Here is a 215,881-nt window from a genome sequence, read left to right on the forward strand (position 1 = left end):
TGGAAGAGAAGACTCAGGACAGGCACGGGGTGGCTCAGTCATGCCGCAGTCTTGCTGGCTCAGGGGAGAAGCCTGGAGAGGATGGCCAGTTAGTCACTGTTCCCTGGGCCCTCCTGGACCCGCAGGGGTGCTGATGCCACCCCTCTGGCCAGACGCAGGGAAGCCCCACAGATTCTCCTTCCTCTTGTGCCACCTGCTGTCCCCTGCATGCCCTCTCGACAGCGCTGGGGAGCCAGTGCTGACCTCAGCCATGACCCTTGGCCACTGGCCAAACAAAGTTAGCAGTCCGCGTTGCCCTCCTTGCCACAGGCAGGCCCGGCGGCCATGGTGGGGAGGGGAGTGGGCGCTGGGGCTGCTGTCTGACGGGCGGGGGGCCAAGTACCCCTCAGGTGCGCCCCCAGCCCTGGGGCGTGCGATTTGTCTCCCAGCCTTGTTTGACTGCCTTCTCAGGATGTTCCTGTGTTTATGAAAGCGAGTTTATTTCCAGGAGTGTTCTGGGCTGTGTGACCTTCAGCATGAATCAGCAGCCACAGTCCCGCGGGGTGCTGGCAGGATCCGAGCTCCCGATCACCGCCCCGTGTCGGCACTCGGAGTGTCAGCGTTGTTCTCCGGGGCGTTGGCAGGTCGAGCTTTGACTCGATTACCCCCTGTCCTCCTCTTGGCAAACAACCCTCTATTACTCCCACCCAGAGCCTCCTGTGCCTTTTGTGGGGACTGTCGTCATTTTGGGGGCTGAGCCAGCCCTGGGCCTGCTCCTCCGCAGGGGCACCGAGGGGGTGGCACTGGGCCTTGGCCTGGCTGCCTCCCTGCCTCCAGAGGGTTGGGACCAGAATTTGTGGAGGCCCAGGGGGCTGAGAGTGCTGAGCTAGACCTAGGAGGGCCGCCCAGGCCAAGGCCTCCCTCTGTGGATGGGGAAACTGAGGCCCGGGGGCAGCCGTGTGTGTTGACTGTGTCCTTTGCTTTCTTGTCTCTGAGGCTTAGATAGCTGGGCTGGGCCAGCCCCTCCCAGGTTAGAGGGTTCCTAGAGATAGTAAAAGGCTTGCCTGTGGGTGCACCCCAGGGCCGGGTACCAGACTAGGGGCAGCCCCAACGCCTGGAGGCCCGCTGCCTCTGCCTGCCCTTCCCGCAGGAACCTCCCCTCGCCCGCCTCCCACCCTACCCCGTTGCTTCCCCGAGTGGTCCCTGAGTGGTCCCTGCAGCGTGGCGTGCCCCTCCTCTTGGATCTTCGAGTATCACTGACTGTCGTTTCAGCCCTGCCCTGAGCTGTTGGCCTCATCACACCTGAACAAGAAAACCTGCCTTTTAGAACACGTGGCCACCTCCAGGCTTCTGCTGTTCTCCACTCCCTGTCTCCAAGCCGCCTCTGGTTTCTGCACAACCCCCCCCCCCATCACTATCTTTCCTCCCCCAGCCCCAGTCCAGGACCCTCTCCAAAGGGTCAAATTAGGGAGTCGCACATCTGGGCCAACCTCCCGTATCCCACAATGGCATTTCCGGAGACACAGAGAGGCGTGGATGGGTCAGAGGACACTAAGCTACTTCTTCCTGCAGGACTTCTCAGAGCCTTTAGCGTGCTAACCCAGATGTGGCGCCCAGTGCTACTGTCCTGCGGAGGCTTCTCCGAGCACTGAGAACTCTGGGGGGCGGGGGCTCTAGTGACAGCTCCCTGGGGAGCTCAGGGCCCCTCCGTGTTGGGCCCCACCCTCACCCACCCTTGCCTTTTCTTCTCCATGTCAGGAGGAACGATGGCCGCCTTCTGCGTGCCCTGCCCGCCTCCTGCAGCCCCTGCCCACAGACTTTGCCCCTGGGCCAGCTCTCCCCAGTGCCACCCACACCCCCCAGCAGCTCCCCGGCCTCCTGTGGTCGGTGTGGGGCAAGTCGGGGGCAGCGGGGCTCCCTGCACAGTGGGTCACTGATGTGAGCCGGCCTGTCTGCCTCCCTTGCTCCCAGACCAGGCGTTTCTCCTACTGGGGACACAGCATCTTATGACAGCTACTGGTTTTGGGTGTCCGTATTCACAGGGGGTCGTCCCCAAGCTGCTTCCTCAGCTGCACCTCCACAGTGTTTCATTGAGCTTACTGGCCAGCGGCACCGCCTTGCTCTAAGGTGGCTGGCGGGTCCCAGGTGGGTCTGCCAGCTGGCAGTACTGGGAGCGGGAAGGCAAGTGCATGCCTGGGGTGTAGGAGTCCAGGTAGGACGAAGGCAGCCCTGCTACAGTGGAGGAGGACGGAATCAACCTGCTGCCCAGCGGCCAGCCAGTGCCATCACGGCCTGACCACGCCCTTGCGCGGCCCGGGGGTACTGGCAGCTGCCCTGGCCAGGTCGCCTTGGCGAGTGGGAACCTTACCTGGGCCCACCCTGCTGGTCCGTCCACTGTGCAGGTCCTGGGGTGGCTGTGCCGGGCTGATGTGCCTGGTTGTTTGGGGCCCCTTCAGGGCAGGGGCTTCCTCCTGGACGTTAACTCGTGCCACAGAGGTCTTCATGCCTGTGCTCACTCCTGTCTACATTCTCCTCCTCTCAGAGCCCACACTCTTCCTCCCAGGCCCCTGCCACCAGCCAGGCTACTAGCCCCTGCCTGTGCATCTGCGTGCATTCTGACTCGACTGGCTCTCCAGGTGCAGAGCAGGTGACCAGGCGCTGCACGGCCTTACCTGTGGGAGGCTCCCACCTCGCTGTCCTGCAGGGCCACCTGAGAGAGGCTGGGGTACAGCAACTGTCCTGTTCCAGCTCCCCCACGTCATGGGCCACACTCGGCCTCTCCTCGGCCTGGCGGGCACGTGCCCACAGCCACAGGAGTGGCCAAGGGACAGACGCTGCACCGGGGACCGGACTTGGGCCTGCTCTGGCTCCTCCAAATGCTGCACTCCATCTTGCCTGTGCCCCGTGGTCCGGGGAGCCCGCCTCGTGCGAGGCTAGGGTGCCCCTAACTCTGTAGCAGCCTCCTTCAAATGGACGAGGCCCCAGGACAGAGGCAGCTTGAAAGGCGGGGGCCTACCCCTTGGGGGCTCAGCCGCTACTAGGTTTTGGCGGGCGATTCCTGATGGTCTTTCTGCTCCCGATGCTGTTGGGGACACACGTGTAGTGTCTTTTGCGGCGTTCCGAGGCTTGGTCTGCATTCCTAGCCAGCGCTTCTGGAGCAGAAGTCCCCCATTCGCTCCTCAGCTCACTGGTCAGCCTCCCCTGCAGCCCCCACTGGACGGACCCTCGGCCTCTGCCCCTCTCCAGGGTCACTTGTCTCCCTCTGAGTGCCAGGGAAGCCTGGCTCTGTGGGTCCATGAGCAGACGAAGGTGGGGGCTCAGCCCGCAACGTGGGCTCCAGTCAGCCTGGCCTGAGGCCCGGGTGCTGAGGGCTCCGGGACACCATGTCTGTGGCCGACTTCAGGACCCAGAGATGCCGGCGGGGAGCCGGGCTGCCCCCCTTTCCACCTGCCCTCAGTCAGCCCCCCTCCTGCGAGTGGGGAGGCGGTGGGGTTCCCAGCCCGGCGTTGGGTCTGGGCCGGGAAGTGCCTGTGGGGGTGGCCTTCCTGGCACACACCACAACCGCCAGCACTGCTGTGTCCCCAGATGCGAGCCCCCCGTGGAGCACAGGCCCAGGGCTCCTTCGCCCTGTGGACCAGCTGGACCGCGATCACCATGGAACTGGTCGCCTGGGACGCAGCCTTCTGGGTGGGGGTGGCAGCGAACTCAGCCCATGAGAGCTCCATGGACGGCTGTGGGGGCTGACCGAGGGGGAGGCCAAGGGCTTCACCTGTGTCCCGCTCGGGAGGGCCGGCCCCCACAGCACGCTCCACGCGTCCCGCAGCCGTGTCCCGGCGTCAGGACAGTCTCTGCTCTGGCTCCTGTCGCCTGTTCCCGGGGAGAGTGCGGGGCTCAGGATGAAGGCACGGGCTCTGGGAGACACATGGGCGCCAACACTGCTCCTTTGCTGGCTGCGTGTCCCTGGGAGTGCGCTTAACCCCTCTGAGCCTGAGCCCCCTCACTGATGAGCACAGCAGAGACCCCCAGCCCTGGGACGTTTCTAGGGACCCAGCCAATGAGTGGTGGCGGGCTTGGAGCAGGGGCCACCTGGGAGGGTGGGTGTGGCTCCTGAGCCCCAGGGCCTGCGTGGTGCAGGCTTGCTCACCCAGTGAGGTCAGTTGCCCGCGGCTCCCGGATTGACACCCCCCAGCACTAATTCTGACACGGACACTGTTCACTTGGCAGACTTTATTTTTTGGGAAAAAACAGAAAAACAATGTACCTCTTGGGTCTGAAAGGACCTACCGACAACATTGCAAACACGTGTGAGGAATAAATACGCAGTACATTCAAGTACAGGGCGGCCACACGGCCTGTGCTCCGTCTGTCCCATGCCCACCAGCCTGCCTGCCCCCGGGGCCCCACGCCCCTTCAGAGCGCTCATCACTGGAGGCCCCCAGGCTGTGCTGCAGGGCGCGGTCCTGCCGCCTCCCCACGCTCGGAGAGCAGGACCGTGGGGCCGGGCCGGGGGGCCCCCCGGGGAGGTGCTGCCTCACATTCTGGGGGTGGGGTTCTGGCTCCCCCCAGGAACGCTCCAGAAGGCTGGTGGTGGGCCCCACAGGGGGTGGGCCAAGGCCACGGTCCCCGAGGGGGCCTGACTCCTGCCCCACGCTGAGGGCCGACTCGACCCTCCCCACGGGACGAGGCAGGGATGGCATCTCCCCCGGCTGCTGGGAGTGAGGGCTGGGAGCTCATGGGGGGACAGGGCTGACTTGAGCTGACCCCAGACTCCCCCATGGCTGCAGAGCTGGAGGCCCCGCGCGCGCCCGCCCGCCCGTCCTGACACCCTGGGGGGACAGACCTCGCTGCCAATCGGAATCCCCGGGACCAGGTGGCCCGTTCCTGGCTGCGGGGCTTGGAGTGGAGAAAGGTGGGCTCCTCCCCATCCCTCCCCACTGCGTGAGACAGGGTGGCAGCGCACGGCAGGGCTGGACCTGAAGCGTCAGGGTGGGGGGCACCGGGCCTGCCTCGGGGCTCTCCGTGCCTGCCCTCCTCCTCCTCTTCCTCCTCCTCCTCCTCCTGCCGGGTAGGAGGGAGGGAAGAGGGGCTAGAGGGCGCCCCCCCGGAGGGGAGAGGCCTGGACTGTGGCAAGCATGTCTGTGCACGGGCATCCCTGGGACCAGCCTTGGGAGGACAGAAATGGCCCAGAGAAGAGGCCTCAGAGACAGCTTTGGGGGCTTGGGGGAGGGGCAGGGTTTCACATTTGGCCAGCAGGACGGAGCTGGGCAGGGTCAGGGAGAGGACACGGAGGGTCTAGACAGCACCGGGGTTTGGGGCCGACATGCTGAAGGCCCAGCCAGGGGCAGGGGCCAGGGTGAGGGCAAGGCTGGGCCGGGCCGGCCTGCAGGAAGCCGTGTACCATGTGGGGGCCGGCCCGGGCCAAAGCATGCCCTTCCCCACAGCTGCCCGAGCCTGCCGCCCTGGGGAGGGGACGCCATGTGGGCTGTGTGCCCAGTGTCCGGCTCAGTGGGCTCACAGCCTGCCCTTAGCCATGGCCCCGGGAGGATTTGGCTTCTCGGGGGGCCATGGGCATCCTGGACAGCTGTGAGCCCCCAACCCGGCGTCCAGGAGTGGGGGTGGGGCGGGCCTGGCTGGTGGGCGTGAGGCCTTAGCTGGCGCCCGGCTGGCACTGTTGTCGGGGCTCAGGCGGCCCGCCCACATCCTGTTCCGGGCTCCCAGCGAGGTCCACCCGCTGCTCGTCCATCCGCTTGGCCTGCACCCTCTGGATGAGGCTGAAGAAGTCCTCGTCGGGCATGGTGGGGCCGCGGGGCAGCACGTCGGGTGGTGGGCAGCGCTGGTCGTCAATCCTGGAGGACTGAGCAGACACGGACACGCGGGTCGGGGGCCTCGCCCTCCCCAAGCCTTGGAGGGCCGCCCCAGCTCCTGGGCCCAGTGGTCAATGGCCCACAGACAACTCGGAGGCAGAGGCTGCTGTCCAGCGGCAGTGCCCGCTCAGGAGGGCAGGTCAGGCCGCCTCGGGCCTCCCAGGATCCGCCTGGGAAGTCAGCTCTGGGGCGCTCTGGCTGGGAGCCCTGACCCCAAGAACAGCCGCCCAGCGAGGGCAGGTTGAAGGGGAGTGTGGGGCGAACTGGGCAGGAGATGAGCCTGCTGGGCGGCCTGCAGGGCCTCCCCCAAGACCCCCTGAGAGTGGTGTGTTCACGAGTCCTGGGGACAGGGCCAGGGACTGCAGCTCCCGGAGCGTGCCGTGCGGAGCTGCCCAAGGTTCCCCGTGGGACCAGGGGGCTGAGGCCGGCGCGGGGCTGAGGGGGCCGAGGGGGTGTTTGGGCGTCTCTGCAGGGCCTGGAGGAGAAGGGCGGGGAGCCAGCGCAGCTGCCAGAGCGTGCGTGCGTGTGGACGGGGGGCTCGGGCCTTCTCGGTAGGGGCTGGTTTTGAGGCTCCTCTGACTGGCTCAGGGCTGCACTTTCCTCTCCTCTGTGGGAACGAACGTCGGATCTGGGGACTCACAGCGGCCGAGCAGCTGCCCCCTCCCCAGACGTTTCTCTGAAGGTTTCCTGACCCTGAGACCCGCCTGCTGTTCAGCCTTGCCCAGACGGGTGGGTGGCTGGACCCCACGGTGATGGCCAGACCCCTGCTGCCCTCCCCGCTCTGGGGTGCTGTCTGGCCCTTGGTTTTCTCCGTCTGGATGTGGAAGGCAGGGGGATCCCCGAGGCCACAACCTTGAGGACCTGGCGACCCCTGGCTCCGAGCTCCTGCGCTGTAAGGGGTGGCCAGCCTGAGGACATCCTGGGGTGACATTCTCGGGGAGGTCCCAGGAGGAGGGCCCCGGATCTGTGCACCCGTGGGCACTCAGTGACACTGGCTGAGCCAGCCTGTTGTTCTCCTGCCCCTGGGGTGTCCCCAGACCCAGCCTGGGAAGGAAGGATGGGAGCCGCTGTGGTCTGCAGGCCTACCTGGCACTTGATGAGCATGTTGAAGAAGTCATCCCCTGGCTCCTGGGGGTCCCCGTCACCGCGCAGGTGCCCCAGGTTGTTGTGCGTGATACGCAGTCCGGGCAGGCTGCCCACGCTGGCCCGCTGGTCATCCAGCCGGCGGCTCTGCGAGCTGGCGATGAGGTCGAAGAACTCTTCGGTCTGGGGGGAGGCTGTCAGCGAGGGCTGGGCTGCGGCAGGGCCACTGCGGGTCAGGCCTGAGGCTGGGCGGGGCCGGGCTGGGCCGGCAAGGGCTCTGACTGCTGTGAGCGCAGCCCAGCCCACCACACTCCCGGGGGCATAGGGCTCCCAGCGGCATCTCCAGTGACCCCAGATCCCAGCCGCTCTTAGCTGCCCCACGCCCGCCTCCAAGGGCTCCCAGGAGGTGACAGGAGGAAGCCTTGCTGCCCACGCCCACTCCAAGACCGCCAGTACGCCTGACACGGTACATTCTGGAGGCGGGATGATTACATGCTTCCCAGGATGCTGCTCTGGGCGAGGCGGCGGGGGACGGGAGCTCACAGTGACAAGGGGCACTTTGCAGCTGGTCTGCCCCGCCCCTCAGGAGCAAGGGCTTGCGGGGACAGTGCAATGGAGGGGGGGACCGGCCCTGGCCCCTGCACCCCTCGAGGCACTCCCGGGGGAGGCACTCACCGATCCTCTCCTCCAAGTTGGGGGCGGCCGTGGCCTCGGCGGCCCCGGGCTGGCCCTCCTCCAGGGGGCAGCGCTGGTCGTCCATGCGGCTGCTCTGGAACTTGCTCAGCAGATCAAAGAAGCACTCCTCGTCAGCGGACGGGGCCCGAGGGATGCTCTGGGGGGGGGTGGGGGCCGTCAGCACCAGCTCGGCCCAGCCAAACTGGCCGTGCTGTGGTCAGCAGCCCCTCACAGACCCCTGCACACGAGTCGGGGGGCTGCTCGGCCTGGGCAAAGGTCAGGACCCTCATCTGCCACCTGCCGGCCACCCTACCCCAAACCTGCTCCCCCTCTGGCCAGTAGCCACCTGTGCCCGCTGCCCCTTCCTCCTCTCCCCGGCACCATCACCATCTCTCTCCTCCCTCGGCTGCCACCCCCATGCAGGCCTCCATCATCCTCCCTGGACAGGTCACTGCCCCTCCCCCGGCCACCCACACCCTGCCACCGTGACCCCCACTTGCCTAGCCGGGAACACCTCCCCCCAGCACCCCCTCCCCCCAGTTCAGTGTCACCACCACCTCCCAGCAGGCCTCTGTCAGGCACTTGTGTCAGCCCCCTGCAATGAGCGCCACCTGTCCCTGGGCACCTCTGGAGCCCTGGCCCCCAGCACAGCACTCACTAGTGCCTGCCGAATGAACAAACACGCGTGAGTGAGAGAGGGGACTGGGGCTCTCAGCAGGCAGGGAGCCTTGCTGGCTGGTAGACACACTCGCAGTGGTCAGTGTCGGGGCCCCAGCAGTGATGATGGTGGACCCAGAGGTGCCAGGAATGTCAGGTCATATCACCAAAGGCAAAGAGCCCGAGTTGGGGGAGGTGAGGGCTCCGGCTCCTGTGTTCCACCTCAGTGCCACCCCTCGTAGGGTTTGGACATGTTTACAAGGTCCTAGACCAATGGGCAGGCCCGAGGATAACAGATGTGTGAGGGCCAGGCCCTTGGGTGTGGGGTGTTCAGACTAGAGAGAAGATGCTAACATCTGCTCTGGGTGGCTGGGGGCGCAGAGCCTGGGCGCCAGGCTGGGAGTACTGGGTTGCCAGTTGAACCATGGGGACTCTGGGAGACACTCAGTGTGTAGCCTAGATGGCGGGAGGCTGACCCCGGGGTGACCCAGTGCACCTGGGCAAATCCCACAGGTGATGTTAAGACGGTGGGGTGGGTGGCCCTCGGAGAAGCGGCAGTTCCAGAGGGAGTGGGGGTGGGGAGAGAAGCGTGAGACCAGGTCACTGGGCCTGGCTGAGTCCTACTGGCAGGGTGACCTTGGGCAAGCCTGCTCCCACTCTGGGCCTCAGTTTACACATCCATGCAAGGGGAGGCTGGAGGGCCTGGTGGTCTCTTGGGGCCCCCACTCCCCGCCTAGCCTCACCAGGCCCGGTCCAGGGCCCTGAGGGCTGATGGTGCATGGGCCGGCTTCCAGAGGACCCTCTGGCTGCAAATCAGCACCACACCTACCCCCCTCAGAAGCCAGTGTCCCCTGCCCAGCCCTGGCCCGTCCATCTCTTAGCTGGCTGGGGGCTTCTTCAGGGCCCGGTCAGAGCTGGGCTCATGGAGAGACCATGGCAGCAAAGATGTCACCTACTGGGTGTCAGTGCTGCCCAAAATGTGTGACTCCTCAAACTCCTGACAACCCACCAGCAGCGCGTTGCACAGAGGCGGCAGCCAAGCCCCAGAGAGCTTGCACAGCCTCCCAAGGTCACACAGTCGCAAGGAGCAGGGTCGGATTCCACCACAAGCAGGCCCGGCCTGGGCTCCCGGAGTGCAGCTGAGGGCCCTTCAGAGCCGGGCTCAGGCTGTGGGGCAGTGCGGTCTCTGAAGGCCAGGAGGGCCTGGGGGCGCATCATGGGCAGGGAGGGGCAGCTGAACAGGCGGTCCTGCCAGTGTGTGCTGAGGGCCGTGCCGGCAGGTGGCAGCTGGGAGGAGAGAGACTCCACCCAGGCTCTGGGCTCTCAGGTCCCCCCTCACTCCTCTGCCCCACCAGCAGACCGCCCCCTCCAGGGCTCTGCTCTCCTGCAGCCCGGCCCCCCTGAGCCCCCCTGGGCCTGGAGGAAGGGAGAGCCGGTGCAGAGAAGCTGCAGCCCGGGGCTGCACCTGGGTGGGGCCTCCTCCAGGACCTGAAGGCCTGGCAGCCGGGGGCCAGCATCATTCTGGTGGGGACGCACAAACGCCTCCCCCAGGAGGTCGTGGGCTCTGCTCCCAGGCTGTTTGGGGCCAAGTGGTTGTGGGGGACCCGGGCTCAGCCAGATGTGGAGTGAGCACAGCACAGCCCTGCTACAGAGGACAGTTGCTGCTCTCGGGCCCCAGCCCCGGCGTCTGGCCCCAGCTGGGGTGCTGCAGGCAGACTGTGGGCCAGGTAAATGGAGCCAGGCCCTTCCCAAGACAGGCGTGACCCCGGGACCCCAACACTCCTCCAGCCTCCCTGAGCTGGAATTCAGGGCTCAAGGGGTACACCTGAAGGAGAGGGGGCTTGCCCCGAGGCCTCTTGTGGCCCCATCAGCACTGTGGCCGGGACTGGAAGAGAGGCCTGAGCCCTGGCACTGGCCTGGGGCTGGCAGCCCCCACCCTCCCCGAGCCGGGGCCGCCTGTAAGGGATGACACTTCCCCTGTGCGGGCACCTTGGGCCTGAGATCACAGGTGCAGAGTGAGCTCCGGACAGCACAAAGGGCCTGCACCCCTGGCTCAGGACCCCACCCTGGGCCCCAGCAGGACACATGCAGGGGACCTGGAGCCTATCCCCAGACTGCAGCCTCCTCTTTGCCCCAGACGCGGGCTGCTTCCATCCCGGAGGTCTCAGAGCTCCTCCTGGAGCCTCACTCCCGCTCCTCCTGCTGGAGTCTCAGCCCAGTTTCTCCCAGGGAGGAAGGAGCCAACCCCCAGCGCAGCTGCCCCCCGCAGCCTGCCTGGTCAGCCCCCAGAGCTGCAGCTGCCACGGTTCCTGAGCCGCCCAGGACCAAGGGTAGGGGCTGAAGACAGGCAGGGGAACAGCTGGGCAGGGCAGAACAAGCTGGAACTCTCCCCCCATGGAACTGGCCTAGGCGAGGATGCCAGGGAGCCGACCGCTCATCCCCAGGCCGACCACACAGCCCCCCAGGTAACACCCACTCCCTGACCGTTCACTCCCCCCGCCCCCAGGAGAAGAGCTGTGCCCCGCCCGAGCCCAGCGTCCCACCGTGAGGCTGGCCCATGTGCACCGGAGCCCCCACCTGCGTCGGGGACCCACACTCACGCGGGATCCGCAGCTCTCTCCAGCAGCAGCCAGGCGCTACTCGGGGCGCTCGGCCACGTGGAGCTGAGCAGGATGCCAAGGCACCCGTGCACCACCCTGCCTGTGGCGCCCGGTGCCGCCTCGCTGCCGAGACCCACGGGGCCTGTCAACTTGATGCTTAAATAGGGCCCAGGGTGACGGCCCCTCCCTGTCCCCGCCCACCCACGCTGTGCTCGCTCACACACACACACACACACACACACACAGACATGCTCACGCACACACACACAGGCTCACACACACACAGACTCAGACATGCTCACGTACACAGAGACATGCTCACACACACACAGGCACACACACATAGATGCTCACACACACACACAGAGGCTCACATACACACAAACTTAGACATGCTCACACACACACAGGTTCACACACACAGACACACACACGCTCACACACACACACACACAGACATGGTCACACACACAGAGGCTCACACACACACAGGCGCTCTTACACACACAGGCTCACACAGACACAGGCTCACACACACACACACACAGAGGCTCATACACACACTTGTGCGCGTGCTCCGTAAACACCTGAGATGGCCTTCCCCCAGCGCGCTCGAGCCCTCTTGCTTGGGGCCTGCGGGCAGTCACGGGGCGGCGGGGGGTGGGAGCCCGTCTGGAAAGCGTTTTCCCTCTGACAGCAGGCCCCCGCTTCCTCCCAAGCCGGACAGCGGGAGAAGCTGCCTCTTTTGGGCCCGATTCCCGAGGCCAGGGCTGCCGCGGCCCACAGCTGGTGAGTGGCCACACGGACTGGGTCCTTTCCATCCTAGACCTGGGTGGCCGTTGGCAAGGGCCGTGTGGCCTGACACTGACGCCACATGGCCGCCACCCCCCACCACGGCCCCCTGGCCTCTGCCCAGCCTCCCGCTGCCCCATCGCCGTCCTCTCCTGCTTCAGGAGGCCTGTGGAGTCTGAGCCTCTGGCTGGCTCCCAGGACAGCCCGTCCCCGCTCGCAGCACAACCTTCGTCAGCCCAGTGCTGGGGCCCTGCGCGGCCTGAGCACACGGGGGGTTGGGGCAGCTGGTGTGCGCCCCCATGGGGTAGGTGGGGAGGACGGGCGACCGCGGAACCCCCTCCAAGGGGCCTCTCTGGCCTGCTCCTTCCACAGCGACCTCAGCACTGCCGGGTGGCCTCCTCCAACACAACCCAGGGAAGAAGGGGCCCCTAGAGCCCAGGCCCGGCCCCCAGCGCTGCCTCCTTTCGGGGGAGCTGGGTCCAGCGCCTGGCGAGCAGGGGGCTCAGGCCGCCATCAGGGTCCGGGCCACCAGCTGTAGGACCATGGCCTGGAGCCCCCCAAGTTCTCTGGGGGCCACGCCAGGGCTGCCAGGAGCTGACCCTGCCTCGGAACCACAGCTCCACTGTTCCTGGCTGGACGCGCTCAGGCCAGCTTCTTTGCCACTCTGTGCCTGAGTTTCCCCTCTTAGAGCTGCTGTTAACGTGCTACACGTGACAAGCCCGAGCGCCGGCTGTCGTCTCTTTGGTAGAAGGGGCCTGGAGACAGCACCAGGGACACGGCTGGGCCAGAACTACACGTGGACAGACGAGTGGGTCTCACTGTGCTGGTCTGCCGCTCAGCCCCGCCAGGACCAGGGGGCTGGGGCCACCAGGAGCCACATCCTGGCTTGGTTAGCCTGGCTTCCCCTTTCCAGGGCCCGCCTCTGGGGCCGAGGCTCTGAGACGGCCAGGACGGGAAGATCATGGGCACATGGCTTCGCTAGGTGGTCTTTTTGGGGAGACTTTAAAAATAGTCCTCCTGCCGGGAGGCTGATGTGATTTCGGGGTGTGGGGGAATCAAAGACAAGTCTCTCTTCGCTCTCCCTGCTGCGGGGGGCCTGGGCCACTGGGGACCAGGCTCTGGCACCCGCCTTGCTCAGCCCACGCTTCGCAACACGAACAACGGCAGGTGTGGATGGTGCCGTCATCCAGTAAGGACGGTCCGTGATGGAGACGCTCAGGCAGTGGGGGCCATGAAGCACAAGCCAGGCCTTGCCCAGCCCCTGCTCGGCCCTGGGCAGGCCCATCCTGCTCCAGAGCCGGCCATGGCTCCCCAGTAGCCGGCGCTGACAATCCTCTGCTGCCCAGGCCCTTGCTGGCTGGGCCCACTCCATGACTCTTCTCGCCCTGAGCTTTGGGGCTGGCCCAGCCCTGCTCCCCATGCCCCACCCTGGAAAAGTTTTCAGGGCCCCTCAGGCTGCCTCCTCAGACCCTGAAGATTCCACTGTGCTGGTGGTGAGGCCCCTGAACTCAGCTTGGGGTGGGGAGGGGCAGTGTCAGTAACAGCCCCATCCGCCTGGGCAGACTGCAGCCCCCGCCCTGTGCAGGGAGCCCCTCGCCTTCCCCAGGTGTGCTCCTCCCCTCCTTGTCTCTCACTCTACGGACACTGAACCTGGCCGGCAGGTGGCCCATCGGACGGTGAACACTGGGGTCAAACGGGGTCAAGCAGGGTCAAATGGGGTCGGCGGAGGCGTCTGCAGGCTCGTGGCAAAGACGGGTGCGATGCAGCTATCTGGCTGAGAACATCAACCCGGCACCCACCCCCTTGCAGCCAGAAAGGTGCTGACTAAGCCCCTGGAGGGAACTGGTTTTAGACTAATTCCCAGAGTTTTGGACCCAGGTGTTCTGCATGGAGGGCTCGAGGCTGACCTCTGAATCCGGGCTCTGGCAGGCACGCAGGTTTGCTCCTCTGCGCCCCTCAAACCCTGACCAGTTCCTGAGTCTGGAGAGGCCGGCCCTGGCTCCTGGGCACAGTGGGGCACCGCCAGGCAGCAAGAGGCCCAGCCCCCCACCCTCCATCCCCCACCTGTCCATCTGCCTGACCATGGCCACCCACCCCTCCTGCAGCTGTCCCCCATCTCTCTATCCCCCAGCCACCTGTCTACCTAGCCTCCACCTGTCCATCTGCCTCCGTATGCTCACTGTGTCCCTAGGACAGGCTGCTGGCTGGGCCCAAGGACCTGAGCTGCCCGCCCCCAGCTGTCCTGTAGTCCCTGGCTGGGCTGTCGCCTCCAAACCCCACAAGGCCTCCAGTCCAGTCCAGTCCAGCTCCTTGTGTGGCCTGGGGTCACAGAGGCCAGTGCAGCTGACGATCAAACACTGTCCCTGCCCTGAGTACCCTGGACTGTCAGCAGGCCCTGTGCCCACCAGGTCCCAGGGGACAGCACAGGGCCACAACCTCTGCCCCCTGGTGTGGCCCGGCCCAGCCACCCAGGTCTGCTGTGTGGTGGAGGCCCCACCCTGGACTCCCTGTCAGCAACCAGGAAGAAGTCGCCTACCGTGCGAGGCACCTGCACCCGGACGTCCGCGCTGTCCAGTGGGGAGTGGCCGCCCTCCCGCGGCCTCCTCTCAGCGGTGTCTGGCCCTTCCTGGTACTTCCTGCTCCTCACCGGGAGGGGGAGCAGGTCCCTGCCCGGCCCCCGCCAGTCCCCTGAATGGTGGCTGTCTCCATTCTGCTCCTGGGGAGGGGGAGGAAGGCCAGGTGTGGGTGGGGGCCACCAGCAATTCTGAACCAATGCTCCTCACCCCAGGACCCTAAGGGGGGGGCTGGGCAAGGCGACACAGGGCACTGGAGGACGTCAGGGCCCAAATGTTGGTCTTCCCACACTAAGCAACAAGTGACCGTGGGCCGCCCTGAGCCTTGTCCCCCAAGAGCCCCCCATGGACGTCCACAACTGAACCCAGTCTAACTGGAGGAACCAGAGGCTCAGAGAGGTTACGCCACTCCCCAGGGTCACAAAACACCCACCCCTGGCACATCCAGAGCAGGCCCAGGCCCAACCCCGCCAGCCCCGGAATCTGTCTGGGGGCTCCGAGTCCTAGCTGCTCCACCTGTGACAGCTTTGCTCCCCCATAGGGCAGCGTCCAATGGGCACAGAGCAGCCGGGAGTGAGGGCCAGCCAGGACACCGAGGACAGTGGCCGGGGGGGAGGGTGGGCAGCGGTCTACAATGTGTAAGGACTGTGGCTTCTCCCCGGGGCACATGGCTGGCAGGACCCTGCAGTAAGGTGGGAGGGAGTGGGCTCTGGTACCACAGAGCCTTGTGGGGGTCTCTCTAGGGACAGATGGCTTGTCCATGGTCTCAGGCCACAGAGGGCACGTCTGTCTCCCATCATAGGGGACATGACACGGACAGGAGCCAAGGCAGGGCTGGCAGCTCAGCAAACACTGCCCCGGCCACATGGACCTGCTGCCCGCGATCTACTTCCAATTGCAGCTGCTGCCACTCCGCTGAGGTCGTCCCGACGTGCCCCCCGCCGCCTGCCAGAGCCCACTCACCCTCTCCAGGGGGAGCCTCAGCAGGTCCCAGGTCTCCGCACTCAGCCTCTGCGTCCTCTTGGGCCTGGCCCCTGAAAGACAGTGGGCCCGGTCAGCCCCGCACAGAACCCTGGCCTCGAGGTTGGCGGCCGGGGCCGGGCCCTCCAGGAGCTGAGGATCATCAGCTGCACCCCGAAGGCTGGGGACAAGCTTCCCACCTCACTGCCCCATGGAGACGCAAACGCAGAGTCCGCAGGCCCACTGTGCCTCCCGAGTGGACAAGCGGGCAGGCGTTGAGATGGAGCGGACCCTGTAGGGGCCTGGGTGGGGTCTGGCTTTGGTGCTCCCCTGGAGGCCCCAGCTCTCTTCCCGCCCACACCCGGGGCCTCCCTGCCAGCCTTAGCTCGCACTGTTCCCTGCCCTGAAACGCTCTTCCCGCGTCTGTGCCACCACGGGCCTCAGACTCGGCTCAGCTGCCCTGCGCCTGCCTTCAAAGAGCACCGTTCACCTGTCACCCGGCCGCACTGTGGGCAGGCCAGGTCCTCCTGGAGCCGAGTGACCCTCCACCTGCAGACATATGCTGGGCACGGACAGGGCGCCCAGGAGCTCATGCCCAAGGGCCAGATTGTGTGAGGCCAGGAAGCACAACGGGTACAGCAAGTGAGGCCTCAGGCTTCAGTGCACACTCTGAGGGTCCCAGCTTAGTACTACCTGACCTGGGACCCATTCCCCGCTCTCTGGAGTTCAGTGGCCCCCTCCGTTGGGGCACTCCCTGACAGGGCCAGCAGGCACGTGCCAGCCGTGCAGGGGGCATGCATTTCCAGCGCCTGGCGTGTCTTGGGCGCCCAGCAACCTGCAGCCATGGATACGACGGTTTGCCCCCTGTGGTCACCCCTAGCGCCACACACGGGCTCCACCCACGAAGCTGGGCTGGACGCCTGTGGTGGATGGTCTAGGAGCTGGATCCAGGGAGCCTCCCGTCCAGCCCCCGGCTGCGTGAGGTGGCAAAACAGCGCAGCCCAGCGCATGGCCGCAGCTGGCAGTGGTAGGAGGCAGGCGGAGCCCTCAGCAGGGCATCCCGACCCAAGCCTGGGCCCACACCCACTGCCCGGGACACAGTCCCCAGAGGGAGGGGAGCCGGCTCAAGCAGCCCGTCACTCACACCAGCCCAAACTGAACGGCCAGGCCTTCCTAAGAACTAACTGAGCAGGCGGTCGACAGCTGGCCGGGGGAGGTGGTGTGGGCACCTCTGCCCTTCCCCAGGTCCTGGCCTCTGGGGTCCCAGGGAGCCATACTCTGTCCCCTGCTCCCCAGAGGCCGAGAAGTGAGATGGCCTGGGGAGGAGATGCAGCGATTCTCTTCCCGGACAGCATCTGCAGCTGCCGTCCGGGGCAACCAGGGGGCAGCCGGCAGCTCCCGGAAGCACCAAGGTGGCCCAGGACTTAGGGCCATTTGCTGCCCTCCCGCCCCCACACCAGTGCCCCCAGGCAAGGCTCCCTGCCCCCTGAAAAGCACCCGTGGCTGGCAGACTCAGCCAGGCGCCGAGCAGAGGAGCAGCCTCAGGGCACATAGCCTGCCCCGGGTCGCGAGGTTGAAGATGGGGCAGCGACTGGGGTCGGGGGGGTCCCCTGCTGCCCACCCCCAGCCTGGATGGGGAAGGCAGCGCTGAGGAAGGCAGACGGTGCCTGGGGACACTGCCCACCCGCCGTGTGCAGCGACGGGAACAGTAGACAGGCCATCTCCGTCCCAAAGGCTGAGCGGCCCCCACGATGGGCAGGACTGCGCAGGGCCCTTCACTCACCACAGCCGGCGAGAACCCTGCTCCATCTCCCGCCATGGGCTGGCTGAGGGCGTCTCTCTTGGCTGCCTCCTGACACCCTGGGGGCCTGACTCGGTTTCCCCACGCTGTCCGCTGAGCTCTGCGCCCTGCACGGCTGCTGCTGCCCCACCTGGCCCTCCACCAATTCCTGGCACAGTCGGTCCCTGGCCCGTGGCAGAGACTGAAACGCCTCTCTGACACGCAGCTTGCCTCCGGCTCCGGGGCGGGTCCCCACACGGCCAGGGCGGACGGCCCCGCTAAATGCACCCTCTGTCTGGAGAGTGGGCCGAGGCGTCCCGGACCCGGCGGCTCCAACGGCCCGCGCCCTTGGCTCAGCAGCCCTGACCACTGGCTCCTTTCCCGTCCCTCCCACCAGAGGGTAAGGCCTGGAAACCTCCCTGAGCTGTGCCCCACCCCTTCCCGAGTCTGACCGGCACCCTCCCCATCACTTTTGTCCCCAGCAGGCACCAGGACACGCCCCGTCCTGACCTTGGCTCAGTCAGGCAACTCAGATTTCTAGCTGCTCGAGCTGTGCCCCCAGCTCCTTCCTCACCTCCTCTCTGCTTCTGAAATCCTGGCAGCTCCACCTTCAAGAGCCCCAGAATCTGACCTCCACTCACCTCACCTGGCTGGGACCTGAGTCACATGTCTCTCACCTGCCTCCCTGCCCCAGCCTTGCCCTGCAGTCCCTTCTCCATCCAGGGGCCAGAGACGCCTTAGGATCTGGGTTAGATCTTATTCTTTCTCTGCTCCTCCCTGCAGGGGCCCCACTGGTGCGGCTGGGGGCTTACACAAGGGCCCGTGAGGCCCCACTCAACCCCATCCCCTACTGTCTCCCTTCATTTACTCTGCTCCAGACACAGCCTCCCCTGCTAGGCTCCTCCTGCCTCAGGGCCTTTGCACAAGCTATTCCCTCTGCCTGGTCTGCTGTTCCTCCATTTAAGCTCACGGCTCACTCCCCCCTCTCCCTCAAGTCTTTGCTCAAACGTCACTGTTGTGGACTGAATGTCTGTGTTCCCCAAACTTCATATACATAAGCCTCAGTGTGATGGTGTTAGGAGGCGGGGCCTTGGGAGGTGACTAGGGTTAGATGAGGTTATGAGGTTTGGCCCCCGAGATGGGATTGGTGCCCTTATGAGAAGAGACCAGAGTTCTCTCTCTCTCTGCCCTGTATCCCACCTGCCCCGTCTGTAACCCTGAAAGACGGCCCCTACCAGAACCCCACTATGCTGGCACCCTGACCTCAGACGTCCAGCGCCTGGAACTGCGAGAAACAAATGTCCGGTGTTTAAGCTGCGCGGTCTGTGCCGTTGTGTTACGCAGCCTGAGCCGACCAAAACAGCGGCTTCCGAGGGGCCCCCCTCGGCTGCTACACTCACTGCTATGGCCTGGCCCCACCGTGCTGAGCAGCCCCCACTGCGTCTCCTCCAGGAGCAACGAGTGGCTCACGTTGACCTCACTTTTACTTGCCCCGAGAGCACCAGCAGGGCCCGTACGTCGTTGGGGCTCAGCAAGGGTCGTGGGGTTAGGAGCTGGGACTACTGGGCAGCTCCTGTGTGGGGCCCTGTGCACAGTTTCCCACGCACTGTGCCCCCAAGGCCAGCGCCAGCAGAAGTCCTGGCGGCCCTCCCAGGACTGTGGACACGGGGGCTCAGGGAGGGCGGCCACCCAGCCAAGGTGACAGAGCCTGGCGGGGCAGGGACAGGGGCAGGACATGGGAAGCCAGGGCTGCAGGCGTGCCCGTATTGGGCAGGGCTCACAGAAGTCAGCTCACTCGGCGAGCCCCAGAAGGCCGAGCGGAGAGCAGCCGGAGAGGGGACACGGCAGATGCGGGCCCTGCAGCCCGGCAGCCCCCAGCGGTCCGTCCCAGGTGCCCGGCCCGTGAGTGGGCTGCAGGCCGAGTGCTGAGTGCGATGGACAGCGATGCCCCCACATCTTTAGATCTCCCTAGGGGCACGAGCTGTGCCCTTGTCCCTGCCAGGCCCTGTTCCCAAGAGGCACAGTGGGGGACACCCAGAGGGGGACACTGAGGCACAGCTGGGTCAAGTCACCTGGTCAGTCGGCCAAGACATGGTGGGTGGAGCCAGGGCCAGAGCCCGAAGCCTAAACTGCCACTTAGACGTCACACTTTATACATCCCAACCCCCGAGGTGGCCAGACGCACCGTCCAGGGGTCCAGCTGCTCTGTGCCCAGGATGCCCAGAGGGTGAAAGGAGCTGTTGAACAGTGCAAGTGGGCTGAGAAGGCAGCCTGCCGTGGGGCTTGTGTCCCACAGCCCCCTTGTGGGACAGAGGACAGCCCAGGCCCATGGGGGACAGGCAGAGGGACGTTCAGAGAGCAGGCGGGCAGCCTGCAGGCTCAGGGCTGGATCCTTCCTCTAACGCACTAATCGCTTGGCCCTCTCAAGGGCTGCAGTGGGGCCTCCCTCGCACGCCCCACCTGCGCGGTGCCCTCGTGGGGATGTGCAGGGTGGGGTACACCCGGGGACCCAGAGGACTGACCAGCCCAGGCCACAGTGCCTTGGAGGTGTCCCGCCCACCCAGACTGGCTCTGGGGCCTCTGTTGGGGGGGCCATGAGGGCCATGAGGTTAGAGACTGAACCGCAGGGGGCTCTGGTCCTGCGGCCACACAAAGGGCCCTTGTTTCTATCAAGACAGCAAAGAGAAGCCTGCAGGCCTGGCCTACTGCCGCCCACCACAGACCACGCCCACAACCCAAGGCCACGCCCCCACAAAGGCCACGCCCACCGGCTCCCCAGCGCCATCCTCCCAGAATTCCTCCTCATCTTCCCTGGAGGTGCTCCTGCTTGCCCAGACTGGGTCACTGCCCCTCCAGGGTGCTCACCTGGCCCCCGTCATCCATGCCCCAAACTGATGGGCTCTGGATGTGCACCCCCACCAACGGGCAGTTTCCAGAAGGCAGGTGCTGGGCCCTCTGGCAATCAGGCCAGCCCCCCACCGCAGGCGCAGTAGCACTGAATGAACGAGTGAACGAATGATGCGGCCCCTGCGGAAAGCCCTGCACTGGCTCCTCCACAAGGCCCCGTCCGGCCCGGCTCACCTGAGCAGGGTCTCCTCCAGGGCCACCCAGACGGAGAGCGCCGGCCTGCCCCCAGCAATGGCATCCCAGGGCTGGGGTCCCCCAGGGCTGTCCGGGGCCCCCAGACCTGCCTCCTGGGCCTGAGCAGGCTGCACCTCCTGGGAGGATGGCCTCTTCCCGGCGTCTGCTGGCCGCCCTGCAGGTGGGGAGGAGGCCTCCGGGGGCCCTGGCCAGGAAGGGTCCAGGCACGGGGCAGAGCTGCGGCGCCGGCGTGGGGCAGAGGACAGAGCTGCCTTGTTCGGGCCCAGCCTGGCCGTTAACTGCCGTGTGCCCCCCCTTCCTCAGCTCGGAGAAGAAGGGACACGTCAGGAGAGCCCGGAGCTGGGCCGTGCCTCCATGGGAGCCTTTCCAGATGCTGGGCCCAGCCCTGCCCCCACTGCTGCTGGGGTTCCCAGAGGGTGGCCTGGCAGGGCCGGGGTCTCTGGGCAGAGCGACCCACCCTTGGAAAACCCGGCCTGGAGAGGAGGTACCAGACTGTACATCCTGGGGCAGGGTGGGGGACAAGGGGGCCACACTCCATCCCATCCCCATCAGCCACAGCACCCCCAAAACAAGGACAGCTGAGGGTCCCAGAAGCCTTTGCTCCCTCCCTCCCATCTTCCATCCTCATCCTCTGAGTAGGGGGTGACATGTGCCCTCCATCTCCCAGGACAGGCCATCATCAGAAACCCATGACCATTATGGCACAGAAACCCCAGAGACCCATCACCACAGCCGGGACCTGCTTCCCCGCCTGGCTCTGAGCAAGCCTGGGGGGGATCTGGAGGCTGGGGCAGGGTGGGCACCCCTGGGAACACTGCTGTGAGAGGGCTGGAGCCGCACTCCCTGAAAACTCAGGACCCAAGGGTTGGCGGCCATGTGGGCGGGGAGGGGGTGGCTATGTCTGTGCCCAGAGCCCGCCCCACACCCACCAGCAGCTGCCTCGAGAAGCCAGCTCAGGGTGGCCCCCTGCCTCCCGTATTTATTAATATATTTGCTTTGCAGGGAACATTCTGTCCTTGTGTGCACAGCATCGCTGACCTGTGTTGAGTGACCAGCAGCCTGTGAATGAGGGCATTATAGTGGTCGCAGCTGATCGGAGGACCTTACCTGACTGGCATCCCGTGCACGGCTCGTTCCACCTCTTGGCTGACCAGCCCTCCCTCCTCCCAGCAGCCCCCTCCCACTCCAGTCCTGGAAGCCCAGCCCCCAGCCTGGAGGGGGTCCTCAGCCCTGGAGAGGGGAGCAGCCGGGGAGGGCAGGGAGCAGCCCTTGCCTCCTTTTCCTGCCCCTGCCGGTGATGGTGCCACCAGAAGATAAATTCAGGGGCTCAGGGTGGCCACAGGCCCTCGCCGCCCCAGAGACCATCAAGAACTGACTAAATGCCCCAAATCTGGGCCACCCTTTTGGTTATGCTGCCCCCGGCCCCTGAATGCCCATTTCTCTCCTGCCCCTCCAGTCTCCCCTGATCCCTGACTTGCCCCAGGGAAGCAGGGCCCCCCGTCTGTATGCCCAACACCCTGGACACCAAGTCACTCCCCACCCCACTGCGAACTCTGGAGCAGTGCAGAGAAGGGGCTCAGATGCCGACACCCTCCAGGGGCACAGGCTCGCCACCTCCTGAGGGGCCCCTTTCCATCCGGGGGCAGCTCTGTTAGAAAGTCCCCTGTTTAGGGTCAGAGCCCACCTCCTAACCCAAACCCAGAGGCCCCAGTGCTGCCCCGGGGCCCAGCATGAGCCAGCGGCTCCCTCCACCCAAGGCCCCCTCCTGCCACACCCCTGCCCACCAAGGCCCCTGAATCCCAGGTGGAGGTCTGAGCGTGCGGGGAACGGGATGCCCCCTCCACCACCCCCGCCCATCCCGGGAACTCACCCTGGGCCTCGTAGCCAGCCAGGTCAGGCTTCTCCGCGGCCGCCGGGCTGGTCAGCCGGCCCAGCGCCAGCTGCAGCTGTGCCACATTCATGCGGGCCGTGAGCTCCCCGTTGCGGTCCCCGATCTGCAGCCGAGTGGGGCAGGTCAGTGGGCAGGCGGGCCCTGCTGCAGGCTTCCACGGGACAGTCACTGACCCCTGGGCCTCCAAGAGAACCAGGCCTCAAAGTGCCCCAGACGCAGAGTCTGGGGGTCTGTCCTTGTGTGGGGGGCTTCACATGCCCCAGGGAGACCCCACACACCCCAAGAATGCTTGGGACCTCGGGCAGCCTGGCCAAGTGCCATGGGGGACCCTCCTTCTTGGGCACCCTCCTGGGGGCTGTTGGCCTGCTCCTTCCCAGCCCCCGGGGCTTCACGTCCACCCCTCAGGCGCCCGCCAGGCTCCCAGCTCAGAGCAGGGGCTCAAAGGGAGGACTCCTGTGGCAGAGGCTACGAGCAACGCCAGGAGCAAGCCGGAAGGAGGCCGGCAGAGCAGGACTTCTGCACAGAGCTCAGGGCCACTGCTGCCCCCGAGTGCGCTCAGGGGGACGTGGCGTGGCCCTGCCAGCAGCCCTGGTGCAAGGGCTCTCCAGACTGGACCTCTCCCGGCCCCAGCTTTCCTGCTCCTCGGCACCTCCACCTGGGCACCTCTGGGCCTTGCCGGCCCACAGACACAGGGCTGCGGTGGGTCCTGGCGGGCCCTGTGGTGGGCTGGAGGGAGGTGGTGTGAACCTGCCTTTGAGCTGCTTCCTGGAGGCAGGTGGGGGCTGAGGAGCAGGTGGGGGGAGGGCAGGAGAGGACAGACCAGGAGCCAGGGAGCCGGAGTCCACCAGTGACGACCATGCAGTGCCCCGGTTAGGGCTGCCCTGACCACAGTGGGAGGATGCTGCGTGGACAGGCCCTCGGAGATCCTGCCCACTTTCCCCAGGAAGGCATCCAGCTGAGGCATCCCAGGGGAGGATCTCCCAGAGGTGCTGTACCTTCATACCCCTGGGCTGCCTCTGGCAGGTCATTTCCTCCCTGGGAGTCAGGCACAGGAACCCCATCCAACAGAAGGACCCGGCTGTGGGCCTGCCCAGCAGGGACACTAATGCTCTGGGGGTGGAAAGCAGGTCCCTGTCGCCCCACCCACCCCAGCTATGGCCGACAAGCGGCCTCCAGGTCTCTGAAGGAGGGCCATGGCTGGGCCCCCACGCAGCATGCAGCCCAGAAAGAGCCCAGGGCACACGAAGGCACCTGGCTGGTCTGGAGTGGGCTGGGCAGCACCTGAAGGGCCTCGAGGCCGGCTAAGGCAGTGGTTGGGGGCCAAAGGGAGGGCGAGCCCGGCTCACCTCCTGGGAGATCTCCAGGTGCTTCTTGGCAAATGTCAGGGCCTGCGCTGGGCTCCCCATGGACACGTAGGCATTCCCCAGACTCCAGCATGCCCGGCCTTCGCCCACTCTGCCAGGAAGGGAAACTGAGTCCATGTCTGTGCCCCCTAGGCCTGCCAGCCTGCCCAGAGCCCAGCTGTCCCAAGCCCCCCAGCGTCCATCGTGATGGGAGGTGGGAAGGACAGGAGAGGACAGGGCGTGGGCAGCTCGGTGCGCTGGGGGAGGGGTGATGGAGTGGAGTGGCGGGCAGGGCGCTCTGGCTGTCTGTGGGCGTGGTTCCCAGTTTGGCCTCACGTGCCCCCTAGTGGCCGGCGAGGCTCTCACCTGTGGCTCCCTCCACCCTTGGGGGCAGTGACCCCAGTCCCTGGGTCATTAACTTCTCAATTAGGTAAAAATCACGTAACATAAACTTAACCACTTTAAAGTGCACACTTCAGCGGCACTGCGTGCATTTACAATCCGTGACGTCACCACCACCTCGTTCCAGAATGTCTCTATCACCAGAAAGATAATGTGGACCATACCAAGCCCCCTAGGGAACACCTTCCAGAAGCTTCTCTCTACCACCCGGAGAAGCCCACGGCCTGGGGCTCTGAGGCCCCTTGCTCCAGCCACTGCCCCCAGACCAGCATGTATGGCTGTGTGTTTACCAGTGTTCCGTCTGTCTGTCTGTCTCTCCGTAGAGACTCATGCTCACATAGATACGGAAGTGGCTCAGAGGGGCGATGGAGGGGCGACTGGGGCGCACCCCCCTGACCACTGCGCACTAAGGGTGGCTGCAAGTGGCCGGCCCAGCGTCCACCACATTTCACCCTGTCCCACTTAGTGAGCCGCGTGGGCCACAGATGGAGGGAGGCTGAGGCCCAGGCAGCCGCCCTGCTCAGGGTCCCCGGTGGTAGGTGGCGGAGCAGGGCCAAGGCCGCGGCAATCAGCTCGCAGTTCAGCCAGCAGGGGCTGTCGGAGCCCTTGGGCCAGGTCTGCCCACGGCCCCCACCCCACGTCCAGGCCGCGCACCTGTCAGCCAGCTCCTGCGCGATGAGCAGGTGCCGCAGGTGGTACTCGGCGGCCCGCTCGTAGTCCTGTAGCAGCGTGTAGGTGTTGCCAAGGCTGTAGCAGGCCTGCGCCTCCACCGCCTGGTCCTGGAGCTGCCGCGACAGCTGCAGCGTCTTCCTGCATGGGGACGAGGGTTGGGGGGGTGTCAGCACCCAGGAAGGAGGCTCCCAGTGCCCACCCGGCCCCCTCCAAAGGGCTAGACAGTGGGTGATGGGGAAGCAGCCCACCCACCCAGAGGCCTCCAGCCCAAGATCCCACTGGGGTTTCTCCGGGGCCCGGCCTCGTCCCCAACCTCAGATGGCTGCAGCACCTGACTCTGCTGGAACCAGACAGACAGGGCCCCACCAGGCTCTGCCCACCCTGGCCAGTCACTTCACCACCCTGAGCCTCAGCCTCCCCACTGGGGTCTCGGGTCCTGACACAGGGCATTAACTCTGGTGACCTGGTCTCCACCTGGTGGCCATGGCTCTGCTACTCAGGCCAGGAGGCAGATGGCTCAGAGACAGTCTCAGCACAAGTCAGGGACCCCGGAGCCCATGGTCCTTACCCTCCCGAGTCCACGCAGGAGTGGTTACACCTGCACCCAGAGCCGTCACGAGCAGCAAACACAACTCTGGGTTGCCCCCAGTAACCAGCACCGTAGGCCCTCAGCCAAGGCCAGCTGTGTGCTGCCCACGGCCTCGGCCAGCACTGGGCCAGTGAGGGCATGGCGCTTATCCCTGTCCCTGGTGCCCCGACATGGGCTTGTCAGTCTGTCCTTCTGGGGAGGCCCGGAAGCCCACCTGGCCCTGGGGAGGCCGGGAGGTCAGACGCACCCCCACCTCTGGGCGGGCACCTCCTTGGCCTCGTGTCCCGGCGCCCCGCCCGTGCCCTCCTCAGGCCCCCCGCCCTGGCCAGGGCTTGGGGATGCCTACTTGTAGTACTCAGCGGCCACATCGAAGCGCCCCAGGAAGATGTGGGCGTTCCCCAGGTTGCTGTAGGCTCTCCTCTCGGCCGCCTTGTCTCCAAATTCCTTAGCAATGGCCAGGCGCTGAGGACACAAACCCAAGACCCGGGGGGTCACAGAGCAGCCCCAGGACCCGACGTGGACAGCAGGATGGCTGGCCCCATGTCTGTGTCCAGAGGGAGCAGCCCTGGGAGCCCCAGCACCAAACCCAGATGAAGTAGGGAGGCCAGTGGGGTACCCCGACCCCTGCCGCCGCCTGCCCCACTGGCCACTCACCTCCTTGTGGAAGGTCGTGGCCTCCACGAAGCTCCCCAGCAGGTAGTGGGTGTTGCCCAGGTTGCCGTAGGCCCTGCCCTGGGCCGCCCGGTCCCCCAGCTCCTTCACCAGGGACAGGTTCCTCCTGGGGGCAGAGCTGTCTGAGCCGTGTCCCTCCCACTGTGAGGGAAGCCTGCCCAAGTGACCCTCCTGCCCAGGAAAGAGGATCTGCCCCTCCCCCAGGGCGTGTCCCTCCGGGGTGTGTCCATTCCTGTGCCCCAGAAAGATGGCGGCTCGGGGTGCAGCCCCCTTGGCTCCGCCGGCACTGGAGCAGGTGTTGTCTGAGCTCCGGGGTTCAGCTTGGGGCTCCCCACCCCCGACTCTGGTTCTCAGGTGCAGCCTCTTCTCCCAGGGAAGGGTTCTCCCACACCCAGAGGCTCGGCCCACCATCCGGCCCTTCTTCCAGCCACTGTTTGCTAAATGCCACATGTGGCTTTGGCTCAGCAGCTCCCCCTTCTCTCCACTGCTGTGGATGAACGAGCGTGGAAACACCGGGGCCTGGCGGAGTCCCCCCAGACCCTGAGGACCAGTGCAGGCAGGGGTGGGCAGGAGGGCCGGCCTGGCTGTCACCATCCAGGAGGTGGTGGGCCCGTGTGGGCTCCCTGCGCTTGGGGCTGCCACCAAGTCCCTGTGCCCGGCAGGCAGCGGCTCTGGAGGTGGGTGTGGAATGATGGACAAACCCTGGCCCTCGGCCCTGTGGGCGCCGCGCCCACCCCACTCACTCGTAGAACTCGGAGGCCCTGCGCAGTGTCTCGCGAACATCAGGCGGCAGGTGCCCAGGGTCCTGTGCAGCGTTCCAGGACAGCTGCTTGCCCTTGGCATGGTACACGTTGCCGATGTTGTAGAGTGCCCTCGCCTCCCCGACCTGCGGGCAGCACCGAGGTGTGGGGGGCGCCTCTGCAGCCACCACCCTCAAGGAGCCCGCCGCCCCAGGCAGCTGGCTGGGGAAGTCACCCGGAGGCATGCATGCACCTGGCCTCATGCCTGCCACCTGGCTCACCGTCCCCACTGTTCCTGGGGCCCCAAAGGCAAGGACCTGGGGGGAAGCTGTTACCAAGGCCAGATGCTGAGGTAGGGGTGGAGCCCCAAGGAGTTGGGGGAGCCCAGCTCTGCCCCTCTCGGCCACCCTCTCTCCCATCAGAGTGGCCAGGCCCCTCTCTGACGCCCAGGGGTAGGGGCTCCTGGCTTAGCTTGGCCACCTCTGGCCGTGACCTGGGACAAGTCACGTCACCTCTCCAGCCTCAGTTTCCTCGTCTGTATCGGTTACAGGGACGCTCAACTCCAGGATTATGGAGATAAGCAGGAAGGTCACACGTCAGCACACGGCCAGAGCCCCTGCTGCCCTGTCTGCTGCTGCCATTTCATTGACATCTGCCTCTCCAGTGAGGCTTCCTCCCAAAGCCGTGCCCTCTGTCCCCCTCTGGGCCCGGAAGGAGTGACTGGGGGTGTTGGCAGATTCAGGGGAGGTCAGTGAGAGGGGCAGAAGATGGGGGGCTGGGGATTCCAGCTTAGGGAGCCAGAGGCCCCACATTTTGGATGGGGACTATCCTCCCATCTTCCTCTCGTGGGGGGCAGCGTGGGGCTGTGAGTGGGGCATCACCTGCTGGCCCCAATCGCAGACCTGGACAGGGGCCACAGGTCAGGGGCAGGAGAGGCAGGCAGCCAGGGACCGAGGACCCACCTTGTCCCCCTGCTCCTGGGCGATGTCCAGGTGCCGCTGGCAGCAGACGACAGCCTCGTCAAAGCGGCCCAGGACCTTGAGCGTGTTGCCCAGGTTCCCGCTGGCCTTGGCCTCCCCCATGCGGTCACCGATGGTCCTAGAGAGCAGGCAGGAGTGAGGGGCCGGGCTGAGGACTGGCCGAGACCCTGAGCCAAGCAGGGAGCCCGGGCGAGGGCAGGTGAGGGCCTTGGAGGACCAGCCCCGGGCTGACTAGGAGCCCGAGGCCACCAGGCTAATGCTGGGCAGGGGTCCATGGTTGGCGGGCGACTCCTGCTGGGCCGGGTCTGGGAGAGGCCTCAGTGCAGCCTGCAGTTGCTGGGGCTTGGGGAGGACCCCGGATGGAGACAGGGAGATTTGGGGGGCCATGCAGTGAGAATTAACTTTACGACCGCTCATTTGGTGAATATTTGCCATGTGCCCGCTGGCACCACACACTGGCCGGTGTTGAGGACCCGATGTGGGCTCTCTGGCTGCTGGGGGGTGGGGGGGGAGGGCCTGTGGGCGGGGTTGGTGTGGAGCTGCCAGGAGCCCCACCTCCACCTGGGAGGTCTGGGCTGATGCAGTCCTGAGGAGCGGGGGCGGGGCAGAGGAAGGCAGGAATAGCAAGGGAAGGGTGTCCCGGGGTGAGAACAGCATGGACCAAGGCCTTGAGGCCGGAGGAGAACAGAGACAGTGAGGAACACGGGGGCAGGAAAGAGGTGGTCACCCCCCCGGACACACACAGTCCCAGAGACAGGCACACGCACGGAGGTGGACCGGAAGAGAAACAGACAGAGAATACCGGGCTATGCCACACTCACACCCGTGGAAACATACAGACATGCTCACACGTGTCTCAGCTCAAACAAAGCCTCCTGGGGGCATCTCCAGAGCCCCCGGCCTCCCCCAGGTTAGGGGTGCCCCCTCTGGGTTCCCTTGGACCCTGAGAGCCCCGCCACTGTGATCGCATGTGACTGCCACTCCTGAGGGCAGGGCACCCAGATGCCTGACCAGCACGGGAGGCACAGCCACGCCTGCGCCCTGGCGTGCACGCCTGCGCCCCTCGGCTCACCGGGCCAGCAGCAGGTCGTGCCGGTGGTAGTCCAGTGCCCGGGCGTACTCCTTCAGGTAGAAGTAGGCGTTGCCTAGCTGGCTGTAGATGGCGCTCAGAGTCTTCAGGTCCTCGGTGCCCACCTGCACGGCGGCCTCGAAGAAGGCCACGCCTGCCTTGAAGTCCCCGGCCTTGCAGAGACGTTCACCCTCCAGGGCCAGCTCCAGGCACGAGGCCTCCATCCTGGGCACAGACAGGAGGGGTCACAGGCTGCCCCTCACACAGCCAAGCCTGGGGGACCAGTGCCCCTCCACATCATCATTCCAGACCACAGGGCCCCTCACACGGCTGTGGCCCGGGCCTATGCCTGACCCTTGCTGCATGCCCTCCTCACCGCCAGGGCTCGGGGCACCGGGAAGAAGGCATGAGTCTGTGACAACAGCAAGACCCTCCGTGCACAGCGGTTGAGCTCCAAATGCCACTTCCCTTCAGGTCCCAGTAGCCCAGCCAGGGGGCCATGTGCCAAACATCATCCTCCAGAGCGGCCACGGCGGCCTGGGGCCAGCCCTCATCCCCACCGAGGACGACCAAGGCTAAGAGAGGGTTGGCGAGCCAGTCAAGGCTGCACAGACAGGATCTGATCCCAGCCCCGCCCCCATTCCGCATCCTACAAGGGGGCCCCCACCCTCCAAGCTCTCAGTGGGGGCTGGGGGCTCAGCCATCATCTGTCCTTGCCTCCTGCCCTCTGAGGGGCGGGGTTGCATCTAGGCCCCTCCCTGCTGGGCCCCCACCCCCCAAGAGCTGAGAAGTGCTCCAGTGGCTGCGGGCCAGGAACGGCCTGAGAAGCAGCTGTTCCCACCACGCTGTCTCCCCACGGCGCTGCTGTGGGAGGAAGCGGACAGGACCACGTCCCAGGATGAACCCAACCTCTGGAAAACTGATCCAGCTCCTGCCCTGTGAATCCGGCCAGCTCTGAGGGCCCAGGGCCCTGTGTGACCGCCAACGCCCTCAATGCAGGCTGTGCCAACCCCTCATCCCCACCCTTGGGCAGAGGCTTCAGAGAAGAAGTCCCTCACCCTTGGGCCCTGCACAGCCCCCTGACGTGGAGTCCGGGCCCCCCAGATGCCGCCCTGCGGCCCTGCTCACTGAGCCCTCCGCAGCCCCTGGGCCTTGGGCGAGGTGCCCTCAGGATACAGCTGTCTGGGGAGCCAGTGGTGCGAGGGTCACTCCGTCAGGCCAGCCCTGGCCCTGGCCCTCCCTGCCGTGGGGCTCTGGGCAGGATGCATCGCCCCTCAGAGCCTCGGCCTCCTTCGTCCTCTGCGGCTGGTCACATGGGTCCCAGGCTCGAGGCCTGGCTGGTGGCCACGGGGCAGGAGGGCGGTCAGCAGGGGACACCCCAAACATGCCATGGGGGCTGCGAGAGGGCCACAAGCTGGAGGGTGCCCCGAGGCGGGAGGGGTGAGGCAGGCAGCAGGGCGCCTAGGGAGAGGCCCCCCGTGGAGGCAGCAGCCAGGCTGGTGACCTCGTACACATAAGTGCCACCTGGAAGGTAGGGACGTGTTCTGCGCAGTCGCAGGCCCGCCCTGACCGTGCTTGTCTCATTTCCACTGCTTTCCGACATTATCAGAGGTCATGGAAAACCTACAGAGAGACAAACAGTCCCCACCAAAATGGCCACGCTGTACCCCAAGGCCCCGGCCCCTTCTCTGTGCTGGAATCGTGCAGCGATCAGCAGTTACTGGGGAGAAACCAACATGTTTCCTTAAAAACACACAAAGTCGTCCAGGGCAGCCCTTCTCACGCGCTCTTACCACGCGCCGCTTTGACACAAACCACGAAGCCCCCTTCGTTCGCTCCATCCCCGCCTTACATGGAAGATGGGCCACGCACGCGCGCCAGCTGGGGTGGGCCTGCTGCACCCCGCCGAGGAGTAGGCACAGAGCTTTCTGCCGGGGAGACCCCCCCCTTCACCGTCCCCCTCGCCCAGCCACAGCTCCCCAGCCTCAGGGTCACTCCTCCGGGGGAGAGTGGGCTCCTCCCTTCCCTGGAGGACGCAGAGCCTGGGCTTCGGTACCCCGCCACCTCCCTGACTCCCCAGATCCGAGCAGAGCCCTTGTGGCCTCTCAGGGAGCCAGGGGTTCAGGGATGCAGCCTTGAGACCAGGATGCCAGACCCTTGGGCCTCCCGCCTGCCCCCGCACGCCAGAGCCTCTTGCCCGCTCACAAGGTGCCCGCTCCTTGGCAGTGGCCTCCCCAAGCGCTCTGGAAAGCACCATCCCACACCACGTCACAGGAGCCCACGGGCAGCCCTACTCCCACAGCCAGTGCCATGCACAGGCTCCTAATTAAGACCTGCGTGTCCCTGACCAGCCGTTCACCAAGCCGTCGGACACAGAAAACCCTCTCCTCCCAGGAAACTTTGGAGGAGAGGGGACTTGGGGTGTGAAATGTGGGTGTTTTCGGAGCCAAGCACACCCTGCTGGCTCTGGCAGATCTGATTACGGGGGTGGCCTCCCCCCACCTTTTCTCCCCACACACAGTCAAGGCATCAGTGGCTCAGAGCAAAGGAGGCTTCTGGCTTGGGAAAGGCCTGAGGTCAGAAGTCAAAGGGGGCGGGGGACACACTGATACACGCCGGGGCCTCTGGTACAGTCATACTGAACCAAGGATTGAGGGGATCTAAGACGGGCCCTGCCCATGTGGGCAGGCCACCTGGAGAGGCACCAGAACCAGAAGCTCCCCCGATCCCAAGATCCTCCAGCTGCACCTTGACCTCCAGCCTAGCGCCCATCCCCTGCCCGGTCATGCCCCTCCGTCCACCCAGGTGCCCTCCCAGGCACGTGCCGCACCTCCTCCTCTGCAGGTTGCGCATCTTCTGCACGTACAGCCACAGCTCCAGACCCACGGGCAGCAGCAGTGGGCGGGGGCGCGGGGCGCCATACACCACTTTGCACACAGCCTTCTCTGCCAAGCTCAGGGCCACAGGCTGGCCCTCTGTGGTGGAGGCCAGCATCGCGGAGCTCCGGGCTTCCCTCCTGGCTGGCCCTCGCCTCACCTTGGCTGTTGGTCCAGGGAGGCGCCCTGGCCCCAGCGGTCCCCTGCCTCTCCCCTCCCCAGAGTGGTGGGCTGGAAGCTCTGGCAGTCTCAGCTCCAGGACAGCCCAGGCCCTTGGGCAGGTCGTCTGGGGCCTCCCAGGGCCTGAGGAGGATCAAGGGATCAAGGGCAGCTCAGAGCCGGGGATCAGGCCTGTCAGCAGGAGGGCAGGGCTGGGTAGACAGTGGGAGGCGGGCAGGGGAGCCCAGAGGGGAGCCTCATCCACATGATCCCTTTGGGGGCTGGCACATGTAAGGGTGCAGAGGCCGTGCCCTCCCTCCGGCGCGCCACCCCGCTCCTGAGCAAACCTTTACCCTCCTCTGAGCCTGTGGCCAGTTCTGGGCCAGAGCCCAGTCCCTACCAGCAGTGCTGGGCACTAGTAGGTGCCAGGTCAACATCTATGAATGGATAAAGGAAGGACAGGGCTCCGAGTGTGACGGCCGCCACCCCACTGGGAGCAGGCACAGCAAGGTCTGCCCTCGGCCCTGCCCCTGACCTCCTGGAGGCTACGTTTCTGGTCTGCCCCACCCCCACTGCCAGCCAGACTGTGTCCTCCCAGGACACGGCAGCCTGGCCTGGCACGGACACATGGTGCCTGGCACACAGCAAGGTCAGCAGATACACAGCACGGAGCCGGGATCATCCTGTTAGTCCTCTCGACCCTCTGGGGGGCTGGGGGGCTTACTTGAACCTGAGTGTTAGAGTGAGTGCCAGGTCCCAGGTCTAACCCGGGGTTGGGGCCACAAGAGGTCTGGGGTGTGGCGGGGGTGGGGGTTTGGGAGGAACAGATACCACCCCACAGCTCCTTTCCTGAAACTTCGCAGGCCCCTGGCCACCTTCTCAGGGCAGCTCCCAGCTCCTGCAGCCACCCATGGCCAGTGAGCAGGCCGGGTGGTGCGACCCTCCTCCGGCTAAGGAAGGAGCCCTCTGGAGTGGTGGGGGTCAGGCCAATGTCCAGCCACAGAGAAGGGGCCCCAGGGGCTCAGAGCAGCCTGGGCCCCTGGTCCAGGCCCAACAGGGCAGAGCAGCGGGGGGAGTCTGTGACCTCTCCCACCAGCCCACCCCGAGGTGCTGCCCCACCCCAGGAGCCCCAGGACCCCAGGAGCCCCTCACAGAGGCTCTTTCTGCCCATTCGTGGGCAGGCCCTCTTGCCAGGCTGCACAGTGGGGACCCTGGGACGGAGACGGGGGTGTAGCTCTGGGGTGAGAGGGAACTAGAGAGCCAGGGTGGGCCCTGCTCCCCAAGACCATTGTAGGGTCTGAGCAGAGGCAGGAGTCAAGGATAAACTGGAGGGTGTGGGCAAGGGCTGCCCAGGATGCAGGACCCCAAGGCCGGCCTCAGCCCACGAGGCCCTGCAGGCACTGCTGGCTCTGGTAGGGGCTGGGTGGGCAGATGCAGAGGTGGGAGGACTGGGTATAGCCTCCCAAGGGTGTTCAGGCCACGCTGCTCTCCTCCCTGCCCCGAGGCCTCTGTCTGGTGCCACGTGTCCACACCCAGGAGAGCTCAGCAGAGGGGAGTAGGGCAGGGCCTGGACGTCCTCTTCCTCACCCACCTCCTGTCAACAAGCTGACCCCCAAACTCTGCACCCTCACATCAACCCTGGGGCCCACTTTTGCACACCTGAACTGCAGGCCACCCTCTCGTATTCTCTGTGAAACCCTGCCCAGCCTGGTGGGCCCACTTACTTGCTCAGTGAAGAAGATTCTGGAACCTCTGTCCCCCCACACCACCTCTCCAGGCCTGTGGGTATTTGCCCTGTCACCTAGCAAGGCGCCCGTGTACCACAGGGGTGCACTGGGGCCGTAGCCACCCTGGCCACCCACTCCAGCATCAGTCTGCTGAGCCAGCCTTCCTGCCCACTGCCCACACACACGCCCCGCAGGACCGCCTGGGGCCTGCAGAAGGCTTGTCCACACCGAGGGCCACCAAGAGCCCCACTCTCAGGGCACGAGACTGGGGCTCCCTGGGGCTCGGGGCCAGGCTGGCTAGGGCTCTCAGGCCCCTGGGGCTGTGGTCTTGTCTCTCCCCCACCAGCCTCACCACCCAGACCCTGGGAGGGGGCAGCCTTCCCACCTGGGATTTGCCACCTGGGTTTAACAGACGCTTAATCTTTAATTTATAGTCCTTCCTCTTGAGGACAGAGCCAGGCCACCGCCTCAGGGACCAGCTTGCCCAGCCCCAGCCAGGGCCACGTCCACCTGTGCCGGTCCACTCTCTAACACCATGACTGCCCAGCTCATCTCTCCTTGCAAGGGGCTGACCAGGGCCGGCTTTCCCAGCGGCCAGACCACAGTGGCCAGGAGGCAGGGTGCTGTCTGCCAAGCTCCGGCTGCCCACCCGCTGGCTCACCGGTTAATGAAGAGGTTATCGACTCCCCAGTGGCCAGCCTTGCAGCTCTGGCCGCCACGTCATGCCCACACCCCTCCAGCCTGGCCTTGGCGCCCGAGTCAGCATCCAGGGAGAAGCCATAAGCCCCACTTCAACCAGCGTGTCCCGCTCTCTCACCCCTGCCCCCACTGGCGCCCCCGTCAGGCTCCTGCCCCCAGCTATCAGCCCCACCAGACTCCATGGCGTCCTCTCGTGATGACCACCGAGGTTAGTCTCCAAGCCAGGCCCCCAGCTCCCACCACACACAGCTCCCTGGGGGCTGTGTCACCCTCAGCCCCATTCTCTGCTGAACACCATCTTCACCGTCCTCCCTCTGGGCCCCGGGCAGACGCTCCAGGGCCCCTGCTCACCCCCTGCCCTGCCACCCTCAAAGCGAAGCCACACTGACTCCCCTTCAGTAGGGGGGATCGAGGGGCAGCACGGGGCGGCAGCAGGGCAGGAGCCGGAATCCCTGGAGAGGAGGAGCCTCTGGGAGTGTCACCAGCCTGGGAAAGCGCCTGAGGGTTGTGCATCCACGAAGCCCTGGGGCCAGGCCATTATTCCCAAGGCCCTGCCAGGACTAGTATCCGGGCAGGGACCTGGGGAGGGAACCGACTAGAGATGGGCAGATGACATGGCCATGCGGGGTGGGGGCACACCCACACTTGGGTTGCCTCTGTCCGGATGCCTGCTACTTGGGGTGCACCTCTAACGTACCCGACACTCACCTTCCCAGTCCCAGGCAGGAGCACTCAGCTGCTGGCCTGAAGGGGGCCACAGGGCCGGGAGAGGACCACCCATGGCTTCTCAGCCACCTGCCCATCCCCCCTGGGGCCCATGAGCCCCTCCCTCCCAAACCTCTGCTCTGGGCAAGCAGGCCCAGGCACAGTGGACCAGGGTTCTGAGCGCTAACCACTCCACCTGCTTCTGCATCCCTGACTGTCCCCACCTAGGGCCCCATCTGGGGACTTGGTGGGCTTACAGGCACACTCACGCTCAGGCCCTGCTCAGTGTGTGCTCCCAGCCCAGTCCCCCAGGACCCCGTTGTATAAGAGCTGAACTTGTCTCTCCAGCAGGAATGTTGGTGTGGGAAGGGGAGCCTCTGGATGGGGGGAGGGCAGAGGAGACCTGGCTTGGTCCCAGGGAGCCCCCCCACACACGGAGGTTCCCTCTAAACAGCCAGATCAACGGGATCCGGTCGACCTGGCGTCCACATGCCGGCTGCCAGGCCGCCGGTGGCCACGCAGCCTTCAGGGGGGCAGGCGACCTTTTGCCGTCTTCCTCCCAGCCCTGAGCGCCTGGCCTGAGGCTGCTGGATCTGCGCAAGCAGTCCCTCCTCTCAAGCCCCACAGCCCACACCTGTCCAGAAAGCCCCCGGCACGTCTCCCTGACTCCCACCCCTTCCTGCCAGCCTCTGAGAGCCAGCTCTGACCAGGAACTGCCCTGCCCACACCTGGCCAGGGCTACATGGTCAGGTCCAAACTCCCCACAGGCCTCCTCCCAGACCCTACAGCCACGCATCCAAATCTGTGCTTTGCTCGCCCCTTCGAGCTCATTAGGGGTCTCAGCTTGCAAGGATGCCAGGCTGGATGCGTGGCCTCTCCCAGCATCCTCTCTGAGCCTTGGTTCCCCCAGGCCAGGATCCTATCTGGTGTGTCCCCGCTGGGCTCCGACATCAGCCCACACCCAAGGCTCCCAGGTCAAGCCCGTGGAGTGACTAGCACGATGTGGACCCCGTGCTCGGCTGTGCAGGGTCTCCCAGAGCTAAAGCCTGGACCCTCTTCCACCCACAGCTCCCCTCCACCCACAAACACACACACAGAGCCAGTTGCTGCCAGATCAACTCCTATCGTTCTTTGGGACAAAGCACCCCCTCTGCATCCAACCGACGATCCTGGGGCAGATGCTGCCCTGTATGGCTCTCCATCCCCACGGGGCCGTGGAGGGGATCCGAGGGCAGGCCTCCAGGGCTAGCTGCCAGCAAACCCACCCGCATACCCCTCCCCCTGCATGGGGCCCAGGAGCCAGGCTGAGGGCTCAGCGCTTGATCCCCGAGACCACACAATGGGGGCTGTGTCTCTGGCCAGCAGCACAGACCAGACTGGGGTGGGAGGGGCAGCACGGCCTCCTTCAACCCGCCACCCGGGCCCCATTCTGCACATCGGGGAGCACCTGGCAGAGGTTTGCTGCCGATGGACGGCCCCGTGGGGGTGGGGAAATCCTCGAGGGCCAGGCTACTCCCCTTGAAGACTCAGCAGCCGGGAGGCCCCAGGTCTTAGGGACGGCCAGGGGGCGCCGGGATGATGACAGTCCTCCAAGTCAGGGGCCTGTCAGCCCATTGCGGGAGCCAGGCCTGCCTCTGGGAGCTGCTGCCAGTAAGTGGCCCCTGCCCAGCACTCATGCCTGCTCCACTCTGCTGGACACCCGCAGGCGTTGGCTGGGCCCAGGCCTCCTCCGAGGGCCTTGTGCCCGCCTGGGCTGGGCCCAGGGCAGCACCTTGTGGAACACCCTCCACAGGCCTGGAGTCACCAAGCAGGCACGCAGCCCTGGGCAGGGCCACCCTGTCACCCCTGACAGGCATGGGGCACAGAGCCCAGATGGTTGGCATCACCCATGAATCTGCGCAGAGGCAGGTGCCTTTTCAGGCAGGCACACACCCACCTGGCTGGCTGGCTCTCCAGCCCCAACCCTGTGGCCAGCAGTCTGCTGGACCCCAGGCACACAGGGGCCCGTCGGGGGCAGGGCCCCACCTGTGACACAACCTGGTCTCTTCAACTGTCCTGCCCTCTGAGTACCGGGCCGTGGCAGTGGGGAGGTGGTGCCAGGCTTGGGAGGGAAGCTCCTGGCAGCCCCCTCCACATACCTGCTGTGCCAGGCAGCCCAGCTGCCAGGAGAGCAAGGCTGGAGAAGCTGTCAGTCTCCACCTCCTGCCCCCCGGGCACTGGGGGTGGTATGGTTGGCAGCAGCCCATTCCAGTGGCCCATCCTGGGAGTCCCCAGGCTCTCACGGGGAGGACAGTGGGAAGCCCCAGTGGCCTCCCCACCCGGCTACTCCCCACCACCCTCCAGCGCCCTCACCCTCGACACCCCCCTTCTTGGGGGGGCCGGGAGCCTTCCGCGGCACCCGCACCCCCATCACCTCTTCGCACTCCCGGGCGCGTCCTCAATCCGGGCAACCCCGCCCCTGCATCCCCGGACCCCGCGTCCCAGGCGCCCACCTATCTCCGCCCCCAGCCCGAACCCCCGCCAGCCCCGCAGGGCGGGCGCGTCCCCGCCACGTTGCGCGGCCGCCGCCGCCTTTGTTCCGAGCCAGGCGCCTCCCGCCTCCTGCCTGCCCGCAGCAACGGCTGCCTGGACCAGGTCTCCGTCCATCCCCGCTGGTCCCAACCCGTCCCCGCCGGTACCCGCCGGTCCGCCCAACCCACCTGGAGTAGAGGCGCCGGGCCGGGCCGGGCAGCTCGTCGGCGGCGGGCGGGGCCGGGCCCGCCATGGGGCCGGGGTCGCCGAGAGCCGGAGACGTGCACCCTTGCTCGCGCCGCCCTGAGCGCCCACTGTCCACCGTCCACCGTCCACCGTCCACCGTCCACCGTCCGTCCGCGCCGGCGGGAGGCGCCGAGGAAGTGATGTGCGCGCGGCGCCGCCCCTCCCGCCGTGGTCGTGATGTCACCGCCGCCCGCGCGCGGGGAGGGGGCGCGGACCAGCAGCGAGTCCCTCCTCCATCTGCGCAGCGGGTGGGGGGAGCTCACAGGGGCGGCCACGGCGGGGAGGGCTCGAACCTTTGAGCCTGCAGCTTGTACAGGGAATCGGGGGCGGAGGGTGGCCGCGGTGGGGGGGTGTCCCCAACCCCCAGGGTCTGGTTCAGGGAGGGGCCTGGCCTTGGCATTGCTGGGTGGTGGTGCAGCCCTGCTGGTCTCCCACCCTCTTTCTTTGGCCCCCACATGGGGGGCGTTCGAAGGCCCCCCTTCTTTTGTTTGGCAGGTGCCTCCCCTTTGGTGTCCTCCCCCGTCTGCTCCTGACCAGCCCCAACATGCCCCACCCCTTCTCCAAACCGGCAGTGGGTGCAGGGCTATGGGGGTGCCCTTCTGCCTACTTTAGAGAGACCTGGCTGATGACAAACACTTCTGTCCCCCCCATATGAATTGGAGGGTCTGGGAGGAGCGAGGAGTGAGGAGGTCTTCATTTAGCAGGAGGAGGGTGGCCCAGGCCAGGAAGCCCCCTTGCTGTTTCTCACCTCTGAGACCTTGGATCTCAGGAGCCCTTCCCAACCTTGGTCTTATCTGTGAAATTGGGAGGATGCCAGTAGAGCAGCCCGGCTGTGCCCACCCGCAGTCTGGTATCCCAGTGCCCGGCCCCCCCTGCTCTGGACTCCTGGGAGCCCTGACGACCTGGACTGCGTTCTGGCCTCGTCTCCATCCACCCTTGGCTCTGCACTGCTCCAGCGCGTGCTCCCCTGTCTGGGGCAGCCCAGCTCCTGCGCACGGCCGGCTGGGCACGCAGCGGGCCCTCAGGGCACACAGGGTCTCACCTGGTTCTGTCCTGCTCCCTTTCTCAGTCCCAATCTTCCCAGTGAAGCCAGGAGACTCCAAACCCTGGAAGCATCTCTGTGACCACACGGGACAGAGACACGTCTGCGAACAGGAAATGGGCTCCCTTCCTCAGGAGAGCTGCCTTGAGGTCAGGAAGAGGCCAAGGCCTCTCCAGCCAGACCCTCGGCAGAATGCAGCCCACAGGACGCTGGCTCAGGCAAGGGAAAACAGACGGAAATAGGCACGAGATAAAAACGGCCTGTTGGCCCCCGGCTGGTTTGTTTTTCCTGTGGAGAGAGGGGAAAACAGGCAGCGAGCAGAACGAGAACCATCTGTGCCCAGAGTGCGGCTGCCCGGCGGCCCGTCCCACGCTCTCTGCCCAGATGACCACAGGAGCTGGGCAAGGCCTTCTTCCTGGTCTTGGCCATGGCCGCTGGCTGGCCCCTGTGGGGTGGGTGGTGCAGTGGGCCGGGCCTTCCTCCTTGGGGTGCCCCCTGAGCTGGCATCACTGTAAGGGCAGGGGCAGCCATGGGCTCCCCTTAGGCCAGGTCTGAGCTCAGCATCCCCAAGAGGCCACCACTGTGAGCCCCCTAGGGGTCCCCTAGGTCAGCGCCAGGGGTCTGGTGCCAAGAAGGCTCCGATAAGTCATGTGACGTGAATGGCGGAGTGAGGGAGAGATTCATGGTCCCGTGGTGGTCACGGCGGGGAGAGCATCTTTTTTCTCCTTCCTTGAAGTGGGGACACTGGGCAGCCAAGGTCCCCGGGCTGGAAGAGCCTCAACTTTGTATCAGAGTTTTCGGGGGAGCCGAACACTCTCAGGGGTGCTGTGCAGTGAGCTGGCCCTGGGCTCAGGCTCTGAGTTAGGCCGAGTGGGACTGGAGGCCACCCCCGCCCTCACCACTGTGTGAGCTGGCATAAGTGCTTTCCCTTTCTGAGCCTCTATTCCGCCAACTGTCAGTGGGGCTCAGCAGCCCGGTGCTGTGGGGGTTATGCAGGGTCATGGGGCCTGGACATGGTCACTGTGCCCAAGACACAGGGAGAGCTTGGGAAACGTCAGTTGCTGGGACCCTGCTTCCTGTGTAGTCACCCTGGCCCCGCTGGGTCCCTGCAGGCAGTGCTGGCTGGATCCAGGGGACACCCCCCACCCTGCACTGCACAGAGGTGTGTCTTCTCCAGTCCAGAGTCCTGACTCCCTCCCGTTGAGAGAACCCAAGAAGGAAGGTGGGACATGAAGAGGGCAGGCACCCGGAGGCCAGCCCAGCATCTGTCGTCGACGCGACCACCTAGTTGTGAGAATGAGTGCACTTCTGGTCCACGGAGAGCAGGGGGCTCCTGGGTGAGGGGCCTGGGGGCGGAGGAGCTCCTGGGGGGCACCCACCCTCTATGACCTCTTGCTCCCGCTGGCGCTGCTCTCCCTTGTTCACTCCGGCTGCTCCTCCCTCCCCCTCTCTGGGTGTGCACACCTGGGCACCTTGTTACATTCCGTCTTGTAAATTCCCCCCCCCCCCCCCGCCCCGTGAAGCTTTGCATACCAGCCTGTGCTCCCTCAGGAGGCCTCAAGCACGCCCCCTCCATCCACCTCTAATGGGCCTCATTCCCAAAGGAGCATCAGAGGGAGGAAAAACAGTTTCCCATTCCAGACGCATCCTTCTGGCCCCATCAATAGCAGAGGGAGCAGGGAGGGGATGTGCCAGGCAGGCGCAGATGGTGATGCCGGACCTGGCCCCGCGAGGCCCCACCTCTCATGAGCCCGCCCACTGTATCCTGAGTGCCAGGGGGTTAGCGTCAAGATGCCTGGGGCCCTGCTCTTGGTGGCAGTCAGCAGGGCCACCTCCATCGGAGGGCACCTGCCATGTGCCTGCCCGCCATCTCTCCACCCTCCCTGGCATCCTGCCTCATCCGCACGCCCCTCCCATTGTACAGATGAGCAGACAGCCCCAGGTGCTGGGCTGGGCCAAGGGGAGCTGAGGTCAAGTGCTGGTTTCCTGACTTGAAACCTTCCCCCTTCCTGGACCTGTCCCCCTGGACAGGCCTCGAGGGAGACAACAGTGGACAGTTGCAGGGCTCTTGCTGAGCCCCTGGGAGTGGGGAGGCCTGGGCTCCTGGAGAGAGGTGGGTGTGGGTCCCTGATGAGGGCCAGGACAGGGGAAGGTGGCCAGGCTGCCCAGAGCCATCCCCGGGGCCAAGAGCCAGCGCAGGGGCTTCAGCAGAAGTGCAGCCTCCAGGCCCACCTGGGCGTTGGCCAGGGCTGGGGTAGATTGGAGTGTCCCTGTGGCTGGCATGGCAGCTCCCAGCCCATGACCTCCCAGACCCTGCCTTCCTCCTGCCTTCCGTGGCGGGCCCCCTCCCCAGCAAGGCTGCTCCTGTAGGACCCACTGCCACCCGCAGAGGCGCCAAGCCCAACCAGGGACCTGAGGGCTCCTGGCCAACCTCTGCTGTGGACTCCAAACAAGGGAGGGAGGAGGTGGACAGGGAGAGGAGACACACACACACACACACACACACCACACGCACTCGTATAAGTAAAAAGAATACTCAAGTTACTGCTGTTCCCAGTAATCTCCTGACCCTGGGGAAGAACTCTTTTTTCTACATGGTTACAGTACGTGTGCTCCTCCTATTGCCCTGAGGCCCCCATGGTATCACCCACGGCCATTTCCTCTCCTTGGGGACCTTGAAGTCCCTGGAGAGTGGGGGCTGCAGGGTGGGTGGATGGGTCCAGGGGCGCCCGGAAGGAAGGAAGTGGTCTGTCCACCCACAGGGCCTGAGTGCCTCCCGGGAGATGACACGCACCCGGGAAATAGCTAGAGGTCGGCATGAGGCTGTACGCCACCGTGTCATCCAGCAATACCTGGCCACGCAGCATTCCTGGGGCCCTCGCTGGCAGCTGCTGGCTTTGTCACCCAGCTTATGTCCCCAGGGCCTGTGAGAAGGAGGCAGGGCACCTGTGCAGCAGGCACATGCTTACTTGTCCATGGCAATTGGGTCTGTGGGGGCCCCTCCTTGGCCTGTGTGACTAGAACCCCTGCCCCCCACCCTATCTGTGCCCCCCTAGGCCTGGAAGACAGGTGACACTGTGAGTGGCAGAGAGAAAGAGAGAGAGAGAGCAGGGAAAGAGAGAGACAGACAGAGGGAGGGAGAGAGAGACAGAGGGATTGGCATGAAGCTTGCAGGGCAGAGCCTGTGCGGGCTCTGGGTCCCCCCAGTGGCTGTGCGACCTTGGGCAAGTCCCCATGTCTCTGATACTCAGCCCCTGGGGTCGTCGGGAGCCTGAACACTTTAGGAGCGTGGCGTGAGGCATAGTAAGTGCTCGTTAGATACTACTTGATGGGGTGTAGGCCTCTGTATTAGTCTTCTCGGGCTATCACAGCAAATGGCCACAAGCTGGGTGCTTAGAATGGTAGAAGTTTGCTCTCTTGTTTCTGGAGGCCAGAAGATTCAAGGTGTGGGCAGGGCCATGCTCCCCACTGAAGCTCTAGGCAAGGATCCTTCCTGCCTCTTACAGCTTCTGAGGGCTCCAGGCGTCCCGTCCCTGGCTCGTGGCCATCCCCCCATCTCCACCTCCATCCCCACGTGGCCTCTCCTCTCCTCCCAGCGTCTCCTTCCTCCACATCTCCTTCCACTCTGCTCTCCTATGAGGACCTGTCACTGCATTTAGGGCCCACCGTGACCCAGGATGGCCCAGCTCGAGATCCTTAGCTGCTCTATATCTGCAAAGACTGTTTTTTCCAAATAAGGTCACATTTCCCGTTCTATGTGGATGTCTCTTTTGGGGTCTGCCACCTGGCCCCACTGCACTCACCTCTCAGGATTTCCTCACAATGATGGCAGCTCGGACCACGTGACACCTGTAGTTCTGCAGCCCTCTTTTCACTTAGCATTGTATTGTGCGCGTTACCCAGGCATCACTGGAAGGTTTTCCCAGACATGCTGGGGGCGGGGCTGTGTAACATTCATCTTGCATTTTCTTTTTTGTTTTGTATTTTTTTTAATTTTTATTTTTTTCGGATGTGCATCATATTTGGAATTCTGTGTACATTACATCATGTTCACCACCCGAACACTAATTATAGTGCATCCCCTTACATGTGACCCTAATCACCCCTTTTGCCCTCCCCCTCCCCCCTTCCCCAATGGTAACCACCAGTCCAATCTCCAATGCTATATGTTTTGGGGGTTTTTTTGTCGTTTTTATCTTCTCCTTATGAGTGAGATCATATGGTATTTGACTTTCTCCCTCTGACTTATTTCACTCAGCATAATACCCTCAAGGTCCATCCATGTTGTCACAAATAGGGCTGTGTGACATTCATCTTGAGGATGTGTCACTGTTATTTAACCAGGCCCTCACTGTGGACATTAGGCTGCTTCCTCTTTTCCCCTTGGTCCGGACCAGAAGGCTGGGCAGCGCACCTGTGTGCTCCAGGTGGGCAGGGCCAGCTGGAATCGCTGCGGCTCCTGGAGCGAGGCTCACACGCCCACGCTTGCTGACTGATGAGAGAGCCTCTGTCTGTTTGGACCCCGTCCGTCTAGAATGTAAGGAAAGTGTGGTGCTTGGGACACAGCAGGGCCATGGCTATGCGGCCACTAGAGCCAAGGACAAGCCAGGGCGCTGGCTCAGGCCCAGTTCAGCTGCTCACAAGCTGGGGCTCCAGCCCCTCTCTGGACCTCTCTCTCCTCTCTCAGATGGGAGCCTGGCAAATGAAGTCTTGCCTGTGAAGCCCTTGGCCTGGGCCTGGAGCACAGCAGACACTCTGCAAGGGACAGCTGTCACCATGAACCTTGCGTCTGCACTGACCCCCTCCAGCCACCCAGGGGCTGACTCCTCCTGCCTGGCTGAGAGCTCTGCACAGAGGCAGGGGCCTCTCCGGGCACAGCTTCTCCACTGGCTGCAGGACCAGAGGGGGCCCAGGGGCCTCTGGGGTCACTAGGCTGACAACGGGAGCTGGCCTGCTGGCTGGGAACCTGGAAAAGCAGCTGGAACAGGAGGAAGCCGCCCTGCAGCAGGTGGCTCCCCCTTCAGGGCCACCCCTTCCTCATTTCCCCTGGCCTTGGCCCCTGTGTGGGGTGTGGTCACAGAGCTGGGGGGATGCCGGGTCCCCACAGGACCACTCACACCTGTGGGAGCCACCCTACCAACCTGCACTTGCCCCTCCCATGAAAGTCAGACTCTGGACGCCTCCACCCACCCCAGCCCCTGCCCTTCCCCTCTGACATGGTCACTCCCAGCCACATGTTAGTCAGCCAAGAGGGCTGGAGGGGGCCTGTGCCAGCCCTGAGTCCTGGGGCTGGGGCTGTGGGGTGCACAGCTGTACGGAGGGAGAATGGAGGGGTGCTCAGAGGATGCATGACCACTTCGCTGCGAGGACGGGGCCCGGGCAGGCGGGAGGCAGGGTGCTGTGCCAGGGTTACCTGGCACTCAGAAGCAGTGTGGGGAAAAGTTGGAGGGCGCAGGACTCAGCAGAGCTGGGAGGCGGCCAGCTGTCCTGGGCACAGAGGGACCTTCTAGCTCCTGGGGCAAGTCTCAAGGGGCCCTGAGCACCCCTTCCCCGTGCCAACAAGATCCACGCCTCAACTTGCTGCAGGCAGTGGGCGCTCTCGGCTGCCGGGGAGGATGTGAGGCCTGAGGCAGGCCTGCAGCAGCCAGAAAGAACTGGGGTCCCCTCAGTGGGGTCCCTGTGACAAGTCCATCTGTCCATCCAGCAGCGATGAAGCCGAAGGAGAGCAGGAGAGTGGGACCACACCCCTGCCAGCCCCCTACCCAACCCTCACCCACAGCAGGGGGTCTCTTCCTGGAGTCTCTGCCAGGTGGTTCCCAGCCCAGCTGGCTGATGGTTGCCATGGAAACCCCACATCCTCCTCAGGGCCCCTCTCCTGGTGCTGCTGCTCCTCCCCGCAACCCTAGCCTGCTCTGCATTCACTCAACCAGGCAGCCTCCACCCCCAGCCCTCTGAGGGGTGAGCGTGGCCCCTCTCCCAGCCCTCCGCCAGGCGAGCACTGCAGGTCAGGTCGGTAGGGGTTGTTTTCACCGGTTCATTCTTCACAGCTGCCCTGGGACAAGGACAGAGGTCCTTTCCTAATTTCCAAATCATCTGGCCAGTCCCTTGGGGAGAGGGAGGGATCCTAGAGATGCTGGGCCCTGGGATCCTGTGCATGGTTTTCAGGCTCCCCTTGGTGTGGGCCCGTGTGTCCGCGGCCCTAATTAACCCAGGGGCGATGGCCGAGGTGTCCAGGGGGCAGCAGCATCAGTGTAGCAAAGCAGGCGTCCATGAGAGGCCCTAGGGAGCCCCAATCGGAGAAGCGTCTGGAACCCTCCCACTCCTGTCTGTGAGACAGCCACTGCCCTCCCATCCAGCTGCGAATCTCCCAGGATGGGAGCATGGATGCTGCCCAGGGCCTGGAGCCTCCAGGGTCTCTCCCTCTCCCTGCAGGGCTGCCCAGAGCAGAGAGCAAGGCTGATTCAGAAACGAGGGAAAAGCCCCACTGTGAACGGTGAAAATGTCCCCTACTGACCTGCAGTGCCGGGGGTGGGGGGTGGGGGGGGTGATCTGAATGCAGAGCCAGTGCTGGAGGGGAAGCGGGCGGAGTTGGGGAGGGGGGGCGTGCCATCACCATTTGATGTGTTGGACTTCCGGTTTCTGGGTAAAGGACAAACTGACCAGTGTGTTTGCTTTTGATCCCCGGAAGCCCCATTCAAGCTATGGCAACGGTTTGTTTGGTTTAAGCTATAAATTCCTAAAGACAAAGAGAGCAGGAGAGGAGATGCACCCCGATTGTGGAGACAGGGGAACTGTAGCTGAGTCCACAGGCCCGAGAGAGCGGGGCGCAGAGAAGCAGGTCCACCAGCAGCTGGGATGGGCCCTCAGGCAGCACGGGGGGCGGGGGGACTCGGAGGTGTGGTCCAGACTAGCTCGAGGGGCTCTGCTCAGTGGAGGGCTGGGCTGAAGCCGGGAGTGGAAGGGACGAGGCCACGCAGAAAGCCAGGGAACGGGAGTTTTACATCCTCAACGCCCCCAGCCGCGCCCTCCTCCCCACCCCGCCTCCAGGCGGGAGAGTGAAGGGTCTTCTGGGGTCTGAGCACGAAGGTTTGGAGCCGACATGTCTGCCCCTCCCTCAGAGTATCCAGTTTGACCTTGGCCCCCTTGTCGAGGGTCGGGTGATCTGGAAGCGGATGCCAAGGCAGAGTTCAGGTGCGCCGTGTGCCCAGGGACCGGTACCTGTCGGATGGGGAGGGAGGGGCAGGCCTGTCCTGCGGCCCCGTGGGAGCTCTGGGGCCAGTGCGGCCTGTCAGAGTGGCCTCGTCCAGCTGAAATGACCAGGCCTTTGTACCCCGCCGTGCTCAGTCCCCAGACTGGGCTGCCCCAGGAGGGGCACCCTGGTGGGCAAGGCGGCCTTCTGCAGCTGAGGGCGACCCGGAGGAGCTGAGGGCAACCTGGAGGGGCTGAGGGCTGGCCATGCCCCTCAGCTGGCCATGAGCCCTCCCATTGGGAGGGTCTCCATGCTCCACGCAGCCCACCCTACACTCACTCAAATCCACGGCCAGAGCAGCTCTGCCCGCATTCCTGGGGCCTCTGTCCTGAGGGTGGCTCAGGAGGACGTGGGGGGGACAGGCTGCAGCCCCCGCTGCAGAGCCCAGAGTTCTAGGGATGAGAAGCACCGGGCTCCCAGTGTCATTCGGGGTGATGGCAGTGGGGCACCCCTGCTTCCACCCTCTGTCCCCAGGCCCAGGTGTACCTCCTGCTGGGGACGTGTGCCCATCCTCGTGCCTCTGCCCAGACCTCCTTCTCCACAGGGTCCACTCTTTTCTTTTTTGGGTCCCTCACCAGGCGGGAGGCCATTTCCCCCTGCCCCTCAAGCCATTTCTCTTCCCACACAAAGAGGGGGACCAGAGGCCACGTTCTCCCCACTGGAGGCTGTCCTCCACCCCCTGCCTTTCAGGCCCTGAGTGAGACTGACGTGCTGTCCCCGTGTACATGCAGGGCCCCAAGCTGCCTCGTCAGCCTGGGCTGGCAAGCCCCTCCTCTTGCAGCTGCTGAGCTGAGGGGACGCGTGCCATGGCAGTGGGTGCCGTGGGGCCTGGACCCCCTGTTCAGGCATGCCCCTGCCCCTGCTGGGTTCCAGATGCCCCGTATTCTGTTTCACGTGGGCTGCGCTGGGCCTGCTCTGCCTTGTGACCGGGTGGCCCAATGACTGTGCTCACCATGGGCAGTTCTCGTCACATGGTGGGTAGTGCCCAGCTACACTAGGACTTATTTTTCAAAAGGTGTGTGTCTTAGTCAGCTCAAGCTGCATGGCAAAACCCCACAGGCTGGACCGCTTAAACAAGTGACATTTATTTCTCACAGTCTGGAGGCTGGGAGTCCAAGATCAAGGTGCTGGCCAACTAGGTTCCCAGGAAGGACCTCCTGGCTTGCAGACAGGCACCTTCTCACTGTGACCTCACGGGCCTTTCTTCTGTGCGTGCACAGGGGCAGGGGTCAAAGGGAGAGACAGCAGGCTCTCTCATGTTTCCTCTTATAAGGACACTAATCCTATGCGTTCAGGGCCCCACCCCTATGACACCATATAACCTTACTTACTTCCCTACTCCAGATGGCCACACTGGGGCTTAGGGCTTCAACGTATGGATTTGGGAAGGGCAGAAACATTCAGCCCACAACAGCCTGGCACTCTCTCCTGCAGATGGCATGACCTTGCTGCAGACCCCAGGGGCCTGGGCCCTGATTCTCCTGCTGGGCTTGCCCACCAAGCCCACAAGCTTGCCCATGACTGATGTAGGCAACACCAGCCTGCCCGCTGCAGGACCTTTTCCTGCTCCGGGTGCCCTCCAAGTTGTCAGCCCTGTGTCACCTGGGAAACGGCCAGAGCACATGCCTGGGTGGGGGCTGTGCTGCCTCCAGCGCCTGCAGAAGCTCGCCAGGAGTGGTGCCTCCCTCTTCATGGCGGAAGGTGCAAGATGCAAGAACCCGTCCTTTGCTCTGAGCGGGTGCCCAGGAACGCCCCTTTGCCCTGGGCCGCTAGAATTTTTACAGGTGTGGCAGGCCTCAGAATCTCCTTGATCTCTGGCCGTGGCATCTGCTGCTGCCCGAGGCCGCCCTCTTGAGTGCCCATGTGTCACCACGGCATGTTGCTCAGCCAGCCCAGCCACATCATGTCACTGAGGAAATGGATCGATGTGACACTGTGAGGAACGTCGCTGTGGTCCAGGGCAGGGGAGTTACACACAGCCCTGGGCAGCTGCACATATGTGCTGTGTGCATCCATGTGGAGGACGTGGTCTGTCTCTGATGGGATGGAGAATGCACCATACCACAGGGCCTCGTGTCCCTGGGGCCACATCACTCTGCCCTGGAGGCTGTGGTCACCCTCCAGGATCTATTCCCTTTTAGTAAGGACTGGACCGGTGAATGAAATGGACGTATGAGGGGACCAATGCCCCTGCATCCTTCAGCTCCTCCAGGACGGCACCAATCTCGCCGTCTCCCTCCCCACAGGCGACCTTGGTCTCCTTTACTCTCTTGGCTGCAGAGGGAGGAGTTGCACAGCTTTCCTTTAACCTTTGCACTATGATCACGATGATGGCTCTGCCCACAGACCAAGGATCCCATGGGGCAAATGTCAATCATTGTTCACAGACTGGGGAAGTGACCACTAGGTGGGTCTGCAACCCAGTGGACCCCCTGTAAGCTGGACCTTGGGCAGAATGCCATTAATCACCACTCTAACAGGGGTCTCTGGATACCAGTGTCGACCCTGGCCTGGTCCTATGGCCCCTAAAACCTCTGGCACTCCCTTCCCCAGTGCAGTTGCTGTAGGTCCCCCTGGGGAGGCAGAGCCATGCGCCCTTTCTCACATGGTCAGAGGACATTAAGGATGGGAGACGGAGAGGCCGAGATGGTCACCCCACAAACAGCACAATCCCGGACTCAGTTTCGGCCCTGAGCCAGCTTTCAGACCTGGGACCCATTGACTGAAGAGGTGGCCAGGTGACCAGGAGAGGTGTTTGAAAGCTCGGAGACTCATCTACATTGCCATATTTCCTTTAAACAAAGAAAGAATATTTTAATTTGTTTGACTTGTGGTGCTTTTTGGATCTGCAGCTTCCATCTCAGAATTCCAGCTTGAGGCGCTCCTGGCCCTTCACTCTGCACAGGCTGCTGTGTCCACCCGGGCAGCGGTGCCAGAGGCGTGGGGACCGGATGGCTGATTCTGGACAGCACACGTGCTGCTGCCCCCTGGGGGTGCTGGGGCCTTTTTTCGCTGATTTGGGGTTGGGAAGGATGTTCCAGAAACTCTCAGGGAGGAATTTTGGCTCCTTCTTCCAGGCTCCAGCCCTCATGCTCAGCCCTTGGGCCTGGACAACTTCCCCATTTCTCTGATGTCCACGGACAGAGTCAACCTGTGCCCCAGGACCAGCACACACCTGACCTCATCCACTTTCGGATGCTGGACACCTGGCGTCCAGACATAGCCCTAGTCTGGGATGTCTCCTGGCCGTGGTGGCGGAGGCAGGTCCAGGAAGGTGCGCAGAGTACAGAGCTCCAGCATCATGCCTGTCAACTCCAGGGGTCACCTCTCTCCGGACCCTCTGGCCCAGAGAGGAGGCCCCCTCCAGCAGGGTCTTGCTTGGAGGGTCCGGCTCTGGTCTGAGGTAGCCTTGCCAGGTCACCAGCTCTCCTGGGACAGTGTCCAGCAACTCCCCAGGGTGGGAGGGGCTGCTGCCCCCCCACTGCCATCTCCAGGAGGGTCGGGACAAGCTCCTGCGTATTCAACAGCCCAGGCTGATCTGAGTCTGCTTTCAAATCTAATTTCATGAATTCCAAGAAGAGTTTCTTGGCAAAAGAATCTTTCTAGAGTGTTTCTTAAGGGGAAAAGGCACAACTTCTTGCGGTGGGGTGGTGGCAGGGACAGCAAAGTCTTGGAAGATTCCCCCTCTCCGCCCTGGTGGGGGGTGGGGGTGGCCCTGGCTCCCCGCCCACGACAGGGACGGAGCGCCACCTGCCGGCATGGGCCCCACAGCCCACCTAAATCGCGCTGGGAGGACCCCCGATTTTCGTCAGCCGGCAGCCGCCCCCAGGACTCCCAGGGCCCCGCCCCCGCCTGCAGGCGCGCGTTTGGAGCTGGGCGCGGGGTGGGGGCAGCTCGCCCTCCCTACACACTGACCGGCTCCCCTAGTTGAAACACTAGTCCAAGGCCCACGGGAAAGAGCACAGATCCTAAGCCGAGCGACCCGGGCCCCGAGGATCCGCGCGCGCGTCCAGGCACAGACGGCCGCCACGTGCCCCGCGCCCCTCCGGTCGGTCCCCTGCCAAGGCTGCCACGCGGGTTCCCAGGACGCGAGGGGCTTCGCGGCTTTTGAGTTTGGCGCTTCCGGACCTCGCCGCCGCTCTGCCTCCTGCCTCCTCCCGCCGCCGCCCACCTGGACTGTCCTAGTGTCCCTCCCCAACAGCACCGTGTTTCAGAAGGACCGGATGGCCCCGTCCGCCTCCAGGACCCTGGCTCCTAGCCGCCAGGCTGCGCTGCCAGAGACCCGGGGGGCTGCTGGGTGCTCCCTGGGAAGGAGAGAGAAAGTAGGGGCAGCGGGCTGGGGGCGGGAGGCGGCCGCGGTGACTCGTGGGGCGGGGCTCTGGACCGAGCCCTTGGAGACCTTTCCTCGCCCCTCGCTTGCCGGGCGCGTACTGCCCCCTCCCCAGCCGGGGCGGGGTCTAGGCAGTGCCCTGAGACCCTTAGCTGCCCTGCGCCCGCGCCCTAGGGCTCAGCGGAGAGGAAAGCCCCAGGTGTGTGTCCCCCCCGCCCCCGCCCAGGTGGTGCCGGGCGCGCAGGGGAGGCCCCTGGCGCGTAGCGCTGGTGCCTCAGGCTCCGCAGAGCCGGCCTGGAGGAGGAGCCCGCACGGATGGACGCCCAGGTTTCTGTGGCAACGTCAGGGCGGGCCTCCCGCCTGATCTAACCGTGTACTTGGAAGCTGGGTGCCCGGGTCCCCGGGTTCTGCTTGCAGGTGTCCTTTGAGCCATGGCTGCTGCCTGGCACCTTTCGGCAGGTGGAAAGGCCTGGAGCCTTCTAGCTGGTGAGTACTCTGGAGGGGCTTTAGCTGAGCGCTGTTCCATCTGCCCCAGGCACCTGGGAGAGGGGCTGGGAAGGGGAAGGGGGGGGGTCAGGAGGCGGACAGGGCCGGTGGATGGGGGGGGTTGGGTACACGCAGGGCGGGCAGGGGGCTCAGCCTTTCCTTCTTCCATGGACCTGGCCAGGTGAGGACCAGCCACCCCTCCTCTGTTCTCCTTCCTTGGGGAGAGGTCTTCCTGTCTGGGGGCTCCCTCTGAGGGCTTGGGGCCTGCTTAAGGGCAAAGCTAGGCTGCCCCTGGGAGTGAGACCCACTGGGCTGCCCTGCCCCTGGGCTTAGGTCCTGCTGTGGGGCGGCACTAGATTGTCGCCTAATGAGCTCAGCTCCCCGCACTTGCTGTAAAATGGTGATAAACACAGTCCCAGGCCCTGGTTGGTGCTGATGGCTGACTCTGTGTTTGGTTACACCTGGCAAGTCTGTTGTCCGACAGTGGGGCCAGCGCAGCATGGACCCCCTCTAGCTAACTCTCCTTGGGCAAAGGGCCTGGGCCCCTCGGCTGTCCCATCCTGCTGGAAGGCTCCTGTTGAGGAGTGTGAGCTAGGGCAGGTGGAAGGAGACCCACAGCCGTGCCCGCCAGAAGCCGTGGCCCATATTGACTGTTCTGAGCCTTTGGGAATGGTTTTGGTCCCCAGGGTGGGGTTGTCCATGTCTGCAGGTTCCTGTCCTGGAGTTGCCGGGCTCCATAGCTGCTGTGCTATCCTGGGCGCTCCTGGCTTGGGGGAGCCGGTGCCGAGGGCAGGTCTCTGCTCTGGTTGTTGTGACCGTGGGCAAGGTGACAGCGCCTTCCTCATGGGCTTGGTCAGGAGCCCCAGGTTGCCTGGGGAACGCACTGGGCACAGACCTGGCCCTGGCAAGGTGTCCCAAGGGGTGGCCGGCTCAGGAGATGGTGCTCTCCATGGCCAGAATGCTGAGTGGCTGCTCTGGTGGCCGAAGCTGACCTTGGCCTTGGAGGAGGCCAACCAGGTCTAGGGGTGTGGGGTGCGGGGCCGGGAGAACAGGGAGGTGGCAGGGCCTGGGGCCTTGTGCTTGGGTGGGCCTGGGGGTGGGGGAGCTCCCTGCTGACCTCTCTGTTGGCTTGGCTGTGAGTCTCTCCTTGGCACGAGGGGACAGTGTCTGAGGGCTCCCTGGGGGGCTGCGGGCTGGTGGGTTGACTTGGCTACTGCCTCTGGTTCTTGGTGGCTGAGCTGAGGGCTGTGTGAGCGCTGGGGCCCAGAGGCTGCGGGATGCTGGCAGCCCGCTGCTCCGCGCCCTGCCATTTGTCCACGTCTGTGCACAGTGTTAATCTCTGCCTCGGCACCCCGTCAGCGCCTCCATCTGGTTTCCTCAACCGCACCCTCCTCCCGACCTCCACCTGTCCTCCCAAATCACTACCTGTTGTGTCACCTGGTTCCTGCCCTTCCGTCTGCCACCTCTGTGTGGCCCTGAGTCCCCTTGGGGCCCGACCAGCCCCGGGGTGTCAGTTGGCCTCCCTGGGGAGCAGCTGGTGGAGACGCTGTGTCTGCTGGAGCACAGCTGGGCGGCAGAGACTGGGGTGCCGCCCTGACCAGACCCCCATGCGAAGGGCAGTGTGTATTTGTGTCTATTTTGTGTATGTATGTTGTATGTCTGTGTATATGTTATGTGTCTGTTGTGTATCCATGTGTGTGTTGTGTGTCTGTGTGTCTGTGTACGTTGTGTGTCTGTGCATGTGCGTTGTGTATGTGTTGTCTGTTAGTGTGTGTGTTGTGCATCTTTACATGTGGGTTGTGTGTGGGTGTGTCTGTCCGTGTCTGTTGTGTCTCTGTAGGTTGTGTGTCTGCGTATGTTGTGTGCCTGTGTGTTGTGTGTGTATGTTGTGTGTGTCTATGTATGTTGTGTGTGTCTGTGTGTTTGTTGTGTGTGTCTGTGTGTTTGTTGTGTGTGTCTCTGTGCACAGTGTGTATCAGAGGGGATGCGTGTGCTTTGTGCAGTAGGACCCACGGTGCGCAGGTGCTCTTGCCACCTGCCAGTCATTTCCCCAGATGTGACAGAGCCTGGGTCAGCCTCGGGAGGCCTTCCGTTTGGACCCTTCAGCCCCTGCCCTTTCTCTGGCCCTGCTGCCTGGGGCTGCGGGGCACAGCCTGTTGCAACCGAGACTCTGATCAGGGTCCAGGGCCAGTTTGGGTCTGTCCACGATGGGGACCGCTGCTTCCCCAGGGCTGGGTCTGTGCAGGTGGCCGTTGGGAGCCATGCTAACATCCAGGCCTGTGCCAGCTGTTGTTGCTGCCGAGTTCTCTGTGGTCTCCATCCCTGGGGCCTGGAGGCAGTGGCGAGGTGGCGGGCCTTTCTCCTTGCCATCTGCGGACTCCGTCCCTGAGCCTGTCCAGGCCTGCTCAGTGCTGGCTCTGCTAGCGACGAGGCAGAGAGGGGTAAACAGTGTGGGCACTTAGAGCAGAGCCTGCCAGCTTCCAGAAGGCAGCCCTCCCCGCCCCGAGGCCGCCCGCCAGCCCGGGCCGCAACGTCAGCGTGCTCCTCACAGTGCAGCAGGCTGTGGTGTGGTGTGTGGGCACAGTTGGCTCCCAGGCCAGGGGCAGCCCCTGATGGCAGTGAGGGCCAGAAACTGCCGCCCTGGTGAGTCATTAGTTTCGGGCTGTACTGGCAGGTGCATCTCGGCCCCAGGCGGCAGATGAGGGCCTGGGCTGGCGGTCTTGGCTCTTGAGTGGGCTGCGTGAGGACAGAGGTGCCTGGCTTTCTTTACCTAGTGTGTGCCCGGCCCCCAGGGGGCACTCTATGTTGTCTTTGGACCCTTATAAGAACCCTGCCAGGCGAGGGCTAGTGTTCTGCCAGCTTTCTTGAGGAGCAAACTGATGCCCAAGGGCTCAGTGACCTACCCGAGGTCACCAGCGGGCATCTGTGTGTCTGGGAGCCGGGGCTCTCCATCACTGTGTCCACTGTGTGCCCACAGTGGGCCGTGGGCTGCTCCGTTGGCTCTTCACACCCGCCCTTCCCCCACCAAGAAGCCCTGTGACCCTCCTACCCCATCAGTGGCTCAGCATGGCCCTGGGGACCCATAGGGGCCACTGTCTTTCCTGGGGCCCTGGAGGTGGCACCTATTGTGGAGACTCTCCGGCTTCTGACCCCGCCAGGACCCTGGACGTGAGACCGTGCTGCGCCTGTGGAACGGAGCCGGACGGTGTGACATGAATCCTTCCCTGCTCTGCATAGGTCCGGCCTCGCTGGGGGCTCTTACAGCCATGAGCATCCGCATGCCAGGCCACCCCTACCCCAGCAGTCCCCGGCCCAGGGGGGAGGCAGATGGCTGGGAGTGGCCCTGGGGCCCCACTCACACAGCAAGGGGAGGGGACCTGGCATCAGGCAGGCGCGAGCCAGGGAGGGGTCAGGACGGGAGCCGCGTGTGCTTTCACCAGCTGGGGCAAGCCTCCAGCTGGACCTGCGTGGGGCTCAGGCTTAGCTGAGATGCTGCTGGGGCCGAGCGCAGGCCTGACCTGGGGGGACGCTCCTCGACTCCAGGCTGTGCCTCTGCCCAGTGGCGTTGTTGGAGCCTGACGGTTTGTGACCCAGGGAGAGAGCTGACGCTGTTGCTCGCGGCCTCCGGGCTGCAGCCCAGCTCAGAGCCTCAGTCGCCCCAGCGGGTGCGAGAGCCTGGGGCAGGCACGGGCTACTGCAGGGCATGCAGTTGTGGGCGACATCAGCCAGGGTCTGGGCAGGGGGAGGCCGTGCAAGCTGCATCTGGAGCCTCAGTCGTGAAGAGACTGTGGGAAGGCCCCGCAGGGCAGGGAGGAGAGGGAGGAAGTTGGCAGTTTGTCACACTCACAGGGTGACATGGGCCCTGTCGGGTTTGTTTCCTAGTTCACCGCGCATTTGTTTTCATGGCTTTGCTTTTATCAACAGTCGAGCATTTAAACTGACTGCCCGCCGTATTTCCAGGCCTTCTTTCTGGAGAGGTCAGAGTCTCCACTGACCGCCGGGGACAGCTTGATTCCTGCTAATGGCAGAAAAGGGTCCCCAGGCCGCCCCTCCCCTGGGAGAAACTTCTCAGCGCTCAGCTCCCACTGCTTCTGCTCAGAATGACCCTTTCCCTCTGCTCTTTCGGGAGCAGGGCCAGAGAGTCCAGGAGGATGCTGGGAGAATGTCCCCTGGACCGCAACTGATGCGAGGGGCCAGGGGCTGGCTGGGGGCGGTGGGGCCACAGCGAGAGCCGTTCTTCGGCCAGGTGGCGGCCGTGGGCTTTTGTTCTTATCAAGGCTGCTGGGGGACCCTGCCCGGGGCAGGGAGGCTCTTTGGGAACAGAAGGAGGTCAGGCTGTCTGTGGGCGTACCCTCGGTTGTCCAGCCTCTACGGGTGGTGTGGGAGATGCCATGGTCACCACCTTATGACATGCGCCCTGGCTTGCTGCAGCACCCCAAGAGCTGTTCCCCCCGCCCCGTGTAGCAGAAGCCATCTGCAGGCCACGTGTACACCCAGCACGTCACAGGAACATGCTGTGCCCCGCAGCCACGGGAAGGGCCCCTGGGGCTCCCCTGTGTGGCCCCAGGCCAGCTCTCTGGGACGGCCGACCACATGTAAACACACGGGTGGGAGCTGCTCCATTGCAGCCTTGCCGCGCCATGTCCTCAGTGTTGCGGTTGAGCTGGGCAGCGTGGGACTCCTGCCCAGGCTGATGAGGCAGAGCCAGATGGCCACCATGGTGCTGCCGGCAGGGGGACCTGCCCGCGTAGGTATATCATCTGTCTGGACTGCCAGGTGTGGTCCTGGGCCCTGGGGCTGGAGCCTGGATTTGGGGTCCTGCTGCCCTATTCTCTGAGGCACACATGTGCTTCCTCTCATCCCGACTATAGGGGAGGTTGGGTGGGGTGGAGGGGACGGCACCTCATATTCCAGGCAGGGCCTGTCCCCAGGGTGACTCCTTCCTCCTGCTGGTGGCTCGTCATGGGGCTGTGTGCCCTGTGAACTGCCACGGAGACAGCAGCATCTCCAGGCGTCCTGGTTCCCAGGACAGGTTCTTCCGAGTGGCCTCGAGGGTGGCCCTCCGTTCTCCGTGCTGCCTGGAATTAGGGTCTTCTGCTGCAGAGCCCCTTTTCTCTGGGGCCGCTCTGGTGGAATGCCTTCAGGGCAGTTGCTAAAACCAGTGAGTGTCCCTGACCAGCTAGGCCGCTCCCCGACCGCGGAGTGAACTCAGCGGATGCTCACGTTACCCAGAGGCGGGTGGGGCAGGGTCTCTGGCTGCCCAAGGATATGCTGCAGCTGGGGTCCAGCTCTCACCTGGGGGGACCATGCAGAGCCCAGGGCCAGCTGACCACAGAGCCCACGTCCTCCCCTCCACGCTGCCCTGTCAGGATCGTCGGGGTGACAGGAAGCCCACTGGGGGTGGATGGGGCTGGGGTGCTCTCCCAGGAGTGCAGGGGTGGAGAAGCAGGCCTGGGGTCCAGGCACTCGGGCATCTATAGAACTATTTCCATGTGCAAGAGGGGTCCTGAGCATGTGCCAGCGAGAGCTGGGAAGCCAGTGCGCTTCCCCTGACGAGCCCCAAGAGGCCAGAGGGCCGGGGCCTCAAGAGAGGTGGCTGATGTTTTCATGTTGGCCTCAAGGCTGGAGCACTCAGCCCCTCGTCCAGCTGCTGGGGACATGCCTCGTGCTGGCGCCTCTCTCCTGCACCCAGGCTCCCAGGCTGCCCCTGCCCCTGCCTCTAACGCTGACCCTGGGAGCCCCACCCCCCACTCCCAGCCCCTCCCTCACTGCAACCCTACTCTGGCCCCAGCCCGAGCCTGACCCCCACCCTGGCCAGCTCACTCACCGTGCACAGCAGCCGCTGGTCCTGGCGCCCTGGGAGGACTGGGATGGCGCACGACCTAGAGCCCCAGCAGGAATTGAAGGCCTCGGCTCTCTGTCGCTGAGTGACACAGGGTTATTATGCTGTCATGGGGCCACCCGGAACTCTGTCCCACCCCGCTGAGAGGCAGCTCATTAGGAAGGTCCCCCAGGCCATCAGCCCAGGGCCGGGCAGCCCACCGTACCCACCCAGTTCCCATGAATGTCCTGAGGGCGTCCACTGCAGGCCGGGGACCGGGACAGGCTGGCATCTGTAGCCGGGCAGCAGCCTGCCCGCCCATGTGAGCAGGGATGGGCGCTGGGCTGCAGACCACAAGGCTGCCCTGTGAAAGCTCCATCTGACCCCAGGGCACGGGGGGACTGGGAGCTCCCCTGGCTCCGCCCTTGCTCCCCGGCCTGTGGCCATGTCAACCCGTCTGGCCTTCGGGAAATGATCCGGCCCCTCCCTAAAGATAGCCAGAGGCAGTGCCCCTTCTCCCTCGGGGGCCCAGGGAAACCGACCATCAGGAAGGCCAGCGCCAGGCCCAGGTACTGTTTGTGACTTAGGGGCGTGTCAGCATGCTGGGAGATGGCACGTCTCCCCTGGAGGGCACCGAGTGAGTGTGAAGAAGCAGGACTTGGGGCCAGGGTGCCTCTGCTGTGGGCCTTCCCCAGCCTCAGTTTCCCCATCTGTAAATCGGGCTGATCGTGGAAGGGGTGAGGTTGGGATCCAAGAGAGAATGTCCTGGCACTGTCACGCACAGGGGCATGTGTCGGTCCCCCAGGCCTTTCTCAGTCTGTGGGTGTTCCGAGACAGGAAGGACCGGGAGCAGGGGGTGCCGGGGACAGTGGGGACACAGTGTGAGGCGTTCTGCTCAGCACTGCCCGTTCTCCACCCCTGACCAGCTGTATCTGCTTCTCTCTCCCAAGGGAAGGCAGGCTCTGTCCACCTGCGGCCAAGGATCACTTCATGGCTGCCCTGAGGTGGCCCAGGCCTTCCCAGCAGCCAAGCGCCCTGTGGGGAGCTCCCCACTTGACCTGGTCTGACTACATCGAGGAGCTGGGCCCCCAGGGAAAGGCCTGTAGCCACCTGGTGTGGTCAGCTGGCGAGAGAGACAACGATGGGGACAGCTCAGTGTCATCCGGCCGTCTCTCTGGCTCCTCTGGGGGCCATGGGTCCTGCACACCTCCCCACAGGCACTGGAAGGAGAGGCCCCCCCAGGTGCTGGGGCCCCGGCGGCAGCCCAGGGAGAGCAACCCACGGCTAGAGCAGCTGAGGGACAAGATCCGGGCCCAGGTGCGGGGGCAGGCGAGCTGTGCCTCCCTTGGCACCTGGACACTCTCCAGCACCTCACACCTCTGCAAAAGCTCCACGCCAGCCCCCCGGAGGAAAGTTCGAAAACTGACGAACGCCCCTCCAGCCCCGGCCTACCCAGGTCAGTGGCAGGTTTCCCCAGTGAGGGGCAGGCGGGCGGTGATGCCGCGGGGAGGGTGGAGAGCCGGTAGGATTGGGCTGCTGCAGGCCAGGCCGTGCTGGGCGCCTGAGTGGACCCGCCCGGGCTGGTGGCCAACTGGGTAGGTGAGTGCAGTGTGTCCCCGAGGCCCCAAGAGGGGCTCACAGCCTGGAAGCCGCATGGGGCTTGGGGTCCTCCCGGGAGGTGTGTCCCAGCTGGGCTTAAGCACGAGGAAGAATTGATTCACGGATGGACACAGAGACAGGCTGGGGAGGCTGATGGAAAGAAGAGGGATGCTGGGATGGAGGCAGGGTGTCCACAGGGCGTGCCTGGAGGCGTGGAAGGGACCCGGTCCCCTGGGCCTGGAGTCCGCAGCCCTGGGGGAGGGGGCTCGGGGGGGCAAGTGGTGCGATCAGGTGTGTGAGGACTTGGCTCAGGAACCCTGTAAAACCCGCAGGGGATTTGCAAGGTCCTCAGGACCAGGCGTGGCCCGGCCCTGGGGCGTGGCGGCCAGGCCCGGGCGAGGGTGGGGATTTAAAGACATGGCCACCATCTCCGTGCTGGACGCGGTCGAGGTGCAGCCGTGTGGCTTTATCTCCGTGCGGCTGCCTAGCTTTCTCCATGGGACAGGAGAGGGGTTTCGTTTTTTATTATTCTTAAGATACACTCTTCTGTTTTTTTAAATTGTGGCAAACACACATCACATAAATTTTACCATTTTAACCACTTTTAACTGCACAGCTCAGTGGCATTAAGCACGTTCTCATTGTTGTGCAGCCGTCCCCGCCATCATCTCCAGGACTTTCTCATCTCAGACTGAAGCTCTGTGCCCACTGAACACTCACCCCCTCCCCTCCCCCAGCCCCGGCGCCAGCACCCCACCTCCTGTCTCTGTGGGTTGGCTCCTCAAGGGCCCTCACAGGAGTGGAGTCCCACAGGACCCGTCCTTCTGCGACTCTTTCTTAGAGGAGGTGGCACTGCCGCTTTCTTGTAGCGCATCTGGAAAGCATGAAGAATGACACAAAGTGGGCACTCCTCCCTGTGTGCCTCGCTCCCCCAAACTGCCCCGGTCAGCACTTCGGGGTGCGTCCCTCTAAGTCATTACTTCTCTTCGCAAAACAAGACCTTAGGCACCTGCCATGACATCCCCTTCCTGTGCTGCGGGATCCGACAGCGTGGGCCCAGCTCGAGGGCACGGGGAGCCCTGCTGGGAGACAGCTGTGCCAGTTCTGGTGGGAAAGCCATGGCGCCACCAGCCCGCTTCCCAGCCAAGCGCCGGCACCTGTCGGGATTGGCCCTGCGGAATGTGCTCGGGCCTGAGGCGTTGGTCAAAGGCGCTGTGTTTAAAGGCTTTTGAACCAGGACCTTTTCCTGGAAAGTCTTCACAGAATCTCTTTCCTTACGATGCTTCCTTCTTATCACTCTGCTCCAGGCTTAGGCGTCCTGAGTGCCGCTGAGCGCAGAGTTGAAGACAAGGCCATCCCTGGCCAGGATCGGGAGCCCTCTGCGGTCTCCCAGAGCCAGGCCTCAGGTGAGTGGCTCTGTGGCCGGCCATGCTGGTACCCCTGGTCGATGCTTAGGCCACGGTGAGGGCAGCACGGTTCTGGACCCAACACTCTCTGCGAGGTTTCTCTCTCCTGCTGTGAGATTGGCTCTGTTACATTCCCCACTCACAGATGAGGACACTGAGGGTCACAGAGGACCCCAGCCATGAAGGGGCCAAGCAGAGATTTGGACCCAGCCTGCCATTCTCTGGAGCCAGATTTCTAACCCCCCGCTTCCCTAGCGGGGAGGGAATCCAGGCAGGGCCTGCAGGGCAGGCTGGGGCTCAAAGTGGGGGGCGCTGGGCAGGGGCGTCTCCTTGCTGAGATTTCCTTCATGGAATAGGTGAGGTCTTTTCTGCATGGTCACATGCCAGCCATAGCGGCTGGGCCCGAGGCCCTCCAGGTCCTGCCAGCTCCTGGGCTCCCTGTTCCATCTTGCAGGCAAGAGGCACTGCCCGCCTGTCCCACCGATGGCCCCGCCTTGCCAGGGAGGTGCTGAAGGGTCGGCAGTGGGTCGGCAGAAGGGTCCAGGGGCCTAGGGAACCACTAGGTTTTGGCTCACTCATTCCCTTGACATATAGCAGGGGTGAGAATGGAGAGGCAGCCGGGAACATCCCAGGGGCTGGAGGGCAGCAGCTTCAAGGAGCCTGGAGGGCATCCCCTGCAGTGGGACCCGTGGGCAGGTTTTAAGCAGGAGCCCGGTGAGTCTGGGCTTTGGCAGGCTCGCTCTGTCTGCAGGATGGGGAAGGCGGGGAGGAGGGGACTTTGGAGACCCCAGACCAGGGTGGGGGAAGGACTCAGGAGCAGAGGTTAGGCCGCCCCGGATGCCTGAGGCTGCTGGGGTCTCAGCCCCGGGGAACAGTGTGGGTTTTCCATGGGGCAGTGGGGGAGGATGAGGTGAGAGTTGAGTGCCCGGGGAACAGTCGTTGCCCATCCCAGTGTTGTCCTGGTGGCCTGGGTGGAGTGAAGATGGTCGACACTTGGGTCGGACCCCACTGGGCAGCAGCCACAGGCACGTTTTCCAACGTGTGTCCAGCCCCAGTGGGATGGGTGAGCCTAGTGCTGATGCGGGTGAGGTCCGAGGGGCAGCACCCTCTCCCTGATCCCATCTCTGGCCTCACCACGGCCACCAGCAGCTCCCCACAGAACCTGGGGTGCTCCTGGCCCGGCCCATCCCTGCTGTGGCTCCCGGCGAGCGCTCCTGTCTTCCTCCTCCTCCGTCCTCGAGCACCCTGAAGGCCTCAGCTCGTCCAACTGGTCACTCTCTGTGTTCCCACCTCACGGAGGCTGCTGGGGCCCATCAGCCAAATTCAGGACTCGGCCGGGGGTCAGTCGGGGACCTCAGCACCCAGTGTCATCGGTCACAGCTCTTGGCGGTCACATTTCATCCTAGTTTTGGAACCCTCTGGAAGCAGGGTGTGGGGACAGGGCCCGGGTCTTTTTTTCTTTAAATTATGGTAAAATACACATAACATAAAATTTATCTTTTAAAAAAAATTTTATTGATGTCATAATAGCTTATAACATTGTGAAATTTTCCTTATACTTTATTATTGCTCAGTCACCATATAAATGTGCCCTTTTGCCCACCCCCCAACCCCCTTCCCCTCTGGTAACCACTAATCTGTTCTCTTTGTCCACGTGCTAGTTTATCTTCCACATATGAGTGAAATCACATGGTGTTTCTCTTTCTCTGTCTGGCTTATTTCGCTTAACACAATACCCTCAAGGTCCATCCATGTTGTTGCAAAGGGGAACCAAGATTTTGTCTCTCTTTATGGCTGAGTAGTATTCCATTGTATGTATACACCACATCTTCTTTATCGAGTCCTCAGTGGATGGGCACTTGGGTTGCTTCCACGTCTTGGCTATTGTGAATAATGCTGCAGTGAACATGGGGGTGCATGAGTCTCTTTGAATTGTTATTTCAAGTTCTTTGGCTGAATACCCAGTAGTGGGAGAGCTGGGTCATGTGGTGTTTCTATTTTCAGTTTTTTGAGAAATCTCCACACTAAAATTTACCATTTTTAACTGCACACATCAATGGCGTTAAGCACATTCACAACATTGTGCAGCCGTCCCCACCATCCCTCTCCAGGACTCTCATCTTCCCAAACTGAAACTGTCCCCACTGGACACTCACCCCTCCCGTCCCCAGCTCTGGTTCCACCGCCCCACCTCCTGCCTCTGGGTTGACCCTCTCGGCCCTCACATGGAGCCCTATAGGATCTGTCCTTCTGTGCGGGCTGCGTCTTGAGGCCCCTCCTGCCGGCAGGGTCGGGCACTGAGGAGGCAGGGCCAGGCCAAGGCCAGGACCCAGCCGCACTCGGGGCCTGGGGAGCCCTTGAGCCAGTCTTCGCCCATCACCTTGACCCTGCAGGGACGTCGCGCCCTCGGCCCTGCTCGCACGCACTCCCTGGCTGGTTGGCTTTTTGGTGCTTCACAGACGCAGCCCCCACCCCAGCCTGGGACAGAGACACATGAGGCCAAGTGGTGCAGGGAAAGGTGACCACACCAGCCCTCAGGAAGCCGGTCCATATGGGTCAGCCACTGTGCTTGCCGTGGGACTTGCACGACCTTCTCCCCTTTTGGGGGTCTCTGTGTCCCCACCTGTCCATCCAGGGGTGGACCCCACCATGGGAAGGCCCCTCAGCTCCAGCTCTCACTCCTTCCTCCCTCTGCCAAGTTGATGTTCAGTCTGGCTGGGCACTGCCCCATGGGCTCACTTGTGGGCCCATTCAGACATTTATTCACTCAACAAACATGAGTGCCATGGGCCAGCCCTGAGCTGGGTGCAGGAGACCAAGATGGGAGGCTGTTCCTGTCCTTGGGTGTCTTGGCCTCCAGACACTCGGGAATTTTGTGCCGTCCGGGTGAGTAGTGAGGGGGAGTGTGTCATGCCCCACGCAGAACGCCTTGAGGGGATGGACAGTCAGGTGGGCCCCCGGCACTGTGCTCAGCCGCCCACACCGGCAAGCAGGACGAGGGAGCAGACAGGACGGCCACGTTGCTCTGTAGGACCCGGGCGTCAGCCGGCCGTTCTGTGTGCTGTGTCATTGCTCACCCTCTCTCCTTCCTTCCCCTTCTCCCTTCTCGCTGAAGATCCTTGGGAGAAAACCAGAAGGATGAAAAGTAGTGCTTGCAAGAGAAAGAAGGCCGCCAAGGTGCCCACCCCTGGAAGAGCCGCCAAAGACAGGGGTAAGGATCACTCACTCGGCCCCGTGGGGGCTTCACCGCCTGCTCACCAGGTGGCCGATGGCTTTTGGTCCCGGTGCCGGGGCTGGCGGCTCCCAGCGGTGCCTGGAGCACGTGGGCACAGGGTTGGGGGCATCTGGGATGGGCGGGGCCGCGAGGAGGAGGCCTGCATTGGCGTCTGCATTCGGGGTGGCTGTAGAGTCTGGCCGTCGCCGGCAGGGGGCTGCCCCTAGCAGTGGAGTGCAAGTCCGCAACCCCGACACGGCTGGCGGCCTCGAAGGGCCCCTGGATGATACTCTGTTGCGCGTTCGCGGTGGCCGCTGTCAGAGTGTGGCTGTGTCTTCGCATGGAGGCAGCCGGGACGCGCCTGAGTGGGGACGTGTCTGCTTTTCTGTCACTTGGCGTCACTTGCTCTTTGCTGCCTTCAGCAGCGGGATGTCGGGCGGAGGGAACAGGCCCCGGCCCGCCTGGCGCGGGGTGGAGAATTCCAGGCAGCACACCGGCTGTGTCCCTTCACCCCAGCACGGGGTGGCGGGAAGGCCTTGGGTAGTGTCCACTCTCTCCAGCCCCTCTGGGGACTTCAGGCAGGGGTACAAGTCAGCCGACCACTTTTGTGAGGACAGTTTCGTAAACGTGTCCCAGGAGAGTTCCGTTAAGGGGTGCTGGCCGCGGTCACAGAGGAATTTGTAGTCGGGCGTCTGTTCCCTGAGGGCCTGGCGGGGTGTGGCCCCCAGCACCCTGCATGCTTCTGTGGACCTTCTGGGATGAACCCTAGAGATGTCCGTGCCCTGGGGCTGGACCTGTCACCGCCGGAAGGGTCGGATGTGGGCGTGTGGGGAATGAGGGGCCAGCGTTCCTCTGGGGCTCTCCTTGAGAACGTTCTGGGCGGTCAGCGTGGAGCGGCTGTGCTCAGCGCCCAGCTCCGTGTGTGCCGTGCCCTCTACGGACATTATTCATGTGATCCTCGCAGCTCTCCTCTCACAGCTTTCTCCCATTTCGTAGATGAGGAAACTGAGGCTCCGAGTTCTACAGCCTCCCCAGGGCCACACAGGTGAGCCCTGGTCAGGCCCTGACCCATCCTGCCCAGGCCCGTGCCTCTCTCCTGAGAAAGCCCAGCTGTGTGTCCCTGGGACCACGCCTGAGCACCTTCTTGAGGCCCACCTGTGGCACCTGGGCTCTGGGACCACCACACCATGGGGTCTAGGGACACCACCAAGACCCCCCCCCCCAGGTTAGGAGAACCCTATCCACTGGGGCTAAGGTCAGCTCTGTGGGACCCTTGGTCTAAGAGTGTGCAGCACTGGGGTGCAACTTTCGAACTGCTCCTGTGCCCCTCTGTGCCTCAGTTTCCCCCCATGGCATGAGATCACAATCCTGGACCGGGAGTGAGTGGTGTGTGCTCTGCCCCCACGTCATCAGACCCACCTGCTCTGCTCTCGGCAAAGCCTGAGGTCCAGTGGAGTGAATGAGTGCCTTCGTTCTCCTTGCTCCGTGAGGTGGCCCTGAGTGATGGGGGGAGCTCAGTCAGGGCCATGGGGCGCCGGGGCAGCTGTCTTTATTCAGCTGGGCAGGAGGCGACCCAGAAGAGGAGGGGAAACCTTCACTGGAACCAGAGAGTGAGGGATGCTGGGAGACACAGAGAAGGTTCCGGAAGATCCACCGAGCATGCACAAAATATAACAATTTTCTGTATCATTGTCTCCTCCCTTCCTCAGCTTTTTGGTTTGTTTTATTTTAATGGCTCACTTGAAAAATGACCTGCTTTCTGTCTGACACTGGGTCAAAAGGGCGTGCCACAGGCCGCATTCATCATCGTAACCACTGTGTCACCCTGACGGAGTTGACCATTAGTTTCTGTCAGTGACGAAGTCACAGCTGGGCTAAGGAGAGATGAGTTTGGGTTCAGAGGTCAGAGCCACAGGACTTGGGAATTGGATGAATTAGAAATTTGCTGTAGTTAACAAAAAATTAAATCACAATAGTTATAAAATATTCATCCATCCGGGCTGAAGGAAAATGAAGCCCAATATTTAATTTCAGATTATGTCACCTCACTTTGCATTTTTTATCATAGATTAGGTCGGCCCTGGAACTGTGACAGGGCACTTGGGGACTTCATCCATTTCCACAGATTAAAAATCCTCTCGTAAAAAAATTAATTGCCATTAAACTGCTCAGCGGAAGAAAAAAATGTGCCCACCAGGACCCATTTATTGACCTGGACCCCTCTGGCGGGCTAACGGGGAAGCTGAGCGGCCAGTGATGGAGGGGCCTGTGGGGTGAGGGCGATGAGGGGGCCTGGCCAGCGGGCCGCCCCCTCCCCACCTGCCAGGTCCCTGCCCAGTGCCCCAGCAGAGACCAGTTTTGTGCAATACAGCATCTGTAGGGACCAGGACGGAGGACCCTCGCTGGGGAGCCCAACCCCACTGGGCCACTCAAAACCCAGATGTGGCCAGGTGGGCAGCCCCAGCCTCAGCCCTGACCTTTGACTCTGCCCTGAGCCAGCAGAATCCTGACCCTTCCAGGCCCAATTCCTATAGTGATAGTGACCGCTTTTTCATCCTTGTGACCCTGTGGGGAGGTGCTTACAAATGGGGAAAACTGAGGTACAGAGAAGTTAAGTCCCTTGCCCAAGGCCCCTAGCTAGTGATCAGCAGAGTCAGAATTTAAACCCAGGTCTGGGGCTCCTGAAACCAAGCTCTTAACCTAAGGGGTCCCCAGGGGATGGCGCTGGAGGCCGTGGCTTAAAGAGGGTGTGGCCTTGTGTCCTGTCCCACAGAGGACATGGCCTCAGGGGTCCTTCCTAGGGGTGTGGCCTCTGGAGGGCGTGGCTCTGTGTCCCCCCTTCTACTTCCTGGAGCCACAGCTTCAGGCCTGTGGCTGATGTCTCTGGGTCTGGGTGTCAGGGAGGGTGCCATGTCTGGGGAGCCCCTGACCCTGTCACCTGCCCCCCTCCTCCAGTGGTCAGCTTTCTGGATGGTCTTTGCTGTAAGGCACCCTCACTGGGCAGGAATGGCCCCTCCTTGGGGGGCTGGACAAGTCTTGGCCTGAGCGGTCTTGTTTCCCTGTGGTGCTGCCCTGGGCTGGCCCCCCGAGAGAGGTGCAGTGTGTGTGTGCATGTGCATGTGTCTCTGTGTGTGCAAGCATGTGTGTGAGCTAAAGGTCAGCCACCACCTCCTGCCTCTGCCAGGGCCCATGTGAATGGGTTCGTAATGATGTGGGGCTGATAGTGGCATTTGGTGAGTATAATCTGGGATTATGAAGCAACACCTCAATAAATGATGTTTATTATGTGACGACATCTATTAAAGAAAGCTTGTGTGTGTTTGGGGTGTGGTGGGCATTTATTTCCGCACTCTCTGGGACGCCAGCCTGGGCATCTTCCTTGACCTCCACCCCCTGTTGCCACTGAGTCTCACCAGCCTAAAAACAAATTAATTTCCTCCATCGTAGTGCAAATGATCAGCTGTAACATTACCCTCCCACTTGCCCTGTGGTGAGCTCTGCATGTGCTGATGGATTGTTATTATTACTGTCGACTTGAAAAGCACATTCACCTATTTTATCCTCAAGATGAGTTTATTTGGAAATAGCCAAAAGAATAGCAATTCAGGATGGGCCTGCTACCGGGAACCACGGGCACATCTGGAGAACACAGGAGGGAGCTGCCTTTATAGAGAAAAGGGGGAGAGGGAGGGCAGGAACGTCTCTTCATTGGCTGGGCTGTGGCGTTTCTGATTGGCTGAGCTATGGTGTTTCTGATTGGCTGAGCTGTGGCATTTCTAATTGGCTCAGCTGCAGCATTTCTGATTGGCTGGGCTGTTGCATTTCTGATTGGCTGGGCTGCAGCATTTCTGATTGGCTAGGTTGTGGCATTTCTGATTGGCTGGGCTGCAGCGTTTCTGATTGGCTGGGCTGTTGCCAGGTGGGAGAGAAGTCTTCCCTCAGAGGTAAAGTGGTTGTACTTCCGGTTTGGAGTGACTGAGGTTGTGCTGGGGCCCGGGCTGCCCTGCGGGCCTCCCTGTATAGCGTAGGTGAGGTTTGTGTTACTAATTTCCACATTACTCTTATTCTATCATCCGGCATATACTGATAACGTGCGGTGTGTCTGGGTGCATGTAGAGCATTTTACAAAAATGTAGGGAGCGGGTTTTATTACCCCTGTTCACTGAAGAGAAGACGGAAAGTCAGAGAAGTCAGATCACCTTACAAGGTTATTCCGGGACTCGGTCCCGCCTCTTGCTAGCTAGTGGCTGGGGGTGCGGCTCTGCCCCAGGGGGCCTGGACACCAGGGATGTCACTGCAAGCCCCTGCAGGAGCATGTGACTTGGTGTCCTGCGGCTCCATGAGCCACCACCCTCCCCGTCCGGGCCCGTGTTCGGAGAGCCCTGGCCGTGTGTGTTCTCTGTTTAAGACTCTGAGTTGGTCGGTGTTTCCGCCTGGAGAAAAGGACAAGCCCTGGCAAGGGTGCTGCTGGGGCCCGCCCACCGTCCCCAGGCTCCAGAGCAAGGCAGCCTCGGGAGACCCGGCCTGGCCATGAAACTAGGTACCTTGCGTCTCCACCTGGGGCTGCCCCTGTTCTGCTGTGGCATCTGGGGGGTGGCACGGAGGGAGACACGCCCGGTCCCCTCACTGCCTGAGAAGGAGGTGGTGTTGGGTGCAGGAGCGGCACCACTGTCCCCACGACCTGTCAGATGCCCTCCGAACCCCCGTCAGAGGCGGACTTTGGGAAATCATCACATTTAAAAGCGAAAGGAAAGGATTTCTGTCCCCGAGAGCCACCGTCGAGGCTTTCCCAACTTAGTGACACAGGACGGGAGCTGCGAGGGCTCCTCCCGCAGACGTCCATCACCCCCCATTTGCACCCAGCTTTCACCCTGTCCAGAGCAGATGGCTCTGTGCCAGGTGCCCAGGCACAGCTTCGAGTCACGCCAACGGGCCCTCCCTCCTGGGGCTTCTGCAAGTAACTAGGAGCAGAAGTCCAGAGGGGAGCGCCCTGGGGACCAGGTGGAGTGTGCCTCTGGGTGGAGGAGCTGGCCCCTCGCCTGCTGCCCCTGTGACTCCCTGTCTTTGCAGGAGGCAGCAAGAAAGGTAGAGCTGCTGAGTGCTTGCCTGTCCGCCCCCGGACGCCCAGCCCAGCCTCTGTCTGCAGTGACCCACAGGCATCTGTCAACATGCCCAACCTGGCTTCCTGTGATCCGCCAGTGACCCTCCAAAATGCTATGGCCATCCTTCAAGACCTGCGCCAGCAGGTCCAGGTCGGGCTGGAGTTGGCCCGAGACCGCAGTGCCAGGGCAGGGCCAGAGCTGGGGTCATCAAGGCCGTGGCTGCAGGACCTGGCGGGGAGGAGGCAGCAGGGTCGCTGGAGCAACCCAGATGTGCAGGGCTCCTTCTCGAAGAGTCCTTGGGCCACGATGGAGGGGCAGCGCTCCTGCTTAGGGAGTGCCGGGAGCTTCCCCAGGGGACGGTGCTGGAGCACCTCAGCTGGGGGGGCCTCCTGTCCGCAGAGCGCCTGGGTGGCCCGGGGACGGGACCTCCCCTTCCCGAGGCCCTGCAGCCCCCCCGCAAGCTCGGGCCCCTTCCCGCAGCGGCCCTGGAGCGCCTCAGCCCGGCAGGCCTCCCGTCCGCAGAGGACCTGGGCCACTTGTGAGGACTGGGAGGCCCCTGCCCGAGGACCACGGGGCCCTCTGGGGAAGCCAAGCCCTCCCGCCCCCCGGCCCTGGAGCGCCTCCTTCCCGCAGATGCCTGGTGCCCCGGTGTGCAAGGCCCGAGGCTCCCTCCTGCCGCCCTGGGGAGCGAAGCCCGCCTGGCCGAGGCCAGCCCGGAGCCCCCCTCGGGGCGCCCCTGGCAAGGAGAACGGGGTGCGGGTGCGGCCGCCGCCACCCTGCCCGCAGCCCCGGGGGCCCCTGGGCCGCCCCTACAGCTCCGAGTCCTTGCGGGAGTTCATGCGCCAGAAGGCGCTGGCCCGGAGGCGGCAGGCCCTGCAGGAGAAGGCGTCGGCCGTGCACGCCCTGGAGCTGAGGAACCAGAGGCTGCAGGAGGTCTACAGGAAACAGAGGGAGGCTGTCCTCGGCAAAGCCATCCCTGTGGTGTCCCAGGCCACCCCTGGCATCGTGACCTTTGTCCCGCACGCTGCACGGTCCAGGGTAGGCGCCGGGGTGCGGGTAAGGATGGGTGCTGTCCAGCTCAGCCACTGAGCTCCCCGGGGGCCCCACACACCTGCCTCCCTGGGTACAATGGTGCTCTGGAGGGACCCCATTGCCTCTGACCCGGCCCCTAAAGAGGGCACCCCCAAGGGGTCCAGCCTGAGACCCCCGTGGAGGCCAGGGCCAGCTCTGAGGCCAAGAGACAGGATCTCGGGGTCTCCTGGTCTGGGATGGGGCTCTGACTGTGTCCCCTCTGCTTTAGGCCCTGGAAGCCGCTGGGAGCCCAGGGTCGCCTGTGCTGGAGTGGAGCAAGGTGACATCTGGCATGGTGCTGGGCAACCAGGAGGTCCCGGGCAGGTGGGTCTGCGGGTGCGGGGCTGCCCTTCCTGGCCAGGGTCCTCGGGCAGGGGTGGGCCTCCTCCAGCCCGTGCTGCAGAGCAGGATCATGTGGCATCTTGTTTCACTGAGGTGAGGTTCCCATCAGAAAGTTAGCTGTTTGAAAGCGAACAATACAGTGATTTAGCACATTCACAATATCGTGCCACTGCCACCTCCACCTAGTTCCAGAATGTTTCATCACCCCCAAAGAGAACCCTGTCCCCATTAGCAGTCATTCCCCATTCCTCTCCCACTGCCAGCAGCCTCTGATCTGCTTTCTGTCTCTGGGGATCCATCTGTTGTGGACATTTCATGTAAATGGAATCCACAGCATGTGGCCTTGCGTTGGGCTCCTTTCATTGAGCATAATGTTTTCTAGGTTTACCCTGTTGTAGGGATGTGTATGTCAGGACTGAATTCCTTTTTCATGGCTGAGTAATATTCCACTGTGTGCTGTTGCACGTTTTGTTTATACACGGGTCAGTGATGGACGCCGGGCTGTTTCCCCCTCTTGGCTCCTGTGAATCATGCTGCTAGGAATGGATTGCTTGAATACCTGTTTTCGTCTTTCTGGGGTCCCTCCCTGGGAGGGGAATTACCAGGTTGTATCGTAACTCTGTGCTTATCTTTTGAGGACCTCTGGACTGTTTTCCACCTCAACTGCACCATTTTGCATCCTCACCAGTGGTGTAGGAGGATTCCAGTTTCTCCGTGTTTTTGCCAACACTTATTTTCTGGTTTTTCCCTTCCTTGGCTTTTGTCTTATTTTCATTATCATGTATTTTAATTTTGCCGAGGCAGCAGTCCAGAAGGCCCCTCCCCAGGGCAGCATCTTAAAGCACGGGGTCAGGGGCCTTCCCCCACTTTCCTTGGGGAGATCGAGCATCACCTCCCACTGGAGGCTGGTGTTCCCAGTGCCTGCCCTCCCCTGGAAGGGCTCCGTGGGGTGCCACGTGGGCCTCAGGCCAGTGCCAGCTCTCCCTGGCCACCTGCCTAATGAAGTGGGGAGGAAGGCGTGACAGGAGCTCACGGCCAGGCTCCCTGCGCACCATCTGCTCACAGCAGGAGGGAGGAGCAGGCCCGGAGGCTGAGGAGCGGGAACCTCCTCAAGATATGCCTAGCAAGAGTCTCCTGTCCTGGGCTCGCTCCGGACCTGGCTCCTGGGCACAGCCTTGGCAGCCGGGGTCCTGGGAGGGGGCTTCAGGCTGAGCCCCGCCGTGCTCCGCGCCAACCCTGATTTGCCCTGAGCTAACATCTGTTGCAAATTTTCCTCTTTTTTTCCTTTTTCTCCACAAAACCCCAGTACGCAGCTGTATATTCTAGAGGTACGTTGTTCTAGTTCTTCTGTGTGAGCTGCCACCACACCATGGCACCTGACAGATGGGTGGTGTGGTTCCACGACCGGGAAGGGAACCTGGGCCGCCGAAGCAGAGCTCACCAAACTTTAACCACCAGGCCATCAGGGCTGGCTCTCCTTTGCCTGTCTTTTGATGGAGTTATTTGGTCTTTTTGTTGTTGAGCTGTAGGAGTTGCCCCTTCTGCTCGTTCTTTCTACCAGCCGTGTGCGGTCCACTGTGTGGATGCCCCGTAACCATCCCTCTGACAGTAAACAGACACTGTAAACAGGCACCGGGCCTGTCACAGAAGCTGCCTCAATGCTCATCCCTGCACACTCGTGTTTTGCACACACTGCTGGAGACGGCTGCGCCGGGCCTGACCCTTGCCCTGTCCCTGCAGCTTCTGCCTGTGTTTGAACAGAGCCCTGAACCACACTGAGACTCCAGAGACGGGAGGCCCCCAAGACGGCTGGGATGGTGCCCCCCTGCTGTCTGCCAGCTCTGCTCTGGGCCCCCTGAAGCTCCAGGACCTGACCACCCGCTACCTGCGCCCAGGGCTGTGCATCTACCTGGACCCCGAGGAGGCCGAGCGCCTGGGCATGCCGGGCCCCCTGCACTTCCAGTACAAGCAGGCCCGGCTGCAAGCCCTGGAGACCATGGCCAACGTCCTGAAGCAGCGGATCGACATCCTGACCGCCAAGCTGCACGAGTCTGAGGCAGTGGACACTCTCGGGGATCTGGTCTCAGACCTGCCACCCTCTTGCCCCAGCAGCATGCCTGCTGCCCTCGCGCCTGCAGCCCTGGCCTGCCCTGGAGACTTGGTGCCCAGCGGGGGCAGAGGGGCACGCCAGGACTGGGCAGACGTGCCGGCCAAGCCACTTCGCTCTCCCTCCTGCTTCCCGGATGATGAAATGCTGCCGTGGAACCCCGGCTGGGAGTGGTGGCAGAGCGTGAGACGGAGGGGCCACCACGCCAGCAAGCCCCAAGGTAGGGCCGGCGCCTGGGCCACGGATGACCGCCAGCCCTGTTGGTGCCTGAGGGGACCTCACTTTCTCCCTGCCCTTTGGTTTCTTCTCCCGAAAGGGAGGATACAATGACAATACCACAGCAGTTGTCCAGGCCATTTGAGGGGGGACGTAGGTGACAGTCCTGGCCCAGCACACAGCACATGCTAAATTTTGCCTCAGCCTCAGCCACTGTCACTGTCTTGGCTCAGGCTGGAGGAGGGGTGAGGCCTGGTCCTGAGGCTGGTGTGCCCACCGCCTCCCTGCCCTGCCTCCCGTAGAGGGGCAGGGAAGTGGACGGGGCACCCAGGGCCCTCCTGCTGTGGGGCAGGTGCCCCTCCCTCGCTCCTGGCCCACCAGCAGCCCCTCCCCTCCTGCCGACATGTGGGAGGTCAGGTCCTGGTGCCCATCTCTCCAAAGGCTTCATGGAGGACGGGCGTTCGGAGCTGGACAAGAGGCTGGCGAGGAGTGCGGCTTCCTTCCAGACCCTCGGCCCCTTCACGGGCAGGTAAGCCTGCGAGCACCTCCGTGCGCCCTGGCCATGCTGTGCATTGGGGCCTGCCTCTCATGGCCCTCAGTGCACAGCCTGTGCTGGCCAAGACCAGGAGTCTGGGTGCAGCCAGGCCTGGCATAGGGGAGACACAGCTCCTCACCCATCCGGGAAGAAGCCCCCGACCTGGTCCAGGTCGTGCTGGCTCTGACCCAACGCTGGCCAGGGCAGGGTGGGCAAGCCCCATTCACACGGTGGCTCCTGGAGACCTCCCTGGCCGGGCCGTGTGCCATGAGCCCTTGACCCCAGGCCCCCGCTGAAGAGTGAGCAGCCCCAGACATCCTCTCCTCCCCGTGCTCCTCTGCACTGGCTCGGGGCCTTGGGGAGACACTGCCGGCCAGGCTTTCCTGTGGGGTTGACAGGCTGATTGCATGCAGGGGACACTGGTGCAGGTGGTCATCCTGTCATCCTCCCTTGCTTCTTGTGACTTGCATCCCTTGCATCCGCTGCGCTGGCTGTGGCCTTCTCTGGGGACCATGTCACATAGGTCCCTTTGCATGGGTCCAGGAGGCATGGGTCCAGATGCAGACAGATGACTGGCCTGGGGCTGGGGTGCTGGGGGCCCTCGGTTACCCCACCGTCCGCCCAGCCAGCCCAGCCCGGGCCTGGGATGTGGCACGAGCAACTGCTTTCGTTGGGACTTTCTGCTCTCCCCACCCTCACCCCAAGACCCCAGAGCCTCGGCCATCCTCTCCCAGCCATCCCTTTGCTGTCACTTCCTATCCTTTGCTGTGTCCCAGCCCGTTGCAGCTCTGGCTTCCCACTCAGGAGAGGCGTCCTTCGGCCCCTGGGCCCCTCTGATCCCTGGGCAGCTCTGGTCCACGGGGGGCTCCACAGGTCGGTCTATGCAGGGGAGCTTCTTCCGGCTGACCCCTAACCTTCATTGAGCATCTGTGGCCCCGAGTCTCCCCAGTTCATGAACACGCTCGGGTCTCCTCCTGCAAGGACCCCCTCTGCTGCACCAAGAACTATTCCTTCAGCCCCACTGCCCACCCGCAGGCCTGGCATCTCCTTCCCGTGCCAGAGCAGGCATGGGTCCCTGTCCAGTCTTCCTCAGTGGCCAGCAGTGCCCTCCTGGTCCCCAGTGCCACCCAGTCCTCCTTCCCATGGCTTCATGGCACGCCATCTCCCCCCAGAGGTTCTGGGACCACTCCCGTCCCTCTCAGCTCTGTCCTGGGTCTGATGTGCCCTGGGGCAGCGGTCCCCAGCCTGGCCCCAAGCAGCACTTCCCCACGCAGCCCTGTCCCCTTGTGCAGTCACGTGTCCTCCCGGACCCCAGGCTTGACACATCAGAGCTGAGGGTAGGGGGCGTCAGGCCAGTGGGCAGTCTCAGGGGTCTGGGCTTGGCCATTGTCAATATCAACCAGAGCCCACCTGGAACACTTGGGGCCCACCCCAGGGGCGCCTCCTCATCCACCTTGCCCAGTCTGTTCCTGGCTTGGTGCCCCAGTTAGGGGACTTTGGGGGCCAGCCGGAGGGTATAGTGCTTAACAGCTAAAACAGAAGGTGGAGACCGCAGGCAGGTCACAGGGTAGCTGTGGAGCGAGGGATCCAGATGGAGGTGGATTGCGTCTCTGGGGAGAGGGAGCCTGACACCCCATCACGTGGAGCTGCCCCAGGGCACTCCGGGGTCAGTGCTTGAAGCTGTTGACCTTGAGCAAAGTCACACGCCCCGAGAGCCTCAGAGTCCTCCCTAGGAAATGGGGAGTGGTCATCTACCTTGAAGGGGAGGGGCTGTTCCCCCTACACTCCCTCAACCACCCTCACCTCTCTCCACCCAGGGCCCAGCCTCAGTCCAGTTGGTGGAACTGAATTGTTGCCACCAGTAGGGGGCAGCATTGGGCTGGACTTCTGTTTTCAGCACACACACATACACCTGCACATACACACACATGCACATGTGCATGCACACACACACACACATACGCTGCTTCCCCTCTGGGCCTGGAGAACGGGCAGAGGGATGGCGAGAATCTTCCAGAGGTTGATCTTGGTGCCCTGATGACCCAGCACCCTTGTTTCAGGGATCAGGGCCCAGGGGCTTGCTGGGCCTCTCAGGGCGTCCAGGAGAGGTCCCTTCTAAAAGAGCAGGCACTGCTGACCACTTCGTGGGGCTGCGGCTTTGTGGCGCTGCCTCTGGTCACCTCACCTGCTGCCTGGGTCTGAGGATGAGGGTCACAGCTCCCGTCTCCAGGGCCTGGTCCTGTCCTGCTGCCTCTCAGGCCAGTTTCTGAGTTGGGGTGGGACGATCTACTCCACCCCGTCCTTTCTCTGCTGGGACCACGGCACTCAGTGGCCGGGTAGAGGCCCAGCCTGCCACCAGCCCTGTGTGTGGTGAGGATCTGGGGGCTTCCCGCCCTCTGAGGGGCTTGGGCCCCAGGATGGCCGGCCACCTCGGCATCTCTGGAAGGAAGACGGGTGGAGCGCGTGCCTCCCCGCAGGCCTTCCCACACCTCATGCGCTGCTTTCAGCAGCCCCGTGAGATGTGTTCTCAGCCCCATTTTACAGGTGGGGAAACTGAGGCTCGGAGAGGAGAAGTGACTTTGCCCAGGATCACATAGCTTGTGTGTGGGCGAGCCAAGCTTCAGACCCAGGGCTTAGACCCAAGAGGCCGCAGTTTTTCCATGATGCCCATCCCCTAGTCCAGCAGTTCTCAAACTGTTCCCTGGGAACTCCTTAGAAATGCAGAGTCCCCGGCCCACGTTGGCCCTCCTGAATCTGATACACCTGGGGTGGGCCCAGGGATCAGTGTTTTCCCAAGTCCTCCAGGTGATTCTGGTGCACACTGAAGTTTGAGAACCGTCACCCTAGAAAGTCCGGACGAGTGGTCAGCAAGCCACAGACCCCGAGGCCCACCACCTGTCTTTGTAAATAAAGTTTTATTGGCACACAGCCCCGCTCATCACTGATGTAATGAGCATGGCTGCTTTCGTGCTGCAACGGCAGAGCTGAGTCATTTCCCCAGAGACAGGCACCGTGTGGCCCACAAAGTGTGATCTTTACTGTTTGGCCCTTTACGGGAGATGTTTGCTGACCCCGCTCTAGGTAACTGAGAGAGAAGCTGATCAATTGATGGCAACTGAGGGCGTTCCCTTGCAGGAGGTAGCTCCTTCCTGCCGTTTGTTGATCTGCTCGGTGGGGGTTGGCATCCTCAGTTCAGGATTGGGAAGGAGGGAGTGAGCCTGAGCCTGGAGAAGACCCTGCAGCGACCTTGTCCCACCTCTCCCTCCATGGGCACACATTCCTGGAGCAGCCCCAGCCCCAGCATCCCTGGGGTCATCCCAGATTCAGCCCCTGAGCCCATCAGCACCTCTCTTCTCAGGCCCAGGGCTGCTCCCTCTTTCTGGAACACTCTTTTCCACGCCATCTCCCCTACAAGACTGTGAGCTGTGGGGGCAGGGCAGGGTGGTGAGTCGCCCCATTCCCCGCTCCCACAGCACCGGGCACACAGCAGGTGCTCCACAAACACCTGTGGCCTGTGGGCCCCGAGGGCTGCTGGAGGGGGCCAAGTCCCCGCCCCGGTCTCCATGGCCCACAAGTGTTGTGGTGTTTTCAGTCGCTCAAGCAGGCCCTGGGTCACCGTCTATCCTAAGAAACGAAGCGAGGCAGGGAGGTGTGCACCCGTTCACACGTTCATTTTCTGTGCCCCTAATACCCCTAATCTGGGCAGCTGCTGCCCGCCTGCACTCGATGGCTCTCCCGCCCCACCTGGGCTGGGGCCCTCTCAGGAAAGGCCCACCGTCACACCTTCCTCCTAATCCTGTTTGTGGAACAAGCTCGCCCCGAGGGATGGCAGGTTTCTGAGTCCTGCCAGCCTGCTTTGACTCCTGCCTCCTCTGTCACCCGGCTGGCTCAGGCCCCTCTATGGACAAGGCGGCAGTGCCAGCCACGAGAAGATGGTGGAGAGGGTTAGAGCTGGTCTGTGAACCCCGCTGCGCTCTGGGCATGGTGGCCAGTGCTCCTTAGCAGACGGCAGAGGGGCTGACAGAGGGGAAGAGCATGCCCCAGGCCGGTTACTCCCAGAGCAGCCGCTTGGCAGCTTCCCCCAAAGGGCCCTGCCCAGGAGCAGACCCAGGGCAGGCGTGGGCTTCTGGGCAACGGGCACCCTGATCCCAGTCCAGCGCCCAACAGTGACCATGGAAGTCAGACCTAGGCTGCCCTCTGTCCTGCCGGGAGCTGGTCCCCCAGGCTGCCAGTGCACAGCCCCAAGCCGCCACTTCACAGATGAGGCCCTGCTGAGCTGGTGGACACTGCAGGTGTCAGCATCTGGAGGTGCCAGCTGCTCACGGCTGCCCTCCTGTCCCTCTGCCCACAGGCCCATCCCCCTTAGGTCTCTGGCTCTTGGGTCCCACCCTGGACACTGTGGGGGTCTGAGAGCTGCTTCAGGCCACAGGAGCCCAGATCAGATTCCTGCCCCCAAGTCCCCTGGCTGCCTCCCACCTCATGGATGTTCATTGCCCGACCCTGCTCACATGTGTGTTTGTGTGTCCCCAGCTCACGAGGGGTGCCAACCACACCGGACCCCACCTGCGGCTCCCTGCGGCTGGAGGAGATGCCATCGGCCAGAGGGGCGGGCTTGGTCACGCCCTGGACCATCCGGAGCTGTGGTAAGGGCGAGCCTGCAGACAGGGCCTGGGCTGGCTGGTAGGGTGGCCAGAGTGGTCCACCAGGGACTCCCTCCACCGCCCGACGCTGCAGTGACGTCCTGTGGATGTAGAAAGAGACTTTTCTATGTGGAAAGCGTCTACGCATCAGTATTAAAGTTTTTGGGAGGCTTGTGGTACCCAGCTGTTTGCTCTGTGCTGTTGCCACGCCTCTGCCTTGATTGATAGTTCCTCCGAGGGGGCCAATAGCTTCTTTCCTTACCAGCGGCTCCTGGGGCCGCTCTGCAGACGCCACCCTGCAGACGCTTTCTCAGACCCCGTCGGCAAGGCTTCTGCCTTCTGTGCTGCTGAAGGATGTGTGTTCCTGGGTTACAGCTGAGGGGACTTGCTCAGGGCCACAGAGCTGGAGCATGGCAGGGGGCATGGGAGTGGTGCCCCTGCCCGGCATCCACTCCTTCCTGGGTTTGGGGCTTCGTCCTGTCAGCAGGCTGGGCCTGGGGCCCCAGGGCCTGCTCAGTGGGATGTGGGCTGGATGTGGGGACATTTCCGCCCAGGGCGGGCTCAGCGAGGGGTGGCTGGAGGGGCAGTCACAGCAGCTGGGAACTGAGCACTGACTCTGAAAGGCCTGGGATGCGCGTTTGCTGGTTAATTGCTGTTTTTCGGTTGAGTTTCTTCTAAAGTTTTAAAAATGGGAGTAAAACATGCTCATGTCTTGCTGTAAGAGAATCGAGCAGTGCAGGTGCGTTCTGAGTGAACCACTAACCCTGCCCCACCCCGCGGGGCAGCCCCACATAAAACCTGTACTTCCTTATGGGCCAGGTGGGGGCTGCCCATCCCCCGGGGGCAGCGAGGCCTGTGGGGCCTGTGGGCTGTGAAAGCCCAGGGGGAGTTAGCAGCCCCAGTTTTACCCTGGTGCCCGCGGAGGAGGGCAGGTGGGAATTTCAGCCCTGGGCTCTGGAGTGCCACAGACCTGGGTTCATAGCCGTTCCACCACGGGGCAGCTGGAGTGTGGCGGGCCCTTCCCGGAGGAGCGGCTTCCCTGGCAGACGCAGGGCCCCAGGCCAGGCAGGGCAGAGGTGCCTGTTTCAGGGCTGGCAGCAAGAGCCCTCTGTGCGCTGCAAAAACACTCCCGCAGGCCTCCTTGAGTCCACCCGGGGAGTGTGGGTGAGCTGTGGACGTACGTGCATGTGTGTGTGTGTGTGGAAGGAGCCTGTCGGGCTCACCCAGGCCTCTGAGGGAGGAGGGGTCTGAGTCACCCCCATCCCACACCTAGTCTCTCTCCCTCCCTTGCCTCTCACTCTGGGGGACTCTCCCAGCCTGCGGTGGGGCTGCAGTGGGAGCCCGGCCTGGGCTCTGCCTCTCCCAGTCTCGCAAGGGGCCAGGAGCCTCAGCAGCCCCCCAGGACACTCACTCCTCCCTCCCTCATTTGACACATACTTGCCGGGCACCTGTTGTGCCTGGCACTAACCCGAGACCAGACCCCACCCTCAAGGTGCCTGCCTTTATGGGGGGGTGGGGCGGGTGGTCAGAAGATGCACAAGTGACAATGCACAGCACCTCAGGTCCACAGCGATCAGTGCCAAGGAAGAGAATCCACCGGAAGCGGGTAGATGCCTAGCTGGAGCTTCCAGCTGCCCCTCGCCTGAGGAAGTGCGGCCCAGAGATGGGCAATGATGTGCCTGGGGGCACCCAGGGACGGGCTGGGACCAGGGCTCAGACCTGGATGCCAGTGCTCTGTCCCCCCCAACTCTGTGCTTCTGGAAGGCTGCCTGAGCAGGGGGCCAGCCAGCCTCTGGGAGGGTCCAGGGCAATTGCTGACCACAGCTGGGTGGCCGCCTCCTGGCCAGGATCCTGCAGAGGGGTCAGGCTCTGGCCCTCCCCTCGCAGGGGGCAGCCCTCTCCCTACCCGCAACCCCACCGACATCCCTGCGGAGACGAGCAGCAGCGGTGGCTCCTCCATCTTGGGTGGCCTGCCTACTGTTGGGGCCACGATGCCAGAGCCCCTGTGGAGGCTCCGCCAGGGGCACCCTGCAGCAAGGTAGGGGTGCGGTCCCGGGAGCCACCTGCTTTGGCAGCTTCAGGGGACAGTGGGGACAGCCCCTCTCTCCACTGCGTCCACACCTGGGCCCTTGGCTGCCTGAAGACCTTCTCCAGGGCTGGTCTGATGGCAGCTGGAGCAGCTGCCAGGAACCTGGGCACAGCTGTATGTTCCGGAAAGCTGGGAGAGCCCAGGCAGCCCCAGCCCCTCTTGACCATTGGCTTCCCCCATCTGTCAAATGGGGTGATGTGAGGACCCAGGGAGTTAAGACAGAGCCAGTCGGCTGTGAGGACAGCCTCTGTGGTGCCATTAACTGCTACCACTGCTGGCTGGCTGTGCCAAGTCCCTCCGCCCGCCTTCCCTGTGCTTGGGTCTGCTGTCCAGTAGAGCTTTCTAGGCTGAAACATCTAGACCAGCGCTGTCCTACAGAACTTACTTTTTAGACTCAAACATCTAGACCAGTGCTGTCCTATAGAACTTTCTAGACTCAAACATGTAGCACAAGATTGTCTAATAGAACTTTCTAGACTCAAACACCTAGACCAGTGCTGTCCAACAGAATCTTCTAGACTCCAACATCTCGCACAGAGTTGTCCGATAGAACTTTCTAGACTCCAGCATCTAGCATTATTGTCTAACTGGACTTTCTGTGATGAGGGGGATGTTCTAAATTCCGGGCTATCCAGTATGGTAGCACCAACCAACTACACGTGGCTGTCTAGCCATTGAAACATGGCTGATGTGACCGAAGGGTGGAATTTTACATTTCCTCTTCTTGTAAGCTTAGACGTAAACGGGACGTGTGTCTGCCGGCTGCCGTGTGGGATGGCGAAGCCCTCGCCTGAGACAAGGCTCTCCCGCCAGGGCGGGTGTCTGTCAGCTTCATTCGGACTTGAGGCCGTGATTCTCCCGGCCTCAGCCCTATAACTGAGAACGTACGCGGTTGTCATCATCATCCTCAGCAGCAGCAGCAGCAGCGTTGGCAACAATAACAACTTCCACCTGCTGAGCACTCATTACTTCACCCCATTGGCTCCTGAGCTGCTGGGTGCTTTCGGGCGGCTGTGGTGCTGGATTCTTGGGGCTCCTCCCCAGTTGTCATTAGAGGAGTTTGGAGCGAGACCACTGCTGTCCTCTGCTCAGCGGGTGACTCCGGCAGTCTCTGGGGGCTGCCAGCAGCTTGGCAGGCCAGGGCCGGGCCTATCTTGGGGTCAGTCTGCTTTCTCCTGGGTCACGGCTCAGTGCTCAGAGGCACGCAGCTGTGTCTCCCTGGAGACCTGTCGGGGTGCTGGCACGGCCAGAGATGACCAGGAATGCCCTTCCTCAGCCGAGGGCTGGGGCCTCGGGCCTCTGGAGCTCTTGGGAGCCTAATGAGTGGGAACTCAGGCTGGCGGGGCTGGTGGCGGACTGGGCACCTTCTCTGGCTCCAGCTTCTCTCGAGGGCCACAAAACAAAAGCAAGGGAGGGTTTTTCCCTTCTCGAGGAAACTTCAGCTCAGAACAGACACTTGAAACCAGTTCCTAAAAGTGCTGTCATTTCCTGTGGGGGCCAGGTAGCTGGGAGGAGGGAGGGAGGGAGCACTGCTCACATCACTGAGCGTTCAGTACACCCCAGGCATCCGGAGCCTGGCTTCTCCCCTGGCTCGGTGCTAGTGTTCTCTCAGCTGCCAGGGAAGTGCCCAGGAACTGGTTTAGCTGTTGTTCACAGCTCTTTAACTGCTCTAGCGTGGAGAGCTGAACTGCTCTGTTCTGGGAAGGAGAGTGCAGGGAGAGAACGCTATTCTCTCTGCATACTCACCAGCCTATCCAAGGGGTCCTCAAGAGGGCTTCGCCATTCAGACTGGGAGCTGGGCCCTGAGAGTGAGCCCACCATGCTCCGTGCCCTCCTCTGCCTGCTCTCACCAGGACCCAGGCAGAGAAGCTGGAGGGTGGGGTGAGAAAGGAGCAGGAGCACACTGGCCACCCCCCCCCCCGCCCCCACCATGGCGTCACCCCTAGAGGCAGCCTCCATGGGGCCAAGGAGCATCAGCTGTGTGCAGAGTGCAAGCTGGGCCCTCGGGGCCACCAAAGGGAAGAAGTCTCTGGGCTGCCCTTGGGGACTTCCCCATCCTGGGGGGTGAGGTTTCCACAGTGACTCTCTGGAACAATCCCAGAGACCCCAAGGAGCCCTCAGCCTGCACCTCTCTGCGCATGTTACCCCTAGCTCCCCCCCAATGACACCCCGCCGAGGCTCCGGTGAGCTAGTGACCTGCTCCAGGCCACCCAGTAAACGCAGGCCTAGCCCACCCAGTGAATGCAGGCCTAGCTGAGGTCTGTCTGGTGGCAAAGTCCTTGTTCTCAGCCGCCGTCGTCTCTGCACACTCGGCCGTGGCTCCTGGGGGGGAGTGTGGCCAAGGGTCTGGCAGAACGAGCCCCTGGGGAAGGTCGAGGTGATGCCGCAGCCATCTGTCTCCTTCTGCCTCTGCGGCCCCTCCACAGAGGGCTGGCTGTGGTTGGAGGCCAGCCCAGCCCCAGCCCCTGGACTCCTCCCTCTGTGCCCAGCAAGGGGGGCCCGAGGGGGCCCCAGGCCGCTCACTGCCCGCTTCTCCATGGTTTCTGCAGGAGAGTGGGAGCCTGGCGGGCTGCGTTCCGGTCACCTTGCCGACATCCAGCAGAAGTTCCTGCACTTTCTCGAGTCACTGAAGGTGTGTCCACCCCTGTCCTGTCCGGCTGATGACAGCTGTGTCCCTTTAGGCCTCTTCTGTTTTGGGTGAGCTGGGAGCAGCCCTTGTCCCCCTGAGGCTGAGCAGAAGAGGCTCCAACGCAGGGAGTTGTTGAATTAGAGGCGGGGGAGGCTGGCGAGAGCGGGGAGCAAGTCGGCGGGCTGGAGGGAGGGCCCGCCATGTGTGGGGTCCTTGGGAGGGCACCCACCTGCCCTCTCCAGCTGAGGGCTTGCCGGGGAGTCATGGGGGGCAGCCTGCCTGGGCCTCCGAGAATCCTGAGGCTCGGGCCCCCCCTGCAGCTGGAGCAGCAGAAGCAGGAGCGGGCACTGGCCCTGCTGCAGCAGCGGGCGAAGCTGGAAGTCCAAGAGACGCAGAAGGCCCTGGATGAGCTGCTCTTCAAACACCGGCTGCAGGTCAGAGGCCCTCCGAGGGCCTTCCCGAGCAGGCGCCGCTCCCGCCAAGGGCCAGCGCAGCCCCTCCCGCCCCCTGAGCCTAAGGCCCGCCTCGCGGCATGGGGGCCGCCTGCCTTTGAGGAGGGTGAAGCTGGGGAGGCTGCAGATGTGCCGCCGACTGAAGGGGGGCTCTGCCTCCCCCCACCCCCCGCCGAAGAGCAGAGTGCTCTGCCTGCTAGGGGCCGTCTCAACAGGCTATGCAAGGACACTCATTTCAAAGCAGAAACAGGATGTTTTGGCCTGCTTATGTCCTGGGGGCACCTGGCTGGGGGCACAGATGACTGTCTGAGTGTCCCGTGTCCCCGGCTGTTGGCATCTGAGCTGCAGGCTCTCCACTGGAGCTCACAGCCAAGGTGTGTGGGTGCTGATCGGAAGGGAAGGGGACCCACGTCTGAGCCCGCCTCTGCCCAGCCCCTTGTGCTGGCATCGTTGAGTCCATCAGATAGGCAGCACTTGCTGGTCAGGCAGTGGGGCAGCACCGCCCCACAAAGGGGAAGACGGCACCAAGCCTAGGGCTAGTGGGTGAGGACCAGGAGGCCGCTGTCTGTGGTCTGCTTGGATGTGACAAGCCTTCTGAGAAGTGACTCTTTCTTTTGTGTCCTTGATCTGCTGGGCACCTGCCACTCTCCCCCCACTGCCATGCTTGGCTCTCTCTGGTGGCCGGGGAGGGGGCTGTTGGCCCCCCGTGGAGGTTGGACAAACGAGGTCCCTGAAGTTGGAGACCTGCCTGGCCTCGGGCTCCTCCCAGGGACCCGGCCTGGCCCCCTGGTTGTGAGGCTGCCTCGTTCGTCCTCCACAAGCATGCCGCCTTCCTGTGCTCACAGCTGCTGATGGAGAAACACTCCACCCAGGCCCCGCTGGAAACGGCGTCAGAGCCTGAGTGGCCACGGGAGTCTGGGGACCCGGAGCTGACGACCCCTCGGAGCAGCATGACAGCTAGACCCAGGTTGGGTCCAGGGCGGGGGCCCACGGCCCCTCCCAACGTAGAAGGGAGCCGGTGGGGGTCTCGGACAGGCGTCAGGGCTGGTGCGGCGGGAGCTGGGAGTCTTCTGCGCTTTCTCACCCGGCAGATCACACCCCCCCCTGGGCGGAGACGACGCTGTGCCCTCCCAGGGCCCCGAGGAAGGGCGGGAGAGTCCCGCAGGCAAGTCAGCTTCTGCAGGTGAGCGTCCTCACGCCACCCCAGGCGCTTCACCTGTGCCCGGAGCACCTCCCTGCACGGACCCCGAGGGGGTACCTGAGTCAGGCTCACAACAGAGAGGCCCCCAGTGAGGGGTGACTTGCCCAAGGCCACCCGGTGAGGGCAGAACCGGGATTTGAAACTAAGTCTATCTGATGCCAGAACCGTGTCACTGACCTTCGGGAACACTGCCTCCTGCTTGTAAGGGCAGGGTGGGCACCCACTGAGCCAGCAAGTGGACACACAGCCACCGTCCCCACCCACACTGACCTGGGGGACAGTGAGCCTGGATCTCAGCAAGAAAGCTTTCAGTGACATGCTCCGTGTAACAGCCCAATCCCAGGGGCCGTGGCCGAGTAGAGAAGAGCATGGGGGTGTCCTCCGGCCCTGCGCACCCCGCTCCGGGGCAGAGGCAGCCTCAGCGCCTCCAGCCCTGCTCCTAGCAGACCCCCAGGTGGCCGTCCCCATCTCCCTGAAGCTCTGGTTACAGCCTGTCTCAGCCCCTTCCTGGAGCAGGGGATCCTCCGCTCTTCCAGGCCCACCAGTGGGCCTGCTCCCTCCCTGAGTGGTTTTCCCTGAGGCCTCTCAAGTGCCTGGCCCGTAAATATCCGGGCCAACTCCCCTGACTGTGTGTCCCGTGTTGGCAAATAGGGGCCCTGCAGGCATGGCCTTAAACCCTCCCAGAGCCTCCAGCCCTCGGCAGAGCTGGTGTTGGCAGGCTGTGAGCTGGTCACTTCGCTGCTCCTGTCATGAACTCCTAGTTTAATTTCATCATGCTCATAAAGCATTTTCATATGACTCTGCATGAAACTGGGGTTTTTCCCAAAATCTGGCCTATCTTGGTGGATGTTCCAGGTGCTCTTAAAAAGAATGGGTTTGCTGGGTTTGCTGCTGCCGTTGGATGGAGTGTTGTTCAAACGTACCGTATCCTCTGGATTTTCCTGTCAATTCTTGAGACAGGGTGCTGAAGCAGCCACCGTAACTGTGGATTTGTCTATTTCCCCTTGCCGTTCTTAGCTCTTCTTCCTTCTTCTGAGGCTCTGACATCAGCACATAAACATTCAGGATTATTCTGTGCTGATGCGTTGCCCCTTTCTCATATGTCATTATGAATAACCCTCTCTACCCCGGCAATACGCTCTGCTCTGAAATCCACTGTGTGACACTAATCTGGCTGCTCCAGCTTTCTTGTAACTGGTGTGCACGTGGCGTGTCCTCCCCCTCCTCCTCCTAACTTAGTTGTGTCTTCGTATTTCAAACGCGCTCCTGTAGGCGGCGGAGAGCTGGGTCTGGCTATGTTTTCCCTTATCCGATCTGGCGATCTCTGCGTTTCCATCGGAGCCTTGCACCGTGTGCGTTTAACACGATTATCCCGATGGGCAGGTTTGAGTCGATCATCTTGCTCTGTGTTTTCCTTTGTCTCATCTGTCTTTTGTTCCCTTCTTTCTCTTTTTCTGCCTCCTTTTGTTAAACAAGTTTTCTTTTATGATTCTATCTCTGTGGTTGGCTTCTGCGCCGTAACTGGTATCTGGTGGTTGCCTGGACTCATGGTACATGCTGTCTACCTTCCAGGGACGGTCTGCCACTTCGCCTCCAGACGGCTCTTCCAACACCCCAGTTTCTCCTTTTCTGGACTTCCATGCTGTTGTCATGCATTTTACTTTTTGTATTTTATAAATTCCACGATACATTGTTGTTAAAGACTCAAAGATCTTTTAACTGTATGTATACACGTATGTATACATACACATGTGGAGACACATACATATATGTATGTTAGGCCTGAACATTGGGCCACTTGCAGCTGTGAACTCAAAAAGCTCTGACCTTTTTTGGGGGGGATGCTTTTTCCGTCTCTGTGTTTCTTTCACATAGTTTCTGTTGCTATGTCTTCAAGTTCATTAATCTTTTCTTCTGCAACGTCTAATCTGCTGTTAATCCCATCAAGTGTCTTTCATCTCAGATGTTTTAGTTTTCATCTCTAAAAGTTCCATTTGGACCTTTTTTATATCCTCCATGATTCTACTTAACTTTTCAAACATATGGAATACGCTATAAAAACTCTAAATGTCTTTCTCTGCTAGTTGATCGATTATTCTCACTGTGGGTCATGTTTCCTGCTTTCCACACACCTGCTGGATGCTGCGAAGCTCCCCTTGTTGGGTGCTGGATGGGCAGGTTCCCACACGCACAGTCAGAAGCTTTGTTCCGGGAAGCAGTTACTGGGAAGCTGGCTGATCCTTCCAGGTCCTGCTTTTGATCTGTTAGGCGGATTCAGAGCAGGGCTCTGGCTGGGACCAAAGCAGGACCTTATGTGCACTCTGCCCTAAGACCCGTGAATCATGAGATTTCGCAGCCGGGCTAGTGGAGACTAGCATAAGTCCCACCCTCCTGTTCCTTCTGGATGCTTTTTACCCTATCACCTACATGTGATCACCGATCGCGGAGGCTTAAGGGAGACATCCCACAGATCTCCTGGGTTCTCTCTGTGTGGCTCTCTTCTCTCTGCTGCTCCATCCCACGAGCTCTAGCTGCCTTGGTCTCTCCAGACTCTCAGCTCCATTTTCTTTACCCAGGGGGTCTGCCAGCCTCTGCCTCAGCTCCCCTTCCCTGCACTGCAGCCTAGAAACTCTCTCCAGGCAGCAAGCTGTGGCAATCAGAGGTCTCACCTCATTTGTTTTCCATCTCTCAGGGATCGCTGTGCATCGCTGTGCTATGGTGCCTGAGGTCCAGTGTCTGGAAAACCATTCTTTCATATATGTGTCTGTGTGAATATTTGTGTATGTAGGTATACATATACATTCGTACTTTTTTGTTTAGTTGTTTTTTTAAGTTTTTGTTTCAGTGGGACAGTAAATCCACAATCCAATCCCTTTACTCTCTCTCTTGGGGGGAAGTGTAAGTCCTCAAATGACATTTTTAAAAGTATAGGGTCCCTTTTCCATCACACTCAGCACTGCAGGGTGGCCAGCAGAGGTCAGCGGCAAGGGAGCTGCTTAAGCTGGGAATTCGGGCTCTGCTGTCACCCCGCCTGCTTGGTGCTGGACCTCGAACAGATCCTTCTCTCTCTCTGGGCCTCGGTTTCTCCTTTTGTGGAAGTGAAGCAACGGGACTAAGTCATTTCTGAGTCCCTCTGCCTTGGGTCTGGTATTTGCCTGGTCAGGGGGTTCACACCCGGGATTTCATATCAGGAAAAGGACAGATGGTTCCTTCTGGCTCCGCCTTGGGAAGATTTGGTGTGAAGCTGTGTGTATGTGGGGGGCATTAAACCGCCCCAGACATCCTACCTTTGTGAGGCCCTCCTGGAGAAAAGGCCCATGGAACCCGTGTGACCTGAGGCTGCTCAGAACCCCTATGTGCCCCAACCATGGCCTGCTTTCTGTCCTCAGAGCTCATGCAGGAAGGGAGGCCAGACCAAGCCACCACCCAGCTGCCCCCGGCCAGGCTCTACCCTTGGGACAACTCCACCCACCAGGTACAGAGAGAGGTCCCCTATAGGAGTGGGGTCCAGGGGAGGCACCCACAGCAGATTAGACCCAAATTCCCCCTCAGCTGCTGGAGGCCATCAGGTGCTGGGACCTGCCTCTCCGGGAGTCTGCACCCAGGGGGTCTCTGCTGTGGGTCCTGAGCTGGGGGAGGCTCTCCCTGCCATGGGCATCACCCATTTTTCCAATTAACATTTCCCCAAGCCCCTTCCTCCCACCCCCGGTGGTAGGTGAGGGCAGGCATTTCAAGAGGCTGCTTCGGGCAGGGTTAGCTTCCGCCGCCCAGGTTACGCATTTCAAGGCGGGTAGCCCACCCTTTCCCGGACCCTCTAGAGCACAAGCAGGTGCCTGGCCGGGATCCCAGGGCTGGGCACGAGGCCAAGATGATAAGGACCTCGCCCTGCCTTCTGGACCTCACAGTCGGAGGGGGGTACCCCGCTGGGGGAAAGGGAGACACGACAAAGGGATGAGTGGGATGGGCAGTCCAGGAGGGCTTCCTGGAGGAGGCGGTGGCCTCCTCCCGCGCCGCCCCCACCCCGACTGGGCGCTCCTCCTATGGAGGGAGGCCGGTCCCAGGAGCAGCCTGGAAGCTCAGTGGTGGTGACGCGGCCCGGTCGGTCTGCCCCGCCCCAGAGGAGCCCGGAGGGGCCCCAGAGGACCACGCCCGGGGCCTTCAGGCGCTTCACACTCCAGATGCTCCAGCAGAGCCTGCGGGAGGAGGAGCTGCGCGCGCAGCACCACATCAGGCAGCTGCGCCTGCGCCAGAAGGCGCTCGAGGCGATGAGCGCCCAGCTGGACTGGCTGGAGCGTCAGCGAGGGTGAGCGCATGCGCACCGCGCCGGCGGGGGCGGGGAGGGGGGAGCCGCCCCGCTCAGGCCCCGCCCCTGGGCCGTCCTGCAACGGGATCCCGCTTCTGACAGCGTCGCTGGGAACACCTTGTACTGACCCAAGTAATGATGGGTGTTTGCAGAAAGTTAGATAAGGCAGTGAAGTACCAAAAATAAATCCATTAAAGCCACCTGCAGTCCCAGCTCTCCGAGATAGTCTCGGCCGCTTGCCAGTCTGTCTGGCCAGCTCGTGTCGAGGGAGGAACACGTGTGGCTGTTTAAACAACGTTCGAAATAGCACGCAAACTGTAACGAGTTCTCACTTAAACGTCAAGAGAACCTTTCCGCGTTCCTCCGTCACCGCTGCAGCATCCAGGGCCCCAGCGCAGACCCATCCAGATCCTTTAGCCAGCCCCATAGCTGGGCCCTCCCATTGCTTCCAGCTTTGTGTCATTAGACCTGACCCTCCGAGACCTAACTCCTTAAGGTAATTCCTAGAGATGGAATTGCCGTGTCAGTGAGAATGCATTGTTTTAAAGCTTCCTGATGTTCCTGCATCGGCCTCCAAAATGATGATTCTGGTTAAGATCCTCACCTGCGGTTTACCAGCATGCTGGGCTGTGGGTGTTTTGCTCCATCATGGCCCCAGCCTCCTTCCCCAAAGGGCCCTTAGGCCCAGCTGGGGCTCCAGGGTTGGGGGCACTGCCCTCCCTTCCTCTCTCAGGCCCAAAAGTGGTTGTGACGGGGTTGGGGGACGCAGGTAGAAAGAGTGACAGTCTGGGCTGGGGCGACCGGTCTCCCTGGACTCCCCCAGCCTGCCTACACGTGGCCTCCTCCTCCCAGAGCCTGCTGCGGGAGAGGGCATCCTGGGTCCACTGGCCAGCCAGACAGATGTCTGTGGTTTTTCACATCCACTTACCGGACTCGGGTCGACCTTGATCCTGCCCCCTCCCCCAGGTGTCTGGGCAGCAAAGGAAACGATGCTGTGCTGGTGGCCTTGGCAGAGAAGCAGCAGCAGGCCCTCCGCGCCCTTGAGCAGGAGCAGGTAAGGGCTGGCTTGACCCTGGTGGGTGGGTGAGCAGCCGACCCTGAGGTGGTCCTGCCGCCCTCTTGCTGGGGATGTGAACATCCCACACCACAGCTTGAGAATGCTCGAGCCCTCACCACCCTCTAGGGCCGCTCAGGACCCTGCAGTACATGGGAGCATCCTGGGGCCCAAGGGGGCAGTGTGGCTGAATGGAGCGCGGCCCTGCCGTCCTGGCTCCTGTGGCTTCCGCAGAGCAGTTCGGCCTCTCGGGGCTTCATTGAAGGGAGAATAACAGCAGTGTGTGTTTCTCGGGGTTGCAGGAGGATTTAGCACAGCCAGCACTGGCCAGGGTCAGGGTGCACAACCTCGGAGGGGATTCCCAGCCTCTCTGAGCTCAATTTCCTCATCTGGAAAAGGGGGTCGGGGGCCACTGTGCTGGCGTCCTCTCATTTCAGTCTCCCAACATGCTGTAGTGTGGAGGCTAGTGTTAACACCCTTTGTACAGAGGAAGAAACTGAGGCTCGGGGAATGGGGGGCTTGGCTTGCTTGGGAACCCTCGGCCGGGGAGTTAGGGGCAGTGCTAGACTCTGGGTTGACGGAAAGTCCAGGCTCCTAACCTCGGCCCTGGATGGACTGTGTGGACCGGGAGGTGGGTGGCAGGCCTGGGGCATTCCAGGCAGAAGGGGCAATGGGACAAGACCCAGGCCAAGATCCGAGTGTTCTCCAGGGCGTGGAGAAACAGAAAAATACAAGTGACACTGTCTGCAGGGCACACCCAGACCAGTGAACTGTGAACAGGGCTTGGAAGTAGGCCCAGTTATCAAAAGCTATGAAGGTGGCCAAGGGAACAGGCTCTGCGGGGGCCTGCCCCAGGCTCCCACCTGACAGCCAGCCCTGGCTAGAGGGTCTGGAGCCGGCCAGTGGCAGGAAGGACTGCCTGAACCCGGGGTCCTTTGTTGTAGGTGGAGACCCTGTGGTGGAGACTGGGGCAGGGGTCCTTTGTTGTAGGTGGAGACCCTGTGGTGGAGACTGGGGCAGGGGTCCTTTGTTGTAGGTGGAGACCCTGTGGTGGAGACTGGGGCAGGGGTCCTTTGTTGTAGGTGGAGACCCTGTGGTGGAGACTGGGCAGGGGTCCTTTGTTGTAGGTGGAGACCCTGTGGTGGAGACTGGGCAGGGGTCCTTTGTTGTAGGTGGAGACCCTGTGGTGGAGACTGGGCAGGGGTCCTTTGTTGTAGGTGGAGACCCTGTGGTGGAGACTGGGCAGGGGGGAGAGACGCAGCTCTGCCGAGCCTTGGTGTCCTCAGCTGACCCAGAAAGGCTGCCACCTCCCGGAGTGGGTGTGCCAAGACCCGAGGGGAACGTGTGCTCTGGGCAAGGTGGCTCTGCCGAGGGCTGTGCTGTCAGAGACGCAGCAGTGAACAAAGGACAGTCGGGGACAGTTTAACAAAGGGACGAGTTCCAGGGGCTTAGGACCATGCCTGGAACCCAGAGAGAGGGAGGGCTGCGTGGAGAGGGCAGGGGTGTGGCCAGCCTGTGCCAGGGGGCCTGGGGGATGAGTACCCCACCTTCCCTCCTGCTGGAGCCTCCTGTTGGCAAACCCAAGTGGAGCCAAAGTGCATGGGGGCATCGTGGGCGAGCAGGGTGAGAAGCACAGGGGCATCTGGAGGGACAGAGGGAGGCCCCCCACAGTGCCAGAGCCACTGTCCCCCCAGACACCCCCACCGTTTGCCTCTGTGCGGGGGTGGGGGTCCTGCTGCCGTTTTCTCCTGTGGCTGGTTCGGTGGGAAAGCCCATACCTGTGGGCCATTCACCCGTTCTCCCACCAGGAGAGCAAGCGGCCCCTGCAGCATCAGAGGGACCTCCTCTCCGTGCAGAAGTCCGTGGCCAGCCTGCAGCAGGAGCTTCCCGCCCAGACCGGACTGCCTCAGGTGGGCGCTGCCACATGGGCTGGAGGCTTGGGCAGCAGCCAGGCAACACTGTCACCTGGCTGCTTCGTGGGAATGTGCAAGTCCCTTGTAAAAACACCTGTGACCCAGGGTGGAAAGGGACTCTGGAGGGGTGCAGATGGAGGGGCAGCCACCTGCTGGGGGCCAAGGAGGTTTCCTGGACAAGGCGGCCCTGGGGGAGGAGCCAGACCCCTGTGGGGGTGGCAGGGGCGCCGGGCCTGGAGGTGGAGGTGGGGAGCCCAGCAAGAAGGAGGGCAGTGAGGCTAGAGTGGGGGGCCAGGGCCTTACTCAGCAGGTGGGCGCAGTGGTGGAGGAGGGGACCCTGCAGGGCTGGTGGGGGCTGGAGCAGGAAGGAGAGCATGGCCTGGGGCTCCCAGAGAGGCCAGCCCTTGGGGGACCCCGAGCAGCAAGGGCGTCCTTGCTCCGGTTCCCCGTCCCGCCCGCTATCACATGAAGGAGGCTCTGTGGACGTGGGGTGGGGCAGCTGTCCCCAGCCTGAGCATCTCCTCTGTAAGTTGGGGTGCCGACAGTCTCACCTGGCGGGAATGACCGGGGTTCTATGAAGCACCCGCTGTAGGTGAGCAGTCGCTCTGCGGGATGACCACCAGGGTGTGTGCTGCCTGCCCCAGGCCAGCCTGCAGGAGAGGGAACCCACACTGCCCGGTCCCAGAGCACGGCCTTGGGTGCCGGCCAGCTATTCCTCCACTCTGGCCTCATGTCTACACCTGTCAGGGCACTGTTAGCACCAGGGTTCAAGGCTCCTGTGAGACTAGGACCGCTTGATTCAGCCCGGTGCCCACTTGCGGGAGCACACTGTACACCCTGCCACCCACCGCCCTGCAGTGGCTGCCACGTAAAGCCCGCCACCCCCTTTTCCTGAGAGGAGATGGACAGGAGGTGCCCACACCTGCTCACCCTGCTGCTGTTTCTCATAGGGTTCCGGCCCCGAAGTCAAAGCTGCCTGGACAGAGGGCTCTGAGACAAGCCAGCAGCTGGAGGGGCCTGCAAAGGGCTCCTCATGGCCCCCGACGCCACACAGGCCTGGCAGCCACCCCAGCCATCCCGCCTGGAGAAGCCCCGAGAGCCCACAAGGCCCACAGTGAGTGGTCGTGGGGCAGCCCTGGCTGGTGCTCACCTTGAAGCCTGTCCTGCACTGGGCAGCCAGGGTGCCTGTGGCCGCTGGGCCCTACATCACCTGGCCCTGCCAAGCGGGGGTTTGGAGGCACTGGGGGGACCCTTCTCAGGCTCGCTGGCCCGTGGGGTATGGGCAGAGACCAGAGCTGCCCTGGCCTAGGGGGAGGAGCACAGGCAGGTGCTGGCACATCCCCAGCTGGGCTGCTGGCTGGCGTGTGGCTAGGGATCCTCCCCTCTCTGAGCCCATTTTCTCATCTGCTCAATGGGGACAGGAGTGCCACCGTCCCTGGGCTGCTGTGGGGTGCCATGAGACAGAGTGGGTAGATGGGCCAGGCTCGAGGGCAGCGAGACAGCCCGTGCATCACCACCCAGCTTAGGTGCCCTTTTCCGAGGCTGGCATGGGGCTGTTCTGCCAGCCCTGGCAGCTCGGCCTTCTCTTGCAGGCCTGGCCACATGGCCACTGGCCTTGGTTTGCAGCAAAAGGGGCCTCTTGTGGCGGATGAGGGCCCTGCCCAGACCAAGTCCTGGGGGCGGGGGGTGGAAGGACAGCCAGCACCACCTGACCCGGAGCCTCACTGTGGGAACCAGCCGCGCTGCTTTTCCCATCAAGAGCTTCCTGACGTTCCTGTGCTGGGCGGGCCTCCTTCCCTTCCGTCTTCATAAATGCCCCCACCCCCACCCCTGTGGCCAGCTTCATCCCCCAGGGCGGGCTGCCTGCCAGACTCTAATCGCAGCACCCCAGAAGCAGGAACCTGGGGAGGTGAGGATGCGGGAGGCACGCCCACCCCTGGGAAGGGGCTCACCCCCCAGGAGCAGCCTTCTCAGGGACCCTGGCCTGCCCCTGGGGGCTCCATCACCATCCAGCAGCCCTCTTCCAGCGCTGGGGCCCGTGTTCACGCCTCCCCGAGGAAAGGGAGTCGCCGCCCACCCGCCCACTGGGCCCTGAGCTCCACTCAGCTTCCCTCCTTGAGTGCTTTGCCAATAAACCTCGGCAACGGACCGATCCATAATTCACGTCTCTATTGATTGCCGGTCCCAGGTCTTTGCAAAGACTTCCAGGCTGTCTCCCCGTCTTGTTTATTTATAGGGCTGGGGTGGGCGGGGACCTCGGCCCAAGCAGGTGGCAGGCCTGGACCCCATGGTCGGCTGGAGGGTCAGCCGTCCTCCTGGGGGTACATGGCTGGGAGGGGTCTCCTTTGCTTTTCTCGTCACTCCAGTGGTGCATAGTCACTGTTGGAAAGTTAGAAAACAGAAAAGCTGTGTACATACAAGGGGAGACCCCAGATCTCCTGTAACCCCGCCCCTGAGAGGATGACTTGTAATGTTTTGCTGGAGGTGATGCCACCCAGAGAAATAGGTAAACTTCGTTCTTGCATTCGTTCTAGAGAAGCTCTGTGGAGCTCCGAGTGGGTCAGGGCCCCGGTGCATCCGGAACGTGTGCCTGTGGGCTGCTCCCCACGCTCTGCTCCCCAGGGTGCTGTGGGCTCCTGGCCTGAGACCCGGGTGCAGGAGGGTTTGGGGAGGGGTGAAATGCCTTTCCAGGGCCGTGAAGTGAAGCCTCCCATTCCTTTCTGTTCAGCCTGGTTCTGCCCTGTGGCAGCTCCCAGGGGGAGTGACAGGCTTGGGGCTCAGCCCGCTTGCTCTGTCCTCACATCCTTGCTCCAGGGGCCAGGTGGGGCCCTGCATCTAGGACCCACTGGTGCGGAAAGGCACCTACCAGGTCCTGCCCCAGCGAGGTGGGAGCTCCAGCCCCTGAGTCACCTTTTCCTTCGGAGGTTTCTAGGCTCTGAGGATGGTCCTCTGACTCCACTCCCTGTCCACACCTCTTATGTGAGTGTGAATTAGGGGGAGGCACTCACGGCCAGTCTGGGGGCAGCAGCAAGCTGTGCCCAGTTGTAGCAAGTTCCTGGGCGGGGAGGGAACAGAAGTAGTGCCAAGCTGCAGGGGAGAAAGTGGCGGAATGTGCTAGAGCAGGCCTCCCTGCAGGCGTTGACCTTAAACCCAGAAGGAGTCAGGAGACCCACCAGCCTTACTCCACTAGCCGCTGCCTTGAGGCTGCGATAGGGGCGGTTTCTTGCTGCTCGGCTGTGTGCCCAGAGCAGGGCAGCGGGTCTGGGTGTGTGGTATCCAGGCGTCTGACCCACATGCCTCCTGGAGCTCAGGTGGGTCCTGCACGCACACATGTGCCACCCTACAAACTGGTGGTCAGTCTCCATGCGGAAGTCTTGATGGAGCCCGTGCTCTGCCCTGCTCTGCACTGGGGCACAGGCGGACATCTCCCTCCCACCATGCCCCAGCTCTGTGCCTGTGCCTAGTCGCCCCGCAGCAGTGGCCCGATTGGGGGGCACTGGGCCCTTCTTGGGGAGCTGCTGGGCGGGGAGGGACAGGCTTTGTCTTCGTTCGCCCGTGTGTTGACTGCTTGGCCGCTGACCTCGGCCATCCCCTGGATGTGACACGTGTGGTTCCACTTGTAGAGTGTTCTGGTCAGGGCTGGTGACCCTGGGGGGCAAGGCCCGGGCAGGCAGTCACTGCCCCTCTGCGCTGCCTTACAGCCTTCTCACTGAACAGCAGGATGAGACACCCTCGCAGGCAACTTTGGCAGCCAACAGTCACCTACAGCCTCCGAGGCAGGTGTGGGGAGAGGACACACCTGAGGCCAGTGGCCGGCCTGATGCCAGGGGCCTGCTGGCAGAGAGCCACAGCCCTATGGGCCAAGGTAACCAGGCAAGGCAGCGGCAGTGGTGGCCCGAGGACAGACGGTCCCTCCCTCCGTGGCCCCTGGGTGCAGGAGAGTTTGGGGAGGGGCGTGAGGTGAAGCTTCCCGTTCCTTTCTGTTCAGCCAGGCCCTGCCCCGTGGCTGAGCCAGGGGCAACTTGGGGCAGCTTCATGCTCAGGGTCAGACAGACCTGCGTCCTGGCGAGCTGCGCCTGAGCTGTGTGACTGGGGCATCCCTGGCCTCTCTGTCCCTGTGTCTGACTGTGCACTGGGCGCACCTGCAGGAGGGCACCTGCACAGCTTATCTGTAAGCAGATAAGAATGGATGTGTCATGGTGATAAGCCGCACAGGGGCTCTAGGGCTGTGCTCATGAACTCCTCCAGCCCCCAGTGTCACCCCTGGGAAATGTCTCGGAACCCAAGGGTGCCCTGGAACACAGTCTAGGAAGCACTGGGTGGCGTATTGAGGGGTCTGTGGCGACAGACCCTCTGGGCCTGCAGCCGCGTCTCTGGGCACCGGTATCTAAGGGTAGAGGGGGCGGAAGAGTTGGGGGTAGGGCACAGGTGTGTTTTACGACTGGAAGGAGAGGATGCTGTAGAGGAGGGGTTTGGAGTGGGGCGTTGGGGTCCCGGGGAGTGGGGGGCCTGGGGTGCACGGAGGACTGGGTTCCGAGGAAGGAGTGGCAGGAGGACAGGAGCATCTGCGAGAACCTTCCTCAGAGACCAGCTCTGCTTCCTCTGCAGTTCTGGGGGCTCCCCGAGCTCTGGGGGCCTCTCCTTGAGTTCTGGGCCCCCCCCCCCGAGCTCTGGAGGCCTCTCCTTGAGTTCTGGGGGCTCCCTGAGCTCTGGGGGCCTCTCCTTGAGTTCTGGGGGCCCCCCGAGCTCTGGGGGCCTCTCCTTGAGTTCTGGGGCCCCCCCCCGAGCTCTGGAGGCCTCTCCTTGAGTTCTGGGGGCTCCCCGAGCTCTGGGGGCCTCTCCTTGAGTTCTGGGGGCCCCCCAAGCTCTGGGGGCCTCTCCTTGAGTTCTGGGGGCCCCCCGAGCTCTGGAGGCCTCTCCTTGAGTTCTGGGGCCCCCCCGAGCTCTGGGGGCCTCTCCTTGAGTTCTGGGGGCCCCCCCGAGCTCTGGAGGCCTCTCCTTGAGTTCTGGGGGCCCCCCCGAGCTCTGGGGGCCTCTCCTTGAGTTCTGGGGCCCCCCCGAGCTCTGGGGGCTGTCCTCCAGCTCTGGGGTGCTCTTCCTGAGGACCAGTAGAAGCCGCAATCCTCGGGTCTGTGTGTCTTTCAGAGCCTGGGGAGCAGCCTCCTGACCCTCGACCCGGCCTTCAGCGGGTGACCTCCCTGGACACCGGACAGCCCCTGGGCCCAGCCTCACCTGTATGCAAACCCCCAGAAAGACCTTTCCCCCGTTTGCCCATTTGGGGGCCTCCTCCCCCTGTTCTGCCATCTGTGCCTGACCTTGTTTGGGACCCCAGCACTAGCATGCCCTCTGTTGCCCTGGTCGGGGGTCCCCTTCAGTCCCCACCTGTCCTTGGCGCCCTCTCCCTGGTGCCTCCTGCAGGATGGGCATCTTTCATCTCATAGACGCATGCGGGCGAGGCAGAGGGATGTGTCTCTGCAGCTCAGCTCCGGCTCCAGGAGGCGAGGGAGCCATCCCCGGGTGAGTCCCCTGGGAACAGGAGAGGGCTCCCATGCGTGGGGCTTGCCAGAAGCTCCCCCCGCCTACGGGTCCCCTCCTAGGCTGTGCCAGCCGCCGGACCGGAACAGGGAGGCCCAGGAGGAAAACCACACAAACCCCGGCTGCAGACCCCGGCACAGGGGCAGATCTGCCTGCTCCGTGTCTCACGGGGCGACGCGGTGGCTCTTCTGGCGAAAGGAAAGGCCGTAACTGCTTTGACTGCTCCGGTCATGACTTTGTTGATCTGGAATGGATCTTCAAGTGACGTGGGAACCAGCGTCGTCAGAGGGGTCTTCGTTAGCTAACGAGGGGTTGTTGCACGTCCTGAATTCCGGGGCGGGAGGAGACTCATTCACTGCGGGGACAGCAGGCTGTCAGCCAGGGGGTCACGTGGCCCCCACCTTGTCTCTGTGCCCTCGGTGGTGCCAGCCGGTGGTGTCGATGAGGGCTTAGAGCTGCTCCCGGGAGAGCTTGTGACCGGGCGGTCCAGGGTTCGCCAGCACTGGCTGCTCCCCACTCAGGACACTGTGCCTGCAGAGGCTCCCAGGGTGACGTCCTATCACAGTCATTAAGAAGCCAGGGGTCCTTCTGCGTGACCTACTACAGGCCGTGCACGAGAGCCCACATTGGCAGAGGTTCCACAAATCTGGGCTTTAGCCAAATAGCTCCAATCCCCTCAGGCCAGTGGCCTTAGGACCATCCTAGACCCCGGGGTCTGGCTGTCCCAATGCCTGCCAGGTCCCAGGGTGCAATGAAGGGGTAGGAAGATGACGTGTGGACGTGGAGGTCCCCGGGCGCTTCTCAGCGGAGGCCCTGCTGTCGCCCCCTTGTCCCCTCCCTGTCCCCGCTTTGCTGATCTTCCAGCTGTGCTGTGGGTGACCTTGACATATCCAAGGCCTGTGCCTGCCCCCCTTCCTCGCCCCCCTGCCAGCATCCAAGTGGGCGGGGCCTGGCGCTCCTCAGCACAGACCCTGGAGAGCGGCCGCGGGGGAGGAGAACAGTTGTGGCAAAAGGTTTGCAAGTCACACGTGGGGGTTTTTCCCAAAAACTAAAATAAGGAGGTCTCTAAATTTTAAATGATTTTTCTAAAAGTTTTCTCTGGGACTTCGTAACAGTGACTATCCAATGACAGGGTAATTCTAGGAGCAGATAACCACATATTTTTCTGTCCTCACGCTAACCAAATACTGCAAATAAGTGTTGCAGCTGGTTTGAATTTTAAGGTTTTTTTCACATGGCTTCAGAATTCCTGGGTGCCGTGCCCTCTGTGTCCTGTGTCCTGCGCCTGTTGACTCTGACAGCCCCTTTCTTCACAGGAGACCCCCACACCAACCCCGGCCCCTCGTCAGCAGAGGAGAAGACCCGAGTTTTGACAGAAAGCCATGCACGGAGCTTCCAGGGCCAGAGCCACCCCTCCCTGGGTAGAGAGGGTCCCTGCGGCCCCAGGGAAGCCAGTGTGAGTGGGCTTGGCCCTGCACCCTCTGCAGTCCGAGTGGGGGCCTGGCCTTGCCTTGTCTGGCCCTGCCATGTGGCTCTGGGTAGGAGGTCCCCTCGTCCATCAGATGGGGGTGCTGATGGGATGGGGCCTCTTGGATTCATCTGTTGATGGGCCTGGGGAGCTGCCTGGGAGGTGGGTGAGTGGAGGTCTCCATGGCCCTCTTTAGGGGGCTGCTCTTTGTTACCACGGTCATGGAGCACAGGGGCTTCAGCCACAGCTAAGGGCCGTGCACCGATGCCCCGGCCGAGGGGGCCCCACCCTGACTGTGACATTTCTCCACCGTGTTTCCAGCAGGTGGTTGAAGGCAGCATGAGCCAAGCGGGGTCGGACTTGGGCCTGGGTTTTGCTGGCAGCCCCATGGGGGAGCCCCACGAAATGGAAAGCTGGTCAGGGGAGCAGAGGTGTGGGGCCTGGGAAGCTACCTGGGCGGTGGGACCCTCGGGCAGGGGTGGGGCCCTGGGGCGTGGGGATGGTTAGGCCAGCACACCCTGACCTCTCCCTGTGGGACCCTCTCTCCCTCCTGGTGCCCCTCGTCCTGGCCTGAGGCTGCCCCCTCTTTGGAAGCAAAGACGTCACCTGGTGAATTGGCCCAAGATCAGTGGTGGGGGCAGCAGGAGGGGCCCCTCCGGGGAGCACGGGCCTCTGAGCCTCTCGGATGGTGGTCCCCCCAGGTTACCTGATTCAGTGGGGACCCCCTAAAGGCAGGCCCCCTCACTCCCACCCATGGAGCCCTGTGCTCTGCGGTCACCTCCCTTTGGGGGCAGATGACTGGCAGGCATGTTTTCAAGCTTATGGAGTAGTTGAAGGCCCCCTGCGGAGACCCTGAGTCATGCCGAGGAGGCCAGGAGGACGGGGGGCCCTCCTGGGAGCACCCCCGAACTTCACCACGAATATGTTCGCAGGATAGAGACCTGTTGGCAGGAGGACCCCGGCGACCCCTTCTCCTGGCAGGAAGCTGCCCAGCTGACCACCTCTCCAGGTGATGCCTGCCCCCCTCAAGGGCCCCCTGCTTTGCACAAGGATCATGGAGTCCCCACGTAAGGGTCATCCAAGACCAGCTTCTAAATCAGGGCCAGCCTTCACCCACAGCCGCTCCGCGCCCCCTCATGTCACAGAGTCCCCATCAGCAGGTGGATGACAGAGGCAGACTCCCTGCCTGGAACCACCACGTCTAATGAAAAGAAGGCAGGGCCCAGGCCACCGCTCAGTCTTTGAACAACAGCTGCGCTTCTGAGGCCGGTCCCTGAGGCGCGGAAATCTCCGCCCGGCGAGATTCACTTCTGTGTGGGGCGGATGGGGCCCAGCTAACCAGTGTAGAATCGAAGGGGTCCCCCCTGGCCCGTGGGCGGGTCTTCTGCCGCTGTCCGGGGTTTTGATCCACCGGCTTAGGCTGCTGCTCCTCCCAGCACTGGGGGGACATCCTCAGGGACTGCAGAGTGTGAGAACTGTTGGTGGCACCCCCAAACTCCCCTCTCTCTGCAGCTCCGGCAGCAGCTGAGGATATGATGGCCCCTACCCAGCACGAGGGCAGCCCCCTGCCCCGGCTCACCGCCCCCTCGGACCTGGGCTCCGAGTCCGAGTCTGCTCCCGGGACCTGCTCTGGGCCTTCAGCGCATTCCCGTGCCTCGTCCTCTGTGAGCGACCTGTCCTGTCCCTCTCTCCAGGAGTTTCAGAAAGCCTCTGCCGTCCTGGTCCAGCTTTCCCAGAGCTCCGTCTCCCTGTCGGACTGGGAAGCCGGGGACGCCCCAGATGCAGACCTTGGCTGGTTTGGGGAGTTATCTGCTGGAGACTCCTGGGGGCTCCACCAGGGGCAGCAGGTGACCTTGGAGAGGCCGGAGGGCAGCGAGGCTGGTTCCCTCTGCTGCTCCTCCCCTGTGTCGGGAGGCCCAGAGCCAGTGCCAGGCCTCCTGCAAGCGGGCTGGCGGCTGCCTCTCCCCAGTGCCCCCTCTCCCAGGTCGGGGTCAGAGCTCTCAGAGGCGTCCAGTGAGGTGTGGGACGAAGAGAACCTCCCGGATCCTGGCGCTGGTGCCCAGGCAGCCTCAGGGCGCTCCTCGCCCACAGGGGGCTCCTCTGACCTGGAAAGTGGCGAGGCACCTGAAGGGGCACTTCCTTCCTTGGGCCCTGGGGAGGGGCAGGAAGCTTCTGGAACCAGTGGGGGCCTGACCAGTGGATCAAATACAGAAACCAAATGGACATCCCCGAAGGCTGCCTACACGGCATTTCCGTCCCAGACCTCTTCCTCCAGCGACTTAGACCCCTCCCTCTCCTTTCCCTTGGGGACCTTGGCATCCGAAGGGGTGGATTTCGGCAAAGGAGGAGAGATGGGGCCTCCACAGGCCTCGGCTGGCTGCCTGGAGGGACCCCCGGATGCTGACCTGAGTTCATCCACCGGCAGGAAACCCCAACAGGCCTCACCTGAGCCTGAGGTCCCCGTGAGCCCACAGGCTCCTCCTGGGAACCCCGGTGGACCAGCAGCTTCGGCAGCTAAGAGCCGGGTGCCTGGGCGTGGGGGGAGTGGAGCACCCCCTGTCCTGGAGGAAGCCCACCCCCTCCTGGCCAGCCGTGTCTTGCCTGAGATCCTGTCCCCTGTTGACGAGGTGCTGTCCTACGGCAGTGCCAACCTGTCGTCCTCCACCCACTGGGACACGCATCTCCCTCCTCCACCTCCCAATCTCCTAGCAGAGAGTGAGGCCGACACTGCCAGCCTCCACTCAGAAGACTTCCCTTCGCCGCCCGAAGACGCCATGTGTTCAGGGGGCTCGCTGGGCAGCCCCGGGGAGGACGCTTCCATCCACACTGGCGAGCTGCCCTCCTTGCCTGAGGAAGGCCTGCGTGAGGCACTGTCCCCGGGGCCCCAGGAGTCAGGGCTCTGTCTGGGGGCGGCTGGACAGGGCAGAAGCCTTGGAGATGAACTGGGTGAATCAAGCTCTGTTCCGGGGGACCAGGCTGTGGGCGGCCAGTGCCCTGAGCTGGTCAGCTGGCCAGGGTCCCCCTTGTGCGGGGAGACAGGCGATGCCCCAGTGGGGCTCCCAAGGCTGTCGGCGCAGCCCTCAACCCTGTCCAGAGTGGCCTGGATGGCCAGGGAGGGGCTGCCAACGCGGTTGGCGGCAGGTGACACAGGGCTGTCTGGCGCTGGGCGGGGGGATCCAGCTCCTGCTTTGGGCACGGGCCGGAGATACACAGATCGCCCAGGCCTAGAGAGAGCCGAGGTGGTGGATTTGGTCTCCACCCAGCTCACCAGGAGGATCCTGTGCGATACACTAGCTATGCTGTCAGAGCTGGCCCCGCCGGGCAGCCCACTGACAGGGGAGCTGGCGGGTGCCAGCCGTGTCCCTGAGGCTCACACAGCAGTCACTGGACAGTCTTGGGGAAGAGGGGACTTCTGAGAAGATGGGGGAGGGCCTATGGTGATGCACGGATACCTGTGATGTGGCTGTCTGATTGTGAGTACAGGAGGCTTCTGGAAGTCTGGACTCTCCCAGGGCGGAGCTGCCATGCAGAGTAGCCACCCCGCGGCTGGCCATGCAGATGGTCATCTGACACAGGGCCAAAGACAGGACGGTGACTCCTTGATGTCACTGCACATTGGCTCTGTCTGCATTTCTCGGGACGTTGAGTCCACGCTTCCATCAGGCTCCTGAAGAGGCCCCTGACCTGAAGAGACTGAGGCAGGAAGGTAGAGGGTTGTGTGGGGCGTGTCCAGAGGCCGGCTGGAAAAGGTGTGGAGGTCGTGGACTTGAAGGAGAACAGTCCAGAGGAGCCAGGAGGAGGAGTGGCTCCCGAGGACAAACTTGGCCCCTAGCCATGGAGACCACGTACCAGGACAGGCGCCATCAGCAAAGGCCAAGAGCGGAAGAAAGAGCGGCTGTGGGGAGATGCAGAAGCAAGGGGCTGAGGTGGGCTGGGGCTTGCGTCCACACTGACCACTGACGCCCACCTCTCAGCTTTCGTCAGGAGATCATTCATGGAGGTATCTGCCACTTCTGACTTCTCAGGGCCGAGGGCCTGGAGGCCTTCCCTGTGTCCAGCCCCCCTACTTGTGGCTGAGTGATGGGTGTGTGTGCTTGAGCTGTAGATTAGAGGAAGTGGCAACTCAAGGCCAAAGGTGACTTCACCTGTGGCCAGCCCACCTTCAGGCCTGTCCTCTGTGGGTAGGTGGGCCAAGGCCTCCCAGAATGTGCTCAGGACTCCTGGAAGGAACAGCCCATGTCCTGGTGGGCTGTCCTTTATTGAATGATCCCCGTGACAGTGTGGACCCAGTGGTTTTGATTTTTTATTTTTTTGAGGAAGATTAGCCCTGAGTTAACATTCACCTCCCATCCTCCTCTTTTTGCTGAGGAAGACCGGCCCTGACCTAACATCCATGCCATCTTCCTCTACTTTATATATGGGTGGCCGAAGCGGAGCACGTGAACTTAACTGCTGCGCCATCAGGCCGGCCCCTCGACCCAGTGGTTTTCAGAGGCGTGGGTGGGTGGGCTCTTGAGGTGATATGTTTCTGCAGGGAAGTCCTGGGGACCCCACAGGCCCTCCAGGATTCCCTCTTCCCCAGAATGTCTGCTTTTCTCAGCACCACTGCTCAGGCGAGAGTCCAGGAAATTAATGTTGACTCAAGCATAAAGAGGGTTTCCTGTGGGGAAAGCAGTCGGAAGATGAACCGTGAGAAGGAAACGAGACCTGCCAGCGTGCAGGCCCTTGGGGACAGGGTCTCAGCAGGCTAGAGGAGGGTGCCCTGGGGCCGGCGCAGTAGAACGGCCTGGGTGCATGCATAAGGATGAAGGCAGCCGACCTTCAAGGGCCTGAAGGACAGGCCACCGCAGCAGTGACCTCAACCCATAGGAGCCAGCACTGAAAGGCACTGATGGGCTCTGACGGTCCCTGCAGCCCACTCTGCCCCAGGGCCCTGCTGCAGCCGTAGCCACTGTCCTGGTGGGTACCTGGGCGGACACCAGTGCCCACCTTTGGCCAACGGCAGAGCCTCGAGTCCTGTCTGCAGGTCCCCGGGGCTTTGTCTTGGGGCCACGGTGGAGGCCTGAGCTATGTCTGCCCCAGTATGATCAGAACACCAGAGAGCGTGTGTTCATGAGAACCCTGGTGAGCTCGGGCTCAGAGGAATTCACGAGAAGCCGTCGTAACACTCTTCTCATCGCGCCTTGCTTTGCACAGCACAGTGTCCTGTGAGGAGTGTTTCATCTCAATATTTCCAATATTTTTGTCCTGAATCGTATCATCTGTGCACTTGGGGAAGTGGCTTTTAAATGAGCCAAGCAGTCAGTTTTGTAAAGGGAAGCAGCTTTCAAATCTAACTTCTAACATGATCAGCATTTCTGGAGATGGGCTCGCTTACACCGTGATTGGGCCTCTCACAAGTGACTGTCCGTGTCCGGCCGCAGCCTCTCCCTACTGTCTGTCATCTGTATCATCTATTATCTATCATCTGCCCATCTATTAAACATCTGTCTATATCATCTATCATCATTCACCTATCATCTATCTATCCATCCATTTCTCTCTCTATAATCTATCAATCATCTACCATATATATATCCATCCATCTTGTTCCAATTCCTTTCTTGAATTGGAAAATCCCTACTTGATGGGGAGTCCAGAATCAACCAAGCAGCTGGTTGGCCTCAGAAACATCTGTGTCCTGGTGCTGATCCCTCCAGGACTTGCTTCTCCCGTCCAGGGCCTCAGGCTCCCCAGCTTAAAGAGGGGAGCTCGTTCACTTAACCGCAATGATGGCCCTTTGGGGAAACAGACTCCCATGCACCTGTGGTTTACAGCGGGTGATGTCTCCCAAGCTGGCCTGGCAAAGGCCCAAGGTGCTGCCTGTGCCCTCTACCCTGTAGCTCTAGTGCAGGACCCCTCAGGCCCCTTAGAACACTGCAGGGTCCCCTGCACGGAGGTGGGAGCCCCCTCCAGACAGCCCTTCATCAGGCCCCAGCCCCTATGGCAGCCACTCAGGTCCAGGTGGACCAGCTTGCCAGGCCGAACTTGGTCACGTGCTGGCTCATCTTGGATGGGTTTCATGGTTCAGGGAAGCACCAGCTAAGATAATTCACCCGCCATTCCCAAGCCTGCCTTTAGTGCAGAAGAGGTTTGGATCTGTGGGGGAGAATGTGTTCATCCTCTGTGCACATAATTTCAAAACAAATTTTGAGCTACAGTTTTCTTATTGATTCCTTTCTAGTTTTCTGAACAAATTAGTCTGTAATTTTTTATTTTTTTCTATTTATTGCTGACCCTTTTGGATTTATGAGGCCGAGTGAGAGGAATTATGTATTTTACACGCACAGGTTTGGCACAGTAATAAATCTCCCACCTCGAAACCCTGCGGGTTTGCCTCCGATTCAATAGTCTTCCATCTGGTGCTATGGGCTGGGTGCTGATGGCTCAGCATGATGCTGTGGCTGCTCTCACAGCCGGAATGAGGGCCCCCCGAAATGACCTTCCCCAGATGCCCGGCAGGCACGTGGGGTTGCCAGAGTCATTTTTCGGCCTGTGGCCCGGCGCCCGTGAAGGGAGGCTGGTGGACGAGAACTAATGAAAATCCTGGCCACACCTTCTGATGACAGCTGGATCCAAGCGAGGCCGAGGTTGTAAGATGACCTGCTGGAGGAGAAGAAGCACGTCCACCGAAGGTGTCAGACTCGTTTAATCTCAGCCGCCGTTCGTGTGCAGAGCCGAGGGCTGCGGTGTTCAGATACGTTCACCCGGGGCCAGACTTCAGTATCAAGATGACGCCCTCCCAGGTCTCAGCACATTTGCCTCAGCTCCAATCCCTAGTAACCTCTGGGGCCAATAAATCTTGATACCAGCCTCCAGAGAAGTCATTATCTTTCATGGAAAATGAGTATTTCTCAGTTAAACCCCACATTTAATTTTCCTGTGATCTGTCTCTTTCAGCTTCCCCGCTCAACCGCCCGGTCCTGCATAGAATGCCCATGAAGGCACCTCCAGCGCTTTAAATCCCCAACTGTCAGACGAGCTTAGACGCCTTTGACAGCCACTCTCATAAAAATACAAATGAAGGCCAGGAGGCTCGGTCACAGTTACGGAGGGGTGACGGCCACACGCTCCCAGGAACACGGCAGCATCCGTTGGGACGGCACCCTCCATGCTGGGGCGTCTGGCTCCCGTGGGGCGGAGGCGAGTGGGTGCGCTGGCCCTCCAGGTGAAGCTGGATTCCCGCCGGCCCAGGGTCTCCTGCCACTGGGGACAGGGCTGTCCGGTGAGAGTCCAAACAAAACCAGGCTCAGGAAGTCAGCCCTGTTCCACGCTGGCTCCCCAGGCAGCATCGAGGTCCCAGAAGAATGGCTGCAAGTCCCATGCACATCTGTCCCCGTGGCCCCTTGTCCTATCTACCCACCCTGTGCTCTCCATCAAACACCAAAACGCCATTCTCTGCATGTGTGCCCTACCCAGTGCCTCCATGTACCCCCAGCAAAGGCCCTACCCCCCCCCCCGATGCCCCATGAGCACGTGGAGCAGGGGGTGGTGTTTCAAAACCTGACTGCAGGCTGCGGGAACAGGACAGGATCTTACACATGCACATACCCCCTGCACCCCTGGCCCTGTGCTGGGGCTCCCTGTGGCCCTCCCCCTGCTTGCTGCTCACCTGTAGGGGACCTTTTCCCTTAGGCCGTGTCTGTCCAGGTTGTCACAAGACACAGCACAGGCACTTAGCGATGCTAAGAGCCTGCATCCTAAGTCCTGCTCTTAGTGGGGGTATGGCAGGGCCCCCGTCCCCATGGCTCATGTCACAATCATTGTGAGGACATAGAGCGTTGTCCCTGCCAGGCTCTGTCTCTGGCACATGGTGAGCACTCAGGAATTATCCTCCTTGTTAGCATTCCAGAGAACGGACAGGTTCTTAAGCAGCTGAGCCTGAATGTGGTACGCCAACTGCCAACTGAAGGGTGTGACATGGAAGGCAGTGCCAGTCCTGGAGCCAGGGCTGCAGCTCAAGTTTGTCTGCCCCCATCTTCCCTCTCCCCAGCAGAACCTGCCCCATCTGGGTGCCCTCAGAGAAAGGACAGCTGGCCCTGACCTCCAGGGTGCACGTCCATCTGGCCGGCACAAGCTGCCATGGCCGGGGACCACTGCATGCCAAAAGGCAGGAGCCCAGGGCTGGGAGAGGGCATGAGAATGGGCCGCCTGGGTATTAGGGGCACCCAGGTTTGAGACCCCTATGTCACACACATGACATGTTCCAGTAACCACAGTACCAGCCCTCAGAGCCTCAGTTTCCCCTCTGTAAAGCAGGAATACCAAAGCTTCATTTCATCAGCTCTGAGATGCAGGTCTTGCCCACATTCTGATCCCTTTGGAATCAGAGTACGTCTTTCTAGCTGAGGAATCTGCAGATTATCTTTGGCAACATGTTTTCTTTCTCAGTAGCATGTACACGAAGGTTTGTCTTACAATCGCCCGGGTCTTCGTGCCCACAAAGTGCAGGCACCTCCCTGGCAGGGTGGAGGAGCAGATGGAAGGAGGTCCCAGGGCTGGGGCACGGGGCTTCCAGCAGGGTCTGGCTGATCAATGTGGGAAAATATTGCGGCCTTGTGTCTCAGATTCTGAGATAGCGCCCACTTCCGTTTCAATGTGTCTGAACCGGCTGCATTTTACAATCGGTGCTTTTCCTAAGAACTTTTTATTACACCGATGGCGTCTGGTGGGGCCAGTGGCATTTGGATTTGAGCAACTGTGGCGTTGTTTTTAGGGTGCAGCCTCTCGTGCTGGGCTAAGCTTGGTTCTTCTGGTGGTTCAATTTCACGGAGCAGGTTTGGGGCAAAGTATTACCCCACCGTGCTGAATGCACCCCACCCCATGTTGGGCTTCCTTCCGCCTGTGTGTGTGGGGGGTGGGTCCCCGAGACTAAGAGGGACACCGTGCCACTGCTTGCAGTCCCTTTGGCCCCTGAGGAGACCCGGTGAGGGGAGGGAATTTGCACTCAACCAGCACTCCCTGGGACCATTGCCAGTGAGCAGGTGACCAGCCACCTGACAGCTGAGGAGGGACCAGAAGAACTCGATTGGCCTGCTGTTCAGTGGGGCCAGCACACACACTCACCTGCTGCCTCAAGAGCAGGGGTCCCAGAGACCTCCTCTCCCACCCCCTCACGCCCAGATGAGCTGGGAGTGACAGTGGGACTTGAACGTGGGGTTGCAGGGGTGGGGCATGGTCCCTCCAAGAGGCTTGGGGGACTGAATTGTGTCCCCAGAAGTCATATGTTGAAGCCGTAGTCCCTGATGTGATGGTGTTCAGATCACCCTTTGAGGAGTGCTTAGGGTTTGATGAGGTCATGAGATGGGGCGCCGTGACGGGAGTAGTGCTTTTAGAAGAGACACCGGAGAGCTCCCTCTGCCCCTCCCTGTGAGCTTGCCCGGAGGGGAGGCTGTGGGAGCAGGCAGCCAGACAGCGGCCGGCCATCAGAGGGCCAGGAAGAGGGCCCTCGCCAGAAACCGACCGTGCCGGTGCCCTGATCTCAGCTGTCCAGCCTCCAGAGCCGTGAGAAGTAAGTATGTGCTGTTCAAGCCACCGGCGCTGCGGTGTTTTGCCCTGGCGGCCTGAGCAGACTGCGACAGTGTTCTGAAGGGCAGGTCCCCCTGAGGAGCGAAGTGGGTGTGTGTGCTTGGCCTAAAGGAACCCTTCCCATCAGCCCGGCCTTGACCATCTTTGCCAACTGGATGACCAGATGCTGGTCTGTTTGCTCAACAATCATCATGCGACTTTGTGGCCGTGCCCCACAGGCTGAGGCCAACAGTCTACCTGTGGTCAGTGGTTTGGGGGGGCAGGGGGCACGTGTGACCAAGACGAGCCTGGCCTCCACCCCAAGGGCGGCAGGAGGGGCATTGGGAAGCAGCATGCTATAGGGTTCGGAAGGGTGGGCTGGAGGTGGGCGCTCCCCAGGAGAGAGATGGAGAGGGGCTGGGCTGGGCCCGTGTGGGGCCTTGGGGGCCCCTCTCTGTCCCTCAGGCTTTCCGGCCTCAGGTCCTGCCCACAGGCTGGATTTCCTCTTCCCTCTTTCTCCTGCCATCCCCAACCCCCCTCTCGCAGTCCTCTGCCCACCCCCCCCAAGCCCTGAGCCTGCATCGCCCACCGGGTCTCTTTGCTCCCTTTTCAGCAGAACTCCTGGCAAGAGTCACAGGTCCCACTGCCTCCTCTTCCTCTCCTCCATTCTTTCTGAAACACTCCCAGTCGCACTGCGTCTCCTGCACCCACCCAGGACGTTGCTGTCTCCCAGGCAAGCCAAGCCCGTTCCCCGATCCAGGGGTCAGTTGGTTCTCTTGCTTGATTCTTGGTCTTGTCTCACACATTCTCCCTGGACTCCCCTCTCCACACTCTGTTCCCCTCTCACCTCACTACTGCTCCTTCTGGTCCTCTCGTCTGCCTCAGCCCTGTGGCTGCAGGCCTGGGGCTCAGTGTATGGCTGGCCTTCTCCTGTCCTCGCTGCCTCCCATGGGGAGCTCGACCAGCCCCAACTTACCCTCTGAGCCCCAGACTCACACAGCCAACCACGTGGCCTGACACGTCCCGCAGATGTTGAAAAGCTCTCCGGACATCATCAGGTCCAAAACATACTCTCAGTTTCCACCCTCAGCCCTAAAATTGCTCTCTTGCCCTCCCTGCAGCCTTGCGTCTCCGCCCAGGGCAGCTTCAGTGTCCAGCGGATCTGGCCACAACCCGCAGGCAGCTCTGACCCCTTTGTCTCACATCCTGGATTTGATCCACCACATGTCCTACCTTCAAAACGTACCTGGAGTCTGATCCTCCTCACCTGCACTGCCATCCGCCCCTCACCTGAGTCCCACCATCTCTTGGAGGGTCTCCTGCTTCCCCTCTGCCCCTTCTACACGGCAGCCAGCTGGGCATAACCATATCCCTGCTCAGAATCCTCCCGTGGCCACCATCCCATTCAGAGTCAAGGCCCTAGTCTGCAGCCTGGCTGGTGAGGCCCTCCATGGGCTGAGCTTGCTCTTGGCTGCTTCTCTACCTTGTTCTCTTGCCTTGGCTCGTTCTGTTCCAGCTGTTCTTCCAATGTGCTCACCCCTTTCTACCTCAGGACCTTTGCACCTGCAGTTCCTCAGCCTGGTCTGCTTGCCTTTTTTCTCACCTCCTTCTCCACCCATGGTCACCTTCTCAGAGAGGCCTCCCTACCCGCCCGGGGTACAACAGCCCCTCCCCCTGCCCTGCTTTACTGCTTTTTCTAGCATTTATCTCCGTCTCACTTATTTACTTATTTTGGGGTCTCTCTCCTGGAATGCAGACCCAGTGGCACCAGGACTTGGTTTTGCTCCTGCTTAGTCTCCAGGGCTTGGCACGGAGCAGAGGTCCAGTGAATGTTAGTGAAGGAAGGCAGGAACAGTGAATGGGGGGAGGCGGGACACAGGGAGGGCACAAGGCCTCAGCCAGGGGCGCTTCGGTTTGGATCCTCTGATCCAGGGTTTTCTAACTTTTATCAGCAACAAAACCCTCTTCTCAAACAATCTTAGCAGATCTAAGATTTCGAGAGAAGAGTGCATTGGTATACAGCAGGCCCCCTTATCCTCACCTTCACTTTCCGCTGTTTCTGTTATCTGTGTTCAACCTCAGTTAGAAAACGAGAGTCATTCACTCACTTCATCTCCTCGCACGAGCACTGTGTCTTCTCACATCATCACAGGAAGAAGAAAGGTGAGCACAGCACAGTAAGCTACTTAGAGAGACCACATTTACAGAACTTTTATGACAGTACATTGTTATAATTGCTATTTTACTATTATTGCTGTTAATCTCTACCCGTGCCTAGTTATAAGTTAAACTTTATCGTAGGTATATATGTACAGGAAAAAACAGTATACATGGAGTTAGGTACTATCCGCGGTTTCACGTATCCACTGGGGGTCTTGGAAGGCGTCCTCTGCGGATATGGGGGAACTACTGTAAATTAGTTTAAGTTTAAATCATATCATCTACTTATTTAAAAGTTAATCCTCCACAGGAGCGAGGGGGCTCCCCATGCCCTGGAATGTAAGAATTTGAACTTCCAGAACTTCCAGGGTGACCCTTGCTGACTCATATCGCTCTGGAATCCACTTCCTTCCTTTTTTGTTTTGGCCACACAGTTCAGAGAAAATCTTGATATGCCTAACGATTAGGAAGAGTAATTTAAGAACCAAGTTTCCTGTTGACTTAGCAAAAAAGTCCTGTGAACCTTTATTTCCTAGGTTTGCAGAGAAATCAGCTCTGGTCAACTTAAAAGTCCTAAAATTTAGCACCTAACACATCTGAGTTTGCACGCATGTTTTGCTACATTTTCCAAGAGTTAAAATCTCCAATTAAAAAGTCAAGGTCAGGTGGCAGATCCTCTGAAGCTCCAGGTGGGGTTGCCAGATGAAACACAGGACGCCCAGTTCAATGTGAATTTCCCAGAAGCGGCGAATTGTCTCTAAATCTAAGTGTGTCCCGTATCTGAAATGCAAATTTAGCAGGATACACTTAGACTTAAAAAGGATTGGCTGCTTATCTGAAATTCATATTTAACTGGGCGTCCTATATTTTCATTTGCTGAATCTGGCGACTCTACCCCGCGGTCGGGCAGGGGGTCTGCCGAGAGGGTGGAGCGGGGGCGGGGTTTGGGGTGGGCGGGTCCGGGGGCGGGGCCTGGAGGGGCTCCTGCGCACCAGGCTGGAGGCGTGAGCAGGTTTTCGCAGGCGGGGGCGGAGCTCGGCGCTCGGGGGCGGGGAAGGAGGCGTGGCCAGGCGCTCGGGGCGGGGCCGGGCGCGCGCGGCGCAAGTGACGGCGGTTGCCAGGGTGAAAGGTCAGGCGCGCCGCGGCACTCCCAACATGGCGGCTGCCGGGGCGGCGGCGGAGGTGGCGGCGCGCAGCCCGGGAGCCCCGGCGGGGACGGCGGCCCGAGCGCGGCGCCCGCCGCCGGCGCGGCCCGCACGGCTGCCCCCTCTACTCGTGCTGCTGGCGGCGGCGGCGGGGCCGGGCGCGGGCGGCGCGGCGCGGCTGTACCGCGCGGGCGAGGACGCCGTGTGGGTGCTGGACAGCGGCAGCGTGCGCGGGGCCACGGCCAACAGCTCGACCGCGTGGCTCGTGCAGTTCTATTCCTCGTGGTGCGGCCACTGCATCGGCTACGCGCCCACCTGGCGGGCCCTGGCCGGGGACGTGCGAGGTGAGGCGCGCCCCTGCGCGGGACCCCGACCCTCGCCGGCCGGGCCTGGTCCTGCGGCTCCCGGACTCGCCCCTCCGGCTCCGCCTCCCGGGCCCCTTTCCCCCTGCCCTACAGAACCACCCCGCTTCGGCCCCCGCTGGCCGGCGCCCCGGATGACCCCCATATGAACCCCGTGAGATCCCGGGAATCTGTCTTAAGTCAGAATGACAAGAACCCTTCTCCCCCAGCTCTCACTCCGCGCGGGGGACAGAGTAGCCCTCCCAATATCGCTCAGCTCTCCAGACGCCTAGTTTTGAGCCCCCAAGAGCTTCGTCTAACCCCCGGGACTTTATCCCAGCTGTTCCCTGCGTACACCCCATCCTCAGTATTCCGTTTCAGTGCCTGGAGGATCTCCATTTTTATCCCAGGCCCCTTTCCCTTTAAATCCTTCTTCCTCATCCTCTTCTGTTTTGTATGGCTGACCATATGGTGGATACTCCAAGTGAGCCCCCAACTTAGACAAGCCCACACTCTGCGGACTTCTCCATAGAAGCTGAAAAAGAACCCTCAGAGCGTCCATTGGGAGGTTCCTTGTTCATAGACGGACAGCCTTTGATAAGTCTGTCGTCCACCAAACTGCTGGTCGTTTTCCCACGCTTCGTCGTTGTTTGGCACTTCATTCATGCTGCAGACTCTTGAGCAGTCACTAAGTCATTCAGCTGCTCTGGGCAGAGTTGTAGTGGGAGTGGGCATTTGCAGCATCTTCCTGCAAGCTGGCCGTGCTGTAAATGGGAGGTCAGTTGTTCTGAAGTAGGAGCCAGTCCCCAGCGAGAGCAAGGTTTGGCAGGACTCTTGCCTATGTTGAGCAAACCTCTAATTATATGTTTCAGTTGGTGACAGGGTAACAGATTCCCGCGCACTCTTCCTCCCCCTTGGTTTTTAAGTCTCATATCCAACTGTGTTGTGATTGTCTCACATCTAAACAGGTTCGTGAACTTGTTAAAAGTCTAAATAGGGTTTGGTGGGTAGTTGTAAGTGATTGTCTTTAAGATGCCTTCTCATCTTACCTCGGAGTGTTGGGAACTTTTGATTCCTAAAGGGTTTGTTCTTTCATCTGATGTTTCCTTGAGTGCCCAGTGTTGGGCCCTGCTCAGACCTGAGATCAGAGTCTAAGACATGGACAGACCCCACCTTAGTAGGTTTTTATTTTTAAGCCGTTGCTTTGAGAACAAGCAAGCACTTTAATAATACAGAGAACGTTTCAGTTCTTGTTTGTTACTTGGTGGCAGAAACACAGATATGTAAATTAAAATACAGGTAGCTCTGGCAAGACACTTGTCACCTGTTTTGTGTGCATTTTGATTCTTTTCTGAAGTCTAAAAATCGTAAACCAGATTCAAATATTGCAAACTATTCCCTCGTTGGACCAGCACGTAAAGCGCCTTGGCAGTTGGCCCTGGAACTTGGAAGGAGGTTACTTCTGAAAGGGAAGCTAGTGAAATCCTTGCCTAATGGTGTGATTAGCTTAACTATTAGCTAAATAAGGTTATCTTAAAAGGGTTGGACGTAATCCAAGTCAAGGCAGGAAGAACAGGCCTGAGACTGAGGGAGATATGGCAGAAAGTGAAAGACAGGTGTGGCCCGGAAGACAGTGGGGCCAGGAGCAGGGGAGAGAGGAGGAGGGGCTGTGGGCGCCCAGGCAGAGGGCCCCCAGAGCCAAACTGCCAGCGGGGCTGTCCGAGCACCGGCTGTGCCTGGAGGCAGAGCCCTCTGCACTGGGGGGAGTGTCCCGCTTGGGGCCCCCAAAGTGAAGTCACCTGGGGACTTGTTATACATGTATGTTGTCGGCCCCAGCCTAGCCTGCTGGGTCCAAAACCCCGGGCATGAGGCCCTGGGTCCTGTCAGCACAAGGCCCAAAGTTGGAGCTTGGTTGTTCTCAGGGACAGTAAGTCTGCAAGACACCTGCAAGAAGGGGAAGTGTGGCGGGTGACCCCCCTTGCACTTGTCTACCACACACAGGGCTCCTTGGTTAACCCTTTGCCCCCCACCTGGTGACCACAGGACCCTTTCTGTGCCTAATTTCAGCAAACTCCCCGTGGAATATGTTGGAAAGAACTGCCCTCGCCCTCGCCATGGAAGTCGGTGGCAGCTCCCGCCATGCTCCCCACCATGGGCCGTCCCACAGGGGAAAGGGTGCCGCTCACCCATGGGAGTTAGTCTAAGTGCAGTCGTTGCTCACATGGTCACCACTTTGGTCTCCATCAGTCACCTGTGAATTGGGCTGTCCTGTCAGTCCCCCAGGGCACGCAGACCTCGGACTGGGATGGGACCGCTTAGGTGCTTCTCCCCACCCGTCTCAGAATGGAGAGTGTCCCACCAGCTTTCCCCTTTTCCCGCCCCATCCCAGTCCCTGCACCACTGTGGCTTCTAGAAGGTGAGTGGTTGTGGTATGGACTCTGCTCCCTGACTTGAGATTGCCTCAGGCGGGGGAGCACTGAGCTAGCTGAGCAGCTGCTTCCTTGCTCGCCCCCCACCATCACCTCCTAACTGGCGTCTTCCATCTGCTTGGAATGAGCAGAAAGCTGGAGGGGGTGGTCTGCAGAGGCTGGGGCTCCTGGTCCCCAGCTCGGCAAGGCCTCTGTGTTCCAGCTTAGGGGGACCTTTGTTTCCTAAAAGATTTGCATGGAACTCTAGCTCTTCGTTGACATTTTCAAGATTTTGAAAATGAATGCTTTTCCTTATAAGAAGCTGGCTTAACAAACAAAAGGTCTGCGGTTGGGTGTGGCCAGATGTCGTTCCAGTGTGTATGTAGACCTGGCTTAGGCCTGTCGCTTCTACGTCCTGGACAAAGCAGAGCCTGCTGTGTTCCTGAAATCGAAGCCTGGGCTGGGTGTTAGCTCAGTTTGTGGTGCCGCCGCCTCCTGCGGTGGGAGCTGGGATGCCTGTGGCCCAGGGCAACCCCGCACCACTGAGGCCTCCGTGCGGAGACTGTCCTCAACGCAAGGAGGGTCCCTCTCAGCGCCACCGGGGCCTTGGTATCTGTCCTTGCTTGGCTCTCGGAAGCAGAGCACCAGGGGAAGCAGGAGCAGACTTTCTGTAATTGGCCCCACAATTCTAGATGAGAGACTCAAAGGGGAACTCGAGACTTGGCGGCTGTTACGTACAACACGTGCCTTATTTCCCCACCCTGCCGTCCTGCAGCCTGAAAGGGGGCATTGGCGCATTTGGGTCACAGTGGTAACACCTGAGGCTGAGTGAGACTGAGTCATCCACTCATGGTCACACAGCTGAGTGACAGGCTGGATGACTCCAGAGCCCCAGTGGCTCACTCCGTGTGTCTCTGGAGGCCATGGCTGGGGGCACGGCCTGCAGGCAAAGATGGCCGCTCCGTGCCTGCCACTGCATCCTGTCGGCTCCGTCTTGCCTCCCACTGAGCTCTTCATTCACCACCTGGTCGGCCTTCCGTCCATGTGGCTACACCGCGGCTTCCTGGAGATGCACTAGACCACTTGGTATTCCCCGCAAGAAGAAGGAAGAGGGCACTGAGGGGGAGGGGGTGCTGCTGGCAGCAGGGGTGACTGCTGAGCATGCCTGCAGGTGTGTGGCAGAACAGAGAGCCACAGGAGGGCTGCTGGGAGCTCACCAGGGCTCGGAGAGGGCGAAAAGAGAAGGCAAGAGGCAGGCTGCTGGTGTCCTCCCAGTGCGGGCGCAGGAAGCCTGTGGTGCCCCCTCCCAGGTGGCCGTGGTCAGCCCCACTGAGATGCCCTGTGAGACGCAGGCTTCCTGACTACCGAGTCCGGAGGGAGGAGCACCACCGCTGCCTGAAGCTTGGGACCCTGAGCGACGAAGCCCCGAATCCCCGTCGGTAATGTGGCCGGCGCCCCCTCTGCTCTCGAGCCGAGCTGGGACTGAGGTTCTCACAAGCGCCTCCTTTCTCGTGCCACACCGCTGCGACGCTCCGGTGTTTATCTCCAAGAGATGATGCGCGCCCAGGAGTTGCTGTTTACCGTCAGCACTCTGGAATGCCTGCCGGCCGAATCCAGCGTTACTTTAACAACCCCCTGGCCAACACCCAGGATGAAAGGACCCTTGAGACTCTGGCCCGGCCCTTGACTCCCATATGCAGCTGAGACAGAGCAGTGGACTCTCAGGCCAACTCTGGGTCACTTCTGAGTCACTGGTGCCAGCTCTACTTGTTAGCATGTGGCTTAATCTCTGCCCAGGCCTATACATCCTACACTGCGGCTTGAACTTGGAGCTTATCTAAAAAGACCTCTGCTCGGCCAGGAAGGGGCCTGCCCCAGGGGAGGGAATGTGGGGCCGGAAAACCGGCATGGCCCTGAGTTCTCATGAGGGTGGAGAAGCCACGATGGAGCTCTGGGCCTTAAACACTGCACTCCAGCTGCGTTCTTTAAAACCTAGGAGGTTAACTAATCTGTACTGTAATCATTTTTTAGTGCTAATTGATGCTTGACCATAAATCAGACTTTGATAGACTTTTTCATTAGAACCTGACCACTAAGGGTAAAAGGTTTAATCCTGTTAGGTTAAGTAATATAGTTACTTAACAGGGAAACTTGAAATGATTTTTACTTTACTGCATTATGAAAGCTGAATTATTTCACAAGTGTTTTTAAGCCTGTGGTACTAAAAATAGGCAGGCTTGGGAGCGCGTGGCCTGACTTCCCCGTGGGTGCCCTGGTGGGCGCAGGCTTGCGCGCCTCCCAGCTGGCACTCTGCACCCTGGCTGGGGGCGGATGGCGGGAAAGCAGGCGGTCTGCATTCAGTTTTGAGCGTTTCTCTCCTTTGTCTGGTGGGATCCAGACAGGTGGGCAAGGCGGGTGGAGGGGAGGGGACAAGCTGAATGAGGCACATACCCTCAAGCTAGACTTTGAATTGGTGCACATTTTACTTGATAAAATAGACTGTCTCTCTATTGTATTGCTGTGAATGCCGTCCATCTGCCAGATACTTACAGTGACTTCTGGCGCCGAAATTCTCCTTCTTCTGCTTCCCTCGGGAGCCCCCCGCCCCGCACAGGCACGCCTTCTGCCAGAGAGACAGAGGCCCTGTGAAGTGTCGGCATGCCCTCCACCAGGATGGCCAACAGGCTTCAAGTGAGCTGCGTCGTGTCTGGAGCAGGTCTGCAGACTGACTTGCTGCTTCTCAGGGATCCTGAGAAGCCAGGGCGGGTCGCGGCCTCTGCGCCCTGGCACACGGCACTGTCCGTCAGTGCTCCCTGTGGAAGCGGCTCTGATGTCTGCTGTGCGTCCGTACCCGCACGCTGTGGACCGCGCACTGAGTGCTCCTCTGCCCAAGTGCTGTGCTCAGTGCCCTCCTGAGTGGAGCCTGGACTTCACGGGGAGGAACAGATGGTGAGCAGAAAGAGAAACCAAACGGATAGGTAGACTGCAGGTGACAGGTCCCAGGAAGATAAACAGGATGACTGGGCTGGCTGGCACAGGGCCGTGGAGGAAGACCTCAGAGGGGCGGCGTTTGAGACTCGGAAGACTAGGCAGGCGGGGCAGCCGAGGGAGGGGCACGCCACATGGAGGTGACAACCGGTGCAAAGGCCTGAGACAGGCGGGGCTGTGCCAAATCCAGAGCACTGTGAAGGGTCATTGTGTCCTAGGGTGGCGAACCGAGGTGGTTCCGATGGCCTGGGCAGCAGGAGAAGCAGGCGGGCACAGGCTTGTGGGCTGGGTGCACACACGCCTCCTGGACAGCGGGAAGGAGGAGTGGTTCCAGCAGGGAGCCCTGTGACCTAGTTCCCGTGTGGAAAACGTCTGTGCTCCCTGGAGAACTGAGGGCCAGACACCAACTGCGGCGGGGATCGGGATGCTGTGCCGGAGGTGAGGCGGCTCCCCCACTCCACCAGGTCAGGGCCAGCGGCCTGTGAGGGGAAGAGGAGGATCGTGGGGGTAGAAGACTTGTCTTTCTAAAGCCAGTTCAGGTGTTTTGGGGTTGATCTGCAGGTTTGTGCAGAGAAGGAAAGACTGCTTTCCAGGTAGAATTGTGTTTTTGGATAGATGGTCTTTGGCCAAAGCTTGCCGAGTGAAGCATCTCGCGCCCCGGGAGCCGAGCGCGGGGTTGCAGCGTTGCCGTCGTGTCTGTATCCAGGGCACAGCTGACATTCCTGCCCTGAGCCAGTCACTGCCTGGTGCTGGCTAGTTTTCTTCTACATCCTGCTGTAAGAAACCTTATTGGAAAAAGGACCAAAAGGGGGTCGCATGTCCTCTCAGTGTCATGTTGGGGTGTCATTTCACAGGCTCCCCCAGGGCCGATTTTCCAGGGGAAGTGCCTGTGTTGGACTGTACTTAGCCGTTAACTCAGGACGCAGAGTCTGACACTGCGCGTGAACCCCCAGACCTTGTCTGGTGGACAGCTTCTGTCCGGGAAAACGGGGAGCCCCAAAAGTGAGGGTCTTCCTGCCCTGTGGGTGCTGGCCAGCATTGTCTCCTGGTCGGGCTGTTCCTGCTGGCCGTGGGCTCAATCCCTGCGCACCTGCCACATCCTTTGGTCGGCAGTCCAGTGATGCCTGTGCATTCTGTGTTTGTCCGAGTTGCCTTTAGCTTTTTGGAAATTATGCCCTGAGGCTGGCTTAGGATGGACTCAGTGTGGAGCCCTCACACTGGTAAATTTGCCGAGAGTTTTCTTTATCAGAGATGTCGAAGTGCACACGAGCTGGGATCGGTTTTCCTGAAACGCCCCGCCGTCAGACTTGCGGAGGCCTGCTGCTTTTTCAGGTCACATGGCAACTGTGGCTCTTTTCACCACTGTGATGGGAATAGGCAGTTGGTTAAAACCTGGGGAAAACCAAGGTTTTTCTTTTCCTTTTTCATTTTTAAGCTGCCAGCAGTCATGCCCTATTTCAGAGGGCAGGGTCCACCCGCCGGACACCTGGGAGGTCAAAGGAGCTTCGAAAAACCGGAGTTGGTGACAACAGTTTGCACTGTCTTCACTTCCTCTGCTTAGGGGCACCTGAGCTAAAACCGTGCACTTCCCTGGAGCCCAGGCTGCACCTCCTCTCCCTGCCCCCAGGCTGGGGCCTCAGGGAGGAGAGCTGGCTCCCTGCTTCTGGGGGGCAGGAGTGGGCACAGGGCAGGAGGCGGAGGATCAAGAGGGCTCTTTCCGTTGAGTTTCGAGAAGGATGCCTGGGACAGCCAAGTGGACATGGCAAGTAGCTGAGTGATGCATACAGTGTGGGCTAGAGTGTGGGGAGAGAGGTCAGGGGGTTGACATGTGATGGGTCAGCCGCCCTCCACCCTGCCCTGACCCCCAGGGACTTGGGACAAGGGAGAAGGTTCCTGCTCTGCTGGTGATCTGTGCCCATTTCCTGCAAAATATCCATGGTCAGAGAGTGGTGGTTGAAATGTTAGTTTCAGGGAAGGACTGTGGGGCACGGGTGTGTGAGGGCCTTCCTGTCCGCCCAGGATCTGCGTGTTGGGCAGGGGACTGACCTGGAGAGAAGCTGTCTCGGCCGTCCTCTCTGTAGCTGCCAGAGCCCCGCAGGAGGCTGCCTGGGTGTCACTGGGCACTGAGATGAGAAGGAGGGTGGCAGCCACTCTGCACTTGCTCTGGCTGCCATGACCCTGCGCTGTTTGTCAGAGCAGTGCTGTCGTTCACTCATCACCCCGTGATGTTTCTGAGTTCTCCGTGCAGATCAGTGGCTGCTGTGGCTCTCAGGACAAAGCTCAGAATCCCTCCTGAGGTCTGCAGCCTCGAGGGGACTGGCACAGCCCACAAACTCTGGAGGTGCTCACACGGCCGCCCTCCCTCCCACCTTGCTGGGCTCCACCTGGACTTGTCTTCCCTTTCTCGTTCCTCTGGGCTCTGGTAGTAGTCACTGTCCAGTAGGACAGCAGTTCCCAGGGTCACATGAGTTTGCCGTTGGTCTGCATGAGCATGTTCCCACTGCTCTGCCAGCCAGAGCTGGCTGTGGTGAGCGCTCAGGACATGTTCTAGCAGCACATGCTTGCCCACCTTGCCACGAGCCCCTCTGTGCTCACAGCACCCTTAGGAGAAAGACATTATCTGGCATCTCTGTTTTACAGGTGGGGCAACCGAGGTGCAGAGAGACTGATAAGTTGCCCAGCTTCTCAAAACCTGTAAGCGGCAGAGCAGGGTGTGGGATGGACACTGCCTGCAGATAGATGTCCTCGCGTTGTCTGGCGCTGCCTGCTGTCCATCTACAAGGATGGGCCTGCCGGTGCTGGGCCAGGTCAGCTTGCTCGGTGGGGACCAAGCTAGACTAGTACTTGGGAAAGATGCGCAGAGGAGGTGGCGTTTAGACAGAGACCCTGGGGGGCAAATGGGAACGAGTTCAGTAAAGAGGTCGGGATGGGGTCCAGGCAGAAGCCAGAAGATGTCAGGCTGTGACCTAATAAGAGTCTGGAAGGACGCGCAGTGGCCATCAGGGGCGGGCGCGGGCGGGACACAGTGAGGCTGCAGGACCACGGGGCGGGGGCTCGTCCACACTGTGTTGAGACTGGCCTTGCTTCTGAGACTGTGGAGAGCCATCAGGGTCCATTCAGGATGGTGGCCTGGTCCCAGCTTGCTGCTGCCTGTCCACACAAAGGAATGGCGGTTGCTCACTGACTCCCTCCCAGAAGGGCTCCCAAGGTGCTGGTGTGTGCTGGTGACCACCCGTAGCAAAGCCCCTCCTCGCCTGACTCAGCCTGCCTCTTTTTTTTTTCCTTTTTTTTTTTTGAGGACAATTAGCCCTGAGCTAACATCTGCTGCCAATCCTTCTCTTTTTGCTGAGGAAGACTGTCTCCGAGCTAGCATCCTTGCCCATCTTCCTCCACTTTATATATGGGACACCTGCCACAGCATGGCTTGACAGGCAGTGCATAGGTCCCTACCCAGGATCCGAACCAGCGAACCCCTCGGCCTGCCTTTACTCCTCCTGTTTCTCCACCCAACCATCTCCCTTGTCAGACTGAAAAGAATTTCCCACCATTCCACTGGGTGTCGGTGAATTAGTGTATTGTCAACAGTGAGCTGGAAGAGAGTGATCTGCCGGTTATACATGGGCCGCCCAGTGTGGAGATTGGTGAGGAAAGCAGTGCTCAGCCTCGTGGATCAGGAGTGTAATGAGGAGTAGAGGGCATAGAAGGAGAGGAAGGCTGCCCATCCAGCAGTTTCCTCCACCTTCCTGCTCACTGTCTGGGAGTCAAAGGAAGGCACTGCTCAAGGACAGATGGCTCGTCATGGCTGGGGGAGCCGGGCGGGCAGGGCTAGGAGGCAGAGCATTGGGTCCCTCCCCACTTGTCCTGTAGGGACCTTGAGCTCAGTTTCCTCACCTGTAAGGTAGGGATGGTGACAGCCACGTCCCAGGCTTGGATGTGAAGCTGAAGTGGGACAGCGTGGTCAGAGTACTTTTAAAACATTGAGTCCTGAACAAGATGCAAGGAGGCGAAGACAGGGTCGTGTTGGCCGGGGAGTCAGAAATGGTGCCACGAATAGGAAGTGACTGCTCTTCTGCTGTCTTGTTGCATTCTGTGCCATGAACGCTGGCTGCCTCAGGAGGGGACACATGCTGACTGCTACGTTCCTGCCCCTTGGGGCAGGGCTCCTGGTCTAGAGGAGAGAAGGTGTAGAATACGGTGGGAATACAAGGATAATTTGTTTTCCCAAAGAATTGATTTCCCATATATTTAAGAAGGCTAAATGTCGTGCAAAGGCCTTTTGAAGACGTTGTCGGGTGACATGTTGGTTTAGTCCACGCGTGGCTCTAAGGGTTTAGAGGAGTGGACATTTGGCTGCGGCCTTGGCAGCAGATGGAATTGGAGGAGGGGTGAGTCTGCATTTGAGGTAGTAGGGTGAAGGGAGGAGAATATTCTGGTGAGACATGCACAACACTGACAAAAGTGCAAGGCGGGCGTGCTGCTATTACTGATGTTTGCTCTGTGCCTGTGATGGTGGCGGCAGGCTCTGGAACCACCGAGCTGACGCGGAACCTGGGGCAGATTCCTCAGGCTCTCCGAGCTTCAGCCTCCTCATCCGTGCCATCCTGCCTCTGTCACCAGGCAGATCCCCACGGTGCCTCACTTGGTAAGAAAACTTTGTAAACTTGCTTTGTTTGGGAGGCAAGGCGGGTGGGAGCTTTTCTTGCTGTTGTAACTGTGCCTGGTAGGGCTTGAGGGAAGTCTCTCTAAGGAGGTGACATTTGTGTTGAAATTGATTTTAAAAAAAAGCAGCCAAGTACAGGTCACAGAAAGCAGTGTTCTGCCCAAGGACGAGCAGTTGCGAAGGTCTCAGGGTAGCAGTGTGTGTGGACCTGTCGGTGGCTTGAGGGTGAGGAAGGGGGAGAGTGGAGGGTATGAGGAGGGGAGTGATGTGGCTGACGACAGGGCCCGAGGACGCACTTCCAGACGTGCAGGCCTCACTGAGGGCTCGGCACCCTCCAAGGCCCCTGCCAGCTAAAGCTAGGATTTTAAGAATCGCATAGTTAAATCTTGATTTGAATGTTTACTTACTTTCTTATTGTGGAAGTACAGTAGATGGGAACAACTTGCAAATCTCTGGGCCTTGGGGAATTTGAAGTCCAGCGGGAAAGACAGAACAGCACAAAGAGTCGGTAACACGGTGAATTTGGTGGGGCTGCTGGCTGCTGCCCCAGGAGACGCAGACTTTACCCGCGTGCTGGGAGCTGGGCCCGTGTGCGTGGGGTGCTGTCCTCAAAGCCGACTATTAAGTCACCGTTGGGGTGGTGGGGTGGCTGAGCTGGGGCATAGGAGCCACGTGGCAGCATCGAGGCCTTGCTCCCATCTGGAGCTGCAGGGCCAGGCCTGGCACGGAGGTGTGGGCCAGCCCGCCAGAGCCTCCGGTTCCTCTGGGATGGGTTCACAGCGCTTGGGATGCTGCAGCCAGGGTGACGAGGCCGTTAACACAGTACTGACAGCCTTTCCTACCAGCCACGTTTGCAACTGGCGTGTCCACCTTTCTCCAGGGCTGTGTTAGACTCAGGAGGGTGATTAAAAAGTGGTTGTTCCTGCCCTGGCCAGGTCGGATTTTCATCCGGCGTCGTTGCACCTACGGCGTCGTGGACATCAGCATCTTTCGCTGGGTCCTGTGTGGAGCCTCCTTGCACCCTCACCTCAGGGAGGGTGGAGACTGAGAGCAACAGAACACGCAGGCGGCAGTGCACAATGTGTCGTACACGGTCTGCACAAGTACCCTGGGGATTAGAATGTTTTCCGTTTATTTTTATAAATAACACATACTTGTTAAGAAAAATCTGAAAAACAGAGAAGTAAGACTGAGTGAGTTCCTCCCGCAAAACCAATCGTGAGGAATGTCTCTGAGTGTTTCCTCTGTCTCGGGCTTGCTGGGTCCTTTCCCTGTGGTCGTGGTGCATGCTCAGTGTGGCGCTTGGAGCTTGGAGCGGTGTCTCACTGTCTTACTCTTTCTGGGCAGTAGGGTGCTTTTTTAAGCGTGAAATCAAGTGTGTCCTGGAACTTCCTAGTAAACGATGAAGCTGTGTGTTTGTGAGCAGGGAAGAGCTGGAACCAATGACACACTTTGGCGAGATGAATGGAATGAGAAGCTAAGAGGACAGGCTCGGAAAGGCCACCAGCAGAGTGGCCGGCGCGGTCCGAGCGGAAGGTGCAAGTGCGAGGCACAGCGCTCGGCGTCCTGTGCCATCTGCTGCACACCTGGGTGGCGTATTAGCTGTTCTTCCTCAGTTCTGTGTCACGTGACCCCAGAAAGATGGGACCTGCGATTCAGGACGTTTCTGTGACTGTTTTTCAACCATTTACAGTGGCCTCCGGACATGAGTTGGTTTCACTGAGGCCATGTAAGCGGAACAATCTGTGGTCATTGATTGTAAAAGACATAGCTTTGGGGTTTTTTTACTTTATCTTTTGCGTTATATTAATACTGGTAAGTATTTTTTATAATTACAGAGGGAAAAGTCATGCATTTTAAAGCAAAAGTGGTATATGTATATTCAGACCTTCATATCTGTACAGTATCTAGTGATGGTCAATATTTTCTCTCTCCTTCCAGACGTGTTTTTAATATAACCTCTGAAGTTTTAGATCATAGCCAGTACTCAGAGAAAACTCGTTTTACATGATTTTTAGCCACATTCCTGGTTTAGACCAGTGTCGTATGGGGACACAAGGCATTGTCACAAGGAGACGGTGACAGACAGTTGTGAGTCCCACGCAGAGGTCACTGAGCTGCAGGAGACGGTGAGTGGGACTTGCCTGGTCCCTGGAGTGCTCCCTCCCCCAGGCTGCTTTCTCACGCCGTGTGCTCTGCTGTTCGTGTCTCTCCAAGGCCACCATGATGCTTGGCTGTCCTGCCTCCTTAGGCTGTTCCCCTGTGGGCGAGGAGCCAGGAAAAGAGAAAAGCTCAGTAGTCATCTTTGGAGGATGTTAGGGAAACACTTCCTTTGAAACCGGTGACTAAAGGGACAAGGTAAGGTTTCACTTACCTCCCGTGTGTGAACCGGCCCGCAAGGTCCCCGTGAGCGAAGGTTCCTCTGTACGGAGGCGTCCCCATCTGTTAGAGAGGTGGGAATGAGAGGAGACGCCCCCACCTGCCTGCAGCCTCCAGGAGTTAATGCGTTGGGGGGTGTCAGTAAGAACGGAGGCAGAAGCACGCCGCACCACCTGAGAAGCAATCTGCCCAGAAGAAGCGGACGCAGGTGTAGATCTAAGTATGAACATTTACAGGAAATCCAGGCAGTGAGGGCCCACAGGACACAGCATCCGAGTTCTTCACTAAGTAAGTGCGCACGTGTCCACCTGTGGCCACAAACGGGCCCTCTTTGGACCCAATTCAAACAAACCGTTTAAGCAAAAAGGAGACCATTAGGGAGATTTGAATCCTGTTAGCTGTTGGTTGCTGTTAGCGTGTTGGTCTGATAACGGTAGTGTGCCTACGCTGGGAAAGGGGCCTCGTCTTTTAGAGGCACAAGATCGTAGACGACGACGCAGTGACCGGCTGGCTGAGGGCTACTTCAGGCCAGTTCTGGAAGTGAGTGGGGATTTGGATGAAACCAGATTTGCTGTGGGCTGGTCAATGTTGATACTGAGATGAGGGACACATGGGGGTTGTTATATGATTGTCTCTTTTTTTAACATGTTGGAAATTTTCCATAATAAAAACTTTAAAGATGGGGAAAAAATATATATTTGAAACTGCTCCTTTTCTATCCCAAGAATGGCAACAGCATTCGAGGGTTTGTGGGAGGCATCTTGGGAAAGTGTTGGAAACCACTTCCTAGTGTTTTTACACACCAGTGTCTTTGACTTGAAAGACCAGTGGTCAGACGCTGCCGGTTCTTAGTCTCATGAGAGTGAGTGTGTGGGAACGTCCCAGCTAAACAGCCAGACCACGTCGGATTAATCTGCACATGCTCCCCTGGTGCCCCTGCCGAGGGGCCGGCCAGCGCTGACAGCCCTCTTGTTACCAGTGCCTTCATCCATCACCAGGTCCTTCATTAAGAGACCGCGGCTTCGGAAGCTGCGGAGCGATTTGCAAGTTCAGCAGAAATCAGTTTGCTGTGTTTTCATCAGTGTTGGAGACGCATCCATGCTGTTGGCTGAAGCTGTGTTTTCTTCCCCACCTTGACTCAGGAATGTTCTGTGCCCGGAAGGGCTCAATTGATGACCTGAAGGGAGGCATGGGCTGATGGCTCACGTGGATGCGGGCCTGGGGTGGGACCAGCCAGCCCAGTGCCCGCTGCCCTGAAGGCCGTGCTTCTGCTTTTCAGACTGGGCCGCTGCCGTCCGCGTCGCTGCCCTGGACTGTGCAGAAGAAAAGAACCACGAGGTGTGCCGAGCCTATGACATCCACTTCTACCCCACCTTCCGGGTGAGCGCCATCCTGCCCTCTCTGGGCAGGCTCCTTCCTCTGTCCCTTTTGCCATCTGTGCCCACCTTTCTTCACGAGGGGCTTCTTTTAAGTTGAAATTCACCACATAATGTAATTTCTACATTTTTAGCATTTTGCGCATGCTTCTTGAAACTTAATAGGAATTTCTGTTTGCGAAGGGTCACCTCCTTCATTCCACCTGTTGGGTGTGTCAGTCGCTATGGGACTGTCCACACACGCAGCCCCGCTCACACCCAGCGAGGTGACAGTCGGCATGGCCAGTGAGTGTGGGAGTGATGGGGAGCCGCTGCTGGAGCCCTGGTCTAAGGCCTCCCCACCCCGTGCGTCCACCACGTGTGTGGCCTGTGTGAGGCTGCCCCCTGGGTGCTCTACACGTGCACTGATCCGCCAGCGCCGCTCTGACGCCCGGCCTGCGTGCTGGGTCTGCCCCCAGACAGGTTTATACCTGTTTCTTCCGCCAGGGGGCAGAGAGTAAAGTGGGATCTGTGGCAAGTCAGAACCACATATGCGTCTGTGTGTGCACGTGTGTGCGGTCACATGCCTGCACAGAGCGCATCATGGTGACATGGACATCTCAGGAAAAATGCACCTCTCAGCCCCCATGCCCTGTCAGCCCCAGAGTCCTGTGCTCTGTGGCGCAGTGTCCCTGTTCCCCACTCTGCTTGCTGAGCTGGGGTTTTGTTTGTTTTTTTTTCCTTCTTCTCTGCAAAGCTCCCCAGTACATTGTATATTGTAGTTGTATGTTGTATATTGTATATTGTAGTTGTATATTGTAGTTGTGAGTTTCTCTGGTTGTGCTATGTGGAGCACCACCTCAGCGTGGCCTGACGGGCGGTGCCATGTCCACACCCAGGATCTGAACCAGTGAAACCCTGGGCCACCAAAGCAGAGCACGTGAACCTAACCACTGGCCACGGGGCCAGCCCCCTGAGCTGGGTATTGACTGCTGTCACGGCAGCTGTGCATCTGTCACCCACACAGACCACGTGCACTGGCCTGCCTGGTGCCCCAGTCCCACCAGAGGGACCCTTCTCCTGAGTCCGGCGTCACTTGTCCGAGAGTTTTATCACATTGAATGTGCTCCTGTCTTGCTTTTTCCACTTTGGGCACCGGATGCGGTGCTGTGTGTATGCTTGGGCCTTCACTTTCACTTACGAGGGCGTTGCTAGGAGCCACCCACATTGTTGTGTGGCTGTGGCTCATTGGTTTTAGTTGCTGAGTGATATCCCCTTATGTCATGGTAGCACAGGTTCCCATCCCCTGTCCTGACTGGGCACTTGTGCTGCTCCTGGCTTGGCTGCCGTGAGCGTTCTCGCGCGTGTCCTGTTGTCCGTGGCTGGAGTTCCATGTGGGCACGGGCCTGGAGTGCAGCTGCTGGGCCGCAGGGCACACGAACCATCCCTGCCGACCGTGATAGTGATCACATCTTCTGTGTTTGTTGCCTGTGTGTCACCCCATCTGTGAAATGTCTCTTCGTGTCGTTTGCCTGTTTTCCTCTGGGGCTGTTTGTATTTTCTTTGATTTATTGAAGACTGCGTGTTCTCGACGCTTCCCTTCTTTCAGTTGTGAGGCTTGGGAGTGTCTTCACCCCGTTTGTAGCCGTCTTTAATGTGTGTTTTGATGAAGAAGGTTTTAAGCGTAAATCAGCATAAATCCTGCTCCCGTGCTCAGAGGGCCTCGGCAGAGTCTGCGTCCCCCCTGGAGCCGTTTGTGTTCTGCGAGCTGGCTGTCGGGACACAGTTAACCCAGAGTCAGGGAGGGCGCCCTCTTTTGTGGTTTGTGTTATGCGAGCTGGCCGGCTGTCTGGACACAGTTAACGCCAGGGTCGGCGGGGGAGGGGGGCGCCCTCTTTTGTGGTTCTAACCCTCTCGGGTCAGAAAATGTAAACAGCATTCTGACGGGTATTAACCACCACTCGTAAATCTGGTAGGAAACACGAATATCCACAGAGACACATAGAAACAGCGTTCGTCATCAGTTAAGGTGACCTTTCTGGAGGAAGTGGACCAAGACTGTCTTTAAGATGATGGTCATTTGTTGCTTAAAGATTAACCACTTACACAGACACCAGGCAAGGCTGTTTCTTATTTGTTCTGTGTTTTCTCTTAGTATTTTAAGGCATTTACAAAGGACTTCACAACTGGAGAAAATTTTAAAGGTAAGGACATAAGCATTGTATTTTACGCTCTTAGATTCACCTCATAAGCCAATTAAAGTAAAATTGGTTTCAGGAGCCTAGAAGGCTCACCTGATGGGGTCTGTGCCCCCACAGCATGTTCGCGTCAGCGCCATCCTACCTGTCTTTCCTTTAAGAGTTCAAACAGTCATAGTTTCATAAAATTTTTATTTTGTCTTTGCCTTCTTTGGCAAATACGGTGGTGAGTTTTCTTTTTTTAAGTAAACCTGTTTTTATTGAAAAAAGACATTTGGAGACGTGCACACATGACACGTGCACACCTGGTGAGTTTTCATGCGTGAACCCACGGGTAGCCAGTGTCCAGACGTCAGCTGCGGGTGACAGCTGTTCTACGTACATCAGAGGTCGTTTGCACGTTTCTGAACTTAGTGTAGATGGACTCGCAGCATGTCTGGCCCCTTTGTCTCCATGCTGGGTGTGAGATTCATCCTTATTGCCATGTGTCCCCAAATCCCAATTGTTCCCACCCTCGTGGCTGTCGTCTCCTGTTGTGTGAAGCCACCGCTGTCTGCCGCGCACTCCCTGGCCTTGGTGCACCCTGCTGGGGTTCCCTGAGTGACGCGTGCCCGCGCCATGCCCTCTGGGGCCCTGGGTGGGTGGGCGCTCCACGCGGCGGATGCGGCCGTGATCGTGGCGTGCTTCCCTGCAGGGCCCGACCGAGAGCTGCAGACGGTGCGGCACACCATGATCGATTTCCTGCAGAACCACACGGACAGACGCAGGCCTCCCGCCTGCCCGTCTTTGGACCCTATTCGGTGCGTAGTTCTGCAAAGACAGTGACACTTTACCAGTTGAATTTAATTTTGTAAAATATAGATTTTCATTAAGTGCTATGGGCACTGGTCTATGATGGCCAGCTCACTGTTCTTGAAAGCACTAAAAGCCTCTTTTTTTTCTGTTAAAAGGCCCAGTGACGTTCTTTCCCTCATTGATAACCATGATGGGCGTTATGTGGCGATTTTGTTTGAAAGCAACAGCTCCTACGTTGGCCGTGAGGTACCGTGTGGCTTCTTTCCCGTCTGCCCACGTGGTGGGAGTCGCGTGTTGGGTCTGCAGTTAGACCCCCACATAGCAGCTGCTTCTCCTTGCCTCGTGCGCTTGGGTTTCGTTCCTTCTCATTAATTCGCGGCATCGTGGTGCATGCTGTTCAGCGAATTTGCTGGTATAGAGGGAAGACTGAGAGTGGGGGCGTGCCTCCGAGGGGAGGCAGGAAAGGCCCCAGAGTGATGCCTCCGTCCCTGGCGTGGGGCTGGGAGGGAGGCTCTGGGTGGGCGGGGGGCCCTGGTTTTTCGTGACAAGCTGTGTCTTTCCTTGAGGGCATGCTTGCTTGCTTCTGCGTTATTAGCAAGATTTTTTCTCTGCTGTATTCTGAACTCTCAACTTTTTTGCCAAGTCCAAGATTCTGTAATACATTGTTTCTGTCATCGAACTTTGTTCTGTCATTTCACATGTGGGTCTGAAACCTTTGCCTTTGGCGAACTCTCAGTAAAATCCAGGGATGGGATCTGGGGATGGGTGAGAGGAGTTCCCTGACACGCGGCTGGCTGGCTGAGAGGAGAGGAGGCGCCTCCCTCTGGGAACTGCTTCCTCCGCGCCGAGCCCCCGGCTCCCTCCCTTTTGCCATGAGCTCAGGAGGCAGTGTGCTCCCCTGGGCGCTTTGCTGACACGCGTGAGCAAGCTTTGATGTGGATGCATGTGTGAGCACCATCCAGGTTTGCTGGTGACAACAGGCTGCTTTCTCTGGCTGACCACGCTCGAGCCTGGCTCATAAGAGTCCTGGTGGCTGCTGTGCCTGGTCTGCACTGTGAGCAAACGCCCTTCTTCAGGACACGGCTGGCTCTGTTGCTGTCTAAGAGAAGTCAGGAGGGGCAGGTTCTGTGCTTGATTTCTTGGTGGTGTGCGGGGATTGCGGGTCATCTTTCATACTGGTCCAGCTCCTGAGATGCCACTCCTATGGGCCCTCTGCTACCAAGACCTTGTCACTCTGCCTTCAGCCTAAGCAGGACCAGACAGGGGCAGGTCCCGAGGGAAGGAACGGCCAGCCCGGAGCCTGCTGGCACTTCGCTTGGCTGACCAGGGCTGTGTTGCTCTCGGGGGCTGCTGTTAGCTTCCCAAATTCAGGGTACATGCTGCCTGGTGCATGGCCATGTGTGTCAAGGGAAAGCTCAGGGCTAGGGGTGTGGCCCCACAGAGACATGGTGGTGAATGCATTCGCTTGATGAGTGTGAATTTTGTGGAGGATGTGCTGACTTAAAAGTGTAGTCAAGTTCATCGACACACGTTTTCTCTGCTAGTCTGTACGATTGCTGAGATTATAGTTTCTGCCTGCGGCATGTGTCTCAGCATTGCCTTAAAGTGCAGTAAAGATTAAGATGTAAATGATGGTCTGGCTTATAGAGGAGACGATTGCAGGTTTGTTCCAGATGACGGTGTTCTAATTTCTGTAGGCATGCTCCTTTTGTCCTTTTGTGACTGCTATTCCTGAGAACATTGCCATCCATGGAGCGGGTGATGTTACTTCTCGTCCAGGTGATTTTGGACCTGATTCCTTACGAGAACATCGTGGTGAAGAGGGCGCTGAGTGCGGATAAAGCCTTTCTCGACAAACTTGGTGTTCCTTCCGTCCCTTCCTGCTACTTGATTTACCCAAACGGGTCGCACGGATTAGCTAACGTGTAAGTGTAGTTGGGCTCACAGAGCATTTGCGACCCCTGGTGGGATCCGGGAAACCCTTCAGCGTGTAGGGCCTCACCTGGGCTGGACGCTGGCCTAGTCTGTTCTTCGGAGCAGCCTGGCGCGCTCCTTCCCTTTCTCCAGAATGAGAGGCGAGGCCGAGTGGGCTCTGGCTCTAGGCCCCTTGCGGTCTGCTCTCCTTGCTAAGGCCAGCGGACACCGTTTGCCTCTGCACTGGATGCGGACTGAAAAGTACACAGCTTGGGTAAAGGTTGGGAAAAGCGAACAGATGAGAAGGTCAGGGCCCGTCCTGAAGCCCATGGTGTCCGCCCTGGGCCCACCTGTTTGCCCGGGTGGTCCCACTGCCTGGAGGCCCCGTGTGAACTCAGACTGTTTGCTCAGCAGTTCTTGATGAGTCACCATCTGCTGGGAACACAGCAGTGAGAAGACAGACCAGTTTCCTCCCTCCCTGGGCTTCTATTTCAGCTTCTGGAAAGTTTAACTGGGGCACCAAGGGCACCCTGCCCCAAAGCCTCAAACATGTCCCCATTTCTTAGGCACTGTTCTTAAAAGACAGACAGAACTTGAGGGCAGGCCAGGAGGCCTCTGTGGAGCTGGGTCACCTGTGTCGCACTCTGCGGCAGAGTTCGTTAGGGCTCTCAAGGCACCTGGGCCAGCACACCACGCCCCCGGGCCTGCAGCAGAGGCAGCCCATGCCAGGCCCACAGCACGGATGGTCCTTGACAGGGCTTCCCTGAGCACGTTGCTGTTTTGTTTTGAAGAAAAATTCTTGTTTTATGTTAAAGGTGTCATCTGTACAACTTCTTAGCACACGATGTTGGTGTCTCCCCAACACCACTGCTGCTTCCTCTCTGGGAGTGAGAATGAGCTCTGGACACTTTCACCGACCCGCGAGCTACACTGGGAGTGTGCAGGAAGGGCCCTTACGTGTCCTCAGAGCGCGCCCCTGCCTCGTTAAGGGGCCATACGGCAGCGCTCTGGGGACCTGACCAAGGCCGTCAGGGTGCCCCCGCCTCTTCCCCCAGCCCCGACTTCCAGATGTCCCACTCAGAGCTGGCAGACTGTGGACGAAGGCTCTTAGGCATGTTCAAATCCACAGTTTGAATAAAGCTGATACTGGCAGAGGCTCAAACCAGCTTTACAAACCATCCTAATGTCCCCTGAGCAAAAATGAATCCTAGTACTTCTTACAGCTGTAACTCAGTGGTTCCTTGTGGGTTTGTCTCACCTTCTCAGGTGGAAGGCCAGCTCCCTGAGCCCTGGGCTTTGCTCCTGTCCCGTCCCCCTGCCCACGATACCTGTCATAAATGTCGCAGAATGAATGGGGGACAGTCTGGGTAACTTCCCTAAATCCTGGAGGGAGGGCTCTTCTCAGCCTGGTGACGCAGGTGCCAGGGTGACTTCGTGCCTCGTCCGGACCCCTGCAGAGGTGGCCCGGGACCCTGGAGTGGCTCTGAGCCCCCCCTTGCCCTCCCCTTTCTCGTAGCGCGAAGCCTCTCCGGTCATTTTTTTCCTCTTATTTGAAGTCGTTGCCAGATGTGAGGAAAAAATCACTTTCGTTGCCTGAAAAGCCAAGCGAGGAAGAAAATTCTGAAATTGTGGTTTGGAGAGAATTTGACAGGCAAGTATTCCTCTTGGACTGAGCTGCCCCGGGAGAGACGGGGGCCGGCATCGGGGCACGGATGCAGAGGGCTGCGGGCACGGCTCATGGGCAGGGGCAGATTCTTTTGGAAGCCACCACCCAACTCTTGGCCATTCAGGAGTCCTCGATGTTGCCTCGCTGTGGGGAGTGGGGTCCCGCGGGGGTAGAGGCAAAAAGGAGGGTATTTACACGAAGAGAAGGGGGGTTTTCAGCTGACTCCATAACGTTTCATCTTAGGTCGAAACTGTACACGGCAGACCTCGAGTCGGGGCTGCACTACCTGCTGCGAGTGGAGCTGGCCGCGCACAAGGCCCTGGCCGGGGCCGAGCTGAACACGCTCAAGGACTTCGTCACCGTCGCCGCCAAGGTGCGTGGGCTCTGAGCGGGCTGTGGTGCTCTGCTCTGCGGAGCGGCGGCCAGGGAGGTTTGCCCGCCCGCCTGCTGGGAGCTAGCCGACTCGGTCAGGGGATGCGCTCCTCCCCTTGGCTGGGTTGGCCTGTGGGCTCATTCGGCTCAGTTACAAACGCATGCTGGCCGCCTGACCCTGCTCTGAGCCCTGGGATGTGGGGGCACAAAGGTCCCTGCTCGGTGGGGGTAGAGTGGAGCAGAGGCCCGGCATCTGGCACCTGTTGGGAAGGCAGGAGGCGCTGCCGTCCTCAGGGGAGGGCAGGACTGTCCGGGGACAGCACGGGGTTGGAAGCAGTTTGACTCGGCGCGGTGTGACGGGCATGTGCCGATGGCCTGGGTGAGTGTGGGTGGAAGAGAGGCTGCACAGACAGCTCCCTCGGGGTGTGGCGGGTTAGGGAGGGAGGCAGCTGTGGCAGCTGTCGTTGTCACCTGGAGTCTGTTGTGTTGGCCAGGAGCTCGTGAGTGGGCTGGGCTGGCACTTCCACCTTTACGAGCAGAGGGAGCAGGTGGATGGCTCGTGTGCTGGCTAAAGCTTAGAGATGAGTGGCTGTTGGGGTCACATTCCCGCCACGAACTCTTAGCTCCGGGGCTAAAATCCAGGGCTTGTCTTTTTCTTGGCCCAGAATTCTTACGTTGTACAGAGCAGCAGGAAGCAGGAGGCCATCCCTCTTCCCTGGGGACAGACCTGAGCCTTTGTCCTCTTGGCCCCAGTAGGCCCTTCTGCTCTCTGACTTCTGGGATAGCCCAGCCCCTAGGCCTGCCCCGTGCCTGTCGGTCGCAGTAGCCTGGGAACTGGGCCCTTTGCTCCTGCTGCTGGCCACAGGAGAAATATTTCCTTCAGTTGCCTCGCTTATAATGCTGAGACCTGAATGACTTGTTATTTAAAAGATAGGGAAGCTTAATTAAAAGATTTCTCTTGGGGCCGACCCCATGGCTGAGTGGTTGGGTTTGCGCACTCTACTTTAGCGGCCTGGGGTTTCACCGGTTCAGATCCTGGGCGTGGACCTGGCACCACTCATCAGGCCGTGCTGAGGCGGCGTCCCACATGGCAGAACTAGCAGGACCTACATCTAGAATATACAACTATGTACTGCGGGGCTTTGGGGAGAAGAAGGAAAAAGAAGATTGGCAACAGGTGTTAGCTCAGGCGCCAATCTTTAAAAAGAAAAAAAGAAAAAAGATTTCTCTTGCCAAAACTAAGGTGCCTGATACAGTAATTCATTTTCAGCATTTTGGATAGTCAGAGTTTACTTCTATAGTATGATTTCTGAAGAAAATGAGGGAGATAGGATTTATGTTTAAAGGAATAATGAGTCGCATAATATATTTCAAATGAAGAGATGAAAATCATCTAGACAGGTTTTCACCCCTTGTGCCGTCGGAGTTCAGAAATCTCCAGCTGCCCTCATTCCTTTAAGAAAGTGCCCTGCTCATCTGTCCCCAGGCTGCACACGTCGCCAGCTGGGAGTAATTGGGAGCCGTGTGCTCCACGCATGCTCTCTCTGCTCTACCGTCATCTCAGCTGGGGACGCCGCGGGTTTACACATGTGCCACAGGGCTCTGTGAGTCTGGATGACTTAGTGATTTTTCCAAAGTTTACCTAAACTTTGAATTAAATGCTGGTAAAAATAAAGTGCTGGGAGGTTGATAAAGGTACTTTGTAGCCTGTGTAGGAAAGAAAAGATGTTACAGGGTTGAAAATGTGATGTTTCTGCTGTTTGTTTTAGCATTCTCATTAGTAAGGTTTTAGCTCAGGTTTTTTTGTTGTTTTTTTAAAGATTGGCGCCTGAGCTAAAATCTGTTGCCAGTCGTTGTCTCTTTTTTTTTTCTCCTTTCTTCTTATCCCCAAAGCAGCCCGGCACACTGTTGTATACTCTAGTTGTAGGCCCTTTGGGTTGTGCTGTGTGGGACGTCCCCTTAGTGTGGCTTGATGAGCGGTGCTGTGTCTGCGCCCAGCATCCGAACCAGTGAAACCCTGGGCTGCCCAAGTGGAGCGCGCGAACTGAACCTCTCAGCCATGGAGCCAGCCCCAGCTCAGGTTTTTAAGAGCTTTCAGCAGCCTTCATTTTGCACACTTAATAGGCAACACCTAATCGAAGTTCCTTCCAGAAAGTCCACGGTAGCACGGGATCATTGAGCTCGATGCTTGTCCAGGCCTCTGCGGTGCGGCCAGCTGCATGGCTAGCAGAGCATGGCATTCAGCAAGCCAGCAGATTGCACATTTGTGCATAAAGACCTCAGGGGCGTGCACATCTTTTCCAAGTAGTTTCACAGTCAGAGATGGCACAGGCAGGAGGTGGAGGGCATGAGTCTGTGCGGCCGGCGGGTTAGCATAAATGACCAGGAGGAACATGGAACAATAGGCTGTGAGTTCAGAAAGGACTATAAAGCCCTTGAGAGCATGAGAAAGAGGGCATGCTGTGGCACGTCCTGTCGTTGTGAAGTGGCTGCCTGGCGTGAGGAAGAGTGGCTGTCGGCACGGTGCTGGACGGGTGGGCAAGACGCCGAAGAAAGGCTGGAGGAAGGGGGCTCTGGCTCAGCTTCCTGGAAGGTGTCGGCCGGAAGCCTGGTTCCCCTCTGCGTTCCCCCTACCCCAGTTCTAGGTGAAGGCCCTGGACTGGTGGAGACATTTCCCCCACCAGCCCCACTTGTCGGTGTCAGGGCAGGCCTGGCCTCTACCCCGGGGACCGCCGTGCCCTGAGCGTCTTTAAGTGTGGTCCTTCCTCCCTCAGCTGTTCCCCGGCCGGCCGCCCGTCAGAAGGCTGTTGGAGACACTGCAGGAATGGCTGGCCAATCTTCCCCTGGACAGGATCCCCTACAATGCCGTCCTCGACCTGGTCAACAACAAAATGCGGGTGAGCCCAGCCCCTCCCAGAGCTCGGGGCATGTTGTTCTCCTGTAACTGACCAGCTGGGGCCCCGATGCCGTGTGTGGGGAGGGGACGCTGTGCGTGCATGTGGACCTGCCAGTGCGGCAGGTACCTTCATGCCTGCAGCCTCGAGGGCCCCCGTTTCCCTCCGTGTGACACCCCAACGATTTTCACTGTCCCCATTTCCATGACGACTTCATATCCACTCCCTCATCCGTCTGTGGTGCTGTCACCATCATGCTGAAGTCTTCAGTTTAAGGACAGGTCACCAGAAACATGCTGTGAGCGCTGTCCTATAGAGAAAATGAGAGAAAGACAAGGTTTTCTCAAGCAGTGTAGCACTAGGTCTTTTTTTATTATTTAAATTTTTAGTGAACTCATCTGAATTTTACACCTGAAGTTTTTATTTCACTAAAAAGTGAATAAAAACGACGTGCTCAATACGAAGTGTGGCAGTCCTGCTGGAGCTGCCACAAGGCCGGGTGCTGGGAGGCGAGGGCCTCAGAGCTCCCTTCCTTGGGCCGCCTTGGTGGCCTCTGCGGCCACAGGAGAGCTTAACACCCTTAAGTAAACCCAGGGTCATGCTGTCAGCATGCTGCACGGTTGGCATTCGCTGCGCAGGGGCACGTGGGGCCATTGTCCAGGCTCTCGCCAGCTTTGGTTGCTGTCTGCAGCTGAGGAACAAATGGCGGGGTTTCCTGCCTGGACCTTCCTCCACTGCTCCTCCGAGCTTGAGGTTATCGTGGCATCTTCCCACACAGGACCTGGGACGTGTGACATCTCCCACGTGCGAGCGTGTGGCCTGGGCTCCGAGCGGGGGAAGGGGGCTGGGACAGAGCACTTCAGACTCAACTGCCAATAACCCTGTGCCGGTCAGCCTGCCAGGGGCCCGGGGCGGCCGGGACAGCCTGTCACTGTGCTCGGGACCCGCTTGGTTGGGGCGTGTGTCTCCTGAGCCCTTAGGACCCTGTCAGGCCCTCAGTTTGCTGACAATACGGTGAATATCCTTGCTCGTTCTGGCCAACAACTGTTGGGGAATTGAACTTTTTACATTTTTATTTCTATTTTATTAATCTTCTCCTATGAATTTCATTATAACTGATTCTAATTTAAGAGAAAAGGTGGATGTTCTTCTGCTTCCTAGTGCTAATTTATCAAGACACAGATAAACTCTTCCTTTCTCCCCAAAGGCTGGAAAGAACAGGCCACATCCCACATTCTGAGAACGTCTATAGTGAAGTAAACCTTTTCTTCTCGTTGGTTTGGTATTGAGTTTAAATTTACATGTGGTCAGTTGTACGGTTAGGAATTTTGATAAATGTATGCCCTGTGTAACCGCCACCCAATCGAGAGAGGACCTTCACCAACTGTTTTTAATTTTAACAATTACCTCTTATTTTCTCTTCTTTTTTTTCAGATTTCTGGAATATTTCTTACCAGTCACATCAAGTGGGTTGGATGTCAGGGGAGCCGACCAGAGTTGCGGGGTTACACGTGTTCACTCTGGAAGCTGTTCCACACGCTGACTGTGGAGGCTGCGGCCCACCCGGAGGCACTGGACGACACAGGTACCGTCCTGCGCGGCCGGGCGCCGTTAGTCCGATGACCTATTCCACGCGGAGCTGCTGGGGGCTGTCGGGAGCACACGTGCAGACTTGGTTTGCTGTGTGTAAGGCAGCACGTCACAAGGGACGCCCCTGGGGTCCCATGCTGAGGAGGCTGGAGGGGAGCATCTTTTCAGGACTCGGCCTGTCCCTGCACGGGCTCTGGATGCTGGGGCGTGAGCGCCCGCCTCTTTAACTCGCAAGCCTGTGCTCAACTGGTCTGCAGGAAATGAATCATAGAGAAGAATGAGGGGACACGGCTAAGAATTTCTCTGTGGTGTAGACATCTCTTTTTTTGCTTTAAAAAATATGGGAAGGGCCAGCCCTGCTGGCCTAGTGGTTAAGTTTGGCATGCTCTGCTTCAGTGGCCCAGCTTTGGTTCCTGGGCATGGACCTAGCACCACTCATCTGTCAGTAGCAGTACTGTGGCGGCGGCTCACATACAAAAAGAGGAAGACTGGCAACAGATGTTAGCTCAGGGCAAATCTTCCTCAGCAGAAAAAAAAATAACTGAAACGTATTTGGAGAGGTGTATTAGTTATCTGTTGTTGTATAACAAATTACCCTAAAACTTAGCAGCTTAAAGCAATGCACATTTATTATCTCACAGTGTCTGTGGGTCAGGAACTCAGATGTGGCTTAACCAGGATCTTCTGCTTCAGGTCTCTGACCACCTCAGGCAAGGTGTTGGCCAGGGCTGGGGCCTCCTCTGAAGACCCGCCCATGCTCACTCTCGAGGCAGTGACTGGATTCAGGTCCTTGCTGGGGGGCAGGCACTCTCAGTGCCTCACCCTGTGGCCTCTCCGTAGGCAGCTCACACCACAGCAGCTGGCTCCACCCGAGCAAGCCAATGAGAGGGCATGCTTCTTGGGGTGATAACCAATGTCAGAAGTGAGCCAAGCCTGCTCACAGAGGGAGGGGGACCACGGGGCCATCTCAGGCTGCCTGCCACAAGAGGTGAGAAACTGTAGAACTTCAAGTTGGGTTTAATAATTTCAGGTATCAGGCCAGTCCTGTGGCCTAGTGGTTAAGTTTGGTCCACTCCGTTTCAGCAGCCCAGGTTCAGATCCCAGGTGCAGACCTATACCACTAGGTGGCCATGCTGTGGCAGTAACCCACATACAAAATCAAGGAAGATTGGCAGAGATGTTAGCTCAGGGCGAATCTTCCTCACCAAAAAAATAAACAGAGAAAAGTAATGTCAATTATCAGACCATAGCGCGGTCAGAATTATCTCATTTTATATCCTACATGAGACGTAAAACTGTGTTGGGTTTGTATCTACTTTGGCCTTGTTGGATCTGTGCTCCAGTGGGAGCAGGCCCCTGGCAGCCTCGGGAAGAACAGCTTATCTTTTACTTGTTTTTTACTCATTCGGCTTCACTAATGTTTGTATTAAATTGAAATTAGAGTCTCTTGACTCATACATTCCAATATTCTTTCCAGTACAATTGTACAATTCCAGTACAATATTCTTTCCAGTAAAATTCTCTTATACTTCTCTTTTGCGGCATAACAAACTACCCCAAATGCTGTGGCTTAGAACACCCCCTCTGACCTGCTCGTGGGCCTGAGGCTCAGCGGCTGGGCCGGCTCGGCGGGGCGGATCTGCTGTCTGCCCCATGAGGCTTGCTTAGGTGGCAGCAGCTGATCAGTCTAGACTCCACGGGCCGGCCCGCTCCCCCAGGGTGACACTGTGTTCAGGAAGGACCTCTTGAGCCCCTGGCAAGGGGCACGTGGCATCACTCCCGCTGCTCCTGCTGGCCCTGTAGTCTCGTCCAGCCCACGGTCTCAGTGGGGAACTAGAGTGCCCCGTCCCTGGGAGAAGCAGCAAAGCCACACGCGAAAGAGGTGTGTGGCTGTCTTGGGACATCTTCCCCCCCGCCGGCGCTGCTCAGGGTGACCTTGGCTTTCTACTCAGGGGTCCTGTAGGGGAGGGGGCCTTTGACCCAAAGGTTGTTTTTGAATCACAGAAAAAAGGGCAGCGTGTTTTTCAGGAGAAACCTCCCAAACAGAGAGCAAAACCAGGACATCGACACTGCCCGATCTGATGATCTGACAGAAACCCGACCGTTGGGACGCGCTTCTGAAACACGAGTGGGTGAGGGAACCTCAGCTCCAGGAGGAGTTCTGCTGAGGAGCGGGCCAGCGCTTGGAGGGCAGCGTGGTGGCAGCTGGGGAAGGAGGTCGTCCCCAGGGTGTTCTGTGACATGTGACAGAGCTGAGGCCAGCCCGTGAGGTTGTAGTGGCAGCAGGATGACAGAGCACGCGGTCCGATCTTCGGCCTTCTCTCCCTGTGTCGGCGGAAACTGAAGCCGTGTGCGAGGAGGCCGTCTAATGCCGAAGAACTGGGTCAGGCCGAGGCTGCGGATTATGTCTTGGAAGGGTTTTCCTCTCCTTACTGCATGTTAAACCCCATCGACTAAAAAGCTTGCCGCGTCCCCTAATCCCCCCCAGGTAGACGTTTATGGTTCTTGTCCACTTTAAAGATTAGGCGGCCCTGAGTGTGAGCGGTTTGGTGGGGAAAGAGAAAAGGAGGATTACCCAGTGACGCGCGGCAGCTGTCGGCCGAAGATCTACCGGCTGGCGAGGAGCAGACGAGCCGGGCGAGGGGCCGGGGCGGCCCGCAGCGTGTGCTTAGGCCGTGCGTGCCGGCTCACCCTGGGTGCCCCTGGCTGCCGTTGGACACACTCAGAGCCAAGGAGACGTTGGAGGGGCGCTCAGTCTGGGCCTTCCTTGCGGGAGGTGGACGAGGACGCCAAGGTTAATGACGGACGCGGGAAGTGCCCCCGGGCCCTGGCTCTGGGCCTGCGGAGGGGTGTTGCCCTCACCCGGAGAACCCCGAGATGCTGGGGGCCGCGCCGTGTGTGAGGCAAGATCACTCCAGGAGGCTCGCTGTTGGTCAAGGCGTATTCAGTCTCAAAAGCGCGTCTCCTTTTTTCCAGTTATCTTGCTGTGTTTCTTTCAATGCCAACATTTAGTTTGTTTCCATCTCACGTCTCTCATCTGCACGCTGGTCCTCATATTAGTCGTCTGAGAGGGGCACTGGGTCCTCCTGTTAGTGTGACACTGGTGCTTCCCTCTGCTGTCAGGGGTGGCTTTCCTGAAACACTGGTGCGATTCCATCAGAGCATCTTTTCTCCAGCTCCCACGGCCCCTTAGCACTTGTCTACGTGCAGGGGTGGACACTGTCTGGCTGGTGGATGCTGGAGGTTTCCTCACACAGAGAGCTTTAGCCTTTTTATAGAAGCGCACAGGCTGCACCTGGCAGCTGGCCAGTCCGTGACTGTCGCTGCCCCCCTGCCGCCCCCTCTCATAGACGACCATCCAAAGTGTGGGGCAAGCCCAGAGGCACTTCCTAAGGCCAAGTTCCCACTTAGGCTTGTGTTTTGCAAGGATTTCAGAGCAAAACAGCTACAAATTTAGAATGAGTAGCTGCCATTGCCCCACACCAGCCTTTGGGGGTTGCTTGTAAGGCCAGAGGAACTGCATACAGGAGGCAGACCCCAAGGCCAAACCATGGCTTTGGTGGTGAGGCCGAAGATGAGAGGCGGAAGGCCGGCAAGGGTGCCACGCATCCCTCCGAGGGCCCCTCGGAGTCATGGCGTCTCAGCGCCCGTGACTCATTTCCTGGGTATCAGTGCACATCCTGGGGTGTGTCCCACAGCTAGACACAGACGACGGGCCCACATTCCAGGGTGTGCACATTCAGTGTGGCGTTGCGAGAGTGAGTGGGCGGGCACCTTCTGCCCGCAGTAGGCGCTGGGGAGGTGCTGGTTCCGTCCTGCATCCCTGTGCAGACACGCAGGGCTGTTCCGGGTCTGGCCGCTCACCCCCTTCCTGGCTCCCCATGCTTACCCAAGCCCTGTGCTTCTAGTGGAAACAGCCTCACCCCTTCTGGTGACTGTCATTCCGAGGCACCACAGCCGTCTGTTCCCTCGGCAGGTTTTGAAGGCGACCCCCAGGCAGTGCTGCAGACCATCCGGAGGTATGTCCACACCTTCTTTGGCTGTAAGGAGTGTGGTGAGCATTTTGAGGAAATGGCTAAAGAATCCATGGATTCCGTGAAAACACCCGACCAAGCAGTTCTCTGGCTTTGGAAGAAACACAACCAAGTGAACAATCGCCTGGCAGGTGAGAAGCCACGCCGCAGTGGCCTGAGCCTGGGCAAGAGGGGCCAGTGTGGGCGGGGGAGGCAGCATGGGCCCATGGCCCGCCAGCCCATCAGCGTGTCCTGGGGGCAGTGGGGACAGCGCGAATGCACGCACGGCGGTGGCGCCTGAGCTTCGGAGCCCTGTGGCCTGCCCGCCGTGTGCCAGCCTTCCCGACCGTGCCCAGCACACAGCCAGATGTCTGCCTGGTCAGACTCTGTTTCATGGGGACCTTGGCCAGGGAGCTGCTGTAGATGACAGCCGTTCCTGGGCTGCAGTGTCCCTGGATTTCCAGATTGTTCCCTCACCTCAGGGCTCCTGGGCTGCGTGGAAATTTGTGTGCATCCTTTGCTCCCTCATACCCTCGGGTGGCCCCCTAGGCCTGAGTAAATTGGATACTGGAAAACTAAAATATAATTAATTTTCAGTAAGGAATTTTAGTGTCATTAAAATCTGCTCTCAGATGATAAACCAAACCCCTCAAAGTGGTTTTGTTTAAAAAACTAAATAGGGCGCATATATTTTCTCAGGGTTAAGTAATTCAAACTGTTCCTAAATCAGTGGCAGATTAAAATTAGGCTTAAGATAATTCCACTGAGAAATAAATCTTAATAGAGATGAATAGAAAATGCCACTAAACTATTGGTTTTTATTTAATCTACTGTATTATAAAAACACATCACCGCTGTGGCACTAAAGGAGATTGGTTTTTCTTCGCACGAGAGCCGGCTGCTGCCTTGGGTCACGTGCCAGCGGCACCTTTTCTGTTTGCCTGCACTTGTCCATCACCATGGCTTGGCTTAAGGTGATTGTGTGAGCGACCCAGACGCTTCCCCACCTCCCAGCATCCGGCCTCTCCCCTCCGCCCCACCTCCCTCACTCCTGACACAGTCCATCCGGCTGTCCCCGTGGCGCTCGGCTCCAAAGCAGCCGGATGAGACTCCTGCCATGCTGGTCCCTGTCCGGTGCCCCTGGGTGCCCCTGGCCCTGGCCTGCACTGGCCCTGCCTGGTAATGCTGCAGCCCGTGGAATTGTGTCACTCCTTAGATTTTGTCTGTTCCCCAGTCCCACCCCTAGCCTCTGGATTGAGACCCAGCTCCTTAGAGGCCCCCGAGACCTGACCTGGACCCCTGTCCAGTGTTAGCTACTGATTCTGTGCCCCTCATCCGTCCTAGTATGAGAATATCTGAATCTCCCACTGGACGCACACCCAGAGGGCAGCGCCAGGCCGTGGTAGTCTGCATCACCCTCCCGGCTCCATGCGCAGCACGTGGCCTGTACTAAGCAGAGCGGGATAGATACTCAGTCATGAACGGGCCACAGCAGAGTGTCTCCGCTGCTTTCAGGCACATCGGGAGGCCCACAGATAAAGGACTTCATTTTTGCTTACTTCCAGAAGCACTTTAAGGGTGGCAAGGTGTCCCCAATCAGATCGGGGAGCTCTGGGAGCTGAGAAGCACCATATGCTGCTCTACAGCTGGGCCTGTGTGGTCCTTGTGTCCTTGGCAGACACACTGAGCTGGGTGGTCGAGGGGCTTGTCACTGCATCACTGGGGAAAAGCTGGAACGCAAAAACGCAAGCCGTGGGTGCAAAGTGGCATTAGGGCCCTGCCCCCCGAAGCCCTGCACATGGATGGGGGCCAGTTGCAATTGCCCCGACTGAGCTGGGCGCCCCGGGGCAGCGCTCCATCAACACGGCTGGCTCCAGGGAGTGAGCGATTGCGTGGGGCGAGGAGAGGGTGCACCATGGCCTCATGTGTGGCTGAGGGCAGTGGAAAGTGAACTGCCTTTGTGAAGGGTCGCTGAGCAGCAGGTATCAAAAACCTTGAAGATGTGGAAACTTTTTGAATCAAATTCCACTTCTAGAAGTCATCAGGCTAGTGGGCAAAGGTGATGTCCATTGCAGAGCTGTGCGCCTGGCCGTCCAGGGGACTGATCACACAGACAGCAGGAACCGTGGAGGGTGCCGTACAGTTGTCAGAAATACTGAGGCAGGTCTGTGTTATTACTGGCTGAAGAGCAAGTCCAGTTAAACCTGCATGTGGGCTGTGGTTCCGTTTTGTTAAAAGAGATGCGCTCACATTTGCACACTCAGGAGGGGTTGGGGAGGTGCCGCCTCTGGGAGAGCGTGGGAAGCCGGCTGTCCCATACTTTTTTGTCCTCTTTGCCATTCCTAAAGGGACAGGTCTCACTCCCAGAATATTCCTTAGAGATCCTTAAAGGATATTTAAGGTCTAGAAGGGGCCAACAATAGCCACGTGTACCTGAAGTGCTGTGGCAACAGCTGGACAGCGAGTGTCCAAGGGCAGGTGCTCCTGGGGTCTGTGTGTGGGCTGTGGGCCTCAGGTGCACCTTAATGGGGGGCTCACTAAGCAGGGGCCTCAGGGGAAAGGCGCAGAGGTGAGAACCTGGCTCGGCCCATTTTGGGAGCAAAGTAACTGGGTGGATTGGAGCAGGCTTTGGCCAGGTGAGTGGCGGTGTCCGAGTGTGCACACTTCCTTTGCTGTGGCACAGGAACCCGCCACAGGTGGAAGGGAAGACACGACGTTTATGTGGTGGGCTGTAGGGAAAAGGGCTGGCAGCTGTGTAGGAAAGGTGGGAGTGAGGGGAGCAGGGCGTCGTCTGGACCCCGTGGGAGGTCACAGTTGGGGGGTGGAGGGGACAGGTGGTAGGCAGGCAGGAAACTGGTAGGAGCCATGCGGGCGCTGCAGTGCGTCCACCCTGGGTGGGCTGTGGGGTCACTGAAAGGCCTCTTCGTGTTGCTCTCCCTCTTCCTCCCAGGCCATCTGAGTGAGGATCCCAAGTTTCCTAAGGTTCCTTGGCCCACTCCGGACCTCTGCCCGGCCTGCCACGAGGAGATTAAGGGCCTGGACAGCTGGAACGAAGGCCAGGTGCTCCTGTTCTTGAAGGGGCACTATGGCAGCAGCAACCTGGTAGACACCTACTCCGCGGACCTGGGAGACGCCAGCGAAGGAGGCGCCCCCGCCGAGGGCCAGGATGGGGAGAGGGGCCGCGATCCCCCAGAGAAGCCTCGTGGAGCCCAAGGTGCCGAGAGTCTCCGTCCGCCCAGCGTGCTGCCTCCCAGACCTCGCCGGTTAGAGGGCTCGCACCGAGCGCTCAGCCTGAAACTCGAGAGTCTGAGAGGGGCCGTGGGCCGCAGGGAGGCGGGGGCGGCCGCGCCCTTTCTCGGGATGGGCTTCTCCAGCCTGGACATGAGCCTCTGCGTCGTGCTCTACGTGGCCTCGTCCCTGTTTCTGATGGTGATGTACTTTTTCTTCCGAGTGCGGTCCAAGCGGTGGAAAGTCAGGCATCGCCACCCGTCCGTGTAGAGCTGGCAAGACCACAGAAGCGCCTCCGGGAAACAGCCCCCACCCTGCCGCCCGTGGCTTTACTCCTCAAGGCCAGGGGTTCTATAAACACGGTGGACCTGGGCTGGGTCACAGCATGTGGCACCTTCAGCTTCAAGTCCTCCTTTTACAAACACTCTCCCCGCACGGGGCGAGCCGGTGTGTGTGCTGGGGCTGTTGCATTCCTGGTGCACCCAGTGGACGCTTTTCACAGATCTTATAGCAGAAAGACTTCTATATTTTTATTCTTCTAGGTTTAAAAGCAGGAGTGGGGAGTCCAGGCCAAATGAACAGAATTCTTTCCCACCCGCTTTCATCTCGAGTTTACTAGACTGCACGTCTTGCGTTGCAAGGCCTTGTTCTGGGATTTGGAGAAGAACCAAGCCCTTCCCCCCGGGAGGCCACTGGGCGATTCACACGGCTGCAGACCCAGCGCAGGGCTGGAGCAGAAACCGGAGCAGACGCCACTGCCCCCGCCCCCTCCCCCCCACCTCCGCTGCTCCTCCAGCCAGTCTGGTCCTCAGTGGGTCGCATGTGCTGCTCGGCTGCTTGGTTGTTTCTGCTGAAGCTCGAGGCCGTCGGAGCTGAGCAGGGGAGGCACTCGGGGTCCCTGTGCCTTGCAGGCCTCTCTCTCCAGACGCGGAGGTAGAGTGTGAAGGGGAAGGAGGAGCCGATGCGTTTGTGGCTTTGCTGCATTTCGAGAATAACTCCAGAGGCCTTGTGGAGTAGACGTGGTGCTTGGAAGGGACGGGCAGTGGCACCCTTTGTTTGTAGGTCTGGTGACAAGAGAGAGAAGTGAACAAGGGCCACCGCCATCTTCCTGTCCTCAGAGGCCTGCTGTGCACCTGAGATCGGAGCTCATCCTGCGAGGGGTGGAGGGTGGTCTCTTCTTTTGGAGGCGGAGTCCCCAGGGGGCTCTCTACAGGACCCCTTCGTCCAGCACCTGCAGGTCCTGACCTCTAGTGGAACAGAGTGAAGAACCAGGGCTCTGAGCCGGTAAAGCCTGGAGGGGTGCCCGGTGGTCTCACTGGCGCCTTTAAGGCCAAACTTCATTTGCCTAAAGCTGTTTTACGGAGGCTCCTGGCACAGGGCCCCGGACCTCCAGGCTTTGGTGATGAAGTTTTTACCATTTAATGATTTCAACACATTATTTCTAAAACCCAAAACATTCAGAGGTACGTTTGCCTCTGAAGATGTAAGCAAAACAAAACAAGGGGTGCCTGGGACCCTTTCCGTGAGCTCCTTCACGGCCGTCGTTTGTCGCACAGGCTCAGGTGTGCATGTGTCGCGTGTGTCACTGTGATGGTTGTAAGTGGTCTCTTCCGCTTTGCCCATCTTACACTTGTGTGTTTACTAACCGCAGTTGATCATGTGGGGTATTTCTAAGACCACTGTGATATTATTGCAGCTGGGGAAACGCACAGCTGATCTCCTGAACAGCTGGCACCGGCACCTTCTTGGGGAGCAGGTGGGAGCCTGCTGGGCGGCGTGGTCTGCGGCCTCCAGCCAGGAAACCACCCCAGCTGCTGCCTCACTGCTCTGCCCCAAGAGGGGACGTTTCTTCCTGTTTGACACTTTTTTTAACCCCCAGGAGCCTCTGTGTTTTAAAACCCATGAGCCTGTCCTCATAGCTAGCTGCAGGCCTAGGTTATTGAAGACACGATATCGTTTCCTTTCAACTTGAAAACTGAGCAGATTTACACACAGAATCCAAAGGGAAATACGGAGAACCGTTAACTAAACTGCTGTCTGCTTTGCATCAAATGTCTTTTCTCCCCTAAAGTAAGTTTCTCTCAGTGGTGTGAACCGGATGGTGTGTCGGACGCCATTGTGAGTGGTGACCCTTCCCGGGCCCCTGGGGAAGGCAGTGTCGGCTTGCAGGGTTCCTCGCGGTGCTGCCAAGGGAGGGTCACCACTGTTTGAGGGACCAGTTTACCCCTCCGGAGGGGCAGGCTTCTCAGCAGACCACGAGCCGTCAGGGAGGGGTGTGCCAAGGTGGCCGCAGGAGGTGTGTCTCATGTGCAGGTGTGAGCAGTTTTGCACACCTCCCGTGGCCTGCTCAGGAGTGGACTCTCCCTTTAGGCGAGGTTTAAGATCTGTTTTCTAAAGTTGTAAGTAGTGAGACTAATGAATAAATAGTTCAGTAATTTAAATGTGTATTTATTTTTAACGGAAGGATTTTGATTAAAAAGAAGCTAATTGACATGGTAACGTCAGTGAAATTTCTTACCTGCAAGGAAAGTGAACATTTTGTATTTAAGTAAACTATAATGTACACATTTTAAAAATAAAGAAATCTGACATTTGAAAAAATTGTGGTGCTCTTGATGTGGGAACTAGCTCCCCAGCGGTGGTCCGGGCATCGGGGTGGGGCTGCAGACGGGGGCTTCTTTCCCTTGTAGAGTTTATGGACTGGACACCTGAAGTTTTAGAATTTCTTGTATTAAACCGAGGCTTTCTGGAGATGACCCAGCGCTCAGATGGAAGGTGAAAGATGGGAAATGGATTACAGACTAGCTTCTGGGGGCTGATGTGGATGAGAGCCGGTGCCAGGACAGCGCCCTTCATTTCCGAGAGCGCCTAATGGACCGAGAGTGGTGACGGGTGCACAGGAACTGCACTGGAGGTGCCCTGTGAAAGGGGACCTCTGAGGACCCCCAGGTGAAGAGAGCGCCGGCCCACCCAGTTCCGGACAGCCGCTTTCCTAGGCTGCCCGGCTGCCCCGGCCTGAGCGCCCCGGCGTCGCTGTCCGCCTTTGCCCTGACACCTGTTTGCGGCTCACATTCTGAACTCTTTGGATTTCTTCTCCTGCCGCCCCCTCCCCCACACACACCTTTTGTTCTGTGGTGGGAAGGTCTCTAGTAGTTGGGTATGTGGTTTCTGTGGATTCACCTTCGCAGCTGGGCTGTGCCAAGGCTGATAGGTTACCCCTTCCCTGGCTTTGCCCGGGCCCCTCCCTCAGGGCAGCCCCCCGTCTGCCACCCCAGCAGGGCACCGAGTGACCAGTGGGTAACCCGCCCACCAGCCCGGGTCTGTGTGTGGTAGTGGTATTCGTGTAGACCCCCCATCCCGTAACCCATTACAGGCTCAGGGTCTTGGAGCTCACGGCCCTTGAGTCCTTCTGAGTAGTTTCTGTTGGGGATGCCCCAGGTGCCCTTCCTCCTGGCTGCCCTGGGGGCTGGGGGTGGGGCTGTGGCCTGAGATCTGGGGGAGGTTGAGTGTTGGGGAGGTTGAGTGCAGAAAGTTCCCCTGGCCGGCAGCAACAGTTGAATGCCTCGGAACTGCACCTGAAGCCAAGGCCTCGGTGGGGACCTGGGTTGAAGGCCAGTGGGGCCAGAGGGGCTGCCCTGGGCCCGTGGCCTGGACTCCCTTTGAGAATACTGGGAGCAGGAGCGGCAGGGTGGAGCACCCGCTTGCAGCGAATCCCCACACCTTCCAACGGCCTGGAGCTCAGGGAGGAGCTGCGCCGGACTCGCCGGCCCTGGCAAGGGGGCGGGGGTGGGGGGGAGAGGTGAGGAGGCGGGCGGAGGGACGCGGAACCTGGGGAGGTGGGCGGGCAAGCTGAGGGAACAGAGGGCGGCGGTTAGGGTCGGAGGAGGTGGGGAGCCGCGCCTCTTTCAGCACCGCGGACAGCGCCGGGCCCAGCCGCTCCGAGTCTGGCGGCGCGGTGCACAGGGACGCGGCGGCTCCAGCGCCCCCGGGCCTCGAGGAGCTGCGAGCTCTCCCCCGGGGTCGCAGAGAAGGGAGGAGCGCCCTGCGAAACTCAGTCCGAGCCCTGGCCCCGGCCCCGGCCCGACGGCCGCGATGCTGCTGGAAATGGAGCTGCAGCGCGACCGAGATGGGCCCGGGGCCCCGGCGGCAGCGGCCGTCTGCACCTTCCGGGGAACTCGGGGTAAGAGTTCTGGTACCCTGTGGCCCCCAGCCCGGGAAGGTGGGCCCTGCGGGGAGGAACGGCAAGGTGGCAGAGTGGGCAGGGGAAGGAAGGGGAACAGCGCACGCACGCCAGAGAGGGGAACAGTGCAGAGAGACTGCGGGCAGGAGGACATAGGAGCTGGAAACAGGGGCGAGGGGAGCGAGTCCGGCAGATCCCCACGGAGGGCGGAGGGCCCTGGATGGTTCGGGAGGCCGAGTTGCTGGAGTGCCCAAGAACAGAAGGGGTCATGCAGACACTGCTGAGGGGAATGGGATGGAGCAGAGCAAATTGCACTAAGTTCCTCCAGAGGCCCCATGCCCCTCAGCTCCCAAACACAGCCCAGCCCAGACCTGCCCCAGCAGCACAGCAGCACAGCAGCACAGCACCGGGACCCCTGCGCCAGGTCTCCCGCCTGAACTGCCCTCCCCAAGGGCCTCTCGATCGCCACCGACGTTGGGAAATAATGGAGGCATTGTTGGCGGACCTGCCAGATGCCCAGCGCGTGGGGCCGCCACCTCCTTGACTGGCTGCCCGCCCGCCCCTTCCCCAGTCCAGCCATACATGGCCCCTCTCAGGCAGGCCTCTGCAGCAGCTGACACTCAACGGCTGACAGCCCAGCACACCCAGCACCACTCGGCTGCCTGGCTCGTGTGCCCTTCCCTGTGCTTCTGGGTAGAAGTGTGGGGCCAAGGGAAAGGGCATGGAGGCTCATGGGCCTTTGCTCACAACTATGAGACCCCAGTTCTGCTGGGAGCTGGGAGGCAGCTGTGCCCTTCCTGCTCGGGTCCTTCCAGGCAGGCCTCCATGTTAAAGCATGCTGACCAGGCCACTGGAGGCCAGGAGAAGGAGGCAGGGTGAATGGGGACACTGCTGTGGGCTCCCAGGTGGAGAGACCTGGAGGATGGCATCAACTTGCTGGACTCCCAACACTTGCTGGGGCCCCTGCCCTCGTCATACTGCTCCCTGCAAGGGGCATACTGCTGTGTCCTGATTGTGGGTGGCAGCGGGGGGTCTGGTGCCAGCCTCTGGGCAGGAGCAGCTGCCCTGGATAGGTGCATCTCTACAGGTAAGGATGAGTGCGTTCCTGCAGGCTCACCTGTTTGGATTGGGGGCAGGATGTTGGAAAATCAGGCATAGGGCCTGCGTTCTGTGCAAGGCAGGGTGCTGAGGGGTGGAGGGAAGTGAAGGTGGATCCCTGGCTTTCCCAGCTCTGGCGTCCCTCCTGACCTGGAGTCTCAGCCGCGTGTCCAGGCCCGGGACACTGGGTTTCCCTCCTGAGAATCGCCCTTCTTCCCTGCTCCCACTCGGGGCTGCAATTCCAAGAGGTGCCCAGAAGCTGGCCAGAGCCGGGAGGTCTGAGGTCTCATCCGGCGCCTGGTGGCTTCACTGTGAGCCCTTGGGCGCCACACTCACCCTCTCGGGGTTTCGGGTCGCGTTCGTGCTGACTAGACGTTGTCACCAAGCTTCCCAGCTCAGGCTCTCTCGAGTCGGAGCCTCAGCGGCGGTAGGACCCGGCTCCCTCCCGGACCCTCCTCCCAGGACCATCAGCCTCGCCGCGCGTGCACGCCCGAGCCCAGGCCTCAGCCCGCGGCCGGCGCGGGGGCAGGAAGCTGCAGGCCCCAGGCCAGCACCCGCGAGCAGCCCTGGCCCGGCTCCTCCCCTGCCGGTCCCCGCCCTCGGGCCAGCACTCGGGGTGGCGTCTGGGCGCCGCAGGTCCCGGCGCAAAGGCGCGCAGAGCCGGCGGACGCCCCCGGCGCGTCTCAGCGACCCCCGGCCCCGCCCCGCGCCGCGGCCCCGCCCCCAGGCCGCTCCGCCCTCCGCGCGGCCGGAGGCTCCGGGCCCCAGGGCGGCCCGTGGGCTCAGCGCCCAGCAGCTCCGGGAGTCGCTCGGACGCCGGCCTGGGGCCACTGCGGCCGTGGCCTCGTCGGGCCCCGGGAAAATTTGGGGTCGGAGAGCGGCGGCGCCGGGCGGCGGGACCCATGGAGGCGCGCGGGGAGCTGGGCCCGGGCCGGGAGTCGGCGGGCGGCGACCTCCTGCTGGCGCTGCTGGCGCGGAGGGAGGACCTGCGCCGAGGTGGGTGCCCGCGCCGAGCGGCTGCCCTAGGGAGGGCGGACCACGGGGAGACCCCGAGGTCCTCGCTCCTTTCCGGGCCTGGCCACTGAGGCGTCAGGAGCGAGGGGACCCGGGCGGGAGTGGGTGCGGGGGCCCCAGCACGTCCCCGCCTGGGCGCCCTAGCAGCGAGTTTGCGTCGGGGCCCCTGGAGCTGAGCTGTCGGCTGTGTGGTCCTGGCGCTGCACGGCTCAGGCCGGGGAGCCCTCGGGGCCCCAGGACCGGTGTAGGAAGTCCTCTCCCTGATCGGGAGAATGTGCAGAGAGCAACCATGGGGCCCAGTGACCACTGGGCAGGAGGGACCCCCAAGAGGGCAGCCCCCACCCAGACCCACCGCACTTTCCAGAGGAAGAGAGTGTGATGCAAGGGCTAGGGTGGAGCCGGACCCTGGCTGTAGATCGCCCCCATTTGCAGCCTTGGTGTCTGCGCCCTCACGCACCTGCTCTATTGGCCTGCTCCGGGGCGATCCTTAGCACTCTTCTACAGGAAAGCCCCCAACTTCCTGGTGGCACCAGTCTCGCCCCTAGCGCTTTGGCTCCCGGAGAACTGGGACCTTTTTCCCCGGGCTTCCGGGCTGGCAGGATGGATACAGAGTCGGCCCTGGAGGGATGGGGACGAGTAGGGAGGGAGCAGGTGGGAAAGGGGTTACCTCCAGGCTGTGGGGTCTCATCGGTCCCCTATTTATTTATTTATTTTCCGACGGCTCCTGGGAGGAAAGGGTGGGAGGGCGGAGGGAGAGTGTGGGAGGGAGGCGGGCTCGGAGCGCCACGGCTCAGGAGAGCTGGCCCGGACGGGCGGGCGGGCGGGCGCGAGGCTCTGCGGGCCCCGCCGGCGCCGAGGGCAGGAGACCCGCCGAGGCCGGAGTCGCCATGCAGCGTAAGGCCCGCGTCGCCAGGGCTGCGCGGGGAACGCGAGGGGCGCGGCGGGAGCGGCTTTTGCCCGACGCGGGCTCCGCGGGCAGCACGGCCGGGGCGCTGTCCGGGCCTCGGTGCTGAATCCGCGCGCGGGGGCCTGTCCAGCCACCAGCTCTGTGCCCGGTGTCCTCGCCAACCTGCCGTCGCGCCCGCGATGGGGGCCCAGGGCGCGCGGCGGATCCCCACGCTCCGAACCCGGGGCCGCGGTTTTGCCTGATGCGGGACCGCGCGTCCTTCGCGGGTTTCCCGCTTCTGCGAGAGGGAAGTCAATCCCGTTCTCTCTGTCTGGGGCCGAAGGAGGTCCTTCTCCTGTCCTCCCGCCCACTGCGGGGCCGGCCTGGCGCCGGAGGGGTCCCGCGCCAGTGAGGTCCGCACGCTGGGGTGGGAGGAATGTTTGCGTAGGTTCCAGCTCCCACTGCAGGTCTCTCCTCCCCCGGAGACCTTTTCTAAATTAACAGGGAGTCCTCACCCAAGAGCACCCCACAAAGCCCATGGACCCCGTAGGCCATCCTTGTACTTCCCCCGCCTGGTCCCCAAAAGACGTGCAGTCCCAGGGGAGCAGAGCCCGCATGTTGGAGTAACTATGACATTGTGGGGAGGGCAAACACCTACTGTGTGTTTGGGCACCCACGCTTGAGTGTGAGGACAGCGGATCCATTTGTCCGGTCCCCTCACAAGTGCCCCGAGGCCACCCAAAGATGGACAGGGCATCGGTTTTTACCTCGGTGGCCTGCAGACAGGGCCATGAGGCTGGGCAGCCACTCACAAGGAGTCTTTAGCCGCTGTGATGCTTAATTGTGCAAAGTAACAAAGGCGATTGGCTGGTGGGTGCCCCAGGACACCTGTGCCCGGCCTCCAGGTAATGGTAAGGACCCGGTTTTCCAGCCCAGTCTCTGAGAGAGCCCCTGGGGAGGAGTTTCCGTCTGAGCTCGATGTGCGCCTTTCATGCATGCTGGAAACATTTTGCGGTTGACGGTATCTGGCCTAATGGAATGGCCTGGGCACCTTCCTGCTCGCAGGAACATTTCTAGATCTGTTTTCAGTTTTCCTGAATTTTAGCTGCGGGCTGGGCTGCGGACTTTGGCGCCAAGCACTCCCAGCCCTGGGAGCCAGGCAGCCGCTCAAACCCGCTGGGGAAGAGGGTGTGCAGGGAAGGGGTCTCCTCGGCAGCCCTGGGTCCTGGCGGCTGAGGTGGGAAGGTGACTTCGATGCCGCCCGCTCTGCGCGGTGCCTGTGACCGCAGCGACTCCTCCGCCTACAGAGATCCCACTGTGTGCCGGCTGCGACCAGCACATCCTGGACCGCTTCATCCTCAAGGCTCTGGACCGCCACTGGCACAGCAAGTGTCTCAAATGCAGCGACTGTCACACACCGCTGGCCGAGCGCTGCTTCAGCCGCGGGGAGAGCGTCTACTGCAAGGACGACTTCTTCAAGTGAGCCGGCTGCGCCTCTCTGGGAGGGCGGGCAGGCGGGCGGGCAGCGGCACAGGCTGCCCTGTGGACAGGAGGCCGGGAGTGGGCCACCCCACAGAACTTCCCCGACCCCCCACAATAATCAAGTCCAGAGCCCTGAAGCCTGCATCTCCAGATCCCCTGCTGTCACCTGGCCGAGCACCCTAGGGCTTTTCCGTGGGCAGCTGAGCCGGGCTGGCACATCAGCAAATTTTTTTAAGTAATTAATTTTGTAAACTACGGAAGCAATCGTTAAAAAAGACAACCCTAAGTTTGTAGAACTCTATTGGACTTACTCCCTCTTAATTTCGGTCTTGTTTTTCTCCTTAAATCTGGGGAAGGGGCGCCTTCTGAGTACAGGCCTCCGGGGTCTAAAAAAATCACCTTCCAGACCGAGCACCGTGGGCGGCTGTGCTCTCCAGGGCCTCTGGGCACCCCCTCCGTAGTCTGTGCGGCTCTGCCGGGGCTGCGGGGGGGGGGGGGGTGCCAGGGGCAGGGCCGGGGCGAGCCTCCTCCCGGAACGGCCCTGCGCCGCGCCGCGCCGTGCTGCCGCTCTCCGACCCGCTCGGGGCGAAGGAGCAGCCCGAGCCGCTCTGAGCCGCGCCCTGTGCGTCCCGCAGGCGCTTCGGGACCAAGTGCGCCGCGTGCCAGCTGGGCATCCCGCCCACGCAGGTGGTGCGCCGCGCCCAGGACTTCGTGTACCACCTGCACTGCTTCGCCTGCGTCGTGTGCAAGCGGCAGCTGGCCACGGGCGACGAGTTCTACCTCATGGAGGACAGCCGGCTAGTGTGCAAGGCGGACTACGAGACGGCCAAGCAGCGAGGTCAGCGGGAGCGGGCGACGGTCTCGGCAGGCCCCCCTCCTCCTCTGCAAGACAGGGCTGAGGCCAGGCCCAGTCGGGGCGCGGCGGGATCTCACCCCCAGCGCCCGCCTCGAAGCGCTCCCTGAGGGCCGCGAATTTAAGCGCCTTCCCTCCAGGCTGGGGCGGTGGGGGTACCGCCACCCCCAGGCCCGCACTGGAGCCGGGTGGGGTCAATTAACAGACCGGCCCTGGGTTAGCCCGGGTCTGGGGTCTTAGCGGCCGCCTCACTCAGGAGCGCACAGAGATTGGTCGAATTGTGTGGATTGTCACCCCCGGTTTGAATTATCACCCTAAATCCTTACCGTGGAGATCTGGCCCTATCTACCCCCTTAGAACAAAGAGGAACCCACCCAGGGGGAGGGGGCGGAGGGGGAGCGGCGAAGATGGGCCGCGCGCGGGTCTCTAATGAAGGCCGCAGCCGAGCCGCCCCTCCGCAGGCCCCGACGCCCGCACCCGGCTTTCTCCATTGATCCCAGCGCCCGCGCGGCCCGCGAGGCCCCCTGACCCCCGCGGCGCGGTCGGTAATTGGGCGGGGCGGTATTTGGGGCCCCCGAGGTCTCTGGGCCCAGGGCTGGGCGGGGCGGGGACCTCTGGGCGGTCAGAGGAGCAGGCCCAGCCTCACCCTCCCCCGCGGTGCAGAGGCCGAGGCCACGGCCAAGCGGCCGCGCACGACCATCACGGCCAAGCAGCTGGAGACGCTCAAGAGCGCCTACAACACGTCGCCGAAGCCGGCGCGCCACGTGCGCGAGCAGCTCTCCTCCGAGACCGGCCTGGACATGCGCGTCGTGCAGGTCAGCGCCCCGCGCCCGCGGCCACCCTGCCCGCCCCCGCGCGCCCTGCGGCCACTCACCCGCCCCCGCCCCCAGGTGTGGTTCCAGAACCGCCGCGCCAAGGAAAAGAGGCTCAAGAAGGACGCGGGCCGGCAGCGCTGGGGCCAGTATTTCCGCAGCATGAAGCGCGCCCGCGGCGGCTCCAAGTCAGACAAGGACAGCATTCAGGAGGAGGGGCAGGACAGCGACGCCGAGGTCTCCTTCACGGGTACAGCGCCTGGCACACCTCGCTGCACTCCCGCGTGGCCCCGGGGTCAGGAAGGACGTTGGACTGGTTGCTTGCAGGGAGCCTGAAATCTAAATTTCCTAGTCAGTGTCCTCTTTAGGCTTATTTTTAAAAAACTCGTTTATGGATCCTGGTCCCCCATCCCAAGCCCAGTGGGTCAGCCACTTAGGACCACTGCTCTTCCCCTGTGTGGGCTGGATTCCCCTGTGACCCAGCCTGTCCCTCGGCAGGCTTTCTCATGGTTGGGGGTCCAGACCATCTCTCTGGCTTCCCGCCCTAGCCATGATTTTTAGGAAAGTGGGCAGCACGATTTTGGACTAAGTGATTAAAAATTCCTGGCTGCTTGCAGTTGGGGGGGGGGGTCCATCCTCCTCTGAGGATCCGTTACCTCATTCTCCATGTTGGGGAGACCTCACCCCCACCCCTTAATGCCCATCCTCAGAGAGTTTGTACGAGAGGTTCCTTCTGGCTGCATTGTGATCTTAGACTATTCACCCAGCCTCCCTGAGCCTCAGTTCACTCCTCTGCAGAATGGGGGTGGGGCATCTGCACCACCCCTCCCAGGGCAGCCTTGGAGGGGGTCCTGGAACCATCACCCTGACTGGACTACACCCATCATGCCTTAGACACCCAGCAGGACTGAGCTGAACACCAGGTGGAGGGTAGGGACAGAAGGCAGCTGTCCATTCTAAGAGCAGAAGCGACTGGGCTGACCTGTTGTGTGATGTGGGGCAGGTCACCCCTGCAGGAGGGGCCCGGGGGGCCCAGGTGGAGGGGGGCAGGCACTGAGCAGCACCCTCTGCTTCCATTGCAGAAGAACCCTCCATGGCCGAAATGGGCCCTGCCAACGGCCTCTACGGCAGCCTGGGGGAGCCCACCCCCGCCTTGGGCCGTCCCACGGGAGCCCCAGGCAGCTTCCCGCTGGAGCACGGGGGCTTGGCCGGCCCGGAGCAGTATCGGGAGCTGCGCCCCGGCAGCCCCTACGGCGTCCCCCCCTCCCCGGCTGCCCTGCAGAGCCTTCCTGGCCCCCAGCCCCTCCTCTCCAGCTTGGTGTACCCAGATGCCAGCTTGGGCCTTGTGCCCACGGGAGCCCCGAGTGGGCCCCCGCCCATGAGGGTGCTGGCAGGGAACGGACCCAGCTCTGACCTGTCCACAGGGAGCAGCGGGGGCTACCCCGACTTCCCTGCCAGCCCCGCCTCCTGGCTGGACGAGGTGGACCACGCTCAGTTCTGACCAAGGCCCCAGCTCCACCGAGCACCGGACATGAGGGGCGTAGGCAGCGATGCTGCCCCTGGCTGGGCGGCCGGGAGCTGTGCTCTCTTCCTTTCCCGAAGCCCCGGACCTCAGCGGGAAGCAGGTGCCACTGGCGGGGGACAGCATGAGGACGTCAAGGGAGGGCTCCTTTCTGTGGAGCACCCAGCCCCGCGGCCCCCTCCCTTGGGGCAGATGGACTCTCTTGGCTCCTGTCTGCGACCGCTGGTCTGGGGACACAGGCGGCCCGCTGGTGGCTGCCCAGCAAGCCTTGTTTTGTAAGCAGATTGCTCCCTTTGTCGACCGGTTAACTGAGCGCTTGCTGCTGTTTCTAGACGTGAAATGTCACCCTGCCTAGGCCAGACCTCTGCCCGGGGCCTCTCGCCAGCCCAGATCCGTACAGCCTCCAGGCTGGAAGACGCTTTAATTTCTAAAATTAAAAAATACGCTCATTGTGCTTTCATTTCCCAGGTTCCGTATGTCTGAGTTGTGTAGCCCCTTCGCCCCCTACTTTGGGTCACAGACGGGCCTTGTCTGTCCAGGAGGGAGGTGGCAGTGCGGGAGCCACGCCTGTGTCCTTCCTGGTTCCTCTGGGGCCTCCCTGCCACCACCCCAAGCTTCCCCAGGAGCCTCCTCACCCCTCTTTCCTGGGGCAGCTGGCTCTGGACCTTTCTGTTCCTCTGAACTGAACTACCTGGTGCGGGAGACCGGACTTCCTGGGGCCCTTCCTCCCCACCATCAACTCTTTCAGCCCATCGGGAGCTCCTCTCAACCCAGACTAAGTTTTCATCCCCTCCCCCCAGTCGCAGCCTCCCCCCGGCCCTCCGGCGTCCAGGCTACGCCCAGCCCACCGATTTCCCATTTCCGTTGCCAAACAGCCTTGGGCCCTCCCGCTCCGAGCTGGCTCTAACCGCCTGAGGACTGGAGGTCCCGCTGGAGGGGGCTGGGCCGGGCTCCTCTGAGCCGCCAGGCCTCCTCGCCCAGATGCTTCCCTGCTGCCTCCCCAGACGCGAAGGCCGGCCGCCCATGATTCCAGGTGGTCTCCGCAAACCTGCACCCCAAGCTACCTGTTGGTTCTGTGAACGTCCCGTGTCTTTTATTTATTCTCTGACCATCAGCTCTTTCCAAGATTTCAATAAATTTGTCAGTTACAGTCATTGGAAGGCCCATGTCTTTAGTGAGGCTGGGGGGTGCAGGCAGAGGGGGGCGTTGGGGTGGGGGACAGTTCTTTGAAAGCCGGGGTCTGTTGGAGTGGCTGCTGGCTCCTGGCCAGGGATGACACCTGTGCATTGGGGCTTCTTTGTCCCTGGGTCTCAGCCAAACTTCTGAGCACTCGAAGGAGACTTGGGAGAACAGACCGTCCATTTGTGACGGAGGGGAGGGGCAGGGCGGCCAGGGAACAGGACCACAACTGCTCACAGCTGGGAGCTGGCACCAGCAAGGGGAGGGGTGCTGACGTCAGCTGGTCAGGAGAGTCATGGCACTTGGTCATGGGGTCCCTCCAGCTTGGATTCCAGTCTCAGCCATCTGCTAACTTGTGTGACCCTGGGCAAATGACCCTTCCCCTCTGAGCCCCATTGTCCGCCTGTGGAGGAGAGACAGTGGTGATGGTCCCCTCGAAAGGGAGCTGTAGGAAGAGTCAATGCACGTGGGGCCCCCTACCCGGCAGTGCGTGCTTTTAGAGAGCAGCAGCCTGGCTGTTGGTATGCCCCCCACTGGACAGAGGGGTGCCAAGGTGGTGGGAAAGAGGCCCCAGTCCAGAGGACACAGGAGCTGGCGCCAGATCAGAGCAGGGGATAGGGGATAGGGCAGAGAAGGAGGAGGGGGCACTCCCCAGATGCCCCCTCAGCCAGGCAGCCCACGGGACTTGGTCAAGTCGCCCCCAGCATCTCCTGCCCTGCGGGGACAGCCCAGGCCCCCCACAGACCCCTCCCCAGGACGGGGCCCTCCCAGGAGGATTGTCGCCAGCAGCCCCCAGGCCCGCGTGTCCTCTTGGCGTCTAGCGGTCAGGGGTGCTTGGGGCAGGCCCTGGGCGTGGGACGCCAGCCACAGGCCTCCTCCCCGATGTGGAGGCCCTGGGAGAAGATGCCAGGCTGGGAGAAGGGACTGCCCTTGAGCAGAGTGGACGTGGGGATGGCATACTGGGGACAGCGACTGTTGTGAGCAAAGCTGTGGCAGCAAAGTGTCCTAGGCTGGCGGGGTAGGGGGTGGTGGTGATGCTCTCAGGTCTGGGACAGGCAGCTGCAGGTGGGGTGGGTTCCCGGGGGGACGACTTTGGACTCTTTCTCCCAGGCAAAGGGAGCCCCCGGCGCGCAGAGCGGTGGCCGCCGCCGGGCAGGCGCTATCTGGGCCAGCAGCCCTCGGTAGGGCGTATAAATCCTCAAGTCGCGCCCCCAGCCTCCAGCCCCTCCCCCAGGCCGCCCGGGACCTTTTAGGCGCTGACAGGTTAATAAAGTGCTAAGTGTCCCCGCGGGGCCCTCCGCCTGTTTGCAGTCCCCCCGCTCCCTCCCCGCGCTCGCTCCAGCTGGCGGCGCTTCCATCACCCGAGTCGCGGCCGCGAGAGGCCGGAGGGGCGGGCAGTGTCCGAGCCGCGCGAGTCCCGGGCCCAACCTCCCGCCTGGCGAGCGGCGTGACCGGCCGGGCCTGGTGGATGGAGGCTCAGCTGGGTCAGACCCCCGGTTACTCTGACTGCTGGCCTCAGTTTCCCATATGGGCGGAGCGCTCCGCTCTGCATTATCCAGATCCGCGCGCACCCGGGCGGACCCCCGGCTCCGCCTCCTGGAGTCCCGCTCAGCCGGCGCACGTGCACCAGGGAACTCGGAGCCCGCCGGGGAGGAGGTGGGCGGGCAGACCTCAGGCGGGGACGACCTCGGGCTGCCGGCGTCTGCAGGCGAAGGGAAGGAGGAGGCCGCTGCCTCATCATTCCGGCCCCGTCTGCCGGGGTCACCGGGAGACAACGACTGCCTTCCCACGGTGAACCCCGTTAGCGGGCGGAGCGTGAGGCGCGTGTGGGTTTCAGCCCAGAATGCGCGTCCCAGGAGCCCCGTCTCCCCACGGAACCAGGCGGGAGGGCTCCCAGCTCCAAGTCTGAGGTCCGGCACACGGCCTGGGATCTGGGGGCCTCGGACCGGGCACAGTGGGAGAGGGTCGTCTCTGTGGATCCCGCCCGACGCCCGAGCCCGGGGCCGAGTCCTGAGCGCCTGGCAATGCCCGCGATGAAACCAAGAGGGGAAGAGCGCAGGGAAGCCGGTGGGCGCGGAGAACCGGGGCGGGAGCTCGTGCCTTCTCCTGTTGGGGCAGGAAGCCGGCAGCACCGCCTCCTGCCCAGGACCCCGGCCCGCACTTGGGACGCCCTGGGGGTGAGCAGGAGGGGCGCCCGGCTCCGGCGGGGGGGAGCATTGGCGCGATGTGGAAGACACTTGGGCTTGTTAACATTTGGGGAGAGTAGAGCTTGTTAACTTTTAAACTCAGAGGTTATATTATATTATCAAATGTAAATACCTGAATAGTACAAATAATTCCAACCAATACAATAAAGGAGCTCTTTGCTTTTAAATGTAAAATTTGAATGAGTACACAGGAGCCTCCTCTTTGGGACACACCCACTCCCCTCCCCTCGGCCCCCTTGTCCCCATCTGATGGCAGAACCTGTGGTTTCTCTTGGGCGCTGGCCCCCCAGACGTGCTGGGAGGGGCCGGGGTGCAGACCCCAGGGGCTGGCCTGGCTGAGCAGCTCTGCGATAAATCAGTGGGTTTTCAAAGGAGTCCGTCTGGAGCGCTGAATCCCAGGGGCTGTAATGATCAATTCTTTAAGCCCATAATTGTTCAAATTACTCTGAGCAACATAAAACATTAATTTTAAGAAATTTAATAGAAAAAAGCTCTTTAAATCCGCAACGAGATAAATGACACCCAGCATGGCGACCTTTTTCCATACCTTGGTGACATTGAATAATCTGAAAGTTATTTACATTTTCATTCTTCGTGGGAAATGTTGACAAGCTTTTGGCCGTGGGCGAGGTGCGCTGCACTTCGGAGCGCCCCCCTCCCCCCTAATTAATGGGGGAGCAGCGACTTCATAAGCAGAATTTTCATCAGTCTGCCCAGGCAACCCGCGGTGACGGCTCCCACCCCTCCTGGAGCTGATGCAAAGAGGCTCATTTTTTACCATAAAAATACTCCCTCCTGACCAGGGAGCCCCCTCTTGGCATTCAAAAATAGATATGAGGCTAAGAAGCAGCTGTCATAGGGGCATCGCAGGGATGGGGTCCAAGGCCGGACCTGGGAGGAAACCACAGATTTTGCAGAGTCCCGAGTCAGTGATGCACGTGTGTGACGGGGGGCACGAGTGTGCGTGAGCGTGTTACAGGGGGTGTGGAGGTCATCCCTGGAGCGGTGTCTGCAGGCCCCCGGGCACACACAGCCCGCACACCCTCAGTTCCACCTGCTCCCGAGAGACACCCAGGCGAGTGGTCTCAGCCAGTTCAGGATGGGACGTGTCGGGCGGTCCACGTGGCTGACATCTACAGAGCTGGAGCTGAGCTAGGTCCTGGGAACGCGGGGTGGGGATGCCCTGGGGTCCCTGGTGAATCCCACACATCTGTCATTATGGATCTGGTAGAGCCAGGGACTGGAGCCCAGGCTCACGGGCAAATTGACCATGGTACCCTCCCATCCGTGCTACTCGATTGCTGCAGCTGTGTGACCTTGGGCGGGTGGCTCTACCTCTCTGAGCCTGCAAAGAGCAGCACCACACTTCATTTCCAGGGTTACTGTGATGCTCACCAAGGCAAAGCAGGAGAACAGACTCAAATGAAGTGCTCGGCCAACCTGGGGCAGCACCACAGCCGCCGGCCTCAGGTTCTGAGGGCAAATCCCACTGATGGGAGGCTCCCGTGCATCCTCCAGTCTCAGAATCCAGTGCTCTGTGCCAGCGTGTGTGCACACACACGCACCCTCACACTTGTCACCCACTCTCTATGCAGTGACACATGCACATGCAGCTCACACTCACACACACACTACCCCCAGACTCTCTGAGGGAACAGATATGTGAACCGTGGTGGCTGGAGGGTCCTTGTTGGGGCGATGTCCTGTCCATTGTAACAGAGACCAAAATGCCCTTGGGCCTCCTGTCCCCGTCAGGCTAGATCAGACTTGCCCCGAGGCAGAGGAGGGACCCACTGACGCTGGGACTTCCTCCCTAAGTTGTAGGTCTCCAGTCGTGTGAGGGGAACACAGCCTGCGCCCTGCGATTCTGGGCGCGCTGGGGTTCCCGGTGCTTCTTTCTTTCTTTCTTTCTTTTTGAGGAAGATTAGCCCTGAGCTAACATCTGCTGCCAATCCTCCTCTTTTTGCTGGGGAAGCCTGGCCCTGAGCTAACATCCGTGCCCATCTTCCTCTCCTTTATATGTGGGACGCCTACCACAGCATGGCATGCCAAGCGGTGCCATGTCCACACTCGGGATCTGAACTGGTGAACCCCGGGCCACCGAAGCGGAACGTGCGCACTTAACTGCTGCGCCACCGGGCCAGCCCCATGGGGTTCTCGGTGCTTCCAAATGGGGCGTTTCCAAATCTTGGCCTTCTCTGACCCAGGGGCCGGGGGTGGGCAACCCAGACAGATCCGAGCTGGCTCATGTCCATCTGCCCCGCTCCAGCCAGTGTTTGGCCCACTGGCCAGCAGGCAGAGGAAGGTAAGGAGCACAGGAGGGGCTCCAGGGCTCAAGGGGCGTTGTCCTGGCAGACCCCACCTCGGAACTGCAAGGCCGGGAGGAAAACCGTCACCCTGCCCTCACACTTGTAATCTGCCAGCCGCAGGCCGGGGCAGTCAGCAGCTCAGCACCTCTATGAGCCTGGATTTCTTCGTCTGTGAAAGGGGCCGACCCTGGTCAGCTGGCGCAGGAGGCCACCAGGGAGAAGGAGGCACAGCAAGATGGAGGGTGCAGGGCGGCCACAGTGACAATAAAACAACAGAATCCACAAATGGGGTCCATCCGCATCGTGGGATCTCATTCAGCCGCGAGAAGGCGTGCATCCCGGCAGGCTGCGTCACGGGTGGACCTTGAAAACAGAACGCTCAGTGAAAGAAGCCGGACACGGAAGCCCACACGGTGTGTAACTCAGTTTCCACAAAACGTCCGGGATGGGCAGATCCCCAGAGGCGGAAAGTAGATCGGTGGTCCCGGCGGGGAGGGGGAGCGACGGCTAACGGGCCTGGGGTTTCTTTTGGGGGATGGGAATGTTTGGGGACCAGACTGAGGTGTTGGTGACGCACCATAGGTTTTAAAATGGCTCATTTTATGTGATGTGAATTTTACCTCAATTTTAGAAAGGGGACACCGCTCGCCCCTCCCCAGCAGGCAGGCCCGGCTTATAGCAAACAGGAGGTCCTGTGATTAATGACAGCGGCCTGGGGCCCGGCCCCGTGGGAGGACCCCCCACCGCCGGGTCATGGAGTCAGCGTCCACGTTCCACCCACTCCACATGCTGCCCCTCCTGGGAGACCCCGGCCTTCTCTCGCCTCCCCCACCGAGCACACGGACCGGGGGGCAGTGCGTCTGTGCTCGGCGTCCGTGGTCCAGACCTGCCAGGCGGGCAGGCAGCCAGCAGAGTCCAGCCGGCCTGGTGTCGTCAGCTGTGGGGGAGGGACAGGAGTGGACGTGAACAGCTCGCCCCCTCCCCAGGAAAGCGCTGGTGTTTGGATGGGAAATTCTGCGTGGGAGACCCTCACCCGTGGGCAGAGACCCCGGGGCACAGCGGGAAATGCGTGTCCAGTCCCCCGACCCAGCGGCCCTCCAGGTCTGGTGGTCATTTATAAAGTGGCTCTGTCCTGTCTCCCTGTCAACAGCTCTACAAGAGACCCCTGGCCATTGTCCCTGAGCTGGCCTGCCCTGACCACCAGCCTCGTCTGACCTCCAGAAAGTTCGGAGGTCGAGACCTGTGATGTTCCAGGCTGACTCAGAGACACACCCCTCCTCACGCACCCCTCTCCATTTCTTTCTTTGCTGAGGGAACAATGCTGGCGGCAGACAGGGCGGGTGGCCAGCGTTGGGGGCCGCTGCTGCGGCATCCACACTCCAAGGGGCTCACTGTGGCCTCCCTGGAGGACGGGGAGGTGGGCCAGCCAGCCGCCACCAGCTCTGAGCGAGGGGGCTGTCCCCAAGCCATGGCAGGCGGGGTGAAAAGAAGGATGATGGGGAGATGGACCCCTGAGCCCCCACCGGCCAGTGATACCTCACGTGGCGCTTATTCCTCCTGAAAACCTGCGGCCAGTGTGGTCCGGCTCCTCAGAAGGGGGCTGCCACCCGCCCCAGGTCCCCGGCATGCAGGGGTAGGGTGTGTGATACCACCCCTCACTGTTCCTCAGGGCAGTGGCCCCAGGAGCCGCCTTCCAGAAGATTCCTCTTTGGCTCGTCAGCCAGGGGCCTCTGTGTAGTTTGTACCCAGGACCACTAGCCTTTCCTTGGGGAGGGGCTGGCGGCTCCTGCCTCCCTGACGGATGCTTTGTTCGGAGCTCCGGCTAATCTTCAGAATGACAAGGTTTAAAATTTAATTAGCAAGTCCCTCTTATGCAAACTCTCCTCATTAAACTAAGTGTCCTATTAGTTCAAATGAAGCCGCCGGGGCGGGGTGGGGATATATGGCCGGTCTGGCAGAGACGGATAACGAGGCAGGGAATTTTACAGCGGCCTTGGCGGCTGCAAGGCAAGCGACTGTAACTTTGGTGGGCGAATCCTCCTCCAGTCCTTCAGGTGACACCGGCGTCAGAACCGGGGGGAGGAGCTGGGCTGGCTAGTGGCAAGGCTGTCAGGGGGTGAAATACGCTGGTGCGGGACACACCACAGCCCGGGGGGATGATGATGATGTCACCTGTGGGGACCACTGAGCCCGGACCCCACCATGTGTCTGAAAGATGGACCCGTGGCTGGCAGGTCTGCCTGTGTCACTGCTGGGCCACTGCGTCCTTGTGCCCTGGGGCCCTCTCTGGGGGTCGTGCCCCTCCTGTCCCACCTCCCAGGTCTGGGGCTGGCCTGGTCACCGCCGCCAGAATGGGGGAGGCTACTCTTAGTGTTTATAAACTAACATGCATAGCTTATTTTTTTTGTCACAAAAGTGCTATATGATCATTGTGAAAATTTGGAAAACAGAAAAACAAGCCGTCAGTGCCAGTTCACTTAATTCCTCTCACCAAAGACGCCATCTGGGGCTGCTCATCCCAGACTTCATAGGCTGCGCGTGCGTGCCTTGCACGGGCTGTGTTTGTTTATACCCAACTGCTTTGTAGCCCGCTTCCTCTTAGCTTCAGCGTCACACCATGATCATCTCCTGGGCCACCAAATGTCCCTCCTGAGATGCATTCTGCTGGTGTCCTCATCTGAGTTCCAGCGGCTGTTCCGTCCCCTCCCGTTGTTTTGATGGGGCTCCTGGGCACGTCAGCTCCTGGCAGCGTGGACCAAGTCGAGCCTGGGTGGGAGGGGGCAGCTCCCAGGGCTTATGGGGCCACGGCGCACACCTGCCACTCCCCCGTGCCCTAGAGTCTGGAGGGTTAGGCCCAGGACCCTCCCAGGGAGGGTCAGCATTTCCCTCTCCAGGGGCATCTGACCAAAGGGAGCAACCCTGTACAGGCTTCCTCTTCCTTTCTAGAATGTTCCCATGCCACGCCACTCCCCACCCCCCATCCACAATCCTCTTTGTCTCTGATGGGGCTCTGAGCACAGTTTTGGGGAACCTATGGTCACTTTCATGGCTGCCACCCCACCCCTAGCTCTCCCCTCCTCTCTCCGGCTCGTGGGTTTGGTAACGTGGAACTTCTCAAACTTCAGCCAAAGGCCGCGGCTCTCAGAGCTCCCGGGTGCGTGGTCACGTCTCTGACCCAGTGTGTTATGCCATTGTGGGGGCTCGGACCTGGCGGTGGATGGAGGAGTGTGGTTATGGACTTGGGAAGGATTTAGGGGGCAACTGAGAGAAAGCGAGGGGTCTCGGGGGCAGCTGAGTGGAGGCATGTCTCCCCATCCTAGGAGGGTTTGCGGCTGGGGTCAGATGTCGTCAGCCTGGCATCTCTGGAGCACGGGGATGATGATGATGGTGATGACAGAGGCTGGAGGAGAAGGTACCTGGGGGGCAGCTGGTGCGGGGGAGCCACAGGAGGAGGGCGCATGGGGAGGTGGAGAAGAACCCCGAGGCGTCCCGGCCGCCCCGTGAAAACATTGGACAGGCTGAGCCCACAGAGCCGCCCACAGTAACGGCAGCTGCTGTTTCTCCTTATCTGCTCCTGTAACAGAGTCATCGTCATTGTCGCCCCCACTCAGAGATGGCGCGCACCTTGCCTCTGCTGTCCATCTCACCTTCAGGCTTTGGGGGCCCTTGGGCGGGGTCCCCCACCTCCGTACCATCCTTGTCTGAGAACCCCTGGATGCTGCTTTCCATCCCTGGTCCCCGGTTCCTCCTATGGCCCAGGGATGCAGGTGTATGGCTGCCCCACTGTCCCCATGAGCTGGAGGGCACCCAGTGGGTCTGGGGGGCTGACTCTGGAGGGTGGGCCCCTGGGAAGAGGCCTGTCCAACCCCACACCCATCTTGGTGGCCCACATCCCCCACCCCTGCATCTGGCCATCCATCTTGTCCATCTGGCCCTTTGTGCGTGGGCTGCAGGCTGGCGGGCGGGTGGGCAGGCGCTCCCAAGGGTCTAGGAGGGCCTGAGCGCCCCCCCAAGAGGCCTGGCCGGCCCGCCTCCTGTCACCGTCTTTCACAAATCCTCTGAGGAATTTTTCAATGGAGCTGTCTCTTCTGACTTCCCCCACTCACGGGATGATGAGAGGGGTTAATGGGCCTGGGGTCGAGGGGGCAGCTGGGGGGACGGAGGAGCTGTGGCACCCAGAGGGGGCCCTGCTGCCCCTTCCTCCTGGGCCCGGCGAGGTCGTGGTAAGATTTGGACTGTTCATGCCTGCACCTGGCATTGTTGCCACCTGTCCACCTGTTGGAGGGCCGCCCAGCGGTGAGGCGGGGCCTGGGGATGGAGCAGTGGGGACGGTGACACGGCAGTGGCCTGAGTGAGGAGACGACTGGCAGCCCATGCCCCACCCCCAGCCCGAGACACTCTGGAAAGTAGCCCAGACAGCTCCTGCGGTGTCCGGGGCAGAAGGCACTCTAACTCAGGGACGTGTGGGGTTCAGCCCGGGGGGGCTCCGTGTTTGCGGTTTAAGGAGTCTGTGTGTTTGCTGTTTTCTGGTTTTGTCTTTGTTAAAATAATTTGGCCCGTTAGTAATCGGCCAGCTTGTGACTCCAGCTAAAACGTTTAATTAAACAACCGATTTAAACTTTTAGGCCCATCTCTTATCAACTGTAAAAACATCACAGGAAATATAAGAGGACCTAAGAGTCTCCGCATCTGTGAGTTCAGACGGACAATGGATGGCTTACACGTGTGGGCCTTTGTTGGGCCCCAAAACTGAAGTGACCAACGAGGAAACAAAATACTACGTTCGGAAGTGGAGTTTAAATGTTTAAGGGAATTTAACTGAGTTGTAAAAAGTTACTTAACATCGTTCTTAGAATTTGCCAGTCTTCATAATAGAATCATGTTTGTAAACTAAACTTAAAAACTTAGCAAACAACTAGAGTTTTGAGTTAACTGAATATTTGAAAAACCAAAGAAATTACACTGAATGCTCTTTTCTCTACAAAACAAACAGAGAGGAACGTTCAGGAGCGCAGGATGTTGATATCGAGCACATTAAATTTCGCTGCCCAGCCTCTCACTCGGGAGGGCCGTTGCATCCTCTGAGCTTCTCCGGGTATGAATGACAGGCTCCTCACTTCTGTCTATTGCGGGTTGAATAATGTCCCCCAAAAAGAGAAGTTCAAGTCCTCACCTCCAGTGCCTGTGAATGGAGCCTTGTTAGGAAATGGGGCCTTTGCAGATGTCATTGAGTTAAGATGAGGACACACAGGATTGGGCTGGCCCTGCTCCAAGACCGGTGTCCTTCTGAGAAGGGGGAAATCTGGACTCGGAGACTCATGGGAAGACGGCCGTGTGATGACAGAGGCCGAGTTCGGGGTGATGCTTCCACGAGCCGAGGGACACCAAGGCTGGCGGCACCGCCAGAAGCTGGAGGGAGGCCTGGACCACATCCTGCCTCAGAGCCTGCAGGGGGAGCCAGCTCTGCCCGTGCCTCGGTTTCCACCGTGGCCTCCAGAACTGGGGCAGAGCATGTGTCTGTCGTGTGAGCCGCCCAGTGTTGGAACTTTGTCCGGGCGGCCCTGGGCACTCACACCCCTCCTGGGTGTCACACCAGTCCGTCACACTGGCCCCCAGCAGGTCCTCCCAGGACCACGGTTCAGGGCGCTCGGGTCTCTGCTTTGTGCCGGGCACAGGGTGAGCAGGGCCAAGAGGGTCCTGAGCGAGTCAGCTGACTGCCAGTGGGCCCGGCGCACCTGTAGGGGTCCTACATGCTCCAGGGGCCTGGCACTTCCTTCCCCACCAGGGCCGCGGCTGCGACGCCCAGCTCCCTGCCCGCACCAGCTGGGCCTGTCCCTCCTTCCTCGGACTGTCCCCTTAGCCACGCAGCCTGTGCTGCCACTGCAGCTTCAACCCACTGACCAGCGGAGCCTGGACTCTTCCACCGGCTTGTTATAGGCTGACGGGGTGGGGAGCAGGCACACCAGCCGCCCCCCTTCCTCCCCAGAGGCCCTGGCGACCCTGCCCCAGCTCTCCCAAATCCGCCAATATTAGAGAGGATTTGTGTCCCCGATAAATAATGCAAAGTTAAATTACATCCGCTCCGGCTTAAATTTTCATATTCCTATTTCTCATCTCCATAAAGAAATTCTGTTCGAGGGCCTCACTGGGCGGCCCCTGCCAGCTGCCAGGACGCTCCTAATGAAATGACTCCTCCAGGCGGCGGGGCGGGCTGTGGGGGCGGCCACCCGCGGGGGGAAAAGGTAAAAGGCCGGAGTTCAAATTATTTATCTCCCTAATAACTTAACAGACCGCATGCATTATGTGGAGCAGGGCGGGTGGGGCTGTGGGAGGAGGTAGGCGGTGGAGGGTGGGTCATTACCAGAGTGACCCCATCGCAAGGGCACCACAAGGGCTTGCCTTAGAAGCATCTGCAGAGCCAGGGTCCTCCCCCCATCTGGGGCGAGGGGGGTCAACATGACCCTCGTGGGGAGCTCTGACCCCACTCGCCCTTGGTGAAGTGCAGGCACTGGGATGGCGCTCCCTCAGGCTCCTCGCCCCTCTGCCCTGGGTGAGGTCAGGAGCTGGCTTTGCAGACTTGAGTGGCTTTCCCGGGCCCGGGACATAGTAGGTGCTTAGAAATGTTGAGGGCACAATGTTGCCCAGCGCAGGGGCCGTGCAGGGAGGAGGGGAGACCCTGGGCCTGCCTCGAGCGCACTGGGGTCCAGACAGAATGAACTGGAACCCCAGGCGGGATCAGGAGAGGCCCCTCGTGGCTGGCGTCCCAGGGGGAGAGCAGAGCAGGGGGCTGCCACGGGCCACGAAGGGTGAGCAGGAGGAGGCGGCCCCCACGCAGGGAGCGACCTGGGAGGAAGGGCCGTGGCAGAGGTGGGGAGGACGTGGCCAGACAGACCTCGGGGCAGCCTCAGAGGCCCTGAAACCAAGACAAAGAGCTGCGGCCGGAATTTGAATCCTTTGTTATGATTAAAAAGAAGGGTGCGCAGACCCCCTGCGAGTCCTTCTCAATGGCAGGGTCTTCGCGGGGGAGTTCGCTGGGTCTCCCTGGCTCTGCAGATGGTGTCTCTGGACCAGGACCAGGGGCTCTAGCTCTTTTCTAGGCTCTCAGGCCCTGGGGGCCGTTCCCTGGGCCTCCCCCGCTCCTGAGGTGTCAAGGTGGGCCCAGCGGCCCCTCATTGAGCTGTCTTGGCCCCACACCCCACTTTCCCTCCCCCTTGGGCCCAGCCCCTCTACCTACTTCCTGCCATCAGGGTGCCCGGGGGAGCCCCAGACCCTGCTTGGCCAGGCAGCCTGCCCGGTCTGCTGCCTCCCCCTGTGCCGGCTGCCCCCTCACCTCGTATTTATGGCCACTTAATCTGTGTGAGCAGCCAGCCCCCAATATATCTCCAAGTATTGATCAACTTTAGGCTGATAGAAGTTCAAGCTCACGGGGCCTCGCTCTTTGACCCCCAAATAGGGTATGAATCTCCATTGAATAGAGTGATATTCGCACACGGCTCCTACCCAGGGCTGGAGGCTGCGGGAAAATCAATGAAGGGCGCTAATGACTCACGATTTATAGAACACCTGCCATTTTAATATTAGAATAAATGTCCTATTGCGGAGGGAGGGGGACACAGGGGGTCTCCAGGAAAATATTTCTTAGACAGCCTTTTCTGCTGGAAAATGATGTGCGTGGAATTTTATGAAGTCAAATTTATAGACCTCATTTAGGCTTATAATTTAAAACTCCTTATGAGAAAGACATTAAGTAGAGTGCTGGGGGGGGGCGGCAGGGGCTGGACAAGTGGGTGGTCCCAGAGCTGGAGCGAGAGAGGCCTGTGGTGAGGGCCCGGAGGGCACAGGAGAGGAGGGCCCGGCCGTCGGGGGCCAGCGGGCAGCTCTGCCAGGGCCTGGGCAGCTGGGCAGCTGAGGGAGGCGGCAGGCCCTAGGGCACTAGCCCAGGCCGGGCTCCAGCAGGAGAGCCCAGGGGCAGGCGGCGTGAATGTGCTCCATCCAGGGTCTCAGGACCCCATCCCAGAGCCTCAGGCCTGACAAGGAAGGAACGTCCCATGAAGGTGAGCCTGCCATAGATGTCCACACACAGCCCAGGCGAGGCCGGCGTGTGCGCGCATGTACACACTCACTCACACGTGGTGCTGTCCACCCCATGCAGGCACACGTGCACTTGGCTATATTGTATGTACCCATTCGTGCACATGCTGTACACATGTGCGTGCACACATGTACACACACGCGCGCATGTGCACAGACCCACATGCATGTGCTTGCACACACACATGCACACTCCAGCTTCTCGACAGCCTGTCCTTGACGTCTGACTTCAAAGCCCCTTCGATTTCCCCGCTGAAGAGAGTTCTTGGCTCCCAGTGTCCCATCCTAGAGGGGCTCAGAGTCCAGCATCCTGGGCTGAGCGGAGGTCAAGGGGACTCCCCAAATACTGTTGTTTGGATAAACCTGTGAGAACGCACCACAGAGGGACTGGGGGCTGGGGGAGGGGACTCCCTTTGGTCTGGATGGCCTCAGGCCAGGGCCAGAGCCTCACCCACCACAGGTCCGACACCAGGCAAGAAGCAAACCTGCCACCTGGACGGCAGACGGCCGGACGCCCTCTCCCTCAGCCCGACCCCCTGCAGCGGCAGGCCCTGTGCACATGGAGATCAGGAGGCCAGGGCCAGGGCTCGGAGGATCTCTGGGTGACACTTGGCCCATCCAAGCCAACAAGTCTGTTGGAAACAGCTGGGGCCTCTTGCAGGCCCTCACCTTCCCCTTGGGCTGAGTGAATCCCTTCCCCTCTGGGCCTCAGTTTCCCCAGCTGTAACTGGAGAAGTTTCTTGCCTGACAGTCTGAGAGGCCTCAGTTCCAGGCCGCAGTCTCTGATTCTGGAGCCCTCCTCGAGGGGTCAGGTCATGACCCCGGTCTGATCCCACGCACTCCCTGCCAGAAACACACCCGAGAGGCCGTGGCTGGCCCTGGGAACCGGCGGGGACATGCAGGCTCTCCGGGAGACCCAGCCTTGGGGAGCCGGCATTTCCTGAGGATTAAGGCCAGACGGGCAGGCATTAGCTCTTCTGCTAAGGGGTATCATCTTTCCCAGACGGGAGAGCAGAAGAAGGGGACGGGCGGCCGAGGAGGCCCCTTCAGGGCTGGGGCTCCTCACTGAGGACCGGGCGGGTCACTCTCAGGGACAGAGCAGAGGCAGCCCGCAGCGAGGGCAGAGCATGCAAGAGGCCGGGGAAACCGGCGCCGTGCCAAGCACCTCCCCCAGCCCAATCCAGGACTGCCCCGGCCCACCCGAGCACAGGCTTCACCACTTAAATCTTCAGCGCCGGCAGGGCCCAGGAGGTCCCCTGCATCTTCCTCGGGAATGAGATGACAAGCAGTCACACGTCCCCCCACAAACTCATTGCATGCCCCGGCGCCCGGTGCGGGACGGGCACATTTACATTTTCCACTTTATTAAGGGAGGGAGCCGAGCTGGGGAACGCTGCCTTCCCTCTGTGGTCAATCCGGCTCCCGGAGGCGGTAAATCTCCAGGCCTGTGATTTGTGGCTCCGCACTCCCGATAAATTAAATCTTTCTTGATGAAAAGGTTGGTGCTCCCGGCTCTGCTTGAGGTCACTGTTTGTCCAAAGCAAGTGGCTGAGAAGAAGGCCGGGGCCAGGCTCCCCGCTGCCCGCCCCCGCTGGCCGCCTTCCCATACCCGGAGCCAGGGGGAGGGCGCAGCCAGGGCTGGGCGGCCGGGCCGGGAGGATGCCACTTCCTGGCCGAGCCGGGCCCTCTGCACTGACTTCCTCCCAGATATGTGGCCGTTCCGCACGGATCCCTCACCAACAATGCACGTTTTGGCTCTTGGTCTATTTCTAGAAATCCCTGTAGTAATAAAGAAGGAAGCCATTCTTGGACTCCTCAGAGGCAGGGTTGCAGGCGGACGGGGGCTGTGCTGGAGTGCTGCCCAGGCCCTGCACTGTGGGGTGGCTTCAGGACTGTGCCAGAATGTGACCTTCCGGGTGGCCTTTGCCGCTCGTGGGGCCGTCTGGGGCAGCGGGGCAGGCAGAGGCACTGAGGTCACACCGCTGAGCTGGGGCCAGCCTCCACTGTCCCACAGCCTCCCCACAGCTCCCTGAGCCTTGGGTCCGAATCTGTGGAATGAAGACTCGACCCCTGGAGAGAGCGGGCGTGGGGCACACAAGTGAGCGCTCGCTCTTGTTAACCCACCGTGGAGCTGGGACTTGAGGCCGCCCTAGCTTTCTCAGAACTGAAAAGGCTGGACCCTGAACGCGGAACTCGTGCACAGCAGCGTCTAGAACCAGCGGGGAGAGCAATGTTCCTGGCAGCCCACTCTGGGTCGCCGTGGGAGGTCTACACCAAGGACAGCCCGGGCCTGGGCAGAAGGTGGCCGACGGCCTCCTGGACTAAGAAGGAGAGACAGATGAGCCTCTGACCCCGGGAGGGTCATCTGGGGCGAAGTTGCCGCGAGAGCGACTCACACAATCATCTGGGACTTTCAACCCAGCCCGGGGCCCGCTCTTTTAATATACTGCAGATCCGTGTCAGAAACCACAAGGAACGAGGTCTGCATTTTGGAACAAAAAGATTTATGGCCTCGGTTAAGAGTTGACCCGAGGGAAAGTGCTGGAGAAGTTGCTCTGCCACGGAAGGAGATCTCGCAGAGCTCAGAAGAGCCTGCCATTGCCAAAGTCAACACGGCTCGAGGCTCGCTCGGGTTTCAGGAGGCGCGGTGGGCCGGCTGGGGTCCGGGCCGCATTCCTGCCAGGCAGGGGCTTAGGCGCTGGCCCCAAGACAGAAGCCCTGACCCCGCTTCCTGGGCCTCGGGTTGCAGGGCCATTACGCTGATGAATCCGGTCGTTGCCGAGCTCGCAGGGCTTTTTGGCTGATTGCTTTTGGGAGCCCCTCCTCCAACGCCCCCTCGGAATTCCCATCTATTTCTTTTATTTAGTTTTTGGTTGGGAGGGGTGGGGACCCTTTCCTGGCCACCTGGGGTGGTGAGGGGGTGACCGTGGGCTGGCAGAAGCCGAGGCCTGATTTGAATGCCGGCAATTCTCACAATAGCATCTATGTGGAGCCCAGAGAGGGAGGCAGGAAGTGGCCCAGGCAAGGGTCAGGTGACCCATTGGGGTCAAAGTCCTGCGGAACTCAGCCACCCACCCCACGAGGGAGGGTCCGGCCTTGGGCCCTGGAACTCAAGCCCTGGGCACGGCTGCCCCCCTGGAGGGACTGTGGGTGAACCCCGGATGGGCTGAAGGCTGGACCGCGGCTACCAGGGCTAGCCTGCAGGGCCCTGTGACCCGGGCTTCCACAAGTGTCTGTTCACACCTGTTACCTCGCTGCCTGGCCCACAGGCCTGCCCGGGTCACAGGGCCCCTCCATTCCCTCCACCTCCCATCCCCCTCCATCCCCACTCTATCTCTCTCCACCCCTCAACCCCATCCATCCCCTTCCATCCTCCTCCACCCTCCTCCATCAGCCTCCATCCCTGGTTCTTCCCCACTCCATCCCCCTATTACTTGGCTCCTTTCTGAGTCTCTAGCCTCAGGACCTTTGCACCTGCTGTGTCCACTGCATGGCACACTCTTCTCCACCTGCTCCCTGGGACCCCCTCCCCAGCCTCCTGCGCTGAGCTCCCTGGACCCCTTCCAGGTGGCCGCTCCAGCTGGAATCACTGGAGCGCAGTCCAGGCCTGTGCTCGGGAGCCAGGTCCCATCGGGCCACAGTGGAAGAGTGTGGGGCCAGTGAAAGTGGGTGAGGGCCAGCCCAGGAGCTTGTGATGGGGTTCAGGACATGCACCCCAAAATATGGCACTGGGCATAATGACCATTTTATTTTATTGTTAGGGGTTTCTTTTGGTGAGGAAGATTGTTGCTGAGCTGACATCTGTGCCATTCTCCCTCTATTTTGTATGTGGGATTCTGCATGGCCTGACAAGCAGTGTGTAGGTCCATGCCTTGGATCTGAACCCAAGAACCTCGGGCTGCCAAAGCGGAGCACACAAAGAGCCACTATGCCACCGGGCCAGCCCCAATAATGACGATTTTAAGCTGAAGGAGTCCGAGAAAATTGCAGAAGCCGGGACACTGGTCTGACCTTCCCACCACCTCCCCTGAACGGTCACGAAGCCCCCAGAGGAGAGGCGCCCTCCGCACACCCGACACTTGGAGGACAGGAGCATCTCTGAAGACGGGGGACGCCGAGCAGAATCCTAGCACGCAGGCCCTGCTGAGGTCCCCCCAGGTCACTACAGTCACCTCGCCCTCCTTTCCAGGGCTGCCCGCCCCCGTCAACCCCGGCAGGGGACACAGCTCTGTTTCTCCAGGTCTTCATTTCTTTACGGAGGCTCCCATGTGACGTCACACACTGAGTAAACCTGTATGCTTTTCTCCTCTTCTGCCTTTCTCAGTTTACTTTTTAGAGCCAGCCAGGGGCCCGAAGACGGCCAAGGAATCTTCTGCACCCCCTGCACCTGGGACTGTGTGTCAGTGTCCTGGGGCAGCCGTAACAAATGACCACAAACGGGGTGGCTCGAAAACAGGAATTGATTCTCGCCCACTTCGGGAGACCAGAAATCTGAATCAAGGCGTTCCCGAGCCCAGCTCCCTCCGGAGGCTCCCCGGGCGGGTGCTTCCTGCCTCTCCCAGCTTCAGGGGCTCCAGGTGTCCCTGGCTTGTGGCCGCATCACTCCAGTCTCTGCTCGTGGCTTCTCCTCCCTGTCTGTGTTTCTCTCTGTGTCCCTCCACTTCTCATAAGGACACCAGTCCCTGGATGTGCCCACCGCCTCTGTGTGCCCCTCTGTAAAGGGACGTGGCTGTCCTCCCTCAGGGGATCGGCAGCCTCCAGGAGGCTCCCTGCCTGCCTGCTCCGGCTCTGGACTCAGAGCAATGCCCCTGGCAGCCTGGGGGCCCAGGACTCAGAGACCTCAGGGCCGAGCTGCAGCGGCGTCTTCCCCCTCCCCAGTGAAGCGTTTCCATCTCCAAGAGATGTCCCCAAACTTCCACCAAACGCCCCTACCCAGCGGGAGCGGGAGCCATGGATTGAGGTGAACTCCCAGCTGCTTTTGTACTGTCAGGGCCTCGGCCAGTGGGGAACGGACAACTTCGTGCCGTCGACAATTAACCCTGTGAGGTGTGCTCGCCGCCTCCCTGGGCCGTCAGAGTGAGCGCAGGCAGCCGCTGTCTGCTGGAGCCACGGGCCTCACATCAAGGGGTCCCTGCTCCGGCCATCCACCCGCCTCTCACGTGTTGGGTTTGGGTGGAGGACCAAGGACGTCCTCAGCACCCCTGCTCACCCCACCCCCTTCCACCAGTGCCAGTGTAGGGGGTCCCGTCCCCCACCCCTACCCCCGCATGCCTACGTGTGGGGGCTCCCCAACCCGACACTATTACCACCAACCACAGTCACCGCTCCTGGCCACATGGCCGGACTCTGCCAGGCACCAGGCAAAGCCTGTGACCCCGGACATCCTGACAGGTCCTCGTGGCAATCCACGCAGGGGACCATCAACCTCATTCACAGATGAGTAAACTGAGCCTCCCAGAAGTGATGTCACTCAGGTCACAATTAGCTTCAGGGGCTGAGCGGGGGCTGGATCCAAGGCCACATCCAGCCGATGTCCAAGGCTTGCTGTCTCCCCCTTGCCCCATCTCCCACACCCAACAGTTGAAGTTCTCCAGCAGAGCGGGAGCCCCCAGGGTGGCCAGCACCTCCCCAGAGCAGCCTCTGAGGCTGGGGGTGGGGGCGGACAGGCACCAGGACACAGACTGGGGAGCAGAGTCCAGGGGCCTCACGAGCACTGTGTGCGGAAGTAGGGGACCATCCCACAGCCCGGAGCCCACCCCTCAGTGTCCCAGCTCCCCCAGGCTCCCAGCACCTGGTGGGGGGACATGCAAGTACTGGGTGAGGATGCTGGCTGGGGGGTGGGGGTACTGGTGGGGGCAGGTGAGGGTGCTGGTGGGGGCAGGTGGGGGGCAGGAAGGCCATGTCCCAGCTGCAGGTGGCCCTGCCAAGGACCTTCGGTGCCAGCGCTGAGCCCAGAGCTCTCTCGCTGCCCGGGGAGGACAGTCTGCTGGCTCCTGGGTGGCATTAAGTTGCACAGGACGGAAATCCGACCCTGTGCAGCCGCCATCTGAGACGGGGGCATTCTTTGTTTGCTCTCGGGGGTAAATTCCGGCCTCCTGGGCTCCCCACTGCAATTCTGTTGACTTAATTTGGCTTTTGTCTGGGCGGCCCCCAGAGGGGATTACCGGGGGTCCTGTTACAATTCCCAGGACTGGGCCCCGAGGACGAGTTCAGGGGCAGGGGCGGCAGCAGAGGGGAGGGCCCTATTTTCCCGTCGTCCTGGTGACAACCTGTGCGTGGCCGCTCCAGGCTCTGGAGGCCTCCCGGCGGGCGGGGCGCCCGGAGCAGGGCGGGAGAGCCCACAGGCCCGTCCCTGTGCTCGTGAGGCTGACAGTCCAGCGGAGGGACAGGCGGGCAAGGCCAACACCAGGAAGGTGTTTCAAATGGTGCCGAGTGCTTTACACAAAACCAAGGAGGGGAGGAGAACGTGGCTGCGGTTTAGATACGGGCAGGGAGGCCCCAGGCTGGGCTGGGGACACGTCCACTGGGACTTTCATGACCCATCGGAACTACCTGGGTGGGAGTCAGGAGGGGCATTCCAGCCGGAAAACAGCAATTACAAAGGTCCTGAGGCAGGAAGACCTGGGCCTGTCCCAGGAATGGGTAGGAGGAAGGAGGCAAAGACAGGAGGAGCGCCACAGCCTTGGGGGGTCAGGAGGTCAGAGATTGAGGCAATAAGATGGGCTTTGCGGGGGGTGGGCAGGCTTGAGTGTGCTCCATCTTACAGAAGAGGAAACTGAGGTCCACAGAGGCTCCGAGGCAGGACCCTGGAGACAGAGCTGACAGGGGCTGAGCCAGGATCAAATCCCGGCCCAGGGATTTCAACCTGCTTTCGGGACCCCTGGGGCCAGCACCCACTTCCGGGGGTCCCTGACTGGAGCGGGAGCCCCCCCATCCCAGCTGGGCTCACAGCCTCCTACACACCCCTTCCCAAGGCAGTGAGTCCCCTGGGCGGGCGCAGAGAGGGCTCAGCCCTGGCACAGAGCCCCCCTGCCGCCCCCCCCACCCCGACCCTAGGGCTGCTGGCCTCTGCTGCCCCCTGGCTGCCACCCTGGCCAGGGTAGCATCGACCCCACCATGTGTTACCGCCAGGCTCCCTCTGGGGTCCAACCTGGGATTTTGCAAACAGGTTCACCAAATTGTCAATTAAGTGAAAATCAATCCTGAGTCATTCATCACAGGCTGCTCGGGCAGCGCAGGGGCCGCCATCGATTGGGGCCCCCGGGGAGCAATTGAGGCCAAGTGCAGCCCCACATCTGCTGCATCAGGGCAGCCTCTGCGATCCATCATCCGGAATGGCCGGGTGGGGGTTTGGGCCTCCCGGGAGGGCAGGTGGAAGCGGGCACAAGGCCCTCTGCCCAATGGAGGCTCCTCTCTCTCCCCCGGCCCCCACAGCCCCACCATCTCCTCTCCCGGTGCTGCCCCAGGGGCACTTGGGGGTCTCTTCTTCAGAGACCTCCTAGCCCTGAGGTCACGGCAGGGGGTGTGGCATATGTAGGAAGAGACTGGCCCTCCCTCCAGCCTCAGCCTCCCCTCTCGGCCTGACCCCTCCGCACTGGGCACCCTGACCTCTGCTCCCCTGACTTTCGCCCCCACCCCAGCATGAGGCTGTGACCCACGTGGTACCTGAAATGCACCAGCAGAGCTCCAGGGGCCCCCCTCCGGGGATGAAGTCCAGTGAGGCCCCCAGCTAGGGGTCAGTCAGGCTGGGGATGCTTCTCCAGGAGAGCAGAGCCCCCTGAACTCCCCACGCCTCCCTGCACACGCCCGGGCATCTGCCGTGCCCAGAAACGCCTGCATCCCGTAACTCTTTTATAAGGCAGCCCTCAGGCCGTTGCCCTGTGTCAGGAGGAAGTTAGCCATTTCCCCACCTGCACTCAGCCTGGCCCCAGGCCCTCAAGGGAGCCGCACCAGCCAGGGCTTCGGGACTGGGCAGCCATGTGGTCAGCGCTCGGGGGTGGTGCACCCTGCCCTACAAGCCAGTAGTACCTCTGGTGGAGGGGCCCCTCTGGCACCCCCATTATCCCCACTGGTCAGAGGAGCTCATGGCAGAGGAGCCCGCAGCCCCTCTTCCTGAGCTTTGAGGAGGAGCCCAGGAACGGCGGACCACCACCCACAGCCTCCTCCTCTCCTCACCTCCTGCCTCGAGCACAGGAGCCCAGGCTGCATGTCGGGATGGATCCACGAGGATTAGGAAGCATCTGGGCGTCGTGGGTCGAGGGCCTTACAAATGTTGACACCTGTTGACCTCCTAGTTGCGCTTCTGGGGGTCAACACATAGCCAGCCAGCTCTGCCCACCAACCATGGAGCAGGCACCATGACACGAGGCAGACAGGACACCCGGCGCTGCCCGGGTGGAGCTGAGGCAGTAACAATCAGCCTGAGCAGGAGGAAAGAGAAAGCTTTTTGCTCAAAGGCATGCTGGCAGCATTATTCATTCACTTATTCATTTATTCGCCTAGAAATATTTATTAAACCATCAGAGGACTTTTGCTTCTAACCATGATGGAGTAACGGGGGCTGAATTTTCTCTTGTGCTGAAAAGAAACAGCAGCAACATATATAAAACAATGGGCATCGGACGTTAAAAGACAGGCAGCACAGGAGAGTGATCCCGAGATGGGAGGCAAATGGGGTGAGCCCCCAATTGCCTCAGCTCGCTGCCAGGCCCAGCAAAGGGAGGGGAACCCAGTGAGAACCCACAGTCTCCCCGAGTTGAGGAGACAGCGTTGAAAAGGCAGGGACAGAGTCCCAGAGGGGAGGCGGCTGTGTGGAGACAGGAGCCCCAGAGAGGACAGAGCATCCCCTCAGGGGCCCAGCTGGATGCATCAGCACAGGCGTGTGAGGAAAGGAACTCCCAGAGTGACCTCGGGGCTAGAGCACACCACGCAGCACGGAACAGCGCCACAACATGCGGGGCTTCAGGTGGAGCACTCAGAAGGGTCTTGCCTGAGGACTGGGGCAAAATTAGCCATGAAGTAACGGTGCTCTGGTCTAACAGACTAACAGAGCTCAGAGGCTAGCCTCTCAAGGAGCAAAGTGTTCCCAGCACAAAGCTCAAGAGGATTTACAGGAACACGAGAATACCCTGCACACAACAAGCGAAATTCACAATGTTTGGCATCCAAGCAAAAATTAGCAGGCATGCACGGAAGCAGGGAAATATGACCCCTAACAAGGAGAAAACTCAATCAGTAAAACGACTCGGGGGCTGGCCTGGTGGCATGGCGGTTAAGTTTGCACGTTCCACTTCCGTGGCCTGGAGTTCACCAGTTTGGATCCCGGGTGTGGACAAGGCAACGCTTGGCACACCATGCTGTGGTATGCGTCCCACATATAAAGTAGAGGAAGATGGGCACAGATGTGAGCTCAGGGCCAGTCTTAGGGCTCAGCAAAAAGAGGAGGATTGGAGGCAGATGTTAGCTCAGGGCTAATCTTCCTTTAAAAAAAAAAAAGAGTGCTGGAAATGTGACTTTTCACGAGCACTGATAAAATGCTTTCTTTCTAATTGAAAAAAAATCTTTAAAAATAATTAAGGCAAAATATTTGTAATAATGTCATGTGGGGTTTATGCCATGTGAGAAGCGTGAAACAGCAGCTTGCAGGCCTGGGGAAGGGACGGAAGTCTGCTGCGGTGAGGCTGCCGCACCTACGGGAGGGGCGTGACTTCACCTGGAGGAGACTGGGGTAAATTAAGATGTGCAACCCCTAAAGCAACGACTGAAAACACGAAATAAAAAGTTATCACGAATGAGCCAACAAAGGAGAGCGTGAAACCCTAAAAATACTTAATTCACCCAAAGACGGCAGAAGATGAGGGAAAAGGGAACAGAGAGCAGGTTAGAGAAACAGAAAACAAATAGCAGGTGGCAGCAACAATTGCGCTAAATGTAAACAGTCTAAACACCCCAGGAAAAGACAGTGACTGCGTTATTCTCCACAAAGGGAGGGAAACCCCAACACACCACCACGTGCATGAACCTTGAAAACATGGTGCTCAGTGAAAGAAGCCAGACACAGACGGCCACAGGGTGCAGGACTCCATTTGTGCAAGGTCCTAGACAGTCAAATTGAGAGGCGGGAACAGATTGGTCATTACCAAGGGCTGGGGGACAGGCTGGGGCGTGAGTGTTTAACGGAGACAGAATTTCAGGTTGGGATGACGGAAAATTTTGGAAACAGATGGTGGTGGTGGCTGCGCACCATGGTGAATGTAATTAATACCACTGAGTTGTCCACTTAAAAATGCATAAAATGGCAAATTTTAAATATATTTTACCGTAATTTTAAAAATCCATAATGTAGTACAACAAAACCCACTGAAGTGTACAATTGAAGTGGGTGAATTGTATGGCATGTCAACTAGGCCTCAGTAAAATTGTTCAAAAGGAAAAGGCAATGATTGTCAGAATCGATTTTAAAAATCACCGAGGGGGCAGCGTGCCACGTACTGTCCCTGATGCTGGTGATGCTGTAACTGCAAACCCAGCCGGGCCCTCCAGGCTCCCCACTGGAGGAAGGGCAGGCCGCGGGAAAGCGGTTCAGAAGCCGGGCTGGGAGTGATGGGAGGGAGGAGGCTTCCGGGCGGGGGAGCCCTGTGGGTTCCGGGCGATGGGAACCGCTGGGCTGCAGCGGCCTGGCCTGGGAAGCGTTATTCACGCTGGCACAGGAACAGCGCCCTCCCAAATGTCTAAACGTCAGGGAAACCCTTCCGGGTGCTATGCTACAACCAACCCACGGAGGATTTTTTCAGCCACTAAAGAAATAGTTTTCAAAATGAGTATTGAAGGGGCCGGCCCGGTGGCACAGTGGTTAAGTTTGTGCACTCTGCTTTGGCGGCCTGGGGTCCGGATCCCGGGTGTGGACCTGCACACCGCTCATCATTAAGCCATGCCGTGGCCACGCCCCACATACAAAACAGAGGACCACTGGCACAGATGTTAGCTCAGGGACAATCTTCCTCTCCAAAAAATAAATAATTTAAAAAATTTTTAGGGGGCCAGCCCCATGGCCGAGTGGTTAAGTTTGCGCGATCCGCTTCGGCGGTCCCGGGTTTCACCGGTTCAGATCCTGGGCGCGGACATGGCACCACTCATGAGGCCATGCTGAGGCGGTGTCCCACATGCCACAACTAGAAGGACCGACAACTAAAATATATACAACTATGTACTGGGGGGCTTTGGGGAGAAAAAGGAAAAATAAAATCTTTAAAAAAATTAAAATAAATTAAAAAAAAATTTTAAACCAGTATTTAATAATTTGGGAAAATGTCTGTTGCAATGAGTAGAAAACAGAAAATAAAATCGGCCATGTGGTACAGTTATAACACGGCCCAGACGGCGCGTGCCTGCGCACACACACACAGATGCCCACACACCACACACCCGCACATCTGGCACCTCCCCTGCTGTGGCAGACGAGGAATTGAGGCCCAGGGGGTGTGACCGCCGCTTGCCCAGGGCTGGCCCGTCATGACCTTGAGTCGGCCCAGGGATTATCCCCTCCCCCTCCCCAGGCTGCCTCGCGGTGGTTTCTCCCAAGGTGAAGCCAACTCCAGTTTGGTGACATCTCCCGGTCGCCCCACCTCCCGTGGCCCCGTGTAAGGGCGTGTAAACAACAAGGGCGCTGCCGTGCCCTCGATGCACGATCCTGCGTCCCAGGAACAAATGAGAATCTTAGCTGAATCCTCGTAAATCTTCCTTTCCTGACAAATCCGGAGGAAAACGAGGGCTCCGAAGAAGGGGGGAGGGGAGCCAGCAGCGTCCCCTGCTAATTCTTTCAAACTGCTGGTTATTGAAATGAGGCACCAGGGATAAACCGGAGCTGGATCAATAGTGGTCTGTCTAATATAATCAGCCAACGGCCGCAGCTTCCTGCCCCCACCCCGCCCGCCCGCCCGTCCTTCCAGGTGCAGGCTGGGAGGGGAGAGGCCTGGAGGAACCGGCGGCCCTGAGAAGCTGCCCGCCGGTGCCCCTCGCTCCCCTGCCCCACTGAGGGGAAGCCGCTCGTGAGGCAGCGCGCCCATCTGTGGACATCAAGAGTGGCTGCTCTCTCCCAGCTGCTGGCTGACCCTGGCCCGCCTCGTTCTCCCCGCCTTCCGCCCAGGGAATAACCAGAGAGGGGAGCAACCCACCCCAGGGTCAGGGGCCGGCACACAGGCAGCAGGGCTGCACTTCAGACCCCCCGGCTCCTGCAGCCCCCAGCCAGCCTGGGGTGCAGCCACACTGCGCACTGCGCCCCCGCAGGCTCCAGCCTGCTGGGGGCACAGCCCGAGCCCCTGGTCTCCGTCCAGCAGCTTCTCCCGATCTGCTCCCCACAGCATGACTCCTGGTTCCGGCTCTGGGTAACCCACCCCCCAGCCCGGGGCCGCCATGACCTCCTGTCTGTGAGTCCCGACGGGAGCCCTGTGCAGACCCGAGGCTCGGTGCCTGGCTCCTGGGAGACGGTTTTCTTTTAAATTAAGTAACCAGAGGCTGACAGAGGTCTCAACCCAGCTGCCCGAGGTAGAAACATCAGATTGTACCCAATGCGGGTGTCCTGGAGCCTCTGACCACACCTCGCCAGAGGGGCGGGTTGGGGACCCTGTTCTGGGGAGGGGGCAGGGGATGGGGCATATGTGGGGCTCCCGCTGGAGGCTGTCTCCACGAGGTGGATTTAAAATTCTTGGTGGCCCCAGGCGCCAACAGCCCTGCTTCTCTCAGATCCAGACCCATGTGAGAGCTCGGGGAGTGCCCATGGGGGACGCAGGCACCTGAACCGGCCCCAAACCCACCCCCTCCTCCCAGACTTGGAGACCAAGGGGCGACCTTCACGGCCCAGCCCGAGGTCACTGGGAAAGGTCTGGGAGACTGGGGTCATCAGGCGCCAGCTTTGTGGGTGGAGTCCCCGTGCCCCCCAGCTCCCACCTTCCCAGTGAGGATCCTGCTTTCCGCACCCCCTTCGCCTCCAAAGTCGACGTCTGAAAGTAACCGTGATCGATGACCTCGGCTAAGTTGAGAATTAGTCTTTTCGAGAGCCCTTCCTGGTTCCACCCATCAGGCCATCAGGTGAGGAATGTTAAAGACTGGAGGAGAAACGAGTGGTGCAGGGTGAGGGGGTGGGGCAGCCACAGGTGATGCGCTATGGAGAAAGTCGCTGCGAAATCCATCAATTGTTTGAAAAATAAGCTGGCCGTGCATGCATGTGCGGCCGGCTATAGACTGCCCAGTCCGGCATCTGAAGGCGATGCAAATAGATCACAGCGGGGTGCCAGGTCCTCTCCCTACCTGAGTGTGAGAGGCTCTGAGAAACGCACAGGGCAGGTACTTCCGCCACAGAGCCGCGGCCTTGAAGGCGAGTCCTTGCGGGTTTACAATCTTCCCAGGGAGCAGGTCAGGGCTCTGATCCTCCCCAGGGCAGTGGGACGGGTACTTTAAATCCCCCTCATCTTGCCGGTGGCAGGGTCAGCCCCCACTGCTGCCGGGATCCCTGGGTGGGGGTCTCCAGGCGGTCTGAGGAAGCTTCCTGTCCGTCAGTGGGAAGATCCACACCAGGCTCTGCCCGGCCCTGGGGGGTTAGGATGCGGCTTGCACTCGACGTTTTTGGGTGAACCACTTTGGAAGGTTCACAGTCAGTCACCTCCTTCCGGAAGGCTCCAAGACAACCCACGCGTTCAGCTCCTACAGGGGAGGGTCCCAGAGCCGGCGGACAGGGGAGGAACTCGGCTCTGCTTCCCGGCACAAAAGGGAAAAGGGAAACAGGTGTGCCCTGGGCCACACACGCCTCCGTCTGCAGACACAGCTTTACTGGAACCCACGGACGCGGGGCAGGTTTGCCCATGTCTCGTCTGCAGGGATGTGGGGAGAGGAGCGGTCAGCCAGCGAGGCCAGAGGCCTGACCGCTATGAGGTCACAAAGTAGCTGCCATCCCCTCCACCCTTTCTTCCTCCAAGAAATATCACTTGTCACTTGTGCTTCACCCCAAAGGAAAAGCACAACACAATGGCCTTGGGGAGATGCTGCGACCTGAAGGAGGGGGAAAGCCACCAGCCAACTCCAGGCACCTGCTCCCAGAGGCCCCAGGCCCCAGCAGCCCTCACGTAGTGCTCCCGTCACAGGCAGCTGCCCCATGTCCCTGGAAACGTGGTGGCTGCCACAGGAATGAGACCGCCGTGGGCAACACCTCCCTCCCCAGTCCCGGCCACCCTGGCAGGTGGGACATTCACAGATCCCTAGGAGATGTCTGAGGAAGGGACGTCGTCGGACTTGCAAGACGTGCTGGGCACGAGGCTCACCTGGAGAGGGTGGGTCAGCCGCCCCGACCCACCCGGAGACCCCCCTCAGGGGACTGGGGAGGAGCAGGGGTCCGCGGTCCCCTGTGCTCCAGGGGGACTGAGGCTCAAAGGGAGCAGCCTCCGCCTGGCGGTGCTGCACTCACGGCTCTGTCCCTCCTGGTGGCTTTGCCCAGCACATGGCCAACTCTAGGGGCCGTCCCCACATGGGCTGGAGTCCCGGGCTTATGTCCTTCCACAAAACCAAGCTCCCCTCAAGTGTAGCTCCACTCTGGTTCTTGGTAATGACCCTGTTCTCTGGCCTCAGTTTCCCCATCTGCAGGCGAAGGGGCTTGGGGTGGACCCCTCTGGTTCTAGTGTGCCGAGATTGACCACTGATTGCAATGTCACCAGTGCAACCAGGAGGGGAGAGGTCGTCTGGTTTCTGCAAGTTCTCCCAGCAGATAACCATGCGATTTTCTGCTTTGTCTTTGAAAGCCCCTGGCCCGGGGACTGGAGGCTTGGGGAAAACTGAAGGGGGAGGCCGGGGGCCACAGAGAGCACTAGGCGGGCACATCAGCTCTGTCAGCTGAGGGAGACCCTCTCTGAATAGATGGCCGGACACAGGGAGGGGAGCCTGCAGCAAACAGGGCAGCCTGGGGTGGCGCCCCCTCGGGCCCCAATGGGGACAGCCCATGCGGCACCCCGCCAGCCCCGGGCTCCTGAGCTCAGAGACTAAGAAGAAATCAAAAGCAAATTATTTTCGGGCTCATAGCTCTCGAGCCCCAGCAAGATATTGCCCATTCTTCATAGCAGACAAAAACATTTTCCAAGGGATCAATTTTGCCTGTAGAAGTCGCCTCCTTTCAACCCACAATCCATCATATTTCCTCATTTGCAATTTCTTGGTGTCGGAGTGTTTTAAGTTTCCTCTGAGTTATTTTATAAAGCTTTCTTTCTTCCTGCTGAGATGAGGCGTTCCGGCCCTGCCTGGACAGCCTGATGCCATCAGGCTGTGGGCCGAGGGGCCAGTGGAGTCCGCCCTCAGAGCCTGGCGTGACCGGGTGCGGGACGGACTCGCAGTCAGAGTGTCTCCGTCATCCATCAGGCCCTGATCAAGGGGACCGCTTCCTTCGGACACCCAGGGCAGATACGGGCCCGGCGGGCGGCTGGGGAGCTGGTGGGATGGGCCGGCAGGGGACGGGAGGCTGCCAGCCTCTGGGTGCAGAGGGGGAGGCGGGCAGGGGAAAGTTTTTGAAGAGATTTATTCTGATGTGCTGCTGAGGGAGGGTCATCCTTCAAGAGGCAACGTGTATAAAAATTTCCTGGCCTGTGGATTGGTCTGTCACAGTGATTTGTGGCTCTTCCCCCGAGGTAATGGGGAGCAACCAGGCCGGGCAAGGCAGCCGGACAGATTGCTGAACAGAATGGGAGGGAGGCCGCGGCGGCCGGCAAGATTTATCGACCTCGACCCGCGGAGGTCCCTTCTGCGCTTTTAATCTGGCCTTTCAGCCTGTCACCAGCGCTGATTGCCACCCAGCCGGCTCCCTGGGGCCCCAAGGGGCAGAGGCACGGGGGACGGCCCCAGGAACGTGCCATCTGGCCCGCTGCCCCCAGTGGGTGCCCCTACCCCGAGGAGGAGGGGAGGGATCCACCCTCCCCTGCCCTGACTTGCGATCAGCTGGGGCTGCCGCTTCTTAAAAAACAACTTTATTAGGGCCGGCCCCGTGGCCGAGTGGTTAAGTTCACGCTCTCCGCTTTGGCGGCCCAGGGTTTCCCCACTTTGGATCCTGGGTGCACACATGGCACCGCTCGTGAGGCCATGCTGAGGCGGCGTCCCACATGCCACAACTAGAAGGACCCACAGCTAAAAATATACAACTATGTACCGGGGGGCTTTGAGGCGAAGAAGGAAAAATAAAAAAATAAATAACTTTATGAGCTGTAATTCACACACCATACAATTCACCCACTTAAAGTGCACAATTCAGTGGGTTTTAGCACATTCACAGAGTTGTGCACCCATCGCCACAATCAATTTTAGAACACTGTCATCATCTCAAAAAGAAACCCTGGAGACAGTCTGGCACCCTCTTACACAGCTAAACCTGCTCTTTCCGTACGACCCAGCCTCGTGCTCCTCCGTGTGCACACAAGGAGCTGAAAACTAACGTCCTCACAAAACCTGCCCGCAGACGTTTATAGCAGGTTTATTCATAATCGCCAAGACTTAGAAGCAACCGAGATGTCCTTCAGTGGGTGATGGATAAATAACTTGCAGTACAGACAGACAGAGGAATATTATTCACTGATTAAAAAAAATGAGCTAAGAAGCCGTGAAAAGACATGGAGGAAACTTAAACGCGTGTTACCAAGTGAAGGGAGCCAATCCGAAGAGGCTGCATACACGCACGTCAGAACCACGACCCGTCAGCCCCTCACACCTGTCAGAATGGAGATGACTAAAAAGACAGGAAACACAAGTTCTGGCGAGGATGTGGAGAAAAGGGAGCCCTGTGCGATGCTGGTGGCATTGGAAGGCAGTACAGCCACCACGGAGAACAGTCCAGAGGTCCCTATAAAATTAAAAATAGGACCACCATAAGATCCAGCAAGTCCACTTCTGGGTATTTATCTGGAGGAAATAAAGTCACTCTCTTGAAGAGATATATGCACCCCCACGTTCACTGTAGCCTTATTCACAATAACCGAGACATGGAAACAACCTAAGTGCCCGTCGACGGATGAGTGGATAGAGAAGATGTGGTGTAAATATATACAATGGAATATTATTGCCACAAAAAGGGAGGACATCTTGCCATTTGTGATAACACGGATGGACCTTGAGGGCATTATGCTGAGTGAAATAAGTCAGACAGACAGAGAAAGACAATACTGTATGATCTCACTTACATGTGGAATCTGAAAAAACGGATCTCGGAGATACAGAGAGTAGATTGGTGGTCGCCAGGGATTGGGGGGGGGGGGAAATGGGTGAAGACGGTCAAAAGGTACACACTTCCAGTTCTAAGATAAGTAAGTTCTGGGCTGTCGCGTACGGCACGGTGACTGTAGTTACAAATATTGTAAATTTGGAAGTTGAGAAGAGAGTAGATCTTAAAAGTTCTTATCAGGGGCCAGCCCAGTGGTGTGGTGGGTAAGTTCTCGCACTCTGCTTCCGCAGCCCGGGCTTTGACGGTCCAGATCCTGGGTGCGGACCTACACACCACTCATCAAGCCCTGCTGTGGCAGCGTCCCACACACGAAACAGAGGAGGACTGGTGTGGATGTTAGCTCGGCGACAATCTTCCTCAAGTAAAAAGAGGAAGATTGGCAACAGATGTTAGCTCAGGACCCATCTTCCTCACAAACACAAAAAGTTCTTGTCATAAGAAAAAGCAGTTGTAACTATGTGAGGCGATGGATGTTAACTGAACTTATCCCGGCGACCATTGGCCAGTGTGTACGTATATCAAACCATCGTGCTGGACAGCCGACTGCTACCTGCTGTATCTCACTGAATTATATCTCAGTAAGACTGAGGGAAGGCTACCTGCTGTAGGATTCAACCATGTGACATTCTGGAAAAGCCAAAACTATCAAGGCAGTAAAGGCTCAGGGGTTGCCAGGGTTGGGGGGAGGGATGAATGGGGGCACCACGGAGGATGTTTAGGAGGACTATAGAGTCTGTGTAACTCTATAATCGTGGAGGCAAGTCCTTACACACCTGTGAGAACCCGTAGAACGTGGAACACCAGGAGGGCCCCTAATGCCAACTGTGGACTCTGGGAGATGATGACGTGTCCGTGTAAGTCCCTCAGTTATAACAAATGGACCACTCTGGGGTGGTGGGGGGCGGGGGCGGGGGGGTGGTTTGCTGGTAATGGAGGTGGCCGTGCATGTGTGGGGTCAAGGGTCTATGATAAATCTCTGTACCTTCCTCTCAATACTGCTGTGAACCTAAAACTGCTCTAAAAAACAAGATTTATTTTAAAAAAGAAGAAAACCTCTGTTCTCATTAGCTATCACCCCCATAGACCCCCTCCCCCAGCCCCTGGCAACCACTGATCTACTTTCTGTCTCTGTGGATTTGCCTAATTGTAGACATTTCACATAAATGGAATCACACTATGTGTGTCCTTCTGTGTCTGGCTCCTTTCACCGAGTGTGAAGCTTCCGTGCTCCCCATGCCGTAGCGCGTCTCAGGGCTTCACTCCTGTTCTGGCTGAATGATGTCCCCCCCGTGGATGGCCCACGTTTTGTCCATCCCCCATGTGTTGGTGGGCATGTGGGCCGTTTCCACCTTTTGGCGCTTGGGAACAGGGCCACTGTGAACACAGGTGTGCGGGTTCTGTCTGCAGGGAAGTTGTCATTTCTTGTGGGGACACATGGAGGAGTAGAGTGGCTGGGTCATGGGGCCACCCTGTGCTTAATCGTTTGGGGAACTGCCAGATTATTGGCTGCTGCATTTTAATTTTCCACTTTTTCCCTGGTGATTGAAATCAGACATGCTCAGTGTCCTAAATCTGTAAAATTCAGAAAAGTGTCTAGAAGCCAAAGAAACAGACCCCCCACCCCTGAGCCCAGGAGGCAGCCTGCGCACAGCGCCTCCTCTTCCATCCGTTCGCGGGCTCTCGTTCTTGACACATCAAGGCCATTCTGTACACTCAGCTGTGTCCCTGCCTTTTCTCCCTGTGGCTTAATATTTAGCCTAAGGTGTTCCCCGTGCTTGTCATTATAAATGGCTATCTAATATTCCGGGCAGTGGAGGCCCCACCGTTTTCTTAATGGCTCTTCCCAGGAGCACAGCCCCAAATGCTGTGCTGGGGGCATTAGATCCGAGGCCTCCTGGAAGGCGCTGCCCACTCCTTCAAAGTTCCTGTCCGGCCCCTTTTAGGGGCCGAGGTCTTGGCTTTGGCGTTGGCCAGCTCGAGGGCCTGGTGATAGAGACCCGGACAGACCCGGGGGCCTGGAATGCAGCTCAGACGTGCCGCCTCCTCACTCTCTCTCTCCGTGAGCAGCCTCGACCCACAGAGGCCCCGTTCTGACCCTGGAGGGAGTCCAAAGGGCACCGCCCCCAGGCCCACAGAGGGCTTCAGTGTAGCAGGCGAGGGCAGGACGGGAGGGACGGGCCGCCTGCACCCTTCTTGTCCTGGGCTGAGTCCTGTGGAAACTCTGTGATCAGCTTCTTAAACTGGTCCCGGGGCGGATTTGACTGTGCATCCCAGGAACAGTGTCCCCGTTTCAGTCCACGTCGGGAACGGAAAACCCATTATGCTCAGAATCCGCGTGGCCCACCCAGAGCCCGCGCTGCGGCCTGCCCTGCTTTCAGCCTCTGGCCTGTGAGTGCTCACTGAGTCTCCTCGCTCGCTGCTGTTGCACCCATGTTACAGAGGAGCAAACTGCAGGGCGGAGTTTGAGTGACCTGCCCAAAGTCTCGAAGCTGGCAGGTGAGAGAGCTGGTACTGCCCTGGGTGGCCCCCTTTCCTGCAGTGTCTCAGGGCAGTTACATTGTCACCTACCAGGTGGCCCTTCGAAGAGAGGGCAGCAGAGGCAGTGGGCCCTGAGTCCTGTGACAGATGGAGCCCTGAGCCCTGTGGCAGACTGAGCCCTGGTCCCTGTGGCAGACTGGGCCCTGGTCCCTGTGGCAGTCTTCCCCCTGGGTCCAGACCCCAGCCCAGCGTAGAGCCCTGATCCCGGAGGAGGAAGGTACTGTGCTGGCTCCTGTCCTGAGCAGAGGCCTGGGCAGGGCCACCCTCATGGTTGAAGGACGGCAGATCCATGTCTGCAGGGCTCAGAGAGTGACCCAAGGTGGTCAGAGTATGGGTCCAGGGTGTTCCCGAACGGTAGGCCCCCGCCCAGCCCTTCCCTCAGCCCCCTCTTCTTGTGATCACAATCACATGCTGCGACATCTCACAGGGACCACACCACTGCACAGCCACAGGAGGGGGCTCGGCTGAGGGCAGCTGCTCCAACCCTCGGGGGACCCGCTCCCCCTCACCCAAAGTTGCTGAGCCCCAAGGCAGTTGGGTCTGGTGTGGCTTTAGTCGCATGAAGGATGGGCCAGGCGGCCACAGGCGGCCCAGAGGGCAGGGTCCACGGCTTCCTGACCCTCAGGGACCAGACCCCCTTGGGCCCCAGCATGAGGCAGTGCACTGTGGGCTCTGGGCTGAAGGTCAGATGGGGGTCCTTTGCAGCGAGAGTTCTTGGGGAAGTGGGGAAGCCACGGGATGCTCCACCCGTCACCTTCACGGGGACTAAATTCCCCTTTCTCCAGAAGGCTGGGAAACCTCCAGCGTTTAAAGATCAATAATAACTCCGGCTAAAATGGGCGGCTGGACAGAGACGCTGAAGGGAAGTGACACGGAGCAAATTCGCATCATCTCTTTAAAGACACTTTTTCCAAGGCTCCTCTGGCACGGGCGTCCTGTGGGCGGCCGCAATCTATTCCGGGTGCGCACTTGGAAATTAAATTCCCTTTACCCAAAATGAGCCTGGCTTCAATCAGCCGGAAGTACGTCCACCCCTCCCCCACCCGGCCCTCCCCACCGCAGCATCTTTTAAGCATGCAAATGGAGACACCTTGCTAAATGGTCAGCCCGATTGATCCTGCTGTTTCATCAGGGAAATGAAATTAAAATGAACCAGGGGCTCCCAGGCCGCCCCCAAGCCCTCGCCCTTCAGCTGTTTGGGTATTCTCCGGAAACAGATCTCCGAGGCCCCGCCTGGCCCCTGACCCTGCTGGTACCCCAAGGGCCTGGTCCTGTCAGCCGATGGCCCTGACCTTGGGAACTTCCGGAGGGTGCAGGAGCTGGGAACACGGGCGCAGGACCCCCAGATGGGTCAAGTCCCTGTAGTGGGAAATCAGGTCCGATAAAGAGAGAAATCAGACCAGATCTGCCCCTCACAGCATGGCCTGTGGCTCACCCACCTGATCAGACTTTCTGGTGAGTGTGATAGGAATTCAGGCCCCCAGACCCATGGAAGACCCCGGGATGGGGTGGGAGGATGGCTGGGGCCCGCGCTCCCCCTCTCTGGGGGAGCCACACAGACCCCTCATTTTCTAAGGTGTCGTTCATCCACATGCTCACTCATCTTTCATTCCACAGACGTCCAGTGCTCCCCCACCCAGACCGGGCCTGGTGCTGGATCCTAAAGACACAGGGAAGATGGACGTCACCCCTGAATGCTGACCAGACTACGGCTTCTGAGGAAAGGGCTCTGGGAGAAAGAGGGAGTCTTCAGGACCCCCCAGGATGGCTCGGTGATGGTGGGGTTTCAAGATGGTCAGGTTTCAAGTGGGGGACTTGTGGCCAGAGCCTCTGCCCAGGGCCTCACCGCTCTGGCCCTGTCATAGAGAGAAGTCGGGATGTCAGCTGCTCGTCCCAAGCCCGAGCAGGCCTCAAGGCACGTCTGGGGTCACAGCCCCGTTTCTCCCTGCATGGCCCCCTAGTGAGGAGGCAGCTGCTTCTGGGCCGGGAGTGACGTGAGAACGTTGGGATGCACCTGGAATAAGGATGGCCTGAGACCACTCTCAGGGCCTCCAAGGTCATGGCCAGCCTTTCTAGAGCCACTCTTGGTGCCCTGTCCCCACTCAGGCTGCCCCGGAGGGCTGGACAACACAGGCCCAGACACACCCAGGGGCCCACAGCGACAGGGCCACACGACAAGGGGCAGAGCGTGGAGATGAGGTGAGCGGTGCTGGCTGAGAGGGAGGCAGGGTGGGAGACGGCTCCCCGTAGAGGTCCAGGGCCTCCAGGCTCTTCTCCCCAGACCTCCCTGGGCGCCTCCTTTCCCCATCTCACCTGCCGCTCCCCTCCTCCAGGGCCTCGTGTGGCTGGTTCCTGCTTGCCGCTCAGGAATCAGCTCACAGGCCACCTCCTCCTGGTGGCCACCTAGATCAGCACCTGGCCTGCTGCCCTCCATCACAATACCGTCCACTTTCCCTGGTTATTCCTTTTGCTTGTCTGTCTCCCCGACTGGAATGTTGGCTCTGTGAGGCCAGGGATTTTGTGCAGAGCAGAGCTTGGCCCCCCAGCTCAGCCCCAGGAAGGACCAAGGAGTCTGGCTACTGTGGCCCCATTTCCCCAAAAGGGAGCCTGCGGGTGGACCAGGAGGGGAGATGCCCAGGTGGCTTGTTCCCGCCGGCCCTGCCTCCTGGGTCTGACGGGAGCCCCTCTGTGTCCCATGTCAGGGTAGGGAGCAGGAAAGGGCCCTGCCTTTGATTTAGAGCCGTAATGTTAATTATGGTGCGTGATTCTCACGGTAATTAAACTGATTCATTCCCAACAATCAAGGCTACACTGCATAATATATTTAATTAGCCAGATTTCCTGTGCACGTTGGTGGGACGGAACTGGCAAGTTCTCGGTGTAATACACTTAATTCTGAAATAAATCATTGTTTGGGAGACATGCGCTCGGCCCACCCCACCCGGGGGACCAGGGGTACTCAGGGGTGGGCTCTGGCATCGCTGCCCCCGGGCTGGAATGATCGGCTGTTCCCGCAGGCATGTTCTGGTGTGGAAGTCCTTCCTGCTGCGGGGGAGGTGAGTGAGGAGGGCTGGGTGCCTGGGGGTGGGGGCCAGGAGAGGCCGAGAGGGTAGGTGCACACCGTGACCTCTGGGGAGTGAGGCCAGGAGGTGTGCAGAGCCCCCAGGGCTGCCATTTCAACAAACTGAGGACCAGAAAGACCGTCTTGTGGGTGTCAGAGCTGCTGGGATGGAGAGGAGCAGGGAGTCCTGGAAAGGTCTGAGCCCTGTGAGCGGGAGGCCCCGTTAGTGGCAGGATCTCCTCACATCTCTGCCCTGCACCCCCACGGGGGGCTCTGGCCCTGGACCCTGGGGGCAAGGGTGCCCACTGCTGCCCTCAGGTGCCACCCTTCAGCACACCCACCTTCCCCTCCTGTCCCATGAGGCCAAGCACATTCTCCCTGTTGGTTTCTCCGTGGCCCCCCAGGGACGCCCTCACCCCATGACCGTCAGAGGGATGCCCATGACATTGGTGTTTCACTGAAAGACAGGCTCTGCCAGCAGCTCAGAGGGGCTGGGGGCAGACAACACCAGCTCCAGGGACAGCTGGGCAGAGGGGTCCCACTGTCTCAGCCTTATCTGGGCCCTGAGCCCCCTGCCCCAGCCCGGCCCTGGCTGCCCAGCTAGTGCCGGCCCCTCTCCCAGGAGACCAGGTCTCGGCTGGCATGCCCTGCCTCCCGAACCCTTCCCCAGGCTGGGACAGGCACCTGCCTGTCCAGGCCCCCGCGGCCCCATCAGAGCTCTGTGAGCACGAGGGGCCCCACCAGAACCACACGGCGTCGAGGACAGACAGCGCAAACAAGGTATTCAAAGAGGGATGGTCCCAGGACCAACCAGGCAGGCTTTGTCCCGCACAGCGGGATCCCGCGACAGGAGGGGCCCAGCGTGCCTCCCCCTTAGGCAGCCTGCCTGCCCGAGCTCTGGTTACTGTGTGCCACCATCTGCCGCCTGCGTGGCCCAGCCTCGTGCATAATTCAGGAGCCTCAGAGAAGCCCCAGAAAGCGGGTATTGATGAGGCCTGACTAGCCCGATCGGATGTCGCAACATCGGACCTGCCATGGACGGGACGCGTGTCCTTTTGCCCCTTCTGTGCTGCGGTGACAGGCCGGGCAGGAAGCAGCCTGGGTGGTCTCCTCTCGGGGTGGGTGGCCGTGTTGGCTGTGGGCACCCCAAGACACAGCCATGTGCCTGGGCTGCTCAGGGAGTCTCGACTGCGGGCTCCCGTCCCAGTCCTGCCTCTCACTCGCCGTGTGGCCTTGATCCCATCGCCACAACACCAGCCCCTGGGCCTCAGTTTCCTCATCCCTGAAACGGACCCAGGGCAGTACCTGCCACTCAGGGGTGGAGCGGGCATGTTGTGTGAGGGCTGCCCAGAGGCAGCCGTGATCCCTGGAGGCCCAGCCTCCTGGTGGTCAGCTCGGGTCAGCGGGAGTCCTAAAGACCTGGACTTGAACCTGGGCCATCTGCTCTGGCCCCGAGGGCAACACTTCCCCTCCCCACGCCCTCTCGCTCTATGAAACTGGAGAGGTGATCCCGGCCTCTTACGTTTGACTCAAGAATGAGGTCCCAGACCTGGGTCTGAGCACCCAGCACCACGGCCACCCCCACACGGGCCACACAGCATCTCCAAGGGGACCCACTGCTGCAGCCACCACGTCATCACTGGGCCTATGGGTGTCATCAGGGCCCTTCATCCCAGCCCTGCCTGGGCCACTGGGTGACCGGGCAGCTCACTGCCCCTGTCTCCGTGGAGGGGACGGGGCTGACCCCTAACAGTCCTTCCTGACTTGAGTCTCGGCTGTGGTCACCACAAGGAGCTTTCAGCCTGCATGGAGAGTAGGCAGGGAGGGAGGTGTGTGCCCGCTCTGCATGCCCCCACCTGCCGCTGGCCGGTCCCAGCAGGCCCAGGCACAGAGGACCCAGCCTCCTTGACCACAAAGCTGCCCTAAGCAGGTCCTGCCACACAAGCTGGCCCCTGGGGAGTGCTGCCAAGCCAAGTGGACAGAAGGGACCCTCTGCTGTGTGGCCTTGGATGGGCCACCTCCCAGGGCCTCTGCCCCTCTGTCTGGGGGGGCCCCCTTGGAGGGCCGTTTTGAGGCTCGAAAGGGATAAGAGCCTGGGTGGGGGAGCTCACCAAGGACCTTGAGGGACCCTCCCTGGCCTGTCCAACCTCGGGCGGCTGTTCCCGGGATGCTGACCCTGTCCCGCCTCAGCCCAGGGCTCAGCCCCTCCCAGCACCTCCCCTCTTGCGTGGCGCCTGTGGACCTGGTAACCTGAGCCCGCTGCTCTGCTGCCACTGCTTTTCTAAGAAAAGCGGGATCCCGCCCCATAAATAATCGATGAGAAGCATTAACAATTGACCTGGAGAACATCTGGCAATTGGGAGCTTTTCACCGGCGGGCAGAGATCAGATTAACCCGCTCTGCAGAGGGAGGCGGGCGCCCAGGCTGTGCCCACTCCCCGCCCCCAGGACGGGTGCCTGTGGCCTCACACAGGCCATCACAAGCACACACACTCACACTGACACACAAGTCACACATGCTCACACACGCAAACATACATGAGTACATTTGTGCACTGTGTGACACATGTGCATGCGTGAGCACACATGCCACCCATGCATGTTGCATGCTGTATGTATACATGCCTGCACACACAGGTGCACACACCACACACATGTGCACATTCCCTTCCATGAGGATCACCTGCCACCCCCTGCCCTGACTCTGGAGACCTCTGTACTGGCCGGAGGCTCCCTTCCATGTCCTGCCCAGGAGGTGGGACTTCAGGGTCTTGCCCGGGACCTGCCCCCTCTGCAGAAGTGCTGGGCATCCTGGAGGGGGAGTGAGGCTCTCTGAAGACCTGGGCCTGGGGAGGAGGGCCAGGGCGGGGCCTGTGGTCTCAGGTGAGTGCAGGGTGACCTGGTGCCTCGGGGGTGAGGGGCAGGGGAGGCAGCCAGACCATTGGGGGCTTCGGGGGGAGTGCAGTCACTGGTCCTTGGGAGGACTCTTCCTTCAGAACCATCAGAGTCCAAAGTGGGGACATGGCCCTTCGACAGCCACACGGGGGATCCCGTCGCCCTGAAGTGGTTGCTCTCGGGCAGAACGAGGAACGAGCCCCTTCCTCTCATTTCATTGCATTTAATCCTCACGACTCGGCCTCATCACCCATTTTACAGCTGAGGAAACTGAGGCTGGAATGGGGAAGAGCTTGCCCAGCGATACCCAGCCAGACACCCGAATCCTCACTCTTACCCTCCCCGCTGCGCCCTCCCACCCCGTGGCCCAGGTCACATGGGTGCCGGGCAACGGGACAGCCGGCGGGGGCAGAGGACTCCCGCCCTCCCCAAGGCTCATCCGTGCCACCTGGACTATGGCACCACCTCCCCCAAGCTGGCATGAAGCCCCCATGGGCAGATTCACACCAGCTCTGCCTGGAGGCCAAGGACAGGCAGCCTGAGCAAGGGGCTTCCCACCAGGTGACCAGAGGCCGGGTCCCACCTGTGGGCTGGGGGCGGAGGGGCATCCCCTGCTCCAGAACCTTCCAGGGCTCAGGTACTAGATCTCGCAGTGATGTCTGTGGAGAGGAAACGGAAGAAGCAGCACCCCTGCTTTGGGGATGAGGGGAGGACCCAAAGGCAGGAGGAGGGAGGGGGCCTGCATCCTCACCGGGGGGCCCTGGACGGTGGTCGGGGGTCAACAAGCCAAGGCCGAGCGGAAGCCTCTGAAGTCCCCGCTGGAGTTCCGTCCAGAGCAGGCGCGGCCTGGGAGCCTCGGATGACATCCCTCCTTTCTGCTGCCCCCCGAGCCGGCCCTGCCCCGGGGACCTCTCACACTCTGGGCCCCCGGGGACCCACCTAGCAACAGCAGCAGCCCCGCCCACCAGCCCCCAGGCTCCTGTGAGGGGCGCCCCTTCCCCAAGTGCACCCACCCTCCCCCCACCCCGAGTCAATGATTTCCTCATCACAGAAAGGCCGCGGCACCCCTTGCTTGTGCCTAAGTCACTGGACTTCTGAGGACGCCTCCTGGTCGACCTCTCTGCTGACCTTGACCCTGGGCCGGGTGTCCGAGCAGGGGAGCCAATGGGTGCCGAGGGTGCCCACATCCTGAAGAAGCTGGCCCCTCCGGGAGCTGGGGGGACGAGAAGATCCCCCAAGGCTCTTGTCAGACCCGGGGTTTGCCTCTGCATCCTCCACGGCCCAGCTGGCCACAGGCCCAACCACGCACCTACTCGGGCCTCAGTGTTCCCATCTGTCCAGTGGGGCTATAATCCCCCAGCCTTCCCACAGAAGACACACGAGCAAAACCCCTCTCGCCTCCTCCTACTATCGTTTCTGCAGCTCGCTGTCTCAGCTTGAGGGCCCAGTGTGCACCCCGGGCCAGGGGCTTTGGGGGCGTTGCCCTGCTGAGTCCTCGCCACCACCCCGGGACTCTGTTACAAAGGCCAGGCCTGTTTGAAGATGGGGAATCAAGGGCTGAGGGCTGAGGCCACTTGCCTGCCCTACTCTTTTCAGAAGTGACCAGAGCCCCGAGTGGGCACTCCCCACAGCTCTGAGCCGTCCAGGTGGCAGGTGGACAAGCACATGCCATGCACTTCTCCATGGCCATTTCACCCCCCTCCAGCCTCTCTCCAGGCCACTCTGCTGTCCTGCAGGGTCAGAAGAACACACAGGCCTGGTCACTGGGCCCTGCGAGGAGACCCCACATGCCAGTCCCCTCCAGCTGCACACCGATGGCCCTGGAGCCTGCCCGGGTGTGCACTGGCGAACCTGCCGGGTGGCCATTTCCTGACCCCTCCAGGGTAAAGGGTGCCAGCAGCCAATTTCATCCAGCCCAGAGGCATGAGTCCATTGCGCTGACAGGGAAACTGAGGCCCGAGGAGGGGGACCACAGGCTGAGGAGGCACAGCCAACATGCCCGTGGGTCTGGTCTTCCTCTGTCCCTCCTTGAGCCAACGGTGGGCCCATACCCCGCCCGGCAGACTGCGTGTGGGAACATCAAGCTAAAGGGCCACCCCGGGATGTCCCCACTCACATCATGGGACATCTGATTGTAGCATTTTACCCAAAGAAAGTCCTCGTGGCAGCCATGCCGGTGTCATGGAGGTTGGAGGGGCGGTACGCCTTCGATCACCTCCCAGGGTGGACAGTTAGCTTCTGGGCCCATGCGGCCCTCCCACCCCCACCACCCTCAAAGCAGGACCCTGGAGCGGGGGGTCGGGGAGGCAGGTGCTTCCAAACAGCGTCCTTCTTGTTTCAGAGACTCCCTCCGTGAGCCGGCCCCGGGTGGGATGGGGTGGCCAGGGGCAGCCGGGAGCTGCCCGCCTGGGGGAAGGAGGATGCATAGTCTACAGAAATGTGCAGACCTCTGTGGCACGGGGGCTCCAGCTGCGGGGGGCAGGGCGTCCCCTCCACGGCCTGGGAAAGAACCTCCACTCAGAAATGGTCCGTGTCCCCAAACAGAAACTGCCGTTTTGTCTGAACTCACCAACCCCAGGCCATCCAGAGAATGGGCCCCTCTCCTGCACACCTGGGGCTGCTCTGGGGGAGGGGTCCCACCCCATCTCCTAGGAGGCGTTTGGACATTCCCTTCCCAGCTGGCCTCACTGGCTCAGGGATTCTGATCTCTCCGTCGCTGGTCCCAGCTGGGCCAAAACCCTGCCAAATGATGCTAACGAGAGGGGTGGGAGCCTGCCCCAGAGGAAGCCTGCTCGGCCTCCACCTGGACCCTTGGCTTGGGCCCTGGGGAGGGAGCAGGAGGATCCCGTTCCCAGGCATCAGACTTGGGAGGGGACAGGCTTGGTGCCCTCGGGTCAGAAGGGGGTCCTGCCAGTCCCTCCCCGTCCCGTCCCATCCCGTGGGGTTGGGGGCAGACTGGGAGGCAGAGGGAAGGCAGGGCCACTCCCCACCCCGGGCCTTCTCCTCTCCTGCCGCCAGTGTCCATCCTTGTGGCTGGGCCACCCACCCATCACCTTTGAGGACACAGATCTGCAGAAGCGAGCACCTTGGGGGTCCCTCGGGCGCCCACACGCCTGGAGTCCTGAGGGGTGGGACCCTGTTCCAGGTCTCCCAGGAAGGGGCAGAGCTGGGACCCCCATCCGGGACTCTGCCTCTGCTTCTCCCTAAAACGGACTGGTGCTCCTGCTGCCCTGGGACCCTGGGAGACCCTGGGGTCAGGAAGGCAGCTGGGCTGCAGCGTGGCCTCCGGGCGAGCACAGGGCGTCCTCCAGACCAAGTGAGGGGGGCAGTGGGCGGGGCTCCACCTTGGCTGCAGGGCCACCAAGGGCCTCTCCCCAGCCCCTCAAAGAGGGAAACCGGGACCCTCACGGTGACTCGGGCTGAGGGTCTTGGTGCCTGAATGTTTCCAAGAGGCCCCCTGTATCCACACGCAGGGCCAGGGGTGCTGGGCGCTGGGGTCCAGCAGAAGCAAGGATAGTTTCTGCCCCAACACGGCCCCCTGCTCACCGTGCCCCCGCTTGTCCCTGAGGGAAACATCACCAGGGCCCTTCCTCCTGCGCCGCTGGCAGAAGGTGCCCCCGACCCCCTCAGTGGCGCGCACGGGAACCAAAGGCCCTCAGAAGGGGCCATCTCCTCCCCAGGCATTTGCACCCTGGACTGGCCGGGGACGTCTCCATCCTCGGTGCCCTGGGCAGCCTCCAAGGTCACTGAGGGTGAGGCCGCTTGGGACACACAGAAACATGAATAACAGGTTTAGATTTCCCAGTTTTACAACCTGGAGACAAGCTTGTAAACGGCCTCACCGGGCAGAGGCGGGGGTCTCGCTTTACGAGGGGAACGGTGAGCCCGAGGCACACTCCCCGGCCGCCACCCCAGGACTCCCTCCCGAGCCCCTGGGGAACCTCTGGCCGTGAGCGATGGCAACGGGTGGCCCAGGGGACAGTCCCTTCGGCTCGTAGAATAGTGATTCCAGCTCTCACTCATTGATCTCCCTGAGTTTTTAAAGGAAATTTTATTTGTTTGGGGTTTCTAGTCATTAAGTTAAAACCAGTAAAATAGAGAAAAATCAATACCTATAGGACACAGCACAGCCAGGCCATATTACGATGTAAAACAGGAGAATAAATTGCTGCCAGATTCAGCCTGGGGGAAGGGCCGTGGGCCCACGGGCTGGACGGGGCGTCTTGGAGGCTCCTCCCCACGAGGGGAACTGAGGGCACGAGGGGGCAGGCGGCGCAGGACTGAGGGGCAGGGCTGGCACGGTGGGGCAGAAGCCCCCCGGCCGGCGTGGTGCCCTCGGGCCCCCCTGCCACCTTCTGGGCCCCTGAGGGTGCTTTAATTGAAATCGAACACTAGATGCTCGTTTGGGGAAAGCAAGCGGCCTGACTCTCAGCTCCTGGGAAGCGTGGCGAGCTTGGCAGACGGTGCCAACCGCACAGGCCCACGTCTGCCACTGCTGCGGGCAGACAGCCCAACGTGGCCACGGCAGGAGGAGGCCCTGCTCCCAGTTGCTCCCGCCAGCCTTCCGAGGGCACCAGCTGCACACCAGGGCTTCCATCCACTCGGCCCCTGCCCTCCCGGCCCTGAGGGGATGGGGTCCCTGGGCTCCGAGTGCCAGGAGGCCGGTGCCGGGAACGGCTGCGTGGAGCACTGGAATGGGACCAGGCGAGGGCAAGAGTAAGCTTCAGAGAACGGCTATGACAAGGCAGCTGCCCCAGAAAGCTCCCTGTACTGCTGGGGAGGCCAGAGCTGGGCAGGGGCTGGGGGCCAGAGACAGCTGAGAGGCTGTGCCAGGGCGGGGGGGTCCCAGCAGGGAAGAAACCTGGCTCCATCCTCAGCACCAAGAGTTTCCAGAAGCTTCTCGTCACTGGGGAGCCACATGTATGTCTCCACCAATAGGAAATGGCTGGGAAACACTTGACCTCTGGTTTCTAAAGCTCAGCCCCTCCCAGGACCGGGGAGGGGAAGGTGGCCAGGCAGCCGGGCCCCAACCTCTGCTCACGACGCACACACCCGCGGGAACCTACACTTCAGTGGTTTCCAGTGCGTTCACGGTGTGTGCAACCATCACTAAGGCCAATTTTACAACATTTAAATCACCTCCAAAAGAAACTCTGGGAGATCCTGACGCAGGCTACAACGTGAACGAACTTGAAGGACATCGTGCTGAGTGAAAAAGCCAGACACCAAAGACAAATCCTGTAAGATCTCGCTTCTATGAGGGACCTCGTTGTCAGCGCCATCCAGTCGATTCTGACTCCCGAGACTCTGGACAGCAGAGCGGAGCCCTGCCTGGTCCTTTTGCGCCGTCCTCTCACCGGGGGCTACGTCAGATGATGCTCCATTCTATTCATAGGGTTTCACTGCCAATTTTTCAGAAGTGAGTGGCCAGGTCCTCCCCCCTAGTCTGTCTAGTCTGGAAGCTCCACTGACACCCATCCACCACTGGTGACACTGCTGGTATTGGACGTACTGGTGGCCTAGCTTTCAGCATCACAGACACAGGCAGCCACCACAGTGTGACAACCAACAGACAGTGGTGTGGTTCCCTGACCGGGACACAAGCCCAGGCCGCGGTGATGAAAGCTCCGAATCTCAACCACGAGACCCCCAGGGCTGGCCACGAGAGCCCTAGAGGAGTCAGATACACAGAGACAGGAAACGGGGTGGTGGTGCCGGGGGCTGGGGGAGAGGGAGGGTGAGGGTGTCATGGAGACAGAGCTTCAGTCTGGGAAGATGAGAAAGTCCTGGAGAGGATGGTGGGGACAGACCGCTGCACAACAGCGAGAATATGCTTGATTCCTGCCAGGACTGCGCATCTTTCCTGTTACAGAAAACGCCTGGTTAAGGGGAGCCCCCAGCTCTGGTGGGAATCTTCAACTGACAAGACCTCCAGTTACGTGGGGAGGGGCCTGTGGGGGGACCCTGTCCACCAGAGCTCCGGGAGCAGACCTCCCACCGCACGAAGCTCCTGCTTTTCATCGTCCACCTCCACCCCCCAGAATTTGGGAGTTCACGCGATAGAGTGTTTGGCAATTGAATTCCACAGAAAATTAAATCAATTACCAAGTCTAATAAAGAACCCCAGGTTTTTAATTAAACTAAGCTTAATTAAATGGCAAGAACGTCTCTGTCGATGCCCTGATCAGGCCCTGGGGGCCTGGGAGCATCTGAGGAGACCACACTGGCACCAGTGGGAGGGGATCGATGGGCTGCATGCTCGCAGGGGGCTAGCTGCGGGTTGGCAGGTGTGGCGGGTGTGGCCAGGCAGCCGGGCGCCCACACACGGGACAGAGGGCCATGTTCCTGCCCCAAAGCACCAGACCCTGCAGAGGGTCAACAACTTCCAGCCCAGCTAGAAAGACCCTGGAGATGGCCCAGCTGGGGCCCCTGAGAGCCAGAGATGCATTTGAGGTCACACAGCAAGCTGGCCCTGGGGCCTCCCTCCACTTGGCTCTGGGGCACCCCCAGATAAGGTCCTGCCACCTCTTCTTGAGGTGGCCATGTCTCCAGGGGTCGCACTGGCACCCTGGCCATGGTGGCGGCTCTGGGGGCGCTCAGCATGGGCTCAGCGTCCAGGCTGTCCTCTCTGCCCGCAGCTCCCTGCTGAGCCCCGGGCTGGGCCTCCCTTGACCCTACTCCCTCGCTCTGCCTGCCTGAGCCCCCAGGCTCTCCTGGCCCCGAGCCCGGGGTCTTAGTGGTCGTGAGGCCAAAAGCTGCTGGTGTCTCCACAGAAGCCATCTGTGCCAGGACCTGGGCACTGGGTACCACCCTCCACTCACCCTCAAACCGCCTGCTGCCCTAGACACTGAGCGCCATGAGGGTGACCTGGCAGCCGAGCAGGATGGGGTGGCAGCCTGGATGGGCCAGGAGACAGGCCTGGGAGGCTTTTCGGCAGGGAGAGCTCAGGGGAGCATGGGGGAAGCTTTGCTTCAGAGGCTGGGGCGGGCCAGCGAGGGCTGTCCGTGGGCAGTCAAGGGATCTGCGTTCGAGTCCTGGTCATCAAGAAACCCCGGGCTTGTGACTCCACGTCCCTGCGCTTCTGTGAACAGGAGGTGAAGACAGACTCAGGCCATCCCAGGCACGCGGCCCTCTGAGCAAGTGCCCACAGCGGCCAAAGGAACGAAGCTAAAATCAGCAAACGCAGCCAGCCAGGCTGACCAAAAGAGGGGCCAGCAGGGCCCCGCCCAGACCCTTCCGCCGGCCTCCCGAGCCAGCCTGGACCCCCAGACGTCCCGAGGCTTGTGCTGTTTCTGATGAATGGTCACTGCTGCTCGGGCAGACTGAGCAGGACAGCTGACCTCAGGCAGGCCTGGGGCAGCAGAGCGGCCGCGCCCTGGGCACCCTCGGCTCGCAGACCGCACCGCCATTCCCGGCAGTCGGGGCTGATTCCAGCTCACCTGTGCCTCGTAACCCCAGCCAAAGCCCCCGAGGGAGTGCGGCCTCCCTCCCCGATGGCACCGTCCAGCCCAGCTGTGGGATCCCTTTGGGAGCTGCTGAGGCCACTTGGGTCCTTCGAGCCTCACCTACCCCCGCAGCTCCACCTCACTGTCCCCCTCCCGGTCCTCGGGCTCAGAGCTCACCAGAACCTCCCTGCACCCCGCCCAGGTGCCCAGAATCTGATGGATGTGTGTCGACGTGAGGCTGTGTGCTGGAAGCATCCTACCGCCGGCACAGAGAACCTAACTGCATAATCAAAAAAAGGACCTTCGCTGCGATTGTCTGATCTATATTTATTTCATAACATGCAGAATTAATAAGATACCGGCTTTCAGGCAACCATGGGAACCGAATGCAGAAAGGCTTGTCCCGGCAAATAGATGAATTCATAAATAACCCTGGAGTGCTGGGAGCAACAGCCACGGGCCCCTGCCACAATGCTAATGTGGCGCCCGGGCCCCTGCACCCGTGTCCAGCCCAGGGCCACGATGGCAAGTCCTCCCGGGGGGACAGACCCCCAACTCTTACTGGAGCTGGCACAAGCAGGTGAGTGCTCTGTGGCCGGTCAAATGGGAGCCCTTGTTGACTCTGTCCCCGACGGGACTGGGTTTGCAGATCAATGGCCCTGGGGGTGGGAGGAGTGGACACAGGGGAGCCACATTGTCTCCTTACAGCTCTGACTGCCAGGCGATGGGGCCCCCGGTCCTGCCTTCCAGGACAGCAATCAATTCATGTGAGAAAGCAGGCATTCATTCCTGCAAGCGTTCAGTCATTCGATGGCGTCTACAGGCCACCAAGAATGAGGGGGTACAGCAGTGAGTGAGGCGGGCCACGCAGGGGCACCAGGGGAGCGGCTGGACACACGAGCAAGGAACCCTGCCGCGCGGTCGCCAGCCCCAGAGCTGCCTGCTCAGCGCCGAGTGACAGCCCCCCGTGGACTCTCCCTGAGCGCTGGACAAGGGCGGGCAGGGCCCACGCCTCCCCGTGGCCAACTGCTCTGCCGCCCCATTCAACAACCACGACTCAACACGGCCGTGATTCTGCCCAGGAGCATAGGCGGCCCGCCGAGGGGCCACTGCACTGCCAGTCGGGCTGCCCGGAGGACGTGGAGCAGCCACTCTTCCCAGGTGTGTGTCCTCCACACGGAGTCCGGCACTGCCGTGGGGCCTGCAGGCTGAGCCGGCGGTCAGTCCTTGCTCGGCCTGGCTGGCCCGTCCTGAGGGTGTGGGTTCCTTCGGCCCTGAGCTCGCGTCCCCTTGTGTGAAGAGTGTGAATCCCGGCCTCTGAGTCCTTGGGCCAGTTTCCCAAGAGGATCCACAGGAAAGAGTGCAGCCTGGGAGCGGGAGGGAGGGATGGACAGGCACTAATGGGGGACGTTGAGGGCAGTGAAGCTGTTCTGTATGATGTGACAATGGAAGATACAGGACATTACACATTTGTCCAAACCCACAGGACGTGCAACACCGAGAGTGACCCTAAGGTAAGCTGCGGACTTTGGGTGATGACGATGTGTCCACATAGGGTCATCAGTTGTAATAAATGGACACTCTAGTGGGGACCTGGAGACTGGGGGAGGCTATGCGGGGTGGGGGGTGGGCAGGGGATACAGGAACCCTCTGTTCCTTCCTCTCAGTTTTGCTGTGAACCTGAAACTGCTCTGAAAAGTAGTATGCATGTGTGTGTGTGTGTGCACGTGTGTGCATGTGTGTGTGTACGTATATTTAAAGTGAAACTCTCAGGGGCGTGCACGCTTGCCACTATCACTGAAATGCTTTTATCAGACTGCCTCCTTGTGAGAGGCCTTCCGAGCTTGCCGAGTGCTCCCCAGACCTAATGGAACTGACTTTCACAGGTGTCATCAGTCTTCGAGCCCCCTTGTGCCTGGAAGACTCATTCGCCCAGGAGATGTTTGTCTCAAACCTGAGGGGACCGCCGGGGACACGGTGGGCAGGGGCAGGGCTGCCTGGGAGGGGGGTGACCCAGGCAGCACCCCCAAACCACCAGGGGAGCCTCTCGAGACTCCTGTCCACATCTGCCCCTGCAGCCCCCATCAGCCACAGGGAGACCCTCAGGCCAGCAGGGACCCGTGGCCAGGAAGTCGCCGAGGATGGACGTAGGGGGCACTCCAGGGAGGCTGGCCGCTGGTCCACAGACCATTGCCTCTCTCCGCAGCACTCCAGCGGCTGGCCTGAGGGCTCATTCAGTGCCCAGCAGCCTGTCTGGGCCACACTCACGTCCTTCAGCAGGAGGTCATTTTATGCCTGTCTCCTCAGGGCGCCCCCACCCCGCACAGGGGACACTCATTGAGCGTCCTGCTGGACCTCTGACCCCCGACCCGCCCTGTTTCCTCAGTAGGTGTCTGGTGCCTTCCTGACCCATCCTAGCCCCCACCCACAGTCAGGCTTTTCACTCAACCCCTGCACCCTCTATTTTCTGCCTGTGAAGTGGGTCTCCCACCTCTCCATCTGTGTGTGTCTCTCTGTCCCTGTCTCTGTCTTTCTGTCTGTCTCTCCATCTCTGTCTCTGTGCTGTTGATTGAAGGATGAACTTTATGCTGGGTGCCCATCACACACAAGCCACCGCCTCCCCCGTGTGTTCCTGGAAGACAATCTGCGGCCTCCAAACCCCACCTGATGACAGCTCATCCTTCATCCAGGGGCGCCCGTGCAGACCACGGGTGGGGGGGGGGGGTCTCCCTGCTTTGGGGAGGGGAGAGGGGAAAGGGGTAAGGGGGGGAGGGGGGAGGGCCCAGAGGAAGTGCTGCCCAGCTCCGCATCGCCACAGGGCTCCTAGGAGCCAGGCGAAAAGGGCACGACCGCCCTCTAGCGCCCGCGGATGGAGGACACCCCACCCCACCCCCACGCCCGCCCGCGCTGACACGCCCGCCCGCCCAGTGTTTGTGCCGCAAGGGGAGGGGGACTTGGCCCTCCACGGAGGGGGGCCTGCCGGTGAGGTCGCGCTGGACCCGGTCAGGTGGACGGGTGGGGACCCCGGCTGCGATCCCAGGAGTGGGCCAGTGAGGACGCAGAGCCCTCTCCTTGGCGCTACCCACGTCACCCATATCCGTGTGCGCCCGCGTGCTCTGCTCTGGGGCTCCCCATGTATGAGGGGTGCAAGTCCCTTCTGGGCTCAGCGCTCTGCTCATCCCTAAAAATGGGGCACCCGAGGTGCTCCAAGGAGGCTGGGCTCCCGGAGTGGCTGCACCCCGACCCACAGCCGCACCCCCGCATCTTGCCTGCGTCCTTGAGCCAAGGCCTTGCGCTGCAGCACTTACCACGGGCCCCCATTTCACGTTCAGCTGACCCCAGGAGGAAACTGAGGCACAGAGAGCCCAGCGACCTGCCCGGGCCCCTGGAAGAGAGGGCTGCTGGGGTGCGCCAGGGCTGCGACCGGGATAGCCCCGAGCATGGTTGAGCCGGGGTGCCTGGGGCTGTGCAAGGGTGCCCCAGGATGAGCAGAGGTGAGCGGGGTTCCCCCGAGGTGAGCTGTGATGCCCTGGCGTGAGCAGGGAGCAGGGCTGAGCCGGGCTGCCCTACGGTGTGTTGGGGTGTGTAGGGGTGCGTCGAGACGCATCTGCGTCCGCGCAGTCTCGCGGGACCCTGCCGGCCCCACTCCCGGGGAGACCGCGGCCCGAGCGCGCATCCCGGGCCTGGGGCGCCCCCTGCCGGCCGCCGCGCGCACCGGCCCAACCGAGCTGGGCCACGAGGGACGGGGCGGTGCGGGCGCAGAACCCTGGGCCTTCCTGCCTGAGCGCGGTCCCGGCGCCCAGCTCTGCCCTCAGCTGGGTGCTCCCGGCCTGCGGCTCCATCACCCGCACAGCGCTGGAGGGTCGGCCTGCTACTCACTGCGCAGGCGCTGACCTGCACCTGCACCTTTGGGATGCACACTGTCGGTGCTGACGCCTCTGAAGCGGAACGCCTCCTACAGTCTACAAGGGCGGCGACAGCGTTCGGAAATATTTTTTCTTTCTCCACCATATATAAAACGATGGTGGACCTGCGGCCCACGCGGCCTTAGGTCTAGGGAGTGGGCAGGCCCGGCAGCGAGCCCTGAAGGCCTGACTACTGCCATTTAGTGAAGGGAACCTGCCCCAGGAGGCACCAGCCATAAGGGTCAGGGCTCTCGCCCTCGTGCCCTTAACCACTCCCAGGAGTGGGCAGGGAGGCCTGCAGGAGGCATTCCTCCAGACCCGGACCACGGGGCCAGGGCCGCAGGCAGGAAAGCAGAACCCCTGAACTGCACCAGCAGCAGCAGCACAGGAGTTGGTGCAGAAGAGCTGGTTGTGGGTCACTCTCAGGACAGGCTCGATCCAGCACCCGAGTCTTGGGCCTGCAGACACTCAGTGCTCCCTGGAGCTGGCAGCAGGGGCTCTCAGGGTCTAAGGACATGGGTAGGAGGTGATGGAAGAGAGGAGCCTTGGTCTGCCCTAATGTCAACCCAGCACTGAGGGGAGTTAATGCTCTCTGACATCTGACCTTTGCCCAGTGCCAGAAGCACCTGGTCTTCAGGACCGCATTGAGGGGAAGCGGCCTCTTCCTGTGATATTGAGGGTATGTCTGTGCACACTGTCCCCACACCCCTTACAGAGGAGGAAGCTGGCCCCCGGGGCGACAAAACTCAGGAGGTTCAGCCAGCACATGGGGGCCCTAGGTGGGTCTGACCCCAGCGCCCCTCCTGAGGGTCAGTGCTTGGTGGAGGGGGGAGTCAGGAGCGTCCCTTCTCGGGGGACACCGTGCAGCTGCTGGACAGGGGCAGTCTCTGTCCAGGGCACACAGCTTCCGCCGTTCTCCTGGGAGGGTCCAAAAACTGCCTCCAGGGCCCCTTTCCTTGCTCATGACACCTCCACCCTGTAACTTCCAAGTCCCGGGGGCTTTTCTTCAGCACAGGAGCTGAGGACCCCGCAAGGACACTGATCAGGCGACTGCTGCCCAGGCTGGGCTGCTGCCTCCGCCAGCCAGGAACCTGGAGGGGGCCAGGGGTCCCCAGCACTGGCCTGCCTTCACAGGGACATGCTGACTGGTGCCTCTGTCCCTCTCTAGTTTCTGCCCAGTTTATTTCCTTCCACTAAACCCTCCAACCCCAGCGGGGCAGGAAGGCCAGGACCCTGGGTGACACTGCCCCTCTCTTCCAGCTCCAAGGCTGATGCTGAGGAGACATGGTGGCATTCGGCAAGAAGTCAGAACAGTTCAGGTGTCATGGCTGCATGTCACCCCCACGAGGCCCACCACCCCGGCCTCCATGCTCTCTTCTCCAGCACCCCAAGAGCAAAGCTCCTAAACCCCTGTCTAGAAGAGCCCCCCCCCCTCCCCCCCGCCCCGCGGCCCTGGCAGGGCCCTCGCTCGCCCTCCAGCCTGCCCAGAGCTTCCTCCTCCCCTGGCCTGCCTCTGCTCCCCTGACCCCTGGGCTGTGGGGTTGGCTACTGCATCAACAGCCCCCACTGCCCCAGAAGCAGGAGCAGCCTCCTCTTGGCGTCTGGGAGCCCAGCTTGGACGGAGGACCGAGGGGTCTGGTGAGCAGGGCACGCCCTGGGGACAGCTGGGACTAGCACCACTGTCAAGAATGCCACTTTCCAGGATTCCTGTAGGGTCATTTTGGCTCATTCCAACCAGGCAGGCCCTCTGCCTGGCGTAGGGTCATGCAGCTCAGCCGGATCCAGGCCCTGCCTGCAAGATGTCACAGCCTAGCAGGCGGTGGATGCACAGTCCCACCGGGACAAGTCCTGGGACAGGTATGGGGGAGGGGCGCTTGGTCCAGCCCTAGGGGTCAGGAAGTCTTCCTAGAAGAGGAGGCCTTGAGCTAACTCTTGAAGGATGAGAAAAGACAAGTTTGCCAGAGGAGGTACCCCAGACGTAGACCCCAAGGGTGGAGGCATGAGGTGCGTGACTGTGCTGGGAGCCACGGGCAGCTGGACTTACTACAGATGGGGTGGCCCAGGCAATAGCTGTCACAGCGGGAGAGCTCTAGAGGCTGTGGGTCAGGTTTGGCTTTGAGAAGATTCCCTGTGCAATGGAGGCAGCTGCAGGAGGACCACAGGAGGCATCTGGAAGGACCGGACACATCTGGAAGGAAGGAGACATCTGGAAGGATGGGACACATCTGGAAGGAAGGAGGCATCTGGAAGGACAGGACACATCTGGAAGGAAGGAGGCATCTGGAAGGACAGAACACATCTGGAAGGGTGGCCGGGTGTGATGGAGGGAGGGAACACATCACAGTTTGGAGGATGGGTACACGTCTGCTCATCTAACGATTCGCTGTACACATCCATCACGCATGTCTCACAGCCGAAGTCTGGACACAGCACGGTCCGTCTGCAGGGCGGGCAGGCCCGCTGCCCCCACGAGGCCCCACCCACCCCTTTTACTCTTTGGTGCTTTTTCCACAAATTCAAGCGGTTAGGAATATATGTTTTTATCTTCCCTCTCGTTCTTTTTTCTTTTCTTGGGGGCAAGACTTGTCATTTTAACCATTTTTATTTTGTTTCACTTGTATTTGCACTTCTTTTATGCTGGATTTATTCCTGGGCCACAAGTTTTTGTTTCTTTGATTTCTTCTGGGACATCCTGTGCTTCTGTGCACCTTCCTGCTCTGGTTTAGGGACAGTCTGCTCTTTTTCAGTACAGACCATCTCAGCGCGGCAGGCGAGCTCACGTGGGTCATGGACCACGAGCTCTGCAAGGTCATTCCCCTGGAGGTGCTCGATGACCAGAGAGTCCCCTTGGACCCCGAAGGTCAGCATTACTCTCTGCCTTTCTAAGCACGTGCAGCAAAAACTCAGCACTCTCTTTTTGGGCCGTGGGCCCTGTGTCCCGCCCACCGTTGGCCTGGGCACAGCTACCAGCCCCGCCATCGTAACCATGGAGTGGCAGCATCCCTTCTGTAAAGTGACATCCCTCAGGTGCTCCACGGCCTGGACAGTTTCACGAGCATCCTTAAAGTGAACACAAGGACTTGAACCTCTTGGTTTGTATGATTTTGCAGGTTTTCTGGGTCAAGTAAATAGTGAACCATTTTCAAAGACCCCCCTCAGGCTGCTTACAGGTTTTTTAAGTGCACAGTTCAAGGGCATTAAGCACATTCTCATTGCTGTGCAGCCATCCCCACCGTCCATCTCCAGGACGTTCTCATCTTCCCAGACTGAAGCTCATCCCGTCCCCCAGCCCTGGCACCACCACCCCGCTTCCTGTTGCTCTCACTCCTCCAGGGCGCTCGCGGGAGCGGGACCGTTCAACATTTGTCCTCTGCTGTCTGGCTCATCTCCTTGAGCACGGTGCCCTCGGGCTCCCCGCCTCTTATTTTGCTTTCAGTAACCTGGTACCTCTACGGGCTACGGCTCCAAGTGGCAGCTGTCCCCTGGACTGGGTGGCCTTAGGTGCCACTGCACTTGCTGGCTGGGGCCATCCCACACCTGGACTCGGGGCTCCAAATAAGCCGCCCCCTGAGGTGTGTCCTGGACCGTCACTCTCTGTGCTTCTATGAAAGGGCGCTGCTCAGCATCTGCTCAGGTAGCCTCAGGCTTTTCCTTCCAGAGCCCTCCTGAGTCCCCAGAAGAGGCATGACCCCACCACAGGTGTCTGTGTGGACGTCCCTGGAGCCCACCCCTTGCCAGCAATGGGACGCGGCTCTCTCTCTGCGGCTCGGGTGCTCTCCACGGCTTGTTTGGAAATGATGAGAGGCAGGATTCCGTCAGCAGGAAACAGGCCGGCTGGATCTCCAGAGAGTGTGTCTGTCCCAGGGAGAGCGGGTGAGGGCGGCGATGGCGGAACCTCAAGCAGGGAGCCCCCCAGCCTGGAGCCTCGCCCCTCTGTCATCTGCTGCAGCAGGGGCGGTGGGGGGCTTGCCAAGTATCCAGGGCCTTAAAAAGTTCACCCCCATCGGTGATCCATCCAGAGGGATGATGAAATGTGCCTGCACAGAGATTGATGTACCAGGATGTTCGTCACAGTGTTATTTATAATCTCGAAAAGGGGCGCCAAAGCACGTGTCCAGTGGGAGAGGAAGGATGAGGTAAGTGACAGGACACTGCGCACTGGAATGCACACAGCCCTTAAACGCCAGGTTGATGAAGAGTGTCCGCTGGTGTCGAAAAACGTTCCTTATACAAGGGCAAGTGGGAAAAGCAGAATGCAAACCCAGGCATGCAACATAATCCCTATTTTGATAACTAAAAAAAACCAAAGCACTTCTCCTGGCAGAGAGCAGGCGCCAAGAAATGCGGGCTGCTTGCCGTCTTGCCATCCAGGATCCCAGGGCTGAGCAGGGCCTCATCCTCCCAGGTGGCCCCGAGGGGCCAGAGAAGCAAGTGAGGTGGAGTATGTGCTGATAGCTTAACAGGAACCCTCTGCCAAAACGTGGGGAGAGGGGTAAAGGGGGGCCCTCAGGGGAGGGGAGGTGGTGTCCTGAGGTGGGGTCCTGAGTCACAGGTGGCCGTCAGAAGCTCAGACTGAACCAAAGAGCCAGCCAGCTCATCCAGATCAGCTCAGACCAGGCGTGCACGTGCCTGCTCGCTCTCCCTCTCTCTGTCTCTCTCCCTTTTCTCCCTCTGTCTCTCTCTTTCTCCTTCTGTCTCTCTCTCCCTCCCTCCCTCTCTCTCTTTCTCTCTGTGTCTTTCCCTTCTCATCTGCTAGAATTACACAATAAGCAGATTTGGTTCTGGTTGAAAGAGAGGCACCAAAGTTTACAAAAAGAAACGCAACACCCCACGAAGCTTTGGTTCCCTCCTTAAAGCGCACACCTGTGCAGGGCTGGGCCGTCATGATTTGCGTGGCTCTGGGCAGCCCGGCTGGGTGAGCCAGTCTTCAGCAGGTGCTGAGCGAAACCCGGTGCGCAGCCTCAGTCAAATATGGGAAGTGAAATGACCTGGTCCTCACCATAGGGTGCCCTCGGTGAGTTCTGCTCTGGGCCCGCCTCGGGGGCCAAGGCTGGAGCCGGGAGATGACCTCCTCGCCCCAAAGGCCCAGGCGCAGGGCCCGGGCTCATCCCCTGGCCTGACTGTCTGCCTGTCACTGCCCTGCCTCCCTGAAGGACAAAACGCGTTTATGTAAAAACCCTCATTTCATCAAGAATCAAGGGTAGGGGCTGGCCCCGTGGGTGGCCGAGTGGTTAAGTTCGCTTGCTCCACTGCAGGCGGCCCAGTGTTTCGTTGGTTCGAATCCTGGGTGGGGACATGGCACTGCTCATCAAACCACGCTGAGGCAGCATCCCACATGCCACAACTAGAAGGACCCACAACGAAGAATATACAACTATGTACCAGGGGGCTTTGGGGAGAAAAAGGAAAAAAATAGAAAAAATAAAATAAAAAATCTGAAGAAAAAAAAAGAGAAAAAAACATCTTCTAAAAAAAAAAAGAATCAAGGGTAGGAACGGGCAGGCTCTGAGGGGAGATGTTGGTGGTAACAGAACCATTCCAAGCACATTTGGGTTCCGTTGTTCTAGAAAAGACCGGAGGGAGCTGGTGTTCACAGCTGATGTGAGCGCTGCGGCTTCTGGAGCCAGAACCAAAGAGGAGCCATTGGAGACACGTGAAGGCGGCCGCGTTCCCAGCCCCGCAGGCCGGTGCGGATTTGAGCCAAGGGTCTGGCAGATGGACTCTTCCTCCGTGAGAGGGGAAGAGGGAACAGCTGCCCGAGGGGAAAACCCTGGTCCCCAACCTCCACAGGCATGGCCGGCACTCTGTCCCGGCTCCCCGTGGTGCAAGCTCAGTCATTCATCATCTCCGGGCCTCCGGATTATTCCAGGGCTGATTAAATTAGCGAATGCAATCACAATCTGAAGCGAGTTAATTGAGAGAATTTATTTGGGCCTGACAGTTTTATGCATGTTTGATTAAGTATTATAAGGTTTGTTTTTGATTTTGCATAATTTAACTTTAAATCCTGCACTGGGGGGCCCATCAACCATTAACGACCAAAATAAACCTCTTTTAAGATGCATCTATTTATGATTTATTTCTGAATGCAATATCTTCCAGATTTTTTTTGGTGCTGTTGCCAAAGTGACAAATATGTTAAAAGTAACATTTTGAGCCATTCCGTTCACCCTATAAATCTTCCAGAATGTATACAATTCATTAAAAGTTTTGAAAGAAGTACAAGTTAGCATTTATATTGCAACAAGTGACATATAAATGCGTATGTTTGTCTTCCGAGCGTGCCATAAAATACATCCGCCTCGCCGGGCTCCTCGGAGCCAGACAAATCGCCCACGCTCCCGGGTAATGATGAGCTTGGCCACAAATCTTCCTCCTGTCAGCACGAAACTGTTCAATCAACAGGAGGATGAGTTGTGTCTTTTGTGAAATTAGCACAAGAGAAAATACAACCAGGGCCTGGGACAGGGCACGGGGGATGTGGGCGGTGGGAAGGGGCCGACGCGGTGGGACCGCTAACCTTGAGCGCCAGCCTCTTGTGCCCCCTTTGCAGCCTGGGTCTGCGTTTTAGGAGGGCGCATCCATGCAATGGCCAAGGGCCTGCTGCCAGGGAGGAGGCCAGGGCCACCCGGAGCCTGGTCTGTGTGACCTCCTCCCTCGCACGGTGAGAGGCTGGTCCCAGGCTGAGAGCTGAGTCCATCGTTTCCAGTGAGCGCTTCTCCACTTCCAGGCGGCTGGGTTTATCAAGCACTTACTCTGGCCTGGCCTCGGTTAACGCCTTTGCCTCATTAAATCCTCATTAATGGCCACTGGGGATGTGCCCGCAGCTCACAGATGAAGGCTGGCCACTTCAGAACCTTAAGTAGTTTACCCAACTGCAGAGCCGCCTCTTGTAGCTTTGGAGGCAGACGGAGGACACGCTTCTGAAATCACGGTAAACCTGTAATCTATAAGCCCTCGCCCAGCTGCCCTGGACAGCCCCCAGCGCCCCTCACAGAGTTCTTACGCGGGGGTCCACGTGCCTCCCCAGCGTCCAGTGCAGTCCCATCTCCGTCCAGCACCCATACTCCTGCCCTGTGCCACAGGGGCCGGCACTGAAGCTGGGGGAGTTAAATGCCCATGGACTACTGTAGGGCCTGGGCCTTGCTTGCTCAGCAGGAACCCCCAGGCCCTTTACAACCACGTGTCCTTCTGGCTCCCTGCTGGGCAGGCAGCCCAGCTACCGGGATTTGCAACGACCTGGGCCTGGCCAGCCCAGATCCTCCCTTGTCCCATGAGAAGAACAGTGCGTCTTACGGCGACACGGAGCCCCTCCATGTGAGCTACCATTCTGGGAACGCTGGTCGTCCCAAGGACAGCCCTCTGGCAAGCATGCAGCCTTTGTCCCTCTGCCTACTTAAGCAAGCTTCTCTTAGGGGGCGGGTGCAGGTGCACACTGCCGTCCAGCCGGCCGCCTCTGGACACGCTCCCGTAAGTAGAACCCAATAAACCTATATGTCTTGTTCGCAGTCTCCAGGTTGTTTCTTTGGTCTCTTGGCACGATATCCTGCTGCCCTAGCCCAGCTGGGCCTGTGGCAGAACAACCATGGACGTCATCGGGCGACGCCCAGCTGAGGCCCACTGTCCTCCAGAGCCTGGGCCTCCAGTTTTGAATGCCCAGCAAAGCCAGACACTTCAATCAACCAACCAGCCAGCCTGTCAAGCTCCCTGGGCTGCAGCAGGGAACAGGGGCTTCCACTCCAGGGGTGGGACAGGACAGGCAGTGGGGCACCTTCCCTGCCTGGGCACGACCGTGCTGAGACTGTGTGACCAGCTCAGGCTGGCCTTGGACTTGGAAAGGTGGGGGCGAGCCAGTCGGCTGGAGGAACAGCAAGGAGGCGGATTCGAGGCCACACTCCCTCTCCACAACCACCTCAAAGGCACAAGAGAGAACAGAGGTCCTTTGCCACAGCGGGAGAGTGGTGGCCAGAGCGGAAACAGGCGGGCTGGGGCAGCAGCATAGGCTCTGGGCCGATCCGCAGCACCGCCCTCCATAAATGCTGTCCATCGTTTCTGCAGTGACCTCTGGATGCCCAGCTGGCCCTTGTGACATACCAGCAGTGGCCCCAAGGACCCTAGCTCAGGGTCTGCCCTGAGAAGGCCATCCTCTCCGAGGTCACAGAGATAAAGGAGGAAGCATGGGGGAAAGGGAGATGCTGTGATCTGTTATTGGGGCACACTGCCACCCCAAGTAGGCTGGAATTCTGTAACCAAGGACCAGCAGGGAAATGGCCATTGGGAAGACAACCAGAGTGCTGGGTCAACTAGTGACGTCTGCCCCAGAGTGCCAAATTGACTAGTGATGTCTGCAGGGAGTCTGGAGGAGGCGGCTCAGAACATTGCCACGACCAGCCATGTAGGGTGGTAGATTCATCCCGGGTTTGGGAGTCAGGCCTGACTTGAGCAAAAATCTCTTTCCTCATCTGTAAAGTGGGGGCAAGACTATTTACCTCGAAGGTGGTGATAAGGATTTGAAGTGACATGTTGTTCTGCTCAAACCATTTGGGCACGTAAGAGAGCACCCCAAACCTTGTCCCATAAAACAGCAGCCATTTCTTACGCTCACAGTCTGTGGGGCAGGGATCTGGACAGGGACCAGACAGCGCTTCTCTGCTCTGTGCCATCTGGGGCTCGGCTGGGAAAACTCAAACCGGTGGGCGACCCAGAGGGCTGAAGCCAAAATCACCCTCGCACTGGAGCCCTGCCGTGGCCTCCTCCATGTGCCCCCCTGTGCTGGCCACGTGCCCCCTGCATGGCGGCCCCCACGTGCCCCCCACGTGGCCCAGTGACTCACCGTCGCTGCTAGGTGCTTCGAGGGAGCGTCCAGGAGGCCAAGATGGAAGGTGCACAGCTTCTTCTGACCCAGCCCCGTATCTCAGGGCAGCCCTGGGGTCACAGGCCGGTCACTAAGGCAGCCCAGAGCCGAGGCGGGACTCCAGTACACCTCTTGACGGGAGGGTGACTGCACAGTGGCCTGATGTCAGAGGTCAGGACCCCGGCTCCCTGGGCCTCTGCTGTCCTGGAGTCGGCCCCTCAAGTGACCTGATCCTCCCCCCTCAGCAATGGAGGAGGGTTGGGGGCTGAAACCACCCCAGACCCGCGGGCCACCTGCTCTGCCGCCTCAGCTCTTTCAATTCACTCAACAGAACTTGCCTAGCTTCACGGTGTGCCAGACGCATGAAGATGAATGTCTGTTTAAAGCAAGGGGCCAAGAACTTCCCATAAAGGCCAGAGAGTAGAGGTTTTTGGGTTTGCAGGCCACAGGGCCTGTGTCGCCGGAGGCTACCCAGCTCGAAAGCAGCCACAGCCAAGCGGGAAGCGGGCCGGATCTGACAGGGGCCAGGGGCCCCGTTTGCAGCCCTGCCTCGAAGTCGCCGATGGACTGAGCCGCTCTCTGGCCTTCTTGCCTCATACGGCGGTCGGCTGTGTGGCACCGCATGCACCATCCCAGCAGGTGGCGCCAGGTCACCACTGCAGCTCAGATGCCCTGGGGGAGGCCTGGGGCTGACCCCAGGAGGGGGATGCCCGAAACGCTGGAGACTGAAATGGGGACCCCTGTTGGACCCCCACACCAGGCAAGCCTGCGAACAAACACAGCTCATGGCAGGGGCCTCCCCCCGCCCTGCCCCTGAGCTGGCCCTGAGGACACAGCCCGGTTCTGGTCCTCGGGGCTCCTGGCCACGCAGTGGTCAGGCCCCAGGTGGGTGGCTCTAGCTCTTCTGCCGAATGAACAGCGGAACCTACCAGAGTGCACGGTCAGAAGTATTGTTTTGTGAAGCTTCTGGAATTGTGTGGACTGGATCACAAGGCGAAATGTGTTTTACTGTGGGCCATGGTAAGAAAACTGAGCTAGTGCAAGACGTGGGTCCATACACGAATCTTTGCAGCTTTAGGGGTAAAGGAAGGGTGGGGTAGAGAGCAGTCAGAATCCCCCGGACTTGAGAGGGACAGTGGGCACCAGGGAAGAGGTGGCACACGGTTGAAGGTGGCTTCCCAGAGGAGGGGATATCTGATTGGGGTCTTGAAGGGTGAGTAGGAGCTTGGTATATGGAGGAGGAGCAGAGGAACAGAAAAAGCAAATGTGAAGGGACAAGTCAATCGTGAAAGAGAGCCAGGGGGCCTCCTCGCAGAGCCAAGAGAAGGGCTTCATGGGATATCCCAAGGGGAGAGGGCTGGACGAAGGCTGGAGAGGAAAACTAGCACCCCAGGGTGGGGCGCAGAGCAGAGGGCCAGAAACCCAGCCCACATAGGAGATGCATTTTAAGAAATACTTCTTAAAACATTCCCCTTTCTCGCATCTTCTCCTGCTGCAGCTCCACAGC

General features: G+C 60.7%; 4 protein-coding genes and 1 long non-coding RNA gene across 22 annotated transcripts; 3 read left to right on the forward strand and 2 right to left on the reverse strand.

Annotated features, from left to right (window-relative positions):
• Positions 1-4,191: 4,191 nt before the first annotated feature.
• Positions 4,192-38,766, reverse strand: GPSM1 (G protein signaling modulator 1). Of its 7 annotated transcripts, none has more exons than XM_070596521.1 (16): positions 38,389-38,532; positions 38,095-38,140; positions 37,289-37,583; positions 28,427-28,648; positions 27,337-27,472; positions 26,378-26,520; positions 25,617-25,740; positions 25,309-25,424; positions 24,356-24,511; positions 23,303-23,411; positions 21,936-22,059; positions 15,187-15,257; positions 14,187-14,366; positions 7,602-7,758; positions 6,930-7,186; positions 4,192-5,833 (listed from the first exon to the last, which is right to left on the reverse strand). In XM_070596521.1, exons 3-16 carry the CDS (start codon positions 37,351-37,353, stop codon positions 5,627-5,629), a joined length of 2,067 nt encoding a protein of 688 aa, XP_070452622.1. In that variant the 5' UTR covers positions 37,354-37,583; positions 38,095-38,140; positions 38,389-38,532; the 3' UTR covers positions 4,192-5,626. The 7 variants fall into 7 exon arrangements, with proteins under 7 accessions (XP_070452622.1, XP_070452618.1, XP_070452619.1 ...); XM_070596517.1 differs by having other exon boundaries at positions 6,930-7,138; positions 38,389-38,510; XM_070596518.1 differs by lacking the exon at positions 38,095-38,140 and having other exon boundaries at positions 6,930-7,138; positions 38,389-38,426.
• Positions 38,767-50,319: 11,553 nt separating this feature from the next.
• CCDC187 (coiled-coil domain containing 187) lies at positions 50,320-104,219 on the forward strand. 8 transcript variants are annotated; one of them, XR_011533565.1, is made up of 28 exons: positions 56,425-56,843; positions 57,225-57,730; positions 59,181-59,279; positions 62,395-62,490; positions 66,902-67,033; positions 67,564-68,633; positions 68,896-68,990; positions 70,749-71,335; positions 71,773-71,860; positions 76,397-76,509; positions 81,145-81,227; positions 81,545-81,658; positions 82,522-82,643; positions 82,768-82,859; positions 86,267-86,352; positions 86,996-87,180; positions 88,147-88,234; positions 90,043-90,144; positions 91,098-91,261; positions 93,849-94,012; positions 95,293-95,381; positions 95,589-95,664; positions 96,999-97,138; positions 97,475-97,581; positions 98,083-98,159; positions 98,663-101,150; positions 103,759-103,935; positions 104,090-104,219. XR_011533565.1 is itself a non-coding variant. In XM_070596316.1 (26 exons), exons 2-26 carry the CDS (start codon positions 57,265-57,267, stop codon positions 100,564-100,566), a joined length of 6,342 nt encoding a protein of 2,113 aa, XP_070452417.1. In that variant the 5' UTR covers positions 50,320-50,453; positions 57,225-57,264; the 3' UTR covers positions 100,567-104,012. The 8 variants fall into 8 exon arrangements, 6 of the variants coding, with proteins under 6 accessions (XP_070452417.1, XP_070452418.1, XP_070452412.1 ...); XR_011533564.1 differs by lacking the exon at positions 104,090-104,219 and having other exon boundaries at positions 97,472-97,581; positions 103,480-104,012; XM_070596316.1 differs by lacking the exons at positions 56,425-56,843; positions 104,090-104,219 and adding an exon at positions 50,320-50,453 and having other exon boundaries at positions 97,472-97,581; positions 98,663-104,012.
• On the reverse strand, positions 50,883-56,381 carry LOC139079706 (uncharacterized). The gene is made up of 6 exons (XR_011533566.1): positions 56,281-56,381; positions 55,356-55,531; positions 53,972-54,238; positions 53,576-53,638; positions 51,571-52,870; positions 50,883-51,354 (listed from the first exon to the last, which is right to left on the reverse strand). It is a non-coding gene; the product is annotated as an uncharacterized lncRNA (long non-coding RNA).
• A 5,769-nt stretch (positions 104,220-109,988) lies between the features above and the next one.
• Positions 109,989-145,403, forward strand: QSOX2 (quiescin sulfhydryl oxidase 2). Its single transcript, XM_008543260.2, has 12 exons — positions 109,989-110,345; positions 124,057-124,157; positions 126,288-126,336; positions 127,025-127,130; positions 127,281-127,371; positions 128,905-129,050; positions 130,556-130,690; positions 130,949-131,078; positions 133,852-133,974; positions 135,406-135,556; positions 139,538-139,726; positions 142,525-145,403. The coding sequence occupies exons 1-12, from the start codon at positions 110,012-110,014 to the stop codon at positions 143,070-143,072; spliced, it is 2,103 nt and encodes a 700-aa protein (XP_008541482.2). The 5' UTR covers positions 109,989-110,011; the 3' UTR covers positions 143,073-145,403.
• Positions 145,404-146,524: 1,121 nt separating this feature from the next.
• LHX3 (LIM homeobox 3) lies at positions 146,525-155,109 on the forward strand. Of its 5 annotated transcripts, none has more exons than XM_070597011.1 (6): positions 146,525-146,982; positions 151,288-151,459; positions 152,098-152,300; positions 152,979-153,130; positions 153,206-153,377; positions 154,210-155,109. In XM_070597011.1, exons 1-6 carry the CDS (start codon positions 146,895-146,897, stop codon positions 154,626-154,628), a joined length of 1,206 nt encoding a protein of 401 aa, XP_070453112.1. In that variant the 5' UTR covers positions 146,525-146,894; the 3' UTR covers positions 154,629-155,109. The 5 variants fall into 5 exon arrangements, with proteins under 5 accessions (XP_070453112.1, XP_070453109.1, XP_070453111.1 ...); XM_070597008.1 differs by having other exon boundaries at positions 146,668-146,982; positions 152,777-153,130; XM_070597010.1 differs by lacking the exon at positions 146,525-146,982 and adding an exon at positions 148,837-149,076.
• The last annotated feature ends 60,772 nt before the right edge of the window (positions 155,110-215,881 follow it).

Source organism: Equus przewalskii, chromosome 26 (genome assembly GCF_037783145.1).
Source record: "Equus przewalskii isolate Varuska chromosome 26, EquPr2, whole genome shotgun sequence".
NCBI lineage: Eukaryota > Metazoa > Chordata > Mammalia > Perissodactyla > Equidae > Equus > Equus przewalskii.

Excerpts from the sequence above, each read along its gene's own strand:
- QSOX2 (XM_008543260.2), top strand. The coding sequence starts at position 110,012 with ATGGCGGCTGCCGGGGCGGCGGCGGAGGTGGCGGCGCGCAGCCCGGGA. Across the intron at positions 127,372-128,904 it reads GCTCCTACGTTGGCCGTGAG|GTGATTTTGGACCTGATTCC; the intron begins GTACCGTGTGGC and ends CTTCTCGTCCAG. Across the intron at positions 129,051-130,555 it reads TCGCACGGATTAGCTAACGT|CGCGAAGCCTCTCCGGTCAT; the intron begins GTAAGTGTAGTT and ends CCTTTCTCGTAG.
- CCDC187 (XM_070596311.1), top strand. The coding sequence starts at position 56,746 with ATGATCCGGCCCCTCCCTAAAGATAGCCAGAGGCAGTGCCCCTTCTCC. Across the intron at positions 56,844-57,224 it reads AAGGCCAGCGCCAGGCCCAG|GGAAGGCAGGCTCTGTCCAC; the intron begins GTACTGTTTGTG and ends CTCTCTCCCAAG. Across the intron at positions 94,013-95,292 it reads CCACAGCCCTATGGGCCAAG|AGCCTGGGGAGCAGCCTCCT; the intron begins GTAACCAGGCAA and ends TGTGTCTTTCAG.
- LHX3 (XM_070597008.1), top strand. The coding sequence starts at position 146,895 with ATGCTGCTGGAAATGGAGCTGCAGCGCGACCGAGATGGGCCCGGGGCC. Across the intron at positions 146,983-151,287 it reads CACCTTCCGGGGAACTCGGG|AGATCCCACTGTGTGCCGGC; the intron begins GTAAGAGTTCTG and ends CTCCGCCTACAG. Across the intron at positions 153,131-153,205 it reads TGGACATGCGCGTCGTGCAG|GTGTGGTTCCAGAACCGCCG; the intron begins GTCAGCGCCCCG and ends CCCCGCCCCCAG.
- GPSM1 (XM_070596521.1), bottom strand. The coding sequence starts at position 37,353 with ATGGCGGGCCCGGCCCCGCCCGCCGCCGACGAGCTGCCCGGCCCGGCC. Across the intron at positions 26,521-27,336 it reads CCCAGGAGCAGGGGGACAAG|GTCGGGGAGGCGAGGGCACT; the intron begins GTGGGTCCTCGG and ends TGCTGCCCGCAG. Across the intron at positions 22,060-23,302 it reads ACCTGGAGATCTCCCAGGAG|ATCGGGGACCGCAACGGGGA; the intron begins GTGAGCCGGGCT and ends ACTCGGCTGCAG.